General features: G+C 36.7%; 5 protein-coding genes across 11 annotated transcripts; all 5 read left to right on the top strand.

The window, feature by feature from the left end:
- The first annotated feature begins 2,911 nt into the window (after positions 1–2,911).
- Positions 2,912–36,706, top strand: LOC309875292 (macrophage mannose receptor 1-like). The gene is made up of 30 exons (XM_082754553.1): positions 2,912–3,281; positions 4,964–5,362; positions 6,232–6,405; positions 7,101–7,265; positions 7,425–7,541; positions 8,448–8,594; positions 9,912–10,094; positions 10,303–10,457; positions 11,372–11,485; positions 12,209–12,324; positions 13,099–13,247; positions 13,690–13,889; positions 14,279–14,400; positions 15,180–15,267; positions 17,055–17,199; positions 17,682–17,717; positions 17,810–17,979; positions 18,902–18,969; positions 20,526–20,626; positions 21,012–21,154; positions 22,557–22,671; positions 23,714–23,862; positions 25,373–25,475; positions 26,409–26,641; positions 28,302–28,467; positions 29,820–29,972; positions 30,639–30,755; positions 32,202–32,369; positions 33,007–33,048; positions 33,471–36,706. The coding sequence occupies exons 1-30, from the start codon at positions 3,206–3,208 to the stop codon at positions 33,713–33,715; spliced, it is 4,359 nt and encodes a 1,452-aa protein (XP_082610679.1). The 5' UTR covers positions 2,912–3,205; the 3' UTR covers positions 33,716–36,706.
- Positions 36,707–51,254: 14,548 nt separating this feature from the next.
- Positions 51,255–89,044, top strand: LOC309875290 (macrophage mannose receptor 1-like). 4 transcript variants are annotated; one of them, XM_082754548.1, is made up of 30 exons: positions 51,255–51,740; positions 53,554–53,955; positions 55,319–55,492; positions 57,053–57,211; positions 58,133–58,246; positions 58,881–59,015; positions 59,857–60,039; positions 61,788–61,945; positions 62,620–62,733; positions 63,066–63,181; positions 63,521–63,669; positions 64,960–65,159; positions 67,020–67,147; positions 68,174–68,261; positions 69,474–69,618; positions 71,165–71,200; positions 71,318–71,493; positions 72,088–72,155; positions 73,663–73,763; positions 75,350–75,486; positions 76,573–76,687; positions 77,298–77,494; positions 78,728–78,818; positions 80,063–80,295; positions 80,912–81,077; positions 81,717–81,869; positions 82,297–82,413; positions 85,010–85,171; positions 87,343–87,375; positions 88,158–89,044. In XM_082754548.1, exons 1-30 carry the CDS (start codon positions 51,683–51,685, stop codon positions 88,310–88,312), a joined length of 4,263 nt encoding a protein of 1,420 aa, XP_082610674.1. In that variant the 5' UTR covers positions 51,255–51,682; the 3' UTR covers positions 88,313–89,044. The 4 variants fall into 4 exon arrangements, with proteins under 4 accessions (XP_082610674.1, XP_082610676.1, XP_082610675.1 ...); XM_082754550.1 differs by lacking the exon at positions 88,158–89,044 and having other exon boundaries at positions 87,278–87,375; XM_082754549.1 differs by lacking the exons at positions 87,343–87,375; positions 88,158–89,044 and adding an exon at positions 86,627–86,775.
- A 2,147-nt stretch (positions 89,045–91,191) lies between these two features.
- LOC309875291 (macrophage mannose receptor 1-like) lies at positions 91,192–126,615 on the top strand. The gene is made up of 30 exons (XM_082754552.1): positions 91,192–91,320; positions 92,404–92,577; positions 93,755–93,916; positions 94,863–94,976; positions 96,090–96,236; positions 97,055–97,237; positions 98,074–98,228; positions 99,461–99,574; positions 100,733–100,848; positions 101,736–101,884; positions 102,730–102,929; positions 104,252–104,379; positions 105,769–105,856; positions 106,469–106,613; positions 109,222–109,257; positions 109,358–109,521; positions 110,252–110,334; positions 111,246–111,346; positions 111,697–111,836; positions 113,207–113,321; positions 114,285–114,466; positions 115,235–115,337; positions 116,862–117,091; positions 118,500–118,665; positions 120,087–120,233; positions 121,451–121,567; positions 122,949–123,116; positions 124,890–124,919; positions 125,527–125,781; positions 126,062–126,615. Exons 1-29 carry the CDS (start codon positions 91,260–91,262, stop codon positions 125,766–125,768), a joined length of 3,960 nt encoding a protein of 1,319 aa, XP_082610678.1. The 5' UTR covers positions 91,192–91,259; the 3' UTR covers positions 125,769–125,781; positions 126,062–126,615.
- A 1,705-nt stretch (positions 126,616–128,320) lies between these two features.
- LOC309875288 (macrophage mannose receptor 1-like) lies at positions 128,321–163,428 on the top strand. Of its 4 annotated transcripts, none has more exons than XM_082754543.1 (30): positions 128,321–128,473; positions 130,460–130,858; positions 131,364–131,537; positions 133,163–133,327; positions 134,131–134,244; positions 136,526–136,672; positions 137,620–137,802; positions 138,341–138,498; positions 138,864–138,974; positions 140,556–140,671; positions 141,123–141,271; positions 143,147–143,346; positions 143,661–143,788; positions 144,448–144,535; positions 145,136–145,271; positions 146,354–146,392; positions 146,487–146,650; positions 147,679–147,746; positions 148,373–148,473; positions 149,123–149,265; positions 150,578–150,683; positions 151,486–151,682; positions 153,552–153,654; positions 154,347–154,579; positions 156,444–156,609; positions 158,089–158,316; positions 159,570–159,686; positions 159,943–160,107; positions 161,310–161,345; positions 161,728–163,426. In XM_082754543.1, exons 1-30 carry the CDS (start codon positions 128,404–128,406, stop codon positions 161,925–161,927), a joined length of 4,404 nt encoding a protein of 1,467 aa, XP_082610669.1. In that variant the 5' UTR covers positions 128,321–128,403; the 3' UTR covers positions 161,928–163,426. The 4 variants fall into 4 exon arrangements, 3 of the variants coding, with proteins under 3 accessions (XP_082610669.1, XP_082610670.1, XP_082610671.1); XM_082754544.1 differs by having other exon boundaries at positions 158,164–158,316; positions 161,728–163,423; XM_082754545.1 differs by lacking the exon at positions 137,620–137,802 and having other exon boundaries at positions 161,728–163,428.
- A 31,979-nt stretch (positions 163,429–195,407) lies between these two features.
- On the top strand, positions 195,408–227,910 carry SLC39A12 (solute carrier family 39 member 12; the record flags this gene model as incomplete). Its single annotated transcript, XM_082755429.1, has 12 exons — positions 195,408–195,677; positions 199,681–199,962; positions 203,226–203,433; positions 205,567–205,769; positions 210,161–210,332; positions 212,542–212,714; positions 214,052–214,204; positions 215,387–215,494; positions 217,937–218,000; positions 220,737–220,895; positions 222,239–222,426; positions 227,782–227,910. 12 exons carry the CDS (start codon positions 195,408–195,410, stop codon positions 227,908–227,910), a joined length of 2,109 nt encoding a protein of 702 aa, XP_082611555.1.
- Positions 227,911–238,400: the final 10,490 nt, after the last annotated feature.

Raw genomic sequence — 238,400 nt, 5'->3', positions numbered from 1 at the left:
GAAACTATCATGCTTGGACACTTAATATCTAAGTATATAATTAACATAAAATTAAACGGAATGCTAGGAACTTGTAATCACACACACACAAAAAAAGCACCTTTTTTTCTCTCTTTTTTTCTTTTTTCTCTTTTTCTTTTTCTTCCCCACATACAACTTTTCCTGATAGCAACTCGTTTCTTAGGCTGTCTGAATAAAGAGCCCGTTTTTTTTGTACTATCATTATTCTTTTGGTCATACTTGTGACAAAACTGATCACACATCTTCAAGAAAGATTGAGAGTTCTCCAACTGCTGCTCTCTTTCCACACCCTCATGTTATTTCCAGCATCCCTGGACTGAGCTGGAATGCAATGGATTTACCAAACAGCATTAGGTGATCTGGCACTACGTCCACTTTTCCTGCAGCTATGCTATAATGCTTCTACCAAGTGATGGCTACATAGAGAAGTTTCTAAGATTGGGCTGCGGTAATTATCCATGTTGCTCTGTTGGTCTGAATAAAATCACTATGTCTTCCTGGTAGTGATTCATATTCATACAGATGCAATACAATTTGTATTAACTTATTCTAAACCTCCACCAATTCTTGCAGCCATTCTCTACGGCCAGCTGCTACTACTTCTGGGCTCGGTCAGTTGTCTTAGAAGCACCCTGTTGCTCTTCTGAGTTCTTATTTTTTCTCCCGAGTAGATGCCACTACTTGAATTTTGCTTTCCTGAAGTACTCTTGCTATAAAAATAATAACAGTAACAAATTTATTGATAAGATGAAAGATAAGGGCTGAATAGAAAAGCAAAAGAAACTTTTAAATAGATCCTTAAGAATTCAGATCTATAATCCCTAATTCTGCCAAGTTTTCCTATATTTCATCTTGGAGGTTTAAATAAATGAAAATAAAAATAAAGTTGACACTGTACCATGAAACTTTGTGATTATGCTATATATGGGGTTTCTGTGTTGATAATCACAAAATTTCTTTCTAATTTTTATAGCAATTTTTTAACTTCTGTAGGGAAGCATCTGGTGGGACTTGGATGGGATCGCCCATTCATTTCTGCAGGCAGATGAAGAAAGACTTGGTGGTAATAGTCAACAGCATGTAAACGTTTGCCTTTTTGCCCATTGCTACATTTCTTGATACACTTGCACTTTATTTCTGTTTCCCCTTTTCTGCAGAAGGGTTCAGACAACAGAGAAAAGTTGGGGAATCTGCATGCTGTGAGTGTAACTTCCTGCCTGGGAGCAGAGATTGCCAAAGGAACAATGCTGACTTAACACAAACCCCAAAGCCAAACCCCTCTTCGACACTTCTAAGAATTCAGACTGCTTTGCCAAGTGGAAGGTGCTGGACTGCGTATCTGCCATCTTCTGTTTTTTTTTTTTTTTTTTTTAAATTTCTGGGCTGTGACAAGGTCTTCTCAGAGAAACATGGTGGAGAAGCTGACCTTTGTATATTTTACTCTCTTTCAGCTTCTCTCAGCAGATCCTTGATAACAGTCCTTTACCAAACACCAGTCCTTCTTTGGAACAGAAGTGGATTATTTTCCCCTGTTACAATTGCATTTGGTGCCTCCTGTTAGCTTTGGAGATGCTGGGACATTGTTCATAGCAGAACCACAGGATGTTACATTTCTCCTGCCTAAGTAATAAATGACATTTTTCCATTGCACATCTGAAGCTCCCAAAAAGGAAGCAAAGAAAGTTGGAAAGCTGATGTAGCAGGGTCAAGCATTCCCATGCTGGGGAGTACTAGAACACTATGTCAATGTAGTCATCTTGGCATATGCGTCATAATTTACAGAACAATTGTCCATCTGTTTCTTTGTTGAGGCAGTCCTCTCTCTTTCCTCTTTCCTCAGCTCTCGTTGTCCTTCCCAGGCTCCCATATTTTCCTTGTTTTCAATCACTGATCTGCTGGTCCCACTCTTTTCTCTTAGCATTGTGATTCTTAATCTACTCTAATTCTTTGTGTACCTTTTTAGACCAAGTATGTCATCCATCTGGATCTGAATCGGAACAATAGAAGTAGGATCCCAGTTCGCCATGTAGGTACGCAGAGTTTCTATTGCCTACAATAGTAGCAATTTTCAGGGAAAGTCTTATTTTGGCTTCCATATTTCATGGAAGACCTCAGGGTGCTGTTAATAGAATATTAGAGAAATTATCCCAAAGCAGCCCCTCCTGAAAATAAGGAGACTGAGATTTTCCAAAGGCCATATTTGAGGATACATAAAGCATTGCAAACCTACTCCAGAAATCAATGCCTTTTCTCTTCCATCTCCTGTACGTATTTCTAATTCTTTTACTTGCCACAAAGGAGAAAGGTTTTTTTTCAAAGTAAACATCAAAATTTGTCAGTGTCTGAACAGTGTGTACTGCAGTGGGTGCAAGCTGTCATAGACTAGATGGGTGAAAAATATGGCAGCATTCCTAATCAGTTTAGTTTTCCTCTCTAGCAATAATTGAAAACCCACAATTTTCCGGTGGCAGATTTTTTTCCCCCCTGTAGTTGTGTGGTTTCTTTTCAGAATTTCATCAATTGTTGCTGTCAGTTTGGGGACGTTGCTTCTGCTTATGTCAAGAATGGAGCAAAGGAAGGGACAGGTGCTTCCTGTGGTACACAGAGTCTTCTGCAGATTTTCTTTATGGAACTCCAGAAACAGGAAATTCTGGTTCTTTTTAATTCCAAACTCATAGTTACTTGATTTGCATAGTTTTTTCAGCCAATTTTTCACAGTATTGCATTGCACTATTTTTTAAAATCATGTATTGATCCATACAAGTCTTTTTCTCTTTTACTTTTTTTTGTTTTCTTTTTCTTTTTAAAAAATATTTCCAGTAGAGAGACATTCATGTCACCTACTTCTCCAAAACAATGTTCCTGAATTGCAAGGTACCTTGCAAAACTCTTCACTGAAATGTGACTTCTTAGAACTAATACATCCATGGAAAACAAAACTCTTTATTACAGTAGAGAAATTAGCTTAGAAAACAAAGTTTCATTACTACAGTCAAAGGAATCATTACTTCAAAGTTACGTACATGACACGATCCAGTTCCTTATTTGCAGATCTGAACTTCCCTGTATCCGTCAAGTCGGAAAAGCTGAAAAGGATTTGTTAATCTGGGTCAGTGCAGAAGGGTTTTCTTACAAGGCACAAGCGTGGGCTTCAGCATCACTTTGAGGTGAAGGGGAGAAAGGAATGAAACACCTGGCAATGGCTGTCTGCCTGCTCCTGGCTTTTCTCTTTTCCTTTAGTACAGCTCTTCAAGTGCCCGGTAAGTCTTTGTCTTCTGTGGAGTGTGAGGGTTCACAATTGTGCTTTCTCGTGCTTTCCTGACATCTTTCTTCATGGAGAGATAGTGCAGCTTAGATCTGTTTGCAGCATGTGATTTGGAACAGTTTCATTCAGCTCCTAAATCCACAGTTACCTGTATAGGCACTTTGTTTCCCTAATCTAGTTTTCAAGGAGGTGTTTGAGTGAAAGAAATATGCCTACAGGTGCGGGCATAGCCTAAGGAGTGCTGAGTCTTTGAAATCAGCCAGCTGAATGGGGACATAGCTGACCTGAAATTACTCCATTGGAGGGCAAATCAGCTCAGAGATACAAGACATTGTCCTCTCAGCAGGCACAGGACCACTGGCTGATGTGTGCATTGACTTTCTTAGCTCACGTAACTATGGCATGAGTTGTTTATTGGAATCCCATTTCCAAGCTGATATCTTTAGGAAGGACCTAGAAAGCTGCTAGTAGATTTCAGGAGCTCCTACTGCTGAGAGGCAAAACACAATCCCGTATGTGCCATGCTTTCTCCTGTGAAGCTCCCAGCTGAAGGGCTGCTGGGAGCCCGGTGCTCTTGCATAACCAGCAGCACCGATCTAACCCACTATGGGAGAATTTCCTCTGTGCAAGTTTTTGGACAAAACCAAGCTGGCCCTAACCCATCCCCTGCTAACCTGCTGAAGCTCCACTGCAGCAGGACAGCTGTCTGGTTGTTCTGGCCTTCAGCCCTTCAGAGGAATATCACCAAGGCTGTTTGATGGCTCTCTGGCAGCCCTGGGATGCTGGGGTTCTGAAGCCCCATTTAACTATCTCACTCCTGGCAGGAAAGCTTGGGTGCCAGTAAAGCTCAGTGGCACAGCAGAGCAAGTTGGATGATGTTGCTGTCACTTACAGGGGAGCTGAGAGTTACAAGACCAGCAGCAAAAATATTCAAGGTTTGGTGCAGGCTGAAATCTTGCCCTGTTGTTGCAGTTGGTCTTTGGAAACAAAGCTGTGCTGTGCTGCACTTCACATTTCTATTTACATTGCAGCTATTAATGGCATCTAGTACGCGTGGCTTAGCTGTGCTCAGGACTGAAGTGATGATGCTGCAAGTTGTGGTTTCCCTCCTGAGAAATGCACAAGCTGAACTCTGTGAAGAAATGACTTTTTGCTCTGTTGTCGAAAATTTCCAAGATAAATAGCTAAAAGTGAAAATCACTGCTTTTGTTTGATGAGCTGCAAACCATGATGTCATTCTTGGCCAAATATAAAAATGGTTGAATCTTGAGTAAAACCTCTTTAATAGTTCTAAAGCAAGAAGCCCTTTTACTTGCAAAATTAAAACCTATCTAACGTGCTGTGTGGTGATGAAAGTTTGAAACTTAAAAAGTTTTTTAATGGAAAATAAATGATGACATTTTTGATTAGCATTTGGAGAACAATGTGCTTTAAGGAAGGATGTGAAGATGAAAAAAAATTATTCTGAGTGCTATATTTCCAGCTTCTGCATTGTATGTATCTTCAGAACATTCTGATGAATGTCCTTGATACTGCTGATCAAACTCCCTGGATTTCTTTCTCTATTGACTCTGAATATTCAATTTTTTGTTGTAGCAAGCTGTCAAATAGCAAGTAACTGACCTTTCTCCTACTGCATCTCTCCTCAAATATTTGCATTCTGATTTTGCTTTATAGATAGTGGAAAATTTCTAATCTATAATGAAGACAGCAAGCTCTGTGCCCAAGCTCAGAACACTAGCTCGGTCATAACAGCTCCTTGTGATGAGCACAACGAGTTCCAGCAGTTCAGGTGGATATCTGCCATACATCTGCTCAGCATGGGGATGAAGCTGTGCCTGGGAGCACTTGCCAAGGAAGACGAGGTTGCCGTCACATTGGAAACCTGCAACAGGACAAACGAGCTTCAGCAGTGGGGATGTCGAAATGAAACCCTTGCAATTAAAGGCAATGATTTATTTCTCAACTATGGAAAAGGGAGGGGAAAGAAAATCAGGCTGTCCAAAGGAACAGGCAAAGGGAGCAGGTGGAAAATCCATGGAACCACACACAGCGTGTGCTCCCAGCACTATGAGGGTGAGTAGTGAAAATTAATCTCTATTTCTAGGTAACTTAGCTGCTCCTATTTACAAAAAACATTCCACCCCCTGTTTGTCATGCAGCCATCCTTATGGTACAGTGACACCAGTAACAGAAATGACTACAGAGAGTAACAATGCAATGCAAATAGGATTGTATACTTTTCTGCTCACCTCAGAAAGTGTGTTTTTGTCAAATGAAAGAAAGAAATGGCAAAGGCCTATGATGATATCAACAGGAAGAATGAGAATTCTTTTTGTACAGCATCACTGGAGGGAATCTGTGACTTTCAAAATCAATCTGATCCTTTTGTGGAAGAAATGGTGAATTCTGTTATATTTAAATGTTTATTGTTGTTCTGATTTGGTTTGACCATGTGTTGTCATTTATATCAGCAAGCTAGCCTGAGTAGAGATAGGACTGTCACTTTCCAGCAGTTACTTCTGAACTTAAAATATACCTTCCTCTGATTTAGAACAATAAAAAACATACTAATAACTTTCCAAGCCTCTTCAAACATACAGGGGAAAAAAAAGAAAAGATCTTAAACATCATCTGAGGACAGAAATATATGTGCGATGAGCTGAGTCATGAGCACTACTGAAACAGCAGTCCAGATAGAAATGAAATGTTTGACAGAAATTTGTCTGAGGGCCAAATCAAGGCTGTTTGAGAGTTAATTTTGAACATCTCACCTCAACCATACCTAATTGGCATAACAGCCTTGTAAAACGTTGTAGTAATGAAGTATTGACCTTCTTTTTCCACATCAGCTCCTGTACAACTTGGCTGTGTCCATGGAGTGCTGCACACACTGGTCAACACCAGATACAAACCGAGTGCTTTTGATCTGTTTCTCTCCACAGATATGTATACACTGGGAGGAAATACTTTTGGTGCTCCTTGTGTGTTCCCTTTCAAGCTCAATGGTAAATGGTATGCAGAGTGCATCGCTCGGAGTGATGATGCAGACTCTCTCTGGTGTGCAACTTCTTCGGATTTTGATAAAGACCAACGCTTTGGATATTGCCCATTAAAAGGTAATTTATTCAGAAAGATTTCAAGAAAGGCATTCAGTAAAATTTTCATCCTCTCTCATGGTCAAAATCTGCTCAGGATGTGGCAGTGGTATTGGACAGCAAGCTCAGTTCTGGCTAGCCTAGTTGAGCGGTGCGATATGACCTGGAGTGCCTGCTCTGCCCTCTCATTGCTTCTCCAGCTGAGGAGTAGGCTTACCCTGCCTCCCAACACTGGTAGATGTGGAGAGTACTGTAAGGGTGGGGACTGGGACTGGTGGAAAAAGGAAGAGAAACCAGAGGACTGGATGAGAAGAAAGGGCAAATGAAAGGCAGAAAGAAGTGCAAGGGATGAGGCATGTGGGATATGGGGTAAGAGGGCTCCCAAGGTAAGAAATGGATGTGGAGACCAAGATTTTCTGTATGCGGAATAGGGAATAGATCAGTGAGTGGGTTGATGTGGACTGAACTGTGAAAGACGTAGGTGAGATATAAATGGAGAGGGACAGGATGAATGTAGAAAAATTAGAATTGTAAGGAGAAATAATTCATTATGTTATTAATGTATTATTAATATTGAATGGATAAAACACGTACAAGCTGGAAAACCTACCTACCAAAAGTTACACTGTTTTAGTCGGTAATATATATATTATATATATATATTTCTGTATTAACAAGTGCGATTGTCTTGTCAAATTGCTTTTTCATATTTATAGACACCATCCACAAAGACTTTTGGAAAACAAATCCTTTGACAGGAACCTACTATCAGATAAACTCAAACTCACTTCTGACATGGCACCAAGCAAAGCAAAGCTGCCGGCAGCAGAATGCAGAATTATTAAGTGTTACGGACCTTCATGAAGAAATGTTTTTATTAGGTAAAGGAAAAAAAAAAGTGTTGCACGTTGATGCATGTGTTTAAAATGAGCTTTAACATGGATACATATATTCACCCTGTGAAAATAGGTCCAAGTGACAAGTTTTATTTGATAACTTATCAGAGGCCTTTAATAACTTCATTTATTTTGTACATGTAGGGCTCACTAATGATCTGGGTTTCAATGCCAAGCTCTGGACTGGTCTTGTCAACACACTTAATGGTGGCTGGGAATGGATTGGGGGTAGTCCTTTCAGATATCTAAACTGGGCTCCAGGTGAGTGTACTTATTTGAAATGATGAAAGGCATTGGGCCAAAATTCTCTTCTCTTCCCTGAATTCCTGTTATCTAATTCCTTTGGTTTCACAGAATTTTCACAGGTTACAAAAGATTATGATAAAAGTAGGGTATTACAGTAATAGGGGTCACATCTGAGATGGATTAATGTATCATCATAATTCTGAATTACCCAGAAAAAGCAGACAGCTCATCTGAAAAAAAAAAAAAAGGTATTATCAACAAGTGTTTGCACCTCATTGAATATTTGATTTTCCACCTACAGCTTTCTCTTTGCAAGTATTATTCAAACAAAACAAAAAACTCATGAATATTGATATAAAGAAAAAAAATAAGATAAACATCATATAAAATGCACTTTAATTGTCTTTCTCATGTATCAATTATGACATTTATGTGATAAACTTTGGTATCTTAACATTTCCACTATATTTCTTAGGATCTAATTCATGTTCATGTTGCCACATTGTGTACTTTCAGAGTAGCAGTTGTGGCTACTGGGAAATCTAAAGGGCAAGCACTCACACGGAATTAAATATGCATTTCATGTCCAGTGTTTAACAGCACAGGATGATGAGTTTTAGCAATACTACTACCCCATGGGGAATTGTGCTTAGCTGAGTTTTTATAAAGTATTTTTCTGTACTCTGCAGTATTTCAAACATGTTGAATTTCTGCTTAAACAGTGCATGTGATAAGAGGGGTAAGTCTCTTTAGTGCTGTCTCATTGTTGTCCCCTCACCTCTCTTGGGAATTATCACTCTGAAGAATAATACACCAGCGGCTTTGTTGCTGTGACATACTTGCCCATTCCCTCCTGTGGTGAGACAAACATTTTCAACATTAACAGAGGGATTATCTGTATATTTTGACTCTTTCCTAAAGGAAATCCATCTGTGGAACATATAAAAATGTGTGGGACATTCCAAGGCAGGAATGGCAAATGGGAAAACCAGGACTGTGATCGGAAACTGGGATATATTTGCCAGAAGAGAAACTCCTCCACTGTGGATTCCTCCACTATTGTCCCAGGTATGATGGAGGACAAAGAATTCTATTTTTAATTGAGTGAGATATACCAGGAAGGTGCCATGTATGAAATGACATGGTCCTCCCTGACGTGGGAGGACTTTCATTTTCCAAATCATTTTAAAGATGATGTTTAAATGTTGTTTAACCAAAGATACTTTTGAAAAGATCCCAGGTTACCAAAAAAGGTAGGGTCACACATTCAGTCATGTGATCCAGATGTCAAAATACTGCTGAATATTCTGTGCTTTGCAAAACACACTAATGACAAGTCTTGCAAAAAGGTGTGAGCCAAAGTTCAGGCTCCCTCTTCTCTCTCTGAGCATTCCTGCTCTGTTCCAAAAAGAAAAAGTCAGATCTTGGGACTGGAACTTTTTCCCAATTGAGTTCCCTTTTTACCTGAGGTAAGGTAGTCTTATCTATGGGAAAAGAACGGTTAACAGTTACTTCACCTAGGAATTCCCAGCAAGCTACTAGCTCTATCATAATTCCCCTGACAATACATATAATAGTATACAAGCTATTCACTGGCTTGGGGCACATCATCCTGTATACTATGACTGCATCCAGACAGCTTACTGACATGTGCTCACCTCCAGAACATGCCAGGATGTTGTCTAGGGGAACGCAAGCTTGCAAAGGGCAAAAATGTTTTTGGGGACTGTGATTAAAATTGAACAACATGGCTGATTACTTGCCAATTCTGAGCACACACCCTGCCCTCTTCAATATATGATATAGGTGTAGACTATGTGAACCTTCAAGGAAGTGAAAGGTACTTAATGACACTAAATTCATACCAAGACATAGCTTCTGAAGAAAGTGCACTGTATTTGTGTTTGGCTGGCATTTCTAACACGTCTGGTATAACAAGAGCATGTCTGGGTCTTCTTGTATATGGTTTGGGCTATTCAGGAGCTCAAAGTGGTTGCCAAGGACTTGGTGTTTGCAGAGACAATCAGAAAATCTCCACAATTCACCAAGACCTCTGTCTGGGTAGAAAAAGAGGCCCCATGTTGTAAAACATGGCTGTACCCAGCACATCATGGATTTAACATAGAGTTGTACCCTGCAAGTTTCCGTGCCAAATTAATTAGTATTAATGTCATTTTGTAAAAAGAGCTTTTGGGTAGCTCCCAACACAATATTGTACTGATGGAAAAATCTGTTTTGCATTCTTTGTGATCCTCCCAGCTTTGTTTGTCTTCTTTACCAGTATGTACTCCAATATCTCAGATGTCAGTTCAGGTAATTTTCTTTTTGATGGACAGAAAACACTGAGCAGGGCTGCACACTAATTGTTTGAAATATTCTTTTTAGGTGATGTTAAACCTGTTAAGTGCCCCAGAGAATGGGTGGCCTATAGAGGCCATTGCTACAGAATTTACAGAACACCCAAAATATGGAAACAAGCCCAGTCATCTTGTAGAAAAGAAGACGGAGACCTGACGAGTATTCATAATATTGAGGAGTACAGTTTTATAGTGTCTCAGCTTGGGTACAGTGAGTATTTCTACTTTTTTTTTTTTTTTTTTTTTTTTTTTAAATCTGGAGTTATACTGTTTCCACTACTCATTTTATTCATGAAAAATCATTTTATTCATGATTTTATTTATTTTTATAAACTCCTTGTTCAGTCAACTGTAGATATGAGACAGGATTGCTCCATTTTAAGACAAACCAATGCCAACAATTAACTTTATGTTTCCAGAGCCAGATGATGAGCTGTGGATTGGTCTAAATGACTTCAGGTTTCAAATGTATTTTGAATGGAGTGATGGGACACCTGTGATGTACACCAGGTGGCATCACAACCAGCCAACCCATACAAGGAATAAGGCAGTCTGCATTGTTATGAATAGAGAGGTACTACTTCTTCTTTCCTTCTTTTCCTTCTCTCCTTCATGCTTTCTTTAGTCTTTTGTGTCCCCCAAAAGGGAAAAGTCTGTGACAAAAAAAAAAAAAAAAAAAAAAAAAAAAAAAAAAAGGACAAAGGTTTTAAATGTTTTTAGGAATTTAGTTTGATTCAGAATGTCTTAGTGAGGAGGAAGACAGAAGACTGGAGACCAGATTTAGAAAGACAGCATGGTGAAGCACAGGAAGTGACACACTGTGCTGACTTGGGCTGCTTTCTAATAGTAGCAACAAATCTCTCATCCGAAATTGGTTGAAGTAACTCAACTTCTGCATTCAGCATGGATGATCATAACTGTATAGTGTTGCTGTTGGAACAGGGACTTTCTTATGCTTTCCCCTAAAGCATCAAGACATATAGTTTTCAGCTAATCTGGAAGCTCATATTACTGGAAGCACAAAAAAATTGGTTCAAAAAATTGCAGCCTGTTTTATCCTCACTTTAAAATGACATATCATAACATTATGGAGAAAGACAAATAATATATTTTTAATATTTTATTTTTAATTTCTCTTGCACTTCTTGCTAGTGTAGTCTGGGTAGATGAACATCCTGTTTTTATAATCCTACAGTGGTGAGAATAGGGTGGAATAGAGTATTTCCTTACTTTTCTCATTAGCCGCTGAACCTTTATTATTTATTAGCTGCATGCAGTCCTAATTCTCATACCTCTGAGGAAATGTGGCCCTCTGTTTGTTGTGTTCCCTGTTTGAGAGGTTTGGACAAATTTTAAAGGTGTGGAAATGCTGAACCAACCTTAGCCATATGAAGAGAGAAGTGGTAATGATAATGGTAAATATTCCTGTTGGATCCAGATTTTCACTAGATTTCACTTCTCTTTGTTGTTTCTTCTTACTATGCTCAGGATGGAGCTTGGGCTGACAGTGCTTGTGAAACAAAACTCGGTTACATCTGTAAAAGAAAACCTTTGGCAGAAGAATCAGGGGAAGCTGAGGTTATTTACCCGGGCTGCCAGAAAGTAAGTGTAAACTAAAAGCAGTGAAGGGTAATTGTGTCTCACTTTCTCTTCCATGATGGTAAATATCATAGACATCAATTATTTTGACTGTTCTTTGTGGAACCCTAGAAAACTCTTAATTCATATTATTGGTACTTCTCAGATTAATGGGAATGCTTTTATTTCTTTATTTAAATAAAATTTAGAAACATTGCTCTTTTTTTTTTCTTTCTTTCTTTTTTTTTTTTTTTTTTTCCTTGATTATACATGCACTTCAGTCAGCTCTCTTGCTGTGCAGAGCTGGTCCCTTCACCCATGCCAGCATGTCATTATATTTTCAGGCTCTATCTCATGGGTTGTACACAGCCATCTCAGTTCAATCAACCCATCCTGTCAGAAGGGAGGAATATCAGAGCCAACTATATTGCAGGTTGTTTGCAGCATGGCTTTTTACAATAGCTGCACTTACACAACATGACAGCAGAGCAGGCTTTACAGGAGAAGCTGCACGGTGACTGTGAGCATGCTTTCCAGCTCCAAGCTGTAACAACCATGGCCCATTACTCACAAAGACCCCTTTCAAGGGGCAATGAACAAAGCTGTATTTGATTAGCCTCTTCTTTTTGTCTCATGGCTTCTGAGGCTGATTTTGGCTTGGGCTCTGGTTTTAATGTGGCTTTTAGAAGTGCACTGTGGTGGGCAATCTGACATCCCCCCTTGCATCTCTGCTGTTTGCACTGACAGGGCTGGATGAAGCATGGCTTTTACTGCTACTCCATTGGGCAGTTACCAGCAACATTTTCAGAAGCAAAACAAATCTGTGAAGAAAATAAAGCTTACCTGGCTACTGTGACTGACAGGTATGGAAATGTAATTCTTGTCCTTTCAAATGTGCAACCAAGCCAAAAAGTCATCTCTTCCCATTTTGCAGTTATTAACAGTGTCCAGTGTTTTACCACCCCTTCAGTGGAAAATATAAAGTAGAACTGAGTAAATATTACAAAATAAAACAGGGGATGGTATGTCATAAATATCAGTGTTCAAGCCACAGCTGCTACTCCCCTACACTCTTGTGGAACCCAAGAATAAAAAATTTGAGTCAACTCCTAGCAACCCAAAGTTGCCAGACTGTTTTAAAACTCATTGAATTAAAACTAAACAGATAAACGTGGAATTATTTACTTCTTGAGGATATGAACTTTTCAGACTTTTCTTTGTAACAGAAAGATCTGAAAAATTACCCTTTTTAGAATAAAAGTTTTTTCCTAGATTAAAAAAATTAAAGATCTAAGCCTTATGTTGAAGCTCAGTAAAACATTGTATTACTTATTTGTAAAGAATGAATAACACAAACGCATTAACCCAAGTATCATTTGGTTTATGCTGTTAAATGTACACTACAAAGGGAGAGTAGAATCACTTTAAATTCTAAACAGATTTACATTACCAAATTGTAAAATAATTTATGTAATAATAAGACCTATAAAATTAAGACCATTATGCTGGCTTCAACCTATGCTTATTTTTCCAACATATTAACAATTCTTCTTAACTTTACCACATTTGCTACAATGAACTGTTTGAAGAAATGGGAAATTGCATTCATACATTACTTTAGTGCTTATTCTTCACAGATATGAACAGGCTTTTTTGACTTCTGTAATTGGATTTAATCCAGCAAAACATTTCTGGATTGGCCTCTCAGACATGGAAGAAGAGGGGACATTCAAGTGGGCTAGTGGGGACATGGTCATCTTCACCCACTGGAACGTAGGGATGCCAGGTAGGCACTGCAGGGCAGCAGCACCTCCATGACCAGGGATGCAGAATTTCTGCTATGTCTGGCCAGAAAGTTGGGGTTTAGAAGCTATAGGGTGGTTTTGAAGCTCTGCTGCCATAAATGTGCAGAAACAACCAGGCAACTTCTGTTTGTGCTCAAGTTGTTGAATTGGGTATCATGGTAGCCCATTCAAGAGGTCACCTGAGATTGTAGGTGTCTGCTGATATCATTTACTCTTTGTTGTCTGGTGGTTTAGATATTTTGGTGAGTCATAGTAAGTCATAGTATAATATAGAAGAAATCGGATTATAAATTAATTCAAGTGCATGTAGACTACTGACATCCAAATGCAGTGGGAACAGGTACCTTTTAAGTAGATAGCATATGCTTTGAAAAGATGCAGCTATTTATCAATAAGATTTAAAAAAAATTGTCTTTCGTGAAGGAAAGGAGCCAGGCTGCGTGGCCATGAGAACAGGAACTTCAGCTGGATTATGGGATATTCTCAACTGTGAAGAAAAAAATATGTTTCTGTGCAAGCAGCTGGTGGAGGGAGTGACCCCTCCACCCCCTGCAACGAATCCCCCACTCCCGTCCTGCCTGGAAGGATGGCATTCTGTTCCTCAGAGCAGCTTTTGCTTCAAAGTAGGTGTTTAACGTCTGAAGGAAAGCACTTGTCATGTCAATGAAGAATGTGTTTTGTCTGTGCATGGAAGGGGGATTTTACCCTGCTTACCTGGTCAGTAGTCTGCTGTAACACATTTCCAGCCATGCCTGTGTGGTGAGGCTGTGTTGTGCTGGAACTGGTGTATATTCAGGTGGAATTGAAGTTTGGACCACAGGGACTCTGAGATGATGGGAAAAGCAAAGTTGTGACAACCAAATTTGTTAGATGACCTCACAGTTATGGTGGCACAACTGAACTAAAGGGCAAGTGATAAAACTTGAGGCTGGGAGACCAGAAGAAAGACAGAATGCTGTTTCCAAATTTCTGTTAATATCCGAGACAGTGTTTAACTGCCCACTTTTCACAGATTTTTCAGAGAGGAAGGGAGAAGATGGAAACATGGTTTGGAGCAAGAGATTTTTGCAGAGCCATTGGAGGAGATTTGGCATGCATTCACAGTGAAGAAGAACAAAATCTAATAGCTGGCATGTAAGTATCTGCAAAATCAACTGCTTAGGAAAGAAAGCATTTTAAAAAAGTGATCTTTCTGTAAGACATAAAGAATTTCTGGTGATCATTTTCTACTTTGGAAAGACAATATATGTATCTTTTCAAATTGGCAGAACTAAAGAGGTAGAGAGAGGTGAGAAAAGGGTTTCTTGGCAGGCCTCTGTGTAGATGCATCTCTGTGTGGAAGTAGCCTGAATATATAAAATATGAAATATTTTATATTTTATATGAAATATAAAAATGAAAGAAGCATCAGCAAAATTGGTTTAAACTGAGTTTAGTTCAAAAAGAGAAACCCGATCTTTTTAGCTCATTTGTAATCGACAAGTAGATTAAATAGTCTTGATTAAAAGAACACTTTGTTCTGTGAAAGGTTCAATTCTTTCTTTAGTTATGGGAAAAACAATGGAGACTAAGGGAAGCCAGACCTATTGATGTATTTATATAAATGTTTAACTCAAGCATATGACTACAGGCAGGTTTGGATGCCTAAGTTTCTTTGGGGGACTGAGACCTTCAAAAATATTTTCACTTAACTCAGAATTTATGGTATTGTGTTATCTATGCTCCTCCTCATGCAACTCTTCATGTCCCTGTTTCCTGTCATGTGCAATACCAGGATGTACATAAATGGAATGATTACTTTATATGAATGTCTTAAACAGTACTTCAAGTACCAAAACACTGATAATGTAATGGTATGTATTTTCCATCTCTGTTTTACACTGTGATTGTGGTATTTGTGCATAATCATTCAGGAAGAGGGATTATCTTCACTTGTCTTACTGGATGGGTTTAAGTGCTTTGGACTCTGATGGAGGATTTACATGGAGTGATGGCTCACCAGTGAGTAAATAATCTCTTCCAGCTTTTTTGCTCGTACTCCATATATATCTTGGCAGACAGGTACAAACCACAAGTGAGTATAAATCCTAACTTCCCAGTCCCACTCCAGGAATTAGTTTTTATCTTTTGTTAGTTCACAATCCCACACAGCAGTATGTTTTTTATAGCAATGAAATAACATCACCAAAGATGGTGATACTTTCTTATAAGAATACTCTTTTTTACTTATAATAATACTTATATACATATACATACTTAGAATAATACTTATATACACATACAATACAAATCCAGCTGGAGGCTGGTCACTAGTGGCATCCCCCAGGGCTCAGTACTAGGGCCTGTCCTCTTTAATATCTTTATCGATGATCTGGATGAAGGGATTGAGTGCACCCTCAGTAAGTTTGCAGATGACACCACGTTAGGTGCATGTGTCGATTTGCTCAAGGGTAGGAAGGCTCTGCAGGAGGATCTGGATAGGCTGGACTGATGGGCTGAGGCCAATTGTATGAAGTTCAACAAGGCCAAGTGCTGGGTCCTGCACCTGGGGCACAACAACCCCAAGCAGCACTACAGGCTGGGAGATGAGTGGTTGGAAAGCTGCCAGGCAGAGAAGGACCTGGGAGTATTGGTTGACAGTTGGCTGAATATGAGCCAGCAGTGTGCTCAGGTGGCCAAGAAGGCCAGCAGCACCCTGGCTTGCATAAGAAGCAGTGTGGCCAGCAGGGCTAGGGAAGTGATTGTCCCCCTGTACTCAGCTCTGGTGAGGCCACACCTCGAGTACTGTGTTCAGTTTTGGGCCCCTCACTACAAGAATGACATGGAGATTCTCAAGAGAGTCCAGAGGAGGGCAACGAAGCTGGTGAGGGGCCTGGAGAACAAGTCTTACATGGAGCAGCTGAGGGAGCTGGGTTTGTTCAGCCTGGAGAAAAGGAGGCTCAGGGGTGACCTTATTGCTCTCTACAGGTAAATTAAAGGAGGCTGTAGCGAGGTGGGGGTTGGTCTATTCTCCCATGTGCCTGGTGAGAGGACGAGGGGGAATGGGCAAAAATGTTGCGCCAGGGGAGGTTTAGGTTGGATATTAGGAAGAACTTCTTTACTGAAAGGGTTGTTAGGCACTGGAATGGGCTGCCCAGGGAAGTGGTTGAGTCACCATCCCTGGAGGTCTTTAAAAGACGTTTAGATGTAGAGCTTAGTGATATTGTTTAGTGGAGGACTTGTTAGTGTTAGGTCAGAGGTTGGACTTGGTGATCTTGGAGGTCTCTTCCAACCTAGAGTATTCTGTGATTCTGTGATTATTGTCTATCTTGGTTTTAGCAGCTCTGGTTGTACTGATCTTTATATTCCCATTTGACATTCACTGTTAGAAATAACTGTATATATCTAGTCAAGCTAAGCTTTGTGGCCCTTGCTCTCTGACAGAGCAATGCAAGGCCCAAGTCTGTACCACAGAACTTATGGATTTCTCAGGCTGAAACATCAGAGCTGAATAATCAACCTGGGGATTAGAGGTAGATTCTTAGATGCTTCTTTCTAGACCTTAACAGGACAAGTTCATGTCTCCTGATAAAAACAAGGACAACAACTTGTCTTACTAGCATAGCTTGTAGATACACACAGCATGATCACCATTCTGTACAATGGTCAGGTCCTTCTTACAGGGTCTGGCACCAAAGCATAAGATGGATCATGAAATCAAATGATGTACATTCTTCTTTAACAAGATAATATAAGACAATTGTTTTGTTTCAGAAGAAAGTACTAATGAAGCTGTATTTCCACTATAGGTAAATTTTGAAAAATGGGCAAATGGAGAACCAAACAATTATGATGGAAATGAAAAATGTGGAGTGTTTAATGGCTACAATGATATGAACTGGAACGATTTATTTTGTGAACATATGCAGGACTATGTTTGCCAAATAAAAAAAGGTAAGATGACTTTTTTTTTTTTTTTTTTTTTTTTTTTTTTTTTTTTTTCCCTTCAGAAGTGTTTAGAAAAGGTTAAGAACATCCTGTCCATGTCAAACCACAATGTCTGCATGCAGTAAAGCTAGTATGCCATCAAGAACAATGAAACACAGTACATTTCAATTTAAATAAAAGCAGCTGAAAACAACAAATTCGTTCATAAGATACATGTGTAAGTTTACAATGTACATGCAGCATGTTGAGGAAGTGAAATCAGGTAGTCTAAATCATGCATAGTTTCTGTAAGCTTAACTTGTGTTGGCTCTAACACTGCTGAGTGTAACACTTTTTTTCCAGATATTTTTAGAAATTCTCTGAAAAAAAATAAACAAACAGAGTAACCTCTAGGATTTTTTTTATTGATAGGATTTTAAATCCTAACAATGTAATACATATATTTAATTGAGAGATGTAATATACTCAGATATCGATTTATATTGCAGGAGCATCATTGAAACCAGAGCCTACATACACGTTCGGTAAGTCTTGTACTTCTACTAACAGAAAGAAGTTTTCATATGATGACGTTAATGTCTATTGTAGACACTCTGCTTAATGATTTATCTTGCAGATTATGAATATATTGTTAGTGAAGATGACTGGATAATATATAATCATAAGGAATACTACTTTAGCAAGGAAGCAATGGCTATGGAAAAAGCGAGGGACTACTGCAAGAAGAATGGTGGTGATCTTGCCATCATTGAGGGTGAAAGTGAAAGAACATTTCTTTGGAAATATGTAAGAAACTTGCTTTACTTCAAAAATGCACAGTTCTGTCCTGCACTGAAGCATCTTTTTCACCTGGCTTCTGAAATATTAGAAACTGGTCCCCATCATAAAAAATCAGTACCACTTTTCATGGGTTTATCTACTTAGAAGCTTTACCATGATCATTATTTTGATAAAAAATTGCTACATGTAGACAAATCCTCAGTTTCTTTGTAGGAGCACTCCCAGAGTGTAACTTTCAAAAATCCTATTCTGTTTATCTGAAAGCTAGAGTTAGCTTGTTTGTTTTCCACCTCATTCTCTTCACAGAATTTCCCCCCTCCCCCCAAAAAAAGCTTTTTCCCTCTTGTTGTCAAAATGGATTTCAGAATTTCAATAAAAAAATTTAAGCCAGACTAATTTCTAATAGGAAGTGAATAACCTGGTTAGGATAGTCTTTTGTAAATAGTTTTCATACTACTGAAAACCAATGATTCCTTCCTGTCCTCCACATGACTAAGTACTAAACTCCACCATTTACGTGTAACATTTTGGCAAATTCTCACTATATTTTCCTAAAACTCTTAAAAATACTGCTTTATTTTATAACCCACCTGAGGCTTTTTTTTCTTTTTAATCTTAACACAGTATTTTACTCCATTTCTTTTTCATTCCATTCTGCTTTTATTTTTATTTAAATACTAGAAATTGGACGAAAGTTTTACATTTTGCAGTTCAAGCACATAATCCCAGTGAATCCATGCACACTGCATACTATGTAACCGTACAACTAAAACTAAAGTATTTTTAAGTACTTGTTTATTTGAAATCTGTTATTTTTACATCTCATTGAAGCTTTTTATTCTTTTTATTCTTATTCTTATTCTTATTCTTATTCTTATTCTTATTCTTATTCTTATTCTTATTCTTATTTTGTGTTTGTGTATTTTAGATTTTTTATAAAGATTGGGGAAATAACTTCTATATTGGCTTAAGTGTGAGCCTTGATAAGACATTCCGGTAAGTGAAAATATTAAGTTTGTCAGATTTATATATCAAGTGTGAATATTTGGCATGGATGTCTGTGAGACTTTTTTTTTTTTTTTTGGTGAGGGCATGTTCACTCAGTCAGTGCAGTCCCACTCCCTTTTCCTTGTTAGACAAGACATAAAATAGGTTGGAGGTCTCTAGGGATGTGCCAGATGGTACTTGAAGACATTACTGAATATTCAAATAATCAAAACCTTCCTCCCCCTTCACCTTCTGCCTTTTTCTAGTGTCTTTTCCTGGGATTTCAAGCTTGGTAAGATGAGTCTTAGCATCTTCATTTCTCTTAATTTCAGCCTTTCTTCTAACCTCTTGGGATGTCTTTCCTGTCCACAAGCCACAAAGACTCATCTCTGTGGAGCTGAGACAGTCATATCCCATTCTTCTCTCCACTTTTCCTGTAGGCCTCCTTTAAGTACTGGAAGGCCACTATAAGGTCTCCACAGAGCTTTCTTTTCTCCAGGCTGAACAACCCCAACTCCCTTAGCCTGTCTTCATAGGAGAGGTGCTCCAACCCTCTGATCATATTCATGGCCTTCCTCTGGACGTATTCTGGTCCATGTCCCTCTTGTGCTGGGGGCCCCAGAGCTGAACGAAGCACGCCAGGTGGGGTCTCACAAGAGCAGAGCAGAGGGGCAGAATCCCCTCCCTTGCCCTGTTGGCTATACTGCTTTTGATGCAACCCAGAATACAGTTTGCTTTCTGGGCTGCAAGTGCACATTGCTGGCTCATGTTGGCTCACATAATTTGTCTTTGTATTATTTCTCCCTGTTTATTATGTACCGTTTATCCTGCTTGACTGAGGAATACTCAGGAATTCAAACTAGAAAAACACTGGATCAGGTGTTGTCTGAAGTCTTTCAGACTTGGCAGATTCCCCACTTGACTGTGCTGCCACCAGCACTCTGAAGCTTTTTCATTTTGTTTTCAAGTTTTTTTTTTTTTTTTTTGAGAATAAATCTGTGAATCACCAAATAGGAATTGTGTATTACACAACTGAAAGCAATAGGTATATAATATTAAAGATCTCCTTTGTTTAATAAAATGGTTCCCAGTGTAAGGTTCAAGGATCTCTCTTACACTGCAAGATCTTATATTACATTATTATTTTTATTATTATTATTAATATTATGGTATAATATTATATTATATTATATCTTATATTACTCTTTTTGGCCCCAGGAAATTACTAAACTAGGCTCATGTTTCTGCTTCTGTATTCCAGGGAAGGTGAGGTCCAGTGTTACACTGGTGTGTTTTCTTTAAGCTATCAATGCTCAGAGGCCAAGAAGGCTGCAACCACCAGCTAATTAGTTGAGACCAGTTCCAGGTCAATAGAATAGGTAGCTGACATAAAGATTTTTTTAGTGATTCCAGGTGAAAGGTCTTGCATTCCTTTTACCAGAGAACAACACATGTTGGTACACTAGGATACAAGAAACAAAATATCAAGCTCTAGTATGTCCTTTACAAAGAAATACTACTCTGTTCAACTAAGAACTATTATTCCCCTAAATTGCTTCTTTCAGATGGATGGATGGAACTCCTGTCAACTATGTTGCCTGGGCTCCAAATGAACCCAACTTTGCAAATAATGATGAAAACTGTGTGGTCATGTATACCCAAACAGGTGTGTGCTGTAACAACATTCAGTCTGCATGGTGTGATATAGGCTTGGGAGAGCTGAATGTTTAAGTCAGGGTCTTAGAGATTTGCATCAGATCTCAGAGAGGTGAATTAAACGTTTGAACTAAAATTCCTCTTTGGCAGTGTTATGGTTTGCAATCACTGAAATATTTCTGTTCTTAGCCAAAATATTAATATTCTCGGTTTTGCTGGAAACGTGAATATTTCTGAAGAAAATGTACATAAAAATTATTCTTTGTTTCTGGCAGAGAGAAATATAAATATGGTAGTCAGTTCTACTTCCTATGATGGATTTGTTTTAGGAAAGGATACTTTTTATCCCAGTCTCTGTTTTGTTTTGTTTTTCTTTAATTCTAATTTGTTTTCAGGTACATGGAATGATCTCAACTGTGGCAGTGTTGAATTATTCATCTGTGAAAGGCTTAACAGAACTGTTCGCCCAACTATTGCTCCCACCACACCACCACCAAAGGGTGGGTGTCCAGAAGACTGGCTTCTCTTTGATAACAAGGTGCAGTATGAAAAGTCAGTATACTGTACTTAAAACAGACAAACAAAAATACAAAACAAACATATTTGGTTCAGTTTTTAAGTTGTAGCAGGGTTTTTAGTTGTCATAAAATACGTTTTGATGTAAAAATATGTATAAATGACTCTAAAAATGTTTTCTGATATCGAGATTATCGAGATAGTCTTTATCAAGATAGTCTTTATTGGGCTAACAACAGTTCTGAAAGAGGTCATGAGCCATACAAGAACAAAGCTTCATCTTCATCTATTTTTTTATTTTTTTTTTGCTATGATTTAATGTTACCAAAGATGGTTGAGTTGAGTGGTTTTCCTTGTGTGGGAGAAGCAACTGCAAAGCTGTTGTATGTTCGTATTTACTTTGCTGTGTTTATCTGGCTGCCATTTATTGCCTGGACACTGTTTTGTTCCTTGCCTAGCATGCACTGGCTCTTAAACCACTAAAGCACCTTCCTTTGAACATATTTTTTAGGTTCTTTGTGCAACTAAATATTTGTTAAAGTAGACCAGTTATAAGCTTCACCACAATTCATGACATGAGATCATTCTTGGTCTTCTCAAAAGACAAAATTTCAGGAAAAAAGAGTATATACATTTAAAATCCAGATATTTTTGTCACTAATACAAAGCTATAAACAACCAGTGTATGCTGTTAAGCATACACCTAGCAGTAAAGATAATCCTAGATTACATTGCCTCATCTGTCTCTGTCCTTCTCTCCTTCCCTCCTTTTCCCCCTCTCTTTCTTCTCTCTAAGCCAAAACAGGATTTAAGTTTGATGGAACTCCTTTGTGTGAGATAATCTGTCTCCTCTGATAAGCTGTCTCCTCTTTCCTTCTCTCTCTCAGTTCTGGGGAAAAGAGTCACAGACAGAGATTTTTCCCTTTTGCTATGCTCACTCAACCTAAATGTTTCTCTCCTTCTTACCTCCTGGAAGAGGAGCTTCCAGGCATTCCTCTCTGCTTGTTTAGATAGCACTCCATTGTCTTTTATCCCCATTTTCTCCCAAGATTCCTGATTAACTTTTCTATTGCAAACTTTAATTAACACATTAGGGTTGCTTAACACTTGATATTTAGCTTCAATAATGTCTCATCCCTATTACACATTGCTTTTTGAGGTCTTAGGCATTCCCCTGAAATGCTGAGGAACCATCACTTTGGCTTAATTTCTACTGAAAATGTTAGACTGACATATTCCTTATTTTAAGGAGATGATAAAATATGGAGCTTTAAAGCAAGCTACAGAGGACTGTTAAACCACCTAATCTCCCCTTTTTTGGTATAAAATATCTAACTTATCTCACTTGTTACAAACAGAAATGTTTTCACTGGAAACTCTGAAACACCATCCAACTATAGCTTTGGCACACTTCTGTTTTTCAGTGTTTTAAAGTATTCGGCCTTGATGAAAATGATACACTGACGTGGCATGCTGCACGGAACAATTGTATTAATTTTGGAGGAAACCTGGCTACTATTTCAAAAAAGGAAACACAAGGTATAAAGCACAAGTTTTTTGATACTGAATGAGACTTCATACAATCATTGAAAAATAGGTTAAAACAAATATTAAATTTTCTGAAATATATGCCATATTAATATCAAGTCATGTTCAATGAACAAATTGCATGTTGGAAAAAAAAAGTTTATGTAGATATTAGTGTCCGGATTAACTTTAAAAATCATAACTTTGGGGACCTATAGGACCCACAAAGGAATTTATGCTGTTCAAATATTAAGATTTTGTATTAGGGGCTTGTCATACAGTAAAATGCCCCAGTACTGGAGTTCCCATGTTCCCCTGTTCCTTCTGCTCTTCTAGACCTCAGCCTGCTTGTCTTGCAGCTCAGCATATTACATTTTTTATTTTTATTTTTATTTTTTACTGAGGCTTCAAACTTCAATACTGAATGTAAGGAATGAAAAGTAATGCATATAATGAAAGGAAATGTCATGCCACAGGTCTGCTGAGGGCTGCGTAGACCACTTCTTAGCTCACTCCATCAGTGTTTGTGTTTTATCCTTTTTTTCTATAGCAGAGGAAGGACAGTCTTTGAAAGTCAGTCTAAGCAGGAGCTAAGGGAAACAGCATTTGGCCTTCCTACGTGCTGAGGTCTTAGTACATACATACTTAGTTCTTAAATAGTTTTATTTGCATTGTATCTCTTTTGAAACCAAGTCTTTGGATCTGGTTAACAAAGAAATTACTAAAGAAGAAAATAGACTGCAGTCTGTAGACTCATTTTCTGTGTGACAAGGTGTACTGTCCTGATGGTAATTTCTGTAATACTGTTAAAACAGTTTTCCCTGCTTCTTCAGATGATAAATAATGCAGGAGAGTGGGCACACAAATTCATCTAAAAATGTTGAAAACAACTCTATGAACCAAACCTTGTCCTTATTTTTATTTTCATCATAAAATTACCTCTTTATTTAAAAAGAGAGAGAGAAAAAATCATCATCCGTTTTCCAGGCACTGCTCTATTTAGGGAAAGGTAAATTCAGTTTCCCTCTTTGTGCAATTAATCTTTTTCCTTCAGCTTTCCTCATGTCCCTCTTAAAAAATGCTGCAACTGATGCCTGGGTTGGACTGAATGACATAAATCAGGAGCATGTATATTTATGGACAGACGGAAGCCCAGTTTACTACACAAATTGGGCAAAAGGTTCCCGAAGTTATTATAGCAAGGTAAACATTAATTTATGGTTATCACTTATTCTTGATACCTTTGGTAGATTAATAAAATATATGTACCTACAATAATATTTTTTGTAAAGTTTCCTTTATAAAGTTTTTTAATGATCTTGTTGCTTCTGAAGGGAAAGCAGTCATGTGAAAGATCTACTTTCAGATATTTTCTTCAACTTCTTTGTTTTGTCATGATTTATAAATCCAGACAGATATTTGGAATTATTGTGCAAAACTCAGATAAACAAGCAATTATCCTTACTTTACCATGACTGATCAGGAGATTCAAATAAACCATAGTATAGCAATTAAGTGATAATAATAATTAAGTGATACAGAGAATGTCATTTAGACTTCTCTAGGAAAATATGAACTGTACAGTTTACATTTCATGGTGCTGAGCTTAGTAAGATAAATGCATTGAATTCAACCCTCAAAAGGAGAATCTGGGTCTTCCTTTCGTAGTTTCTTCCCCTCTATACCTTCTATTAAATTTTCTCAGTTTTACAGAAACTTTTCTGCACGCTTTGAAACTTTCAGCACTGCTATACCATTTTGTGTTTAATTGCAAGAGAAAACCGAGTGTTTTTCATTAATTTTAAAAAGGCTAATGAAAAATACTGATTGATAGCACCACTTCTTTGCTCCTTTGCTAACTTTACCAAGTTTCTCTCTTTTTCATGACAGAATTGTTTTGAGTCTTGCTGAAACAGGAAACAACTCTGTGAGGTCCAACCTCCACTGCCACCCAGGCTAGAGCTCAGTTTTAGGCTCTTCAGGACTTCCCCATCTCACACACACGTGCTTTTTGTAGAAGGCTATGCCCATTTCCCTTCACAAATTGTTCCCCATGCACTTTCCTTCACTTGCTGCTGGGCTATTTTCTCTGAGGGGGTCAGAGACAGCATGAGGTTATGCTGAGATGAGGGAGGGAGAGCTGCTGCTTCCTGCTGCAGAAAACTGGAGGAGGCAAAGGAGGAAGCAGAAGAACCAAACCTGGGGTGCAAAGGGTTGGGGAATTGTCCCTCACAAAAAATTGTTCCTGCTTGCTACCTATATGCTACTGAGCAACATCTTTGGTTTCTAGTGCTAGACTGGTGCAGAATGAGGGTTTTAGCTCTCTAGGCAAGCTATAGTCCCGATAAGAGTTTCTGTATAACCTCCAGGAAAATAACAGAGCTCAAATGTCCTGTGTGCCATATCTAGCATATGTGCATCTACCTGTATGCACACACACACAGAGATCATGTGGACAGGTAGTCCCAGATGCTTCTCCCTACCTCAGAGCTGTGATTTGCAATCCCTCCATCATCCAAGCACAAACTGTTCTACGGATGAGTTGTAAATGACTGTTGTCGTTTTACTGCTTCTGACTATTTCTAATATGAGTTCATACAGATTATCTTAATTTTACTCAGGTGTGTGTGACAGGTGAGTCTATATCCTGTAGGAAAAGGAATGTTTCCTATTTTTCCACATCTTTTTCTTATTAATCTCATCTCACATGTAGGATGACTGTGTCTATATGATAAAGAACCCTATTGAACAGGCAGGGAAATGGAAAGATGAAGAATGTAAAGCAAGCAAAAGCTACATATGCCAGAAAAACACTGGTGAGTTTTTTTTTCAATACTTTCTAGTACAGGTAATTTATTGTGGTTAATTTAAACTGGTGGTAAAATTAACTTCCCATGCTCAGTGCTATTTTAATTGAATTTAATTTAACAGTGTCACTTGCACTAGAAACCATTTATACAAAATGAACACACATTTTATTTTCTGGAGAAAAACTCTTGATCCTCTTGATCTTTCCTATTTTAAGTACCAGACCAATACATTAATAATAATAATAATAATAATAATAATAATAATAATAATAATAATAATAATAATAAACAACTCTATGGAATATCATGTATTTTACTATTTTTGGCAGTCAGGAGGGGGAGAAAGAGAGAGAACAGTGAAGTACTTTGCCTTTATATGGACAAATTCTTTAAAACTGAATTTTCCTGTTATATTTAAAAGCACTGCAACAACTTTGTTTTGAAAATCTGCCCTGCTTGATTTTCAGTTTTCAAGTGCCTTTTTACAGTCTTGGGCAATTTCATCAGCAGCAGTATCCCTTTGCTCACAGCATGCCAGTTTTACCTTCTGCTACTTTCCTTACTCTTTTTCTTATCAGAAATACACCAAATACTAGTATATCACAGAAAAAGTGGGAGGATTGTTCCCTTTAATGCCTTACACAGTCACTTTGGGAAGGTCTAGAGTTTATTGGGCATGTTCCTAGAAGCGATACCGATATTTATGTTAAAAAGTAATTCTAAAAAGAATTAGAAAAGTTTGTTACAGAATGTGAGAACATGGCTTCATCACTGCAGTGTTAGTTGGGAAACATCTTAATTTGTTATTGCAGCTTCCTTCAATTACTTGACTACCATGGTAAAATAGATCCTCTTTCAGTGTGATACGTCTAGCCTAGATATAGCTATGGACTTTCTTCTTTTTATTTCTTATTTTAATTTTTTGTTTGTTTGTTGTAGACCCTAAACTACAAAATTCCCAACCTACGGTCCCAATGTTCGGCTTTAACAATTATGGTGATGACCGCTATGCAGTCATCAACTACAAAATGAGCTGGGAAGAGGCACAGAAAAACTGCAGAGACCAATATGCAGAACTTGCCAGCATTCTGGATCCTTATGCTGAATCCTACCTGTGGTTACAAATATTAAAGCAGGGAGAGCCTGTATGGATTGGTCTTAACAGCAACACAGTAAGTCCATCAAACGCTTGTGACAATCAAACCTGTACTCCAGATCAACATAGATCAGCCAGTTTCTTGCTCAGAGGTTTGCAGGATCCACTCTTGCAGGCTCTGGTGTGAACGCTCTTGATCAGATCTATGACTGCTTGGCAGGAATCAAAGTTTTGCTAAGGTACTTGACTTGGCTCCACTTCAGAGGTTTTAAACATCTAAACATCTGGCCAAATTGTAAGTCAGAACTTCCACAGCCCGCATTTCAAAGGCCACCAAGGATACAGCTGCAGTAGCTAGTGGCTTCAGTGGCTTCAGTAGCTTTGAATTTTTGCTTCCTATGCCATGGCTGGGCCATGCACTCACATGTGGCAGCACAGTTATTTCTCAGGACATTCTGTGGAGCACACCATAGAAACAGCTTGGCTTAAAAGTAGTTGTTTCTTTGTGAGGTTATTTTAAGCTTTATTATTTCAATTTACAGACTAGCAGTACAAGAACATGAACTGTTGTCCAAGCAACAGGAGAGACGGCAAGCTGCAGCACAGAGGAAGGAGCAGGCCTCTGGCAGGGGGGATGCATTAGGTTGGTTTTCAGAGATGATGCCAGTGCCTGAGGGAAAGCTGCCAACAGCCAAGAGCGTGAAGGCCTGAAAGGGGAAGCGCTTACTTAAGGCATATAAAAAGGACATGAAAAAAAAAAATGATGCAGCTGGATATTTGTGGAAACAGAGTTGTGAGGAAATAAAGAGTGGAGAGGTAGAGCTAGCTGGAGCTTGGTGAGACATGGGGCAGAAGGAGGGCACAGTTCCTGATGTGGGAGGAACCACGGTTGAACTTCATTGAGAGCAGGCACTGGGAACCCAGGATTAGATAGGAAGCTGGGATGACACTTGGCCAGGGAGTTCAAAGGAAAAAGGACAGGAAAGCAAGTGTTACAAAGAACGGAATAGGAGCCTGCATCTAAAAGGTGGCAGGAAGAAGAGGTCAGACTGCACAGGACAGGGTGAGAGGAGCCATGGATATGACTGCTGTTGGTCATGTTTTGGAAATAATCATGAAATCCATTGAAAAAATAACATGTTGTAGAGAGAAAAGTACTTACAGTTAGTAGCTGGTCCTTGCAAGAGCTAAAAACCTATTACAAGTCCTGTTAGCACAAGTGGACAAGTGGCAGAGGTCTGTGGCATGTGTCACATGAAAAACAAAGTCAGTATTCTTGTTTGAGTGGAACTTCTGTTTTTTTTTTTTTTTTTTTTTTTTTTTTTAATATAGAAGAGCTTGTGTTAGAGGAAAGCTAGGAATAGTTTATCTGCAATCTTTATTTGATCTCTGTGTGTATGTGGAGTCCATTGATACTTTTTTCTGTGACATATTTATATTTGTTACCACAAGGCTCTTTGTCCCTTTACTGCACAAGCCAGATGGTGTGAATTGAACAATGCAGGTTGAATAGTGAACAAATGTCAGGAAGATCACTGTATCTTACTGTAAGATCCACTGTAGAGAGTGGAAGCTTGGACCAGACTTTTATATAATCATGACAGAGGAATAATAAATTATGTGCAGGAAACTATGATTCTGACCTGTCCTATCTTTTACATACCTGCAAGCAATCTTAATATTCTTTTAACCTAATTCATGTATGTGACATAATCTTTATTGTCATTTGCTTTTAGACTCGTGGCCGTTACATGTGGTCAGATAGAAGGAGGAGCAGGTATCATAACTGGGCCAGTGGAGAGCCAAATAAAAACAGAGCCTGTGCCTATCTAGATCTGGACGGTTTTTGGAAGACAGCATCTTGCAATGAAACATTTTTATCTGTTTGTAAACAATCTGATGGTAGGTTATCAGTAGGAGAAATGTGATTAGGGAGGCTGGAATTTAAATTCTTCTCTTTATTTGAATTTAGGTTTTGCACATACACAATGATTGTGAGAGAAGTTTTATGCTTTGTTATAAACTATTGCTTTTGTTAAGGAAGAACACCTAGATCCAGTCTGTCTTGAACGATTTCCAAAGACCTTCACATTTCATTTCCCAGGCCAGTCAATACGTGCACATAATAAAGTCAACTGCAACATTTCATGCCACAAGTGGATATTTTCTGCATCCTTATTTGTCAGGGATTGCAGAATTGGTCAACCTTAACCCAACCGTAAATACATTAATATATTTTACATTTCAAATAATCTTCTGTAATATTGGGAGATAAGAAACTTCACTTTGCAGAACCAATAAGTGCAGATGGAAAGAGGACCAGGAGGTAGACAAATATGGAAACATCCAAACTGATGAATTTATATTTATGAAAAGTATAAAGTCCTGGGAAATTTTGCTTGAAGTACTTTTACTGAAGTACCATAGGGGTTCAAATATTATACCTAATTATCAAATATGTTTTAAATTATGTATGGAATTTATGATCACTTTACCAGACTTCACTGTAAATGTTTTGCTCATTTAAGCTCTACTTTGCCTTTAATCATGTCATTCAATAAGTTGCTCTTTCTACTTTTACATAGTTTAAGATGTATGTACAGGGACAGATACAGACAGATTCTGTGACCTTGCTACAAAACAGCTGGATGCAAGCCACTGGCAGTGTAACCAGACCAATACAGTCCAGCTATGCCCAATACCATGCATGCTTCTGCTGCTGTGGAGTATTGCTCATTGTACCTTCTCTTTTCATCATTCCTCACTCTTGCATTTCTTAGAAGGGTGCTGCTTGGTGGCTGTATTCGCAGGAGAACAAAAAATACTTAAAAAACATAGGAAATCTGAATGCTGCAAAGCACACCTCAGCAATGAACGAATGGCAATCTGATAACCCATCCCCATGTGGTGGTGGCTTTGAGATACTTTAGGCATACTGACTAATTCTTTTTTGTAAGTTTTGAAGTTTTAAATTGCCTAGATGAAGACAATTGCAGTTAGATTCCAGTAAGCCTTCTTTAGCAAGTCAGAGAACAGCCCCATCCAGAATACATTACTATTTTACCATGATTAGTCCTGTTATTTATTTATTTATTTATTTATTTATTTATTTATTTATTTATTTTATTATTAGTTGAGCCTATGGAATATTCTTTTACTGGAATCACTGTCAAAATGACCAGACTGATACGTGGTGCAGCAGTATGTTACCCTTGTCTTCTACAGCCCTACTGAAATCTGTCTCTCCTTAACAGAGTTAATCCCTAGTGAACCACCACAGCTTCCTGGAAAGTGTCCTGAACCAAAGCGTGGTAGATCTTGGATTCCCTTCCGTGGCCATTGCTACTATGTCCACACCACTTCCGAAGAAAGCTGGCCTGATGCTTCCATGATGTGTATTCAGATGGGTAAGTGCCTTTTTTATTAGTCAATTTTAAAGGTTGTTTGTGCCCAGAATAATGTGACAGGTTGCAGTCTAAATTTCATTTTTGGCTTATTGTTCCATTTTTCCACTAGTTCTTGTAAAAATTCAAGCATCTCAGAGACCAATGTGGGTAGGTTTTAATCCTTTTTTGATTGCCCATTAGGGTAGGTGGCTTGAAAGTGTCCACTTGTCTTTTTCACTTATGCCTCCCTTTTCAATCCATCACCACGTTGATTTTCTTGTTTGCTTTATCTGACCTTTTTGATGTCTGTTCTGCATTTTGTCTTTTCTTCCTCATCTGAAGTTACTACCCTTGTTTGTAGAGTGTTTGTATTCTTGGTCTCAATTTGTTGCAGTCCCTATCAGGTTGAAGACAGCTCATAAAAGGTAGAAATATATAAACATGTCCTGGACCTTGGGAGGGACTTTTATTTTTATTATTTTTTTTTATTTTTAAATCCAGAACCAAGAGATAATGTGTAGATTTATGTGTGTATATCAATTCTAAGCTTAAGCAAATTTACTCTCAAGCCTCTCTACTATATGAAAAATCTGATCATGAATCATATCATGTTTTTTTTACTGAGGTAAATAATTTATAGTGGAAAATATTGCTGAAATTATATGTAATATTTAATTTATATCTTAGGTGCTTCTCTAGTTTCCATAGAAGATCCAGCTGAACTGAACTTCCTTTTACTGTACCTGTCTCCACTTGCAAGTGACTTCAGAAGGTTTTGGATAGGATTATTCAAAAATATTGATGGTAATTATTTCAAAATGCATAGTGAGATGAAAATAAATACTAACTAAACAGGAGAATTCTAAGTAACACTAACATTAAATACTAATATGTTAAATATTAAATGATTAAACAAAGAAATCAACTGTTAAGTGTTTAATAGCTTTTCAGCTAAAATACTTACAATATATGCCAGATACAGGCCTATATTTTTTTTGTATCTTTATCGTAGTTGGAGTATAGTTCAGTCTGTAAAAGATTCTAGCTTAGCACTGCTTACTAACTAAACTGCTTACTAACTGCTTACTTACTAAAATTGCTTGACAGCCAGAGTTAGTCTTAAAAAAAAAAAAAAAGTCTAACAATTGAGAACTGAGGCAGCTTTTAACTGAAATTTATTTCTAAACAAAACAGAGAATAGCAGAATAGCAACTCACAAACTGCCTAGCAATATTTCTTAATCTATTCTTTTAAATCTTTTTCTTCATAAATTTTTGGTGGAACTTTTTGCTTTCATCCAAAAATATTTCAGCTATTTATTTGGAAATGCAGTTCAAAATTTCTCATTCAAAATGTTGGTAAAAACAAATTTAATAATGTTTTCTGTATAATTATAATCCTAATCCTGTTTTTCACAGCAGGCTTTGAAGGTAGGGCTCCAGAACAAGTGGGCTGCTCTGGCCTTGGCTGTGGCTGCCCAAGTCTCTGTCCCTCCCCATCAGCAATGGTGGGCACCTTGTAGCATGGTTGGCCAGGCTGATCTGTTCTCACTGAAAACTAACAATACAGAAGAAGTGTTTTTTTTTCCTGACCTGGCCCACTACCTTTCCACATTGCTACATGCCAGTGAAAGCAGAGGCAAAGGAAAGTGCAGCTGCAGACAGTGGGATGGAGATGGTGGTACTCAGGTGGCAGTGAGCAGATAGGATATCCTGACATGAAAGCACACCCTGAGGGAGCAGAGATGGCAATTATTTCTGCTTGATGGCCCTCAGCAGGAGATGATCAAAAAGTTATTATTAAAGAGATCTGATTCAGACTGCAAAGGCAATTGATTATTCAGTGATCTTGGATCCACAAGTAAAGAAAATTTTCTGAGCAATCTGGATCCTTAAACAGCAGAGCATGGCTCATGTGGGCACTCTGCTTTTCTGAAAAAAACACAATAGGTGGGTTCTGGGCACAGACTTCAGCTGAAAGTCCTCAGGCAGCTTGGGCATTTCTTTCTTTCTTTGTTAACAGCCATGGCCCTGGAGGGTAATGGAGTTAACTTTGTCTGTGTACAGCATATGAGCATTACATTTTGTGCATTCCCATCTGAACACCTCTGACTGTTAAAAGAGTGAAAAGTGAATCCTCTGTGATGATAGATTAATCAATAATAAATTTGGTATGCAATGTCATTGGGCCTGGTAGACTAGAACTGATTCCCTACTTCATTCACTTACAATTTAATACTCTTAATTTTAGGGGAATGGTTATGGGCAGACAGAAGTGTGGTAGAATATGTCAACTGGGAGAAAGGAGAGCCTACAGTAATTTTTGATGAACACTGTGTTGATATGGATGTCTCAAGTGGAACCTGGAGGAACTATTACTGCTCCGTTGACCAGAATTTTATTTGCAAAATCCCCAAAAGTAAGTTCTGATTTATGTTTACCGCGTTATTTTAGAAGTAGCAGTTAACATATAGCTGGTCAAACTGATCATACACTGGGTACTTTTTATGTGTTGATGTTGATGCATGTGCCTCTGTATTAAAGCCAAGAGTAACTTTTGTTAAGAACAGAAGAATAATGTTGGGGATTTTTTTTGTTTGTTTGTTCTCCACATGTTGTCAATGGAGTAATTCACAAGCTTTGTAAGACCCAGCCAGCCAGACCTGCATGGAATTGACTGAATCACAAGCAAGGGAGGGAGGAAAACAAAAGTATATCTTAAATGTTTTCATATGTAAAAATGCTTTTCAAGTATAAAACATTGAATTCCTTTATGTGAAGGATGGGTGCCATGAAGGTGTGAAAACTTTGAACAGTAAAAGTGCTCAAAGCAATTAACAGTGAGACAAAAGTTTGGGGTTGTTATAACAAACATTTTAAATAAGAATACTTGATTAAATTATTGTGAATTCTCAGGGAAAATGCTTTCATATATTATTAATCTGTATTATGTAAAATCTAATAGGAACACAAAGTAATAACTATATACTGTGTACTTAGTCTTTGAATGGTTGTTTGTGAACATTGTATAATATATCCATATTTTAATTTTAAAGTTATTGAAGTTGAACCAACCCATGATTCATCCATCAATAAAGGTAGGTTGTTTTTTATAAGCATATTAAAAAGAAATTTCAATAAATTTATATGCATTCATTATTTACAAGTAAAATTGCCTCTAGATGAGTTTCATTGAAATACCCATCTAACTATCACTGATGATTTTATTTTAAACTTGTTGAAAAAAAGAATTTTTTCTTTCAAACTGGGTGGCTTATTGATATTTTTGTTATTTTCTGAATAAAGTGGGGTACAATATAATGCTACTTTTAAAAGAAATGTAGGACAGATTGAGCCCAATTTTGCTCTGCCCATTGAGACTGGGTGTTGATTTTAAGTGTGGTTATGATTGTTCTGTACTTTTATAGTTCACCCAGCTGGTTTACACAGGAAAATGTTTGTTGTACACAATAGCAGTCTCTGTTCATTTGTGGTAACTGTTCTGTTTTGTTTTTCATAGCATCAAAAAGAGAAGCTGCTGCTTCATCCTCACATAGTTTAAGTGTGATGATTGTTATACTGATCTTCCTACTGCTAGCAGGAACTGGCCTTACAGTCTATTTTTTCTATAAGAAAAGACAAGAACAGAAAACAATTACAGCCAGTTTTGACAATACTATATACTGTGGCGATGCTGACCCTGGAACTCATGAATCAAGGTGTCTTGTGACCAATATTGAAGAAAATGAACAGGCAATGGTTTAATAATCAGGACAAACTTGGAAATGAATTACTGTTTCATACTAAGGACTGATTTGGAAATGAATTAAAGCACTGGAATGTCAGAATTCTTAAGTTAAAGTGATTTTCTTCTATGGAAACTCTAGTTCATTTTGCACAGGTTGCTTCTTGCCTTATGTACTAGCAGGAATAAACAATCTTGCAACACTCTGAATCTGCTCTCAGACAGTATTACCTGGCAGGACTGTAGGACATGCTTATGACCCTGGAGCTACGCTGTGTAAAGGAACACTCGGGCTGTTCCAGTCTCTGTATGGGTCCTGCATCACTTTGGGGCATGAGGAGACCCATACTCGTCACAGGCAATTGTGAGAATAAATGTCTTAACAGTCTCCAAAAAGTAATTCCAGATCTGTAGAAATCCTGAAAATGTCACTACTGATGTCCACTGACTGATCACAGGCTGGCAGAATTGCATGGGTCGGATGGGATCTCCCAGCTCACTTTGCGCACATCCCTGCTTGAAGCAGGACCAGCTCCCCACCCCAGCTAGGGAGCCAGCTCCCATGCTTATCCACACTCTTGCTGAAGATGGCTTTCCACATTTGAATTTCCCTTGCCTTTTCACTTTTGCACAGCAAAAGACTGCACACCTCTGTGAAAATTTTGGCTGCATCTTTTCTCTAACCCCCTTATAGTTTAATACAAGACTCAGGTCTCCCCTTAACTTATTCTCCCTGCTCTTTCAGATTCTTACTGTTACCACATACCTATATATCAAGTTCCCTACTCCTCTCAGTGGCCCTCAGCTAGACCCTTAATTTTTCCACCATCCAGTTCCAGCACTTACTGCTTCATGGAGTCATACCCCTTCAGGTGCAGGATACACTTCAAATCATTGACAATATATTACCCTTTAGACCTGCTGGGCCAAGCAGTTTTTCACCCAACTTGCAGTCGACCCACTATATTAAGACGGAGGATTTTGAAAGTCCTGCTGAGATCAAGGTAAATGACATTCACTACTTACTTCCTTTTCTGGGGACTGCAGACAATAATTTTGTTATAGGAAGTAATTGGTTTGGCCAGGCATAATTTGCCCTTTATAACTGAGTTCTGGCTCTTTCCATTCCCCCTTTTTTGTCTGTTTTGTTCCTGGAAATCACTTCCAAGAGAATTGTTCCATAATTTTCCCAAGGACTGAGGAGAGGCTGACTACACTGTAGCTCCCAAATCCTTCATCATTCCTGTTTTGAAGGTGTGACATCTGACTTTTCCAGTCACTGGTGCAGTCACCGTGACTTATCAGAGGTGACAGAGTGCAGATGCCCTGTGACCACAGCCAACTCTCTCGGTATCCTCAGATACATTCCCTCAGGTCCTGTGGACGTCTATAGGTAAAGCTAACCTTATCCCTAACTCAATCCTTCTGCACCGTGGGTTGTACTGTTCTTCCCTAATATCTGCTGCTAACTAGAGACCTGGGAAGTGTGAGAAATGGTTGATAGCATTGAATACTTCAGCCGTATGTCTTGCAGGTCTCCTGCCCCATTCAGCTATGGGCTTGCATGTTCCTTTTGCTGCTGAGGTACCCACAGAAATCCTTTGTGTTACCCTAGTTTGAAACCCAGTTGAGCTTTAGCTTTCCTCGTTCTGTTCCAGTGTGTCCAGGACATGTCCCTACTTGTGTTCTTGGAAGCTTGTTGCCTTTTTCACCTTCCATACACTTTGAGCTCTTTGAGTTTCAGCTCAATCAGAAACTCCCCATGGGGCTAGGCCTGCTTGCTGCCCTGCCTACTTTGTGTCTTGCATATTGGGAGAAACCATTCTTGAAGTTTAAGGAGGTTGTCCTTGAAGATGGAAAAGCTATCTTTGGATCCTTGGCCTTTCAATAACCTCATTCAGATTTGATTTTTCTTTGGGTCGGTGTTGTATAAATTCAGGTCAGAAAGCTCCAAAATGCAGATAGCATGCATTCTCATACTGGGATATTTAATTCTACAGCACATACCTGTAATATAGGAATGATACGATACTTCAGAGTATCTCATCACAAAAGTATTATTAAATCTTATTCTGTTGGTCTTTTGTAAAATTCCAGTCTTACCTGAATAAACACATTTTCCTCTTTATATAACTTATAAAGTTGAATTGAATGCATTGAATGATCAGCTATGATAAGAAGTATGAGTGTATTGTGAATAGAAATACGTTCTCATTTAAATAACAGAATAGGAATTTCAAAGGAAAGGGGGAGAACGGGCAGGGTACTTAATACACAGCTGACAAAACTGTGTAAAATTTGTTCTTGATATCTCCAATACCAGTGAAGATTTTGTACCTTTTTAGGCCATTTTTTTTTTTTCAAAGTCTAATGAAGCTTGTTATTAGAAAGGCTTTCATAATTTCTCACTGAATTTTCCCTGTCAAAGTCTGATTCAGTCCTGTAAATTTAATTCCAGACTTCCATCAGGACTGAGCTGATAGCACTGCATTTTATACGAGTGTATCCTCTGTGTTCAGAAAGCTTGAAAATAAACAGTTGGTTCCTATATGTAAAAATATTTTAAACATTTTCATTTTCTTTTGGTGCCAAACATAAACAATCAAATGACTCAAAGATCGTAGTCTCAAGAATATATTTAATTTGACATTTTAAAATATTGTAATCTTTTGACAATTTTTAATCATGTTTAAATTAAAATATTTTACTTGTATATGAAATACATGTAAATAAGTTTTTGTTCTACTTTGATTCATTAAATAGTCATTGAAAGGTTGGTTATAAGTAAAAGTTTGTGTCTTCTTAAATAGAACAATTTATCCTAAATGTAACATAACAGAAAGGAGAGATGGGAATCTTAAGGTTCTGTACTCAAAATAACCACCTATTTTTCTTAGTCTACCATGTTCTTAAATTCTAGTAGTGATTTGTCTTTGCCATCCCATGAAAGAACGTCTCACTGTTTCTTTATTCCTGACATTTGAAAGTTTGCCTCAATAAAAGATAGTGTAGTTTAACATTGTTCATGTGCTGTACTGAATAGATAGACAGTTGTGAAATTAATTTGTGCCTTCAGGTGAGATTCCAGTGGGCAAGAGGCAGATTTTGCAGGTTTGAACTGCTCCATAAGCATAAACTTTCCCTGATGTCACCATAAATGGACACAGGAAAAGTTTGGGTTCATTTTCTCTCTTCTCTGCTGTGCGGTTATCTGACATATCCAGCCTTCCTCCTTCTCGGATGTTCTGTGGGGCACAACTTTTAATATGATATTTGATAAATAATGTCATTTAAAATGTTTTAAGAATATGCTTAAAAGTTCTGGTTCCTCTGAGAAAATATTTACTCCCATTTCAGGAGAATTCACACAACGTGAGTGTTATACTGTATTGTTTTATCCAGCCTTCTCACTCGAGCAGTTAGATGAAATTAATTTAACCTACTTTCAGAACTTGTTGACATAACTCTCCTTTGTAGTCAATGCTCAGGAACATACTTGTAGGGTTATCTGTTCCATGGTCCACCAGAAGTGGCTAATGATGGGACAGAGCTTCCAGAGGTGGGAGGAAGTAATGTTCAGTAATGGGAAGAAGAGGAGTACATGCAGTGAGAAACGTAGACTTGGGTTGATAAGAGGATGGATCTGACCAGCTGGGAGAGCCAAGCAAGGCTGGCCAGTCCCAGTGTCTTGGCATGGCAGGGATGTTGGAAATGCTGGAGTGCAGAGAGTTCAAGGGTTGTTTTGTTACTGCAATGGCATTGGAAGACTCCTGGTTATGGAGAAGCAACAGGGGGAATGAGCATGCTTTAAGCAGGAGCTACCCAAGATATATTTGTGTTTGTTCCCAATTTGCCTGAGTACTCTATGTTCTTTGGAAAGGCCACAGCTGGGGAAGGGAGGCTCCCTCCATACCTTGCACTGGCTCCTGATGTTTTCAGAGGGCAGAGCCATCCGGAATGATGAAGAGATGGCTTCTTCATTGAGAGCAGTGAGTGTGCACAGGTTGGGGGCAGCACTCTGTAGCATCGTAACAGAGTTGACACTGGGAGGGAGTCTTTAGTACAAGTAGAAACCAGGGCTTTTGTGAGAGAAACAGAAAGTAAATTTGTGGGGAAGTCTCTGGAGTGATGTCAAGGAACAGATTTCTCCTAGAGAGGTATAGAGAAATTGTGTGGGCTTTTTTGCAACACATTTGGTGTCCTGGGACATGCTTGATCTGAGGAAAAGTTGCTGGTAATTTCACCTACAAGATCTGGCCAGTTTGGGTTCTACCTGCTGGGTGGGGAGAGAGCAAGATGAACGGGGAGGAGAAAAGGTGTATTTGGTGTATGAGTCCTGTGTTCAGTGGAGGGAATGAGAAGGATGAATCAGCCATGAGGAGGCAGGTAGGAAAGTCCATTGTAAATCCTCAAATAGACAATTTTTAATGTGCAATAAATGTGAGGTGATATACTATGATTTGCATGGAACAGGAAAAAAATCCACATAGAGACTTAACAACAGGCTAGAAATACCCTCAGTGAATTATGATACAAAATTTTGCTATATAAATAAGCCAGCAGAGGAAACAAAACAAAACAAAACAAAAAAAACAACAGTATTGAAATAGAAAAGCATTTAGTATTTCTTCAGCATACTTAATTATCTTTTCTTTCTTTGGAATCTTTTTGGATGTTCTGAAACTTCACATGTATCATAACAATTTCTGACAGCAGTCCTTTATGTTTTCCTTACAATTCCAGAATTTCCATTTCTATTCTAACAACACCTGCCTATTAAATGCCTGACAGGATGAACAGCTTTGGGCAGTGTAGCATAGCTTGCAGAGTGTCAAAATATTATAAGACTTTCTAATGGTCATAAGAGGGTAGAATTCTGGAGAATTTCTGGTAGAAATCCTCTGAAGAGGCCTATTGTTTTCTCCCTCACATTTAAAGACATTCCATAATCTTGCTGAATTCCCTGGCTCATGCCAACATAGCTTGACTCACAGTTTCTCAGTTGACAACTTTAAAAACAAAGCATTTTTCATGAAAATATACTTCTCTTTTTGTAAGTATCCCCATGGCAGACTATGCTGGTTAAATCAGAGTTTATTTTGAGTTTTAAGAAATACAACCCTGAGTCACACCTTTTCATGAAGAAAAGTGGTACTTATACATATATATTATCCTTTACTGTTGGTTTCATTAGAGGAAACTTTCTCTGATCAGTCCTTCCTTGCACAATAGTCCTCAGTTTTGTATTTAATTTCAAAAGCCAGATACTATGTACTCTTTATGAAGTTCATTCTGCATTTTAGTTTATGGATGTTTCCTGCATCACTCTCTGCATCAGTGTTTGGGCTTCATCAGGAACTGTAAGTGCCAAGAAAATGAAGAAATATGTCTCTTCTAAATATTAGTAAAAATAGTCCTTATAGAATTTTGTATTTAAAAATACCTGAAATGAAACAACTGCTTTAATGCCAATTTGAGCAATAAATGCAGTTACTGATAAAGAATGCCAGAACTTTGTAATCATACCTACAATAACCAGTCTATTTCATGAATTTGTTTGTACATAATATGAGCTAAAGATCTAGTATGGGAAAAACCCCATGCAGCTCAGTGAATGCTAAAAAATGATCAGATATAGTAGTGGGGTAAAATAATTATTTAACTCATGCTTTAAAATATTCTTAAATTTTTTACCATGTTTCTGGGAAAGCTGTCTGTCCATTCAAGCTCACGGTCTGCTCTTGATTAGGCTCTTGACAGAAAGTGAGTGTCATTCTGCTACGTGAGTTTGCCAATGAGAGCAGGTATGGATGTATGCAGCCCCTTCAGGTGCAAGAGGTGTGAAGGCATGGTTCATGTGGCAGCCTTCTCACTGATTAACACAGATTAACCTGGTCACAAGGCATTGGCTTACAGATGGGAACAAGGTGGCTCTGGGCCAGCTCAGATAACTGGATCTGCTGTGCAGACCATAAGTGGCTTCCTCAAGATGCTGATGCCCTAAAAAGCTGCAGCACCTTTTATTTGCCACTGAGGGGAGTGCTTATCAAGATTGCAGATGTGCAAGGATCTATTCCCAGTCTGCTGCACAACATTTTGCTCAGAGCAGCTTGGCAGTGAAGCCATATCCTGGATTGTTCAGGGCAGGGCTCATACAAGAGCCCTTTTGGGGCAACACTGTCAAATCTATAGTTTCTACCAATGGTTTAAAGCAAGCAGCTTTTATGTAGCAAACGAGAGGTCTGGTTATAAAAGAATATTAATTTCAAAATACATATATCTTTACCTGTTAGGGATCACTGGTACTTTCTTACCTGCATTTTCTGGATTCTCTTCTATGGCCATGATTACTATTTCAACCAATATGGAAAGCTGAGCTGATGCTCCCATATTTTCAATGCCTATGAGTAATTAAAGGATTTTGGTTGATCCTGCAATCTAGATAAATTATCATCATAGATTGGGGTGGGGAGAAGAGAAAACACTTACACACTCTAGAAGTCATAAGTGTTTTATTCCTATTTTTTTAATAATAATTCAGTGGGAATATTTAGCATCTCAGCATTCTGTGGAAGCCTAATGTGCAACAACACAAAATCTCTCTTCAAAACTACATAACTACATATATAAGGCTATTGAAGAGCTGTTTTATTTTATGGTTTTCTAACTATGTAGGAGACCTTTCTGATTGATTTAAATATAATTATTACTTCAAAATGACATCTCTAGCATTTTTGTGATCTGAAATATAGTGAGTCATTGCAATAATTAAGTTTGCAGCTTTTTTTTTTTTTTTTAAACTATATAATTTGTTGTAAGTGAAGATTTAAATATTCTAAGTAGTATCTGAAAGTTATGGTGAGTGAGCTGGCTTGAGAACTTACACCTAAAGATAGACGGATGTCCTATTAATGATCTAAAAAGACACCAAAATATGCTTGTATTTATTGACATCTAATAAAATTAACTACAGAAATTCAAGAAAATATTGCTGAAGTTATAACTGAGATTGTTATATCTCTTGTCTGTCTAAAATCAAGACTCTTCAAACTTGATCTCATATAGACTTCAAATTAATTAATTATGGGTTGAACATACATTTTACCATACTATTTTTTGTAGAAAATATACCAGGAAATATTACTGATTTTAAAATCAGATTCCAGTCAAGGAGGCCTGATTTTCAACTGAGCATGTAGAAGTAGCATTAGTTTCAGAAGTCTAGAAGTTAGATTTTTCAGAACTTCAAAGATATCATTCTTTCCCATAGTCAAAGATGATCTTTGCACTTGTCTAAAGCATTCAGAAGAAGCATAATGTCATTGATACATCTTCATGAGATCAGTAGCAGTGAGTAGTTCTTCTTACTCTCAAGAAGTAACAAAGCCCTGGCAGACTTCAGTCATACACAGTAATCTAAATGAAATTGCTTCTGAGAGATTGATTAGAGAATATTTTTGTCATTAAAAAGAAAGAAAGAAAAAAAAAAAAAGGAATATCATTCCATGACAAGTAAATAAAGCTTCTGATGGATGAAGGTACTTGTACTATGAACAGTCAAAAACAAAGTGCTTTTCTCCTGGAAGAAATTGTTCATTTTGCCTGAGCAGTTTTACAGTTTGCATGCTAACCGAAAAACTATCCCTATGATTATGTTACAGGATATTGAGTCTTATCTAAGCTTAATCCTGGGATAAATATTGTGAAACCCACACGCTATGTGAAGCAGTTACCCACCTATTCTAGCCTGTACACAGTAGTAACATCACTCAGAGAGAGTCAAATTGTGAAGTTCATCTAGATAACTTCAAGAATAGCAATTATAATTCTGAATACACAGCATCTGTGAAAATCTTTTGTAGTGCTGGAAATGTCAGGCTCTTAGCTGATAACATTGCATTTCACTTCATAGTCATAAAAAATCGGTATATAAATCTTTCATACAAAAACACATTTTGTTCTTGTACTGTGATCTGTCATTTTCATGTCACACTAGCTCTGTTCTGTGTATCACTTCAGGTTTTTAAGCTCCAAAAAAATCTTATTTTAGAATTTAGGATAAACATACTCTCTTTTGTTCTGGACATGACTGAAAGAAAAATGTGAAAGGATTTTATTCCATATAATGCCATGGTAAGTGTTAGGCAGCATGATATAATTTAAAGGTTAAAGATCTTAGAGATGTATATATTCTACCAATATGAACCCTTTATCATATTCATAATAGAAACAGGGAACTGAAAAAGTCCTGCCCAAAGGCAGTGTCAGCTAAAACTAAGCAGCTGCTGACAGATATAAAATCATCTTATAAAGTTTCTGACAATTATAGTGATTTCACATGTCCCCAGGCAACATATCCAAAGCTTATTTATTAATAATGTCTGTGTGCTTTTTAATGTCACCAGCTCCTTGGGACAGCTGGGCTAGAGTGGTCCAGATGTATGCCAGTAATAAGCTTGTGGTTGCTGCAGACAAGGCTGGCAGTGGCTGCATCCAAACTGCCTTGTGGGAACGGTCACTTGAATGCTGTACATGCAAAACTGGGCCTAAAACACCCTCTGGGAGAACGCTTGCTGGTGTGGGTGAGGGACATATGCATCATCCACTCACAGGATAGGCAGCTCTGCAGTAATGCCTCTTCATGGGCACTCTTTAATTTCAGTTAATAACTTATTAAGTTCTCATTTTGCTATTATCTGAATAGTTAACATTTAAAATAGCACAAAATTTGTCCATAAACGTGCTGTCAGTACACCTTCCCATTCTACATAATCTTAATTACCTTTCTTTCCTTAGAGCTTGACTGTGATGCCTGTCTTTTCCTTTCTAGAAATTTAGGTTATGCCTGAATTCTTTGGTTCCTCTTTTTCCTCATGCTGTTTTTTGATATGCTGAAACCCTATCCTTTATAAGGTAGAGTTTACTGAGAATTGTACATGTTTCTGAGTACTCCAGCCAATTCTTAAAGTGCTAAGGCTAATCAAATAATAATAACAATAACAATAATAATAATAGTTTATTTATTTTTATTTTTTATTTATTTTTATTTTTAAAAAAGCTATATAAAGCTATATACAGTTTTGAAAATAATGCATGGAGTTGTTCTGCAGCCCACATATCATGTTTCGTTTTGATCTTTAATCCATACTGTTTTATGCAATGTTGTGCACATCTTTTGCAGAGCTAATCAATGTTCATGGTATAAGAAATGATCTTGCAACTCCTTGCCCATCTTCAGGTGTTTATATGTTTATATAGTGAAGCAGCTGACAAAATATTACTGAAGTGAAAAGTACTTTAAATAGTGCAAGCATTTGTTTTATGTGAAGAATTATGTTCATGAATGCAGTGACACTGTCTCATGCAAAATAACAAGAAAATGAATTATTCACTGAAGCTTTCCAAAACAGACTTACGTTTGATAGACTGTGCTGCTGCCAACAAAAAGGGCAAGATTTCTAAAAATGTGGGCAGGAGCCCAAACTGATTTTGCATGCACATTGGCTTTGGAAATATGGAAATTCAGCTAAGTTCAAAGCACCCCATACATGCAGCGAATGTTTACAGATACAAATAGCATCTGCAAATGTATTTCTTGATGAAGTGCCTACTTAGATGTGTGTTTAGAGATAAGTGTTAATTGAAGACATTGGCTGCAGAGTATGTTGCCTTGGATAGTCCTTTAGTAGGGAACTGGCTGTGGTTCGAATCTAAAGTTTTGGCCAAGGCTTACCAGCTTTCTACAGATATTTCAGGTCAGCTGAGCAATTCTGTAATTCTAAGTGTCATGACATGAGGCCTTATATTCAAGGAGCTGAAAACATTTTTATAGATGTCAGTTAGACTTTGCAACACCATCATTTTATGCAGGTGTGGGAGTTACAGGATGTGTGGTTTGCCTGGAAGGGAGGAGGGCCTGATAAGTTGCATAAGTGCAGGTGTAGGAACAGAAAGACTACACTTTTCCTGTGTCCGGATAAGTTGAAAATCAGGGCAGCTTTGTGCAGTACAAAATTTTCTTAATCACTGTAGTGATTCTGGTTTGTTCATGGAAATCTGCTTGGAGACCACCAGCTCATTTCACAGTTGTTTGTCAAATGCATGTTTCTACGTATAGCCAGTGGCTGCAGGTTACTGTCCATCTTGTTTGTAACGACTGAGATGTTTGAGGAAGACCAACAGTAAGTAAAAGAAGTTGAAGCTACACTTCTTCAAAGTTCCCAAAGTGCCCAGTTTATCTTATCTGAGGACACTCTCCATCTCTCATCTCTTGTCCGTGTAGCAAGGAGTAGATGAGAGAGAAAGAGAAAAGGCAAGAGGGAGGCTGGTCTAACTGTGTGCTCATGATCAGCACTTGTCCTGCAATTCTGAACCATAAATTGAAAATACGACCATAACCGCTGTAGCTCTTTTCAGGCTCATTAGTGAAGCTCAGATCCCTGGCTGCCTAAATATGGATTGCTTTAGGTATGGGTTAGGTGCCTTTCCCCAAAACAGACAATTCTGCATAGAGTGACCAAAGTTGTGTGCCCAGGGTAAGGTCAGGCTAAGTAAACTAATACATTAGACAGTCCTGAGAAGTAGGTAAACTGCACTGATAGCTGCGCCTTAGGCAAAACATCTTCTGTTCCCAGACGGTTGTGAATTCAAACCCCAAAAAGGCATCACAGAAGAATAAATTGCATTGCAGTGATATCGCAATGCTCAGAATATGCCTGGAAGAACTGTGATAGATTTAGATGCCCCTCATAACACAGAAATCTGGAAACCATTTCAGATTAAAGTCATTCCTTAGAGCAGCTCACAGAGTTCCTTTCACTCTTTATAGGAACTCTCCTGTGTGTAACTGCCCAGGAAATAAAAGTAGGAAAAAAAAGGAAAACAAAAACAAAACAAAACAAAACAACAACAACAAAAAAAAGAGCCCTACAGATCTTTTTATCATTTCATAGTTAAAAAAAATCCTTTGGTAACAGCTCATGTGAATGTCTGCTGTCTTTGTCTTCTCTGCTGTTAATTATGGAATTTCCTTCCTCTTCCAGAAAATAGGTATGATACAATTGCAGATGGCAGGTGTGTGAAGAAAGGACTAATGACAGAGTCTTCTTTTCAGGCTGATGAAGAAAGAAGAAACTTGAATTACTACAACTCTCCCACCTCCATATGGACGGACAGTTTGGTCAGGGCATGGATCAGTGTTGGGCAGCTAGCTGACATACGGACTTTTTTCAGCTGACATAAACCATTGTTATTTAATATTTAATATGAAGCTTTGGACCTCATCAATCTACAGTTAGTGGGGGAAGAAAACAGCTTTAAATACATCTTTCTGCCAACCTTTCTGCTTCAATGAGTTTCTCATATATTCAAGTCAAATCCCACACTTAGATATGGTAGAGAGCTAACATAAAAAGAAAAGATTTAAAAGGTGTAGAAAATAGAAGTATTATCCCATGGAAAATATTTTGAAACATTTCTTTCTGGAAAGCATTTTATTTTATTTTATTTTTTAATACGGAAGGAAAAAGTGATAAAGCATGGGAAGAAAACAATACCAATCACAAAGATAATATAAAGAACAGGGATTTTTCCAGTTATTTTTAGAACTATATACTGATATCCAGGAAATACGACTGGACAAGTTAATTTTTCTTACATGAGCTGTGTATTTAAACAATAGTCCAAAGATGTATGCTGATTATTTCTAATGGTTACTGAGGTTCAGTTAGTGAGAAGCTGCTAAAGGGTAGTACAAAAGGTTGATGAGTGTATCTATAAATCAGCAGTCATGGAGCATACGTTTGCCTTTTGTACCTCAGCCAAAATATTGAGGTTCAAATGCTCTTGGGTCATTGGGCTAGGCAGCTGTGATATGACCCTTTGGTGCAAGCCTCCCATGTGGGCCCTTCCATCCCTGAAACATGTTGCCTGCAGCCCCAGCGCTGGGACTGGTTCCCTCAGATATCTGTCAGTATGTAATGACTTTGGCTCTGCAGTTTACTCTCTCATTTTAGTATGCCACTCTAATTTTAGCACCCTAAAATTGTGGAAAATAAGAGAAGTTTCCATGCAGTCAGCTCCTTCTTCTCTCCATTGAAGGCTTGGGTAGGTCTCACCAACCCCTGTGAGCCCAAGGCCAATACTGCATGAGGGACTTAAAGATTTGGTCTTCACACCAGAGATTTTTGGGCCTCACCCCTACCTCCCATGCACTCTGTAGCTAGAGTAACCTTGTTCTGAGCTGCTTTGGCACAGTAAGGGGGAAAAGAAAGGGCTATATTTCAGTTGGATTTGTGTTTTGAAACGGTTCTGTACAAAAGCTGGCAGATTCAGTCCTATTCCTGGGGTGAGGGTGGCCCTGCCCAGCTGGTCATGAGATGCGGTGAAGCCATTGCAGGCCATGGCAGAAGGACTCAGGCTGTCAGTGAAGCCCAGCCCCAAATCTTTTTTATTTTACTCACATTGCAAAGGATGGTTGAGTTTGTTTTTCACCACATTTGCTTGCTTTTTTAATTGATCCTGTGTCCCTTTAGTTATATGATTGGTCTGAGGAGCTGCAGAACCAACTTCTTCCCCCAAACTAGGGTAACATTAGTGCCCAATGGGCCTGGTAAAGCAGCTGAGAGGCCACCACAGTGGAGGGGGCACCCATGACAGCTTCTCAGTGGCAGTCACACATCTGTTGTCATGGTCTTTCCCTGTGTTCTGTGACTGCCTGAGACTTAGTGAACTGCATGTCGAAACCCTGGGACTTACCAGTGCCACAAACAGAAGGAGATGGAGCAGAAGAGATTAATGGTGTGAATTTTCATACATATCTGAAATGGGTGACAAATCCTTTTCCAAGTCTCTCACTAAATAATCTGTCCAAGTAATTAATTCTTAATTGAAAAGATTTTTTTTTTCCTAGTATCTCACCCTCCTCTGCTAAACTGATTCCATTGTTTATTTTCCTGTACTTCTTGTCCTTTCCTGAGTAGATATGTAGAGTAATATATTTTCCACATAGAGACATTTTACAACTTCACAGATCACTATTGTGTCCTTCTCCAGTCTTCCTTCCGTTGGTTTAGGTTCCTCCAGCATCTCCTTGGAGTTCATGTAATTATTCCACATCCTTCTGGGTTTATGGTATTCTTTTACGAGGAAAAGAAAAAAAAAAGTTTTAAAAAGTTAAAAAGTATTCTCTCTCTTTTAAGAGTTTCTTGTTACAAAAAGAAAACAGATGTGTAAAAGTCACAGACAGTAAATAGTATTCTTAGTTTGAATAACAAAAATAAGAGAGGAGCCTTGAAAACAGAAGACTGCTTATGGTTTTATGAATTAACAAAGTGGCCATATAGAGAATTGAGGTGTTAATTTGGAGTATGCTTAAGCAAGGTGTAGAGATGTTTTAGCCTTGGAAATCCCTACAAATTCTCTATGAAATCAGGCTGGGCTGATACCAAACACATGAAGTGAAACACTTCACAAGGAGTGAAGGTCTGATGAAGTGGCTACCTATGTTGAATGTGTAAATGTACATCTTGGTCAGTAGAATATGTCACTCAAAACATATCATCTTACAGAGTTCGAAAAGGAATATATAAATTAGATGGTTCTATCAGATGAAGAGAGCCTTTTTCTCTGAAACATATTTCCTTTATTCCTACTCAAGAAAAGATCACTCATATTTGTTACTTGTGCTTGCCAAATCTAAGTTAGAAGAATGATAAGGAGATTGTCAGAATTTTTACACCAGTGAAATGCTTTCTTGAGTTGACCTGTAGTGTTTTTTTTACATCTTGCTTGTTTTTGCTTTGGAAGTGTACAATGTATAGCAGGTGTACAATGTTAGGCAACAGGTCCAACAACTTTCTGGTTACTCCTAAAGAAAAAGACTATTAGAGAAGTAGGTATTTAAGGAATATCTCCATATATCAGTGAAAAATCCGTGCTATTTATCATTATCTTTCTGTTGAAGTCAGTGTAATCCAGAATTTCGCCTTCTTATAACAAATAAAATTTGTTGTTAAATCTGATTTAAGCATGTGTAACTCTCTGCTCCGGTATTCTAAGACTTTATACACGCATAATTTCTTGGAGATTACTGTTAATGGTTTAATATTACTACCAGAAATATTTCAGTCCTTCAGTCATAATGTAAGCCCAGAAGGTAAGTCTTATTTCATTTTAGTGTGCATCCTTTCCTTGCTTTAATTTCCATTCTTTCTTTCTCAATGTAGTTAACACTGTTGACCATTCTGTCACAATTAACTCATTTTGTGAAAATTAAAATAACAAAAACTTGGTGTATTTTTTACTTCTCTGTGTCATTGCAGTACTTAATGGAGCTATGCTTTCTTTGCATGCTGTTTTCCTTGTTCTAGTATATTTATAGAGCACATGAAATTTTCCTAATTTGTGATTAATTCTAGATGTGGAAACAATATGGTCATTTTTTATTATTAACTGCATTGTATTATTGCTAGTATAATACAGACCGGATCATATGGAGCAAATTATTCATCCCATTAAAAATATTCACAGCATTTTTTGTAGAAAATGTAAATCAATTGTATGACAATATGACAATTGTTTTTTCATTACCTCAGAAAAAACTTGCTGTCATTTCAAAATTTGTGTCTAATTTAATACTTCCTACTCTGGATAATAATAAAGTGCAGACTTTTTATGAGTTCCCATTCTAATTAGTGAAGATTCATTTAATAATTCTGTATTAGGGAAATGTTTTTTCATTTAAAGTTTCATTTTTCATTTGTATGTTGCTAAATTTGCTTTTAAAATGTCTATTTTCCATGTAGTACCCACACATGTAGTTTCTGGCAGTGCATAATGGACTTAAGATGTGAGGATGTCATAATTATGGTCTTCTGAGATGAAACACATGTAAATCCCAATTCTTTAGAAAAAAAAGTAAATAACCAGACAATATCCCTCCTCAAACAATGTTAAAATTTGTTTCTCCCCAGGGAAAATTTTTGGTCTCCCTTTCATGATGAACTTCATGATGATGCTGCCTTTCTGCTCGATTTCTTCTTGCTTTCCATTTGCTTTCAACAGACATGTGCAAAAATCAAGAAAAAGAATGCATTAGCAATAGTATTTTCAGTCCAAGTGTTTGTTTTCCTTATTCAGTTTTTATTTTGACCTGTGTGGATTTTATTGTTTGAACTACTGATAAACAGCAGCTTTAAAGTGATAATTTTATCAGCCTGATATTTACAATGGATGCCAGACAGCACCTGTCTCCGCTTTCTGGAATTGGCCCAGAAAAATAATGGGTAACAAAGACTCATCACATCTCTATATCAAAATATTCAACTAAACATGGCACAGGATGACTAATTAATGCTGTAACACATGAGAGCAATCCGCTCACAATCAGTCCCTAATGGTCAGGACTGGACTACAAGCACAGGAGCGCATCAGCTGCTCTCAACCACTACATCTGAGTGTGTGGGAAGACTGGTGTGCTGGGACTGGTCTTCCAGCAGAGCAGATCCTAAAGCCTCTTTGATGCCAAAGGATCTCAGAGCACTTTCTGGGCTCAACAGAAAGGTCTTTTTATGTCACTGTAGCTGTCAGTGAACACCTGACATCAGTGTCTGGCAGATTATTACCTGAAAAGCAAGCATCATTAGGTCCCTCCTTTTTTTCATTTAGGCACATCAGATATACTGAGGTACAGGGTGCTGTTGATATTGCACTGTTCTTTTTCTCTCAATATTTGAGTAAGTAAAAGTTTATTGAACTGATTGTGATTTCCAGGTGAACCTCTAGCAAGTCAACTTCTACTCTATTAGTGATCAATCTCCTTATAGGATTAGTGTCTTGGATGTAGGTCTAGCAACTAACACTGCAGTCTCCCTGAATTTGAAGGAAAAGAGAATTGACAAATTCATGCTAAGGAGTATAACTCTGCTTTTAACCCAGCTTCTGATCTTTTAGATCAGGAATGGCCAACCTGCACCCGCACAAATGCATCTTGGTGGGATGGCGGGGCTACCCCTGTGGACAGCATTGAGATGAAGGCACCTGATGTTGCGTGATGACCTAAGTGCCAGGGAGCAATTAAACAATGCCATCTTCTGCCTGGCACTCCCCAAGGTCTGGTGACTTGCAATGTCAGGAGGTGTCAGGCACAGGTGTGACGATGCGATAATGATGAAGAACACTTCTGGCTTTACTTTTCCTCAGAGTCTGGTCCTAGGGATTTTGATGGCCTTGATCAGCCATCCCCTTCCAGGAACCAGCACAGTGCCTCATAATTCTCCATCCTGGGCATACTGGGAAAGGTGTAAGAGCATTCAATCTGTTAACGAACCAGTGTTATACTGCCAGATGTGTCAGTCAGTGGATTGAGGAACTGCAGAGGGCAAAGTAAAGGGACCATTCCCCTTTTACTTTTTTTTTTTTTTTTTTTTTTTTTAATTTTGCAATTACAAAGAGAAAAAAGAGGACTGTCTCATACTGTATCAACTCCTGAATAAAACAAGGCTGTTAAACTCTTGACAGAATAAGTGACAATCTATCTTTTATATAACTAGGCCACATGCCATAAGGAAGTGCTGTCTATTTGAGAGATACCAGTTCAGGCTAAAGAAAGCTTTTAAAGAAATCTTTCCAGGCAAAATGTTTGGCAGCTGATTAAAGGACTTAAAAAAAAAAAAAAAAAAAAAAAAGTTCTAGAAATCTCAAATGTCTTTTCCAGGAAAAGGTATTGACTTAATTGTCATTGTTAATATATTTTGTCACTGTCTGAAAAAGAAAATTCAGTTAACTTTGTCCTTAACTTCCTAACTTCTGTACCTCCTGTGTCCTTGTACTTTCTTATTTCGCAATTCAATTTCTCCTTTTTATTTTAATCTTGCAGACCTTCCCAGAGACTAACTCTCTTTCTTGTATTGTCTTTTTGCTGACTAGCCAAGTATAAAAAAATCCTGTACTTAGGAAATGCAATCGTCATGGCAATGAAGAGGAGACAATGCCAAATTTCCTTGCTATCACACTTTTGCTACAGGTAAAGAATAAGTATGTTGCTACACTTTGAATGATATTCTCATGCTGTAGTTTGATTTTTCTATTTAAAAGTTTTTCTAAATAGAACAAAACATTTACCTGGTAGAAATCCACTGTGGTAATGTCAGAACTTTATGCAGTTATAGGGATAGTCTATTGTGGATCAGACAGGAACACTGTGTTTTCCAGGTTTCCACCAATATGCTCATGAGTTTGGTTCTGTGATCTATATAAGATCCCAGATCTTACGCATCTGTAGATCTGCAATGCATCTGTATACATGGCATTTCATGAAATTGTGGATGGCTCTTGGGATCACTGTCCGACAAGATTTGCAATTTCCTGTGCATTTTCATGGGAAAAATGGGGACTGTTTTAAAAATGAGACATTTTTCAGGTAGATTTGGGTCTTGGTCTCCTAATTGTATTTCTACAGAACTCAAGGTCAGTAAGGTAATGGGAATCTCATGTAGAAGGAAACAAATTTTAATAACATCCTGCACAGTGAATTTCACTGAAATCCTGGTCCTTTAAAATTGAGTTCTGACTCATCTCACACATGAAAACATGAGACTGACATTTTCCTGATGGTGTTTTTTCACTGTGTGATTAAGGTGTTAAGGTGTTAGATAGCTGTTAGCTCCATGGGTGTTTCTTCAGGAGAGAGAGCTACAAAGTGTTGAGATATAATTTTCTGTCTATCACCTGCTTTCTCAAGGCAGCACAGTTTGCCATCAGTTAGAAGTCCAAAGGCAAAACTGTGCTGTGTGGTCATTTTTTTTTTTTTTTAAATATGGCATGTGACAGAATATTTCCCTATTTAGCACCCAGAGCTTTCTCTTCAACCAGCCAGCCTTTGAAACTGAGAAGGACTGATCACTGTCCTCTCTCCAGAAGGACTTTATTATCAGCAACACTCATTATACATCTTCTGGTGGAAGAAAGAAAAGAAAGTAGCATTTGCAATGTTCTCTGGCTTCTTGGTTGTTCTTTCTGTCATTCACAGTGCTTTGCAGCTGGCGGGTAAGTGCCTCCCGCTTGTCTCCTGTAAAACTGCATGAAAGTGCTTCCGTGTTTCCTGACATTTCAGAGTTCTTTACAGTCCTGCAACAGTGCCTTTATGTACATTATTAGTTTGGGACATATAGATGGGGAGTTCTTCAGGGCAGGCAAAAAGCAAGGGCGGGATCTAGGAGTTTAAAAAAGAGAATAGACATGGAAACAGAGACTGAATTCTTAATGCCTTTATTCATGTATAGTGGTAGGTCATTCTGAGGTCATTTCAATGACCTCAGAAGATCAAACCTAGAGAAAATTATAAGATAATTTTAAATGTCTATTTTTTATTTTTTACATCTGTGTTCTTATTTTTTGAACTGTTTTGAGGTGTTTGAGTAATGTTTAGCAAAATCAGTCAGGAAAAACTTAAGGGGTGGTGAAGTGTGGGATTATTTGGAGGACATTAAGGTGTTCACAGCTGATGGCAATCCAGTATTTACTGGATTATTCCTCTTCACTCTTTTGAACAGACTTTCTGAATTCACTGATACTGATAAAATGAATGAAGTAAAATTTGTGTGAAATAAAGTTGGAATACCTTTGGGAAGTTATTGTAGAACTGTAGCGATAATAGTACTTCCATTCCTTTCGTTACACTTCTATTGTAGATGTTAAGCAGACAACTTTGGAGAACCAGATGTCTCCTGAGTAAAACTAGTTGTTATTGATTGCCTCAGAGTATCTATATTTCTTAATTGTGCATAGTATCACTGCAGGGGCAGAGTAGTTATTTTATCTGTGTTGTAAATTATCAATTAAATTGATTTAATATTTTTGCAAGCTTTTTTTTTTTTTTTTTTCTTTTTTTTAATTTTTTAAGAATATATGACCCCCAGTGATAAAAAGATGTATCACTGACCAAATTAAGTTATGAATCTCACAAACTTTGGAGGGAAATATAGTTGTATGTGTCACAAGGTACATCATAAAACAACAGAGCACACTCATAGATGTGCCTGTATTGATTCACTATTGCTACCAATAAACTCATTGTGGGACTGAAATTAGCGCAACTACTTCTACTTTACATCAATGTCAACACTGTGGACATGATCAGTGACACTACCCAGAGAGCTGAAGACCCAATTCCTGTTACAGGTGGACCTTCTAAATTCCACCAGCCTTTTCCATATTGCCAAGTGGTGGTCAGATGCCCCTGCTATCCAGTCCTTGCTACTTTCTTAGACTGTTTGGCTTGTCAGTGTCATTCCTAGTTTTATATTGCCTTGGCTCATAGTGGATACTGCAGGTCTTGTAGGTCAGTGAGGCCCATAAACCTTCTTTGAGGCCCAGAGTTGTTCACCCACATTTATTCAGTGAAAAGGAACAAAGATATGGCTTCAGGAGGGAAAGGATAAATGGCTCAGCAAAGATGGCTGTGACCCTTCTAGGACACCTGTAAGGTCTGGCAGCATTAGGAAAATTTGCAGAGGTCAGAAGGCCAAGCATCTGAGAACACATGGAAACAGGGCAATGGTGATAGCAGTGTGGTTGAGGGAATTCACATAACTAATATAAATAAATCCAAGAAGATGTGCTTAGCTCTGCTGTTGCTGCTGGCTGCCACTAATCCACAATATAGTGGCATATAATAAAGAAACACATATTCTATTGTCTACCTTATTGCTTTTTAACCAATAAAATTGATGTTGCAACACACTCCATTCAAAAGCATCTGATAAGAAAGAAATGCTTTCTAGTTTATGTGAATGGGAAATAGACTTATCATGTCACTTATCTTGACTATATATATTCTTTGCATTACTTTGTTTTACAGACACTGAAACATTTTTAATGTATAATAAAGTCAGCAAACTCTGTCTTCAGGCTTCTGTTGCACAGTCAGTTAGAACTGCGACTTGCCACCAAGACAATGAAGCACAAAAATTCAGGTGGATTACTGATCATCAGCTCATGAGTGTGAGACTGAGCCTATGCTTGGGTGTGCCACTGAAGGAAGATGAGTCTCTTATCACCCTATACCCATGTAACCAAACTAGTGAGCTCCAGTGGTGGGAATGCAGAAATGAAAGCCTCCTTGCAATTCAAGGAGAAGATTTGTTTTTCAGTCCTGGCAATGGAGAATATGATAATGTTATATTAAAGAAAGGCCTTAGTCCAAAGAATAACTGGAAGATGTATGGGACCATGGATATTTTATGTTCCCAGAGATATGAAGGTAAAGAAAATCTGTTCTTCAATCCATTGCACTAATTTCGTTGTGTGTTAGTGTTTTGGATCTTTGGTTCTGAATATTCTGATTCCTTCAGTAACCACCAGAGCTTTAGAAAATCAGTGCACTGGTGAGAGCTTTGAATTTAATTCCATATTTTTTGCATTATGTATAATATATATATATAAAACATGAATTCACATATTTTATGTATATAGTATACACAGTATAATATTACGGTATATATAATATACTCTATTAGTACTATTAGTATTTTAGTTATTTATATAAGTGCTGCCTTAATATAGTAACATAATTGAATAGTTAATTATGTGAATAATGTATTTCAATATACTATTATTGAAAATTATATAATCAACATATTAATAATACACCATAATGATATTCAATAATAAATATGTTACATAAATCAACAGTATTAAAATATTAATATTATATCATATCATTATTAAACACCACATAATTATATAAATATATATTATACTATACTACATTATACTATACTATATTATATTATATTATATTATATTATATTATATTATATGTACTTATGTACTTATGTACTTATGTACATATGTACATATATACTTACTTACTCACTCACTCTTATTTGTAAGCATTCTCTAAATCACTATCACTCACCATATCCTGTCAGTATATTTTTGGGAGAATATAAATACTGAGAATTTTCTTATACAGCAACATGAAAATGAAATTATATCCTCGAGAGAAAAGCACAATATGGTTGAGCTGGGAAAAGGCTCACTGTGGGTGGAGGAAGCGTGGCTTTTGTGACTCAGAAGATAAGGATGCTCATGGCATGATTATAATTACCAGTGCAAGAAGTCTGATTGTTCTGAATGGCTTTCCCACATCCAAAACAAATGTTCTGAAACCACTAACCCATCTTGCAGAATATTCTCAGTATTCGTCCCCCTGCCTTGTATATGGGGCTGCTCCACTGTGTGTGAGGTGATTAAATGCTCACTAAAACAAAAACAGAGAAGAACCTGATGTTTACTTTTTTCCAGGAAGTAGAATATCCAAATATTAATTCCTGCTCTTGTGCATTTTATATAACTCTTGACATTGTTTAAAGTAGTACTACCTTAGGGTAGTGCTCTGGAGCTTTATTAATAGTTTCTGAAAGCATCTTGGTCAGAACAAAGAACTAGTTTTAGACTTAGCTGTTATTACTTCAAATAACACTGCTCTACAACATATATCAGCCGTTTAAGTTTGGAAAGGTTCAGGTGCAATTCTACCATTGGCATAGACTTCATATTTTTCAAACTTTTTTTTTTTTTTTTTAATTTTCCATATTGTCATTATCATTTTGTCTTCTCAGAGACTTTTACACTGCTAGGAAATGCTTTTGGGGCACCCTGTGTGTTCCCTTTCATGTACAAGAAGCAATGGTATGCTGAGTGCACTGATGCTGGCCGATCAGATGGCTGGCTCTGGTGCGCAACAACTGCAGACTATGATGCAGACCAGCGATATGGATTTTGCCCATTAAAAGGTAAGATATCTGTTCCCACACAAGCCCCCCCCCCCCACCTCCCAGTGTGGCATTGTCAAACCAGCACTAGCAGAGCATCAATGTCTTTATACTGATGGGTAGTTTACATGAATAGATTTTAGTAATATTGCCACATCCTACAGCATTCTACACAAAGAAATAACATGTGTTGCATAAAGACGTGGAGAAAACTGTGACTGAATAATAAAATAACATGCAGTTCCCTCTAATTGTGGTGGTGTTGCTGAGCAGCAGGGTAATTTTGAGTTCCTCTCTGTTTCCCAGGCAGGATGCAATCTGTCAGCATTGTACAACCTGTATAATCCCTTTCTGAGGATCCCCACTGTGATGGATGTGGGCATAAAAATAAGAGCTGTAGGAAGCTTGGTGACGAAGTTAACAATTCAGTCTTTGTGATTTTCATATGGATATATATATATATATATATATATATATATATATATATATATATATATTTGCTTAAGTGGTACATGTCCATTTACTGATCTTATTAAGACCTCTTCACATTGTCTGGAAAGCTGTCTTTCCACTCCCCTGACAGCTGCCTCCCATCCCTGGCATTTCTCTACTACTACTTCAATTGCTTTCTGAAAATTGTCCTCCATTTCTGTGGTCACTTCTCTCTCCATCTCCCTTTATGGCTTGATGCTTGACAAATAAGCTTTGGACATCTGGCACTTCTCAGCTCTCCTCTATCTTTGTCCCCATTGCTTCTGATCAACGTTACTTCTATTATTAAAACACTCCTTTACCCTAGTCCATTCAAAATGTGCATTTGGTTTGATTCAGATCTATAATCAAATACATTTTCCAGGTCCCTGCAATGATACCTATTACAATGAGTCTAAATAGCATGTGACATAGGGTCAATGAGTAATTTTCAAATCCTTTGAAAGCCAATTCTTAGTTCTTCTTTTAATTTAACTTCATACTGGTTTTTGAGACTAATCAAGCATCTAACTCAATTTCATACTGCACTTTATTGAGCATGTATAGATCCTCAACAGATCAAAGAAGCAGAGATAATCAGGAGATGAGCACCACGCAGCTCAGTACTACTGCAGTGCGCCAGATCTGAAGCTGTGTGGCAAGCACATCCAGAAGCTTTTAGCAGGGGAAGATTTATCTAAAAGCAGTCTGATGTTAAATTCAGTTCTATAGCTAGGTCTCACAGATCTCAGTGGGAACTGCTGCCAAGAACGAGAAGGAGAACTTATGTATCTTTTTATAGATTTCAACTACAGTATCTGCCACAGCATGCCATGCAATATATTTCTCCATGCAATCACTTCCCTTGTAGTAACTCCTGAATTATGTATCTTCATGCAACAGGAGGGAACATTTGCCAGCACTACCTGTCAGATGACAGGCCTTAACTTCTTCCTTCCCTATCCTGCTTGTTACACTTCCAGTGCATTTGAAAGAATAGCACAGCCAACTTCCCATTCTTTAATGAGAATGTCATGAATAAAGAGAACCTTCAACTTGTTTTTCTGTGAGTGAATTACTATCACCCCATAATAACTATTTTCTCCACAGATAAAGAAACAACCTGGACTACAGATCTGTCAACAAATGTCCACTACCAAGTAAACTTGGAATCTGCACTCACTTGGCACCAAGCAAGGAAGAGCTGTCAGCAACAAAATGCGGAGTTATTGTGTATCACAGACGTTCATGAGCAAATATACATTAAAGGTAAGGAAATAAAGGAAACCCTGACATTCCGGATCCTTTCAGTCTATCATCACAGCTAAGGACTACCTGGTACAGTTTTGGCTAATGCCTATGGGCCTAAATATACAAAAGTAAATTAGCAAAATCTTTTAGAAATTGCAAATTCATCTCAAAATCACTGTCAGCTTTAAACAAAATTCATAGTATTCCAGCATCCTGCTAGTGTGGCAGTTTGACTTTCTATTTAGAAATATCTCATTTTAAGAGAAAAAAACTTCCTAAATGTAAATTAAAATTTCCTTTTTTTTTTTTTTTTTTTTTTTTTTTCATAATACGTAAACTTAAAAAAATTTGAAAGTAAGAGAAATGACTTATATTTATGCAAAAAGAAAGATATGTTTTTTGTCAAATGCAGCTTGGCACCTGTTTATTTATTTATTTATTTATTTAATTTGACAAATTGAAAAATGTCAGTTGTTCATACATCCCGTATCATGTATGAATAGAAGAAATATACCACCTGTGTATTTCTGGAGGAATTGCATGGAAGAAAGTCTCAGTTGTTTTTCTAATGATGAATTTAAATTATAAGACTTTTGCTTGGGAGTTTACACTTACACTACACCAATATTTCCACTTGAATATCTCCAATCTTGTAAAGTGTTTGGGCTATTCTACAAAAACACTTTAATTCTGAATTTACTCTGTGGAAACTCATTTTGCAATAGGTGATTGAAAGAATAAGAGAATGTTGTTGTTTACATTTTACATTGATCAAAGCTTTGGAATATTTCAATTTATCAGATATCTTAATATCTAAAGACATTTGTAAATAGATATTTAAGAATTGCAAATCTTCCTATAAATATTATTAATGAATAATAATGATTAATATTATTTGCTAATAAAAAGTGATTTATAAATCTTCCTTTGGTTATTTAGAATTAACAGAAAGTACAGATTCTATGCTATGGATTGGGCTCAATAGACTGGACTTGAAGAGTGGCTGGGAGTGGACTGGAGGCAGCCCTTTCCGGTATTTAAACTGGGCTCCAGGTAGGTGTGACTTTCCTTGATTTTGTATTTCTGAAGACAAAAGATACATACCTCAAATACTTCTTTAAATTTTATTCTCAGTTTACCTGAGCATGAGAAAAAAATAGAATGTTAACATTAAGCCACCAAAACAACATGGATTTTAACTTTTATTGTGTTAGATTTAGAAAAGGTTTTGTCTGTATTTTTCTATAGCTTTTTCTATACTAATAGAAATCAGAAACTTCTATGTATTGCAAAAGTTTTTTAGGCCTGAGAATAATAATACAATCCCCATAAACACGTATTCTCCCATTTCTGGTCTCTAGCAACAATATTAATTTACTATATTTTAGTATAGTTACAGTTAGTATACTAGTATAGTTATAATTTATTATACTACTAGCAATATTACCAGCAAGTAATATTAAAAGTCAGAAGAATGAGTTACCTGTTCACGTACACTTAAATGATGATATATTAGACATCATGGAGGCATTCCCAGTACCTCAGTTCTTGTTGAAGGTGGAAAAAGCTTGATCTTTGGGGCTGTCACTTCTAGCAGTAGTAATCACTTCTGTGCATTTTCGGGCTTAGAGTTCTACTTGGCTTTCAGAAAAGTTCACCTTTTTTTTTTTTTGTACATTTCCCAAAGGAAGTCCCTCTCCAGAATCTGGAAAACTCTGTGTGGTTTTGAATCCTGAAACAAAAGCTAAATGGCAAAATTGGGAATGTGATCAGAAACTTGGCTACATTTGTAAAAAAAGAGACACTACTTTGGTACCCTCAGGTATGTTAATCTATGTTGATAATTAAAAATAAAAGCCATTATCTGAATTGCTTGGTATTCCTAATGGCAGAGACAAAATTAGAAATAAGATCTAATTTTAACCAGTACTGTTTTTGTTGTTGTTGTTGTTTGTTTGTTTTGTTTTGTTTTGTTTTGTTTTCTAATTCATTTTTTAAAACCTTTGCACCCTTTCTAGGCTGCTCTCCAGTCCACAATACACAGAATGAAAGAGTCAGGTCTCTTCTTTGAATACACACAGTACTAAGCATGAAAAAAGAGAACAAACCAAAAATTATTTTTGGAAGAGGGGAGTTAGTAAATATCTTTAAAGGAAGGAGAATGGACACATTGCAAAGATAAAAGATATTTTAAGTGAATAAGTATTTTGTTGTTGGTATTTCCCTTTGTATATATCTAGCTGCAAATTTGTCTCGATGATTTTCACTCTACCAACATACTTATCTTTTAGAAACTTGTAAGCAGTCTGTTAAGTGCAGATGATGACTTCTGATTTCCCTTAACTGCTAAATAGCTACTAAGTAATACAGAAGGTGTTAAAATTTATACATTAGTTTATTTTATTCACATTTGACTATATAATAACTCTAGAATTTGTGTTAATTAATATCTGTATTAAAAATCTTTAATTTTCCTAATTAAACATGCCATCATGGAATCATATTTGTGTTTAAGGTTTTCCATCCATAATTTCACTATAATAGGAATCTCCAAAGAAAATTCTTAGTTTAGAGCTTTTACAGAGAATGAGTGAAATAATTTTCAGCTTCATGTCTTTTGGATAGCATTTGAACTGCTCTAACACAGTGATGTTTATTTCTAGGTGATACTGGTTTTATTACTTGCCCAGATGGATGGGTACCATATGTAGACCACTGTTACAAAATCTTCAGGGAGACCAAAGGATGGCAAGAAGCTTTGACCTCCTGTCAAAAGGAAGGGAGTCACCTGGCCAGCATCCGAAGCCTTGAAGAGCACAGCTTTATAGTGTCTGGGCTTGGGTACAGTAAGTGTTTCCAGGTTTAAATTTGCTTGCTTGTTTTTTTGCTTGTTTTGTTTTGTTTGTTTGTTTTGTTTGCATGAAAGAAGTATTAGCTGCCTCAAATGAGGTGTAGAAATTGTATTAACATGAAACATTGCAGCCAAAGACATGCAAGGACACACAAATCTGCTAGTGTTAGTGCAGAACTATCCTTTTTGCTTCAACACTGATGCCTTCCTCTATGCAGCAACTTGCAGACTTACTCAACAGTCCTGATGTGTTTTGCCTTGCACCAGTGCAGGGGGCCAGTCACCCAAGTAAGAAGCTTTCTCAGTGAAGTATTGTGAAATATAACTGTGAATCTGTTTTATATGGAAAAGCAACTTGTACTGCTTTCAGCACATTTGGGGAATTTACAGTGTGGCTCTAAAGCATTTGCTGTGCTTTGCTGGTCACCCAGCACCAAGATCAGCAAGATCAAGAGTTTCTGCAGAAGCAATGGAAGGAACCACCTACTGAAGAAAAGTGCTGGAATTTACCAGAAGGAAAAGATCTGCAGAGCAAGCCAAGGGGGTTTCCCGGCAGACAGCTGTGAAATTGCTTGGGCTTCTTGAAGAAACCTACTTAGATGACTGGATCTAACATCATGATCTCACCATGGCCTATTTTAATAATACTGACAGAAATGTGTAGAGTCTGTAGACATGTTGCTACTTTTTGACCCTGTCAACTATTTTGCTTTTTCCTATGCATAGAGGTAGTGAAAGCCCTAATTAACTATTTGAAAAGTGCAAAATCAAGACAGAAAATTTTTGTTTTTCATCAAAAGTAACTTATCTGCTTAGTGTCCAACCATTCTCACAACCAGCTCCCTACAGTGAGATATTTTTGCTTTTGGTTACTTTTTGGTTCTGGTATCATCCCTCAGTTTAATTACTATTGAGAAAATTGTGAATATCCTTCCAGAATTTTTTCTATCTTTTCCGAATGCTGCCTAAATTTACCATTCATTTTTCTCACTTTCCTTTAATTTAGAATGCCTAAAACCATTGGATCTCACACTGATTTAGGCCAGAATGGGCCCTGAATGTCATATGGTCTGGCCCCAGCTTGCATGGCTAGCTTCAAAGTTAGATCTGGCTGCTGATGTCCTTTCACTGCTGAGTTTTGGGTAGTATCAGAGATTTAATTTATTGCCTAAAGAAATTATCTAGGTCTTGGGGGATGGACTTAGGGAGGGTTCTCTGCTTTTCTTTCTTTCTTTCTTTCTTTCTTTTTTTTTTTTTTTGAAAGACAATTAAAACATTTATATTCCAAGTTAGATCAAAACAATATTTTAAAATCTGACCAGTGCAATAGAACCTGAAAACTAACTATTCACACAGTTCCACCATTGTACATCAGCATCAGCACTCTTCTTCCAGTGCTATGAGTAAAAGAAGTGATTTATTTATTTATTTAGATTAAGTAAGGGATTTTTAGGTAATCCTGCGTAGACCCAGGAGTTGGACTTGATGATCTTTGTGGATCCCTTTCAACTCAGGATATTATATGATTCTGTTATTTCATTATATCTTATTTTTGCAACGCACTGAACACACTGTATTTATTGTAGTATGTGTGAAAAAATTAACATTTAAAATGATCATGCAACAAACTAAATACTGTTATGTTTGATAAATTAAGGGAGTATGTGTTCTAGAGCTTGAAGTTGCTGAGAAAGGGATGCAGCACCGTAAGAGGTCCTTTCTAGTTCTGTTTCCATGTTTTAGAGCCGACAGACAACCTCTGGATTGGTCTGAATGACCATAAGGTTCAAATGTATTTTGAATGGAGTGATGGTACACCAGTGACATACACAAAATGGCACCTGGGAGAGCCATCCAGCACCAACAACAGACCAGAAGATTGTGTACTGATCAAGGGCCAGGTAACATTATTCAGCATGGATCTGATTTTAACATTGAAACTAAATTCTTAGCAAAAGAATAATGTGCCCTGCTATTTCATCAACCATTTAGGGCCAGGAAAAAGGATGTGAGGAGAAAAGATGAGACTAAAATATGACCATTCATTTAAATAAATAAATTAATAAATAAATAAAATGAAAACATTGCTGCATTGTTAAAAATTTTTTCTCTTCAAGTTCATCTCAAAGTCACCACTGAAACTGGGGCCATAAAGAAGGTCTTTGAATGTCATTTGGATATATTCTCCTCTTCCTTTTCTTCTTGTGGCAATGGTGTAATGTGGGGATCCCTGCTGCTGCCTTTGTGTCTGCTTGTTTGCCTGTCCCTGTGTGGCACAACTGCCTGTGCCTGCTCCTGCAGACCAGGCTGAGGACCAGCTCCAGCTGAAAAGAGGCCAGGAAACCCAGCACCCATATTCCCATTCATCACTACTGGCCATAGCAGTACTACCATAGACCACTCTGCCATTTCACTGAGTGTGAGAAGATTTAGCTTTGTTATCAGCTTGGGGGACTGCATAAGAAAAACAATATGTTTCTGTTTCAGAGTCAAAGGAGAAAGAAAATTCTATTCAATTTCTTTAAGTTATTCATCTTAATCTCATTGCTATTTCTTTCTTTTTCCTGCCTCGTAGGATGGCTACTGGGCAGACTATGTCTGTGAGAAGAAAGCTGGTTACATTTGTAAAAGAAAACCTGCATCACAAATAGCTGGAGAAAAGGAAAGTACTGATGTAGGTTGCAAAAAAGTAAGTATAAAAGACTGAAACATTAATTTTTCAGATCAAATAAGGCCCTTGTCTGAGAATCATCCAGAAATATTTGAATTTGCATCATTTATATATAAAAACAATTTTTGTATTTATTATGGAATTTATCTCTCTCTCTTAATGTTACTATAAACTTTATTAAGCTACTTACATAAGCCATTTAGAAAGAATCTAATTTCACTGCAAAATTTTGCTAATTCATAATACTTATGATTATTTTGCTTCATTCACTTAAAAATTGTATAGCTCACTTAATACATGACACTACAATTATTTAAAACTCATAAGGAGATCCTATAATTATATTACAGGGCTGGAGACGATATGGGACCTACTGTTATTTTATTGGACATGCACCAGCAACATTTTCAGAAGCAAACAGCACTTGTGAAGGAGAAAAAGGTTACTTAGCCACAGTTGAAAGTAGGTATGATAATCACTTTTCTTTGTCTTTTGAATAGGTAAAGGTTGTATGTTCTTAAATTACTCGTGGAACTACTTCACAGTTCTCACACAAGGACAGACAGTAAATTACCCAAGTTACAGGTGAGATCTGTAGCTGAACAAAAAAATCCTTTTTTTTTTTTTTTTTCTTTTTTTTTTTTTTTTTCTGTTGTTGATTTATGTAGTGCAAGAATGCCCTTGTAAGGCCCTTCCTCTAATCCAAAGCAAAGAAAAGGAGAATAGGATTCATCATCAGACCAGACAATTAGAATTTGGATAAAGGCTTTTGCTTCCACTTGTGTTACTGTGATCTCCCTTACAGGTATGAACAAGCCTATTTGACTAGCCTTGTTGGGCTGAGGCCTGAAAAATATTTCTGGCTCGGTCTCACTGACATAGAGGACCAAGGCACCTTCAAGTGGACCAATGGTGAAGATGTCTCCTTTGCACACTGGGATGTAGGAATGCCTGGTAGGTGTCGATGGTGGATGCACTCTGACCCCACGGTCCCTATTCAGGTTGGCATTGGCAACATCCACTGAATTTTATCATTTAGCCCTTCAGTATATTTCAAAGGAACTGGAAGTTCCCCAAATCCAACTTTTAATTTTAAAGGAATAATTTGAATAGCAGTTTTATATTTGGACATCTGATATACTTAAGTTTAACCTTTTGGCTCATCTTCACAAAGACAACCATTATCAGAATCTTGAAAATTGCCTGCTTTCTGATAAACAGGCTACAGACAGTTCCTGAGACCATTCTGCAGTCATAAGAAAGAACCTGAAATGGAACAATTGTATTAAGATTTTAAAGTTAGAATTACAAAATCACAGTATCAAAAATGATCATACCATATATTTTTTACTTGTGATGCTAAGAAAACTGCATTCACATCACCATACTGAAACTGTCTTTCAGCTAATCTGACCTGACAGAAGAAAGCTCTTGAAAAGAGCTTTTCAGAAGAAAATTTGGTTAAAAGACAGGTAATGGAAAAGGCTAGAACTAATGTCTAATTTCTATAAGGAAAGAGTGCTCACCAGCAGAGTTCTGTAATGATCTGTGCCAAAGCCCATGTTGTTCAATATATTTACAGATGATCTGGAAAAGGTGGTGAATAATCAGATGACAAAGTTTTCTGATGACACTAAATAATATCTGATAGTGAAAATTTGACTGTGATAAAATGCAGGACAATCTCAGGCAAATGAGCATGATCAGAAAAATGGCAGGTAAACTTTGATGCATGTATAGTGATACATACATGTAGGAACAAAATGTCTTGAACTGGCATAAAATGATGGTCTTATAGCTGACCATTTCATTTCAGGGGTGAATTATTGCGCCATGGTAGACATGTCCATTAGAATTTCAGCTCTGTGCTCAACAGGAACGAAAAAAAAAATAAAAAATTAAATGCTAAGTAAACTCAGAAAAAGAAGAAAGAACACAAATATGCCATTGTATAAGCTCATTGTATGCATGTGACTACATCTTGTGTGGTGTGTGCACTTATGAAAAGCACTAGTAACTGAGGATATACCACCTGATATAAAGTGTGCTTAATGTAAGTAGGAATGAAGTCCTCACTTGCAAACAAATGTTTTACCTATTAAAAAAAAAATATTTTCTGCCATATAATTAATTATGAAGGACATTAAAAAAAGTTAAAAAAAAAAAAAAGCAGAATCTTCAAGTAAGAATTAAACAAGTTAGACTGTATAAGATAGCCAAAGTGTTTTTTTATTTCTCATAAAGGAAGTAAGCCAGGATGTGTTGCCATGAGAACTGGAACTACAGCTGGATTGTGGGATGTTCTTGACTGTGAGACAAAGCAAAAATACATCTGTAAACAGTGGGCATATGGTGCAACTGCCCCACCTATTCCAACTACTGCTCCAGCACACACATGTCCTGAAGGCTGGGTGTCAAACAAATATAGTAGTTCCTGTTTTAAAGTAAGTGCTTAAATAGTTAAAAGAAGAAAGACTTTGGAATGTTGGGTTTGGGGAGAAAAACAAAACAAACAAAACAAAAACACAAACGGTGGAAGGACAAAGGGACATCTTCATCTGGCGATATTTGCAGTGAAGGGCGCCTATAAGAAAGATGGAGTGACACTTTGTTAGGGAGTATAGTGAAGGGAGGATGGCTTTACATCCTCACAAGGGGGAATGGCTTTAAACTAAAGGAGGGTAGATTTAGATTAGATATTCAGAAGAAATTCTTCTCTATAAGGATGACGAGGCACTGGCACAGGTTGCCCAGAGGATACCCCAACCCAGGAGGTGATCAAGACCAGGCTGAATGGGACTCTGAGCAACTTGGTGTGGTGGGAGCTGTCCCTGCCCATGGCAGGGGGATTGGAACTGCATGATCGCTTCTAATGTAAATCATTTTATGATTCTATGAATATCTGAGATAAGAACAAGGCCAAAAAAAACAAAAACAAAAACAAAACAAAACAAAACAAACAAACAAAAAACTCCAGGAATCATCTGTAATCATCTGTAAGGGGGAAGAAACTGAGGAAGGAAGATGATGTTTAAGGAACTGGGCACAAGGTGAGGAAGAAAGATGCAGGAAAGAAAATCAGGAAGTTTGTGCCCCAGGGGTAGAATAAACTGGAGTAGAAAATGGAAGAAGGGGAAGAAATATTGAGTCTCTAAAAAAAATATACATGTATATGGAAAAGATAAGAACAAAGATGAAACAACATAATATTTGCAACATTATTAAGACAGCAATGTTGAGAGTTTGCATTAAATAGTAGTAGCAGCAAAATTTGGCTGTAAGCTTGGCTCTTTATATCAGCTGTGGTCACTAGGTTGTGCAAAAATCCCATGTTTAGCCAAGGTATGTGAGAGCTCAGGGAATGAAATAAAGAAACAATAATGTCCGCCCACACACAGCAAAATGCCTAAGGCTTAACCTTGCTAAGAAAACCATGTTACCCCCAAAATAAAGGATAATACATCGCTTGAAAGATTAATCATCCAGTTTTTGTGAAGCTTATGAACATTTATTAGATAGCTGTAGCAAAGCTACAGATAACTTTTATTTGAAGCACACTCAATTGCAACTATCAGGCATATGAAAGGACTTTGATCAACAAATGAAGATAGAGTGTAAATATTGATTTGGAATCCTGCAGAACAGCAACATTCTAAGTGTGAGATGTTAGTATTTCTTATAACTTTATTTGAATTAATGAGGTCTTGTCTTTTAATTGTTGTTGGCTTTGTTATTATTATTATTTCCATTTCTTTCTTTCACTCAGTGGGAATGATATTTACTTGGTCTCCTTTATCCCCATATCATCATTTTCAACTTTGGTCAAACTCACGCTTATTCTCTTTTAAACTACCAAACTGTTAGATATCATACTGCAAATGCAAAGTGAGACATATATACAATGAGTTCAAACTTTTGCCCATGTCTTCAGAATCCTCTGTTCTGCCTTGGCCACAACTAATCTCCTTTACCTTCCTTTGGAGGGTGGCCTGGGCCCTCCTACAAGCAAAACAAGTTAAAGTGAATTGTTTTCCCTTCTAGCAACTCCTCCCCTTTGCTTGTCACTCTAGTGCAACTAATTAAACCACTCTAATGCAAAACTTTTATGAACAGCATAATCCATGCTATTTCTCATGTGGGCTATGACTTGGCTTGTATATTTGAGAAAGAGTACATTTCTTCATTTTTTTATTTTATGTGTATTATACATAATGTGCATTACATTACATGTTATGTATGTATATGTGTATATCTTTATTATCCATTTTAAGTGTAGAATATGTTTTAAAGTAATTTCTCTCCAGAGCTTTTGCAGATCAGATATTAAAAAGAAATCCTGGCTTGAAGCTCGAGATTTTTGTAGACAAATGGGAGGGGATCTAGTGACCATTAACTCTGAGGAGGAGAAAGAAATGTTATCAAGAGCAAAAATGTGAGTATCTGCTGTGTGTTTATCCTACCAGGCCTAAAAAAATATTTAATATGAGCTATTATAAACACTCTTAAATTATTTCTGAAACAGACTCCTCAAAAGCCAAAAACACTGTAATAAGCTTGAAGTTTTATCTACGCATTAGTATTAACTGTTTCATGAAAAAGGAATTGTTTATATCCAAGAGATTGAAAAATATGTATAATGGCTAATAGATATCATTCAAGAATACATAAAAATATGGGGGCTGGTATTTTTAGCAGGATAGAAAATATGACCAATGTATTTACTTTTGTCTCACTGTGACATAGTCAAAGCTGAGGCAATTTTCAAGAGGATCAGCCTCTTTGAATCAGTGAAGGCTTTTCCATTCCTAAGAAAACTGAACACAAAAACAATACTAACAATAATTTTGATAAATAAGCCATTGGCACTAAACAAGTGTACAGTGGCTTCTCATATGGCAAGTAGCAGGGCTAAAATGTGAGCTATTCTTACAGCACCATAGTTAGGGTATTGATGATTAGTTAGGGACTTTCTGATCTTTAACATCTTTACTAACCTAAATGATTCTATGATTCTATTATCTTTGTTCAAGAAACATCCATGGTCTAAAGTATGCAACAATTACTAATGTTTTTAAAGACTTTAGTTACATTTCTGAGTTGATACAACAGTCTTCACATAGCTCATGATGTCAGAGCTAGCTCTTGGCAAGGTGCTCCGCTGGTTACATTTGTTGCACTAGTACAGTCAAACTGGGGATACTTGTTGAATGTAAGCTCTTGTACATTCCAGAAAAACTGTACAAAAGAGTAAAAGCAAGCAAAGCAAGTAAATAAGCATATAAATAATAGATATTTCCAGGGAGAATATAAACATCTGTATGATCTTCATGAAAGCTAATAAGATAATTATTACAAGTTCAGTGCACTTTGGAATCTGCTGTAGAAGTTTTCAAGGTGTGTTCCTGGATGTTGATTGTTTTGGTGTTTACACACTGTTCTGTCTTGTAATTTGTGTTAGGGTTGGTCGCTGTTCATTTGAAACATTTTGGATTGGTATATTTTCCTTGAATCCAGATGAAGGATTTGCCTGGAGTGATGGCTCTCCAGTGAGTATTTTAATTTTTCATCAGATTTGTTTGCTTAAGAAGTCTTGGGGTTTGTACACGTGCTTTCTGGGTTTTTACTCCTCCTGTTGAAAGAGAACTCTAATCCTGCAAACATTTATATGGTTGTTAAACTTGATAACCATCGGTAAAATCACAGCAACACATCTGAATACATGGAAATGATGTGCATTTCACTATGATCTGCAGCTTTCTGCACAGCATTCCAACATATTTTCTTTTTCAAGAATATAATATGAACTCATAATGTCAGAACATTAGTCATATCAGACCTTGTATCCTGTCTTTGGGAGTGGCCAGAAACATCTTAAGAGCTAAGCATGCAGCAAACAGATTTCACAGTATTCTCCTGTATCGCCCAGAAAGTGATGCCTCAGGGTCTTTCAGAACCAGAGCTCAGAACTTTATTCTTAATTCTATATTTCCATTAATTTATCCAGTCATCTCTTGAGCCTATGTAAATATCCACAAATGTGTGAAATATTCCTGCAGAATTCCACTCATTGCCCTCCATGCACTCCTACTCCCTATTTCCTATTTTTGACCCAGGCAAGGAACTTTTCCTCTTATCTTGTAATACATTTACACATTTGTTTCCTTATTTATTTTTCCTAAAGAGATCTGGACAAAAAATTTTGAAAATCCCAAGCAGGTTACAGCAAATGGATCACCCTTCCCATTTGGATCTCAGTTCCTTAAGGTAGCTCCACTAGGTTTGTAGGACAAGACTTCCCTGCTAAAAGCCACACTCATTACCCTCAGTAAAGGGAAGCCGTGAATGCTGAATTGAGGCACAGTATGGTCACAGCTACCACAAGGTTGTTGGACAATATCATTTTGAACCAGGTTACAGCTGATGAAGTGCAAACTACCTTGCTTGCATAGGATCAATGTGACTGTGTTGGGGCTGTGACTGTGTTCCAAACTAGATGGAGGCCATTAGAAACTGTCCATTTGCATGTTTTTATTCTGCCTGTGTTCAGAGCTTGAGGTACAAACAAGGCAAAAAGCCCTCTATGTCAAGACAGCCTGATCTCCCAGTCAGTGACATTTCCCCACTGTAAAAATTCTTGCACCTATTGTTTTTCCTGTATTTATCCTAGTGAGAGATGGAGTCTTTCAAATACCCTTGTTTCTTTTTACCAATGGAGAGTACACCTGCTGAAACAGATGAAAATATATTTTCTTCTATAGGTTAGGTACACAGTCTTGAAGGATCATTCAAGAAATTCAGGACGGTACAAGTTCTGTGGTGTGCTGGGTGGTGGGCCATATTCTATGAAGTGGCTCCTTTCAGAATGTGAAGCGCTACATAACTGGCTTTGTCAAATAAAAAAAGGTATTTTCATTCTTCTTTTTAATCAGGAAGCTTAAATAATTTTTAAAGTAGAAGTTTTCTAATGTAATTTGCTGGAGAAAGGTACAAAATTTTGAAAACTGTACTTCCAAACGCATGCCAAGATAATTATGTAGCATTATGTAGGCAAGGATTATTCAGTGATAGATGATCAGAGTAAATGAATTTATTCGTTGGTGTATATTAGGATGTATTAATAACCCATACATTTGTGAGGGTTACATAGATTGCAAACATTTTGTTTATTAAGAACTTTTTGTTTGTGTGCTTGTGGTGTAGGAAGTAAGGAGTTGTACAGTCCTTACAACACTTTTACTTTTATACTAACACAGGTAAAGCTAAGAAAAATAAATTAATATTTGTACACCAAACATATTTTTGCTTTAAGATATAACTAAATTTACCACAAATCAATTAAAAGGGTTGAGACAAGGTGATGAGAGATGGACGGAAGCAGAAGGCTTTGTCTTGCCTTCCTGCAGCGTTTCAGCCCTGATGCTGAGTCTCCTGGGGCTGGCTGAGACCCTGCCCCATTTTTCAAAGGGCGAATAGCTGAAGAGTCAGACATGCCATGTCACTTGCCATGCAGCCCAGCTGGCCATGGAGGACAATCAGGAGCTGCACATTATTGGAGATTCCAGGTTTCCTGTCTGACATCCACCAAAACTTTGGAGTATTGAAATATTTGTCTGGGATATTACATTTGTCTGTGATGTTTTAGTTCTGCCAGATCACTTTTATTTATTTTTTTATTTTTTTTCCCCAGTTCCAGGAGAAAATTTTCTGCTGTTTTTTGTTGTCTGAATCCACTTAATGAAAGAAAAGTGTTCAGGATCACAGTTGTGTTGGTATGTTTGGCAGTTGTCACTGAGGCTAGCCATAGCTTTAACAATATCGTTAGAGAAAATTGATGAAACAGGTCTGTAAGCAGTGCTCCAAGCTCTCTTTTACAATTATTCAGTAGACATCTCTTTCTAGAAAAGGAATGGTTTAAAACAGTGGTATTTCTTTTTCCAACCAGAAGCAGAAACAACTTGCAGTCAGTATACAAAGTCATATTTATTTTTGCTTATGAATATTTGGGACTGAGAGAATATTTGAAAGAGTCGAAGGAATCTAGTGGAAATGTTCTGCCTCTTGATGAGAAGATCTTTCTGGAAGTTTATGGTATATCTATTGGGGTTTCACTAAAGGGCTACAAAACTGAAGTTTAAAGAATTTCAGATAAATCTACTTTATCTTACAGACTGGAAAACTGATTTTCCTTTATATTTCTCTTCACAGGTATGTGGTCCAAGCAAAGTTATGACTCTGCTGGAACAAAGCACAGTTTATGATACAAAATTATAAGTAGATGACCATGCATATTTCATAATGTGTAGCTGAAATGTGTGATTAAGCCTGCTTCTTTTCTAGTCAATGGCAAATGGGTACAGAATTCTGCCCTGGTCCTCACTTGGTTCCTTGCAGTCAGTCATAAAAATGTGCTATATGGACACATTATGCCTTCTGTTCTCTTGTTTTGCAGGAGTGATGCTAAAACCTGAACCAACTGACACATATGGTAGGTTTTTGCATACATTTATTCGTTTTGTTAATTATTTTTTATCAAAATCATTACTCTAAAATTAACTTTTATGTCCTATTGATGAAGAATTTAAGAACCTTATTTATCTTCCAGAATATAAAACCACTGTGGATGGATGGGTCATATATGAAGATAAACTATACTACATCAGCAAAGAACAGGTCTCCATGGAAAAAGCCCAAGAGTTTTGCAGGATGAATTCTGCAAACCTGGCTGTTGTTAGTAGTAATAGTGAGAGGAGGTTCCTACAGAGAGCTCTGAAACAAAATGTAAGAATCAATATAAAGTAGAAATGCTTTTGACAGCCTGCTTGCAAAATTTGAATTGTCTCAGAAATAGAGCCATCAGCATTTTTATTAATGAATTCTACCTGAAATTGATGAATTCGCCCCCCCTCTCCTCTCCCTTTGCCCCAAATGTCCTTTGTTCCTGTGCGATTTGGTCTCTTGTTTGGCACCAGGCATGCTGAGGTGGTGAGGAAGAGCAGTGGAAAGAATGAGGTGTAAACTGTGCTGGTTTGGGAAGAAGTTGGTTTCAGAGAGGATTGAGGTTGGCACTAGACAGTGCTGCAGCCACAGAGGGAGGAAAAGACATGTACCAGTCTTTGAAAAGACATGTACCAGTCTTTGCCTCAAACTCTGCTTCCCTCTCCTCATCCTAAGGGTCCTCAGAGCTGCAGGTCTCTGCTGCTCCAGCTGAAAAGCTGACGTCTGCCCCTGAGCATGTAAACACAACTATGTTTAGCTGTAAACACATGCCTATTGCTGATGACTTCTGTAATTAATAACATATGCATTTCTGCTTGTTTTATTTCAAAGACTTTTTTTAATTAAAAAAAAATAAATAGTTGCTTTCTGTTTTAGGATGGTTACTGGAGTGAGTCAAGAGATTACTTCATTGGTTTAAAAGTGAGTCTGGATAAAAAGTTTAGGTAAGTTCAGATCATCACAGCAGCTCTTAGCATGTAGAAACAAACAGTATTTTATGTAGCTGGAGGTACTAAATGTGTTGTTTTACAAGGACTGAAGGATGTATATAACAAGTACAAAGCAGGATCCTAGAATAGTCTAAGTCCTAGTAGCGTAGCTTTTCCCAAAAAGAAAAATGAAATCAACATTTTTTCTTGAGTTGATACTTAGTCAAGAAAAGCTTGACATCCATACTCTCATGCTTTGTCAAGCCTGTTTCAAAGATTGGCCCCATAAACTAGAGAGATGTCTTTCTGTGCTGGATTTTGTACCTACAAGCACACACACATACATGTATGCATGCACACACAAAATATGTTTGATTCCTCAGAGCTTCATTCTTCATCTACTTTTGATCTCTATACTGTAGCTCCAGAGAAACCCTCCAGAATTAGGAAGGACTACATAATGAATTCAAAAGCTGCTTCTGATTGAGGTTTTCAGGGTAGTCTCTGCATACTCCCACCTCAGGAGGAATACAGGTATTAGCAGAAGTTTACACTACAGTAAAATTAACAAGTATTTCCAAAAATCATCAACAAACAAATAAACTTAAAATTATAGTAAAAGTTACTAAAGAGCACAATACAGACAGTGCCTACCTTCTCATCTGCTAGTTAAGACACTTCTGGGAGGTGACAGACTGTGCTTTTAACTGACCTGAAGCAGGGTTAGAGGAATTTTTAGTAGAACCTTTCTATATTTTTCCTTCACTACTGAGTGTCTGTAAACCATTAACCATGGAAAGAGTGAAAGAGAAGCACGAGGTTATGAGTGGCTGAGCCTGTGCCTGACTGTCTTCCTGATTTAGTACACAAATCAGGGGAGAAGGGCTATTGCTTGGGTCCAGTGAACATCTCATCTGTATAGATTTAAGGGCAATACCCTTCAATAGCAATTTATTAAGTAAAAAGCATGCAGGACTAAAGAAAAAAAAATAATTTTGATACTTCAGAAAGAGTAGTCTTAAAGGTGACAATGTATTTCTGGACACATGACTTAATTAACCTATTGAAATATTTCTCTTCAGAGTAAAATTTACAGAAGAATATTTTTGTCCTTAATTGCATCTACGGAAACATCAGGAATACTTAGACTGAGGAGCATAATATTATCTAGATGATAAAATGTGATCAATTAAGATAAATATATATATATTTTAATATTCTCTCCATTACTTATTATGGCTAACTGAATAATGGTTTCTGATATTAAATGATGACTGATCACTCCTGCCTGTCAATGGAAAATATTCTTGGTGTTTTCTTCTGTTTTGCAACCAGCAATATTTTACACTTCAAATTTGGATAATCAAGTAAGGAGAAAAAAAATCTGTAACAGCCTTTCCAGTTTTAGCCAGTTCCCATTAATGCTCTTTGACATTGTCTTCATGTCGAGATGTTCATTAGAATTTTCATCTAGTGACTGAAGTGTATTAACTAATAACTATTTTTGTATCTTTTCTTTAAGCTGGGTAGATGGGACTCCAGTAACCTATGTGGCCTGGGCTCCTAATGAACCGAACTTTGCAAATAATGAGGAAAATTGTGTGGTAATGTCATCAAAGCCAGGTAAGTAACAAGTCTAAACTATTAGATTTTACTTCTCTTTGTTTGGATTATAACTGATGGTGTCAAACTTCTGCCTTTAGCTGCGATACAGTCTTTTACAGCTGTTTTTGGGAATTTCTGAAGAGGGACAAGCTAACAATATATGGTAACAGGCATAAACTCCAGTCATGGAAGAGTCTATGTCTTTAGAAGGGGGAGACTTTAGAACCACGTGTAATTTAATGTGGGCATCTGTTAACCTTTATAAGATTGACATTACACATTATAGGGTCTTTTACTACTTCTCTAAGTAAAAATCTAACAGATGAGCAGAGCCTATCTTTACTCCTATGAACTTGAGAAAATATTTATGATTCAGCTATAGAAGAAAGGGAATTGAAAGTAAAACCAATGAGTAAAAAATATCAAATATTTTATAATACACTCAAACAGTATAATGTGCTCTCAGATTGATCCAGAATTTCCTATCTCATCCATTTTACATCTGTTTTCTTTCAAATTTGTTTTCTGGTGTATTACCACTGCTGCCTGCAATGTAATGATGTCATGGCTTGAACCAGTCGTCAACAGGTAAAGACACTGTGGAGAGCCCTGGAAGAGCAGCAGGGTCAGGCATTCAAATTAAGCACAAAGTGCTACAGCTGTGCTACTATGAGAACTTCAACTGGCTCAGTCAGATCTGCAGTGGTTACTTTGCTCTCAGATCAAGCTGAAACCTGAGATATAAAATGCAGCAGATTGTGTTCTGATAAAAGAATATTCATCAGATTTTTTTTTCCTCATCCTCTGTCTTCTGTAATTCTCCTACTCAGTTGTCTTGGTGTGGGTGGGGGTAGGGAGGGTGGAATGGAGTTAACTGATGATAGAGCATCTCTTCTGAGTCACTTGCCCTTTCTTTGCAGTTCTTTATGTTATTTATTTATTCATTTTTGCAATTGCTAGGCAGTAGCCCACAAACTAATAGTGTTGAGCAGCAAAAGTCATAGAATCATAAAATCATAGAATGGTTTGGGTTGGGAGAGACCTTAAAGATCACCCAGTTCCAACCCCCTGACATAGGCAAGGACACCTCCCACCAGACCAGGTTGCCCAAAGCCCCATCCGGCCTGGCCTTGAGCATTTCCAGTGATGGGGTATCCACAGCTCCTCTAGGCAACCTATTCCTCACCACCCTCATTTTCTTCCTCATATCTAATCTAAATGCACCATCTTTTAGTTTAAAACCATTAGTCTTTGTCTTATAACCACACCCCATGACAAAGAGTCCCTCCCAAGCTTTCCTGTAGACTCCTTTTAGGTACTGGAAGGCTCCTATAAGGTCTCCCCAGAGCCTTGTCTTCTCCAGGCTGAACAACCTGTCTTCATAGGAGAGGTGCTCCAGCTCTTTGCTCATCCTTATGGTCTATGAAGACCTTCTGTTTGTAAACAATAGCTGATTGCATAAATATAGCATGCATGTCTTTTAGTCACTTCGATGGTCTGAGAAACAGAGATTACCCTCTTTCTTACTCAAAACAGGGAATTATATATTATTGTTACAAATGTTATAACATCTTGACTTGTTTACTCAATCTAACTATTTTTAGGTTTGTGGAACGATGTAAACTGTGGTTCCTCCAATAAATTTGTATGTGAAAAACATAATAGCTCTATTAATTCAACGTTTGCTTCTCCATTGCCTCCTGGAGGATGTCCAGAAAGTTGGCTTCTCTTTAACAACAAGGTATGTCAACAAGCATCTTTAGCGAATTATGTATGACAGCGGGCCTGAAAAAAAGAACTGCAAAAATATGTTTTTATGGTTATGAAATAAATCTGCAGTGTAGTTACCCAGTCAGTACATGTTGGGTTGATAGCTGGACTTTTCTGGAAGTAACTAAACATTTAACTTTGCAGAGGGATACAGTAAAAATAGGTGTATGCTGAATAACTTTTAGAGAATATAGCCTGTGCAAGCTCAAAATACATTGTTACTGTTTAATAATACTTCTGTCCTGTGTTATGTATCTAAGTTAGGAACTGAAGCTTATAGTGGTTCATCTCAAAAAAAAACCACAAACAACAAACACACACCACCAAAAAACTCTTCAAGTGAAGTGATTTAGAAAGAATGCACTTGAACAATCCTGTTGGCTTGTATAGGAGCTCCCAAAGCTCTGAGTTCAGAAACATGATGTCAAACTACAATTGTTTTGAAAGCGATTTCACATACAGTCCTAGTCTGGAAGTCCTCATTGCTGTAACATAAGAATTTGTACCAACTGGAGGTGAAACTCCATTTGCCAAGGGCTGTTTTATCTGCTGTACACACTCTGCACTGCACTTGCATCCTCAGAATGTTAGGTCAACATGTCAATGATATTTCACACAGTTTGGCAGGATGAGCAGTTATAATCACAGTCATTAGAAGCAGGACAAGGAGCAGTGGAGATCGTTTTCTGCAGCTGTGTTACCCAAAGCCACATTTTCTTGAATTTAAATGATCCTTCTGTTACTGTAAGAAGCAGGCAGAAGAAAATGTGAAGCAGATTTATAGACCTGATGTCATTATGATAAATTTAGATGATACTCAATTCCTGGGTTGCACCTTATGTGCAAAGAGGGGCCAAATACCTACTTCAAAAGATGTATGTATTTTGTGCAAAGATCTTGCACGCCATTAATTTAGCACTCTTGAAATCTGTTATTTATTTTAGCCCTGATTTCTTCTGGAGAAATAGTGTCCTATAACTGGTTGATACTATTCATAAATAACAGTTTCCATGTTTGTTTGAGTAAATTGCTTGCTTTTTTTTTTTTTTTTCCCCAGTGTTTCAAAATTTTTGCTTCCAATATAACAAGAAAACTTGTGTGGCATGATGCACGAGATATTTGTATTAATCTGGGAGGAAACCTGGCTACAGTACCAAATGAGCAAGTGCAAGGTACATATACAAGCTTTACTGAAACATGTTACCTCTCAAAGAAAAATGTTCATCTCCTACTAAGGAAAATACTATACTTTCCAAAATACATAAGCAAATTAACTGCTGAAAATGTCTTATTAGCCAGGTCAGTTTATACTTGGTTTTAATTCTGAAGTGTGAAACAGTAGATAAATTATTACATGTAAGAAATAATGTGTGTTTCTAGTTCTTTCAGTTGCTCAGTTTTCATGAAACTTCCAGTCTGTTTTGAGTGTGGTTGCACAAATCTCTCAATCTGACATCTGTATTCTCTGTCTGTCTCTCTTGCTCTCACTGGAAAACTGGCAATATGATTTTCTGAAATGCTACATGTACATATGTAGTAGGCAATAGCACATTTTCTAATTTACTCCAGTGTCTTTTTTTTTTGGGGGGGGGCTATTTTTTCCAACCATAATGTTGTGTAAGTTCCTGCAGATGCTTTTCTAAAAGTTAGTTAAAAGTAGATGGGTTCTATATTGGGAAATATGCTTTTAATATGGCTCCAGTTTCAAATTTGTCCACATCTTTTCATGCTTTGGGTGAGTCATGATGAGCTTTCCTTAATGAGTTCTTTGCTTCCCTCTAGCTTTCCTCCACTATCATTTAAAGGATGCTACAACTAATGTTTGGATTGGGATGAATGATATCAACAGAGAGTCCACATTTCTTTGGACAGATGGGAGCACTGTTTCCTATACCAATTGGGTTAGCGGTGCACCAGAAAAGGCACAAACCTACTTCAACTATTATGACTTTGAGTGGTTGGCAGACAACACTGTAGAGGTACAGAAAATTTAAGTAACCTGTATATCTTAGACAGACAGATAATTTTTCTTAAGGGGAAGCTACAGCATCAATAACAAGATGCTGAAACAGGACCTTTTGCATCAGATTGGGGTAGCAAAGTACCTGATATCCCTTCCAAATATACCAAGAATATTTGGCAGAGATTCTGAAGAAGGACGTTGTGCTTTTCATCATTTTTATATTGTAAAATACCAATTCTGTAAAACAAGCCCAGGGAGGAATATTTTAAATCAGTTCCTGCACAAACCACATTACCACTGACATTAAAGTTGCAGCACCAAGCAGAGAAAAGTTACAATAAACCAAAATTAAGGTTATTGTTGAAACATTTATTTGTCTACCTATGTGTCCCATTTCTGGATAATATGATCCCACATAGTTTCATTAGTTTCTAATGGTAAAAAAGGACATTTTCAACAAAAGAGAAATCATTCTGCTGAAATTAAATCTCCTTCCCAAAGGAAGGACATGCATAGTTTCTGCAGAAATTGTAGGCAACTGGAAAGCTGGTCATGGAAAACTTTTGACAATTGCCATCAGTCAGAGTTTTGAGTTTTTATGATTAAAACTTGTTTAAGTCAGTATAGCAGAGAAACCTGGATATGCTCAGAAATGCTGAAAGATGGACAAGGCCAATCCTGAAACTAGGAGAGCCATCTGAAGAAACTCTTGAAGAAATTAAGAATAAGGAAGTAAAGGGAAATTTTGGTTGTTCCCCAAAATACCTGATAATGATATCTTGATAATGACTGCAAACAACTGATAGCGAGTTCATGCTTTCTGTTAAGATAAATCCAGACTATTGTTTTCAATAATAGTTCATATTTTATTTTTTTCATACATGGATTTTTTTTTTTGAAGTAGTTGTACATAATTGTAAATCAGCATTGAGAAGACATATTGCAGGTACCCTAATAAATTCCGTAGTCATTAAAGGATTCTTAATAAAACTAGTGGGACTGTTTTTGTAGACAGTTCTTTCAAACTTTGACTGATATCAGTGAGAGCCTAGGTCAAATGGGCTGTTGAAAAATACCGGGTCAAGCCAATTTGAACTTAGGCAAAATGAACTATTTACAAAGGTGCTCAACGAGTTCCTCTCTTCTCACCTCTCTTCTCTGTCATCAGTCTTGCATTAGGAATATAGGAGCACCTCACCACATCCTGTTTGCCATTTCTAATGATTGCATACATTGTCCTCTCTTTCAGACTGATTGTGTTTTCATCATACATTCAGATGGGAAGTGGCGAGATGATAGCTGTGAAAATGAGAGAGGTTATATATGCCAAATGAATTCACGTGAGTTCTGTTTAACCCAGTCTCCTAAACAGCATAAGTAGCTCAATTAGACAAGCATAATATGAAATGCATGGAAAACCGATATGATTTTTTTCTAGATTTGAGCCTCATTCTGAGTCTCTCAGATTTTCTGAGCACCACCAGTCTTAAGAGAAGTCTGTTTTTAAAGTACTTTTTATGCTGTAGATATTACTGGAGAGGATCCACTATCTCAGTTAGGATCATGTACCTAAATTACAAACAATACTAGAGAATAATATTTGAAAACAGATTTCTTACTGAAACAGAAGTCATTTTGGCATCCTCTTTAAGTACAATGTAAACCATGGAGTTGCATACTCCTGTCTATCTCTGAGTAGAGCATGTAATCTTCATCTATGGATGTCATATGGAGTCTATTAAAATGTACAGCCTCTTGGCCGTGTCTTAATTGTTGAAAAACATTTTACACCAAAGCAAATAATGAATGTTTATTCTCCTGCTATAGATTTGTAATCATGCAAATTGTGTCAGCCCAGCTATGCAATAGGAATAGAGGAGCCAAAGTATGGGTAAAAAAACAGTTTTACCTCACCTTTACCACATCATTAGTAAAAACTAGCTGCCTCATTTCAATTAGCTTCTGCAGCTTGTTCACTCTCAATGTAGTCTGTGAGAAACGCATCTCACTACACAGCAAGTAAGTTTTTTAAGAGCTTTAGAGAGGCATTTTTATCTCATATAATCCCACATACAACTGTTCTTTACACATCACTGATTCACATGGTAGAAATAGACCCTGCTTGGCTCAAATGTTCAGACAGCATTCACCTTATGGACAGGCTAATGACTTAGGGTGAACAGAGTGGTGGTCAATTAACATCAAATATCAAAGTCTCAAGTTGTGATAATAGAGAACACCAGTAAATGCCTTTAAATACTAGCCCTAAAACCTCTGTACCAGTTACTCAGATATCCAGATTTAGTCAAAATATATAGAAGTGTAGGACGCCAAATATCTAATTTATGAGTCAGGCACCTAGCAAATATACTGCCTACTTCATGGGATTTTAATCTGCTTTTTACATTAACAAATTTGGTTTTAAATTTTTTTTTGTTTGTTTTTCATTTACAAATTGCTCATGAGCTTAAATGAATATTTTGGCCTTTTGCTATTTTGCAACTTTTTTCTTTTCTTTTAATTTCTTGTATGCTAGATAGCCATGGTATGTTTTAAATTCATGCGTTCAGTTTTCTCTCCGTAGTTACCACACAGTTTGAAGTACCAGCAACAAATCCATCATCTGACTTTGTCCGTTATGGTGACAGTAGCTATTTAATCATCCCATCTGAAATGCAATGGGAAGAGGCTAGAAAAAACTGTCAAGATAAACATGCAGAGCTTGCCAGCATTTCAGACGCCTACATCCATTCCTTCCTGTGGATTCAGATGTTGAAATATGGAAAGCCGGTATGGATTGGTCTTAACAGCAACATGGTAAGTGCTGGACAGATGGGAAGTTCAGGTGCTTGGTGAGCTCTCCTGCTTCTTATAGTCCTGCTGTGTGCCCAGTTTGTAAAAGTGCTGAAACAATCATCATGCTAATGGTTTCACTGTGTGTGTAATGATTTTATGTCTGATTTTGACTGTTTACTGTCAAATAATCTTTACTCATCAAATTGCTCACAGACTAAATTTAAACAAAACAGATTAGAGGGGGTGAGTTATTTTTAATTGCTTCTCTTGGGATGAGATTTGATACATGACTTAAGATGAACTTATCTGATTTTCTTGTTGTGTTTTAGAAGTTTGTGTTACTTCCAAAAAACCTTCCAAAAAGTAATGCACTGTTGAACACTATTCATATGTATACTGCATGTAACTTATAACTACAGCATTCAGTGACATTGCTTAGTACAGTGAACAGTGTTTTAAAAAAAACGGGCAACAAAGGGCTTTAAAGGACTTCCCCCCCACACCTTTTTTTTCCTTGGAAAACTCCAATAAACATGGAATGTCATGTGTCAGAAATTTTTATGTGGAAAAAATGAACCAAACCAAAACACAATGTTACCAAAACTTACGAAAATTACCAAAACTTAACTGTTTTCAGACTGGGAGCTATTATAAATGGATTGATAACTGGAAAACCAAATTCACTAAGTGGGCAGCAGGGGAGCCAAAGGAGAAAAATGCTTGTGTCTATCTAGACCTTGATGGTACCTGGAGAACAGCATCCTGCAATGAAAGCTACTTCTCAGTTTGTAAGATATCAGATGGTAAGCAAATGAATGTACTCACAAATTGTATGATTTTGTAGAAGTGTGTTGTTTTCTCTCCTTGGGGTTTTAAGGTTGCATGATATAGACTGTTCCATATTTGAGATTCAAGGGAGCTTCCAAGTTAAATTTTCTAGCTGTAAGTTTGGTCATTGTATGCAGTTCAAGACCTGCAGACCAACAGAAGTGAACAGGAGTTGCACGGATTTGGTGAAAGTATGTTCCACTAATGGCACCTTCCTATAGTGACCACACACAGACAGCAGGCAGCTGTATGATGTGGGACTGCAGTAGTCATTAGACTATGAGAGCCTGCTGTGATGTGAAAATAAAAATTTGGGATGGGTGTCATCATTTCTCAGGGTTTCTTTTCCTCACAGTACTACAAGCCACTTAGGTATTGCAGGATGTGTTTTGCTTCCTTGTCCTGAGAAATGTGATTGGAGAAGTAAGATGTTTTGCACTGCTGACGGCCTAGCTTTCCCCAGTGTCTGGGCTGGGGGCCTGAAGGAATAGTCAGGAGCAGACGTCTAGGAAGTTAATGCTTAGTGGGAGAAATCCCACCCTACTTATGCACATGTCCCGCTTGGTGGGTTGCTCATAATACAATACAAATTTCAGCCCATATGTCATCTTTAGTTGTAGCTCCTACTGACCCTGCTCAGCTGCCTGGAGACTGCCCCGAATCAGCTGGTCTGCAAGCTTGGATCCCTTACCATGGCCATTGCTACTACATCGAAGCATCAATTGTGACAAGCTGGGCCCTGGCTTCCCTTGAGTGCACTCGGTTCGGTGAGAGGCTTCTCTATCAAGTGACAAGATTTGTAGAAATTTATACAAAACACACAAAAATGTAAAAAGATTGTTTTAAAAAGATCATTTAAATACTTTATTTACCTAAATCTGCAGATTTAGATGGGGCACAGCAGCTCCCTGTCAGTCTCTGGCCTCTGGGGCTTCATCCTGAGTGAAGCGGTGGGGAACCATGGCCACCAAGCACTTGCAGGGCTCTGTCCTCCACAAGAATCATAAAATCTCAGACTTTCCTGAGCTGGAAAGGACCCAGAAGGATTGTTGAGTCCAACTTTTGGAGATGAAATGAGTGAAGCCAGCACGCATAAAGCTTTTGAAAGTTTCCATTTTTACAGACTTAAAAGAGGAGGTCAGTTTAGTAGTTGCTCATATAGGTTATGGTTGTTTGCTTGTTAATGCCTTTCAGGTGCTACCTTGGTTTCAGTAGAAAACATGGATGAATCTGACTTTCTGATCCATATGATACAACCAGTTGTAAACAAAGTAGGAGGCTTCTGGATAGGACTTTACAGAAATGTGGATGGTAATGTCTTATTTTCAATGTTTAATTTAAAAATGCTTTTCTAACATTAAAAAAATGAGGATAACTTTTACAAAAAAAATGTAGCATCTAATTTTACTTTTTTAATGCTTAACGTCAATAAATAGAAAGATATAATTCATGACAATAGGATGGTCCTTATTTGGTACAAAAAGTTTATCCTACTACTTGAGCTGGCAGATAATTTACACTAATGAAATGAAGTGAACAATATGATGATGCTTCTGCCTCCCGGTGAACATCACTGAATGCTTTGGGAGGAAGTAACCTCCCTGAATGTCCATGAAGAAAAGAAACTTCCTGCCTCTCTGACACAATCTTCAAATTTTAGTTAGCAGATTTGTTGAGTTGTGCCTTACTCAGGATGTCTCTTCTGGGTTTTTGACCTCAGCCTTCCCATTGTGAAAACAATGTATATATTGTGTTATAAATTCCAAGTCAATTTAGCTTCATAAGGTTTATTCATGGGGCAAGTCAATAAAAGGCAAGTAAACAGCGCTGGGTGCATGGGGAGTCTGGGCTCCTCCAACACGCACGCCCGTTACATCAGGCGGCTGTTTTTTATGCTCCTAGGCTAATACATATTCATTACTACTTCTAGAAAAGGCAGGTTTATTATAATTAGTTCCCAGAATCCGAACCCTCCCACTGGCGCATGTGTATCAGTCTCCAGTGGTCCCACTGGGGTTTGTTTGTGCTGAAGGCTTGTAGTCTTCCTTCCAGGCTTCGTACGTCAGTCATCCTTCAGCTTCCCCTTTCTCCTTAATCTCTTGGCTATCAGAGACTTGGATATCAGAGATTTGCACAGCGTCCCATGCAATAGTTACAATAGTTAGCAGTTATTCTGAAACCCCTTTGTTCTCTTATCTCCGGATGTCAGAGACTCAAGCTTTACCCTTCAAACCCTCTATTGACATGAATTGGTGGACCATTCCTTACATATTGTAATTAATTAGGCTGAATTATCTGGATGACTTCCAGATCATGTTGCTCACTACCACCCTGGAAATGCTAGAAAAAGCTCAGACCCAGGATGTGAGTTAAAATCAACCCAATAGTCAAAAAGTGCAAAATGGTCACGACAATCATTGTGACTTGTTACTGTCTCCACAAAGAAAGGTGAGACCCTACTGGCATTGTAACTGTTTGAGTATACTTTCCTCTAAAAACAGTGTTGCTTGACATGGTGACTTGACGTGTCTTTGGAAAGGACCCGGCTTCTTCGTAAGTGAGAAAAATAAAAAAAAAAGTGCAATAGCTATCAAAACTTGGATGATTCAAATGTTCTCTTATAAATTTGGTCACCATCTGTATAAATAGCTATACAAATTTCTCCCCACCCCTTTACCTCTCCTTCTCTCTAGAAATATGTTATGTGCATTGTGTTGATCTACAATCTGTTTCTAGTGGTGGCCAGAAGCTGGTCAACTGTCAATCTACATAGATCACAGAGTCATAGAATGGCTTGGGTTGGAAAGGACTTCAAGGATCACCCAGTTCCAACCCCCTGCCATAGGCACCCACTAGATCAGGTTGCTCAGGCCCTCATCTAACCTGGCCTTGAACACCTCCAAGGGTGGGGCATCCACAGCCTCTCTGGGCAACTTGTCCCTGTGCCTCATGACCCTCTGAGTGAAGAATAGATCCTGGATCCAACAATTTACAGCATGACTGTGGAAAAGCACCAAACAGAGCCTGTCTGTTCATAATTTCCTACAAGAAGGCAGTGCTGGAAAATTGCTCATCTAGTCAGTATCACTCTAATGCAGGGTGCTCCATATGCATATGTCACAGCTCTTCTTCAATATATATGAACTGTTCAGGGCATAAGGTAAAGATTTATGGTGTTTCTGGAGATTTATTGATAGCCAGATGAAACTGAATGAAGAGATTACTCCATTTAGTTAAGTGATATTGCAGGTATGGATAACCTGACCAATAACAAAAAATATCCTGCAGCCAATTCTATCTGGAAGATAATTACATAGTAAATTTAAAGCAGATTTCTAGAAGAAGCATACAGAAGCATGCAGCATACAATCAAAAGACTTATTTTGCCATTAAGTAGTATTTTATTAAATGAATTAGCTGTGAAAATAATTAATGAATTATCTCTCCTACAATAATCCACTGCCTTTTTATAAGGTCTTTTTTCACAAATGTGAAAAAAATCACAATGAATGGCACTCAAATTCTAGCAGAGTCTCATTTCTAATATTCCATGCTGTGGCACTATTTTTGTAATATGGACAACTTTAGCAATTTCCAGAACTCAAATGTTTAAAAAAGTTTTTCAGTTGCAACTTTAATGAAGGCTGTTGTACTCTGGAATTTCTCATTCTATGTATAGCTATTTTGGGTGCCAATTAATGAAATACTATTATACCTATAATAATTTTCTACTGTTTTGGTGTAGCATTTCCTGAGCCACCTTACTTCAAGAATCTTCTAGCAAGAAAAATGATGTGGTCTTCTAATGAAAAAATGGATTCACTAATTTTTTCAAGTAATTTGCTGAGAAGTTATATATCTCATGGAAGTTTTTCAAAAATTTATTGCTCTATATGTTGCTCTTTAGACCAGTGGTTGTGGCTAGACAATTCTGCAGTGGACTTTGTTAACTGGGAGGAGAAAGAGACCAGTGTGGAGCACAATTGTGTGGAAGTGACTGCACCATTTGGTTACTGGGCCAACACTGATTGCTCTTCTGAAAAGGGATTTATCTGCAAAAAAAACAAAGGTAAATCTTTGGGAATAGAGCAGATCTGTCTACTAGTAGCAATTGTACTCCTCTACAACAAGTCTGTAAATAATTTCTGATGGTTTGGTTTGGCATATCCCACTTTTTCAGATATTTGTATTTGCCTGTGTTTGCAGTAATGTCTGCTCTCACATGGGAATATGGTAACTTGCTGTATACACTCTAGATTGAGAATGAGACTTTTAGAAGACTTTTGAATACCTAACACAGACATTAGTATGGCATCTGTCAAACACTTGTCCAAACTTATAACTTTTCCAGGAACTAAGTATTGTCATAATTGTTATAATCTTGCAAGGAAGATTTTGTCTGAATATTCAAGCTTCTTTTTCAAGCTTGTTGTACAGTAATTACATTACTGCCCAACATCAAAAACCAGAGTAACATTGGACCTGATTCAACAACCTCAAAATGCCTCAGGAATACAAAAATAACAGCTGGTTGTGTTGCAATATCAAGCAAACTTTCCTGTTAAAAAGAAGATTTCAAGAAAGTCACTACAGAACCTGTCAAATCAGTATTTCTGGAAAATTTGGGCCAATAGTTGATATGCCAGACCAAAGTTTTGAAGGTGAAAAAAATAAAATTTAAAAAAAAGCAAATTGTCTTTTCTTTCTCTCTTTTTTTTTTTTTTTTTTTTTTTTTTTTTTTCCTCTTGTATTCCCAAGTGGAGATACAAAAATACAATTGTCTTAAAGAAAGCACTATCATGCCCTTTTAATTTAGGTGCTAAAATCAATCTTACCTAAAAATGGTTGTTGCTGTCTTTAAAACTGTGTACTTTCTTTTATAGTACCTGTGAGACCAGGTTTAATTTTACAAATTTTGCTTTTTGTTCTGTCCTAGGCCTGGCATGTAATACAGTGGGGAGTCTTGTGCCAGTCGATAGTGAATCGTGCAGAATGCTTAATAAAAAAAAAAAAAAATGAAAGAAAAGAGAGAGAGAGAGAGATTAAAAATACAACCATGAAGCAGTTATCCTCAATGCACTTTTAATTTTCATCTTTAAATAACCCTGTCCTTGGCAGTAAATGAGTTTACTGCCATTAAGATTTTACTAAGAATTTACGAATTATAATTCAGCTATTCCTTTCTGAGGTTTGAAATATATTTCTTGTTATAGTTATGTTGGGACTGTATGCAAATAACCAAAAGAATTAATACCAGCAGTTAACGTCTTAGTTTCTGTGAAAAAATATAAAATAAATATTATCAGCAAATAAAAGCTAACCACATATTTTATCTAATTAAAACAGTTAGAAAGCACTAAAATCTTATCCATGGAATCATAAGATATTCTAATATACATGTATAGCTATTCCCTGCCTAAGTAGGGAGTTACTGTTCCTTTGTATCCATTTATTTTAAGTTCAACTCTGCTTTTTTGTTGTTGTTGTTTTCTTTTACATTTTGCTTTAATAACTTGTCCCTCAGTAGTGAACTTGTCCAAACTGTAATGCAAAGGAACCCTGAGGAGAAACACTTTCTTGATAATTTAGGAAGTCTTCTTTCAGCGTAATTTTTCTTGCTGACTAAGAACATCTGGTATGTTTTATTTTTCCTCTTTTCTAAATTTAGTATATTTTTACACCTCTTTCTTAAACAACAACAATAACAACAAAAGATTTTTTAGTTATTTTATTTCTCTCTGTTCCTCTCTTTTGTATAGCCACATTGGATGATTAAAGACTTGGTTCACAGGGCATTTTCTAGGGAAGATATTTAAGAATCTCAGACTTCATTGTAACAGTGGCATCCTACCGAACATGAGGAGCTTCCTAGAATATACTATGTGAAATTAATCCCCAGTGTTGTACATCATGTTCTTAGTAAATTAAAACTAATATTAGAAGAAAAATATGAAATGATTTTTGAATGAACATAGAAAAAAAGTCAATATTTAAGTGTTATTAAATATTAAAACAAAGATTTTAATGAATTTACTAATGTTACATAGGAAGGTAAAACCTTAGCAACTTATTTTTTGCTTAAATTATGATGCCTTTTATAATAGACATATATGACATTAACACAATGGTGATACTTCAGTTTTTTTTTGTTGTTGTTGTTCCTGTACAATTTTAGTGAAACAGTCAAACTTATGAATTCTAATGAAGTGTTATATTGTTTCTCTCTGATATTCATTGAAGTTGAGCCAAGTGGAAGTCCTCTATATGAGAAAGGTAAGAGCTTTCATAAGAAAATTAGAGAAAACTTAAATAGGAAAACAAACAAACAAAAACCTTAAAATGAGTTTTTCTCAATCATCTCTTTTTAGAGAACAAGCTTTGCTGACAGTTACTGAGATTCATGGTTATAAATCTCTCAGGATAATCCCACATACACATGAGTTCTTGGGTGACTGGATTGCCACAGGGCTAACCCTGAGCTGACAAGCTCAGCAGTGATCCAACTAGTGACTAACATTGAGAACAGAGAGCTTTAACTTGGCTGTAAAAACCTATATAGGTGTATATGCAAATTGATTCCATAGGTATTATTGTAAATAATCGGACAGAAAAATATTGTAAAATTGACTTCCAAATAATTAGCACCCCTTAGCCATATATAAAGTGTGACCTAAAGCATGACCTAAATCATGACTGTTAAAATTGTGGCTCTCAAGATCTGCTCTTTATGGAACAAAGGTCTTGAGTTTTTCCCCCATTCCCTCATTAAGGCACTGGAAGATGCTGTAAAAATGATACTTCCGTGTATCACCATAGTCCAGATCCACTGAGACCACATTAGTGTTAGCAAAAGTGATCAGGCTACTGATCAGTAACAACTCAGGGCTCAGACATACTCTGAACTGACTCCAAGTTCAGACAGGAGAGAAGAGCTCCTTGCTTTTCATGTTGTACATTTAATAATAATAATAGTAAACAATAACAATAATAATAATAATAATAATAATAATAATAATAATAATAGGGTGTCTCACAGTAATATGCATTCATTTCAGACAAGGAAAGGAATGAAGAGACTCATCCACCTGTTCATCTCTCTATTTGGCTTCTCCTTGTCTTGGCTATTCTCACTCTTCTTGGAGCTGGCATGGCAATCTACTTCTACAAGAGAAAAAAGGCAAAAACAACTATCAAGAGATACAGCCAATGAAACACTTCTAAAATTGTGGGTTTAGTCATTAAGGAATTGGTGAGAATGGGTTCTGTGGCACCTACTAATTTATAGGAGCAAGTTACATGCTGAAACTATATATATCTGTTGAAACTCTTCAGTGAAGACACCTGTGATTTTAAATCAAGCCCTCTGTCTCTTTTTGTGATAGCAGATTTTTTTATCATGTATCATTACAAAATAAGAATTACAGATTTATGTTGTACTTTTGTAAAAGTCAAGATGTTACTCCTAAGCATCTTAGCAAAAACACCAGTGTGAATAAATTGTCAAGAAGAAACTAACATACTGAAAAAAAAAAATAAAAGTGAACTGCTGAGAATAAAAAGTTCTATCAAATATGATTATTATTTAGAACCGTATTTCTATTACTTTTTGAATGTGCAAAGAACTCAAAAAATAAGAAGAGCCCAACTGTGTTGAAATCAAGAAATCCTTTTGTCTGATAAACTTTACTCCAGCTGTCCACTTGTTTTATTGTTCCTTACAGCTGTATCCTCTTTAGCATAAAAATGGGGCTTGGGGCTTCGTATACTTGTTTCAGATAACTTTGGCATATAAAACTTTGCCAATTTCATTTTCTCCAATGGAAAACATTCCATACCCCATACCTCTCTATCTTTCTCTTTCTCTCAAGCTCAGAAGTAGACTTCTTTTTTTTTTTTTTTTAATTATTATTATTTTATTTATTTTTGCTGTCTGCTGATATGATTGTTAACAGTAATACATTCAATAATGTGAATTAAAATATTTTGACTTTTCCAAAGGGTTTAACATTGCATTCCTACTGACTGTTACTGTTGTAGAAAAAAAATACAATTTTTATTAGTATAATTTTCAAAGAGTCCTCGCAGCTTTACACGGTGCTGGTAGATCCTTAGTGACATACAGCACTGCTTCTCTGGATGTTGGTGTCTCCTCTCCCACGTTTACAATGCCCAGTTTCCCAGTACTTTCCTTTCCCATGGGCCGGGCCTGGCCTTGCCTTGCAGCCTCTCGTGCATATGTGATGGCTGTGCTCAATTTAGCTCAATAGAGCCAACATTCGTCTATGCTGATCGTGTTAGGTACTGATTGCCAAAGGCAGTCTCTCAGAAGTGTCACAATATTAAACAGGAAACAAAAATAAACTAGAGTATAAAAACACTTGGCAACACTTAGAATATCACTTCAGCTGCATGCTGCTGAATGTTACCAACAGGCAAAGCACTGGGACCATCACTAGGACTATTTGTTAGTCATATGGATGCAGCAAGAAGCCACAGCCAAGATGCTGAGTACCAATACGGTTGCTCCCAAGCACCTTGGGGGCCATTTGAAGGAAAGGGAAGGGAGGTGCTCCCATCTGAGCAATCACTTTTTAATAAAAGGAGGGCTTCTCTCCCCATATCTTTGAATTCAGCTTGAGTAAACACCAGTCAGCTTGAGTAAATACCAACTTGCAATTTTTAAATGCAAGAAAAAGGAACTGAAAATTGAGGAATGCAGCAGATTATATGAGGAATCTACAAGAAGATAAACTTTAAGTCATTAAACAGCAGAAATCAGTACAAAATAAAATTTAGGTGAGCTGCAAATACCAATTAATCACTAACCACTTTGTGGGGAGTACTTAGCCATAGCACTTACCATTTTACACACAACTTGCCTTCTCTAGGCTATGGAGAACAATCAAGAAATTTAAAAGCAATAATAATAAAAAGGAATAAGTTTTCCTTTCTAGGCACTGGAACCCAGTTTTCTTAGCATAAATAAAATTGAGAGTTTAGCACACTGCTACATCAGCCTCTGGCACAAGCATAATGTGGCACGCAGAACACTCCCTGAGGCACTGGTAACCAGCATCAGTTCCTCTGTTAACTTTTAGCCTGTCTCAGTATCTGCACTGAGCTTTCCCAGTCGTTCTGCAGCGTTGGGGAGCTGAACCCTTAAAGCATTCATGCAGTTTCACTGATACAAATAAACAGAAGGAACAGCAGGATTTGTCTGCATGTGAACATTTGCCAACAGAACTTTGTCAGCATAGTTGTACAAGAATTGCCAGGCCAACATAAGTCTTCGGGTGAGCGCTTTGGGCACAGATTAAAAGGACCTTTTTGATTTTAGCTTACTTTAGTTTAGTTCTAGAACAAGATTTCTCCCTTGTTGGGAATTTCTTAGATAAACAAATATATAATTTTGCTTGACAGAAGTACTGCAGGCCTTAGTTTTCTTCCTGATGCAGGGAAACTTATCACTAGCCTGTGGCATTGAACATATTCACTTCTTTCAGATCTTCAACCAGTAGTTTTAAACAGCCCAGCCTCAACTATGATCAAACTGTGATCAAAGGAAGGAGTGTAATAGTGCTGAAAGCAAACAAACAAAACCTCCATAATTTTAGCCCTCAAAATGAGCAATAATGCACAATGCACTGAATACTGCAGATTCTGTAAACTATGCTGTCTTCTAGACTTTTACTGTGACACTATGGTGATGTACTGAACCTCTGGGGTCTTGTCTCCCTCTTCTTCTAAGGTGTAAGAGTAAAAGCAAAAGTTAGGTTTTTAGTCCTTGATATTTTGCTGCAGGTTTCTTATCAACACTTTTCATCACAAGCTGCTTTTTTTACAGATTTGGCTCTTGTAGCACCTCAGCATCTGACCCATTTTTAATATTTGCAAAGTCACAGAAGGGACAAACGTCTCCCTTCTGTTTATCATCTCTAGTAACAAGGATGGAAACTAGTTTTGGAAGCAACTTGCTCCTCAAAGAGAGCAATGTTTGCTATGTGCACTTCAGTTATTTCAAAATGCCATGTGACAGGATATTTCCTTATTCAGAGTACATCAGCCCTTTGACAGAGAGAAGGACTTGCATTAGCCTCACTCAAAAGGATTTTATACACTACTTTTGGAAGAAGATTGAAAGGAAAACAAAATTTGCAATGACTCTCACCCAGTTCCTGTTTTTTCTTTCCCTCATGCATGGTACATTACAGTCACTGGGTAAGTCTCCTGCTGGTTTTGTGTTAAACTAGATATGAAAATTCTTTTCCTTGGTCAGCTTTACAGTGTTGATTATTTTTATTTGTTATCAGATTTAATACAGGATATAAAGAGTATGTTAGGTACTGTACTGGTGGCTCTGGATTCAGAGAATTAAAGGAGGGATATTTGGAAATGTTGAGGGGAAAGCAGGTATTTAAACTGGTGTTTCTGTGAAAATACTAAAAGAGATAGGAGTGAACAGGAGGGTGTTGGGAGATGGGGAAAGCTCTCTCCATTTACCCTCCCATAATCTCCATGTTGCAGTAATCAGTCACAGGTATTTAGAGCCATATGTTCATGTTAGCTGTAGAAGTTTCTCTTCTACTTCAAGAAGTGAGGTAAGAGCAGAAAGAATTGGCTCCTCCCCTCCAGTCTGACCGAATTAGAAGAGTAGTTCTAGTCTAAAGGCATATGTGAGTCACTGGGTATAGCCACAGAGAAAGAAATAGTAAGACAATAATGTATGTAGAAAAAAAAAAAAAGTGGATGGCTGTGTTTGCATGAATGTGAGATTGGGAGCAAGTGTTGGAAATTTCAGGATAAAATAACTCTTCTGCAATACTGTGATAATTTAAAAATATGAAGCATTGCTACCCTTAAAGAATCTGAGTTGAGGGTGAATGTGCAGTAACTCTACAAATACGGAAATGTGCAGTTGAAAATTAAACTTTTTACTGCTTAGTTATGTCTGTCACAACCTGACCAACTGAGCTACACAGAATACTACCATGCAATGAACTCCTTTATTATCTGAGATATACTTGAGGCTTTTCTGTCTTCAAGAGCCACAACTTATCATCACAGGGCGGAATTAGACTTTCCTACAAGGTGTATATCAAACTCTAAAAACACCATTTAAAACCCAAAGCAGACTAATGCAACATTTTATTTAAAATCTCTAGCTAAATTAAATTAATAAAAAGGATGGTATGATCCCTCAGTTTAGATAGGCAGAGAGACTGATAGGTCTATTGCTAGGAAATCAGATTTATGAGTTTATGATCATTTTCATACGTTCTCTTAACTCTTTCTTCCCCATAGAAACCTTTACATTAAGAGGAAATGCCAATGGACAGCCTTGTGTGTTCCCTTTCCAGTATGAAGGCAAACAATACAATGAGTGCACAGATGCTGGTAGGTCAGATGGCTGGCTCTGGTGTGCAACAACTGAAGACTTTGATGCTGATAAACTGTATGGATTTTGCCCACTAATAAGTAAGTCCTGAATTTTATTTATTAACTTGTCATGAAATGGTGTTGAGAAAGCAATCTATTGAGCTAGCAATGAGGTTTATTATCAGATACAAGCTTCACAACCTCACATCAAACCTTTTCAGGGTAGCCCCAATGAAAAACAACTGTCTGAATATTAGCTCCAGTAGACAAGTGCTCCCTCTAAAGTGAGTGGAGGGGAAGAGTTCCCTCCAGAGCATGGTTCAGCCCAGCCAGGTTCTGACTTTCCTGTTGGAGGTGCTTGTTTCTCTTCAGGGACTAAAGAACTGAGGAGGCTCTTAGATGTCTCACTTTGTGGCTTAAGTGCATAGCATGACCAGCTTGAATCTAGACTGTTATCTTCCTTTCTTCTTATTACTTTTTATTCCTCAGGCGCATACTGTATCAATTCTCACTTACAGTAGTGGATGTATATACATATATATATATATATATATATATTTTTTTTTTTTTTTTTTTTTCTCCCTTAACATACATATCCTGTTTTGTTTTTGTCTCCTAAGGATAGCCTAGAAAATGCTGTTGCTAAAATTATCCTCCTCTGCCATCTTTGTACTAAACCTATGTTTGGGATTCCTCTACCTCAGAACACAGACTGCTTTGCTTTCCTTGCCAACTGCTTTCCCAATAGCTCAACAATTTCACGAGGATTTGAGTTGTTCTGCAAACAAAGATTGCAGATGATCTATAGATTGGTGCTACACAGACCATTTTTATAGCTCCTTGGACTGTCAAGGGCCAGGTACTCAAATGTCTGAAGAAGCTACTTCTTTTGATGATGAACTAAGAGGGAATTCCTCTCCTGGAGAGTCTCCAGTGTCATAGTTCTTCCTTTGACTTCATCCAGGATTTTTTTTTCTTTAATATACAGACGTGTCTGGTTTACCTAGTATTAGTACCCATTTTGTGAATAAAAACAAATATTGCATACTGTCTCATACCTTCTAAAAACTTACAACATTTAAATAAGATTTTAATTTAAAAAATACACTTTTTTATTTGATGACTAATCCAATTTCAATTTTTTTAGACTTGATGACACCATACAGTTAATACTGTGCATTTTTATAGCTTTTGCAGCTTCACATACTTCATTTACTTTTAGTTGATGCAATGCCAATCCTCTAAGAACAGCATTCAGTTTCACTTCTTCTTCCAGATGACACAGAAAGATTTTGGATAGAAGATGCTTCAACTGGCATTCACTATCAGATAAATTCAGAATCGTCTCTAACATGGCGCCAAGCAAGGAAAAGCTGTCAGCAGCAAAATGCAGAACTATTAAGCATCACAGAGACACATGAGCAAGCATATATAGGAGGTAAAATTATAAAGAACAGGACTGTAAAACCATAAGTTATTCATGGGAGTTGTGCTGCCCCAGAGCTCTACAGGACAAAGTTGGCTGCCTTGTCTTCTTCCAGCTCAGTGAAGAAGACAGGCTGTCAGGTGTGGTTTGGCAGGAGACAAAAGGGAGGTGCTCTGTGCCCTTACATTAGCAGTTTTGTTTGTTTGTTTGTTTGTTTGTTTGTTTGTTTTTGGGGTAGGGGGAATGACTGGTCATGAATCAGTTCTGGGAAGAAAGGGGCCCCATTCCACCTTTGCACTCCAAGCAGGAGTTGCCACATCTTCTGCAGCTTGCTCCATCAGGGAAGGTTTCCTCCACTTGCCTTCCCCTTTAGTGCACTCATTTTAGTGCACTTCAGTCAACAGCAGGACTGTTGACTGTTCCTCAAATGTACCTCTTTCCTCTGTGGTTCAAGGATTATTTTTAATAATATAGAGGATATAAATGATAACATATGATGGTGGCTAGATTTGCGGATACATTTTCATACAAAACATTGCTAGCGCACTGTCTTATTAAGCTTTTTGATGTGTTTACTCCGTGAAATCTGTTACAGAAATATTTTAGTGTAATACTCTTATGAAAATATTTTTTGTTTTGTTTTGTTTATTTAATATCTCTTATTTTGTAATGAAACAGGGACTTGTGGCAGAGTGAGAGATGTAATTACTTAATAAGTAGTAAAAGCAGATGTTAATTTTTCATTTTTGCTACCAAGATGGGATCTTTGCTATCTTTTTACTAACTCATTTGCAAATCTTACTTTTTTAATCTGTGAACTTCATTAATGTGGAAAGCAGTATTTTTAGTCTAAACTGGTTTAAGCTAAGAAATGTACTTTTGACTTTATTTCTTTTAGATATACTAATATACTAATAATGAGAATAAGGAGGTACCATGACTTTCTTTTCTAATTTAGAGCTAACAAAAAAATTCAGTTTTGCATTTTGGATTGGACTGAACACTTTGAATTTCAACAGTGGATGGCAATGGGCTGGGGGCAGTCCTTTCAGATATTTAAACTGGGCTCCAGGTAAGAACTATTTTATAATCTTTGAATGGATTCTGATAAGAAACCAACTAAAAACTACCCCAGCTGCTTTTATTTCAGGGAAGTCCATGCTGATTTTCAAAAGCCAAAGACCTAACACTTTATTTTTATAGTACACTTTCAAATTACAAAGTTCACTGTGGACATCCGTTATAGCTGGTTCTTTTATTTTCTCATATAAGCAAAGAACTTGTTTATGAATGGAGAGTCTCTTTTGGAGTGATGTATAACCCTGCAGATCAGAGATCAGAATTTTTCCATAACATCTTATCCAAGAGTATAAATTTAAATCAAGCCTTCCAAAAGTAGCAAAGTGTTTAGGAAATAGTGGCACTATGCTGTCTGGTCAAATTCTAAATATTATTGAGAGCCAGCTCATAATTCCTCAACACTACATGCAAAGCAGCACTGGGCCACCTGTAAGAATAGAGACAAGGGTGGGCTTGTGATGCTCCTCACATAGGGGGAGAAAGATTACCCAGAGAGGAGGAGAAGCAGCCCAGAGCTGGTGGCAGAGGTGTGGGTGGTGGGTGTGGAGTTTGCCACTGCCAGGGCAGTGAGGACTTCAATTTGGCCAATACCCAGTTATGTTCATGTTTTGAAAACTCTAAGTTTTCAAAAATTCTCTATCAGGCAGTTTCCTCTGCTGTTTATAGATGTTCATTCACACCACAACAGAAAAAAGAAAAACTTTTATAGGAGAGTAGAACTGGAAATTCTTGAGTTATACTGGAGATATATAATTTAAAGGTGAATATTTTTAGTTATGAAGTTTTTGAAACAGAATGGAGACCTAGTTTCCACTGTTCTGTCTATGAGCACCAGGATATAATGAAAAGATATAGAAAGTTCCCAATATTATCCTAGGATGAAATCAAGATAGAGTCATTCATCTCACTCAGTGTACATACTCCACTCTCAAAACATAGACCAAAAACAGCATCCTGCAAACTACAACAGCAGTTATCTTATGGGGGAGGGCTTCTTCATATCAAGCACAGAAAAAATAAGAATAATCTCATGTTTCTACTGATCTTTTTGTTGATCTTTTTGTTTACATTTGTTGTGAGATACTATTTTCTCTCCTACTCAAAGGAAATCCTTTCTCAGCCTCTGGGAAAATCTGTGGGGTGATGAATCCTAGACAGAACGCTAAATGGGAAAACCAAGCATGTAACCAGAGACTTGGCTACATATGTAAAAAGAGAAAGTTCAGTTCAAAACCTGACAGTATACCCAAGGGTAAGTTAGTCAAATAAAAAGAAAGATTTTTCTCTAACTTCCAGAAAGAGCAATCTATAAACACCCGCAAGACATAAAGGTACGCAACATTTTTTTTCAACCTCTCATTATGTATTAATCATCCATCGGAGAATATTATTATTTTGTTCCTTCAATCTATCATTCATTTTAGTGAAACTGATAGAAGTTGCTCTGTCACAGTAACCAGTGTCAACAATCACATTTGCATAAATACAGTAGGAATTTTATGCTTCTCATTTGATTCAAATTAGCAATTGCCATTATTCCAATATTTATGTAAAAAATTTCCTCAACAGCAGTGTGTAACTCGATGAGTGCATACGCACAGAGCAGGAGGAGCAGCAGTATTTGTGCAGGCGGCATTTCATCCGTGGGCCATGGCTTCAATGACACCACCTTGTGTCTATGGACATGCCCCATGCAGGAGGGATCTACCAGAGGCTGTCATCTGGGAATGTTATAAAAACTACTCTTATAGCAGGAAGAAAACAGAGCTTTGGTCTCTCTTTCCTCCCAGAGTATAATTTTAAATTGCATCTCTGACATAATGTGGGTAGTTTTCAGTGATGCTCTACTTAAGATACGAAGACTTATCATTCTTATCACTCTATTTGCATATTGAGCATACTGTGCCTTAATGACATTTGTTTTTCATTTGAATGTATTTGCATTTCTAACTGCAGCTTTATGTTTATTCATATAGTACTACTTGTAAAAAGTGCTAGAGAGACCTCATTCTAGTGTTCTTTATTTATCTCTTCATGAAATTATGCTGAAAATGTGTGCTTTTATTTTAGAGGAACTGAGACCTATTAAATGCACAAATGGTTGGTGGCCGTATGCAGGCTACTGTTACAGCATTCAAAGAGAACCCAAAACGTGGAAGGATGCTCTGACTTCATGTAAGAGGCAAGATGGAGATTTGGCAAGTGTCCACAACATCGCTGAGTACAGCTTCCTAGTGTCACAGCTTGATAACAGTGAGTACGCATGTAGTTTCTTTGTCCCGTCTGTAATAAAAAAGCTGGGCTTTGTTAAATATTAATGTTTTCTCTGAAATGTCACAAGCTGAAGGCCATATCTAACCTGTGTTCTGGTTGCTGCAGTTACATAAACAATGATATATATTTATCAACATATAATCTACATTTTAAAACATTTTAAAGCAGGAAAAGAAAAAAAAAATATTCCTAACAGAGACACGTAAAAACCTCCAATAATCACAGTATTTGTGCCTTTTTGCTATGTTAATTGGTTTAGAAATGAGCTCCAAATCTAAAAGAAATTTAACTTCTTGCTGAGGTTAACCTCTTGATATATCTTCTTCCAAGAAAATAAAATTTTTGATTTTCCTTGGGTCTGTAGCAACCATGTGCCTTACATACTGGACTTGGTGACCACCACTGGTTGGCCATTACAGACCCTCTCATGCTCCCCTGTTAAAGACATGTTTTGACAAATGTCTTCATGGCTTGTCTTCAGTATGATCTCCTGACTGGCAGGACACACACAGCCACTCCCTGCTCCAAGTATTTTGTTTTACCAAGTCATAGGCACTCAGAAAATTTGCAAAAATCTTCTGCCAGTCATAAAAAGCCATGTGTTTATTTATTTCAGAATTCTTGGATGGCATCTGAGGCCAAGATACATACACTCTTACAGATCTGAACAGAAACCAGAGCTTTTGTTGAAGCACAAAATCAGCTGTCGCGTACCACATCCCACCTTCTATCAGTCACTGTTTGTTACGGGTTTGGAAGTATTCATAGTATTGCATAGCAGACCATAAGCAAACCTGTCTCTTTTCATGTTTCAGAGCCAACAGAAGAGCTATGGCTGGGTCTGAATGACCTGAAGGCTCACTTCTATTTTGAGTGGAGCGACGGGACTCGTGTGACATTCACCAGATGGCAGCGCAGACATCCCACCTACATGAGTGGTCTAGAGGACTGTGTTGTTATGAAGGGGCAGGTATAACTATGCAGTCATTGTGTAGAAATGCAAGCTAATAACTGCCTCAAACTGAAGTCACTTGTCCCTACATACTTGTTCAGGAAACTTTTTATATCTTAGCTTAAAATAATTTTCCCCATAAATTTGGCATCAGCCAGATGAGACTTCAGAGTACAGTGGAGATCAGAAACAGAAAGGCATTATTTTCCTCGGGCTACTTTTTGAAATTTCTTACCTGGTACAAAGCCAGGTTCAGAAGTTTTACGTTAGCCTTATTCTGCTGGCTGCAGCAATAAAAAAGGTTGTAGCTCTGGAGAGGGAGGAGAATGAGCAAGTAATATGTTATGCTATCATAGATGCTATTGGCATACCTTGTCTTCCAGTCTGATAGACCATTAAGTTCCGCAGTGTCATTTCATTAAGGCATGAAGACCCGGCATTAGGGCATGGTTCTTCAGCTGTAATGTGAGTTACATCTATCTGCCAAATAATCTAACCTAAAACCCTATAGTGTTTCTCACGGCTTGTCTGTCAGACTTTATTTTTATGCCACATGTGTTTGGCTTATTAGATACATGGACACACAAGTACACACATACGCACACACACACAAAGGCACACACAAAAAGTGTCATGAACTTTAAAAAATAAATAAATTGAAAATGCACAACTGATATGCTGCAGAACGTTGTTAATGTTTGTCACTATTAGGCACCAAAAGAATTGACCCTAAACCAGATTTTATGGAAAAAAAAAAAAAGCTTTACATTCAATTTTATTTTTTACATAATTCTATTTTTAAAAGAAAGCAGTCATTTTCAGAGTCTCTTCCTTGATGAATGAAATAATAGGTTTTACTGTCACACACTTAGATACGCATTATTTCAGTTTCATTGATCTCTTGTCCATAAGTATAGTGAAATAATGCCTCTGTAAATGCAGATCCATCAGGACCAGACGAGATATATCTTTACAAATCCTTTCATGAAACAGATAGTTATAATAGGCAATAATGCTGAGACTTCAAGATGTAATTTATTTCCTTCTTTCATCTCAAAATATCCTCGAATGTTAAACTATTCCTCAAATATATATATATATATTTAAATAAGTCTCCATTGACAATTCTACAGTCTTCTTATGTAATACATTTCAGTGAGCCTTGTAGTGAAGAAGGAGGGAAGTAGCAGTTTTCTTATGTTTATGAATGCCAATATTTTTACATGTATTTCTTTTTCCTGCTGTTCCAGGATGGATACTGGGCAACTGATGTTTGTGATAAGCAACTTGGTTACATCTGTAAAAAGAAGCCTTCACCACAATCTCTTGAAAAAGAGATGATCATAGACCCAGGCTGTCAAAAAGTAAATGTTCTCTCACAAATGTTGGGAAAAATGAATAGGAATTAATTTACTTGTTGTTTCTTCTTTTAGAGTCTTTACATTTGTTTGTATCTTCTACTCTTGAGGAAACTTAGTCTTTTCCCATAAGCAAATTACTAATATATGTTCATACTTCATTTGTACTCTGAAAATACTACAGAATGTCAAGATTCATTTATGTGTATATTAATACTTTTCTTTCACTTCCAGGTGACCCACCTTGTAAAAAAATCACATATATCTTTGAAATAATTTCATTACTATTCTCTCTACTTATGCTTGTAGCCAAACATGCAAAATTACCAAAAGGCACTTTGTCCCTTCTCTCAGATCTACTATTTACAGTCCCCATACATAGCAAAATCTTTACAGTAAGAACTACAAAAGAAATAAAATATTTTAAAATATAAGATTAGCTTTTCCATACCATGTTACTACTGATAGACTACTTAGTTGGCCTTTCAGTGATATCAGCAGGTTATTTTTTCCCAACTAGTATTTTTTCCAAAATTCACGTTTTATTAAATCTATACCAACCAGCATAAATCTCTCTAACAACAGGAAGAAGCATGGGTGTTTGGGTGATATTCCTTCTTTCCACCCTCCCTACAAACAAGCACCATCTGGATTCCTCTTGGCTCAGAAAGTTTCCTTACACATTCCTCTAAGGGTGCTAGGGGCAGCTTTGGGGAACTGTGCTTACAGCTGAATTAATTTCAGAATCAGAATATTTTTGCACTTCATTATGTCAGATCCTGTAGCTCTGGAAGACTTGGCTGCAGCTCCCTCTGAATGAATCACTGGTTTATTATGGTGAGGTTTGCATAATCTCAACCTTACAAAATACTGGAATATGATAGCAGAGTCAAAATTTTCTTTGAAAATTTGAAGAGATAAAGAGTAATGTCATGATGTCATCCTTTAAATAAAAAGGTCTTTGAAGGAGCAAACAAAAACAAAAACAAAACAAGGCTTTTTTTTTTTTTTTTTTTTTAATTAACAGATTTGCCTAGTCTTATCTTGTTTTTAAGCCTATCGGCAACAAACTAAACATCAAATATTTACATACAAAATAGTGGAGATAATTTCTATACTGAAGCTTAATTCAATTTCAAATTAAGAACCTCATGTTTTTCACAGGGTTGGAAAAGATATGGTTCTCACTGCTATTTGGTGGGTTCTGACCTTGTAACGTTCTCAGATGCAAATAAGAAATGTGAACAAAGTAAAGCCTATCTAGCCACAGTGGAAACCAGGTAGGAAAAATATCTTTCTTTCTACTTCCAAGTTAGTACTTCTGATGAAAAAAAAAAAAAAAAAAAAAAAAAAAAAGTATATTTTAGAAAGCTTTTCAAACCATTTCAATAACAGTTTTCAAAAATAATCAGCAAAACAAAATTATCTATGTGGTAAAAAAAAAAAAAAAAGACATTTTAGGGCATTTTATTTAACTAACTAAAACAATTTTCAGATTTTGAGGGTTCTTGAGTTCCATTATCTCTTAATTTTCAATTCCTAATTAAAGAAACCTCTATTTTGTTTTTGCTTTTCTGTTGAAAAGTGGCTACTACTATTTTCCTTTATTTACTGATGAATGTTATCTAATTATTGGAAATCTTTAAAAATATTCCCTAAAATACCACCTATGCCAAATTTTGAACAAATATAAGAATGCTTTCTGTACATTCCTTCCATAGCCAGAATGTGTCATCTCATGTATCTATATCTCAAATGGTCTTTGAAGGCTTCATGGCCTCTGAGGAAGATGAGTACTTTGAGAGACAATGTGTAGCAAAGCTAACAGTGGTTTGGTCCTGACTTGCTGGTAGATTTGAGGCATCACAAAGTCTTGGACAATAGCAGTATACAATTATAAACTGATGTGAGTTGTGATTTGTGATGTTTCACAGAACCAGGTGGAGAGGAAAGAAGATACCTTTGGAGGTAAAAATACCTTTGGAGAGGAAAAGGTGTCTTTCACTAAATATTTCTGACTACACTTAAGAGCTTGCTGAGGTGTTGCTTGAACTTCATTAAGGACCAGTTTCCTTGGGGCTGTGCTGGCATGGTAGAGATACATCTATTTGTATCAGATTTATATTGCAAATAGTATTTTGTGTTTGAATAATGTTTTCCACTTCAGAAATGAGCAAGCCTTTCTGATTAGCCTGACTGGTCTGAGGTCTGAAAAATATTTCTGGATTGGTCTCTCTGACACAGAAGAACAAGGGACTTTCAGGTGGACCAGTGGTGAAGCTCCTCTCTTCACACACTGGAACTCAGCAATGCCAGGTAAGCTCTGCATGGGCACATCCCTTGTGATCAGAGTCTCTCTGAAATTCAAGCAGGTTTCTGCTTTCCAGCTCCTCATATTGGAAATTAGAGCAGGTACTTTTGTGTTTACAGCTGTAGGTGACCAACACTGTCAGATCTTGTTTGCCCCTGGTATAACATACACTTGCAGCTGAGTGCCAGGTGCTGCTTTACTCATTATTTGTGAAGTTGTAGAGAAGCATATGTATCCTGAGCTAGACCAAAACCAACAAGGTAGAGGACTTAACAAGGTCCAAGGGTCTTCTTTTTTTTCAACGTTTTAAACACCTGTTTACAGCAACTCATCAAATTGAGAAAAATGACTATGAGCTGAGTATTTGACCCACAAGGTGCCTGTGTGAGAAATGGACAGCAAATGTCCTGCTCTACTGCATTTCAGCAGAACATATGACTGGAAACCGTTGCTTTCTCTGTAGCTAGTTATGTTTCAAGAAAGTCTTACTGTAGTTGATATCACCTTTCCTGAAATTGAATTACTCTGATATTGAGAATCACAAAGTAATTGACAGTCCATTTGCTGTAAATGTAAATAAAATCAAGTGCTATTTGTCCTGTGATTTGCCTGGCGTTGGCAAGATGAGGAATATTTGTATCCTAAATCCATTTTTGGGAAAGGTGGGTCTCTGAGACATACTGACCCTTATCTCAGCTGTGGCAGGAGACACTCAGAATAATTTTATATCCAGGATGGCTTTTAATCTGCATCTTCCTTTTCACAGTTTTATATGAATAAAAACAAATATCCTATTTCTTATAAAGCAATTAAACTTTGGTTTCATTCATTTCTTTTATATATCACAAAGGAAAAGAACAAGGCTGTGTTGCCATGGGAACTGGAATGAATGCTGGATTATGGGATGTCATTAGCTGCCAGGAGACAGCAAATTTTCTTTGCAAGCAGTGGGCAGCAGGCGTTCCTCCCCCTGCTCCTCCTGCACAGGTGCCTGCAGCTGCCTGTGCTGAGGGCTGGGATGGAGCCTCCCAGGGAGACTCGTGCTACAAGGTCAGTGTGCGTCTCCTTCCCTGCAAGCCTGAGCACGGGGGAGCCCAGGGGTCATTGCACTGCTCATCCTGATGTGCAGGGACCCAGTGCTGGGACATTTTTGGAGAATCATCTTCTCCTTGGAAGAGGAAAACCAACCCGTGAGACATAGCCATCAAAAATAACAAAACTCAACAACAAAAAGCTTGCTACAATGAAAATAGAGAGCTAAAAATGTTTCTTTTATTTACATAACAGGTGAGAACCTCACTCCATTTGTTTATGTCCAAGAATTTTGGAGTTCAAACAAACATATCTCAAGAGCTGTCAGTGTCACTTGCCTATGACATTATTTTCTAAGAGAAAACTTATGGGAGCCTGGTCCTTCAACAATCTTTTATCAGAGAATGTGATACTTTTAGATCCAGACTTAGTTTGCCATTGGTGACACATCAGCAAGTAAAAATTCTGTGCATTCCTTTCATTCCTTTGTTTTAGCAAAAAATGCCTAGAAATGTCTCTCTCTCTCTCCCTCTCTCTCTCTTTTTTTTTTTTTTTTTTTTTTTTTTTTTTTTTTAAGAAAAAAGCAAAAGCAAAATAGTACAAGGAAAGGTTAATAATCTGAAACATTTCTCTTCCAGATCTTTACATAAGTTTCCTCTCACTTTCTCTCTTGAGACTCTCCGCCTGTTCGAAGGACAGAGATGATTTTAGCTCTGTATTTAAAAGTCTCTCGACTTTTATGTCACACCCAGTTAATTACTGTTACTCGCATTATTGATTTTGCCATTTACCAAATTGCTGCTTTCTCAAAAATGCCAAGCATACAATTCCTTACTTCATGAATGTGTGTACTTCACATCAGGAAGCAGAGCTATATGTATGCTTGCACAACAGAAAAATCTCTTCCTCACCCTGTAACAGCACCTTGTATTATAACTCTTACTGTTCATGCTATGTTTTCTGTTCTAACATATTGAACTACCCACCTCCTTCAATTTCTCAATAATTTCCTCCTTTCTACTGCACAATGCTAAGACTGGACTCTTCTATTTTTCTTTGAGCCTTTCAGTGGTCAAAGTTCCAATTAAGTGATAAATTATTGTGACAACTTTTGTTCTCCCTAGTCTCCTACACTACTCTTCCCTTATTATTTTAAAATAGAGGAAAGTAAGAAAAAAATACAGTCTACATTACTAACATTTAATATTATAGGTCTTGACAGATGTTATGTTGCCTTTCTCAAGAATAAAGAGATGCTGAAGTGGTACTGATCTTAATTACATAGTTAATTATATGTTATATTATATTTAGTAATTTATTATCACATTTTTTCTCAACAGTTTTTTGTGAGGGAGGGAAACCTAAAGAAGTCTTGGTTTGAAGCTGAAGAATTCTGTAGAGAAATAGGAGGAAATCTGGTCACAATCAATTCAAGAGAAGAGCAAACTTTAATAAGGCGGTTAGCATTGTGAGTACTTGCACAACATTTCGTTTTCATGTTAGTGCTAAATAAGAATTCTATCAAAATGTATTGGGAACTGGACAAGCAAGCAAATAAAAACAAGCAATTTTTAAAAGAAAATGGAAAGATATAATTTGGAAATATCATAATGAATTACATTTTCAAAAAATATGTATATTTCAACCTGAATATTTCAAATATTTCATTTTTTGATATTTCTGAAATTTTCATAATTTTTTCATCAATGGCTTTCTCCAAATTTGCTCAAGTGTGTACATGTTAGCCCTGTTCCAAAAGGGAGGTGTTAAATGGTTTGGCTCTAATTGTGCCTTTTTTTTTTTAATGGCTATGGTTTATATTTTAAGACACACATTCAAAAACCAAACCAAAACTAAACTAAACAAAACAAAAAACAAACCTTGAGCTAATATGTAACATAAACTGAAATGCAAGGAATTAATGTGGAAATCTTCAGACTATAAACTGAAGACTTAAATCAAACAAGCAAGAATTCATCTTCATTCTTTTATATAAATGCTGTAAATGCCACATTACACACAATCTAGAAATTATAGCATTTTCCCCCCAAATCAGACCACTACTTTTTGGTCGCATTTCATATTCAATATTAAGACATCTCATTGATAAATAATATATAGGTATTTAAACAAAAAACTGTGTTTCACATAGTGGTGTATTCAGGTGTAATTTCTAAAATTTTTCAAATAGATTTAAAACTATTATATAGAAAAGTCTTCATGATCTCATCCATTTTCATTTTATTATTTTTTAATATTGTGAAGAAGTGAGCATATTTTTCTTCATCTGCTAAAGCTCTTTGATTTAGCCTATTAAAATTTTGGGAAGGGAAAGTTTCCTGCTATATAGTGAGTGAGATAGGAACCTATTGTATCTGATTCATAAATATGAGGAGATAAACAACAGAAACTTTTAAATAAACTTCAATTGAAGTGTCAAGAAGGAAATCAGAGAAGTTGAAAAATATATATATTTTTAATTTTTTTTCATTCATATCATATTACATCTCTCTATTCATGCTTTACTTTTACTAAAACCTTTCCTGTGAACTCCTGCTACAAGCAAGAACTATGCTTCTGACTCAAGGATGGGAGCCCAGACTAGTGCTATGCCACTCCACTTGCTTAATTCAAAATAAATTCAAATAAATTCAAATTAAATTCAAGTGCAACATGCCTTGTCTCAAGAAAGTACACTTGGAAAGGGTGCAAACAGTGAGCCTGGCTATGGGCCAACAGTGAACAAGAAGCTCCCAATTCAGATATGACAGAAAAGTGTATGATTTCATGCTTTTTAGCACTTATACCATAGCTCCTTTTTCTACATTCAAGCATTGATATTGTATGATTTCTTTAGGGATAAAGGAGTGCACGTGCAGGGATTCTGGATGGGTTTGTTTCTCTTAAATCCTGATGAAGGATTTGCTTGGATTGATGGCTCTCCTGTAAGTACTTATTTGCTGAAGGTTAATTGCCCTTCTGACTTTTAGAATATATAGATTTTCATGTTTTTATGCTTTTCTTCCAATCTCTTTAAAATTTTGGCAGGTGCAGGGCAGCACTTAACACATCAGCTGAAGAGCTGCAGTGCTTAGCGATGGCACTATCTTAGCACTATCTTAGCACTCTAACAGAAGCACAAAGCTCTGTATTGTCATTCCTGGTGCCATGTTATACCCCATCTTCCACAGTACAAGCTCCTAGATCTTTGCTGCATCCCAGACTAGGAAGTGCTGTGTGACAGACAGTACAGAAAAATCAGCTTGCCATCTCTTACAAAGCTAGATAAACATGACTTTCTCCATCTATCTATTTTTCCTCCACAAGAAACATGCTTTACCATAAAGTGAAATTTTTCCACCTTCTCTGGGGAGCAAGAGGTAAAGTGAGCTGATCGGCATGACTTCCACAGCCCTCTCAGAGCTCTCTGAACTCCTTTTAATCCCATAAAAGAAGTGCTTGGGATGATGAAACCCTGAAATTGTGTGATGATGAGAAACACAGTCACTTCCACTCAGTTTGAAACACATGGTAATTGAGATGTATTTTCCACACAGGTAATTTATGAGAACTGGGATAAAGATGAACCCAACAACCATGAAGAAATTGAACATTGTGCTATGTTTAATAGATCACCCCAAATGCGCTGGAATGACTTGTACTGTGAACACTTACTTAATTGGATTTGTGAAACAAAAAAAGGTATGATTAGTTCACTATTTAATTGGAGTGATAAGCACAAGTTCAAAGGCAAATTGTATGGATTTCAACCAATTGAAAGGAAGAAATATATTTGGTATTTTTCATTTGAATGGTAGAGTAGTGAATGCAACACAAAAGGAGAGGAATGAACTGAGCTATTTCAATTGTACTCAGATGCAGGAAGTTAAAGATATCCCTCTTACTTTATCTCTGGCTTTATCTCGTCCTGTCACAAGTTGAATAAATTTGCAAGACAAAGATACTTATCTCTTTAGCAAGGATTTCTCTGCTTTTATCTCCTCCCTCAATTTTTATCTGCTCTGGGTTTACCCAGGAGACCTAAAGATGGAAGGGACTAAGAGTTCCCTGTACAAAAGATAAAAAAAGCTTTGGTTCCCGTTGTGAAACTAACAATGGGAACCAAACAGAGGGAGATGTTGCTATAGGAACCAGCAACTCTGAAAAGCTGATCAAAACCAGAAGCTAGCGTAACCTTGAGGGATTCCTAGAACCACCTTAAAAGCTCCCTAAAATTAAAAGAAAGCTGACTTCACACAGGGAATGAGTAGGAGGCGTGATAGTGTGGGCAAGGGAGAAGGAGCTGCACAAACAGAACTGGGTATACCTCATATACTTCTGCCAACAAACAGCTATCCTTAAACAGTGAAAAATTACTTACTGAGTAATTGAAAAATTACTTATGCAAATAGGAAGAATCACTGTTCCCTTGTGAGTAGATTAGTCTTGCAAATACACCACCAAACCCCTGACTTCTGTGCACCAGCCTGGAGCAGCACATTCTGTGCAGCCCTTTCTGGCATGCTGGGCAAGCTGCTTCATACAGATGTGGCTTTCTGCTCTTGATGGGATTACTCAGGGGGAGTTCAGAAAATATGACAGAGAGACTCTGATCAGTTTATCTTGACCCTAGATGATCTTTCAGAAGTTAAAAATAAATAAATACTTAAATTAGACCTTGTTATTGTGAGTATAGATTAGATGATAATACCTGTGAGAGGGGAGAAACTCAGCTGTTAATTCTCATTTTTCAGCACTTAACCTCATTGTTTGACCTGGTGTGCCTTGAAATCCATGCATAACGTTGTTCATTAAGTGTCTTACCATACTGCTCCTGAAAGAAGGAGTTGCACTGAGCATATTTTTCATAAATTATTCACTGTTGATCACTCCCACAGCATTGCAAATGGCAGCAGGCAGCACTACTGGAGCTAAGTCCAACAGAGTCAGTCACCAGCCACTCATGTTGGTGGGTGCTGCCTATACAACCACTGTCTGCACCATCAGCAACAGCTCACCTTTAGCAATTCTGCTCACCTGGAAACCTTGTGGTTTCCAGAATTTTCCAGCTGCTTCTCAAGGAGTTAAAAACAAAGAACAACAACAAAGAACAAAAAAAACAAACACACACACACACAAAAAAACCATCATTTTATGACCATTCTATTAAAGTCTCTTAGATGGTATGACATTCATGAAGACAATTTTTTTGTTGAGATGAGAACAAGGGTGCATATACAACAAATTATTATTTTTTTCCTTTTTGAAAAGCAAGGACAGTTACAGTTAATTAGGATTAAAAAATAAAATCCAAACTAGGTGAACAATGTAAATTCACTATGAATATATTTGAATAAACCTAGTACTATTCTTCATTATCTGCTTAAGGAGAAAATATTTAGAAATTTCCAACAGATTTTTATTATTATTATTATTATTATTTTGCTTCACTCTCATGTAAACTGTTTTTGTTCTTTCTTTAATAATGTGTTCCTCTATATCAAAGCTCAAAAGAAATGAGGAAGGCTAATTAACTGAATGAGTAGAAAGCTAATAGAATTTCTGTTGTTTGTGAAGAAAAACAAACAAAACAGAAAAAAACAAAACAAAAGAAAAAAAAAAAAAAAAAACAACAACAAAAAAAACAGGCATCCTAGCAGAGCTACCTTTGAGGAACTATAGCTAGCCCTGGGTATAGCATCAGCTTCATTGCTTCCTCCTGGTCTGTACTGTAATGAGGAAGTGGGGTATATACTGCTTCTCCATACATCAGCTGGCTCTCTCCAGGACTCTCTTAAAAACAAACTTGCCAAGTAAAGGGGAAGCCATCAGGATAGTAGGAATATATCTAGACAGTGGAAAATATGTGTGGTGTTAAGAAAATTATGCTTTCAGTACTTGTGAGTAGTATTTGATAGGTAAGCTTGAGAGTTGAATAGATGGATTACGATGTCTGGTACTTGTTCCGTGATTGTAAATAAATATCATTAGCACGATAAGCTTAAAATATAAAATACATTTTCAAACGGATGTAAGTTTCATCTACAAAGTGTTTGCTGCATATCCTGACTTATTTAATATAGTGTTTTTGGAGATACCTATGTACACATTAAACATATGTGTTTTTCACTAGCTAAATGTTTCTAAATTATCATTTAATTTAATATGGTGGTATATGCCCTAAAATTTTGAGAAGTTTGTTAAATAATTCATATTTGTATTTTCTTTCTCTGTTAATAAAATAATATATATTTTTTTGTTATTGTTATTATTAATAGACTATTGCTCATTATGATGTTTTATTTTACAGGTACACTGCTAAAACCTGAACCAAACTACAAGCTTGGTAGGATTTTTTCCTCTTTCAAAAGAAGACTTACGGTATAGTTTTTAGACTCTTTACAAACCAGATGAGAATGTAACATATATGCTTCTTTATCTTCCAGAATATCAAGCCACTGATGATGGATGGATTATACATGAGGATAAACAGTATTATTTCAGCAAAGAACATGTCCCTATGGAACAAGCACGGAGAATTTGCCAGAAGAACTTTGCCGATCTTATTGTCATTGAGAACGAAAGCAAAAGACAATTTATATGGAAATATGTAAGCACTGTGTCTATTAAATATTTCATATATCATATATTATTTATTTATATTTACGTCCTAATTATTAGTTCAGCGTAATGAATGTGGGCACTTTTGAAGCCATGATCAATTTCACTCTGTTTTACAAGTAAACAATTTGATAAGATTGTATTGGTCATGGATTTGTCCCTTGGATTTGTTTTTGTCTTCTCAGCATCCAATACAAAACAGTAATTTGCACCCCACATGCTCAGGCAATTCATAGGCAGCATGACTTATACTGCAGCCTTCCTGTAGGGACAAGGTCAGTGGCCACTAATGCTGACTTTTAACAGAAGAGCAGCTTGAAAAATAAAGAGAATGGTCTAGCTGTTTAGCTAGGCTAAAATCCTGAGCTACTGCCCTACATTACTTATTTGGTATATTTTTTCAGGACCTGTCAAGAACTAACATTAGGTAAGTAGAGAAAAAATGCATGTGAATATTAAAGGAGTAGCAAAGGGCAGCTCAGGGCTAGGTTGCTTATCTCTTCTAAGACATGTAGCCTACAGAGCAGTTACTATTATTTTCCTGTCCATTGGGTTCCTCCCTCCAGGATCTGTTTCTCTGTAGCCTTCTTGCAGTTCAGGTCTGAACCTACAACATTCTTGCCTGAGACTCAAATCATGTAAAAAACAAGCAAGCAAACAAAGAAACAAGGAAAGCATAACTGTGGAACTGTTTAGTGATTAAATTGCTTTTGTTTTAGATTAAGACAAAAGAGAGGGGAATATTTCTCGCAGTGGAATCATTTTTCATTGGCTTAGTTGTCAGCTTTGATCATAAGTTCAGGTGAGTAAAGGAAGAACATTAAAGATAGTAATGTACAACAATGATGGCAATTTCATGTCAGTCTGCGGAGGTATTTGTGTGTGCTTTCATCTTACAAGTTAATAATTCTTACGCATTTATCCTCTAGATAGATTTCAGAAGTTTGAGATTAGAAGTACTAAGCTTTCCTACATTTAAGCAAATAATCTTATTTATTTATTTATTTATTTACATCTGGGTGAACAAAACCAATAGTATTTCATGAGTAAGGGTCATTTCATTTGATGTCTTACACTGAGAGATCTGAATTAAAGACCCAAGCAACCCCTCATAAGTAGTGAGGATAAGCAGCTAAGTTTAGGATGATGTTCACCTAGTTCACTTTAGACATCAATTTTAAGATGAGATTAACTCTGATTTAGACCTCTAATGGCTATGTAGAAGCTCCAGAGGTTTAGACATAAGCATTTAACCATATGAATCCCACTTATTGATAAATAAATCCCAAATTATGTGAGCCTGAAGAATGAGCAATATCTCACCCAAAAGGTTGCTGAAATTTCTGGCAGAGTACCTGTTTTAGCCTTCTACAAATAGATTTATTTCTGGAGGATGCCTTTCTGGAATGAAAGAGAAATTCAAACTCTGGTGTTGCAGTCTCATCCAGACTGTAAGAAGCTGTTGAGTATGACATTGTTTATCTAGCTTGTGACAAAATGGGACACTGATGGGACTTGAATGTGATAATACTAAATAGGTGAGAGGCCGTAATATTTGCTGTGGAACTGTCCTTTCAGTTTTAGAGCCTTTGCCCTCTAGTCACTATTGATACCTTGATACTTTGCTTAGCCCATTTGCTGAAGAGACCTCATATCTCTAAATGGCTGCTGGAGATATCTGTCCTGCAACCACTTTGCCGTTTTTTCTTTCAGCTGGCTGGATAAGACTCCAGTGGACTATGTTGCCTGGGCTCCAAATGAACCCAATTTTGCAAATAATGATGAAAACTGTGTGATAATGTCAAAAGATTTTGGTGAGTAAAATAGCAAAGTGAAACACTTGGTTGAGCATCTTGAGGAGATAATGGTATCAAAAGCTAATATGTTTGCCACGTATTTAAATCTGAGGCTCCCCACATAGCTGAACAGCAGAGACAGTTTTTCATAACAAGTACATTGAGGTTAAAATCATGCCTTCACTATTAGAAGACAAACACACTGCAGTGGAAGGAGGATTGTATTTGGGCTAATAGTGTACGTGGCAACTGTTTCACCTACCTCTGGAAGGTTTCATTTGTGCTTTATGAATATTGTCTGTGTTATCCTCTGTAATGGTGGTACAAGAGTTTCCATGAGTGTTTCTATGTATTTCATTTATTTACAGGGTTTTGGAAGGATATAAACTGTGCTTTGAAAAATGCCTTCATTTGTGAAAGGCACAATTCAGCTTACTCAGGACTTGCTCCTACTGTACTTCTGCCTTTGGGAGGATGTCCTGAAACTTGGCTTTTGTTTCATAATAAGGTGAAGTAACAAATCTCAGTAGCTCTTAGCAGATTTGCTAGAGGTAGAGAAACCAATTATCCCTTTTATCTCACTATATATATATGCTCTTATTTTATACAACAGTCTTTTATGTGGTATTCTAAAAGTGAATTTTCATGTTTTTAAATCCATATGTAAATCTCAAAAAAGTGAACTTGAATATTTTGTTATAATTTGGACCAGATTATCTTGAAGGTCTATGAAAAGCATCTGTTCCTGGAATGGATTGTGGGAGTTGCTCATTTCTATTCTATGAAATATTTAGGTGTCCACGTTGTAATAATTCATAGAATTATTAAGATTGGAAATATCTCCAAGATCATCTGGTCCAACCATCCCCCTACTACCAATGTCATCTCCTAAACTGTGTCCCTAAGTGCCACATCCAACCTTTCCTTAAACACCCCCAGGAATGGTGACTCCACCACCTCCCTGGGCAACCCATAAACTTTTGCAGTTTCTATATTTTTTTTCCAGTTTATTTTAGATGTACTGTACAGAATTACTGTTCCATTATCCCAATGTATAATTGTAACCCCCTTTATCTGAGTGACACTGAACTGAAAATATGAACACACTTTCCATACATAATCAGTTACCACATTTCATCTTTAGTTGAGTAACACAAGCAGCAATTAAAGTTAAATTAAAAGTAAAAAACAAGCAAACATTGTTTTCCAATAAGTCGAGCATAAGTATACTTGGACACGTAGACACTAGAAAAACGAAACAAACAATAAAACAAAACTAAAAATCACTCCCACAATGCAATCAATAGGAAAAGGATTATTTTTTCTTTCAAAGGAGGAAAAGAAAAAGGTAGAAGCAGCATATGTCAGTTAAAAATATGTCCCTCAGAACATATGCAACTATGGAAAAAAATTTTACACCAGTATTAATAAAAAAAAAAAAAAGTGATACTAATATACTGTACAAAACAGCAGTTCTCAATGCTGCTTCATTCATGTTTAATGCTAACCTAAGCACAGGGTTTAGTAATGTCTGTGGCACACAATTGAAAGAATTTGATCTGAGAGTTATCTGTCCCGAGTAATAGTCTCAATCCAGCAATAGTTTGTCCTTCAAAAACTTTACTTTTCAGCAATGTGACCCCAAACCTCTATCCTGATTATCTGCTAAATGTTTCAGTAGCTTTGGGAGGTTGAGAGCTCTGCATGTAAAATTCTGTTATTAGCTCTGTCTCCTTCTTGCTGGCTGAGTGGATTGGCATTTCAGCAGCTCCACAAATTGCTGCTCTTTGCATGCAAGGACTGGAACTGAATTAATCAAATCAAATTTAATTCGCTTTGACACCTGAAATTTTGCCTAATCCTTTTTTCTCCCTACAGTGTTATAAAATATTTGGATCCAGAGAAGAAGAGAGACTGACTTGGCACTCTTCAAGAAGTGCTTGTATAGAATTAGGGGGAAATTTGGCCTCTATTCACAATGATCAAGTGCAAGGTATGAAATCCCAACCTTTTGGTGTTAGGTACGATGCCAGTAAATGTCACTAAAAACATCATAATTATTAGCTAAAATTGTAAAAGTGGCTGCTGCAACCAAATATAGTCCTTCTAGAGGTTAGCTTAGATATTTGAGCACTCTGAAGTGACATATCTCAACTACTTATTTTGCACTGGATCACAATATTCAGGTCCTGTATATACTGATGACGGTGCACAGAACCTCATAGAAATACTGGTCCTGGGGAAATAATTGTAAAATAAATCACATAGTGACAATAAAGATGAATACTTGTGATTTCATTGCAATATAACCCCTCTGCGCCCCCCCCACCCCCCCTTCCCAGTAGGTTAGGTTACTAACCTAACAGTAGGAGAAACCTACTATCCACATCCATTTATAATCTTAGTGCCTTCTTTGTTTCCTCCTCACCTGTCCCTCTCCTGAATCCCTCTGACCTTCCCCAGCACCTTTCCTTTCCTATAAAACTCATTCTTTGAAGCCACTAAATGAGTTTTTGGCCCATCTAATGCTCCAAAACAGACTCCGTATCTAAATAGCTCCTGTGAAGGAAGACCCAGAGCTGCTTAATCCAGAGAGCAGACTGGAGTGAGCTATTATGGCACTTCTCATCTCTTGGCAAAACCATAGGGCAGAAAGAGCAGAAGGATCTGTTCCCTGTGGTTTTGGAAGGTAGGATAAATAGCAATGGCTTGAAATGGCCCCAGAAATTGAGGTTTGACAGTAAACAAACATCCATCAGAAATGACATATGGACAGTTTATGCTACCTTTAGGAAGGTTGATTAATCCTTTGAAGTCCCTTCTAACCTTAATTTCTATAATATTTCTAAGAACACTGTGAGTAGCATTTTTATCTTAAAAACTATCCCTTTGATATTTTTTATAGAATGAAGATGCTTCTGTTAAATTACCCATTTTTAAATATCTTTTGTTTTAGCCTTCCTCACCTTCAATCTAAAGGATGTTTCCAGTGAAACTTGGATTGGATTAAATGATATTAATAATGAGGGCAGTTATCTGTGGACGGATGGAAGCTCTTTTGACTATTCACATTGGGCAAGACAATTCCCTTTTAGGGATAAATATATTGAAGTTAATAGGAGGTATACTACAATACAGGTAAACAGAAACAAAAAAATCAGCAAGTGCATAACTTAGATAATATCCTCTAACATAGTGTAACTGGCCTGAATTCTGAATTCTCTCTCAGCTAGAATCTCTATACTTTAATGTCTTTAAGTAGAAAAAAAAATGAATAATATTTCAGAGATCAAGTCTTTAAAGATGTACCCAGTGATTAATAGGCCTGTTAAGAATATACATGTAAACTTATTGTCATTCCTTTGCAGAAGTTTAGAACTGCAGAAAAATAATGCTCTACTATAATTACTGTTAGACTTATTTAGAATTATTAAATTTAGGAGATCTAAATGAAAACATTCTATTAATATAAAATATATTAATATGAAATACATTATATTAATATATTAATATCTATAGTATATTAACTGAAAATACAAATTCTACTAAATGTGCTGGGTTTCTTATTTCATTTAATTACTTCTTCTTGACAGCATGAATCCAAATGAAAGTTCAACAAGTTAAGTATCGATTATCATAAACCATATAGCAAAAATAGCTTTGGTGCACTTCAAGAAATTTTAATAATGTGACAAAATTTCTTACAGTAATCTGCCAGGGAAAATGCATTGGCTTATGATCTAAACCATGATACATTTCTTTTCCAATAAATTATATAATAGAACAAAAGAAAAAAAAAATCAGAGAAGAAAGCTATTAATTTGGCCTCCTCAGAACTTCCTCTGTTAATTTGCCAGACATTTTGTTCTTTATCTACTATAACTTTATTTTTCAATTTTTCCCTAGACTGACTGTATTGCCATGACAAAAAGATCTGTAAATGAAGCAAGGCGCTGGGAAAACACTGACTGTCAGCATAACAAAAGTTATGTTTGCCAGATGGACAGCAGTAAGTTTTATTTTTCACCTTCTTTTTTGGAAGACTTACTGAACAATGTGAGTGTACAAGTCCTTAGTTACAATTGCCTGTCTGTGTCTGTAGCAATTGGCGTGAAGGAAGCAGGGATCCTTTCCCAACTCAAGAATTCCAGGTATGAAACCTTCTCTAGAATAAGGATCACAGAAAAGTTTTTGCTTTATGGCCTCTCCCCACCGACATACCTACCAGCATTCACAGAGTCTGAATACACCTACACGTCAGATCTGCATTTAGATCTGGTGCCTGCACATGACAAGTAGACACTTTGAAGGCAGGATTCATCTCATCCTGAAGGATGAGCTTAATCTAACATAGGTTAGAAGACCCAGGCCTTCAAAATCCTGTTTTTATCTGTTGACTTAAAAAGGAGTTTAGCCATCTGTGAGATAGTCAACAGGCCCAGATACATGTATCTGAATAAGGTGATTTTGTAAATGTAAATAGAAAGCATGGAGAAAAGTCCAACAGTAACACCCACCATAGGTACATAGGTATCTCAGCTAGCTTTACAATACAGCAAAAGCCGCCCCCACCTCCAGATATCAGCCCTTCTCTCTTACCAAAAACCCTTCCTCACACATATTCCCTTGGGAGGAGATTGTGTGTGTGTGTGTGTGTGTGTGTGTTAATTAAGGTCAGTTACACTGGTTATTTCATCACTCCCTAGCAATGTTTTTGTAACACAAGACTAAGGATCAGAAGGGCAAAAGCTTCAGTTTTCTTCACATATCCTCAGGGTGGGAGACACATCCGGAACATAGCTACACTGCAGAGTCTGCAGGAAGAGAAATGGGAACTGCTAGGTAGCAAGTCATGTTCTGCAACTGAAAATACAGGAAGAAGGCACATCTGGGCCACATGCTTCAGGCTCTGTCCCATGCAAGTGCAGAAAGCTACACAAAGGCATCACTAGCAGAAACACTTTCCAGGGCATTCTCAACACCACATGAGCATGTATGTCCTTTTTCTGTACCCATCATCATTTCTAGGTCTTCGTCTTCTCCTTCCACATTTAAGGCAGAATTATATATATATATATATATATATATATATATATATTTCATTTTATTCTTCATTGAAAAGAAGAAGTAGAGTCTTCTTAGACTTAAATGAAATTTGCTCCTGTTGATTTGATCCCAAAATTGATCCTATTTTTAAACTCAAGTGGAATGGAGATTCTGCACCATGCTTTTACCTGCGCTGCAGGAAGGGAACCTAGAGATAGGAGGAGAATTCCTGTGTGACGAGTATTCACATAATTTTATCTGGTGAGAGTGTATGTCTACAAACATGCACAACACTTCCTCTGCTTCTCCCTAATCTCTGAATGCACTATATATGCTATAGTTACAAACAATTCTCAGTTACCATTAAAGTGTGTCCTGCATTTTAAATACAAAATATTTTACTTGATGTTTAAGTTGCCACACAATATTAATCTATTACTTAAAAGTTTTCTCCTCTTCCTCTCAAATCTATATCTCTTTCCTGCAGAGCCTGAACTTTTTCATTCCACAACTGCTCCAGATTTTGATTTCGTCCATTATAGTAACAGCAGCTATTTGATTATTCCTTCTAAAATGAATTGGGAAGAAGCAAGAAAAGCCTGCAAAGAGAAATCTTCAGATCTTGCCAGCATTTTAGATTATTACAGTAATATATTCCTGCTGCTGCAGGCAGTGCCATATGGAGAGCCCTTATGGATTGGGCTCAAAAGTAATGCGGTAAGTTTAATAAGTTGAAGCGTGGTGTGGTTAAATGCTATGGCTGGATTACTATCAGAAGGGAGATTTGTAGCACAAAAAGGGACCTAGGACTGGGGGGTCCATTTAACTTTATCCATCTTAAAATCATGAAACACCATCCCAGGCAGTGGAGAAGGATGGGAACCTCCGACAGCACTGGTGTCTTTGATAACTCTGGGAATCTTAGACACTTATATGAAACTACCTGGTTAACTTTTAGGTGACCAGCCTATGATCCAGGCTCACCACAACATTTGAGTGAGCATTAGCTTGTCAGCTCTGTGACTGAGTGCGAAAATGAATCTCAGCTTCTCTGATGAATGAAATTGTCCAATGTACTTACATTACGTACTATCTTTACCGTACTTTATTGCATCTTTGAGCTAAATAAATTACATTGATATTAAAAATTAGTTCTTCCATCAGTAATGATTTTCTTTACTAGTGTTTTTTTTTTTTTTTTCTTTCTTTTTTTACTAATTTTGTTTCTGCATTGATATATAACATAGCAAAACGTGTTTGAAACACAGTATCCCTATGGAGGCCTTGCAATAAATGCTTGATGTAGATTCTCCCAGTTGCAGAACTCCACAGGGGTTGTCTATCCAAAACAAATACTAGTGTTTAAGTACACTTAATATCAAAGTTGGCTGATATAACAGTTGTAGAAATGTGGTTTATAAAGCAGTCAAAATTCCATTGTGATCAAGTTTAGATCACCAGACATCATCTCACCAGACTTCTAAATAAATGAGCTGGCCCTGCTGGTGCAGAGTGAGACACTGAGCTTCTTCCCGTTCTTTGGGCAGTGATCTTTCTCTGATTATGCTGAGCTCAGCAGGAGCTTGTGTACTTGTCCTTTTGACACTTAAGGCTTCTGTTCCTGTGTTGTTCTTTTGCTCCTAAGAAACTTCCACTTTTCTGAGATTCTCATAGTAACAGCTGTGGTTTACTCCTGTATGTTTCTCCTGCAGACTGTACTTGAGCTTAGAGTCCTTGTTTGACAGCCAGCTTCAGAGCTCCAGTTCCCCTGAACTCTCTACAGGCTTTGTGTTCCTGGTGCTCATGTTACACTTTGTGGTGACCTGACTCTTCTGCAACAGTGATTCTACCTCACAACATTGCCCAGCAAGGGACTGAGCGCCAGAAGTACCTGGGAAGCCCCATTTAGCTTTCAAAAAACCTTCATGGGTGGTGTTCTGCTGTTGTACTTTTACATTGCTTTTACATATTAATCAAATTAGAATTTGATTAATGTTCTAACAGGGCTTGCACAGAAATACAAACTGAGCTTCTAATATCACTGCAAGAAGGTGCATTTTATAAATCAGCTTATCTGAGTTTACAGTGTAGAAAAAATATATTAAAAAGTCTCTTTCAATTTTAGGGTTACGGATATTACAGATGGACTGATAAAAGGAAAATTGATTTTTCTAATTGGCACTACGGAGAACCAAAAGAGAAAATAGCCTGTGTCTACCTAGATGTCCACGGGACCTGGAAAACAGCACCTTGTAATGAAAAACATTTTCCTGTCTGCAAAATATCTGAGGGTAAGATGATTGATGCATGATGACATTTGGTTTTAAGGAAGAAATCTTGATGGATCTGTTTCAACTAAAGTACATATCTTTAAGTAAATATTACAGAATAATAACCCTGTGTGTGCAGTGTCAATACCTTTGTTTTGCATGAACAATGTTTTATTTTTAAGAAGTTGTTATTCATGGGCAAAGATCCTGCCATTTTATTGGACTCGGGTGATAAATGCAGTAGGATTTCAATGCTGCAGGCAGACAGGAAACACAGATTGTGAGAATACTAAACTTTTTACTACTTTAGAGTATAAAACATGAAACTTTTTGCTGACAGAGATTTTGTGAGAAGGATTAGAGCCAATAAAGCCCATGAAATATAAAATAATTTTTGTTCCTTCAATGTAAGTAGTGTTCAATAACAGCTTCATTGTAATTGTATTCTAAAAACTGGGGGAAGGAGGAGTAGTTATGTTTGGTTATTAATGAAATAGGAAGTCTGGTGACTGCTGATCATGTATGACAGTATTAGAAAAATAAAGTCTGTTGTAGGCTGAAACAAAAGTTCTTAATTCTCAGTGTTTCTATGGACTTCACAGAGGAATACTACAAATTAAAACACTACAGGCAAACTCTAGGATGGGAACTTTTTGTCCTTCATTTGTCCTAGGTCAACTGCTGTTAGCTGTAGTAACAGAGTTAATGGAAATTCAGAGATTCTTTTGAGCTGTTTTAGTGTAGTTCAGCTTTAATTTCTTCTCCAGGACATGTTCTAAGCTTTATCTCCATTCATTTGCAACTTTCATTTTACTTTAAAATGTATGTACTGACTGAAACTGTACTCACTGTTTCACCCCATAATGTCATTGATTGTGGGAAAATGTGAACCTTCTACACAAATATTCAATGAGCTTCCAATTATTTCATGTATTGTCAAACTGTTTAGAAACTTTATGTAAGAATTATCTCAAGGAGAATATTAGATTGGAAATTTCCTTAGTTATTTATGATTTGTGTTGTAACTCATTAAAAATCAAATTATTTGAAACTCTTGAGGGTTTTCTAGTTTTCTAGTTTTTTTATTCTTTTTACTGTATCTCTTATTTGTATGAAGTTGACAGTCATAAGAAATAACTGAAATTAAAAAACCTGAACACCCATATATTCTTTGGGCAGCCCAAGTTTCATTTAACTGGTAACACTGAAGAGTTCAGGCTCATATTGAACTGCTTAGCTGCAACTGAGCAGTTCTGCTCCTTGTCACTCTCCCCATAGTCACTGATAATTCTAGCAATTCAGAATACTTAGAATACTTTAAGTAGTTTTAAGAAAAGTTTTTTTTTTTTTAATTTTTATTTTTTATCATAAACTCGATTTCATATCTGAAAAACTGCAGTGCCTATTGAATGAAAGCATCCATAATATCACATTTCTTTTAGGTATACTTCCTTCTGATCCGCCACAGGATATTGGAAAATGTCCTGAATCTGATCACATAGCTTGGATTCCTTTCCGAAGCCACTGCTATTATTTCAATGCCAATGAAATGAGCTGGGCTCAGTCTGTGACTCAATGCATTCAGTCAGGTAATTAGTTTTACTCAAATGGAATTTCAATCTTGACATAGAAAAGAAAATCACATTTAAAAAGTCTTGAAAACTACTGCAATTTCTATACATATGTGTATATACGTATGTACACACATATGTATATATGCAGATTTAAAAAGAAGTCAGTGTCTCTTTTCCACCATTGATGCTGTTTGGTTTTCACTTATACTGAAATAAAGGTGATCAGATTTTTGTTTTGTTTTCTTTCTTTTTTTTTCCTTCTTTTTCTCTTTTGCGTTTTTTTTTTTTTTTTTTTTTTTTTTTTTCCCTTACCAGCTGTGCTTAGTTCTAACACTGTAATATTTGCTTACATATATATATGTTATATTTATTCACAAAATTTCTACTTTTAGTGAGATTTTAAAGTGGGTGAACTTCTTTCTGGCCATATCTCTTCTTTTCTGTATATCTTCCTATGCAAGGACAAAAGTAAATGTTATAATAGCAATCACTTATTTTTAACTCAGGCTGTGTGATCTGAAAAGGATTGCAAGTACTGCCTGACAGCCCTTGCTTTACCAGCGATGGGCTCCCTGGCAGCCTGCAGAGCCAGGGGAGGGCAAATGCTTTCCTCCCTCCTCTTGGAGGTCTGGACCTGGCCAAGACCATGAGCTTTGTCTGTCTTCCACCCACACTGGTGAATTGTCTGGTAGCCAGGTACATCATCCATGTCTTCAGAAGGCTGTGAAAAAGAAAAAGAAACATTATGCTGTCCAAATTAAATGTGTCCTGTTTCACGTCATTAGATCCTCTTAGCCCTCTTCCTCCAGCACTTCTAATTTGCAAACGCTTTCAGAAAAATTAATACTAGTTTGAATTAAAAACATGCTTGCTGTGCAGTTTTACCTGCTACATAATAACCTGTCAAGGCCATGAAGAAGAAATAAATAGCGATCCATAATAACCATCCATAACAAAAATATTATCCAAGCACTTGAAAAATAATGTGCTCTTTTATTATTTTTTTTTCCTGGTGTTTAAAAATTGCCATCCTTATTGTGCTTTCATGTTTTTTATTACAGACTCACAGTCTGTGCTTTAAGCAGTCTCTGCTTAAACCCTTGCTTACTCCTACTGTCAGGAAGGACTTTTTATAGTTAATCTTGTCCTATGTCAAAGGCTGAAACTTTGGCTGACTTCTACAGCAAGGCATATCTCCAACCATCTTCTGTTTGTTTTCTTATGTGTGATAGGTGGCACCTTGGCTTCTGTAGAAGACTTGGCTGAATCAAACTTTCTAGCAGAACAAGCAGACTTATACACAAGCAAGACCAGTGGCTTTTGGATAGGAATATACAGAAATGCAGATGGTAAATATTTGTATTTCTACATATAATCACAAATAGGATTCATGAAATGAACAGAAATACAATGTATTGCTGCTTTTGAGGAACTAATTCAAGGTAAAAGGTAGTTAAAACCAAACAAAAATAGATTTATAGCATATTAATTTAAAAACTCTTGAAAGTGTGTGGGTTTATCCAATAGGTGTGAAAGGCTGTAGAAAAGAAGTCAGCTTGGCTTCAGTTATGGATCTTGGCTATTCTCTGGATCCACCAGAGGGGATGCGCCTTCTTGCCAGCATGGGCACTGCCTCCATTCCAATATTTTTATTGTATATCTGGTTTAGTAGCAAAGGTGTGGATAGGTGTTGGGAATGTTTTGCCTCAAGAGGCAAAGCACAAAAGACACTATTCTATGGGAATGTAGGATGCAATGTGTAATTGAGACAATGATTGGGCCTCATTCCTAAATTCCACTGATTGGGAAGTGCTGTAATCTGTGACAATTTTGCACAGCTGCTAATTGGCTGCCATGTAACCAAGACTTCACAGAAGACACCTATCCCTGACGCATACCATTGATCATTCCCTCTATCTTTATCCTGGCGATGGGTCTCCCACTCCTGGTCTGTGAGAAGGCAATGCCCTCCCTGTTTGCTTTGTGCTCCAGTTGGGAATGCATCTCAGCAGGCCCCACCTTCTCCTGGCCAGGCAGTACCCATTGAAAGGACTGTGGGTGTCTGGTTGGAGCTCGATCACACTTCTCTGAATGGAGAAAATTAGGCTACCAGAGAAATCATCCAGTAAAAAACATGTAATTTCAAAAAACAAACAAACAAACAAAAAAACCACCACCACCAACAACAAAAAAAACCACAACATTAGTTTCAGCCCACAATGATTCAGAAAGGATTTTTTTTTATGATTCTGTTTAACTCATTGATAATTCAATATTTTTATTTTAGAGCTTATGCTAAACATAAATGTTTTAATTTTAAATAAGTGTATTTCAAGCTTTGCAATAAAAGTTCCTTAATTTTCAGCAAGTGCTGCTGAAAAAAGAATTTAGAAGGTCAAAAAAAAGAAAAAGTCTAATTCTACTTTGAAAAGTAGAACTCTAGAACGCTAGAACTCTAGAGAACTATAGAACTATAGAACTCTAGTTCTGTTTGAAAGTATAGTCCACTAGACAAGAAAACACGGAGATATGTAAATTAAGTGTTATGATTAGCAAATCCATAAATCATAAAGCTGAAATGCAATTATATTTTTTTTTAAGATGCGAATTGAGAGAAATAAAATGCATTAGAAAATAACCACAGAGGGGATTTTTGAAGAGGAAAAATAACACTAGTGAAGATCTTTGATGTGAAACTATTAGTATTGCTACTAACATTTGCACCACCAGGGCCGCTGCTTTGGCAAGACAACAGTGCCTTTGACTTTGTCAACTGGGGTGAAGAAGGGCCCTCAATGGAACAGCTTGATTACTGCGTGCAACTGTCTGCCTCCTCCGGGTACTGGAGTGCCATTCCTTGCTCTTCTGAAAAAGGGTTTATTTGTAAGAAACCAAAGAGTAAGTGACTTGTTTAATAATTGCTCTTGATGGTTATGGCTTTATTTCAGTAGTAATAATACAATATCTTTACTACAAAAGACCCACAATTTATGTCAAATAAAATGCTCTATTTACAGACTTATCACTTGTTTCAACATGCATCCAAAAATATTACAAATACATAGTATGTACTGTTCATGTTTTATTACTTTATAACTTCAGATTTTCTCACATTCTGTAATGAATATTCAATTAGTAACCAAAGATTATCAATGTTTTCCGGAAAATGTTTAAGCTCCTCTGTGGTTTTTCTCCCTTCCAACATGCACACGCATTTTCCTGGTAACATTAATTCCTGTTCTATGGAACAAGAGTTGCATCAATTATTTGCTTTTCTTCCTCTTGCTGCACTGTTACATGCTGTTCCAGCAAGAGATGGATGAAACAATTTCATTTAAATAATAACAGAACGGAAGCAGAATCCAGAGCACGTATAGTGACCTTTGAAAATAGTTGAAGTGTTTTGGTTAGCATTTATTTTTTTAATGTTGTGTTTCTGTGTAACTGAGGACCATCTGCTTTGGTCAGGAAGTAGAAATATCAGAATATAGTGAGCCAAGCAGCCATGTGGTATTTTTGAGTTCAACTGTTAATTTTGAAAAAGATTTATTTATTTATTTATTTAAAGTACAATTTCCTGCCCTATTTCGCAACCCCCAAGCTTCAGCACATTTCTGAGGTTCTGTCCTTTCTCCTAGCAGAGCAAAGCTGCAGCTGGTGTGGCAAACAACTGTACATGCTTTGGTAGTGGCAGAGCATTTTCTGAAATGGAAAATTCCTCTTTTAGGGCAACTTCTAGTTTTCTTTGGGTAGGTAGAGAAAAAGACACTACAGGAAGATAATGCCTTGTTACCAGTTATATCAGAAAGCACAAACTCAGGATCTACACATAATTTGTTTTGAGGGTTTGATTAGGAGTGGTCCTTAAGTGCCGTGCCAAAGTGCTGATAATATTCCCTTAATATTCCCTTGACACCAGGCTCTCCAGCAGAACATTCTTTCTGAATAAGTACCCTTAACAACACAGCGAGCCCTGCATCCTCCCAAGGGACAATTTAACAGTTGTATTTCATCCTTGCCCATGAACAGGCCAGAGCTTAATGTCGTGCTGTGCTTCTGCTGTGGCTGCACAGCTCCTTTTGCTTGCTGCACTGAAATGCTCAGGCCATAGGCCAGCTTGCACCCAGCTTGCACTGTCCAGTGTGCAGAGAAATATCTTGCAGACAGCGCCATCTTTGCACAGCTGGGAAAAACTTCATAAGAAAGCTTGAGTTGATAAATGTTATTACAGATGCGAATGGATTACAGTGAATTAAAAATCTGCTGGGTCTCAAAGGAACCGTGTGCTGTACAGGAAAATTGTCCTATAGCCTTAGCATTTGATCAAGTTGTTCCCATCTGCTGATGTGCAGACCCAACAATGACAAGATTTATCAGCCAGAGGGGAAGGGAAAGCCAGCCTGATGCAGTCAGGAGCTATCTGTGCTTGGAGATTATTTGGTTACTAATAAAGAGTCAAAAAGGAGGCTCTGAAATGCAAAACAATGTAGTTTCATACGTTGAATATCAGGTTGAAATCAATCACACATTTTCATTATTAATTTAACAAATGTGTTTCTAGAAGATGCGTTAAAGTAACCTTGGTGTGCAGGTTACCAGATATTTAGCTGAAAATGGTCTGTCAGGATGGGAATGCAATTTTGACGAAACATCTGTCTTTCTCTTTGACAGCTATTCTTAAAGTAACTGCAAATATGAAAGGTAGGCTTTATTTTTCCTTCCCAATAACTTCAAAGTGACATGTAAACAAACACTTGTATTTTTTAATGTATTGAATTTATGAAATTATGATTTTTTATAATTTCATATGATTATGATTTCATGAAATATAAAATTTATGAAATATATATATATATGCTTTATATATTTATTTATATGTTTTTAGTTTACTTAGTTGCCATTGAATTAATTGCCATAATGATTTAGCAGTACCTAGAAGACACGCACAGCATCCCAAGAAAACTAAATGCTTCGGTAAACTGATCACCCTCTCTTTGCTCCTTCATATGCTCTAATGTCTGTGAGGGGGCTGACACACAGACACTGTGACAGATTTTTAATACAGCTCTCATCCTAAAAAAGCATGTGAGCGTATTTACACCTTAACAACCACAGCATCTTTGTCAACTTCCTATACTTGCCTCAAGAGAGCAGTTGAAGAAGGCCATGTTGGAAGTTATATTCCACTTCCTTCATAAACATGGGTTCCTGATTAACACCACAGTAACTAAGGGGAAAATTAGTCCAGTAGTCTACATATTTTTGGCTCTAATAGGCACGCTTCTAATAACTTTGTATTTATTTACAGATGCCAAAAAAGACAAAGAACATGGTCAGAGCACTGTTTGGATACTTACTCTGGTCGTCATCATTTTAGTAGCGATGGGTTTCATGGCTTATTTCTTATTCAAGATCAAAACCCAAAGTGAGACTCAACAAGCAGTGAGGCAATATAGCACACTGCTAGAGCACAGCAGTAACCTACCTGGAGGAGACGATGATAATGATCCTGCCAGCAACAGAGAAAAAGATGAACACAGCATCATCTAATGTGATTACATAGGTAAACTGTAAAGTCGAGCTTAAAAAATAATTTAGCCAGAACAAAAGAAGTCATAATAAATGTTACATACACCAGCTTACATTATGAACTAAAGTAGCAATTATTCCTTTTGTATGGATTAAGGACTATTGCTCTATGCTTTTCAAGACATTCTCTCAGGACTAAGACTCAGAGTACTGTGTAAAATCACTAATTAAACAAGCATGACAAATAGAAGATCCAGTGTGTATCTGGAGTTAAAAGATATGGATCAATAACCTAGTGTTTGTTTTTTTTTTAGAGATCTGTGGCACCATCACACACAGAACAAAGTACAGATACACATTGAGCGTTCGACACCACTCAGCCCCAAAGCCTGCCTTTTGAGAGTGCATACTGATACTCAAATGAAATGGTGTTTGGAATAACCAGAGATTTACATGAATTGCTTTCCTCCATTATCACACCTTTATTACACACTAAACAAATAAAATTGCCATAATATTGTAACTTGCCATATTGCCTTTCTTGTCATAATATTGTAGCTATAAGTGAAATATTTGTCCTTCATTCATGGAGTTTCAGAGCTTCAATTTAGATTAGTGATATTCTTTGACAATGGATATTTTGCATCAATTAAATATTACATTATATCAATAAAGGATCTATATCTTACATAATAATACTTCAGTGCTGTTGAATTAGCATGCTAATGCTCAACTGTGTTATATGGATTGGTGACCAAATGAGTCATGTACATTATAAGATTATAAGGAAACACAGAAACATGAACGAGGCATATGAATAAAAATAAATGTAAATAAACTATAAAATAATGTGAATGCCAAATAAAGCTGGAAGAATCCTTTCCTGTTTTATTTCACTTGACACCTCATTTTTCTTTGCCTTCTCTTAACCTCCATCTCTCTGACAATTCAACTCATGATAGGACATTGTATTCATGCTTAACCTCAGATGGTTTGGGCCAGTAAGGCAGTGGGGCAAAGAACAGCATCTTGGTAGTGTATCATGTGTACTGTGCTGTTTGTTTATTCTATGTTGTCTACGCAAGACTGGGAAAAAGAAAAAAAAAAAAGGAAAAAAAAAAGAAAAAGGAAAAAAAAATAAAAAAAAAGAAAGAAAGAAAGAAAGACCTTAAGGAGGTCCTCTGGTAAAAACAGACCCTTAAAAAGTGCATAGAAACTGTACAGGTGAGGTTGTTGGGAAGGAGAGATTCATATGATGTTGGATTGGTGGTTGATGGATATTGAAGTCAAGAAGAAAATATTTCAGAGGACAGGAAATGAAGGGCATTCTGTGCTCGAACTATTTTTACTGTCGGTCCTCTTGATCTTACAATTTTTTATTTATTTTCCTTCATGTAAGTTAGAAAACGTACCAATGTTTATGTTTTTGTAAATACTGACATTGAACTAAATCCAGCACTCTTTGGTGGCTAGTGATAAAGCCAAGGCAAATGAAGAGTAAACAGAAAAACAAAACTATAAATATAACAACTAATAACATGATTTATAATTTTGATATTTTGATAGCTGATATCGTTAACATAGTTCTGCAAGACCCTATATTCTGTAAATGGATTTCATCAAGTCTTACATAAAGTGATGCATCATTCTTGCAGAATATACTAGGGGATTTGTTTTCATAATAAAGCTATGAAAACAGAGACAAAATTCTAAAGGTAATTTTTGCTGAATATCTTTTTCCTTAAAAACAAATAATGTATATTTTTTTGCCACATAGCTAGAATTGATTTCTGCTTAAGAAAGGGCTACAGCTTTTTTTTTTTTTTTTTTTTTTTTTTTTTTTTTGAGAATATTTCTTTTTGCTTGTCTCACGCATGGTGCAAAGAATGAATTTTAAGCGTTAAAATTCATTCATATTTTATGTATTAAGTAATTCTGAAAGGTAGTTTTCAATCTGTTTTGTTGTCAAAATCATCAATTAACAGAAAGATTTGTACAGATTTGTCTAATTTGCATTGGTTCGCCTGAGTCAAATTCACATGAAATTATGACACAATAGTGTCACCCATTGATAACCTGAAGAAGACAAAATGAATGTACGTACATAGTATTCTCTTTGTCAACTTTCCAACCAAAATTAAATCATCTTGTTCCAGTTAACTTTTCACACTGTGATAGTTAACACTGCTTGGCAAGCCAAATTAAATACATCCTTTATTGCAGTGACCTGCTATATATACCTGCATATATCTGTATATCTGGTCAAGAACTTTTTTTTTTTTTTTCTTTCAGTTTCACAGGCATGAGATTTAAAGTAAATACCCCAGAGAAGAAAAATCAATAATTAAATAATAATAACAACAACAACAATAACAATAAAAAATAGCAGAACTATGTCAAACTGTTCAAACTTGGTCACTTGCATCTGAATGGAAGGAAACAATTTTCAGATGCAAAGTTTAAATTTTGTAATCGTTTGTAGAATTCAAAATACCACACGTGACAGGATATTTCCTTATTTACAGCCCAGAGTTTTCTCTTTCAATTAAAACTCTCCAAGGAAGTGTTTTAGAAGGACCCAGCACCAACAACTCTTTTTGGATCATTACTTCAACAATGAATTTCTGTTCATCTTTTTGTGAATAAGAAGAAAGGAATGAAACCCTTGACTTTTTCTACAGTCTTAGTTTTCCTCTCTTTCGTTCATACTGCTTTTCAGACACTCGGTGAGTTTCATTCTTTATCCTCTGCAAAAATACATGTGAAAGTGGAAGCTTTTGTTCTCTTGCTCATTTCTTAAGCTCTTTAAGATTTTCATGCAGCTTGATTATCCTTTATTTCTTATTCATCCTAACTGGAGTTACAATCAGTAAAGATAGAGATATTGGTTCACTTTTAAAGAGAAAGGAAAAGTCTGGATAAGACAAAGCTAAGAGTCAGAAGTCAAGACAGTCATGCATTCAGCTAATGATTTCTTTTGGATGCATCTTAATTACTGGTTATGTCTATTATGTGAAGTAAATGGAAAGAGTTGTGAAAAATAAGAAAGTGTAGAGAATGAAAGAGTGCTTTATGTGTATATCCTGTCCTTAGGATGACAATGTGTAAGAAGCAATGGAGTCTGTGCTGTAATATTGGGGCAACTGAAAAAATATTGTAAAAGTCAGAGTCAAGAATGGCCCAGGAATAACCACTGCAACCTTTACTGTAAGGCAAAGAGATGCAGTGAATGCTCTGTAGCTGACTGTGAACAGACTTCAGCTGGCTTTCCCTTTTGACGTTAAAATAGTGATAAGGTTCAAGGATATTTTCCCTACCCATCCTTCAATTCATTAAATTTGTGGAGGATCAGGATATGAATTACAGCTTCTGAAAGCAGATACTGTGTCATGTGAGCTGTGCCAGCACCAGCCAGTGAAAAAAGGGTGCCTACCCTGCACTCTGCCAGATCACATGGGCCAACCCCATGTGATGGCCCAATCACAAGCATCACAATTATTAGTGAGAATTCCTATTATTAGACCCAATATGATTCAATTATGAGGGCAATGGCTGAAATTTTGTATATTACACTTTGCACTTAAGTAGTAATCTGTAATAATTAAAAGATTTAATATAAGTTAAAACTTATAAAATCTAAACTTATCACTATAAAAAACTAAAACTAAACTAAAGGAAAGAAGAAACTGTGTTGTAATTCTGAATCCAGATTTGAAGAAGTGAAACTTTCATAAATTACAAAGCTGTTAAAAATACACAGGACCTTCTGTGGAGAGAGAATATTAAACACAGATATAACAAGAATTGTCATAAATACATTAATCAAAATTTCTCCAGCACTTTCTATTCTGCTCAAAGTTCGACACTGACAGTGCCCCTAACATCCTGTCCCTAGCTTAGGAATTTACTTTAATGTTTGGAAGGGTATTGCATATTCTGTTGTGCTGTTACTCTTGGACAAATAGAAAGATGTTACAGGAATGTACAGACACATGCCTGGTATCTCTATATGCTGCCCAGTATTGGTTCTTGTAACAATTTCTGAGTGATTTGGTTGTGTTTATTTGTATTGATTTCTGATGATAAATGAATTACTAAGAGGATACTGGAAGAGGGCAAGGTAATAAGTCATCATTTTTCATCCTTAAAAAACAAACAAACCCCAAACAAACAAAAAAAATCAAATAAACAAAGGTCATGTGAAAAACAAACAAACAAACAAAACAGAACATGTCAATTACAGAAGGCAAAGGTCAAATAAACTTAACTTATTAGCTTTATTAACCACAAATATAGTCTGGTGGAAATGTATGTGCAGGAAGTGATGGCAGACCTCTGAATATTCAGTGAGGCCTCTTTTAGAAATCTTGAAAGAAATGTATATTTCATCATGGATGTGGAAAAATAAAATCCAGTATACTCATGAAAATTCCATTGTACTGATGATATTTTTGAAGCTACGTCATAATATAATTTATGTATTGTTATTGCTCTGCACTATATTTACATGAGATGCATTTATTTTTCCTTACCAGAAAGAAAGAAAAGGCTTGAAAATGCTGTCTGACGTGACAAAAGTGACTCAAATTTTGTCTTCTGACATGAGTCAGGAGATTAGCATAGAATTGTCAACAAAATACATCTCTCTCCTTACAAGGTCCCTCATAATACGTTCACGATAAATACATTAATTCTGATTATTTTTTTTACAGATGATAAAATATTTTTAATATACAATGAGGATAGCAAACAATGCTTAACTGCTCAGAGATCTCATGAAGTCACAACAGCTGCTTGCAACAAAAATAGCGAATTACAAAAATTCAGATGGGTGTCTGACCAGCAGGTGATGAGCATGGCATTTGCACAATGTCTGGGAGTGCCTTACAAGCAAGACCAGTCTAAAATTTCTTTGTATCCCTGCAACAAGAAAAGTGAATTCCAAAAATGGGAGTGCAGAAATGCAAGCTTGGCAATCCAAGGGGAAAATTTGTTTCTCAGTGCTGGCAAAAGGAGAAAAGACAATATTGTACTGAACAAGGTGTCAGGTACAACAAATAAATGGAAGATCCATGGAACCAGGGATGACTTGTGTTCTCAAGGCCATGAAGGTAATGTTTGAAGATTAATCCTGACAGTGTCATGTACTCACTTGTTTGCCATCACAGACTTCTTTTATTTCTGCTCCCCTTAGTCTTAGCAGCTGTTCCCACTGAAGCAATGTTGGATGATCAGTTCACACACTCAGGCTGCCATTCCTCCATCCAGAGATGCAGAGGTGCTTGGCTACAGAGTGAAAAAAAAAAAAAAAAAGTCATTTTTTTCTTCTATTTCTTTACTTTAAAAGCAAAGGTGGATCTAAGTTATTTTAGTGATTAGCTTTATTCTAAGCACTTTATTTAATTAAACAAGTTTAGTTAAATAAACTAAAGCAGTTTACTAGTACTAGTGAAATTGTATTATCATTCTTGGATGAAAGACAAAAATCCTTAAGGTTTTTACCAATAGTAAACATAAGGAAATAATTCTGTACATGCTACCATTCTGTTACACAAGATATTTTCAGAAAATAGAGATTCCTATACGTATATTATCATTTCTCTTTTGTCCCCTCAGATCTGTTTACACTGCTAGGAAATGCCAATGGAGCTCCATGTGCCTTCCCTTTCAAGCTCCATGGTAAATGGTACACTGGGTGCACGGCTGCTGGCCGGTCAGATGGCTTGCTCTGGTGTGCAACAACACCTGACTTCGAAGTGGATCACTTGTACGGATTCTGTCCAACAGTCAGTAAGTCTCAAATGCTGAAATAGGTGTTATCACACAGCATTGTTAGGTAAATACATCAATACTGAAATGCTGTTACAAACATGGAAAGGAAAATTCTTGTGGTGGCTTTATTTTACTAAAAGATGTGTTGCCATGACATAACCTTCCTTACAGAAGAAACAGAACACATCTCCTGTGAGTCTACAGTCAAACTGAAGTTGTCTGGGTATGTCCATCAGTAGTTAATACCTGAGAAAATACCAATATGTTTTAAATATGACCACATTTAGCCAAATCTCAAAAAAGAGATGCTACTCACAGTCTATAATTTTCCATACCCCATTGCTATTTGTGGTAACGGTAGTACAACTGTCTCCATCCATGCAAATCTCTATTCTGCGCGACAATATTGGTCTACAGTCCATGGGAAGGTAGTTTGTTTTCTGAAAACAAAAAGGAAGAAGATTGGTTCACAGGTCTTACTGGAAGAGCTGCATCATCAGCCTTTCGCCTGTAAAGTTTCCCACGTGATGGCTTCTCCCTTGCTTTGCTTCATGCTACACTGAAAGCCAACAGATAAATGTATGTGCATCTGAGAACAGACTCTGAAGGACAGCAAAATATAGTGTTACTGAAAATAATGAAAATACTGCCTAATATTTCAGTGTTATACCACAGACTCATTTTTCAATCAAATTTGTCATTTTGATAGATAGGAGAAACAAGGTTCAGCTCATAATCAGCCAACAACCACCACCATCTTTTTCACTGACATTACTGAAGATGACTACCTGGTGCAATATTACACACAACAGCTTAAAAGAGGCAAAACACCCTCCCTGTACAAACTGGGAAACAAGAAGTATTTGGCATTATATAATTGTTGGACATTGTCATCAATACCTGGGTCTACATTTCAAAATGAATATTAAATATTGAAATGGATTAGCAAGAAAGAAACACAATAGAAAAATAGGGAAGTGTTTTTGTTTGTTTGTTTGTTTGTTTGTTTGTTTGTTTTTGTTTTTATCTGAGGAATGGTTCAAGAAATCCAACTTATTTTCCTTAACAAAAGAAAAATCTAAGGGAAGTTGTAATCACAGTGTATTAGCAAATACTCAGAGATCAGTTTTGCTAAGAAAAAGCTCCCAGAAGACAATTTCTAAGTTCTAGTGACCCACAAAGAGTAGAAATAGGATGTACAAAAAAAAATAATAAAAAAAAAGATGACATAACTTAAAGAGTAAAGTTTCCATCATTGAAAATCTTTGCATTTCAGCTGTATTTCAGAGAAGAATTAATTCAGATATAGCTTATGAGCTTCTGAAAATCTGAAAAGATTTTCAGAGTAGATAATGGCTAAGGTGCAGTTTTGTTTTACTGATTTATTTATTTTTTTTAACCTGAAGAGTATCAGATTTGGCAGAAAATTTGTAAATGAAGGATGAAAGATCATCTCTGTTAATGTCAATAGCAAACCCTCTTTTACTTAATAAAGAGCACACTAACTGAAAAGTATGGGTTTTAGGGGTTTAGGCTTGTTTAGAATGATCTAATTTCACGAGTAAATTTGTAGTTAAATTTTCTCATAACATTTTTTATATTTCTAACAAACTACACTATTAAATATCTTTTCTCTCACACAGGCAGTGACAATGACAAATTTTGGAGTGTAGATCCTTTGACAGGAACCTACTACCAGATAAACTTCCAGTCAGCTCTCACATGGCACCAAGCAAGGAAGAGCTGCCAACAACAGAATGCAGAGCTGCTAAGTGTCACAGAGATACATGAGCAAATGTATCTAAGAGGTGAGCAAACAAGCAATAAAAGAGTGTCAAGGAGTTTTTGTCTGATTAAAAATCTTTTGGTGCTTTAATCACATCACAATGAATAATTAAATTATTATTAGCATTTCCGCTGCTAGGAAAGTATTGACATTACTGTAAATTACACTTTTAAGAAGTGGAACTTATAAAAGCTGTGGAATTGTCATTTAAGATTAGTTTTATTATTATTATTCTTTGCAAATAATTTAAAATTTTCCAGTTAATTAAGCAAGATTTGGATCAAATTCAGAACATATGAACATACCAGTCCAAGAAAAGAACCTTATAACAAAATCATTATAGTAGATAGTCAATATATGACTTTTGTACTAAGAAATCAGTATTCTTTTTGTAGACCTAATAAAACAGATTTTTTAAAATCACATAAAAATTTTGTACAAAACACCAGTGAAAATCTGCATAAAGACTTTGTGGCTTTATGCATGAACTCTGTAGAATGAAGACCCTGAATTAATTTCACCAAACTTTACTAAACTTGTAAATGTTAACATTTGCAATTCAGTAAGCCCTTTTTTAGGGCTTATTGCTTACATACAACCATAGAATAATATTAAATTCAGATAAAGTAATATGTCAACTAGTCTTTTCCCATTCTCTACCTTTCACCTGAAGAATAAAGTCTCTGAATTTATTACTAGTAAACACAGATTCTGTGCTGAACTTGAAAATCACTAACAGACATTTATTATCCTCCTCTGAAACTTGAGGTCGTGGAGCATTTCATAACAAATGTGATGAGAATTCCCACTCTTTTGGTTACCTAGATCTAATTGACAGCAAGAGATCCCCCCTCTGGATTGGGCTTAACAGTCTGAATCTCAACAGCGGCTGGCAGTGGAGCGGTGGCTTTCCTTTCAGATACTTAAACTGGGCAACAGGTTGTAATCTTATTTTGTTAACAGCTTTTTGAATGAATCATTCTTGACCAAATGTTGAATGCATATTAACTACAGAACTATAGTATTCCCCATGAATACAATGAATTAAGTTTGAAAGGTTTATGAGACATGAGATTAAAAAACTGAGAACTATGATTTTTTTTTTCACTGTGTATCAAAAGGAGTTTCTAACAGAAGGGTTAAATAAACTCATGCTCTACCAGATGTAGCTAAAGTGAAAAGTGCTGAGTTGTAGCATACCATACTTACCTTCAAGTGAGCTAAAACCCATGTCTCCAGCTCACATAAGGGTTATCAGACCTTGCTGCTTGCAAGGACTCACCTGTCCGAACATCAGCCTTTCCCTTCGCCTCCTACACTTTTCTTCCTTTCTAGTCTCCTCTTAAAAGTTCGAGAAAGGCTGTAAATGGAGTTCACAGCACTGGCAGTTTGTCTTTGAAGATCTCCTGCTGGTTGTCATGGTAGCAGTGTGCAGCAAATGCCGAATGTTCGTTTACTGAGTAAGTCCATCTTTTGGCTCTCCTTATGTCTCAAAGGCTCCCCTGCACCACCTGTTTTTGTCTGGCACAAAGAATGGGGGGAAAGCCCAGTGCCACTGAGCCTGACAGAGGGTTTTCTACCTTCTGTACCACTAGTCAAATCCCTTCAGGCTTGCAGAGAAGAGGAGAAGGTGGTGCTCAGGTCAAGCAGCCCACACCCTGGAGTTCCTGTATCCAGACACGATGACTACTATATATTTCCAGTTTAATGCATAACTATTGTAAATTGTATCTTTTGTGAGGGGAGAGACTCACTGAACTATGAACCTCTGTGAGAAGAGGAACACTGCTCATTCCCCTAACACAGTGGTCCTAGAGAACCTCCTGGAGGGCAGGATGCAGGCGGGGCAGAGACATGCACCCAGCAGAAGGGCATGTGAGAAGACCTTGCTTGCAGCAAGGAACAAATCTGCAGTTCTCACTGAGGGGGCATGCAGAAAAGACCTTTCTGAAGGGCCTGAGTGGACATTTTTCATTCCAGCACAATGCTGAAAGATGCTGGACTGGAAGCTAACATACAAAGGAAAGACTACCCTGCAAGGGCAATGTGGAAACAAGGAGATTTGCTTTCCCATTTTGTGATTTGGCATGTCTCGTCCAACTGATTTGTTATTATATTTTAGGAATTCCATGTTATGATTTTTGTGCTCCACTGAACACAGTTGTAGGAACTTGAAGCCATTTAACATGCTCCCACAAAGAAGAATCACACCCTGCTGGACTTTGATCAATTCACATCACTCGCTGTTCAACTGCTAGACAACAGATCCCACAGATCAGTTATTATTTTTTTTTTATATTTTCTCATTTTTTTTTTTAAATAATATTCACTCAATGAACTTGGTTTTGTTCTATAATACAGACCTAGAATTCTAATTTTCATTTTCTGAAACTTCTTTTTATCACTAGCAGATCATGGCTCTTACTCTGAAGAACGTTTTTCTCTCTTTGCATCTGAAAAATTCCTTACCTGAATATCAATTAAGAAAAGATGCTGCCTTACTGTCTTCCTGCCCCAAAATATTAGCTGAAACTGTGTCCTTTGACTCCATGAAAGTCTCTTAGGGCTTTAAGCTCATTACTAATTAGTTCTATTAGTATAACAGGGTACTGACTGCAAAATGTACACAAAACAAGATATTTCATGAGTTATGAAACCGTGAGCTCTAATTTCCTACAGTTTGAGTGCAGCATCACTACCATGGCAGTATCAGGTACCCCTTCAGTGTCTGGAAGGGGTCTTCTGTCCAGTATCTAGTGACTGGGCAAGAGCATTAGGTGTGCTGCAGCTGGTTGTGAGCTATACATTTGATGACTTTTAATGGATCTATGGCTGACACCTATGTATGGGCTGATTAAATGGTCAATGGGACAAGGAGAGAACTTGCTGCACCATTTCCATCAGTGTGGGCTCTAAGTTTAGTCTCTCTTTTGTGCAAACTGACAACTTTCACAAAACTTATAGGACCATCTTATTTTTGAGACTGTAATTCTGCAATCAAATATGGCAGAAAATGTGAATTATGCAACAAGCATTGAAAAAAAATGTTCTGATGGGTACTTTTAAATTACACTTCCTTATCTGCAGTAGAAAAATAACTGTAGCAATGAAGTCATGAGTCTATAATTGACACATGAAAAGGCTGGAAGTAAATTGTTCTTTCAGCTACTGACATAAAACCTGTGCTACATAAAAATAATCTGTTTTTCACTTAATGAAGGAAGTCCTTCTCCTGAGCCTGAGAAACTCTGTGCAGTACTAAATCCCAGAAGAGATGCTAAATGGGAAAACCAGCCATGTGAGAAGAAAGTTGGCTATATCTGTAAAAAGGATAACTTCACATTGGATCCTTTCAGTCTTCCATCAGGTATGTCAAGCAAATAGAAAACCTTTGATAAAAGCAAAATTTGTGTCACTTAGATGAAATTCCACAGCTACTTAAAAAAAAAAAAAAAAAAAAAAAGGAAAGGTCATTTTCACTTGATGTGAAACTGCTTTGTCTACTGCTTTGATGAGTAGAACAGAACAAAGAGTGTTTTATTTCTTAAACCAAATACATTTAAATATTGGAAATGTTCCTGAAACTTAGGAACCACATAAGCAATTTTTAATTCATGCTAGTATACATGATTCCAGAGGCAATGATCTATCCCATGCGTTATCACAGAAGTACCAAGACTGTACATCCTAGTGTGAAAGAAAATAAAGTTAGGTGTGCTTCACCATCCCTGAGGCATGTTCTAACAAAAAGATCTAGGATTCTCACTGAAATCTGGGAGATGCCACCAACAGGCTAGAGCCTTTCTCTATGAGATTGTATGTGACCTGCAAAGATGGCAAAATAGATCGACTTCCTTCAGACCACTTTTCCACTGCACTGTTTTATTTTTTTCTTCTTTGGTGATTAATTTAGTGACGACTATCAGGGAAAGCCATGGAATTACTTGTGCTGCAGTAATAATGCCTGTATGAAACTTGCAAAATAAAATTGGATGGGATATATTGTATGAAAACATCGAATGTGCAATTTCAAAATATTTCCCCATCCAAAAGCGAACATTTCACACTAGTGAAGACCAGTTACCATGGGCTCCGTTATTTTATGATTTTTTTTTTTAAATACAGCATGTTTTCTGTAAAAGTACAATGTGCAACAGCAAACAGACTAAAATGTTTTACACATCTGAGGAATGAATAGAAGTACTGCTTATTTGTAATCACTCAGTTTTCACTTGAATTAGCTTATTATTTGATTTCAAATGTCATTGTATTGTTTGCATCATTTAAAAACTTGAAATATGTATTTATTTTGAGGGGATGCGCTGCCAGTTAAATGCCCAGAAGGATGGTTGCCCTATGCAGGTCATTGTTATGTGGTTCATAGAGAGCCCAGGGTATGGAAAGAAGCCTTAACTTCCTGCAATGAGAGCAATGGCAATCTGGTCAGTATTCACAATCCTGAAGAGCATGGCTTCATACTATCTCAGCTTGGTTACAGTGAGTATTTATATAGGGAGGTGTTTATGACAATTGGGAAATTATATTATTCTAAATTTTACAGCATTTAAAAAAAGTTTCTTATTTGTTTCATATGATTATTTACAGGGAAACATACAGATATATAGCTAAAAATAAATAAAAAGAAAAAAATATCACAAAAATCCCCATAAACACGAGAGGAATCTTTAGCACTCTCTCTTTTATTTTTCATTGTTTTCAGTTTGATTTTCATTTGTTTTTGACTGCATAAAATCACTTTAAGCAAAAAACAGCTCTATTTGGGCTACAGTGTTTGGGCTGATTTTCTGCCTCAGATACCTTGTAGCTATAGCTACAGGGAGCAGCTTTTACTGATAAAGCTAAGGAATTTCATTTCCTTCTGGTATCTCACTTTTTAACTTCTTGAAAGAAGAATGTGAATGAGATCTTAAAATTCCCTGTCATTTAATCCAAATAAATTTGTATTGAAACATGACAATTTCAGCTCATCTCCTTTCAGAACAGGTGTCTCTCACAGGTGGATTTTTGTTTTTAGAAGCTACAGATGAGCTGTGGATTGGCCTGAATGACCTCAGCATGCAGATGTATTTTGAGTGGAGTGATGGGATTCCTGTAACATACACCAAATGGTTGCCTGGAGAACCAACCCATGCAATCAATGGACAAGAAGATTGTGTTGTTATGGCAGGAGAGGTAAAATTATCCCACCTTTCTGCAGCATTATACTGTTTCATTTTTGTTTCTAGTATGAGTGCACAGGACTAGAGAATGATGTCTTTATTCACTCAAAGGATGGTTGTTCTAAATTAAATTAGAGATAACTAGATAAATGCTCATATCTGACTGTGGGTGTACATTATATGCCAAGCAAACCTTAACAGACTGCCTATGACATTTAACACAACCTCACATTTAAGCACGAATACTTGGAATTCATTCAAAGAACACAGAACTTTGTTTTCCCACTGAAGAAATATTGTAAAAAAATAACCAATAAAATTTCTAAAGGAAACACATCCTGTCCGGCTAATTTTCACCTCTTCCTAAATTGCACCTAGGATGGATACTGGGCAGACATTCCTTGCGATAGGAATTTAGGTTATATCTGCAAAAGAAAGCCACTACAGGGAGTTTCTGGGACCCTAAAGACTGATCCTGCCTGTCTGAAGGTAACAATAAAATATCTTCAATAATCTGGTTAACAAAAACTCATTGTCTTCACAAGGTCCACTTGACATTGAGATTATCTTTTTCCTCTAGTAAGTGTGTTTGTAAATCAAGAGTGATAATTTTCAATATATTCTCTTACTTACAGTAAAGCTATTCTTAATTTTGTTATTGCTATTATGAGTCATCCACATTATTTTCAGAATGGTCTGCGAAAAAGGCTAAAGCCATTACTGTGGTTTTGTGCATATGTTATATTCTTCTACTAACCATATGTGGTTATCTAAGATGTAGTAGAAACTGGGAACCATTTTTGAACAGTGACGTGATGTAAGATGAGAAATCTAATTGCTAATGAAGTCAAATCAAAACAATCTTTTTTTTTTTTTTTTAATAAATGAATTTATTTTCAGAACAAGTTATTGTATCCTACTGCTTTTATTCTTCTCTTTATTTCTTCCATTTACTTTCCTGTTTACTAGTGCTCAATAATTAGTAACATTTCCCACAGGGAACATAGCAGGGAACATAGCAGAGGCTCATTGCACTAACTGGAACTAGGCAGATACAAAATATTGAGCACAGATATACATATATATATACATTAACCATTAACCTTTCTTGGGCGCAGCAAGTATACCTTGAGCTGGTAAAGAAGGGGAAACTGGAATTCAGCTGTAATTTTGAATATTTTCTTTCTCAATATAGAATCACAGAATGGTTTAGATTGGAAGGGACCTTAAAGATAACCCAGTTCTACCCCCCTACCATGGGCAGGGACACCTCCCACCAGATCAGGTTGCCCAAAGCCCCATCCAGCCTGGCCTTGAACACCTCCAGGGATAAGGCATACATAGCTTCTCTGAACAACTTATGCCAGTGCCTCACCACCCTCATAGTCAAGAATTTGTTACTTCTATCTAATCTAAACTTCACCTGTTTTTGTTTAAAACCATACTCCTTGTCCTATCACTACAGTCCCTGACAAACATTTCCTCACGAGCTTTCCTGTAGGCCCCCTTTCTGTACTGGAAGGCCCCTATAAGGTTTCCCCAGAGACTTCTCTTCTCTAGACTGAACAACCACAACTCCCTCAGCCTGTCTTCATAGGAGAGGTGCTCCAGACCTTTCATCATTGGTAGTTTTTATGCTATATCTTCAGTTGGACTTTTAAAGTGAACTGATGGGTTAAATCAATTAATTAGCCTAGTTACAGTTCTTTTAGCCTAGAAACGTAAGTACATTTGACTCAGTGTCTCACTATAACACAGACCATTCTCTGTGGTTCTGAGCAAAGAAATGTTTTATTCATCTACATCTGAATACACTCCCCATTCTACATGCCTCTGACTTTTCTTAGTTAAAATGTATGATTTATTAGTTGTTGAAAGAGAGGGAATCATATAAATTAAATCTCTGTAGGCTCACAAAACTTTATTATTATGTCTACTGGATTTCAAGTGAATACGTTATTGCATTAGCTTATATTAAAAATGTGTGGATTTAAAACTGTACATTGAAATTCAAGTACTAAAACATATGCTCTTTATCTACAAGTGTATTACATGTGCTCTTCTTGACAGGGCTGGGAAAGGCATGGCTTTTACTGCTATCTAGTTGGACATACACCTTTAACATTTTCAGAAGCAAAGAAAACCTGTGAAAGGAGTGGTGGTTATTTAACAAGTATAGCAGACAGGTATGAGAAGAATCTAAACATTGTACTTCTGGTGGAAAAATTATGACATTTTATAAAATAGTTGAGAATGTCAGGAAAAAAAAAAAAATGGAACCATAAAAGAATGACCTTTTTCTGGAGAAAAATATTAAATACAGTACATCTTCACTAACCAAATGTTCATTACACCTTCATGTTTTCCAGTACTCAAAGAAAAGATCACAATTGCTTCTTCTCTGTGTGGAGCAGTTTTTCAGTATATCACAGCCTTGACTACTGTTGAAGCTAGTTCCTCTGGTATCCACTTAAGTGAGGCATTTCCACAAAAAAGGAAACCTAAAGGGGTTTGAGGGTCATTCCCTAAAGGGAATGACTCCATTCATTCTAGTGTTGTATAGTTTAGGATGCTGAGAAACAGCAAACTAAAGGATAACTAAGTTTCATCCCCATCTAACTTCTCACCTCATTTCAGATATGAGCAAGCCTACCTGACCAGCTTTGTTGGTCTGAGCTCTGAGAAGTACTTCTGGATTGGTCTCACAGACACAGGAGAGCAAGGGATCTTCAAATGGGTGACTGGTGAAGGTGTTTTCTACACAAACTGGAACTCAGCAATGCCTGGTACTCTTTTTTATGTGCAGTCTTTGTAGTTTGTGTTTAAAAGCAGGATCTTAAAGTCCTGTGCTGGAGAAGAAGGACACAGAAGTTACAAGCTTTCAAATGTCATTTAGGAAATGGTGTAATGGTTAGGCAGATCTTTGTACCTTTGCATCCTCATTGATCTGTCCACAACTGCTCCTCTCTGTCCCCAAGATATCATGCTTGGGGTATGTCACATATATATGCTTTTGGAAATTAAGGCGTGAAATCTTGCAGTTTTGATGGGTTCCCTGCCCTGTATGACAGCATCCAACTGTAAATCTTTCCCTTGGCACCCAGCCTTGGTGACATATGGTCAACATGACAGCCTTCTTCAGGCATTGCTTTATTTCACCATGTGAAAAATGTAAAGGAAAAGAGACTTACACAAAGTATGTGTACACCTTTGCCCTTCTCACTGCCTCTTCACTTCTCAATAGCAGCAAAGACAGAGTAGGTACTGAGGACTGAGATCTTTGTCTGGTCTTGCCAGTAGCTGTTCCCCAAAGACCAATCCTTTTCCTGTGACGCTGCACTTAGTAGCATCCCTGAAGTCAACCTGCAAGGTTGCTGAAACTGCAACTGCAAGTAGTCAGTAGTCATTCCTTAAGGTTTTGGTCAAAGGAGACTATCTCAGGGCTTCCCTTCTGTAATCCCAGACAACCCTCTGAGTTACTGCAGCAAATAAAAACATTTCAGTAACTGAATCAACATAAAGAGGCATAAATTACAGTAGGATAATCACAAATATGTCTCAGCTAGTGTCATTTCCAGCTCTGGGTTTGCTTCTGGACTCTCCTGGGCTGTTTCTTGGTGACATCAGTTTAGTCTGCTATGACAGCACCTGGAGGCAGTCAGGGCTTGGACGTGCTCTGCCAGCACCTCTAAGTAAGCACTCCAAGCACTAGAGGGTTAGTTGCATAGATTTCTTGTTTGGTTGTTTTCCTTCTTTCTTTTGTGTGTATATATATATATACACAAAAAAAAGGAATATATATATATTCCTTTTTCATTGCAATTAGCTTTATTTAATCTACATTATAAGGGCCAATTTTTAATATAGAAAATTAAGAATGTGACAGGACAGCTTGGCAGCCAGATGTACCCATGCTCCCCACATGCTGGCAGGCAGATTGTTTTTCTCTGGCTCTGAACCCAGCAATATAAGGACTTTCTCACTTGCAACTAATTCCCTGCCCACTGGGTCCCTGAAAAACTCTCCTTGTTTTCATAATAGCTGACACATGGCTAATACCCGATCCTGTGTTGATGTCAGCCTTGGACACCTGCTGATTCTTTCAGGTCTACCTGCTCTTTTCTTCACTACAAAACTTCCACCCAAGTAGAAGCGGAATGAGTTCTCTGTATGTGCACATTTGGGGAATACAGAGGCAAGGAATCTAGCAGTTTGGTTAGGCTAGGAATTTAACACTGAGGTGTATGCAGTAATCTTAGAAATTAAGATTGATAGTAATACACTAATAGCAGCTCCACAATTGCTTTGTGGAGAGTCACAGACTATTGTTCCACTGATTCTGAGAGTAGAGAATGAAACTCATCAGATGACGGAGATAACATTTCAGAAAGATGCATGCTCCTTGGTGGAACAGGCTGCCAAATCCTTGCAGTGAGTGGCACAGGAAAAAGCTAGGCAAGTGAGTGTTCATGCATTTGGGCTACAAAGCTTTTCAGGGGACAGTGAAGATAGTGAAGTACTCTACTTGCTGGTTTCTTCTTTACAAAGCAGACACTATATATAATATTTCAAAGACTTTTGTAAATGAATTGTATGAACTGTAAAAATAGCAGGGGAAGCACTTTAAAACACATTTTAATTTTCTTTCGTATCTCACAAAGGGAATGAAGCAGGTTGTGTTGCCCTAAGGACTGGAAATGCAGCTGGACTGTGGGATGTTCAGAACTGTGAAATAAAGGCAAAATTTCTCTGCAAAAAACTAGCTGAAAAAATGACTCTTCCTTTTGCTCCTGAAAGAATTTCTTATTCCAAATGTCCCTTGGGTTGGGATACAAGCAATAGCACTAATTCATGCTTCAGAGTAAGTACTACTTTTTCCAATAATCCTGCTCATGAGATAGAAGAGTTCCAAATTCATAGGAAGTCTGAACTTCAGAGAATGGCACATTATTGTACCATATTGTAGTAAGCTTTTACACAGACTACTCATGGAAATCTCTGCAATGATCACTATCACTGCATCAGTAGGGTTATCCAAGTAGCATATTGTTTGACCAATGTTATATATGATCTTTTTAATGGAATGTTTTCCCTATTTTTGCCATACGTGGCAGTCAGCAGATATATTTTTAACACACTGTAAACATAATGTTCTACTCTAAAATTTATCTACAGCTTTTTGTTAGAGAAAACAACCAAAAGAAAACATGGTTTGAAGCCCGAGATTTCTGCAGAGAAATAGGAGGAGACTTGGCTGCCATTAATAGTGAAGAAGAGCAAAGAATGATAGAAAACTTAATAATGTGAGTAAAATAATATCTAAAAAAGAAAAAAAAATATAGGTACCATTTCCAAAGACATCTTTGGAGTTGCTAAAATTAATCAAAATCCACAAACTATTAAAATTAAAAAAAGAAACAACAAACAAAACCAACAGAAAAAAAAATAAAAAAAATAATCAGTTGAATGTTTCTCCTTCAGACTCATTTGTAACTTTATTCATTGAACCATTTTGAAAATAAATTGTCACTTCAAGTAAATATAAACATTTCACTCTTCCAAGAACACAATAATTGCAGCATCAATGAATAAAATCAATATACTGTATATTCAACAAAGCCATTTCCAAAGTGGAAAATTTTAGGTGGTAAGCACTTATTTGCTAAAGAGAGTTAACTGACCGACATCATTTTCTTTTTAAAATTTCAACTATAATTTCCTTTTAGTAATTCAACAGTTTAGTCTTTAAATCCTCAGAAGCACTTATCCTACCTCACCGTTACGGACCGAGTACTTATCAGCCAATTGTTGTGACTATTACATACATTTATACTCTTGGTTTCAAAGTTTTGACTACTCAAAACCTTCAGTAAGTGTGAGTTACTGTCCCACGCAACTTGCAAAACTTAACACAGCTAATGTGTCCTTTTCTTCCTTAATATATATTTTTTTCACATTCTAGAAAAAAATCTCCATCATCTCAGCCTTTCTGGATAGGTTTACATCATTTGGATCCTGATGGTGGGTACTCCTGGAGTGACAGATCCCCGGTGAGTGCTCAGACTTTCCAGTTTCTCTTCTGGCTTTTTCAATGTTGGAGTTGTTTACATTACTGGCACAGATGAAGGCTGTATAAGAATTCCCAGAAATGGCTGCCTTACCATTACATACAACTCATGGTCATTATTCTTCATACTGGTTTGGAAAATAAAAAGACCGATAAACCCCGAGGTAAAACCATCAAAACAGTGCTAACATGGGGTACTAGTTACAGAGACAATTATCTAGGTGACAAATATATGAGAATGGTTTTATTTGTCTGTGGTGATATATTGCAATGTTCCTTTCCCCTGCTTTTGATTTATAGCCTCATTCAATTCCACACCACAGCGAAGAGGTTTCATGTGACTTCTGGCATCAATTAAATGGTCTATTAAATGCTGTGTAAGATGAGAGACTTTTTTTTTTTTTTTTTTTTTCTCCTACAAAATGCTATATTGATTTAATAGCCCACATAGAGTCATGTGAAGCCACATGAGGAAAGTAAGGAGTGGTTTGAAACATTTTGGTGCTACCTCTTTTTCCTTCCAGAGTTCAGCTCTTTTACCTGTAAGATAAGAATAAAAATCAAAGCTGTGTTTATATTGTAGGTGAATTATACAAAAAAACTTTCTTTTGATGACACTGGATTTGAACATTGTGGAGCAATCCATGAAGAGTCTTTCAGGTTATGGATTACCATGCACTGTGAATACAGTCATGACTGGATTTGTGAAATAAAGAAAGGTAGGCTATTTCATAGAATCCCGAGTTGGAAGGGACCCACAAGGATCACTAAGTCCAACTCCTATTTTTTACTCTAAGATCACCTTAGAAAAAGAATTTAAGTTGCATCATGTTGTATCAAAATAGGAAATTTTGCAAGTTGCATGCTTGTAGAAAATTTGGTTGTTTTCACAGAAATTTTACAGAAGGAAAAATAGACCAATATATATCAATATTTTCAGAATACAATGCTTCAACTGATAACTATCAACTTTGTTTTAACATTAAACTGTATTTTTCTTGGATCTCTCAGATGGAGGGAATTTCCTTGTAGTTGCAGATCTTATGTAGTTATTATCATTTAAATCTTTTAACCAACCAGCAAGAGAATATTTTTATAATGTGACATGATGGTTTTTTACTCAAGCATATATGTCACACACTTCATTTAAAACAATTACAGATACAGCAACACAAAAAAACACGATGAAGTCCTGTGGGGGGAAAAAAACTTACAAAGATGATATTTGTTTTACATTTGTGTAGCTCCTGGCCTTGCATGTTTAGATACATTGCTCCAGTGTCCCATTCACTGTTATATTTTTCCATTTAAGTTATTTCTCAATGGTTCATGGGTTTTCAGTCAAATGTGATTCTCCACAAAGTAGTGTCATGGAAAAAAAATAAGTTTCACCAACTTATGAATAGTAAAAAAAATATATATATATATATATTTGAAGGATAAATTTGTTTAGTATTTGATTTTCTTGCTCAAATTTGACAGCATCCATACAGAATCTTTTATTGTTGTGCAGAGTACACCAACACTGAAGTAGTTTTACTTGTTTGTTTTCTTTCAGAAACAAGAAAGTTTAGTCAACCTTCAAAAGGCACTTACCAAAAGTTTACCAAGACAGAGATGTAGGGCTGAAATACATCCCAAACCTTCCTTCTTACTTTGAACCAAAGATACTCAATAAATATATACTTTATTGATAGAAATTTGAATCTCATTGAGATCATTTCCACTAATTGAACACTTAACATTGGATCAATATTTAGGAAACAATTTACATCTTCATTTCTTTCCCATTTTGTTACAGGGACACCCTTAAAGCCAGAACCTGTGGGTCCTTCTGCCAGTAAGTTTCTGTTTTATTTCCTTGCATCCAAAGGAACAACAGCAACTTTTGTAAGGACTGTGCAGAATACAGAGACTCCTCTTCTGTGTTGCAGTGTATGAAGTCACAGAGGATGGATGGATTATAAAAGGGGTCAAACAGTATTTCTTCAGCACAGAAAGTAGCTCTATGGAAAAAGCCAGAACATTCTGCAGAAACAATCATGGAGATCTTGCTACCATTGGAGATAATAATCAAAGAAAATTTTTGTGGAAATATGTAAGGAGAAAATTATTTTTTTACCATATATTTTACCATATACATCATATATGCACCCTATTGCATATGTTTGTGAAGTACAGGAGGACATGCTTGTTGCATAATATTACTACATTTTATCAGCAGTAGATTTCAATGTTCAATGAGTTTTGCCCATGACCAAATGTGTATAACGAGCAATGAACAGGCAGATATTGACAAAACTGTCCTTTTGCCAGGATAGTTCTCATCTAAATACCATATTCAGAAGTGCAGTGTTACGTGCAGATTTAAGGCTACTGCCAGGGTAGTTCTGATGGTTACATACCAAAGAAAGATTTGTCCTTCCTCAGGTCAGGGACTGACTTGTAAAAGAATCTGTAACTTCATGAATTAATTTTGCTGCAAAACATATCAAAACCACCCATGTATTTCAAGAGCATTGCTTGAGATGATGCTGGCGGGCACATGGTGGGCCATGGCAGGGTCATGCTAACAATCAGGTAGCATAGGCATTGGTTCAGACTTCTGCCAGAACTCTGTTTGGTTTATTAATACCAAAGTATTCCCACAACCTCCTTTCTGTGTCACGTAATTAGATGTTTTCTTTTATTATGTGTGGGATAGGATATGAAAGGAGTAGCGGACAGACAGCTTGAGACACAGGAATTACACAACTGCCTAAGTACAGAAAAATTTACATTTACTTACTGCTAAGTGCCAAATTATTTTATACTGTTTATTTATTTATTTAGTTTTCTCAAGTGTTCTGTGTGTCTTTCAAAATTGAAAGCACAAACACATTTTGAAAGCTTTGATTATACCACCAGTACAGCAGCCAAAACTAGGGAATCATCAGTAAAAGCAACAAAGCAGAAGTATGTGATTTATTATATTTATTTCAACAGGAGTCCTCTCTGGTGACTAGTCATGATTGTTCATAAAACATGCATTCATCTATTTGCTTCAATAGCACAAAATATACACTTTTAAATATCAGATAACTAAGTAAGAGAAAGCACTAACAAAAAGTATATTTTTGTGTTTAGATATTAAAAAATGGCAAATTGGAGTCATATCTCATAGGATTAATTCGGAATACCGATCAACAGTTTAGGTAGGTATTCAAGTGTTAGACATTAGAACGGGCTGCCCAGGGAAGTGGTGGAGTCACCATCCCTGGAAATCTTTAAAAGACATTTAGATGTAGAGCTTAGCGATATGGTTTAGTGGGGACTGTTAGTGTCAGAGGTTGGACTCAATGATCTTGAGGTCTCTTCCAACCTAGAAGTTCTGTGATTCTGTGATTCTGTGATAATTCATAAAATGAAGTTTTGTCCTGCCAGAGTTCCTTCTGCAGGGACACCTGCAAGGGAGTTAAAAGCAGTTTTGGAGAGATATATTGCATATTGAAACGTGTGCTCTCCCTTGGCTTAACTATTTTGTAAAATCACTGGTTTAAATGGCATTTTTATAAGGAATATCCATGCTACAAATACATAGATAAGATCTGTTAAAGATGAAGGTAATTTTGTTCTTGGACTTGGCAGGCAGGATTTTTTTAATCTAATGTTTTTTAATCCTAGTTTAAAATCAAATTATAGACAGACTCAGCTGTAAATATTTCAAAATACATATTTTTAGTATATAAAAATATTTTTTATTTTTTTTTTTTCCTGAACTGCCTGTGAACATTGTCTGATCAACAGCTACTGTGTGGATTTTTATTGTTTTTTTTTTCAGTTGGATGGATGGGAGCCCAGTGTACTATGCAGCTTGGGCAGCAAATGAACCCAACTTTGCTTATCATCAAGAAAATTGTGTAGTCTTAAATAAAAAAAATGGTGAGTTACACAACTTTTAAAAAATATATATTTTTATGGGTATAATTCTTCCCATGTTTGCTAAGTATATTTTGTCAACTTTAATCCATTCTTTCCCAGTAATCTGAGGGAAAATATACATAATGAAGTGTAGTCATTATAACTGAGGTTAACTGAGGGGCAACATTTGCCATAAGAGATTTGACATCGATAGGGATGCAAGGATAAAACAGTCATTGATTTTTCAGCTGTACGAGCAGTATGTTCTATTCAAATCAATAGCAAATTTTTCTTTCAAAAAAATAATCAGGGAGTATTTAGCAAAAGAATAGAACATATAAGCAAGGACCTAACAGACATATGGAGTTTCACATTTAGTTGTGTTTTCACTGTGAAACTGTTACTTTCCACTAGAAGGTTTAAATATAACAAAGCTGTTTGTGGGTTCACTCAGAGTCACCATGTCAGCCGTATCTTATGGCTACTACAGTCACAGCAGGATCAAAGTCCTCCTGCAAGCAGTGATGGAGGTAGAGTCTAGCTGAAGCACACAGTCTTACATTCCCAGACAGAGTGCCTTCAATGCTATAAGCATGGAAGTGAGTTCAGTTTTCCACAAATTTCTGTCTTTGAATCAATGTCTTATTATCTATACTTAAACTGATTTCAGGTTTGTGGAATGATGTCAATTGTGGTTTTTCAAATGGCTTTATCTGTGAGAGGCATAGAAGTTTTATAAATGCAACACTTGCTCCAGCAGTAACTTCACCTCCAGGAGGATGTCCTGAAGATTGGCTTTTATTTAAAAATCAGGTATCGTAACATGCATCTAAGTGCAATGATATTTGTCCTTGAGAAGATACCTAAAGCTACACAAGGGGTCTTTTGTATTCCAAATATCTTTTGACAGGGATTATCCAAAGTCACGTTAAAAATTTAACCAGCTACCTAATTCTTACAAAATTAAATCATAATTATAGTTATAGATTTTTTTTGAAGAGTATTAATCTGAGATACACTAGAAAACTGTTACATAGTATATACTAAAAACAAACTAACAAAAAAAACCTACAACTGAATTCAACTGAAAGCACTAATTGTAGTGTACAGTCAATCATTTGAGCTGGGACAAATCAGAAATAGTGCCTGATTTTTCCAAACTAGCTTCAATGTAATATACTTTCCTCTCCCTAAAAGGGAAAAACTCTGATGAGCTTACTAACCAAGGGCTCTATTTTCTAACATAAAGAATATTGTGTTGAAAGCACCCATATGCCAGTACAGTGTTGTGTTGTTTTTTTTTTAAATTTTAATTTTAATTTTAATTTTAAACTTTCATTTTTTACTTTTACTTTTACTTTTACTTTTACTTTTACTTTTACTTTTACTTTTATTTTTATTTATTTTTATTTTTATTTTTATTTTTATTTTTATTTTTATTTTTATTTTTATTTTTATTTTTATTTTTATTTTTATTTTTATTTTTATTTATTTTAAGATTTGTTAGAGTTATTTTCCGCAAACTGAGTATGGCATTCTCTGAGAGTGCTACCGGTACAGCAGAGAGGAGAGGGCACATGGGGCACACTCATAATTGCCAAAACTATTGCCAGGGTGAGTGTGGTAGTGTGGTGACTACATGACTATGCACTTTTAAAGAAATCATAATATACATTTATTTTTAAGAAGCCATCATACATCTCCATTTATAAAAAAGCTAGTAAATGGGAAAGGCTGAATACACACATGAGAATACCATAGGCCAAAACTACTTTTCAGAAAGTTCCGATGATTTCACATGGAGTCCTGGGCTGGGCTTCTCCAGAACAGTTAACACATTAAGTTCTCATCAAGCTCCTACCATGAACTATAGTTTATAAAGCTTATAGTTTATAAAGGTCTGTTTGAATTTTGTTGTGACATTCAGAGTTCCTTTCAAAAAGATATGGTATGGAGTAAATTTAAAAAGTATGAATGGTTTTGACTTGGTTACAGAGCTGAGCCCCTGCTAGCTCTAGAAAATTCTCTTCTTGTATGATGGGGCTAATTTCTACTTAAACTGGTGCAATGCAAACATAAATTCCATTTGGTGTCACTCACTGATGGCCTAACTTGTTTTTCGTAGTGTTACAAATTCTTTGGTTCTTCCTATCAATATTGGCATACTGCAAGTAGAGCTTGTATCAGCCTTGGAGGACACCTAGCTACCATAACAAATGAACAAGTACAAGGTATAGTACAATGACCCTTTAGGTAATAGCATTTATTCTGTAGACACTGGTCATTTTCTGCAAATAAGAATATGGCAAAAAGAGACAGCATGTAAATACAAGTATTTTATAATACACATACTTAACATGAGTTATATGGCCACAACACAAAACATTTTTTGAAGAACTAGAACTATCTATTTCATGCTAATGATGCTAAAGGTTGCTTCCTCCCATTCCATGCAAACTGCTTTATGTTATTTGTAGGGTATTAATTACCACAAAATAAAAGATCCAGATGTAGTGTTCATAGAGTTTGACACCAAGAAAAAGAAAGGAACCCATGGTCTGCTTTTGCCAGAAACAGAAAAAGATACTTTATTATACCTCTCTGAAATGACTGCCTAAATTCTGCAAATTAATTCAGCAGTACAATGTCAAATGAGGGCACTTTTTCACCTTAAGTGCATTTCTGGGCTTCCATTTGCAGTTCTGTCAGTCAGTCGGCTCATCTTGAGGGTTGAACTAAAGGAACTCATTAGACAAAATGGCAGTCAGGCAACTTTCTGCCTTTCTGATCTTGCTTTATAGTTCCAAATACTTTCACTCTTTGAGACTTTACATGGGCAAAGGACTAGTATAATATTGACATAATAAATTTTACATAATCAAATTGGGTACAGTTCTGATCAAATGCTAATTTAAATGCATTTAAATTACTTCAACAAAATGAACAAAATGCTTAAAAATTTGTTTATGAGCTGATGTCTTGACTGATGACATGACATGTTCACCTTTTTTTCTATTTTTTTTTTTTTTCCAGCTTTTCTCACTTACCATTTGAAGGATGTTTTTTATGATCCCTGGATTGGCTTGAATGATGTACTCAGTGAACTCAACTTTGTTTGGGCTGATGGAAGGACTGTCTCTTATACAAACTGGGCTCCAGGTTCTCCAAAACTTGTAGAACCCATTTTGTTTGACAGCCTACGTCCAGAAGATGGTCACAATCGGTTACAGGTAAATATCACTCAGAGTTTACAATGAAGTTAAATCTGGAGAGTAATATCACTTCAAGTAAACATCTCATGTTGCTTCAGACTTTGCCTCAGCCTTTTCTCCAAATTGTATGTGTATCTTTAAACTGGGATTAGAAATACAGTGTTTTAATTTTTGGGTCTACAAGCTAACTCAGAGCACAAGAGAATAAGATATCGTTGTAAGATTGCCAAAGAATTTGTAAGTATTCTGGGACAGAATGACAGATAGAATGTTCTTTTTTTTGTAGTAATTTTCTGTTCATTTTGGAGAAAATGTAAATGTAGAATTCAAATTTTAGAAGTTATCATGTTAGAAACATTTTCACATGTTTGATAAGTTAAATCATTTTTGAAAAAGGAGAGCATGCAAGAGTTCATTTTTTTTTCTACTTCTTTCACATTTAAAATTGTAACTGAATTGTGAAGAGTTAATAGGTATAAATTATTTTTAGGTATCAACAAATTTCTAAAGCAGTTATTACCTAGGTCAACCCCATAATGTTGTAAACAAATTAGCTTTCTACAAATTTGAACCACATTTATTTCCATACCTTCCTTTCAAAACTTACCTTTCACTTTCTATGTCACTATTCTACTTGCTGTCCAACCATCCTTCATTTTGCTATTTACTCCTGCAGAGAAGTCAGAAATAATACTAGAGAACCAGCTAAATCTGCACCTCAGCCAATTCATTCTGCTTCTGCTCATTACATTCTAGTCAAAGGTGTTCAGAAAGACAATAGGATACAGCACAATACATTGACTAAACTTCACTACAGCTTTAAAAATACTCCTGGGAAACATACAGAAAAAAACAAAACACACACACAAATAAACAAACCAACCAATCACCACCACCACCACCAAACAGAATACACTAAGTTACATTCTAATTCTCTTCTTCACCTTGAACATATTCTCTCCTTCAGAAAATCCTCTTCTGAAAGATCCTGGAACAGGTTCCGCCAGGGAACTGGTCATGGCACCAAGCTTTCTGGAGTTCAAGAAGTGTTTCGACTGATTTTGGGGTAGTCCTGTGTAGAGCCAAGAGTTGGACTCTTTTTGTGTTCCTTCCAACTTAGGTTATTTTTTCATTCTATGATTTCCAAAGGAATGAAATATTATTGAAAAATAATATTTCATATATTATTGAAAAAGTTGCTCAAGCTTAAAAAGCAATTGCCCATCTTCTCTACTGTTTCATGATCGGCTTCTTTTCTTCTACCTAATCTTCTTCAGAGTAAGACCACAAAACCCACTAAACCAGGCATTCCTAAACTTTTTATATGGCAGCATAGCAGGCTGTTGCAGATTGTAACTAATTTGAAGTTCCAGCTTCTAAAGCACTCAGCACTTGATCTTCTATAAATAAGAGATATTCTAAGAACTAAAGTTGATGATAACTTACTGTCAAGGATCATCAGTTAGACACATCTGTAAAGAATAAGCACTATTTGTCTTTGCAAGCCAAATACAAATCATGGCCTTCATTTTTATTTTACTTTTTCATTTTTATTAAAAATATTAGAGCTGTTCATTGAGACAGAAAGTGTGACAAAGTTCTTGAAAATAACAGCATCTTTCAAATATGTCTTCTTGAAAATGATTATATGAATAAGCTGGTTGAAAAGATTTGCAAGACAATACCAAGGTGGAGCTGTCTATAACAGAGGAGGCCAGAAAGGAGAGAAAGGGAAAAACGGAGGGTGTTTCCAGAGCTGTAATAAAAAACCCACAATGTCAGAATTCAAAGAAAAAAAAAAAGGCTGAAACTTCACAGGGTTAGAATACTTTGTTTTATAACTTCTAATACCAATGGATGCTCATACTCCTTCCCTTTCTCCAACAGTATGATTGTGTTGCTCTGAAGAGAGGTCCTCCTGATAATACAGGAAAATGGAGTGATGAGCCATGTTATAAATCCAGTGGGTATATATGCCGGAAGAATAGTGGTGAGTTCTGTATCACTAAACTTGGGATTTATATCACAAAGATTAAAATTAACTTTTTATTTAACATGCTTTATGTTACAGTTTGTTTGTTTGTTTTTAGGTAAAATATCAATAAAACAAGAGCCCCTCTTTTATCTCAGTGCTACTTAGCAATCTTGTGGAAAAGCGAATTTAGGAAAGCAAATCAGAAGTTAGAAAAGCAAAATGATCTTATTTTAATAAGTGTAATTAAATAGCTAAAAACCATAAACATAATTACATAATTTAATAATAATCTATAGATATGTAAGTGGTAAGTAAGTTTTACATTCAAATAAACCTGACAGTCATGAAGATGATAAGTCACAAAGAGTATTTTGAAAAAGCAGAGCAGGTGTACTATTTTTGATTCATGGTATGAAGTTACCTCTGCTATGTAAAATTCTGAGAATTTACAACAGTACCAAGTTCCCAGAAGCTGAAAATGTATTTCTTTCATCCAGAAAGCTCATTGCTGTTTTGAAATTATCTGTTACTTAAAAGGAATTAATGAGAAGATCTATTGAGAACTTCTATATGAGAAGGTGTATTCAAATTAGCAATTTTCTAGTAGGTTCATAAATAATATTGTTATTCATTTGCTCAAGTCAAATATATGTTCTCCAAATATAACTGTTCTTGTGTTTTGTTTTTCTTTTCCTTTATTCCTCCAGATCCTAAATTCTTTAAGTCTTCAGCAACAGTGTTGGATTTTGCTTTTGACCATTCTGATGGCATTAGCTATTCTGTCACTCGTTCTAGAATGAACTGGGAGGAAGCACAAAAATTCTGCAACAACAATGCCTCGGAACTTGCCAGCATTTTAGATGCATATAGCCAGTCACTGTTGTTCTTAATTGCACAGGAATATGGAGAGCCTCTGTGGATTGGTCTTAACAGCAACATGGTAAGAACACATGCAATACAGATAGTTAAGCTGACACAGAGGCTGAACTTACTGTATGCTTTCATCTTGAAACCTATAGGAATTTCTGCCACTATACTGCAGAAAACAGCATATCAGTGCAGTACCCATCTACATTGGCATTCACCAAAAAGGATGCAGTGGAGACTTTAACAAACTAAGAACTCTTTAAGTGTTTTAGCAGAAGGAAATACTCCTGCAAGCCGGTATTTAACAATGCTTTGTATGGTTTGTAGTCATTTAGAGGGTCTTGATGATAAATAGTGAAAACTCCAACATTATCAGTTTATTTTAATCTAAAAGATATACTAGGAACAACATGCATGAGTACATTCTGCCCTCTTCTCATGTGTTTTTTTACCTGAGTCATCAGTGACATAATATCTCTGGTTGCATATGAGAGATCTGTGAAGGAATGGTTTTGATATGTGTATCTATGTTCACAAATAATTCCAGAGTAGCATTACTCTAGTCGCAATAGAAAAATACAATTCTGGACAGAATCAAGGCAAAAATTAATTAAGGGAATCTTTAGTCTATATGATATAACTGTACATATAAAGCAATGGATATATGTTTTCATGGTGTAATTGCTCCCGTGAAAAAATTAGAATATAATGGGAAAAAAAGAAAACAACAAACTTTTCCATCTTTGAGACATATAGACCAGCTGTATGACAGGGGAGGTGAACATTTGGATGGTAGGTGTTATTTTTGACATGCTACACTCTTCCCCATGAATCACAGTCATGATAACTACAACCAAAGCAATGGTGATCAGCACTGCTTATTAAGAACACTTCCACCCACACCATCCAGGCCTTTTCATGGTGGTACCAACATGACGGTGGTAAACGGAACAAAAAACTAATTTGTGCCTTTACTTATGTCCCCTTTTTATTCACTTCCATTTCCCCAAACTTGAAAAATTGTTCTGAATTAATGTTAGATACTTTTTGGAGGGCAGAAAGAAAATTTGTTTGTGTTCATATTTGTGTATAACAGACACTGCAAATCTTCTTGCAATTAGTGTTTACAAGCACAAAAAGGTGGCAATAGTAAGCTGCCAGGCAGAGAAGGACCTGGGAGTATTGGTTGATAGTCGGCTGAATATGAGCCAGCAGTGTGCTCAGGTGGCCAAGAAGGCCAACAGCATCCTGGCTTGTATAAGAAGCAGTGTGGCCAGCAGGGCTAGGGAAGTGATCGTCCCCCTGTACTCGGCTCTGGAGAGGCCGCACCTTGAGTACTGTGTTCAGTTTTGGGCCCCTCGCTACAAGAAGGACATCGAGGTGCTCGAGCGAGTCCAGAGAAGGGCGACAAAGCTGGTGAGGGGCCTGGAGAACAAGTCCTACGAGGAGCAGCTGAGGGAGCTAGGCTTGTTCAGCCTGGAGAAAAGGAGGCTCAGGGGTGACTTAATCGCTCTCTACAGGTAAATTAAAGGAGGCTGTAGCGAGGTGGGGGTTGGTCTGTTCTCCCACGTACCTGGTGACAGGATGAGGGGGAATGGGCTAAAGTTGTGCCAGGGGAGTTTTAGGTTGGATGTTAGGACAACCCTTCTTTACCGAAAGGGTTGTTAGACACTGGAACAGGCTGCCCAGGGAAGTGGTGGAGTCACCATCCCTGGAGGTCTTTAAAAGATGTTTAGATGTAGAGCTTAGGGATATGGTTTAGTGGAGGACTTGTTAGTGTTAGGTCAGAGGTTGGACTCGATGATCTTGAGGTCTCTTCCAACCTAGAAATTCTGTGATTCTATGATACCAGTTACATGACAGTCCTCTGAGTATCTTGTGTAGTGAATATGTCACCATCAGCAGCCTTGAAATTACAACATGGATTTTACTTCCAGACCAAGGGCACATATCAATGGACTGACAGATGGAGATTAGTTTACAGCAAGTGGTCCAGTGGAGAACCAAAACAGGCATTGGCATGTGTATACCTAGATACTGATGGAACCTGGAAGACAGCTTCGTGCAGAGAAAAATTCTTTTCTGTCTGTAAAAAATCCGATGGTAAGCATACGTTTTAACTACAGGTTGTGGAGATTTATCAACTGTGTTAATATAATTGTTAATATAATTGTTAATATAACCAGTGGAAAAAAAAAATATTTGTTTTGCACTAGTTTATAGGAAGGCATAAGCAGCTAACTACTAGATCTAAAAATTGTCTGGAATTCTTCGCAGAAGTAAATCAACCCATACTAATCATTACCAAAATTTCAAGAAAGTGAGGACTCAATGATTTCTTATCTATTCAGTCTAGGAAAAGTCCTTCATGAAATTCTGTATCCAGTTTAAGATACAGAAAAGTTTGAAAGTAGGGTTTTCAGATGACTTGGAAACAAGAATTATAAGGAAAGATTATAACTGGGCTTGTGCAAAAGACTAAGAGAAACCAGGTAATTAATTGTTGGGAATAATTAATTCAACCAGATAATCAATTTTAATTATGAAAATGAGCCCTAAAGAAATGGAATTAAATTATTCCCTATGTCTGGTATGAGTAGGAAAAGGAGGACTTAAAGGAAACAGGAAGGAAAACCTTCAGATTTTAACTGTACAAAAACCTTTAACACAGGACAAAAATATACATAACACAAAATAAAAACAGATCAGGGAGTCTCCATCTTTAGAGGTTGTTAAGAACAGCCATGACAAACATCTGCTAGAAATGATGATATTATATATCAACTTCTTGTCACCTGTTAGCACAAGGATGAATTAAATAAACCTTTGAGGAACTTTCAAGTACAAACACCCAAACTTTCTGTGGAAGTTAGAATAAATATGATTTCACAATTCATCTAAGTATTCTTATGTTTTCTTCAATACTATGAAGATCTTGAACCATTAGAAACATTAAAATTACATACCAAATTACATCCCAAGAAGCTGTAATTTGACAAAAATCATCAGAGTTGATATATAATATCTCTGTCTACTTCAATATTCTGGAAATCTAATTTGAGAGCTGAATGTTCCTTAATGGGGAAAGAAATAGACTGTGGAAGACTCACAGGAAGAAAATGTAATTTGGCAGAACATTTAATTTTCATTCCATCTGCATTTATCTGCTCATCCAAAATCTTCCTATTATATCAGTCACTATGGAACTTATTCAGGATGCAGTTTAATGAAAAATCCTGCAAGCCATGTTAAGTCATATCAACACTTTCTTTCATAATCATAGTTTCTGTTATAAGGTTTTGATGCTGTCAAAAAATGAGACCATAGTATCAAAAGCCATTTTAAAAATAGTGGTTTTAACTAATTAGGCAAATATTTATGCCAGAAAACCAGATGGATATTATATTGATTAGTCACTATAAAAATTGTCATAAGAGAGAATCCATACTTCTTATAGACTAGTGCATCTTCCTAATCACCTTGATTAACAAATATGAAGTAAAATATATTCACAAACAAAGCCATATGAACCCAACATGCTTCATTTCTTCTCTGATGACAAACTTAATGTAATCTTTTTAGTTTTGCCTTACTTGTATAATGGGAAACACAAATCTTATAAAATTGCTGGATTCCAACTACCTGATCTCTTACCAGTAATGGCTCCAACTGAGCCCCCTCAGCTTCCTGGAAAATGCCCTGAATCAAAAGGACACAAATCTTGGGTACCTTTCCATGGTCACTGCTATTACTTTGAGGCCACCAGGAAAAAAAGCTGGTCTCAAGCTCACCAGGAATGCATGCGACTAGGTGAGTATTGTGTTTTAGAAGGATTAAAGATGCAATGAAATAGATGAAATAATGGGTGACATTGCTAAGAAAGTCTTAGATTACTTTAAAACTTCAAACAATGCTTTTAGATTGCTTTTCTGAGAAAACTATATTTATGCTGTCTCGCAACAGAACTAAACCTTGTCAGATACAGGTTTATCAAAGGCATCTTTGATTTCTCAATTACCAGAAGAAAAAAAAAAAAAAAAAAAAAATCCCTACTATTTTTATGAGAATTTGTGATTGGGTAGAGAGAAACTTAATATCCCACAGAGGCACAGACTGCAGTTACCTTCCTTTCCCTAAACAAGAGGGAATCCACACTCAGCATGAACTAGGATATAAACTAGGAAAGTTTTTCTTGTTATTTCCAGGGCACAGTTTATTAATTGGATTTGACTGGCTGGACAACAAATGAGATGGAAGAGTCACTTGGCTTCCATGAACCAGTAAAACACATTCAGCTGTTCAGCTCCTTATCTGGAAAAGTCCCCACTGCTATGTGTGATCTGCGGAGAAGAGATGTAGATTAAAGGAGAGATGACACTACTACACATCTCTGATTTCACAGTTAACTGAGAATTACTGTGAAACAGAATATATTTCAGTGCGAGTAAGAATAGGAAACATCCAATATATCAACACCATATTTCTGAGTGATACTCTTTTAATTGCAGATACCCTGATAACCAGAATAAAAGATCATAGTTGGATGGTCCATATTCTAGATTCCTATGCTTTTGCCTACACACTACCTGGGCAGGCCAGGAAGGTGATTATTTTCTGATGAACACAACACAGCTTTGTGCTGTTAGGATATATGATAAGTATAACTCAATTTCTAGACATCTTCACATTTCTAATAGCACAGTGCTGCTAAAATGCTGCCTAGCCACTGGCAGGTGACAGCTGGATGCATGGTGCTGACAACATCATATGTATCACATTCAGCCTACCTGTAGTTTGTGGTGTGGTTGGACCTGTCCAAAAGTATTGTAGGAGAGCAATTTTTCTTCTCTCAATTACCTAAAGACTGAACAAAAATTCCTCTCTTCATACTGACTGGCATCCACACAGTTCAGAGTCCTGCTCAAAATACAATTATAGGGATACAATAACCATAAAAAGATTACTGAACATTATGTGTAAGAATCAGTAATATCTTTTAAGAGTTTTTGACTTAAGCTGCAAGAAAATGAGACATTGTGATGTTTTTTGTTAATACTTTTCAGTTGCTGATTTGGTATCAGTAGGAGACTATACTGAAGCAAACTTTCTGGCAGAAACCATTAAGATTCTTCATGGAAAATCTCCGAACTTTTGGATAGGGCTAAAGAAAAATGACATAGGTAATATCTTCAATATTTAATCATATATTCATATTTCATACAAAATGACTATGCATTATATTAAGAAAGCAAACTTGTGTATTTGAAAATATAAATATATATCAAACATATGTTTATTTGAAAGCAGGTTTACATACACTTAGAACTGTAACTGAAACATTAATCTACTCATACAATATTTTTTTTTATTTTCCCTATCAAAACCTGTTCTATCTAAAACATTGTTTTATATGTATATGCTCATTTTAAACGTCAGGACAATGGGTATGGACAAAGTCTGCAGTGGATTTTGTCAGCTGGCAAACTGGAGAGCCTGCAAACGAAAGGTTTAAAGACTGTGGAGAAATCTGTGCATTGACTGGGCACTGGAAAAGCAATGTCTGTTCTTTCAGAAAAGGATATATCTGTAAAAAAGCAAAAAGTAAGTAACATTTCTAATACACTGTGACTATTAATGTCTTGTAATATATTTAAACTGTATATTGTAGAACATGTAAAAATGTAAAATATTATAGCTTTAAGTGCAAAACCAATAAACTACAATAGCAACATTCAGTTGCCAAATACTGAAGAACAGGATACAAATACTTGTCTCAGGATCAGCTGGATATCCCATGTGGCTTCTGACTGCCTCCTCACAAGTCTGCAGCTCCTGCAAGTCCTATAAAATCACTATCAGCCCCGTGCTACTCTCATGCATACTTCAGGTATCTGTGTTTAGCCAAAAGAATGGAGGGACACCACTCATTTTTAATAAAAAGAATGTTTTCCTTACAATTTTTCATTAATTATCATGCAGTCTAAGTTCAAAAGCAGTGAGTTTTCTTTCATTTCAACTGAATATATTCTCAGAAAAATCTTGTTCTGATGAGTGCAACAAAAACTCTGTCTGATAATAAATGCCTGATTTGGCACTTACTTTCATTACTATCATTTGAACTGATAAAATACCTTATTGTGGCACTTATCATGTGGTAGAATTATATGTGACATCAGTGTGGCAGAATCAAGTTTAATAAAATGCTAATAATATCTTGATACCAAAATGATCACCTGCAAGAAAATTCAGGGGTTTTATTACCTAAGGAGACTAAATGAAAGTATTTGAGAACATGAACATTTTGTTTGGTAAACTACATATTTCTGTTCCTCTTTCCCTTACTTGATACATTTAGGAAGTACAATTGAAATACGAACCAAATCCACAAGGAGTGGTTGTTTCCAACAGAAGAAGCTAAACTCCTTTTCAGCTCATGTAAAGTTCCTCATGATACATTCCTAACACCTTAATTCAGGAAATGTTTCCTGTTCCAGAAAACACCTAAAAAATAATATAGATCCCATGTTTGTTTCTTCAAAAGAAACATATTTGAAAACACTTTTGGAAGTAACAGAAAACTGACTATAATTTTATTTCTTGTTGGGTATCTTGACTGAGGAGGTCAGATGCTTTTAGAAGAAAGTGCAAAGCATTGTATTAGAGGTTACACACGCTTAGCTCCATTGCCCTGGGAGAGCAGGTGGATTTACGGGTAATTCTCAGGAGCATCCAGACTTTGGAATTTTAAATTGCCTCATTTTTCTAAAGCATTCAGAATAAACATTTTCTTTTCCTTCCAAAAGCTCCTGAAAAGACAGAGATGTCACCAGAAAACACAGGTAAGTAGACTTCCTGTTAAGTAGAACTAAGGAGAAACTCAAATATAACAAGAAAATAATTATATAGTTTCTAAATATTGTTTTGGAGAGTATTTAAAAATAAAAATAAACTTAATAAACTTAATCTGTATCTTGGTACAGGAAATACAAGAGATTCTGAATTAAATTGTTTTATGATTAGACATGTTTAATTATATTTTATTCAGTTTTGATGGTAATAACAACTTGTTGAAGGGAAATTCTAATGCTTATTGCATTCTTCTGATTTTTAGTTTAGTGTGTTTTTTTGTTTGTTTGTTTGTTTGTTTGTTTGTTTTATGGATTCTGAAATCTCTTAAAATCAAAGGTGTTGAGGTGTTGATTCCATTTCATCCACTTACAGGAGAGAAAATGGAGGAAGCACTTTCCACTGGCATTATATGGCTGCTTGTTGTACTAGCCTTTTCTATAGTTGTAGCTGGAATTATAGTTTATTTCTACTTGAGGAAGAAAAGACAAAACCAACCATATATTTTAACCAGAATGAGTGGATCAGAAGCAACTGTGGATATACAAGGAAAAGATGCACGTACCAACATGTAGTCTGACAAAATACCCATATGTCCCAAATAACGAAAAGCAATCTGTGCAACTCTCAGTGGAATCTTAGGCCAGCTTTGCATTTTCTTACCCAAATAATAGTCTTCTCCCATCACAGATATAAATTTAATGGATTTATTTAAACATATTCACATATATATGCATTCCCTCCAAAATGCCCTCCAAAGTGTTAGAGTTTCTGCTGTTTCTTTAAGGGGGAGTACAAATACATTTTTCACATAAACGAACATGGCTAAAAAGCTGGCTCCAGAGGTGTCAGGGCAAAACTCTGACTGATGTTTAATATGTGAAATTGCTTTCTTTAACTCATTTCTCCTTTTTGTATAAAGAGGAAATCATTAATCATATCTTTACATGATTTTTCCTGCTGTATTGCTTCAGTTATGATGAAAAACTGCTCGTTTCAGACTTGCAGCTTCACCACTTATGATACTATTTTTTCATTCACGTAAAACCCACTATAAAACCTACCTTGATGAACTCAATATTCCTTTGTTACCAGAAAATAAATATATATATGGAAAACAATTGAAAAGGCTCTTGTATTCCTACTTCTAGTCTGAGCTTTGAGAACAATTATGTCATTTTCTATAGCCTTGCATTTTTGCAGTTTTCTGTAAATATAAGCGTTTTTCCAGCAGGTTCAAATTAATAATAAAAATACAATATTAGATGATTCTGTTGGGTATTATTTTGGTAATGATGCTTGCAGTATGCAATGGAGATGCATCTTTTTAAATCTAAGAATGTATAACAAATGGCTATCTTATACTGCATTACGTAACTCTCCAGTTTAGAGAAATAAAATCACTTGTGTATTTCTTGAAACTGAATTCTTACATTTTTGTTGTAATATCATTTGATAATGTGCTCTACAAGATTCAGAGTTTCTTCAACTGTACACAATAGAGGCATTTTCCTCAGGGGCAGTCTATTATATCATATTTTAAGACATGCAACAACTCTGCTGAGATACGGAAACACCTTGCTGCAAGGTTTGGGGGACAACTGTCACTAGCAGCCTCAGCAAAGAAGTGTCTGGAGGAAGAGAGGAGCTTCTACCAAGTATCTACAAGGGGAAACAGATGCTCTCCTAGGCCCATCTGTAAGAGCTGTTGTCAGGATTTCTTAAGCTTAAAGTCTCTGACTGACAAAAAGATGATGCAATTAAGGCTCTCTTTTAAAGAGAATAAGTTGTATGTGTGGAATAGGTTTCTACACCTATGTCTTGAGAACGCATTTTATTACCTCTACTATTTACCTTTCATCTGGATAGCCAGTAAACAATAAAGTCCCCTAAGTAAAAATATTATTGTTAGCAACTTAGAATGGAAGTAGCTCCATCAGGAATACTTTCTTGAGCTGTTTTATCATGAGCAGTCTTAAAACATGGGGCGCCCCTGCTAACTTATGTTTCCTTCTCAGCTTTCATTTTTTCCCCCTGCACTCCTTTGCTGGATAGACACACCTTACTCTACAGCTCCGTCTGAGTTTGTAAAGGGGTCTTTCCAATCATGGATATTGAAGGACTTCTCAAGACGGTATGACTCTTCCCTTTCTGTATGTCTGCATGACATTACTTAACCAAGAGACATGATAAAAAACCTGACACCACTGCCACCAAAATTATAGGTTATTTAAAGTAAAGATAAAAATGCAGTAAATAAAAAGTAATTTTACAATTAAAGCCCTTTGAACACTTTGTAAAACTCTGAGATGAAAACCCTTAAAAAATAATAACAAACTCTAACTAAACCCTAAATTACTACAGCAAATCCCATAATACCAACTCACTGCTGTTCTCAAGAGGAAATAGGAAATAGCTCAGAGAACTTTGGATAAAACTGGAATGAGAAAAACACCACCTGCTTCCCATTTAGATGACTGAAGATTAAATTGTTTCCTGGTATGTATTACATCAATCTGGGAATACAGTTACACTTGCCTTTTTGGATGAGCAAATAGGGAAAGTGCTTTTCCTGTTCTATACTTAAAACCAATATAAGCTGCTGGGTCTTATGGTATATATGTCCATCTCACTGAGCCCCATAATTTAAATTATCTTTCTTAAAAAAAAAGACAGCATTTTTAAGAAATGTATAATATAGGGCTCTATTTTTTTTTTTTTTTTTTAAGTTATTTGCAGGTTTTATGGTCTGTACCTGTGAAAATTAGGAGCTCATAGTAGTGGTGTTCTGGTGATCAAATTCAGCACAGCCTGGGAGCTCCAGGGAAGGAGCCTGGCTGGTATCACCACCACATGGGAAGAAAGAAGAGCTTGATAGACATGCTGCTCTGCTTATGCCAGCTACCTGTGTATTCACATGAATATCTTTTGATATAGATTTTTACACATTTTTATGTACAGATACTTTGTAGTTCAGTTGAGCATCATGTCTGAACAAGAAATGGACATGATCATGGGGCTAGGCATAATGTATGTTGCTGATATCTCTGCAAGAAACCAAAAAACTTCAAAAGCTGATCTATGACTTACAGAAAAGGGAATGACAGAAAGCACCCTGGTGAGAACAGCAGTGAAAATGGGGCAGAGTGAGCCAGAGCTGCAGTGCCCGTAACTGCGTAAGGGACTGAGAGGAAGGCCAAAGCCTTCATGTGAAGCAGGCACTGTCATCATTACCCATTTCTTGCAGTGTGGAACAGCATCATTATAGCAAAGAAAAAGATCATTCAATCAAATGAGACAAGCCACTGGACAGAGATCTTGGTGCCCAAGCCCTCTGACTCCTCTACACTTGTCTTTCAGACTGGTTATTGGAGATGAATGTTGTACAGGGCAGAGGAGACCCTTACCCCTTTCAGTGCTTTATTCTGCTGCTTGTGTCCAAGTCAGATGTCTGCATGTTTCTTGTCAAAAAGACCTTAAAATGCTGTCAGTTCAGATCTTGGGATAAGAAAAATACTACTTACTATGAATGTCTCAGTTAAATTAGCATCAGAGTGGGGAACATAAGACACTTCACCACTGCTGTTAAATATAAGCATTTATACAGTTATGTGTGTATGTGTATTTGTGTATGATTGCTTACCTTATTTTTATAAATGAATAATGCTTGATTTTTCCCACTAGTTTCTGAAGCATACATAATCTCCTCTGCAACTAGATTGTGATCATTTTGTGACAGGAAAATATCATTCAACAATGGAAATACAGAACTCTTAGTCCTCTTGCAGCCAAAGGAGATGGTTTATTTTGTAACCGTGGCTGCAGAAAAGCTGAAATTATATGGTATTCAAAATATCAGAGCAAAACCAGGGGTGTGTATGGAATCACAACTCATCTGTTGTCTCAAAATTACAATGGCAGAATTCTGAGAATTAATATTTTCAGTTTTCTGTGCTAGTTTGGCTTTGCATCTGTTGGAACATTTTCATGTATCCAAGACTGCTGTTGCATGCAGACTAAACTGTTGACACAATGGAAAAAAATTATACAGACAATTGGAGTGGCACTGCTGGACATGGCAGGTTTTATCTGTAAAAGAACACGAAGGAAAGAGTTGTGTTAAATCATGAACACTGATGACGAAAGTCAATATATGCTACTGTAAATACAGGAAAAAAAATAGTGACAGGATGTATCCAGAAACAGCAGCATGTAGTCGCAGTATGCCTGTGCCTTTTATGACATTACATTGCTCTTAAGTACTGAAGTTGGGATCCAATGAACATACAATTGTTATAATGGTGTCAGTAAAATTAATCACAGGTGACCCCCCCAAAAAAAAAAAAAAAAAAGAAAAAATTGATCCCAGTATGCTAATACTTTCAGAATAAATAGCAGTTACAGAATTATTATCATTATTATCATTTTAACTACACAACAATTAAAAATGTTTAGAGTTTTTACGGACTGATATCCCTTCACAAACAATTGTTATTACAAATTTTAAGTAAGACTTTTTAACAGATCTCCTTGTTCTCTACTCCTCTACTTAGAACAATTTTTTATAGGGAGGAAAAAAAAATTAGCTTGTCAAGACTTTATATGGTATTAAAGATGATCACAAATTTCCTTTCTGGAAAATCAGGAAGTTATCTGAGATGTGCTGCAGCTGCCGCTATTCAACTGCATTCTTAACTGTTTTAATATAAGAGAAAAACATGCCCACAAAAGAAAAGCAGAGAAGATGAAAGACGAAAAATGTTACTGCATATAATCACTGTAGGTAGTCCAGGAGCTGACAAATCTCCAATACCATTCAGAAGTTTAAACTTTTGGTTCTACTTTCTTTACAGCAATGCTTCAGAGATGCTGTCTTGATTCATTTAAGTGGATTCTTTTTAAACAGATGGATCATTTCAATACTAGGAAACAGAAAAAGCATGATGGAGAAGAAAGAATCATATGGAAAGAGATGACAATAAAGGCAGTAATTTCACTTTTCTGGTTGCTCTGCTGAGGCCAGCAGAGACGATCATGTTCATGCGTTGCAAGAGACAGACAGGCAGTACCAGTAGCACCACAGTGAATCATGAGCCTTTGGAGACAGTAAATACACTGCCCAAGATGATCAAATTTATTCTTCTCTCCCTCCTCCCTTCTGGTATCTGTCTAACTGCAGACCACAAAAGGAGTGATGAAACAATTCATCTTGTTATTTTTCCCATCAATTATGTACACACTAGTTTTAATTAATTATTTTATATTCTGCTACCTGTTTGCTTATTATCTTATTATCTTACCTGTTGTCTTCAGAAGGTAGAGCCTACTTTTATTTTTGCTGACCTTTATAAACTTCTAATATGTAACAGGCTGAATCACTCCTGGGCCATGTGGTTTACTTTATGAATAATATCAATTTGTACCATGCAAATTCATTCATTACAATTATAAAAATATTTTCAGCCTTTTGGTTATTTACAGCATTTTAAAGAGAATGTAAACAGAAGCAAAGTGTACCTTTTTTTTTTTTCCTTATTTTTTTTTTCTTCTTTTCCCTACATATATATTTTAAAGCTTTAAACTTGGACAAAGTATGAAGACTTAATCCAGGTAGTAAATTGGTTTTTAAGACAATCTTGTAATCTTTACAACATACTTACAAATAAACCTACTGTATGTTAAGAAGGAACAGGCAAACACATTCTGTGGAAATGGTTTTAGGCCAGCAACAACTTGTCACAAAAAGAAAAATTCTGGACTCCTTTTCACATAATCTTTCCCTCATTTTTCATTATAATAATTTGCAATGACAACATAATCTCTTTCATGCACAGGCTCAACCACCTAAGACAACTGAATGGAATGAACTCATCCCATATAATTTAGATATGAAATATCTATGTAGTAGCTAAACTACACACCCATAGTCCCCATTGTGATCAATACAGAGAAATAGGTACATCGGGGTACAACTACTTGATCTACTCCAGAGAATCATGAGAACTAGACTCTCACTGATACAGAGAAAACCTAAACCAATTATTTCAAATGTAGCTACTACAGATATATTCAAATGGTTTAAATTCTTGTTGGTGTTTGTTACCTTTATTTCTTCAAGACATATTGGAGCAAACACATGTGGTGGTTTTACCGTGCTGGGCAGCTAAACCCCACAACCGCTCTCTCACTCCCCCTCCTTGAGATGAGGAGGGGGAGAAGTAAAGCAAAGAACAACTCACGGGTTGAGATAAGGATAATTTAATTAAAGGGAAATAATTATAATAATTAAATAAAGACTACCATGAACTAAACAATTTAACTAAGGGGAAATAAAAGGGAAAGGGGAAAAAGGGAGGAAAACAAACAAACAAAATAAATGAAAGCTATATGGAAGTGCAGAGGAAAGAAATTACTCTCTACTTCCCACAAATGAGCGATGATTGACCATGTCCTTGAAGCAAGGCCTCAACGCACGCAGCCGGTGTTCGAGAGGAGGACCGACGCCTTCTCAACGAGAGCCCACCCCTCCCCTCTTCTTCCTGTTTCCACCTTTTATTGCTGAGTGGGACACCACATGGTATGGAATATCCCTTTGATTGGTTTAGGTCAGCTGCCCTAGTGATGTTTCTCTCCTCACTTTTTGCCCACCCCCTAGGAGGGTTAGAGAAAGGCCCAATGCTGTGCCACTGCTGCTCAGCAGTAGACACAACACTGGTGTGATAACACTGCTGTTCCAGCTACAAGTACAGAGTACGGCACTGTATGGGCTGCTGCCGGGAAAGTTAACATTCCAGCCAGATCCAGTACAACCTCCACCCCTTATTCCATAACATTTGTGTCACACTCAGATCCCCATACTTTAGCATACAAGCATTCTCATCATTATCCCTTGTCCTTTAACAGGACAAGGATTTAACAGGACAGGATTAATAGGCAGGTGTATCTTTTCATTCCATAGGTCTTTCTTGGAAAATGTTCATAAGAACTGTTGATGATTAGGTCTCCATCTGCCAAAGTGGCCACTCAAGGCAGGCGGAGTTGGATGTCTGGACACCAGCACCAGCTTAGCTCAAGTCCTTGTTGCACTGCCCGGCTCCTTGCAAAGTTGACCTGTCGTTGATCCTACAGCATCTTCCTACAACATATAACTTAGATTATAGATTAGTTTTCTCTCAATGTCAAATCTCCTTGAGGCACACACTTGATATCCCCATTCTTTTGCATGACCCACCAGGTATACCCTGGTCCTTGGGCAAAGACAATCCCACGAGTGGGTTTGCCTTTTCCCGAGGCAGGAGCAACCCACACTGCCTTCCCCATCCACCTTCCTATATGCACTACGGGAACCTTAGCTCCTTTCACAGTGTGTAGGGGTTTAGTTTCGGCATGACCAGCACGGCTGTCAGACCCCCTATTGTTAACTAGCCAAGTGGCTTCTGGTAGATTTGTGTCCCATTGTTTCCACGTCCCAGCACCTAATGCTCGTAACATAGTCTTTAACAGTCCATTGTACCTCTCAATCTTCCCAGCGGCTTGTGGGTGGTAAGGGATGTGGTACACCCACTCAATACCATGCCTCTTTGCCCAGGAGGTAACAAGATTGTTTCGGAAATGACTCCCATTGTCAGACTCAATTCTCTCTGGTGCACCATGACGCCACAATACTTGTCTTTCCAGGCCCAAGATAGTGTTTCGGGCTGTGGCATGGTTTACAGGGTATGTTTCCAGCCACCCAGTAGTTGCTTCTACCATGGTGAGTATGTACCATTTGCCTTGGCGAGTTTTTGGGAGTGGTCCGATACAGTCAATTTGCCAGGCCTCACCATATTGAAACCCTAGCCATCTCCCCCTGTTCCAGGGAGATTTTACCTTCATGGCTTTCTTGATTGCAGCACAGGTCTCACACTCATGGGTAACCTGTGTGATGGCCTCAATGGTCAAGTCCACCCCTCGATCACGAGCCCATCTGTAAGTGGCATCCCTCCCCAGATGTCCTGATGTTTCATGGGCCCATCGAGCTACAAACAGCTCACCCTTACGTTCCCAGTCTAGGTCCACCTGAGCCACTTCAATTTTCGAAGCTCGATCCACTTCTTTGTTGTTCTGATGTTCTTCAGTAGTGCGACTCTTGGGCATGTGGGCATCTACATGACGTACTTTAACATCCAGGTTTTCTACCCGGGCAGCAATATCTTGCCACAGGGTAGCAGCCCAGATAGGTTTACCTCTGCGCTGCCAGTTGCTCTCTTTCCATTGCTGCAGCCACCCCCACAGAGCATTTGCCACCATCCATGAGTCAGTATAAAGATACAATACTGGCCAATTTTCTCTTTCGGCGATATCTAGGGCTAGTTGTATGGCTTTTACTTCTGCATACTGACTCGACTCACCTTCCCCTTCCATGGCTTCCACAACTCGTTGTATGGGATTCCACACAGCAGCTTTCCATTTCCGATGGCTCCCTATCACACGGCAGGATCCGTCAGTAAACAACGCATACTGCTTTCTGTCTTCTGGCAACTCATTGTATGGTGGTGCCTCTTCAGCACAGGTTACCTCTTCTGTTGGCACTCCGAAATCTCTGCCTTCCGGCCAGTCCATAATCTCTTCCAGGATTCCTGGGCGACTGGGTTTTCCCATTCGAGCCCGCTGTGTAATTAACGCTATCCACTTACTCCATGTAGCATCAGTTGCATGGTGTGTAGTGGGAATTTTCTCTTTGAACATCCAATGTAACACAGGTAGCCGCGGTGCCAAGAGGAGCTGTGCCTCTGTACCCACAACTTCTGAAGCAGCTCAAACACCCTCATATGCTGTGAGTATTTCTTTTTCAGTTGGGGTGTAATTGGCTTCTGATCCTCGATAGCCCCGACTCCAGAAGCCCAGAGGTCGACCTCGAGTTTCTTCTGGGGTTTTCTGCCAAAGGCTCCAGGTGAGCCCATGCTCCCCAGCTGCAGTGTACAGTATATTTTGCACAGCTGGTCCAGTACGGACAGGCCCAAGGGCTACTGCACGAGCTATTTCTTGTTTGATTTGTTCAAATGCCTGTTGTTGCTCAGGGCCCCACTCAAAATAGTTTCTCTTTTGAGTCACTCGATATAGAGGACTCACAAGCTGACTATAGCCTGGCACATGCATTCTCCAGAATCCCACGAGGCCTAGGAAAGCTTGCGTTTCCTTTTTGCTAGTTGGCGGAGACATTGCTGTTATTTTATTGATCACATCCATTGGAATATGGCCACGTCCATCCTGCCATTTTACCCCCAAGAACTGGATTTCCTGTGTAGGCCCCTTGACCTTGCTCTTTTTAATGGCAAAACCAGCTTTCAGGAGAATTTGGATTATTTTCTTCCCTTTCTCAAAAACTTCTTCTGCTGTGTTGCCCCACACGAGGATGTCGTCAATGTACTGAAGGTGCTCAGGAGCTCCCCCTTGCTCCAGTGCAGACTGGATCAGTCCATGGCAAATGGTAGGGCTGTGTTTCCACCCCTGGGGCAGCCGATTCCAGGTGTATTGGATGCCCCTCCAAGTGAAGGCAAACTGCGGCCTGCATGCTGCTGCCAAAGGAATGGAGAAAAATGCATTAGCAATATCAATTGTGGCGTACCACTTGGCTGCCTTTGACTCTAGTTCGTACTGAAGTTCTAGCATGTCCGGCACTGCAGCACTCAGTGGTGGCGTGACTTCATTCAGGCCTCGATAGTCCACTGTTAGCCTCCACTCGCCATTAGACTTTCGTACTGGCCATATAGGACTATTAAAGGGTGAGCGAGTCTTGCTGATTACTCCCTGACTCTCCAGTCGGTGAACCAACTCATGGATGGGAATCAGGGAGTCTCGGTTGGTGCGATATTGCCGTCGGTGCACCGTTGTGGTAGCAATTGGTACCTGTTGTTCTTCAACCTTCAGCAATCCTACAACAGAAGGGTCTTCTGAAAGGCCAGGCAGGGTAGACAGCTGCCTAATCTTCTCTGTGCTCAAAGCGGCTATGCCAAAAGCCCACCGGTATCCTTTTGGATCCTTGAAGTACCCTCTCTTGAGATAGTCTATGCCAAGGATACACGGAGCCCCTGGGCCAGTCACAATGGGATGCTTTTGCCACTCATTCCCAGTTAGACTCACTTCAGCTTCCAGTACAGATAGTTGTTGGGATCCCCCTGTCACTCCAGAGATACAGGTGAGTTCTGTCCCTTGGTAGCCTGATGGCATTAAGGTACATTGTGCGCCAGTGTCCACTAAAGCTTTGTATTCTTGTGGTTCTGATGTGCCAGGCCATCGGATCCACACAGTCTAATAAATCCGGTTATCCCTCTCCTCTACCTGGCCAGAGGCAGGGCCCCTCTAGTCCTGGCTGGAGCGTCTGCCACTTAATTCTTGCAAATGCACAAATTCTGGCAAATGAGAGGTAGAGGTCCCTTCATCATGGTCAAGAATAACATCAGCTCTTCTACTGCCTCTGGGGTACTGCCCAATAGAAACTGGAGCAGCATTTCTCTTAGGAGCCCCTCTTCTTGCTGCTGTATTTCCTTTCAGTTCACGTACCCGAGCAGCTAGGGTTGAAGTAGGTACGCCATCCCATTTCCTCATATCTTCCCCATGGTCACGCAGATAAAACAACAAGGTGCCACATGGTGTACGTCTTGGGTACTCTCTCTCTTGAGCAGGCGAATGCTGATTCTTAGTGGCTGAAGTATCACTCTGTCTAAATGAGGGGGAATATACTTGTTCCACGAGCTTGTCAAGTCCTTTAGACAGTTTCTCCACAGCTGAGACACAGGACTGTAGTGGAGCAGAGAGATTGTCTTCATATTGTTGAAGCTGGCAGGAGACATCATACATTGTTGGTCCAATCCCCTCGTCCCAGCGAATTGCTGCCAGGGTACTGGCATGTGCTGATGGTGCACTCTGCACAAATTTACACCACATGGATGTTGTGCACTGGACTTCATCGGGGTCTTGAGGTGTCTGGGCATTGTCCAAATCACTATAAATCATCTCCCGCACAGCTAATTCCCGCAAATGCTGGAGACCTTTATCCACGGTGGTCCACTTGCCTATGTGATATACAATATCTTCCTTATGGGGATATCTTTCTTTGATAGCTGCCAGGAGTCGTCTCCAGAGGCTGAGGGCCTGTGCTCCTCTCCCGATTACTTTGTCGATTACCCTTTCTCTAGAGAGGGATCCCAGCTGCTTGGCTTCATTGCCTTCTAATTGTAGGCTACTGGCCCCAGCATCCCAGCATCGGAGCAGCCAAGTGAGGATGTGTTCACCTGGGTGTCGACCATAATCCTTTCGTATTTCTCGCATCTCACTCAGGGATAAGGATCGAGTGATTTCTGATTCCTTTATGATTTCCGTCTCGTCTTCCTGCTGTTTTTGTGACGGCTCTGCTTTAGAGGTACCTGCCAATTCCCCTTCTCCCTCCTTCTTAGGAGAGCCTTCTTCCCTTACTAAACGAGCTGACCTCCGTTTCCATTGTTTTGACTTGACTATGGGGGCGACTGATACCATAGTTGGTTGGTCCTCTGGGTCAGCCACAGCGTGTGTTACTTGGTCATCAGATTCAGAGACTTCCTCCCGCTCTTCAAATTGCTGGATGATGTTAAACAGTGTTTGATAGGAATAAACCAGGACCCAGCACAATGCTGCAAGCTGTTGTTCTCCGGCATTATCAGGGTCAGGACATACAACTCTCAAACATTCTACCAAGTTTTTAGGATTTAGCACTTGCTCAGGGGTGAAGTTCAAAACTATTGGAGGAGACACTCGTGACAGGTATCTGCTAACATCATCCCACACACCGTGCCACTCACCACAAGACTGTTTCGGGACAGATTCCCAAATAAGTTTTCTAAACAATCGACTAATCTTAGAGAGAAAATGAAACCTGTTATTCAGAATTAGAAATAGCAATACATGGGTTACAGATGGATCTTCAAAATACTCCCAAACTGTTGTAATTAGCCCACTGTGAAAGAAGGGAAAGGTACCATTCCTAATATTATTAATAAACTGGTGTCCAGATGAGAAAAGGAAGGCAGTGTAGTTCTGAATATTCTCTGAAAGATAGTTTCCATGGGACCCAAATGATAACAGCGCAGAGCCTGAATTCCAGATTAAAACCAAGGCCAGTGCTTGGCAGCACAGCGAATTAAAAACAGTGAACACAGATTGTAGCACTTTGTCAGATCGGATATATAGGAGAAAGGAGAATATGACACGAATTGCATGACATATGAACAAAGCTATTATTATTAACAGGGCAATGTACATGGTTACTAGCAAGCAAGTGTGTTAGTTGTATGTGTTTAATCAATTCTATTGTTATCTCAACCCTTCGAGCCCCACGTTGGGCGCCAAAAAGGACTGTGGTGGTTTTACCGTGCTGGGCAGCTAAACCCCACAACCGCTCTCTCACTCCCCCTCCTTGAGATGAGGAGGGGGAGAAGTAAAGCAAAGAACAACTCACGGGTTGAGATAAGGATAATTTAATTAAAGGGAAATAATTATAATAATTAAATAAAGACTACCATGAACTAAACAATTTAACTAAGGGGAAATAAAAGGGAAAGGGGAAAAAGGGAGGAAAACAAACAAACAAAATAAATGAAAGCTATATGGAAGTGCAGAGGAAAGAAATTACTCTCTACTTCCCACAAATGAGCGATGATTGACCATGTCCTTGAAGCAAGGCCTCAACGCACGCAGCCGGTGTTCGAGAGGAGGACCGACGCCTTCTCAACGAGAGCCCACCCCTCCCCTCTTCTTCCTGTTTCCACCTTTTATTGCTGAGTGGGACACCACATGGTATGGAATATCCCTTTGATTGGTTTAGGTCAGCTGCCCTAGTGATGTTTCTCTCCTCACTTTTTGCCCACCCCCTAGGAGGGTTAGAGAAAGGCCCAATGCTGTGCCACTGCTGCTCAGCAGTAGACACAACACTGGTGTGATAACACTGCTGTTCCAGCTACAAGTACAGAGTACGGCACTGTATGGGCTGCTGCCGGGAAAGTTAACATTCCAGCCAGACCCAGTACAACACAAAACAGTATTTAACTATGCATACAGTTTCCACTGTTATGATAAATTCATTATACAACATGAGTTAGCTGTTAGCCTGTGTAGAATTAATAACCGACGTACATCCACGGTGCTAATCAATGAGCTTAAAGTTTAAACAAATGAAAGATTCACATATATTTGAATTTAGTAATAACAATGCTATGACACATCCAATGACACTGTGAAGAATCATTCTGAACAAACAAAATCCAGGGTGAGTGTGATTAAAATAGTTGCAATAAAATGAAATTTTTATTGCTGTTATTTTGTGTGTTTTATTAATTCTTGTCTCGAAGCCCATGGCCTATGGCTTGGGATGAAAAAGAGATACAAAAAAACTGAATGACTACTGGTAAATACAGAGACTAGCTCTTCTGTCAGGGTTTTAAGGAAGTATTTTTAAAAAGACAGCATGGCAGATTTGAAGACTAGTGCAGGAATGTGGTATTGGAGATACTGCGCATACAGATGAAATGAGAAAAAATGAATACCTCAGAATCCAGTTACTAACTGATATATTATGCAGTGTCTGGCATGGCCCATACTAATCTTTTAATTTTTCTATTTTTTATTTTATTTCGTTTTTTATAATCTCTAATGTTAATTCGTGAAAGAACTCCAGGATACTCCACAAAACAACTATTAAAATCAATCTCAATAGGCGCCCACCTGCCTTTATATTCTCATGAACACTTTCCAGGCTCAGTGCCATGATGGGTGAGAAATCAATTAAGCGTGCTTGCCTACAGTCCTATACAGTCTTTTTATTCAAAGTTTGCATGAGCTGATGTGTACAATATACCAGTGAACCCTTGATAAATTGTGCTGAGTATCAGAAATGAGGGCTGTGATGCTCCTACAAGAGATGCATATTGCTGAGAGGAAAATGGTTTACAAAAGTCCAGTCCAGTCTAATCCCCAAATTACGTTTAGTTCAGCTAAATCTGGCCAGAATATATTTTTATTTTAATTTATGTAAGTGGAGTCTCCAGGCAGGGAGCTACTTACACCCTCCAGTGCCTGTGTCACTTGGCCATCCTCCCTACCACATGGGTTGCCATGACGGCGTTCAATGTGGCAGGCCAAACCTCACAAAGCAACAGCGCCCAAAAGTCGAGGGGGACTTCCAAAGTCCTCCATCTGCACCTCACTCCTCCTCATCGGGCACGGCCCCTTCTCATGAGGAGCAGCTGCCTGCTGCCCTACACCCCGTTAAGGTGCCTGCACGGGAACTGTACAGGCGCCCACCCGGCCTTTGTGGGTTTTTCGCAGATCGGCGGCGGGGTGCATGAGATGAGGTGGCGGCGATGATAGCAGAGCAGCGGAAGGCAAAAAGAAGGGAGTGAGTCAGGAGCCGGCGAGCGGCTGGGCTCTCCGCGAGGCTGCGCCGCCGCCTTCGCGCCCAACATGGCGGCCGGCGGCAGGAGCGCCATGTTCCGCGGCAGCCGGCGGCGACATCTAGCGAGCGAGCGGCAGGCTGCGGCCGGGAGGGAGCTCCGGGCTGTGCTCTTTATTCTGTTTCACCTGTAGTAAACACAGACGGAAGCTCAGGAGCCATCGACGGTATCTGTGACATGACAGCGGACTTTCATCCCTGCTGGGGAGTGAATTACCTCAGCCTGAGTTGTCCAGGTTTTACTCCCACAGACAGGCAGGCTGCGCTCTCAGACACAGGGTTTGCTTAGAGCAAACCAGATACGACCCTGAGCATCACTGAGAAGCAGAACCTCAAGGCAAATAAATGAACTGTTACGGAGATGATGAGAGGGAAATGATTCTGATTTCAAAATTAATTTTTTAGCAGATGAATGACATAATGTGCTGGCCATCTTTTTCCAGTTGGAGTACTCTTACTAGCCTAAAGAATTGTGTAGGATTTTTTTTTTTTCCACATAGCTCTTATGTTTAATTTTTAAATAAAGCAAACACAGTAAAATGTTAATAATTGTCTTGTTTTTCTTTCTCTCCCCCTCCATTTCTCCCCCTCTTCATTTTAATGTTCCAGGTAGCCATTTGTGCATTATGTGGCAAATCAAGAACTGTTTTCCTCAGCTTCTCCTTCAGTGATAAAGTGTTTTTCGCTCTCAGAAGCATTTTACAGAATAGTTAATTGCTTTTAAATCTTAAAACTGAAAAGTCCACAAAAATGCAAAGTACATTAACTTATTAGTGACACAGAACTGTCAGGAATTCTTCTGGCTCAATTTCAGAAACTTATTTACACACCAAACTTGGCCCACTGGGGAATACTTAATGGCCACTTTTATTTCCAAATTTCTTTTTATTTCTTACTGTCAGGATGAAGATATCTCACTCCATCACCAGTCTTTCAGTAATTGTTCTTTATTGTCTTTCAGTAAATGCTGATTTTGGTGTTTTCATATTTTTCCAGACTTTCATTAGGTACATTAATTTCTTTGCAGATATTTCAAAAAGGTGAAATGGGATTGCACTTAGAGGCAATATAACATTGACACATCAGAGATCATCAGTATAATTGCTAACAGTACTTCTCTCTTTTTTTTTCTATTTTTGTTGCCTTTTCATCTGCTCACTAAAATGCTAGAGACTGCAACAGATTGAGAGACTTCAGACCCAGAAAGCAGGAATAATGGAAAATAGACTTGTACTTATCCTATTGGCAAGCATGCAGAGAGCAGGTGTATAAAATTTAATAAATTACTGCTTTTTGCAGTGAAAACTAACAACAGAAGCTTAATCCCAGGAACACAAGACCTTGTCAGGGTAAAGGAAGCAAGGTAATACAGATCACATAAGAAAAAAAAGAACTTTGAAGTTGCTGTTTGCTCTAGTACATAATCTATTCCTAAAAGAAATTTTCAAGTGCCAGAGGAAAGAATGTGACAAATACCTCATCAGTCTGTAAAACCATCTGTGTTTCTTGAGCTCTACAAAATAGATAGTCTAACTTTTTCCAAGTCTAACTTTTTCCTCTAACTGAGGTAAACACAGTAATAAGAAAATTGGAAATACAGATGAGAGTTTATAGAAGAGTAATTTTATTTTTATTTTATTTATATACATATATTTTTGTATTATAAAATCATGCCTCGTGACTCTGCTAGAATTGTAGAATTGTAGGGACCTGGTACACACGTGGAGCTCATAGGTCATGTGCTATTGCAGCTCACTTGGAAGAAAGAGTTAATGGCAACATTTAGCAATGACTCAAAATTATTCATATTTGTCAAAATTAGACACTGACTGTTAAAACCCACAGAAGATTTGTCCACTGCTAAGATACGACATAATTACATGGAAGCTAAAAGCACAGCTATGAAAATCAAAATGATGTATGTGAGGGAAAAATAATCCTAAAAAATATATATATCAAAAACATGTTCAGTGACAGGCATTTAAGAAGCATTTGGTCAGTCCCTTGTAACATTCACAAAGCAATAAAGAGTATTAGGAAACATGTAACTATAACTGTAACTTTATGCTGTGTAGGTCTCTTGAGTCAAAAAGGACACAGAGGATCTCTATAAAAGGTAAAGAGAAAGGTTATCAGAGTAATCAATGTTGTGACTGGGTTATAGCATGCAAATACACTTGGAGCTTTCAGTTATAAAACAAGGTGATAAAGGGCAAATATTATGGAAGCATATAAAATCATGAGCTTTTTAACTGCTATGGGATAACATAGCATCAAAAATGGATTTCCCATGTTTCTGGAGGATAAGTCCATGGGTGGCTGTAGAATACAATTATCCAAATGTGACTGCTAGCTCAGGAGGTCTGTAAAATGTGCTTCTCTCTTTCGTGTATCCACTGATTTGGTTCCTTCAAAGCATTTTTTTTTTTTACTGTCTAAAATAGCCAGCTTTCATTTGTCTGTCACTGAAGAATTCTGAAAGCATATAGCATCGTTTAATTTTGTCTTGGAAAATAAAATTAAGCTTTTTATAAGACCTTGCCAGGTGTATTCTACTGAAGAAAATACACTCTCGTATTCCATGCTTGTTTACTTAACGATTTTCCAGTATTTGAAGCACAAACCTGAAAGATAACCTGTTTATTTGTATGAAATCATTCATGGAGATAGAATTTACTGACCAAACAGAAAACACTTCCTGTAACACTAAAAGCCACAAATATACTTCATCAGGAGAGACTTCTAGCTCTATTTACTAGTACACTTGAGAATTTCCATATTAGTGTTATAATAGGAGCTGAGAATATGAGTAGAAGGCAATACAGATGAGTGTTGTGAAAGATGTTGGGTGTTTGACTTTATACTTCAAGGTACTGCTTTTACATTGATTCAGGTGATTAGCAAGTATGTAGGGCTATGACAAATAGCTTGTATTCAAATAGATATTTGTATGGTACAGGCAATGCATACATTGAAAGGCCAGAAATCACCATAGTAATTGCCTACTTTAATCAGAGGCCAGTGATAGTAAAACTTACCAATTCTTCTACTGTATCTCTTAATTATTTCATGAAGAGATTACATATTTTCCCTCTACCATCAACAAACAAAACAAATATTTAACAATTTCCCAACTTTGTTCTTGTAGTGTCAGCTTTATTTCAGAAATATGCTGATATATATTTCCTGCAAATTTCCTTTCTGTGCATTTAACTGCTTCTGACTTACCTTAAAAACATCCCCTTTAGGACAATGTTCATGAACATAATGAATATTCAGCACCATCTTTACTTTTGAACTATGCTGGAAATACAGAGCAGCATAGTTAATTTATCCTTCAAATCAAAGGATACTCAGGATGCCCATTGCTTAACCTATAAAGACTGAGCACAGGGCAACAAATAATGCTTTCCTGCATAGCAGCCTTCATAGCAGCCATTCAAACATCTTATTCAGAGATATGTGTCTTTTGATTACTTGATCCACTGATTTGTTTTGTTTTCTGCTGTTCTGTTATCTCTGTCATTTCTCAGGGTTTACAGGAGGAAGCCAGCTGTCCTGTTAAATTAACAGTCTTTTCAGGAGGAAATCAACTTCAGTTTCCATTAACTGATAAACCTACAGCTTCCTGAAATAAAGTGCACTCTGTGTCTAGCTACATGACCACAAACGCTCTTCTTCTAGTGCTGTGGGAATGAGCGATATCTAGAAGCTGTCTGTCAGCTCAATGCTTTTTTTTTTTCTTTTTTTTTTTTTTCTTCTCCATAACTGCAGTTAAAGGGCAGTGAGCCACTGAAGAAATTGTTTCCTATTCTATAGAGTAAAATAAAGCAGAAAGGGTAATACTACATGTAAAGGTTTTAGTGGGATTAGAATTAACTGGTTATTCCATAATATCTTTTCTTATTATTACTCCCATAAACATTTGTTGGTTTTATCCTCTAACATATACATTAGGATACACTTTACATGGTTACTAACATGATTGTATATTTACTGGTTAGATAATGGACTGTCAGGAAGCTAATATTAGTCTCATAACAGTTTCTCTGTTAGTGTCTTTAGTTTGTCTCTAAGAAAACAAAAACTAAAAGAAACCAACACCAAAATATACTTGCCCATTTGTAAGTTATTTCTATATTCTATATTTATGCATGTGCATTTTGTATCTATATACCTTAAACAAAGGGCAAGTAAAGGGAAGCTACAGAAGACTGAGCAATCTCAAAATACGGATGAAAGGGAAGATGGATGATTTGTAGGTGAGGTGATGCAGGAACTATTCTAAGAGGAGAGTTGTAGTGGCTGGGTATCACAAATTCAGTGGAGTGTATTGGATGGTGGCCATACAACAAAAGTTGTATCTAAGGGAAAATAAAAACAAGACAGAAGTTAGGACAAAGGTTTGAAATCAGGACAGAAGAATCAGGATTTTGCTGTACCAAGGGGAGTATGCACACCACAGGGGCAGCGCCACAGCATTTCTCATTTTCATGTAATTGTCCAAAATGTTTAATACTGGCTGTATTGCATAATAGTTTGATTTATGAAGGTGTTTAGATATGAAGTAAGTAGATAAACTCAAGGAGAGAAAATTTGCAGCTGAACTTGTGGAGGCAATTACTTTAGTTAGAAGAAGGATCTTGCAGGAAAGTAGAGAAGGTTTAGAATAGTAGGAGAGTTGGAGAAAACTTTTGAACAACTGGAATCTCTCAGTCAAGTTAGAAGATTGCAGAATAGGAGTTCTGACTTGCTGTTCAGTGCAAGATAATGGAAACAATACTGTACCCTCAGTCCCTCATATCTCACAACCTCCCCCCTCCATAACTGCTGGTTTATTGGTGTGCCTGGCTGTGAAACACAAGTCATGATGCAGTTGAAAAAGTAGTTGAGCCCATCTGTTATGTTGCTAGAGAAAATTATGCTTGTACATGAATATACTAGTGAACCACAGGACAGGATTTTAGGATTCTGTTTGGTACAAATATATTTTTGTTGGTAGATACTTTTTTGTGCTCTGTAGCCATTAACATTCTTTTGATTGTTTTTTGTTTGTAAATGCCATAGAAATATCTTTGGACCAAACAGAAATTCCTGTAGCAATACACTCTCTTACTCTTTGGTTGCCATACTTTTGCTGTCTGGGAACTAAAAAAGTCGAGGAACACTGACTATAGTCAGGGATAATTAGTTTCAGGTTTTATCCTTGTTTGTACAGAAGATTGAATCAATCATTAAGTTGGTTTGGTCGACTGCATAGACATGCCTATATTCATTGAAATGTAGCTTGACTTTTAGTTTAAAATGAAAAATGCAAAGTTCCTTTGTATCACACTAACTTTTTTTTTTTTTTTTTTTTTTCTTCCAGTTTAAGCAAAAGCAATTTAAAAATCACATGCAAAAGTGAAATGGGAAACCTACATGTAAACAAGCCCGTAACCACGTACAGCTGCTCCCTGAAGTTTACTTGAAATTCACTGCTGCCAAAAGTGGAGGTTTGTCTAATGCAAGTAGGGTTTCTCTGTGCTCCTATGCAGGCTCTGCTCACTCTAGTCAAGTGCTCTTTTCTGTACATCGTGCAAGATGTACTGGCAGGACTGGAGCATTATGTAAATATGATAGATGAGGTATACCAAATTAATTCAAGTTCAATAATTTGTGAGTATCTAGCCGGTGTACTTTATCTGTCTTTCCTGAAGAAAATGTCTCAGAGAATTGAGACATCTGCTGTGATGGATTTTGCACGGCAAATGTCAATCCCAACCAATGAGTTATTTTCTATATTTAAATTGGTTTTGGAATATCATAAATTGTACTTATGCAAGCCCTTTTGTCAGTGAAATTCATCTCAGTCTTACAAATTCAGCAGAGATTTTGGAAATACTATCTTTTCGGCATGTCCCACAACATAGCTTTTAACCTTGTGGTTAAAAAGCTATTGTAACAAATACCTATAACATATTTGACAGTTGAGTAACTTACAGACAAAAAAAATCTTTTTCAAATTACACTGTTTAAAACACTCATTTTTTGTTGTGCATTTTTTTTCTTAGAAGTGGTTTTGATAGTAAACCTTAATCCAATGCTTTGTATTGAATCCATTAAGGAAGCAATCTAAAATTATTTCCAACCTTAAGCAATCATTAGACAGAATTATCATTGCAGATGTGCTATGTTCAGTAATTTTACTGTTTTTGTTTTCTGCTTGTAGTAGAAAAATAGCGAGCAACTGCAAGTGCCATCCTCTCACACAAAAAAAAAAACACAGTCAGTTATCCCAGCTGTGTGGAATCAGAAAAAGATAAAATTAATACAGAAGTTTAAAGGATAAATTTATTTTGTGGTCAATAGATTTCCCTGTTAAAAAGGACATGAATTTAAGTCTGAGTAGGGTCATCAGTATAGTGTTGTATTGCATAGGGAGTATGAGGCAATGTGTGAAGAAGGGAAATTTAAACAGTCTGCTAGTTTTCTTTGAGATTTTCTGCTAGTCTGGATTTTTATGGCAGTGTTGAAAACCATGTTGCTGAGAAATGAACTGCAGAACCGCTACAAGTTTGAGATTATGAATATTCATTTGCTCAATTAGCAAATTAAAAATGAAAGCTTGGTAGGTTTTAGTGATAGTGTTGCAGCTGTCTTCCATTCTTGTACAATAGTATGTAATCAAACTCCAAATGAATTCTTTGTCTTGATGATAAATTTTTATTATGCTGTTGTCATCCTTAATATTTCGTGTATGGCCCTGTGTGAAACATCATTTAAAAACTCCATTCTTACAAAACTGAATGGATTTTTTTTTATTAAACTAACTACTTATGAAGATGTTTTACACTCTGTTTAAGATTCTTATTCCTGGGTTATATTATCCTGGATAAATTCCCAATTTGAATTATAACCAAAGCTAGGAATTGAATTTCAAAAATGCTTCATATGAAGGTTTAAAGAAAATGTCATGGGAAAAATATCCAGGTGTGCCACTGCTTTCTCCAGTTTCCTGCCTGTGGATGAAGCCAGGATTTGACTTTGAGCTGCTGCATATTATGTAGTTTTTACGTTTATAGCCACTGTAAGGGGACCATTGGAATTAAAAGTATGAATGGTCATTTTTTGAACCTTAAAAATTACATCAGCGATGACTCCAGTACTTACCATCAAAAAATATATCATTGTATTTTATATGGAGAACATGAATACTGTTAAGGAAACTATTGGCCAGTTTCTTCAGAGCCAAAGATTATCTTTTAGGCATGCTAACAGAACAAATGTTGGCTTTGTTGATGTATATGCTAAATTATAGCACCCTCAAGCAGCTGGGCATTACCTACTGCTAGCATTTCCACCTGTTCTAGCATGTAGCATTATGTTTACTGTCACAATTCTGCAAATCCCCATGGTAGGGATGTGCCCTCTTAGGCACTGCTTCAAAGGCTCACAGTCTGCCCTGTGTCTGTGAATTGAATGTCTTAGTGCCTGGCAGTTCAACAACCCCCTGTCTAGTAAATAGCGACTGGAATTTATGCCGATAAGTAAGAAAATATAACTCAAGTCAATGAAGGAGGTTAATATATTTGGCTAGTCTTCTCTCACATTGGATCACTCCAGAGAAGCTCCTTCCTGAACTATTTTAATAGTATAAGTAATATATTGGATATATTACCCTAACACACCACTAGCCAATGGAATCAGCCACGATGGCTGAGGTAGGATGTATCTATGGATTAGCTTCGGCCATTCCTGCTCAGGTACGAACTCAAAGACCATGAAGAGTACAAGACTAGTCATACCTAAAGTGGTTTTAATGTTCTCTTGAGGCCATGAGTTACATCTCTCAACTCCACTGGGTAGTGACTCCCTTATCTCTGAAGCTTTCTTCAACCCTTGGTCAGCATGATTTACTATGTCTTATATATAAAAAGTGTCACTAAATTATTCCTGTGTTATCATTGGTATGCTAATGACAACTGAAAGCAGTCACTAAAATTTAAGACAATGTAATCATGTTTCCCATGAGTCATCACATACACTGTTTTAATTCCTTTTCCTTTTAGACTAAAGGTGTTTCTGAGTGACTTGCAAGTCAAAAATGCAAGACATTGCTAAGAAAGCCAGAATAAAACAAAAGCAGACTGTATCCTGTGTTTATATGGAACTAGCTGAAACCTGGAAGACAATGGCATGGAATGGCAGTCCATGGAAATATTCAGTGGAATTCAAGGAAAATTACTTCTCTATAAACAGCTTGAAAGTAAGCAAATTAATGTAATACTTTCAATCTAGGGACATGACTTTTTCTTAAGTGCACCAAGGACTACACTTTAGGAGGTTAGATATTAACACAGAACATGGGGAAAAATTGGAAGTTTGTGAAGGACGAAGGATTAAGTACTTCAGTTCTTTTGTGATGGAAAAAAGAGAGAAATCTAGGAGTCCTAAGGAGCAAGCATCAGCTCCTTATGAGCCAGCAGTGTGCTCAGGTGGCCAAGAAGGCCAACAGCACCCTGGCTTGCATAAGAAACAGTGTGGCCAGCAGGGCTAGGGAAGTGATCATCCCCCTGTACTCGGCTCTGGTGAGGCCGCACCTCGAGTACTGTGTTCAGTTTTGGGCCCCTCGCTACAAGAAGGACATCGAGGTGCTCGAGCGAGTCCAGAGAAGGGCAATGAAGCTGGTGAGGGGTCTGGAGAACAAGTCTTTTGAGGAGCAGCTGAGGGAGCTGGGGTTGTTCAGTCTGAAGAAGAGGAGACTCAGGGGTGACCTCTACAGGTACCTTAAAGGAGGCTGTAGCGAGGTGGGGGTTGGTCTATTCTCCCACATGCCTGGTGACAGGATGAGGGGAAATGGGCTAAAGTTGCACCAGAGGAGGTTTAGGTTGGATATTAGGAAGAACTTTCACAGGTACACTCAACAGGAGGCAGTAACAATTCTAATATTTCCAAGCTAACTGAGAGCTGTGTAGAACTGATAATAGATTGCAGATAATGTGCCTTAAGACACCAACAAAATGCTAAGAAACAAGATTTTCTGCAGGAATACAAGATGAATTGTTCATATAAAACTGTGGTGAATACAAGCATCATTTATTTGTAGTTGAGATTTGGTAGGAATTCGTCATTTAATTCCTTTAAAATGTTTAACTAGTCAACAGATGAATCCATATTTATACGTTATTGTCATGTCAGCAGCAAGAGGCAGCTCCCTTTAGCTTCTATTGCAATGAACTGGCTGTAGGACTGCACTCTTGGAAATAAAGGTATGTTTTTTCCTGCCCTCAGCTTCTCTAGTCATAAGCTTCAGTGTAAGTCAATACTATATTCATCTACCGCCCCAACCTCAATACACATTTTACTTGTGTTGATTTTTAGAAGCAAGTACCTTGAAGAATGTATGTGAGAATGATATAAACTGCTTCAGACTACTGCCTTTATGCATCACTACCAAAGTTAAGATGACCTACAAAACAATATAATGATTCCAGGAACTAACTAAATCAAATGTCTGCTACCAGTAGTCACTAAGAAATACATAAGGAGAAGAAAGGGTTCTGCTAGTTCTGCTAAAATCTGATCAAGAAAATTCTGTTTCAGCTATGCCAGACTGGGGTACTATCCTCATCTTGAGTATTTTCTGAAGTTGTTGTTGGTCTCCACATCTCAGAAGTATATGGGCTTAAAATAGGTACAAAGATTAAGGGATAGAGCAACTGTCTTAAGAAACTGAAAGAAAAATACATAATTATAGTCTGGAAAAAAATGATGAGGTATATTGTTGGTGGCTGAAAAACTATTAAGGTTGTGTATAAAATGGATGCACAACTGTTATCGTTCCAGTTTTATAATATATGAACTGAAACTAGGAGATTGTGGTTTAAAAGGGAATTTAAAGGGAACAGACCATGGTGCTAGGCTTGCATGCACTAATAACATCATCTGTTGTTGATACAGAATAGTGAAATAGATAAAGCATTTCCTCAGAGCCAGTGGGACATTTCTTAGCCTTTATGGTTCTCTTTCTAGGTGTCTTTTTGGTTATTTCTTTCATTTCACTTCCATCCTTCTCTTCACAAGGTTCATCTCGCATTTTGATTCTCAATCCAGCCAAAAAGTCATGTATTAAATAGAATAAAATTAACTAATGTCATGGACTTTAGAAGGGTTTTCAACAAAACCATAAATCCTTCTGAAAATCTAAGGGTAGAAAGAGAATTTGCTCGAAAAGTGTCTCATATTTGTGATTGTGGCTAACTTACTGATGAAGCTAAGCTAAGCTTCATGCTGGAAAACCAAAACACTTTATAGTTTTTTGTTTCTGTTAAGAATATGTGACAAGCATCATGTAGGTGTCTATGGCTTTCATTGCTAAATACAAGGGTGGTTTGATGTGTACCCATTTGAGGGTGTCCTTCCAAAGGTATATTACCTCATGAGGTAAGTCATTCTTCTTTGCAAAACAAATTTGAGAATATATTTCTTCTATATAATAAAACTAATATTGGCTTTGGTAACAATTTTAAGTTGTACTTTCACATTCTTCTGTTGCCAGAACTTTAATTGAACGTTAAAGGAATGAACAAAAGCAATCTTGTCATATACATTTGAATATCTGCCTCTAACACTAATCAGTCACCAGCTTTGTAGGAAATACATGCACTTGGAAATTGTTCCATACAGCAGAGGGCAGCAGTGGTAAAATGGCATGTCAAGTAGTGATTACTGTATGTCTACTTTTATCATCTTTAATATGACTGCTAGTTCCACAGTTCCAAGATTGTTTTATTACATCCTAGTAGGCAATATCCCATTAGAATTCACTAATTTAAAAGAAGTATTTCTCATAAGCATAAAAATAATTGGAAATCCATTAAAAATTAATCAAACGCCAAATCTAATGAATATTGATTTTGTCAAATGGATTATTTTCTTTGGATTCTTTGTTTTGAATAAGCTGGTTTCTGGCATTCATAACACTGCTCTTCCATTTCTTTCATGTCTATAGCTGAGTTTGCAGCTTTCAGATATGAAGACTTTAGTAGAGTATTCCATCTACCCCTTGGTTTTGCACAAAACTTGCAGAAATGAAATATCTTTGAGCATTCTACTACTCCATCAAATATATTTGAAATGGGAAAAATTGTTCAAGACTTACTGTGGTGGAAGAAGAGGGGGAATTCGTACAGAGGCATGGAGGGGTTCAGCTGGCAAAATGTAGTTCCATGGTACAGATGTCTACAACAGAGACAAGCCCTACAGGCTCTCTTAACTTTAAAGGAAGCCATACATATGAATATATAACACTTTTTTATAATTTATGTAAGAATATATAAATACAATCTCTGACCGCAGAGTGCAATTCCCCTCTTCCAAAAGCAGACTATCAGAATAGGCCAGATAAAGTCTGTCTTAAATCTGTTTCTTCCAATGACTAGCCCAGACATAGACTTCTACATTCACCAAATTTAAATAAGCTTGATCTTTACTGCTTAAGCATCACTTCCTTTTTTCAATGTGGGAAATCACACTGAGAAAAGAAACAACCTTTCCCCCCCCCCCCCCCCCCCCCCCCTTTAAATGAGGAAGAAATGGAAACAGAATAAGAAAAATACAATAAGGAAAAAAGGTAAATAATTGAGACTATGCTCATATATATATATAAAATAAATGTAGGATTTTATTATTTTATTTTATTTTTACAAAAAGGTGAAAGAGTTAATGAGCCTTATGCATATAATACAAAGGCTCTCTGGAACAGCATATTAGCTTTTTGGGAAAACATTCAGATCAAAGACAAAAGAGTAGCAAGCATGGTAAGAGTGGCAGCTTTACTGTAAAGTTTGACTTTTTAAAAAAAATGGTTAATTGACATACACCTACATATTTTCATTCTGAAAGATTTGATTTGGCTTTATGGCTGTATTAAAGAAAAGATGATATAAAGGAACATGCCAAGAGGGATCATGGAATATTTTCTTCTCTCTTGTATGCATATACTTCCCTCTCGCACAATGTCAATAAAGACAGTCTTTGGAGGGTGTATCTCTTTATTATTATTATTTTTTTTTTTTCTGCAGTAAGAGAGCAAACTAATACATAGCCAGTTATCCCAGCTTGCAGACAGTCATTCTCTTTGTTTATGTTTATTCCCTTTAGTAGGTAAGATTTCCTAGTAGGACAGTTCCATGTCACTCAAAAGGATGAAGAGAAGCAATGCAAGGAGACTCATCACTGAGAAGATAGGGATGCATCCAGTACATTGGATGCATCCATTCTCCAGACTTTTGTCTGAAGGTACATGCAGAGTATGGGTTCTTAAACCCAGAACTCCCACCTCCCTTTTTAAACCTTGCCACTGGTTTAAAAGGAACCTTAGTTTTCCTGATGTTAAAGAAATTTGCATCAGCTTACTCTAGTTCTTGTGAGGATTTCTGGGGGGGGGGGGGGGGGGGGGGGGGGGGGTGAAGGAGAGAGAGAACTCTAGGTAAAAAAGAAAACCAGACCTCTTTATAAAGAGTTAATTAAAAATTTAACCTCAATGTGCTAATGCTCTGCATACTAATCCACACGCTTTCTTTGTCCAGCTAACAACTGCCAGGCACTGACTTGTTCTACTAGGCTACTTTGAACTTTACACTGTGCTGCAGATTGTATGTTGTTAATTGTAAGTAACTGTATCTAATGGTTAATAAATACACATCTTAAGCTCAGCTAAATTGTGAAAAGTGAGATTATACTTTGTATTTATGATTTTCCGGACTCATGTGGTTCTGTATGTGTGCATGCATGCAGTACTTCAAAAAGTACTGTAATGCTGGAAACAACACCGAGCAAAACTAAATGAGTAGAGTTTTTAAAAAATTAAAATGTGAGTAATTATTGATAACTAAGAAGGCTGTATTAAACAGAAATAGCACAAATTCTGCAATTAATAAAAAGGTCAAATTTGACTTAAGAAGTATTAGTATGGGAGAATGCAATAAAAATCATAACAAAAATTTAGAAAGGCAATCACATATTTTGTTTTATCATTTTTTGAACATTGTAAGGTAATTTGTACTGTGTCTTCTCCTCTTCTAGTTGTACTTCTGTACAGAAAAGTATAAATATAATGCCATCAAATAATGTATAAAATAAGATGGAAAAAAGAATGGTTGATGGGAATGTAAACAAGTAAATAAACACAGTCATCATTTATGATAAAAAGAGAAAAAAAGAAGAGCACAAATATGAAAGAAAAAAAAAAAAAGCTATCAAATGCTAAGGTTAAGGACAAAGAAAGGTTTAATACTGTATCACAACCAAAGTAACCAGTATGAAATCAAAGTAATCAGTAGTAAGTATGAAGAGGTATATCAAAGCCAAAGTAAATTCTAGCCCAAGTGTAAGGTTTAGATAAGTCTGTTTAAAAGTGTATGTAAAGTACATATAAGTATATTGATACTCTACCTTTCAAAAGAAATAATGTAGTGCCTTATTCTGATATGAAGGTGTTTTCTACTCTATCATAACCAAGCAATTATTTGAGTTAAATATTTCTGCATCTGCCAGACAGGATAGCATACTCTTAACCAGCAGCACTAGTCACAGAGAATTATGAAACATTAATGTTGCTTTTTAATAAATTTGTTAATATGTTCAGAAGCATGGAGAAATTTCAAAGAATGGAATAAAATCTTAAATGTTTTCAATATTTTAAAAGGGGTAAACAGGATGAGAGGGTAACAGTAGGCTATTTCACCAGATGTCAATCCCAGCCAACAGCAGAGAAGGGCACTGTAGAATGTAAGGAGTTTAAAGATGGTAAAATAGTTAATATTAGTCAAGATGATTTTATGGGAAATAGATCTGGAAAAACAAACTGTGATAATTCTCTTCTAAAATTATAAATTTGTATGAAAGAGTTAACAAGGCAGAAGCCGAGACTTCTATGAGGCTTTCACCTGATTCCTGAATGATTCTGCAATTTAAAATTACTTGTGGGATCCCATAAAGCAATATTGACTCAGTTAAACAAATAGTGAATGGTGAGTTAGCAAAACAGGTTTTCAGAAGGGTCTTTTTGATCCATTGCCATTCAATATTTCTCTCAGCACTGAGAAAGTATAAAACAGCTGAGGGCAAAATTTATAGACAAGGCAGAAATTCATAGGGTTGTGAGCAATGGTGGAACATTGTAAGAGGAATTCATTGAACAGTCATAACCTTAGCAAGCTTCCAAACTCAGAAAAAAATTGGGTCATCATCCCAGATACTCTTATCTCCACGGACCAAGTTCCTGTAGTCTTTTTATTTATTTTATTTTTTGTTTTCCTGACCAGAAAGTCATCAACAGAAAAGTTGTATGAGGGACAAATTCCTTGTAAAATGAAGGCATTAGATTGCACTTTCCATATAAATGAACATTTTGTTAACCAAATGAAAGCTTTCATGCCAGGACAGGAACATCTTAAAACAATAAATGTCACAGATTAATTCTTCAGTATTTGAAAAAAAATACTTTGGAAGGTATTTTTTGCAAAACGTGAAGCTTCACTTACCCATAGTCAAAATAATCCATGAATTCTTTTCTTCTAGTATAAATAGATTTGCAATTCTTGCTCAGGAACCTTTCTGTAACAGGTGAATTTTGCAATCTTAAAGTAATACAAGGCTTGTTCCAGAGACATATATTAATATATAAAACTGTATTAATGTCTGGCTCTGTTCATTTCAATAGCATTCATTTATTTTAATTCATTGGTGCTCAATATATGTGATATTGTGAGGATTGGCATGTGAAGCCAATGAAGCTGAATAGACTGTGGTAATTTTAAAGTACTGACATTTTTTATTACAGCACTGTGGCATTAATTCTTTGGCAAGTATATTTTATATAAAGAAATTCTACATAAATTACATGCAAAATATAGTCTTTTCGCATGTCAGTATGCTGCCTATGGCTGTAATTATAGTAATGTGCACACTTCACATTAATAACATGGAGGAAATTTGCAGTACTACGGGATTCTCTTCTATTTGCCAAAATTTCTGTGATTAGTAAAAGGGCAAAAAATACGTTTGCTTAGTCCATCAAAACAAGTAATAGACTAGTTAAAGAAAAAAAAAAAAGTTATATGGCTGCATTTCTCAGTAAGCTGTGAAGTTCAGCAAGGGGTCTTGCAAAAATGATGTTTGCATTGTCTCCCATTCTGTTGCATGAAAAAATAAAATAAATAAAAAAAATATTAAGTGGTTTGCCTGGTTGATAGAACCCATAGGAATGTCCTTGTCATCTCTGAGTGAGTTCTCTAAAGAGTTTTCCTATTCCCACATAATTTTATTCACTGATCCTTTGAAAACCAGTAAATTGCAGAGTGCAGTTATTCATGGCATTTGTGAATGGGCAACTTGCTTTTGTTCTCGCAGCAGGTGCGTAGGTGGGAGAAACAACAAGACAAGCTGCGGTAAGTCGTATTGGCTCACTTAAAGTGAAAATCAAATAAATAAAAATCCTGTAACCAAAGATGGCTTGCTGCATGTATTAATGTTCTGTGTCTGGTATGCTATTGGGAAATTGCCTTTACTCCTACTCACTAAAAGTCATAAAAGATTGCATTTGTATGTGAAGATGATTTGCTATAGAGTTGTCTGAGATCATGATACCAAACATTAAATAAAATATGAATTCTGAGAAGTTCCTTTTCTTTTTTTCTCCCCACTCTTTTCCATTACTCACTTTCCTCCAACACTCAGCAGTTTCTGTCAGCAATCAGTTACTCTTTCAAGTATCTCTCCATGGTATATGTTCAAATTGATTTAAAATAGTGGTTTATCTCCACAGATTCTTGACCTCATGTCCTTGCTTGAGCATGCCAAGGTTGTTAACTAAGTGTAGAATAGATTAAAAAACAAAACAAAACAAATAAAAACATTTCATTTACTTATTTAATCAGGAAGTTTACCTTACCTCTGGTTCTGATACATATTTGTTGTCGTGTTAGAATGGCAAGCTATGTGGATTTGAGTTACCCCAGTTCTGCAGTACCTGAGGGCTTTTTCTTCCATACACACTATCACTCTACAACAAGCAGAGACTTATTGGATTATGTGCATTGTGCAGACTTTCTGCTCACCCTTCCCCCCTTATTAAAAATCACCAAAAGACACGCAATCACTTTCAAGCCAAAATGGCAGAGACTGTTACAACTAATGAAAGAATGATGTTAATGAGAGGTACTTTGTGAGGTTTTGAGCCGTTTTTGAACTGTATCATTGAATCTCTCTATCTCAGCAAACTTACAATAGGCATCTACATAGCTCTGTTGTTATCAATATCCCATTTTATCAGGTGAATGGTGTCAGCATGGGTGGGTTGTAGGGGAGCAATGCTATTACAGAAAGGTTTCAAAAAAGGAGTTAGCAATTGGTTTTAGAAATTACTTTAAAAATAGTCCTCCAAGTGCTGTGCTGACAGAAAAATTATTTGATGACAGCTCATGACAGAAAGCAGAGGCAATGCCTTGTCAGGGGGTAAAGCAGAGGTGGAAGCTTGAGTCGCCATCAGTAACTTTGCCACCTCTGAGGAACTCATTTGCAAGCCAGAGAAGAAGGTTTGCAACACTTAGCCTTAAAAAGGGAAGTGAATTCTCATTTGAAATCAGTCATAGTACCCTCTACCAATTTTTATTTGTTGTTTTTTAATGCATATGATTTGTAATAATGAGCATCTCCTTTTACCATCACTCTGTAATATAAATGTTAATGTGTAAGATACTGTCAGTATTATTATGTAAATCTTCTCTCAGCAGCTTTCAATAGTTATAAATCATCAAATGTGTGATTTTTGAATGATAGCTTCTCTCAAATTGAAGCAATTCACCCTCTGTTTATACACATTAATTGGATAGAATAAATTCTTTTTTTCAATTAGTAATTACATACAAACCACCAAATTATATATGGATAAACCTATTCTATGTTTGTTTCAAGATTGAGCAATCCACAGAATTAAATGCTGGAAGCTATTCCCTCATTATCTGAGGAACTATTTTTATTAGTGGAACAAATGTGGATGTAGTTAGCTTTGTTTCACAGAGCAAATTACATAAAGGCTAGAGGAGATGCATCTTATGTGTTTCTGCTTTTCAGTCATTCATATTTAAAAAAAAAAAAAAGGAGTTTGGGAAAGTAAAATATTTTGATATTGATGTCTGAGGGTTTATGTACTTGAGTAACTAATAGTGATTCTTAAAACGCTCAGCTTTGATCACAAAAGAGTTTGTGCATAGTTCCATGTACTTGTACTTTGTATTTTTGAGAACATTTGTTTATATTTTGCACTTCACTCAAGCTGCTGTAGTTGGTTTCTTTTATTTTTTTGGCAGTGTCTGTTGCCAGCTCTCAGCTTTACTAACACAGGACTGTTCCCTTTCAGCTGACCACCTTGGAAGAAGCATTAGCAGCATTTTAAAACTCAGGATTTTGTCAACATGGCTTTAAAGAGAATTACAGCATTTCTATTACTAGTAAGGTAGGCAGCCTTACTGTTTCACAGGACTTGAAGAGACAAATTTGATTCTAATTCTTCATTACCACGCTGAATGTGTGGAAGGTGGGAGAATGATATGACTGCTGTACTTGTTACTATGGAAATCTGTCAGTCATGAGTTTTCACTAACTTCCAGTGCAATGACATTGTAACACCATGGTGACATATATGTCAACTTTGCAACAGCATCCCTCAGGAAAACCTGAATATGTATTTTTTTCTTTTCACCAGAGTCTGAGCTACCCGTTTTTAATTGGTGCAGTTGTGGTACAGAATGAGTTTGGATAAAAGAGCCTGTTCTTCCCAGTGTTTCCCCCCAGAAAATAGCATTTTCTTAATGGAGGTGCTTGAAAAATTTCAGTTTCTATTCTGTTCTGGTATTTGCAAAAAGACAGAAAGTTTTGATGGAAGAAGAAATTCAGGTGCATTATGAAATTGCTCCAATAATGTGGTAAAATAGAGAACAGCTATGTTGTGCTTGCATGTATTATTCATTGTAGTGAAAGATTCTTCAATATATTTTATACATCTTGTTTGCTACAATAAAGCAGGGACCGTTTACATAAACTGATAACTACCAAAGTATGAGAAATACATTTAATAATGTGATGCTTAGAACTTGCCAAGAAGAACATGTACTAATTCCTATCCACCTCCATTGTTACCTTAAGAGCAGCTCTCTCCATAGCAACTGAAAACTTTTCAAGGCAGCAATAAACTAATCCTCTCCAGCTTCCAGAGCACCATCAAGAATTTTAAAAACATTGGACTTCCAGCAGCTAAATACTTCTGAGGATTCAAAAGGCCACAAAGCTAGATACACAAGCATTCTTTTTCCCTTCAGAAGGTAAGGAAATAATGTTTAGAAATCAATGCATCCCCATAACAATGATACATATTCATAAATGTTAACAGTAAAATATAACTAAATATAAATATATCAAAAGATTTCCTAGAATCTAAAACATACTAACCTTTAGTTAGTGAATTAATGCTAGTTTGAATTCAGCAGTCTTTTATATATATATATATATATATATATATTTATTTTTTTCTTTTTAAATACTGATTTAGCAGAGTTTCCTCTAAAATAAACCACACATGTATCGTATTGCATTTAAAAGATGATGATTGTGTTTGTGGTTGTTTAACACATGCGCATTATCATCTGTAAATGTATATTGCTGCCAGCATCAAGAGAGTGAAAATGTCCTTTTTGAGAACATAATTGAAACTTTTTATTTTTCTTCTACATTGGGATAGATTATTATTAAAGCAAAGATAATGATGTATTAGGAAAGATAGTGTCAAGACAGATTTACAGTGCAAAATGTCTTTTGTATCTAGAGTTTTAAAAAGTTGAACTTGTTGCTTGTGTTGTGATTTTCTTGTTTGTTCACTGAGTTCTATGAATGAAATTATGTCAGTCTTGAAACTTTCCTCTGATCATAAAATAGCACTAATCTTTAAGTACATCCTGCTCATTCTTGTTTTGTGTTGTATAGCTGGAGTTTAGTAACATTGATAAAGTGTTTTGAAAATAAAACCTGCTCTATATTGCTGCTTTGTAATATAATTACTATGCAGTTGTATCAGAAATAGACTAGTAATCTTTATTTACAGCTATTTTGCTACTAAAAAGCTGTTTCATAATGGAATGAAAGTGAAAGCTACAGTATTTTCCTTTTCTTACTGAAGAGGATTATTAGTGAATGCAATAACATAACACTGAAATGAAAACCATACACTTTACTTTTATGAGGAGGGAAGGGCAGTTTGAGTCAACCTCTTTTTGGTAATTCTACAGAAATTTTAAGGCCATGGTTGTCTTAGTTTCCTGCTGTTCTGGGCTGTAAAGCCCTTACAGGCTCCCTGTTGTTCAAAAACAGCTTGTCACTGCAAATCAGCTTAGCCGACCAATTAATAAATCCTTTCAAACATATTGCATTCACACTAATTAAGGGGTTGGGTTTTTTTTCCCCTTTACTATTCAGATTCCTCAGGTTTCAAGTTTAAGCTGGAAGTGCAAACAACAGTCCAACATTCAGTGCATATCACTCACTGCAGGAAGAGGAGATGCATTCTCTGACCAAGCATCCAGCTCTTGGGGTGGTATGTTCTGCTTTCATATTCAGCGTGCTCATTGCTGAAGGACAGCTTGGGAAAGAGCATGGGCAGGATGGCAGCTATGCTCCCAGCCGAGGCAATCTGATGGAAGTTTTACGCGTTCTTTCAGCTGACAACACTGAGCTCCACATGAACCACTCACAACAACTGATCAAAATGTTACTGGAGAGAACTGAGTGCCCACAGCGGATTTATGGCATGCAAGAGGATTGTAATCTGGTTAGTGCTTCAATTAATGAGGGTATATCTTTACAGGATTGTCAGTGAGTTCTAAAATTGTTTATTAGAGTGAAACCCTCCTAAATACAAAACCTAAAGATGTAAAAGACTTGTTGTTGCAGCCAAAAATTGATAGTCCCCATTTTAATTGTTTCATTGTAAATTATTAATGTTAATTGTTTGATCTTGTAAAAAGGAGATATTCCAGACACGACAAGTATGCCTTAAAAAGCCTATGGTTCAGTCACATAACAGTAATAATTTTCCTTTAAAGTTTTCAGCTCTTTATTTTCCAGCAAGGTTTTTCTGTTTTAATTCTTACCTAACTATTAAGTCATGAGTTTGAATTTGGGGTACAGATTTCCACTGTGGAAAGACATAGGTAAAAACTAGGCTCCAGCTCTGTCACTTTTTGTTGTTGTAGTAGATTTAGTTCATAAAAATAAAACCCAGACAGGATTCTCACAGATTCATCTGCCAATTCACTGAAATGTTGAAAATTAAGGGAAAGTTTTGGTAAGCAGTTCAGGTCAAGGAAAATCAAAGACAGAACAATGAATCTGCAAATCCAAATTGAAACTGGAAATAGTCCAAGGTACAGTTTCACAGAACGTTTGACTGTCTAGTTGAATTGAGACTATTTTCAGAACTGATTCCTGATTTGACAAGAAAAGGAACAAAAGTAATAAGATCATAGGTTCTGGTAGGAGGGAGACAGTGACAAGTGAGCGACTTAGCTGAAAGTAAGTACAAAGGGCTTGGTCAGTCTTGGCTTTGATTAATGTTATTCTAGCTCTGGCTTGGTTCAGTGACCTACATGCAGCTGACTGTCTCTTTACATCAGAATTACAAGGATGCTCATAAAGGTGATTGCTTTGAGAATATACTATTCTTGTCAATCAGATTAGCCAATGAAATTGAGATATTTTTCTCCCGTGCAGAAGAAAACTACTCACTTCATTGTCTCTTCCTTCAAATGTTCTCCTTTTTTATATGATACCCAATGTGAAATTTTGTACATAAATAATGTAGGTGTCAGTTATTCCCTGTGGGTATTTGTTATAAAAGAATTGAGGCAGGAGCTTTTCCTCAGTTTACATATAATTCTCAGTTACAGTATGGACCCAGATCAAAATCTGGGAAAGTATTAACTGGTAATGGATATAGATGTCTCCTAAACTTCACAAAACAGGGGTCTAGGCTTTCTTGTTCTCCCTCTTTGTCTTGCTTCTTTGGGTTGCCATAGTTTTTCTTCTATTGGTGATCTTTTTTTTTTTGTGGAGAGCATAACCACTGTGTCCCTGAATGGAAGAAATTGAAGTGAAACTTGTCTGGGGCTTACTTTAGTTAGGACTTCCATGCTCTTTAGGCTTCTTCTTGAAACATTTGTGTGGGAAAAACATGAAGAATTTCACCATTTCCAGTACTTCTCAGTGTTGGATGTACCAGTAATACTGCACGCATCCTTCAGTGCCACATGAACACAGTTCACAATAGAAAAACCATGAGAGAGACAGACGGAATCTTCAGTCACATGCAACCCACACGGAGCTGTGTTGAAGTATTCCAATATGTTTTAACAACATTGGGTAAGCCGAGATAGCAAAAGCTGTGTGAGAAGTCCTGTCTTTCAAGATCTCCAAAACTTGAAACAGAATGCCCCACCTTACGTTGGCATTTTCTTTCTCATGCTTGTTGGGAATAACTAATTGATTTCAGACAATACTTTCCCTTCTAAATCCAGGATCCTTGTCATACCAGATGACTTTGGGTTTAGATTTCTTTCCTTTCTAATGATGTCTCCAATAGATATTTAAAATGAATGAAGTTTAACACTTTTTAGATCCTCTTCTGCCTTGTCATTACATATTGGCTCCCAAGACTCTTTAGATAGGGGCTGACAGCTCTTGATTGAACATGTGACAGTCCTTTATCTCCTAAGCACACAAAGGTCAGGTATTTCCTGCAATTGTACGGGTGGTGGTTTTTTGTTGTTTGCTTTGCTTTGCTTTGTTTTGTTTTTAATAAATTCTGGTCTCAAACAAAGAAAGTCAGCTCATGGTTCCCAGTTTCAAAGATGAGCTCTTTTTTTTTTTTTTTTTTTTTTTTTGTGGCAAATAAGTTTTTCTAAACCAAGACTATGCAGGAAGAGGTTATACCTATAAAATATTTCTACAAGAAATATTTCTACTTATATTTCTAATCTTGACAGCAAGATTAGAAATGATGAACCTATTTATTTTCTCACGATATCTCCTTAACAATTACCTTTTATAGGCTGACCATATACTATGGAATAACAGCATCTTTTACAATGCACCTGATTCCTTCTAATAAGCAATTTCCTTTTTAGTTATCTTCCTTGCAAGAGCAAACAAAAGCTTCGCTTGATTAAAATTTATCCTTACTGGGTTTTGAAATGTTGTAGAAACCTTTGAAAATCTTTCCACTACATTCAGGATATTTACTCTACTACTGTTGGGTATTTGAAAAGGTTAGTTAACTAACTTAAGGTCTTTACAGACAGAAAACAGAATAGCTACGTTCTCATAGCTGAAATACTAATGTTTAGAGATGTAGACTAGAAAAAGTTCAGCTTCTAGATCTTGATAAACAATTTAGGCAGGGCACAGTCGATCATATTTTAATCTAGTTTACGTATGAGTATAAATATTTAATTTGGAGATTACAGACACAGTTGTCTTTTTTTAGATTATTTGTGACAATTTTTGCTGGAATTATTTCTGTTAAAATGTGGCAGCTCTCTCGATTCCTCCAGGGAACATTGGCTTCTGAATACGACAAAGTGTGTTTGATTCTACTCTGCTTCTGTGTAGGAAAATGAACTAACATACAAGGTGAGCCACACTGCTGAACACATCATGCTTGTAGCCATAAGCAATTTAGTCTGACAAAATAGGTTCTTTCTAGGACTCATGAATTTATTTGAGTGTAATTATGGTCCTTCTGGACCTTATGGACCTTCACATGTTGTAGTGTCTTCTCATAAACATACAGTCTGTCTGCTCTGCCACAGTGGTTGAGATTAGCTGGCATGGCTATAAAATGGTTGGAAAGAGACAGTTGGGAAAAATAAATAAGTTAGCTACAGAATGAATGACAATAGTTACAGGATCTCTTCAAGAAAGACTCTTTATTCTGGAATTCACTATCTTATTTCCTGTAGCCTGACTTAGAGCCTTATTGGTCTTTTGGCCGAGTTTTAAAGGCTAACTTTAGTTTGAGCTAGCAAAAATTTCTGGAAAAATGTTTGTTGCATCAAGAACAATGGAGTTTTACATACATATTTTTATATTTTAAATCTATGACTGCTCAGATAGAAAGCCTACACACAGTGAGTGTATCAGTTCAGTCCTTCTTGAAATCCATTTAAAGGACTAAATGATGTTGAGATGACTTTCTGCACTGGACTGAATTGTTCCAGTTATCAGGATTCACTGAGAAAAAATAAAGATATGCATATGATCGTAGGGTCAGTTAAGTCTCTTAACAGTGCACTGAATATGATATAACTTCTGTTCACATACCTTGAATTAACGACAGTGCAGATATGGTCTTTTTCTCATAACAGAAACACATACAGCATGCGGAGGTGAAAATATGATTAAACTGTAGACCTTATCTAATATATTAGTAAAATCTGTTGAAGCCAGTAGAAGACTTTCAGTTCTCCACAGTGAAATTTTGATCAGAATTCTTTCTGTTTTGTAGTAAATCTTAAATCCCTTGGATGCTTAATGTTTCTTAAAAATAGAAGAGGCTCTGGAAAAAGACACAAGGCATGATCTTGAGCAATAGAACTGCAATGACTTACACATGCCTTCCTACTGTATATCCATCAGCCTGCATCCACATAGTCTTAGGTTTGATCCCTTATATTTAAGAGATGAATTCTCCTATTACCCTCACTAATCAAATTTGCAGATGACTGGCAATGTGTTACTTGAATTGAATTTCCATTTATTTTAATTTTTTTTTGCAGTGCCTTGAACCAGATGCTGTGTTACTAATAGCTGGTGGAGGTTTAGAAGACCATCTCAGTGAAGAAGTATTTGAGAGAATTTCTCTTATTCTCCTCTACTACATTCTTCATCATAAAGACGTGTGTTCTTCAGAAGTCAGCTTGAGTAATAAGGATTATAAATTTTACCTACAGAGTATGCTCAGTTTAAGGCATGATGAAGACTGCTATTATTTTTCACGGAATGAAACAGAAGATACGTTAGCTGCAGTAAAGCTACATTTTAAAACTCCTGAAACCCAGGTAAAGAAATTTAAAATAACTTCATATTTGCTACTGATAAGCCTGTAAGCTAGTTCAGATATCATGTCTATATGATGGCTCTCCAGACTACTGGTAAATAGCAGTGTGAGATCACAGGCTGAATGTTGGTCTTTTGTTGTACATGTTGTTCAATGCTAGCCTTCTTGACTTGCTTTTGTCATGTGCTACCTAACACTTCCACAGACTGCTGAGAAGTGGTTGGGGAAGTAGCATGTTAGGGACTATTCCCAGTAGATAATTTAGAAAAATTGCTTTGCTTAAGACAGCTATAAAGAGTGTAGGTATGTTACCAATGATTGTACCTAAATGGCATAAACCAGAGCAGTTCTAAAACTGGTCTTGCTGTATAACAAAAATGATAAATCAGTCTGCTGTAATGAGATCCTTGCCAGAACATTTACTTCCATATCCATCCAAAGTAGGGTGGAATGAGGAATCTGTCCAAAGATCTTATGGCCTCCTTTAGTTGGGACACACATCTAATTATCTGTGAGAATGAATATGCCTTGCAGAGACTGATACAGATAAACTTAAATGTTAAATTTTATTATTAGTATTATTATTTTAAGTAGTCTATTGAGTATATTAAAATTAAAACATACTTTTAAAGTCAGGAAACAGGCACCAAGTTTTCTCAACACTATTTATTATTCCTTATCTCAAGTAGGACCTATAAAATAATAAGATATTATTCATGATTTCACAATCTAAAAAAAAAAATGTTTTCTTTGTAAAGGGCAATAAAATAAGGTTTTGCCTGATTAGATAACTCTTAAAGTACAAGTTGACCTGCTGTGAGAAGCCCGTTAGATCTGCTCATGATATATATTTAAATTTGGAAATTAAAATTGCAAACTTTGAATTTACCTTTTTTTTTTTTTTTTTTCATTCAGTTGTAATATATATCATACTGTAGTACGAGTTTCTTATGTGAGCAGAAGATGGTGAGGAGTCCTAGCTGTGCAGCAGGATGCTGAGGGCCTCCGGTCCCTTTTTCTGTGTTCTTTGTGTAATCGTTTCCCATCATAAATTATTCATTGACCCGTACTTTTGGTTCTAAGTCTTGGTGAACGTGCTGATTTCCCCCCAAAAATCCAATGGTATCTGGGCAACTGTAAAGAGACATTGGTGGGTATTTGGCATGTCAAGATAGAACAACAATCCATAAAGTGCTTTACTGTGTAGTCTGTTTGTTTGTGCTGGCAGTATATTCAATTATTAAGTCTCTTCACTATGTGGGACTTATCCACTTACTGGCACGGGAGGGGGAGGGGAAGGAAGGGACAGGAGAAGAGCTTGTTTGTTTGTTTTTTTGTTTTAATGAAAGGTACTCAAAACATTATAGGCTATCTAATGCTTAGAATCACAACACTTGTGTAATGGGAAAGGGCCAATGGTGTAAGACAGTGATAGAAGAAAGACATTTTTAATGCCTCTTTATATGTTTTTGTCTTCACAGAAAATATCTTCAGTCATAACAGCTAATATGTTATTTATCATAGAGTCATGGAATGGTTTGGGTTGGAAGGGACCTTAAAGATAACCCGGTTCCAACCCCTGCCATGGGCAGGGACACCTCCCACCAGACCAGGCTGCTCAAAGCCACATCTCACCTGGCCTCGAACACCTCCAGAGACAGGGCATCCACAGCTTCTCTGGGCAGCCTGTGCCAGTGCCTCACCACCCCCTGAGTGAAGATTTTCTTCTTTATATCTAATCTAAATCTCCCCTCTTTTAGTTTAAAACTACTACTCCTTGTCCTATCCCTACACTCCCTGACAAAGAGTCCCTCCCCAGCTTATAAGGTTTATAGTTATATAAGTTATTAGGGCCGCTATAAGTTATAAGGCTACTATAAGGTTTCCCCAGAGCCTTTTCTTCTCCAGGCTGAAAAAACCCCGCTCCCTCATCTTCTGTTCATAGGAGCTTGAGCCCCTTGATCATCCTCATTGCTCTCCTATGGACTCACTCTAATAGCTCCATGTCCTTATGCTGGGGATCCCAGGGCTGAATGCAGCACTCCAGGTGGGGTCTCACAAGAGCAGAGCAGAGGGGCAAAATCCCCTCCCTTGCCCAAAAGTGACCATGCTGCTTTTGATGCAGCCCAGGATACGGTTGGCTTTCTGGGCTGTAGGCGCATGTTGCCAGCTCATGTTGAGATTCTCATCAACCAACACCCCCAGGTCCTTCTCCTCAGGCCTGCTCTCAATCCAGCCTGTATTTTTGATTGGGATTGCCCTGGCCCAGGTGCAGGACCTTGCACTTGGCCTTGTTGAACCTCATGAGGTTTGCACAGGCCCACCTCTCAAGCTTGCCAAGGTGAAAATTTCAAATGAGAGATGAAATTTCAGGTTCTGGAAATTAAAATGTGTAATGAAAGGACAGGAAAAAATGCCAGCCTTCTCCCCACAGTGTTTAAGGCATATATATAGACAGATGTAAAATATATGTAAAATAAATGAACACTGTATTGGCTCATCTAGCTGACTTTTCAAATTAATTTATATGGAAAAAGATAAATCAACTTTTATAATTTTCACTCAATTTTTGTTGTTGTTTCTCTCAAACCCAAAGCATTTGCAGTGCATAAACAAGAAAGGCAGAAATAGAGGAAAACAGGGATACATTTCCAGGTAAATAAGAGAGCTGTAGCCTGCTCCCTCACTTCAGACCTGCACACATCCATATACGTAGGTGTTGTATATGACTGTCTATTGCATCTCTTTGATCACACAGGAGGGAAATCACCTTTTATCTGTAGAATAATTGCTTTCCGTATTGTCCTAGATAAGTGCCCTATAACAAATTATTGATTTCGTTTAATAAATAGGGAATGAAAATCACTAAGAAAATTCTTTCTGAAGTCTGAAATAGAGTTGAAATTACATTTTTTGAGTAAATGCCTTGTACCTCCACAAAATTTTCACCTTTTCCTGCCAATTTCTGGAGTTAGTTGTGGAAGCAATTGATGATGACATAGGAATAGCAGAAACAACATGAAAATACTGCTAAAGAAAAACATTTTTCAAGCCTTTTTTATTTTATCCCCATTCTCCTGAAACTGTTCTCTGTTCCTTATTTGCTGTCCTGCTGTCAACTGCAGCTTTAATCCTAGTATTTTTTATTTTTTTTTTTTACCCTGGTTGCTTGTGAAAATGTTCTCTCCAGTTTCTTCTCCTGTCACTCATTATTTAAATGGAGGTGACCAGGGCTGTCTTTATGCTGTTTTGTCCTGATTTCAGTGTGTTGATGTGAGTACTCTGGAGAAAAATGCTGATATAATGGACAGAGATGGCGCTGATGAAAACACTCTTCCACGCCTGGCTGCTTTAATCATTACTCTGGCTCTCCAAGGAGTCTGTATGGGGAAAGCAAGTTTGCCCTCTCCAGAATTCTTTATGAAATACATTTTCAATTCTTTAAACAGTACCACTGAGCTTCAAGTGACAGGTAAGCTATTTATTCATCTTTAGGTGCCTTTCACAACACACATTTTATGTAAACTATGTTTAAATGCCTAAAGGACTTTCTGCACTTCATTTTAGCCTTTTCATCAAATGCCATTTCATTTTATAGCTGTTAAGTAGACCCTTCTAAATTTAGAAAATAAACTCTTTGATAATTCTCTGGGAGATATAAAATAGTGTTACTGTGGTAAGTACTGTCATCAGAATTTATGAGTTAGTTTCTCAGTGTAGTCTGAACTCCAAGGGTGGCACTCTAGCTGTGAGGGCAGAGTTTGCTGAGGCTTCATTTACATTGCTTCTTTATGCAGTTCATTATGCTACTGTAACTATATCACAAGATTAATCTTGGCGTAGAGGGGATAATTCATGTATCGTAGCCAGGTTAGGCACTTTAGTCCCTCACACTTCACCGCAGACATACCCCCAGAGGAGAAGTAGATGCAGTCCACTCTTATTTGAGCAAATATATATCTGCCTGATATATATATCTCTCTGATATCTGCCCACTGTAACTTAAAACATCTTTATGGTTTGTGTTTCCCTACCTGGAAACACAAGGACCCATTTTCTTCAGGAGTTCTATTGCTAGACATATTAGAAATGCTACTTGACCATAAATAAATAGATGCATTTGAGATTTCTAAGTGGTCCAATAAAATAAAATAAAATAAAATAAAATAAAATAAAATAAAATAATGGAAGCATCGAGCTCTCAGTAGCTGCTACTAAGTCCTGTAAAAGATTCTGGATGCTTAGCAGTTTACGAAGCTAAACCATCACCTTGGGCCTACTAGGGGTTTAGAAGGCTATTATAAGATACCTACTTTGTTGTAATTACTAAAAGCAACACTTACAAGATATTCAAAGCACTTTTTTAAAGTTACATTAAATAAGTGTTAAAACAGTTAAAAAAGGTTTAATTAAGCGTAGGTAAACATGTTTTACCACTCTTAGAGTGCAAAGAACTTTATTGAATCACATAAGTAAATCATAAAGCAAAGAACAAAATTCTCAGTCCTAAACCTAGATTGCATTTGCATAAACTAGTTTTGCAGCAAAACCATTCCTTTAAAATTGCCAGTGTAGATCTTGTAAAATAGTTGACTCACAAGAATGGATGGAGCCAGCTGGGTAGAGTGCTTCTAAATAGCTATATATGGTAAAATCCAGTCCCCAGTGAAGACAATAGAAAGACTTCCCTTATGGTTAGTAGAGTTAGAATGCCATTCAGAGAAGCTGAAAAATACTCTTAACTGGTTTGTTACAGTGTAAGAATATTTTAAGCTTAAGCTAATTAAATTGTTCCTTTAAATTTATTTAAATTCATAATAGAAACTGGAGAAAAAAGCAAGAAATGAGCAGTGTGGGAAAAAAAAATAGAGTTGACTACATTTACAAAACAAATGCAGCTTGAGCTGTGTTCAGATCTGTTTGTTTAAGACAAAGAAAGTAGACAGATAACTGAGCACAAGCCTTTTTATAAGATTTACTATTAAGATTATATCATTTGCTCTTTCTGAATGATAACATTAAAAATAGAGGATTATCACATGGAAACATTTTTAATCTGATTGATCTAAATTCCTTTGAAATTTTGTGGACTGCTTATGTTCTTAATGAACAAACTTGGATTTACAGAAACAATCATAATGACTTCATCCTGAAAATGAAGGGGGGAAGGAAAGTAACCAGACTGAAAATAATGGAAGGGAAAAATAAGGAATGATGGACCATGCTCCTCATAAAACTAAGCATTTCATTAGCAGACACATCCATTGCATTCAGTTATGTCTTTGGTAGAGGAATATGAACTGCTTTTCAGTCACATCTCTTTTCCTCCGAGATAGCCATAGGCAAAGTATTATCAGTGTGGTACTGTAAAGGTGGAAATGCTGAATATGTAGTGGCTTCTAGAGGTGTTAAACTGAAATTATATGCGGTACCAAACTGAGGAAAGAAAAATATTAGAATGAGGAATCAAATTAATATTAAGGTTTATATAATTATATAATTAAGGTTTATAACCTTAATGTATAAAGTTTTGTCTGTTTAAATGTGTGTTTTCCTATAGTAACATTTCCTTTTATTTATTTATTTATTTTTTATAAATAACCAGATCTAGAACAACTCTTGAATGTGCTTACAGCCAGAAAGACCTGCACTGTAAATGGACAATTCCACAGTCACAAAAGACGACGTTATAGTATGACAGGTAGAGATATTGGAACCAGAAATATTTCAGTCAAAGCAAATTATACAAAAGAAGACTACCTGAAAGATTATTTTGAAGATCACGAAAGTAACACAGATTGGGATCAGGTTATTTTATTTTTATGTTTTTATAATGTTAGTGACATAATGTCAGTGATAAAAATTGAAGTTTTGTTGTTGTTGTTTTTAGTTATGAATTTCAGAAAGTCACATAGTTACCAAATAATATTTTAATTATTTATATTTATTTAAACATTGATAGGCAGAAGAACTTTATGACTGCTGAGTATATAATGAACATATGTTGTAAACTGTTAGGAGGGGCTAAGAGAATGATGAGTATTAGATAGAATCAACTGCTCCTTCAAGACAGAGGACTGTGGCTTCAATATTTTCACATATTTTTTTCATTCTTATGTCTCAGAGTTTATAGGGCCCCTTTGTAGAAAGAAAACTGGTTATGTACAAAGTAAAATATATCACAGAATCACAGAATCATCTAGGTTGGAAGAGACCTCCAAGATCACCGAGTCCAACCTCTGACCTAACACTAACAGGTCCTCCACTAAACCATATCACTAAGCTTTACATCTAAACGTCTTTTAAAGACCTCCAGGGATGGTGACTCAACCACTTCCTTGGGCAGCCTATTCCAATGCCTAACAACCCTTTCAGTAACAAAGTTCTTCCTAAACTTCCCCTTGTTCTATATGACTTCTTTTTCTAAAAAAGGTCTTTGTAAACTGAAGTATATTTCCAAACACTTTTGTTATCCACCTATGGTGTCCAGAAGCTCCCTTTAGAAAATGTGTGAAGTCTGTAAGACAAAACTTTAGCTGCCAGCCAGTACCCTAGTTGAGGAGTTTGAAGGACAGTGGTTCATTACAGATGACATCATCCTTATCCTAAAAATTAAATAATAAATAATTGTTGCTTATAACAGCGATTAAGATTGTAATTTACTTCCATCCTTTAAACTGAAAGACATTCCTTGGACAGAAACAGGAGACTTCAAAGTATATATACTCTGTATATATTTTGAAGTATACATTTGAAATATATGTTTCAAATAATATGTTTCCATTGTTTTTCACTCTTTATACTTTAGCTTAACTCAAAGGCAATTTTTCTTCTCCCTGGAGATGTGCAGTTGTCTTTTGCTGAATGGTCATTTTGTGATGTGGAACTGAGACAAATGGCATCTGGTTAAATACTATTCTGATAGATGTTTATCTGCATAATTTTATTATATTTGGGAGTAAATAGCCTTTCAAGCATTTAACAGGGTCTCAAAATAACTTTAAATGAAGGCCACTTTAAGTCTATTTCCTATTAATTTTAAATTATAAAGCTCAGATATCAATAATATTTGTACAAGAAGCAAAGTCATTCCCCAGTAATAGAAGAATTTATAAAACAGAAGTTCTGATTTCTTGAACTTCTGAGAAAATAAGACTATAGAAAGATAGTTGTGCAAGGGAGTTATTTGAGGCTTCGGAGTCAAACTGAGAGCCAAATACTCTGTACAGATGCTGAGAAATCACGAAGGAACATCTGGACAGAAAATACTTTTTTCTTTATTGATTCCTAGCTTTTATTTTTTATTCCATTCCTCTTCCTTTTAGATATATCTATTTTCTTTGACATATCATTCTATCAGGGAGCTTTTTGTCTCAGTGTTGTTGCTAATTTTGTCTCTTGTTTTCTGCACATATCTGTGATAGCCATTGTGCTCCATGATTAACAGATGCTGCTACATATGAGGCATTGACTGGTTTACAGCTTCTGTTTGCTAACTAGATTAAGATCTGTAATTTGATTTTTAGATAGGAATTATATTTTGAAACATCATTCCAAAAAAATAAAGGTCACTGCTTTCTTTTTTAAACCATCATTGTCTCTACAGATTTTAAAAATGCATTTAAAACAAATAAGTAGTAGAAGGTCAAATAACAGCAATAATATTAAGTTCCATTAAACTATATCACAACAGCTGTGGATTCATTTATGATTCCTCATTAAAGAAACATTTTGGGGTGGAAACAAATCCATCCATCCATGTAGCCAGCTTTTCATATGACTGCAAATTCTGTTTTCATGTTTATTCACTATCACTCTCCTTATGTCTTGCTCCCTATGTTATAAAGTTTAAAAAGCTGGCAACTGGAAAAGCTGCACGTCCTTATGCCCCAAGACTCACAAGAACACTTTACTAAATGAGTATTAAGGATTATTTATGTTTGTGCATATGTGTATTTTCCAGATGAGACTTTTTTTTTCATTTAATATTTGTCATCATAAAATGACATGAAAATTTATGATAATATAGGTTCCTCTAACCCTCTCAAAACAGGGTCAACATCAAAGTCAAATCAGGTTTCACAGGGCCATGTCCAGTTGAATTCAGAATGTCTCTAAAGATGGTTTCTGGGAAACTTGCACAAGTGATTTATTGCCTTTTTTTTATTAATTAAATATAATTGGAATTTCACATGCTGCATCTAATACCTATTTCCTCTCACCCTTTTGCTGTACACCTCTGAGAAGGCTGTCTCTCCATCTACTATATAACCCCCATTAAGTAGGTGAAGATCTCCTGCATGACGTCTCTCCTGCAAAGAGAAAAAACCCACTAACCCACTGTCCTCAGCCTCTCCTTGCTGCTGCTCCCTGGTTGTCCTGGTGGCCTTCCCCTGTTCGCCAGTATCTTTCTCCTTCTGCTGGTTATTAGACTGGAAATAGTCCATATGTGAGCTCACGTGTGCTACATAGAAGGCAGTAATCATTCTCCACTACCTGTTGGCTATGCTCTTGCTAATGCAGCCCAGTATGCAGTTATCCTTCATTGCCACAAGGGCCCACTGGTGACTCATTCAAATTGCCGGTTGGGACCCCAGGGACTTTTTTTTTTTTTTTTTTGGTGCCATAAGGTTGTCCTTGCTAATCTTCATGAAGGGCTTGTCAGCCTTTGGTGTGTCAAGATACTTGTGAATGGCAGCCATACCTGTCACCATATTGCCTACTTCTCTCTACAGGGTTTCATGAGTGTGTATGATGCACTCTGTTCCACCACTCATGTCACTGACGAAGGCATTAAATTATACCACTATTAACCTTTGAGGAATACTGTTCATAATCACCTACTCTTCCAAGTGTTGATACCACTCATTGGTGTTGCACGCGTTTAGTCAAAAAACGTTTAGAACAGACAAACTGACCTATACTTCTAATTCAGTAGTTCCTGAATTCTCTAATTCTCTTCCTGCTGTCCTTGTTCTTGAAGGCAGGACAGAATAAATCCAGGCAGCAAGATCACCTACTGCCCTGAAGGGGTATTAAGGGGTATCAGATTAAATGTACCAGTACTCAATTCATTCAACTTAGTGAGCAACCAGCCATATTTTAATTTACAAAGATGAACAAAGGCAGGAAGACTTTGCTCTTCAAATAGGTCGTGTAAAAGTAAGGATAATTATTATTATTATTATTATTTAAATAATATTTTTTCTTAAAAACAAATAAAAAAAAAAACACCAACCAACCAACCAAAAAATATCTAAGCATTTTACAAGCTCCAGTGACTAAAAAAAGTAATATTTAGGAATTGTTTGATTCTCAGTTGCAGACTATTTTAAGTGAAAGAAACAAAACAGATGGCATTAAGAAATGAAGACTTTTCCTATAAGTGAGATAACATATTTGATATGAACTTCTTTCTAAAAGTTCTTAAAGAATTTTTCACTGGAACTATTTTAATGTTAACTGTTCATGTTTTAACCAGGAGTTTCAACCTGTAGATGAAAAAACAATTATTCATGAAAATATTTCAAAATAAATCTTCACAAGAAAACCTTCAATTTTCACAGAGACTTTATAAAAAGAACAAAAAGTAGATAAAGTTCTTGTGTGCCTCTAATAATAAAATTAAGTAGTCTTTAAACCGAATCTAGAGTATGTAGCATCTAGTGTACTGACCCTGAAGTGATATGCCATTGTTAAAACAATTTGAAAACCATCTTAGTCCCATACCTTACTAAAAATACAAGCATGTAGCTTGGAAAAAATTCAGTACTGCATTGATACAGAGCAAGACATTCATTTTTACACTAATAGCAAAGAACATGATTTGTGTTAGCATTAAAATATTTTTGTTAGCATGTACGATAATAAAACATTTAGAGATACTATTGTGTCAGATCCTCAGGTGCTATTAATAGGCTTCAGTAGAAATTGTGCTTCATACCAAAGATTCTGAAATATCTATATATCTATCTGAAATATCTATTTGAAATATAAAACAGTATCAAGTTTAAATTGGGAAAAAGAAGAATTAGAAGCGATTGAAGTTATTGAAATAATTTAACCTGAAGAGTGTATATGGAAAACAAAATTTTCTAGGTTGTATAACCCTCTTTCCTTCAACAATTGCATATTTCACCTCAGCATTAAATGCAAATGCATGTGACATATTCAGTAATTTTGTATACTTTTCTATATAGGTTTGTTTCTCTGCCAATGAACTTGTGAAGATATTTTTAAAAAATAGTTCATCATCCATTTCTAAGGAGCACTTCAAGCAAATCAGTCCAGCTATCATTCAGCAACTATTAAGTTGTTCATGTCAGCTTTCTGAATCCAAACAGTCAAAGCTTCCACCAACAACTTTGGAAAGTGAGTTACATTGCTGTTATCATCATATATAGTGTTCGAACTCAGGTGAAAGGGTGCAGGGGCTTAACTTTTGGAGACATTTCAGTCATTATTAACCTTAAACCAAAACAGGATGAGGTTCTCTGTAATTTCTCACTCTGATTTCATAGCATACGTGTCAGATAATAACACTATACTGAGAAGTGAAGGAATCTAAATGTTTCAATTTTATATTAGACAGAATTCTTTTTTAATGTGTGATGGGTTTGGTGGTGATTTTTTTTCCTTTTTTTTTTTTTTTTTTTTTCCCATTTCATAGAGGACTGCAGATGAGCCATAGGAGGCCCTCATCAGTGGGTTGCTGGGCAGTGATTTTGCACAATTTCCACCAAGTTTATACTGGAATCATTACACTAATTATGTGGTTAGAAACATAGGTATGCTGATGCAATGGCAGGGAACATTAATTTCTGGAAGGGGATTTGGGAGCCAGGGATGAGCAACAGGGTTGAGTACCTAACAATAATCAGCTGTACTGAGAGCATCTCTTTTGATGCTCCTAGAAAAGTTTTGTGGGCTACAAATCAGTGCCTTCGTTACCTTTACCTTATTACCTACATTGTTAACTCTAGATGACTAGATCCATTAGGAAGTAGTAAACTTTCCTCATATCCTAGCTGGCCAATGATCCTTAGTTAGTTTATGGGAATGAGCTGAGCTATCATTCTGTGGTGTGCAAATTAATTGAATTTATGAACATGAATTAAAATAGATTAGATAAGGACGTGGAAGACATTCATGTATATCCCAAGAACAGTTACAGGAGTAAGAAACATGCAAAATAGGGTGAATCATTAAATCTCCCCAGAAGGTGACTGTCCTTTCTTGTTATATCTCTTCTCATTACCTGAACACCTTGCAATCTTAACTGCTTTTATATGCCTGTTTTTCAGATGGGGAATCAAGGGACAAAGTAAAGAACTTATCCAGGTCATATACAAGTTTCATAGCAGATTCACAGTTAGAGTGAGAGTCTCCCAACTCTAAGACTATCAGCCCAATCATCAATATTTTAGTAATCTCATAAAGGTGAGAGATCTGTGTAGATGAGAAAAACGGAACTATTCAAATACATAGTGGAAGGAGTAAGAGCTCTTTCTACAGCCTTTTTCCCATGCTGTTTGGTTAAGGAAGGTTTCCATGACCACAGAGATTTTCTGGCTTGAGACAGACAAAGGGCTTCGTGTTTGACCTACATGTGACATAATGACCTGAGCATAGTCTCATTAATTTTATTCTCAGTTCTATTTTACTGACATGCTGTGCTGTTTTGGATAAGTCACCAAGGCTTGACCTTTCATGAGTATCTACTATAACCTTGTATTTGGATGTGCAGTCTGTGAAATTTACTGTCTGATTTTATGAGGTGCTGAGCACTTGCAGTGCTATTAAAGTGTGAAACATTAAGTGACGCTTTGGAATATTTTGGCATTAGTTCCTTAATGTCTGTTTTTCATCAGTTTTACCTCCATCATAAGACTCCCATACAGATTAATCAGGATTCATATTGTGCAAAAGGCTGGAAACGTGAGCAGCATATAACTTTCAAGAATTTTAAGAGAAACCTTTCAAAAATCCCAGTAAACTGGGAAAAATAGGTTGCTGGTCCTGATGCGATAACTAAAGGGATATATTCTCACAACACACTAGTAAACAATGTTCTGACCAGACATTTTATGCTTAGATCCTAAACAAAATGCTTACATTCATTTGAGGTTTTAGGTCTCAGTCTGTTTACTGAATATAGTTTGGTTAATAATGTGGTGTTGACTGTAAAAATACACAGGTGATGACATAAGATAACAAGCACAAATCTGTTGAGACAGGGAACAAATGCAGACCAGCATTCACTGTGCTGCTTTAAGTGTCTCTAATCTGTACAGTTACAGTCTACTTAAGGCCTGAAATTTGAAGATATTGGAATGTATTACCTGTAAAATCTGAAAAAAAGTTAATTTTTTTAGGCTTCCAACTCTGTCATTTGAATCACACGACTAACAAAATGTATGTAGAACAGTGATTTACTTCTCTGTGTGCTTGTAGACAGAGGTGGTAAAGCAGCCTCAAAAGCAAAAACAAATACAAAACAAAGACTCAAATACAAACACAAATACAGATACTGAATGGTTAAAGGTGCCCTTGGTTTATTTTGTTTCCTTTTTCCCTACAGAATATGGTTACAGCACTGTTGCAGTTTTACTTATTACTATTGGATCTATGTTTGGTACAACCCTCATTTTATTTAACTCCTGTCAAGAAATCTATACACTCATTTTACAGCTGTTTGTTGGTTTGGCTGTTGGGACTCTTTCTGGAGATGCATTGCTACACCTTATTCCTCAGGTAGGTAATACACTCTTTTATGTTTTTGAGATCTTCACACAAGCACTTACACACACACAGTCACACACATGCACACACATTCACACATGGAGGAAAGTTTCATTTAAACTTGGCTAATGATAATCTGTTTAAAAATAACGCTTTCCACGAAATCTGTGAATCAACTATCAACATTCAAATTACATCTGCAATTTGTAGTTCAGAGAGAAATTCCAAGTAATCAGAAGCAGAATTCAATAAATGATTAATACAGAGAAAATAAGGTATCTATTTTCACAAACAAACAAACAAACAAACACCTTTTCAGATAACCCAGAAGTTGTGTGAAAGTCAGGTTCTCTAAAAATTCTTTCCTGAGGGAGATTCTTTAACACATGTTGGGAAAAATTGTTCATATGTTCTACAAAGCATCAACAGTTCCCTCAAATACTTCCAGAGGTCCAGGGGCTCTCAGCCAAGTTAATACTGCTGCCTTAAACTGTATAACATGAATGGTACATTTTTTTTCCTAAATTCATAGAATAAATTCTAAGAATAGGATAGCATGAAAAACAGAACCATATTTTCCATTGTGTATTCATTTATTTTTGACTGAGTCTCCTCTGATATGACACAACTATTACAAGGAGACTTCTACTGGTCATGTAAAGAGATCTTCATACCTTCACTGGAGATTCTGATCAAAATGTTCTTTGTACTCTATACATGATCTCTGGAAGATGGACTGAGAGAGTGGTTTGAGGAAGGCAATTCTCAGTGAACATCAGACAAATAACTCCCTTTAATAAACACCTTTTAAGTTTGAAAGCAGTCTTCACCACTTTTAAGTGATATATCCACTAGCTTTTAAAGTTGCTCCTTCCAGAAAGGATGCAAAGAAAGGCTACTACGCCCTTCTGCTGGGGAAAAAATTGAAGCATGCTCATCTTCTGCTGCGGAAAAAATGGAAGCATGCTCTTCAGCAGAAAGCCTTAAAGATTATTTTCAGAATGACTTCTGAAGATGAAGTAACTTTTTAGATTGTAAAGATCAAGTAACAGCCAAGTAACTTTTTAGATTGTAAAGATCAATATACTCCAAAAATATATACTCAAAAATGTATAAACGACAATTTCATAAAACTTTTCTGAAAATAATACAGCTTTCAACACTGAAAGATGATGAAGTGTAGTAGAAACTCATGATAATTCATTTAATCCATCTATTATTCAGCTGATTAGCTCAAAACAATTTAAAAAGGTGGCAAATTTGGGGAAGAAAATGAACTAATATTCACGATGCATTATTCTAGGAAAAGCACTTTGATTTTAAATGTTTTGCTTTATCTGTTTTTTTAGACTCTTGGTTTGCATAAACATGAAGTACAAGAGGTAGAACATTTCTATGAGGGGAAAGAATATATATGGAAACTTTTGGGAATAATTGGAGGAATTCATGGATTTTTTCTGATAGAAAAGTGTTTCTTTCTTTTGGTAACACCACATGACCAGGTACAATTTTGTACATTTTATCCTTTTACAAATCAATTCTATTTAGAGATTTTACAGTTTGAAAAGTGTTAAGATGAGTGTGGAAAACAGTTATCACTTGTATGAGTGAAATGAAGCTTTCTAAACTATTCCTACCGGACTGACCTTCAATTTCTATTTTGCTTTGCTCCATAGATTTTTTATGCTCTGTGAATGTGCTCCATATATTTGTAACTCAAAAAATTAATTGAATGTGGTCTGTAAGCATACTTTATGGCTAGCAGTGGAACAGGGGAAGAGTCTTTGTCCATATGAAATGGATCATAATCATTTACTCTAGTCTAGGTTTGAAGAGGAGAAAGACATAGATGTAAGCACAAGATGTTTTAAAGATATCTTAATTTTTCCAAATGGTTTTTGACCCCTATCCCAATGTTTTTGAAAATCCAATATAAATGTTGCGGTCAGTGGAACCCAATCTTATATTAATAATACCTCCCTGCTCAGTTACATGCTTATAGTAATTCTCTTATTTTATTTCAGTGTGGCTGATGTCTGAAAATATAACTATGCACAAGGATATAATGTAACACGGTGTGATGGCTCGTTAAGTTTCTCAGCATGGGAGATTATGTTAATGTCTCTTAAGAAGGCTAAGCCTCTGCTTGTTTTGTTTTACAGAGTGTTTAATGACTGGCCCGATTTATATATTTAGTACTGAGTCCCTGGTCCCCCGTCTTCGAGTTTTCCATAAGCATTGAAAAATTGAAAAATTAATAGAATGAGAATGTTTTGATAATATTGATATTCAGTTTGGTAAAAATAATAGTTATTATGTTACATACTTGGAGAGAATTATGTATCATCATCCCACAATTTTTTTAAACATGTTTAAAACATATTTAAATGTGTAACATATTTAAAATGTGTAAACATTTAAACAATTTTAATCTTCAGCTTTAAAATGAAATAAATTTCAACAAACCATTATGGTCATTTATGATCTCTTTGATTCGACTTTTTTTTTTTTTTAAACCAAATAAAGATTAGGAGATGCAGATGCCAACCAACAATCTTTTTTTTAATAGTTGTTTTGAAAAAAAATAATTCTTATAAATGCCAAACTTTCACAAAAGTCTGAGAAAGACTGCACCTGTGTTCATTGGGTTTCAGAACTAATTGCAAAGCATCTTCATTCAGCAGGGCCTTTCTTTAGTTAATGGGCACTGGGAACATTCCCATGATCTTCCAGTGGAATCTGAATTAAATGAACATTCAGTCAGAGGCAAATCTACTTCAACCATACAGTTGGTAGGTTACCAATGTGAAATACTTCCCTATTTTTATATCCTTCTTTCTCTGCTCCTCAACAAAATGAACCAAATAAATATAATAATCAATATTATTTTTCAGTCTTTATTGATTTGTCTTTTATTATATGACATGATTGAAAGGAATCTATAGATTTTGAAGCTTAAAATAAGCTTTTACAGAGACTTTTCAAACACAAATTTTTCCAATGACTTCTCTTAAGTGTTTCAGATTAATATAACAATACACTTCCCGTACTACCTTTTGTTGAGAATTTGTACCAAATTCTTGAAGATTTCACTCCTCTCTTCTTTTCAAAAACATCCTATATATAAGGGCAGACTCTCCCATGGGAAAAACTTTAGGATTTTCTGCAGCTAAGTTTACAATTACTGAACAGAGGAAATCTTGGAATGTTCTTGAATATTTTTTCCACAAATTTGAAGAGTAATACAAACAAGCTGGATATCTGGGAAGAGTGCTTGCCTATAAGAAATTACGTAATTTCCTCTCCATCTGTGGCGAGTGTATGGACAGATGTATCTTTGCAAAGTAAAGTGACTCATACCTTTTAACCTGTTTTCTCTTTTTCCAACCAACCTCTTCAGTTTATATGTAATACTTTGATGCATAGGTTTCTGCTTATTTAAGTCAAAGATCATCCATAGTGTTAACTCCATTTTAACAAAGCACTTGTGATGGGTAAGAGTCTCATATCTCTGAAGCATGGTTGGGAAATTGTCAAGTGAATGCAGAGCAAACAGCCTAGAGAAGAATGTTTACTAATTTGTGAGCCCTGTCATAGCTTCCTGTTTATGGTAATGAACAATCTAGTCATTCCTTTCAGCTGCAAGATCACCCTAAAGTTATGTATATCACATGAACTAGCCTGACTTAGCTAGTTTGTGCAAGAGCAGCCAATTTTTCAGAACCATGTGAGTAACAGTAAGAAAAACACTGATCAACTAAGAAAAGCTTATAAATCCTTCAGGTCAGTGATTAGTCTTGCAGTTTTGACTCAGAGTTCAAAAAAGTGGCATGTGAATAAATATTATAGGAGAAGTGAAACAGTTACTGGAATTCATATGACTGGCTGCAATCATGGGAATTAAAGACTTTTATTTTTCCTTTAAAATCTAGAATTTAAAAAACAAATCCTTTCTTTTCCCTCCTCATGCCTCTACAGCACAAATCCCACTTCTCAACCAACCTAGTACCAGCCAAGAAACATGTTCTGTTTTGCAGCCAGTACACTATAGTTTTTGGAGTGCTTCTTGCTGACCCTAACAAAGCACTTTTCTGTGCTGTTGTCCGTTGTTGACTCTTCACTAGCTGCCAAGCTGTAGCTTTTTTTTTTTTTTTTGGAGGGGAGGGAGGGGGGAAGAGAGAAGATAGTGATTAGAACTAAGCCCCAGGAATCTAAGGGGTCAGAGAGAGAGATTCCTCACCTTCTTTCTTCTCTTTCAACAATCTCTCAGTCTCTGTTAATTAAACATTAGGGCTGATGCATCAGTTTAACTATCTGGGGTAGGGACAAAACTACTGTCTCTTTCCTCACATGAAATAAGGCTAATTTTCATTCCTCATAGTGAACTGTACTCATAAGCTATTATGCTTGACCAGGGATGCCTGGTGCCAAGACAAAGACAAACTGAAAGGCCAAGAGGCAGGGCACTGGAGGTTGTGCCACTCTGAAGGGAAAAAAAAAAAATAAAAAATACCCCCCCTTTTAATTTTTTTTTCCTATTTTCTGAAAGTGTTACAAGAGTTCTGTTTGACAGAACAGTTTTCAGTCTCAATGTAAACAAAACACATCCTGATGGACTACAGTTTAATAATTGCATATGCTGTGTTTTCTGCTTTTAAAATAAAAGCCTTACAAACAACAGGAAGAGCAGGGAAGGAGGACTCAGCTACAGTGCTTGCAGCTATTATGAAACCTACCTATGATCATCTTTTTTAGTCTTGTGTTTTCACAGAGCAAATGTGAAGAACATGGAATACCAAGGATATTCTGATATATACACATTTTTCCTTGGAAATCCCATAGACACACTGTCCACCAGGAAACTACAATCATCCTGTTATGAAAAAATTGAAAGATAAAGTTTGAATTAAGATGTTCTTTTTAGTTCTGCATTTGGCTTGGATTTTTGTGTATTAAAACAGAAACATGATTTTTGGGGGTTACAACAGTGCTTATGAATGTCTTTCTTCTTACTTTAATTAGACTGTAATCTTTTCTGATCAAGGGAGGTTTCTTTTTTATGTCTCTGCAGTATCACATTGCCAGCACTCAATAAATAATCCTAATGATATCTATGCAAAAAGTAGCAGCTATCTTTATAAATATAAATGCATGAATTTATCTGATATTTTCCTATATTTGTAGCATCAGCTGGAAGAGCCCCGTAACACTGTTCATCTTTTCCTTTTTATTAGAGAAGCCCAGAAGATTCTGAGGCTACTGAAGTTCCTCCTGACAGTAAGGTGATCAGCACAAAAAGTTAGTATCAATAAAAAGGCTAGGCAAGCAATAAGAGAAGTCTTAAGACCTAAGATGGAATTGAAAGTGTGAAGTTGGCTTAGCTCAGTGTTTGCTATGTGCTACATCACCACATCTGATGGTGCTTGGCGACATAATTAAATCTCTGCTTAAAGACCTTTACAGCTGCCAACTCTGTAATTGTGAAGTTCATTAATCTTACAATGTCCATGCTTTAGTGTTTGTTTACTCACCGTTCCAAACTACTTTTTCTAAATCCTTTGCTTAAAAAGAAACATTCAAAATTTAATATAAACCAAATAGTTATAATTGAAAAATTTGATGGGGTCTTTACTTTTAAAGGTAGTGTAGTTATTTTGTTTTGTTTTTCTTTTTTTTTTTTCCTTTTTTTTTTTTTCTTTTTCTTCTTTTCTTTTCTGCTCATTATACTAATATAATTCTGTTTCCTTCTTCTCTTACATGGTAAAGCAATAGCCCCTTTAAACTAGAAGCAGTTTATTACACATATAGAATTCTGCACTCAGAATGGCTCTCTGGCTCTGTTTTAGGATAACCAGTGTTCTTCAGAGAGTTTCAAAGTAATTCTTATATTCTCTGTTTTGGTGATATTGATAAGTATTTGCTTTAAACTCTTATTCAAAACTTAAAAAGCATTGGTGGGAGCCCTGCACCTATTAGCTTTATGAAAATTATGGAAGAGAATTTGCTATGAGTATCAACCCTCTTATTAAAGCAGAGAAAATAAAGTTAGGATTGTTTAAGAAGAGGCTTTGTAGAAATAGTTATGGTAGTAATTTGATAGTTAATAGTTAGACTTGCAGCAACATAATTCAGTGAGATAATTGCTAGTAGCAAAGTTGCTTTAAAATAGGCTGAAAGTAAACGAAGAAAAGCATTCAGATTTGTTTATATATGAATCTTAACTTTCAGTCAAGTAAGTTCACTATGCTTACATTTGTAATTGCTCTATCATGTTAACCTGACCCCTCTGTTATATTATAGACAATGCACTGGAAAGACTTCCAGTAATTATACTATGTCTTTTTCAACAATCACCTACTTGAGTAAAAAAGACTAATAATATCTCAGGGCAGACCCTGATTTCATCTTCACCGGTGCTTATTACAAGTCACAAACTTAATGTAGTGCAGCAATCTATTACTTCTCTGTAACTCACGTTCTGCACTATTGATTATAAACTGCCTATAGTGTTTAGAAAGAACTGTGCAAACTGGGGACATCCATGTCTGGCTCTGTAAGCTGGCAGGAAAATCTAACAAGCCTGCCAATTTTTCTGAACCCACAGAGCTCCCAGGCAACTGGGCAGGATTTTCTGAATACAGTTGTTAGGCTTTTATGTGCAGTGTGTTGGTTTTTCTTTTTTCTTTTTATTTTCTTTTTATTATTTTTTTATAATAGCCTGAAAGCTTCAGTTCTAGCCAGTCTGTGTAAGAAAAACATCTCCCCCATCACCATAAAATTGTCATATCTGGAAAAACATTGCTGAAGTAAAACCTTGTAATAACAACAGAGCTGGTTCTGCATACATCCTTAGACTGTCATATTATGTCTGTGTGGGACCAGGAAAAAACGTGATGCTTAAGATCCAAATTGTGACCCTGCTTTTTCAGTCATAAAAGTAACCCTCTGCAAAGTGTGCTGTCTATTCTGCATAGAGGTAAGGTGGATGAGTTTCCTGGGAGGCATTAGAAAGCCCTGCTTTTAGGATTGCGGATAAAATAGCGGTGCCTATGAAACGTGTTGCAAAGCCTAGACATTGAGCCTAAATATTGAGCTTCATTGCTACTTGAAGAGATATAATCCCTCCCCATGAATCCACTCAGCATGCTACCCAACTGTCTGGATTACAGGCTAGACAGAGAGACTGTCCAATTCCCTAGCTTGATTTTAGTACTTGTATCACCAGTAGCGCCTTTCCTCTCAAGAAGTCTGGTTTGATGTTGTGAGCATCAAATGTGCTGTTCCACACTAAGCTCACAGAACAGTATGGGAAGGAAAAACAGCCATCTGTGTCCAAGAGTGATGCTGTAGACAGGAATACTATGAGCCTAACTGCTATTAATTGATTGGAACAAAAGTTAGAAATGAGCATGCTGTGATACTGAGCTAATAGTGACACTCTGGGGCTTATTGCCTTTCATCTCTATTTTTCCACTTAATACAATCTCATAAAAAACAGACCCTGAAAAACTCAGTATTGAAATGCTTTACAGTATCAAAACAGTCAGCTGCATGAGACTTCATCTTCATTGCAGTTGTGCAATTCTGAGAGTGATGGTGGAAAAGCTCCCAATTTTAAGGAAAAAAAAAATAATGTAGGATGCAGGAAAACTTGTGTGAATTTCACCAACCAAAAAAAGAGTATGGAAACCCTTAGGGTTTATCACAAAATTGGACTCAAACTGAACTCTAGCTTTTAGTCCAAAGAGTTGACCTAAAAAAAGAAAAAATAAAATAAAATAAATATCTTCCTGGTATTTTAATTTCTGAATTGTTCTACAATCTCCCTTTTCATTTCAAGTGTATTGAAGGAAGTACAATTTCAAGGACATAACAGATAAGCACAATTGTCTTCTAACTGTTGTGACTTTTCATGATGTTATATGTGAATTCATAAATAAATAAATAAATTTTAACCTAGCAAAAATTACAATACTTTTTATGTTTAAACTTCTGGGCTTTTTTTGTTGTTTGATTCTTTTTCCTTTTTCCTAGGTAAGAAAATTAGCTTGTTAGCAATAATGGTTCTGGTAGGTGACAGTCTTCACAATTTTGCTGATGGCTTGGTAATAGGAGCAGCTTTCTCATCCTCAACAGAAACAGGTGTGACAACAACTATTGCTATATTATGCCATGAAATTCCTCATGAAATGGGTAAGAAATATGTATGTGTATTTTTCCTATTTCCTGATTGGCTTTGTAGTTACAACTTTTCCACCCAATTCTTTCCTGTATGATGTCAGTAGAAATTGCTTATAGCGTCATGAACTTTAATGGGTGAGGTGGAATGTATCAGATGGGTATATGAAGAGGTTATGCACTTCTCTTTCCCCTCCACAAAAAGAAGAGGAGAATTCTGCCATAATTCTTGGCTACCGTCTCATCTCACCTTCTTCAGATGTAAATGGTGTCAGACCTGACTGACCCTTTATTCTCATGTCTATAGAAACAAAAAGATAGTAAGTTGTGAGAAAGAGCCATGTGTGCAAAAATGGGCATTCCTGACACAATGGGCTATCTGAGTTTTCATATACAGCAGAGCTATTTAACAATGCAACCTTTGTGCTACCCTCATTCCTGCTACTAATCAAGAATACCAAGATAACAAAAGAAGATGTATGACCTATTTTACTAGCAGACAGGACAGTAAGATAGTTCTGTTGAAAAATTTCCCCAATTATCGCCTTACTGTAAATCTTTCAACATGGCTGAAGTTCCTGATATTGTGCTGATGAACATATATATAATGGCAAGACTGAGTTGAGAATTTTAGGTTCTCCTTCCTTCCTCTCCCCCTCCCTCCCTTCCCCTCTCTCTCTCGTTTCCTCCCTCCCTTCCCTTGTAAAAGTACTGAATACCTAACTCCAAAGCCAGACTTTAATTCTGGTGCAATGGTACCACAGTGTCTAAGTCATATTTCCACATGGATACAGAAAAAAAAAATTAAATCTATTGCTGTGGACCCCTGATAAGATCATTTAATTTACAAGGAAAAATATGGAATAGGATTCTGATATATAGTTTAAAAAATCTAAAATCAGTGCAATCAATCAGTGAACTCAATCTGGAATCAGGCAGACATAGTTTTTTCTGACTTGCAGCACCTGTAAAACACTCAAAGACCTTGTAAATATACTCACATGATTTAACTGGCAAGTTCCCAATCAAAAAAAGATTTAGAAACTCTGGGAAAGCATGTGACTTCACTTTTGCATGTATCCAAGTTGGAAATATCACAGAACATCAAGAACTAACAGAAGCCACTCCTGTATACTGTATGCTATCTTTAGGAACAGCTAAACAAATACTTTTTTTTTTTTTTTTTTTTGGTTGAGTTCATAACCAATTCTATAGAAATCTAAGGGCAATCCTCCATCCTTCACTGTCTTCTTTGTACATATCTTAATTATTTTACTTCATGTTTTATTACAAAGAATCCTACAAATACATTTATGAGCTAAATAATAATTTTTCTGTCTTATTTTTTCTCTTTGCAGGAGATTTTGCTGTGCTACTAAGTACTGGGCTCCCCACAAAGATTGCAATTTTGATGAATTTTATAAGTGCACTAACAGCATTCTTAGGGCTCTATATTGGCCTTTCTGTTTCAACTGACCCATGCATTCAAAACTGGATTTTTACAGTTACCGCTGGAATGTTCTTGTATTTATCTTTAGCAGAAATGGTGAGAAATTCTGTCTATTGTTATACTTTCCGTTTAACATATCCACATTACAGATGAATGTCAGATGAACTTAGAGGGAAAAAAATATTCACATAGGCTTCTTGGGAAGAACACATCTGCCATGTATGTGTACAGTGCTTAGATCAATAGTCTGGTTTTATTTGGTGTCACTGCCATTACAGGTGTGATTAGTAATAAAAAGGTGAAATAAAAGCTATAAAAAGAGTAATATATGAGAAAGGCACAGAGGACTTTTAAAAGAGGATTTATATATTGATATAAATCGATATATATTTAGGTCTGGAAGAATTGCTTAAAGGTAAATTAAAATAACATTTAAAAAAATTGAACCTGTACTTTTTTTTTTCCCTTTTTTTTTTTTTTTTTTAAATCTTATATAACTATAAGATTTAGATAGTTATATAACTATAAAATTTAACTTGTATATAACTTATATATCTATAACTTTGTTATATTTGGTCACATTTTTCTTGGTACTTTTTTTTTTTTTCCCTCTGTATATTATTCACCCATTATTTCAACATGAATTTGTAGTTTCTGAACTAAAATACAAGATGCTTATCCTGTGCTCTCTGAGGCCTGCCCTTCTATCTCAGAGAGGTTTGGATGAGTTCCTAAGCAATTAAAAACCTGTTATATTGTCTATTTTTTCATATTTTCCATCACTTTTTATAATGCCAGTTCAATAACAATGATCAAACTATAGAAAATAAAATCTGAAGACAAAAAAAAAAATTGGGAGAGAGAATTGGGAGAGGTCTAAGGGCTGTGGAAGAACATAGTGGAGTCACTCATGCCTCTGGACACATCATTTATTGAAGAGATGCCTAAATGTTACACTCATAACAACACAGACATTAATTACCTTGCCAGATTATTATAATTTTAAGTGTCACAAGGCTCTTTAACTAATGTTTGTTAAGATAAATTTGTTTTCAAGCTTCTGAACAAAGACTGAGTATATTGAGTCATTAGGTCCAGAGGTTGAAAAAAAAAAAAAAAAAAAAAAAAAGAGGTTTCTCTCCTCATAAACTGTTACCATGCCTTTCCCAAGTCTGGCTGTCTCTGTTTTGTTTACTACCACCCCTCACCTCATGCCTATGATATCATTTCCCAGGTTCAGAAACTATACTTGAAACCTCATATGCCATGTCAGTATTATAACCCATTAAAAAATCTACTTGTAATCATTGGCCTTAGACCTTGGGTGTTTTATAGTCCATTTTTTTCCTCCTGTAACATAAGTAATGTGAATATAAAATGCACCTAAGAGCTTATGAAGGAACTGACTGAGGACTGTGGATGTGTCAACTGTCCTGACTGAGGTTGTGAATAGCAGACAAGAACATTGTGTACCAAGATACCATTGTGTATCTTCTTCTGACACAGAGAAATTTGGAGGTGAGGTTGCCTTCCTATTGAATAATAGGCATGGATTTATTAACTTGGTTAAGGACTTAGTCATATCTTTCCTTCAGAGAAGGATCAGGAGGATAAAGTTCCCAGAACAACACCACATTTTTTTCCCAAGTCTTCAAAACAATATGCCAGCTGTAAAGCCCAAGAAAATACACGAATTTACGCAGAAAGAGAGCGCACATTTTTTTCTTGTTCTCAGGTCAACACTGTAACCTTGTTCTTGATGTGAGGAGAAGGAGAAGGAGAGAAAGAGAAAGATCTTGCTTCTCTCACCTCCCTGCTATGAACAGTAGGGTTTCCAATCAACTTTTGAAAAGTTCTTTTCACTGCTATTGGGTTGTTCATCTCTTTGCCAGAAGTGCAAGTACTAAGTATCACAGATATTTTATTTCAAAAAATTCCTCTGGCATGGCAGGAATCTATAGATCTTAAAAAAATCATGTGTTTGTATAGTACATCTCAAAAGATAATCAGCCATGCTTTATATATTTTTCAATTTTCTGCATGCAAATAACTTTCACTTTCTGTTGCATTCTCATCTACAAACAGCAATCATCAGTGTTCCTTCCAAAGGTGCACAAATACCTAAGGGTGTGCAAAGCATAACAATAATTTTCAGAATCTGTTTTATGGACTTTCACATACTTCCATGTTAGTTAAATAAGACTGAACAGTTTCACTGATCTCTGCATTGTGGAACATTGAGGGATATGAGATGGAGGTTCAGTCACAAGACAGCACTGTGAGATTGCTGCACAATCAGGATTGCACAAAAGTACTTTTGTGCTTAACTAAATAATTTTCATTCTTAAAAATGGCATTCTAGTTCCATTAATAAGCAGCATAGACTAATCATTTTAAAAATCTGAGGGGAAGGACAGTGGATAAAATGATTTATAGCCTTCATCATTTTTCCCCAAGGAATTTTGCAAAATTTTTCATCTTCCTAGCAATTAGGGAAGGTAGAATGGAGGAATGTTTTGATTTGCAAATGTGTATGCACAGGTGAAATATTACAATGTGAACTGATTGTTGGCTTCAAGATATGCATGTAAGTAAAAGCCCGTAATAATCTTGTCTTTAGATTCTGTTTAACCAAAATTAAATCCCCTGAAAAGCAGCTTTTTTATGAAAAGTATAATGAGATTTTTATGTTTGCCCTCTGTTTAGAGGTCATAACTATAATCATATCATTGCACTATTTCCAAAGATGTTTTCATCAAAAGCATATCTTTTCTTTAACATTCATTTAATCTGAAACAAAACTTGAGACACCTATACATGTAACAGAACAGACCAACTCACTCCTAATGAATTGTTTCTTTGATAAAACATGTCCTCTTTTCCTCTTGAGAAACAAACCTGCAAATCCTTAATCAGTCTTTAAAATGAGTATCTATGAAGTAATCATTATGGATAAATATTTATGAAATCACTTGCATTGTATTCTAAGGGCTAGGAGATCATTTCTGAGTGATTGCTCAAATCCTATAGGATTATATAGTTACTGACCAAAAAGACTTACTGTCTAATTTGAAAGGTGGAAGATAGAAGCAAGAAAGAGAATAAAGGTATCAAAGTAGTGTGAGCTAGCCAACCACTCCATGAGGTACCTAATTGAAGTATTCTCTGACTAACCTTAAACTTATCTTTTGGATTTTGGCGTCAAAGGAGTATTTTCAAAGAGGCTTATTGTGCTGTTGTGGCACAGCAGCACAGCTGTACCATATGTGCCCCAGCTTGGTAGAACTCATGTTTAACCAGCCCATGGCTTAGAGCCCTCATTCCTTCATTCAGAATGGTGTTTGCTGATTCTTCCTGTACTCACGGATAAAAATATAAGCTGAAGTAGGAATAGAGTAGTCCTTCAGTTAACAGTGACTCTTTGGCCTCAAACAGATTTCAAGCTTTAGCAAGTGTGATGGCATCCAATAGCTTGGTTATGGTGCTATTAAATTCTGGTGTTGTGCATCTGCCAATTGAATAGTCTTATGCTCCCCAACTGGAAGCACTTCCCTGCTGTGCCACACACATTCTGTGCGTGCAAGTTCACAAAGAATAGGGGAACCATCAATGATACTGTGGCAGCAGTTGGCTTTTATTTTCAAAGAGATAAAGAGGGATGTCACACTAGGTAAGGCTATAAAAATTATCTGTGCATTTGGTAATAAGCACATAGGTTAGGTGGAGGGAGCAGAGATCTACACTGGACACAGGAATGATACAGCCTGTGGAGAATTACTTTTTTAAACTTTCTTAGCAACTTATTTTACCCTGTGTATACCATAACTCAGCAGTGACACCAATAACAGAAAATAGTGACTTTTGCAGTGGAAGGGGGAAAAGTTTCCTCTTGTACACGGTCAGAAAACTTGTTCATCCATGTACTGGGGAAGAAAATAAAATAGACTGATTATAAAGATAAATTAGAAAGAACAAAGGTCTGGACTGAAAGCCTGGATTCAGGCCTAAGCTGTAATTAACCATTTTTATTTATGTACAAAACAAAAACCACATGCTCTGAACACTTACAAGATGACAGTTTAGATTTTGATTTACATCAGAATTCTGAGGTGTTTACATTTGCTCTAGGTTAAATGCTTCTGAAGCCCCTTAAATATAAATTAAATATAACTACATGAGTTTTTAAGATGCACATTTGTAACATAATTTAAACTGCTGCCCAGTAGTTTCAAAGATTTAGGGCTTCTGCATTTGCCTGTTATTTTTATGCAAAATGTTAAAGTGTGGGCAGACTTTTCACTCCAATGCCTTCATCTGGGCCCACTCCTCTTTCCAGAGAAAGAGGAGTGCCAAAGAAGCAGACCCAGAGACCCCACTCTGAAATAGGTGTAAATGTGCCCCATCAGCCTCCTTGCTCAGCACCACTCCACTGTCTCCCAGTGGCTGATGTTGTTACAGCGTGTGTGAGGAGACTCTAAAAGAGCAAAGGAAATAAGTGGCTTCATTCCAGCACAGGCTGTGAGTGGAGCAGGAAGGCAAGGCAATGGGAGAGTGCCAGGACAACTCACTCATTTTTTTGCATATTTTGTTTTGAAGTTCTCAAAAAAAACAGACAAAAACAAACAAACAGCAACAGCAAAATAAAAATTAAAAAGTGCAGTGCCAGGCTGTTACTCTATCTTTATTTCCAAAATGGATGTGAAAATAGCAGCAGTTGTTAGTATCTCCCTTGGTGTCCACAATACACAAAGCATGAATACTAAGAGAGTCTGAGCCCGAGGCATTATTTTCACAGGCTCTATTGAGACATACTTTTTGTTTAAAACTTTGATAAAAGATCATGTATGGTGGAAGGTCAACATGTAAGTAGCTTCTAATATGATTATAAACAGATGCTGCTCTTTTACTTGATTGAAAACTTTCATAGAAAAATATTAAAGGTATTTTCTTTCCAGCATATTAAAAAAAAAATAAAAAATCTGCTTTCTACTTATGTAGTTACCAAAGCCCAAGTAAATAGGAGCTCTGCCAGTTATTTCAGCAAGAGCAGGATTGACCCTATATATAGTACAGAAACAAAATAACTCAAACTCGTTTATTCCCACAAAAGGGAATCACTAATTTTACTAAATAAGAATTTCCTTACAGACAGCTGTATAAAATTACTAAAAACTATTGAGAAGTTAAGAAATTTTGTAATCTCATTTATATTTCTTTTTGGTATTAGTAAAAGAACCAAAATGGGTAGAATTTTATTAAATTAAATATTTCACTGTCAAGATCTGTGTCATTACAATGTACAGAACATGCAACAGATTAATAGCTATATTCAGAAGCGCAGTATTTTGAAACTCTTTTTTTTTAATGAAGTTTGTCTTGTTTTCCCATAAGACTTTTTTCCCAGAGATGAATATATCTGGCTCTCATTCTGGTGTCTTATTCTTTTTTTAGCTTCCTGAAATGACTCATATTCAGACACGGCGACCCTGGTTGATGTTTCTCCTACAGAACCTTGGATTACTATTAGGCTGGCTCTGCCTCTTACTTTTGGCTGTATATGAACAGAAAATTAAAATATGAGTTTTCCATCGGAAATCTTGAAGTACCACTTACGACAGTGGATAGCATTATTCACAGTTTTGTCATGTCTGTTATAGTGATATATAAATTAAGTTGTTGGGATTTTTATATCTGAACAGTAGATAACTATTTTACTTTATTAACTTATTGTTCAGATTTTTTTTTTTTTTTTTGTAGACATGAATGTTTAGAATTATGTTTTATTTGTTACTGAGTTTACCAGATCCCATGTTCAAACTCACAGGAGCTTTTGATTAGTTTTTATTAAGACTGTTCTAGCTGAATGCTCTAAGTGATCTCTGCCAGTCTGACTGAAGAAAGAATAAAACACTTTTATATGCAATAATTAAAGTGGACTAACCATATTTGAATAATTTGAAACAGAAAAGTTTGTTGCCTCATAGTATAAGGAATAAATGTATTTACATAAAGCTAAAACACATAACAAAACTAAACAGTTAAATGCATACAGCAATCTCTGTATAGTATCTTCATCATTTATTTTGCCATCATAATGATCCTTGGTAGTCATATCTCACTGGTCCACTGTAGTAGGTACAAAATTTTGAGTGTAAGTGCTTTTCTGATTGTTGCATAGTTTGTCATAGATGTGATGGAACTGTGACACTCAAGCACTGGACCATAATAACTGTCATAGTAACCACTTTCTGCATTATCCTACTCCTGACAGATGTTTGAGGAAGATTTTAAGAAAAGTTGAAAGGATTTCTTCACGAATATCCCTTCCAGCCTTCTCAAATCAAGGGATTCCTTGTGCCAGATGTTGCTTTTGAGCCATCATGTTTAATAAACTCCAATAGTGCCTTCCAGCCAGCAATTAGCTTATTCATACAAATGCGATATGCATAGTGGAAAGAGCTTTTTCAATTGTCTAAAGTGTATATAGTTGTGCTCTCTTAGGGTCTGATTCCTCCTAACTGAGTGATTTTTGTGTAATTAGTCCTCTTGATTTTATGGGAATTCTACGTAAGTTACAGATGACTCATTTAATTTTGTGTTACAGAATCAAGCCTGAAACAAATATATAGATTCTGTCCTGATTCTGAGGTGCTGAGCAGCTTCCAGGAGGAACTGAGCAGCACTCAGCTCTGTGATTTCTATTATTAAGATGCCATTTTTTGGCACAAGGAATCCTCCCGTACCTAATTTACTCTTTTATTGGAAAGTTGAGGTGCATTCTTTTTCCCTTCCTTCATGTGTGTTAATAAGGAGAGCAAGTTACAGAACAAACCTATATTCTTTATTCAAACGGGTGCATACTTTTCTTCTTTGTCTTAATTAACCCTGAAAAACAGCTACATTGTGATACTTTTTGACTCTCAAAATGTTTTTTGCATGTATTTGGCAGCTTCTATTGAAGGCACAATATTCTCATATTACAGAGATCATACTCTATACTAGAGCGTTGTCAGTTCTTAAATGCTTCATGGGCACCACACTACCTTAACATCAAAATTTAAAATAAGTGTGATTTTTATCATTTAGAACAGCCTGGGCTTGTGGGCTTGTGGACTTCTGGTCCGTCACAGGCCACCCTTAGGAAAAAACACAAAAATCATTTTAAAGGTAGCTATGCACTCATTTTCAGTGCCTGTAAATTATGGGAATCTCTAGCAAATACCCTAATGCACATCTAAGTGTACATACACATACCTTCAAAAACCTTGTCACAAACAATTTATCCAAGGTCACACAGGAAGTTTCTGTGTGGCTAGGGAAATGAACCAAGCTGTTTAAAGTCCCAAAGTAAAATACAAACCTGTTTTATGTAGGTGTGCAAATATTATGACTGTTTTTTTCTGTGAGTTTAACTTTGAAAGCTGCCTAGTCAGCTAAGGAGTCCTAGCTAATGCTTCTCTTTTCAAAGGTTTCATTTTTCAGGAGTTTGTGCTTGTTTGTAGGAAGGTAAGATTTTTTTTATTTTTTTTTAATGTTTTTCCAGTATTTCATCTGTTTGTATTGGCATGAATTCAATGACCTTCAGCTGCAGCAGTCAATTCAAGCAATAGAAGGACACCACTGGACGTAAGCAAAATCTATTCTTGTATCAGATGGTGCAAATGAATATTGGAAACTTGTTATTTCAAAGAGCAGAACTACTGTGCTTTGTTTATATATGCTTAATGCTCACTAGAACAGGAAACAAGGTTACCAACATGATCATGTTTTGGCAATATTATTATATTCTGAAATATTTTTTTATCATCAATGTGTCAGAGAGAGGGCAAGTAATTTCTGGCAGTGTGTTCTTTACAGTTGCATACAAGCATAGGTTCACGTCCTGAGGAGATCTGTGAGCATACTGCATTTACATAAATCCATTCAGAAAATACTATCTTTTGTGTATATGTATATATATTTATCAGATTTTTTCATCACACTTAACAAGCAAGTATATTCATACAGCTTCCACCTCATACACAAATGCATCAATCAGAATGCCAGTTACTCTATTTCTGTTGCAGAGTTCTCACGTTTCCGTGGTGTTTATCAGTATGTGAGCAATTTGGTCACCATTTTGACTTGGTACCAAGTCTGAATACCCAGTCTCATTAGCCCACAGATGTTTGAATTCTTACGATACCTATGAGAGAACTTTTGCTTCTGCTTAAAGTTGGTTACTCTGCTTTTATTCTCCTGGCATTAGTATGTTTAAAATTGGATACTGAAGATGGAGCATTACCAGACATAAAGCAAAACTAGATTGTATTTCAGGAACAATGCATTTTACAGAGTATTGGAAACTATTTTATAGGTCACTGAATTTGAAAACTAGATCAGTTTAAATCTGAAGAATTCATCTTTTTGTCAATGGTCTCTGGAAAGCCCAAGAAAAAAGAGAGAATATGATTTTGTGTCCTCACAAGAGGAAAGGTGGTACAAAAGTATTCCTACGATGCATTCTCTTTTTGTTTGTTTTAAATGCTGTAGAGTTTATTCATACAGATTTCAAACAAGTCTCTATTTAAAGCCAGATATTTCTTTCTGTTCCTCCAAACCTAACAGACAAAGAGCATAATATGCCAATGTTTTCATTGAGTCAAATCCTGAGTAAGGGCTGCAGAACTTCATCACTTGCAGCCTCTAAATCATGGCTGGGTATCTCTCTAAGAGGTATGCAATTACTCAAACAGATGTTATGTGCTTGATGGAGAGATTACTTGGTGAGGTTTTACAGCCTGTCAGGCAGTTCTGACTAGATAATCATAATGTTCCTTTGAAACCCTAAAATACATGAATCTATAGATACAGGAATTTTTTTCTGCAAGAAGAGGGTTAGTATTTCTCTCTTTCATCTATTCTTAGTTTTCAGACACTCTCATGATGAAAAAAAAAAAAAAATTGCTTTCCTACATACACAGAAAATGAGATAAGAAGAAAAGTTGAAAGAATTTGTTTGCTACAGTATCTTTTCCTGGAAGTAAAGTGGTAGAAGGCCTCGTAAAAAATGCTTCCAACTCCAAATTATAAGGGATCCTAAGCATAAGAGAGTTGACTTTGTACCTCTCTCTCTCTTTTTCTTTCTTTTTTTTTTTTTTTTTTTTTTTTTTTTTTTTTGTATATGTTACACATTACCCAGTGACTCTTAAGATAAATAGTACCTTCTTTGCAGCCAGCTATCCCAATGCCCTTAGAAAGTTTCTGGAGCTCATCTGCATGTTTTAAATACTGCCATCTATTCCACTGTTGTATTTTATGCTTTAAACAGGAAGGTGGCATTTCTCCAGAGACAAAAAAATGCCGTTTTTAATGTAGGAGAACATGGTTGCTTTTGATATAGCAACCCTTAGCAAATACATTTGGATTGTTTTTCTTTTACCTTGCCATTGCATGGGAGAAAGTGTATTATCATTGTAACAATGTTTGGCCTGCATCTGGAAACCAACAACAGATTTACTTCAAAGTGAGGATTAGGGATGATAATTTTATAATAAGGGATTACTTTGTCAATGTTATTAGCTTCTCTTGCTTTACTGTAACCTGTTGTCCAGTCTTATCTTAAAAATAAGCTGCCTTCTATTGTGATTGCAGCCTTAGGAATGTGAATGCAGAAAATACAAGCAGTAGTTACACAACGGCTTTAATCAAAACAAAAACTCCTGTAATTTATTTTACTAGGGCTACCTTCATTCCCTTCTCCCCAGAGAAGCAAAAGATCCACACGCAGCGCTGCTGCTGTGGGTCACACAGGGGAATGTAAGAAGTGCCTTCTTCCTTTTATGTCTCTGATAATGGGCCGGAGCACAACAGGAGACGCCGTAGAGCAGCCCCATCGTATTGAAGTCACTGCCAAGCTCCCATTGCTGGCAGCGCAGAACAACATCCTGGAGCTAGTGGGGGTGAGGGAATCGTAGAGGGCTGGTGCTGCTTCCTCTGCAGAGATGACAGGAGACAGAGCAGGCAGGGTGGCTCCTCAGCTCTCCCTAAGAGGCCTTCCTGCAGCTCCCCCGTACTGCAGCGGGCATTTTGACAGCTGCAGAGAAAGGATCAAAGGTTTTATAGCCGTCTCTGCGGCGTCCTGAAGGGGCTCACTTCAGGGCAAATTCTCAGACGGTACGTGTAGTCTTGGCTTTGGATGCCAAGGATATCGTGAAAGCGATCTGGCTGATAACCCTGTGAGTGCAGGCTCAGGCTGTGCACTCCACAGCACTCCAGTGATCCAGTGCTTTAGACATGTCTGTATGTGACATCATTTTCATCCCACTGAAGCTGGCTTGGGAATCCTTCCTCATCCTTTTCCCTGGGGTCAGCAGAGACTATCCTGGCCTATCCCATAACAGAGAGGAGGTGGGTATAAGTGACTAGAGTAGGCAATTTTTGTGACACATCTCAGTCTTAATTTAAGACCACAGTGATTTCTGCTCTCTTTTCATGGCCTCTACACTGAAGTGGAATCATCAGGACAATGTCTGCACTGGTCTGTTGGGTAGGTGCCCAGGTTTCCCTCACCAAGGTAGGTGGTGGGCAAGTAGAACCCATGTCCCAGGCCAGACAACTGTTTCAGAGTATCCCAGGTGTCTCTGTCATTGCCTACCAGGCACAACATCCACCAGCACACCACCTCTCACAAAAACTCTTCTCTGACAAGGACTTTCTAGAATTTGCCATATCATCTTGTCTCTGGTATACAAATATCACAATCCATAAAATAGTCCTATATATGTGCTCTTACCTGTCATTCTCTTTCAACATCCATACTGATGGTTTTGGAGCTATGTGTTGCACATACTTGTGACTTCTGAATTTCAGAAAGAGCAATACAACACTGGAAATTTCACTGAGAACTATACAGAAGTAGAGATTATTATCTACACCACGGTACCAGCAATTTGATTCTTCTTATTCGAGAGACACTGCTATGAGTACTAGATATAAGGACAAGTCCTTTTTTTGTTTCTGTGCTGAAGTGTGTTGGTTTAGCCTTGGTGGTCTTGGGTGGTTTTATCAGTAGCAACTATACTGTGTCCTAATTTCAAGACTTCAAAGTCATTTTCATATTTCTGTGCAAATGTTTAGTTTTAGCTCTGGAGCAAGAGCACACCTACTTTCTGGATGCTGTCCTAATCCAAAAGGGTATGGGCATTGCATTTGTGAAGTTCACACACAGAAGTCACCTATACGCATGATACAGCAGTTCAAAAGCAAGTAGCTGTAATCATCAGCAAGTTCAGAAGGGCATAATTGGACAGTATACATCTGTTTAATATGTCCAGGACAGCATAGCAGCATAGATAGAAAATGACACTGCTGAGCTAAAGGAAGAATGCAATTCATTCTGCAAGTACTATACACATGAGGAGTCCAACAAGTATTAGAACCATTCTGTCATTCTCCAGGACCTCACTAATGATATTTCTAGTGCACCTTGAATAAGGCTTCAGAAGGAAAGATGCAATGGAAAATAAGTCTGCTTCTTTAATTTGGTGAAGAAATGAATGCAAGTGGTGATGCACTCTAAATTGCATTGTGATTCATCATCGTGTACAAATGCAAAGCATCTCCTTTTCCACTTGGAGACAAACAAGGCAAAACAGATACATACCAGAAAAGCCAGAACAAGGAAACATCTAAGGAGAAAGTTCTTGTAGTTGATAGGGTAAATGCCAAAAGAAACAACAAATATATAAAGCAAATCAGCTCCTCCGCATTGTAGTTCATTCTCTTTGGCAAACATTAAACCCACACAATTCTCTACAAATATTGCTTGAAAATATCGTGTCTAAGAAGTAGAGTTTCAACACTGGAAATAGTTTAAATATTACAAAACAGATGACTTTTAATAACTCTCAAACTTGAGACATGCATTGCAAATATGATCCATATGTTCATAGCCATATATTTTGGAAAATACATATTCATAGTTGATTAAATCAGTACAATTTCATTTGCAAGATTTAAATTCCATCTGAAGTAATGAGAAATGAAAAACTTATGAAAGCATAGTCCATCTTCTAACATTTCCTACTACCAAACCCCCTACTTCTTAATTTGGCTTGTTGTGCTTGTAATTAACATGAATATGCTGTTTGTCTAGACAACAGAGTAGCTGACTGTCTGGCATAGTGTTATGTGGCATTATTAGAGTGTACTAAGAAAGCACATGACTGTTGAAAATTCTTTTCCAGTACGTAATATTTTAATATGCCATCAAAATTCTTAGGTTGAATTGTACTTAAATAACACTCCACCCTCGACCTTGATTCTCCTTTATGGAGAAATAATTACATGCACTTTACTGAAGGGCTATAGAAGGGCTATAGTGTCTTCCTTCCTTCCTTCCTTCCTTCCTTCCTTCCTTCCTTCCTTCCTTCCTTCCTTCCTTCCTTCCTTCCTTCCTTCCTTCCTTCCTTCCTTCCTTCCTTCCTTCCTTCCTTCCTTCCTCCCTCCCTCCCTCCCTCCCTCCCTCCCTCCCTCTCTTCCTCCCTTCCTTCCTTCCTTCCTTCCTTCCTTCCTTCCTTCCTTCCTTCCTTCCTTCCTTCCTTCCTTCCTTCCTTCCTTCCTTCCTTCCTTCCTTCCTTCCTTCCTTCCTTCCTTCCTTCCTTCCTTCCTTCCTTCCTTCCTTCCTTCCTTCCTTCCTTCTTTCTTTCTTTCTTTCTTTCTTTCTTTCTTTCTTTCTTTCTTTCTTTCTTTCTTTCTTTCTTTCTTTCTTTCTTTCTTTCTTTCTTTCTTTCTTTCTCTTTCCCTTCCTCTCCTTGCCTCTCTTCCCCCAGAATAAGCTCTGCTATGTGTTAAATTTCAGTATTGTGGACAAAACCTAATTTGTTAGATCTTTTTCCAGACATTTCATAATTACAGCATGTGTAGGATTAGGGGCTGGAGGGACCTCAGAAAGGATGCTCTGAATTTTGAGGAAGCATAACTAGAGCTAGAGCAGTTCCTACCCACTTTCTGTTGATATCAGAAAACACATTCCAGCTTTCTGAGCATACCTAACAAAAGAAAAATAAGAAGATTTAATTGACGGTACAAATACCAGCACTGGTATTCAGCAGTAAGTTTACATCAGAATGCAAAAGATCAGAACTTCTGCACTTCTTCAATCACTGTTTTTTTGAAGTCTTTGCTTCCCAGATGAGATTTATAAGCTGACAATGGATATGTGCCTAATCTTTTTTTTAATTATTTTTCTGCAAAACAATAACTAACCACTTTCACTTTTACAGCATGCTAGCATTATATGAAGATTATATGAAGACATAGAAAAACAGTTTTTAATAATGGATAGTCATCTGATTTGAGTGATGTGAACTGGAAATTGCTGATGACCTGAAGTAGCTACTAATGAACCTACAATACAGTCTTGCAGATTACAATTTTGGCATGAATGTAAACCATAGCCTTAACAAGAGACTCTTTAATTCTCTTGTATCTCTCATATATGATATATTTCATATCTTTCTCTCTTTCTCTAGGATTCACAACACAAAAGGTATCCCAGGTTCAAGACAATAAGAACAAACCTATAGGTCCATAGTTTACTAGAGAACTACTTGTCTGTATGTTCAAAATGGATATTTTAATAGTAAAAAGTCCTCTTCCTTTTTTCTGCACTTATTTATGCCCTATTTATGTCAGAAGTGGCTGCATTTGACAACAAATTGTCAAGTTTGTTCCCCAGCGTGGAACAAGCTCAGCTTCGTGGTTTGCATGGTAAGAAACAGAAAGCCTTGGCAGAAGAGACATTCACATTCACTGTATATATGTTTATAAAATAGCCTTAGATTCAGGGTTCACTCTCTAACCATTTTAATAATCAGTGAGAATTACTGAGAATTATAGTGTGTAAGTGCATAAACCACTTCTGAGTTCTCATGTCATTTTTTTACTGGTGAAACATTACTAAAAGTGGTAATTTCTGCTTTGTACTATTTGAAACAAAAGCAAACATACGCTTTTTCATGTCTTTGTAACAACAACAACAAAATAAATAAATAAAAAACATAAGTCCACAGAGAGCCTCTATTGCTGTGATCTACATGATAAGGAGATCATCTGAAATACAGCCGACAGCCAGTACGGTTTCTCAAGCACTGAAAGTTCCTAGGCAGTATGTTTGATGAAAAACACATTGCATGTTCATTTATCCCCTATGTCTATTTAAAATGTAAGATATAAACATCTTTTCTATGAACACACTCAACAAACCTATATCTGGTTTGCATCCTTCAGTCACTACAATGACATTTCATTAGCTAATCCACTGTGGAACTGATTTTTAGCAAAATAGAAGCAAACTCAATTTGTTAAGTTTAACCTGATCATGTAATACCCTTCCAGTAAGTCTACCACTGTAATTTTGCCTGCCTTATGTTATTGCATTCTGGTGACAGATAGGCTGATGCAAATACTTCTTCCCTAATTAATCTTTTCCAAGAGGAAGGAAGGAAGGAAGGAAGGAAGGAAGGAAGGAAGGGAGGAAGGAAGGAAGGAAGGAAGGAAGGAAGGAAGGAAGGAAGGAAGGAAGGAAGGAAGGAAGGAAGGAAGGAAGGAAGGAAGGAAGGAAGGAAGTTAGTTAGTTAGTTAGTTGAAAGTAATGTTCTAAATGCATGGTATTACACCTTGTATTGTAAAAGGGTCCTTGTGACTTTTAGCTCTATGAAGATCAAATAAGAAAATACAAAACCCCTTGCAATGAAAGAGAAAAGCAGTGCTTGATATCTCTGTGACTATGTGTCTACTAAATAATTATCATGAGTGACAGCATAATGATTTTGGCACTACATTGCTTTTCTTTACCTGTTGGCTACATGCTCACATACCGCTATCACTCTAATTATACAGTTTTTTTTTATTTACCTACTTAAATGATAAAGAAATTAATCAAGCTCTTTCAGGGAAAATCTAATGAAGAGGGAAGCTCCTCCCCAAGACAGATTTTTCCATGACTTTTCAGTCATATTATCCTATCAGCTGAACTCTGGATCTAGTAAACTGGATATAAATCTCTCCTGAGGATATTCATCTTATCTTTCAAAGATCTGAACAAAGTTACTCTTCTCTTCTAGAGGCTGTCTGAAGGAGTTTTTTCTACCAAATTTTATAAATCAGCATGACAAATTAGAATGCTCACCAGTTAGGGGGATTCTAGTCCCAACACCAGAGATTTCTTATGCGTTTTCTCTGAGGAGTATGCAACATAACAAACAGAAACTGTTATTGGAGCAGACTAGAGTCTAGACACAAGTCTAGACACCTGAGAAACAAAGTGGAGTCAGGTCTGGAGGTTGACTAGTCCAATCCATTTGCTCAGAGCATTCTCAGCTACAGCAAATTACTCAAGGTTTTGTCAAGTTCAATTTCGAGAATTTCTGAGGATGATAACTGTATACCCCCTCTGGGCAATGTGTGTTCAGTTACCTTCATAGCAAAAATTATTTTTTTTCTTATGCTTAATTAAAATTTCCTGTATTTCCAGGATGACATATCTTGTCACTAGATACCACTGAGAATAGTCTGGCTCCATCACCTTTTCTCTTTCATGTCTAGGATAGGATAGGATAGGACAGGACAGGACAGGACAGAATAGGACAGGACAGGACAGAGCAGGACAGTTGGAAAAGACATACAAAAATCAAGTCCTGCTGCCTGACCCCTTCAAGGCTGACCATAAGCTGAAACATCACTGAGGACATTGTCCAAGCATCCCTTGGTGCTTGATGGGCAAGGGGCACCACCTGCCTTTCCAGGATGCCTGTCCCGGTGTGTGACCACCCTCATGGCACTGACATTTCTCCTCATGCCCAGCCTGGCCCTCTCCTGACACAGCTCTGTGCTCTTTCCACCTCCTGCCATTCCTCACCAGGGAGCAGAGGCCAGCACCTCCCTTTGTGCCTCCCTTCCTCAGGAGGCTGCTCAGAACCATGAGGCTGCCTCTTGGCCTCCTCTTCTCCACACCAGACAACCCAGGTGACCTCAGCTTCTCCTCACAGGACAGTTCTTCTAATCCTTTTACCAGCTTTGGTGTCCTA

Source organism: Aythya marila, assembly GCF_965140915.1.
Source record: "Aythya marila genome assembly, chromosome: 2".
NCBI lineage: Eukaryota > Metazoa > Chordata > Aves > Anseriformes > Anatidae > Aythya > Aythya marila.
This window is presented reverse-complemented; position numbering and strand designations above follow the sequence as displayed.

Excerpts from the sequence above, each read along its gene's own strand:
- LOC309875288 (XM_082754543.1), top strand. The coding sequence starts at position 128,404 with ATGAAACCCTTGACTTTTTCTACAGTCTTAGTTTTCCTCTCTTTCGTT. Across the intron at positions 137,803-138,340 it reads ACTATCTCAGCTTGGTTACA|AAGCTACAGATGAGCTGTGG; the intron begins GTGAGTATTTAT and ends TTTTGTTTTTAG. Across the intron at positions 149,266-150,577 it reads GGCTTTTATTTAAAAATCAG|TGTTACAAATTCTTTGGTTC; the intron begins GTATCGTAACAT and ends TGTTTTTCGTAG.
- LOC309875292 (XM_082754553.1), top strand. The coding sequence starts at position 3,206 with ATGAAACACCTGGCAATGGCTGTCTGCCTGCTCCTGGCTTTTCTCTTT. Across the intron at positions 7,542-8,447 it reads ATATCTAAACTGGGCTCCAG|GAAATCCATCTGTGGAACAT; the intron begins GTGAGTGTACTT and ends TCTTTCCTAAAG. Across the intron at positions 28,468-29,819 it reads TGTTTGTAAACAATCTGATG|AGTTAATCCCTAGTGAACCA; the intron begins GTAGGTTATCAG and ends TCTCCTTAACAG.
- LOC309875290 (XM_082754548.1), top strand. The coding sequence starts at position 51,683 with ATGTTCTCTGGCTTCTTGGTTGTTCTTTCTGTCATTCACAGTGCTTTG. Across the intron at positions 73,764-75,349 it reads GGTAATGTCATCAAAGCCAG|GTTTGTGGAACGATGTAAAC; the intron begins GTAAGTAACAAG and ends AACTATTTTTAG. Across the intron at positions 80,296-80,911 it reads TTGGTCTTAACAGCAACATG|ACTGGGAGCTATTATAAATG; the intron begins GTAAGTGCTGGA and ends AACTGTTTTCAG.
- LOC309875291 (XM_082754552.1), top strand. The coding sequence starts at position 91,260 with ATGACTCTCACCCAGTTCCTGTTTTTTCTTTCCCTCATGCATGGTACA. Across the intron at positions 101,885-102,729 it reads CTGGAACTCAGCAATGCCAG|GAAAAGAACAAGGCTGTGTT; the intron begins GTAAGCTCTGCA and ends TATATCACAAAG. Across the intron at positions 111,347-111,696 it reads GATAATGTCAAAAGATTTTG|GGTTTTGGAAGGATATAAAC; the intron begins GTGAGTAAAATA and ends ATTTATTTACAG.